Source organism: Panthera leo, chromosome E1, assembly GCF_018350215.1.
Source record: "Panthera leo isolate Ple1 chromosome E1, P.leo_Ple1_pat1.1, whole genome shotgun sequence".
In the NCBI taxonomy this organism is placed as follows: Eukaryota; Metazoa; Chordata; class Mammalia; order Carnivora; family Felidae; genus Panthera; species Panthera leo.
The window spans coordinates 46,993,569-47,281,926 of NC_056692.1; the positions used below are offsets into that span (position 1 = coordinate 46,993,569).

The window sequence follows — 288,358 nt, forward strand, 5'->3', positions numbered from 1 at the left end:
TAAACGTTTAAAAAAAATTTTTTTTTAAATAAAAAAAGTGCAAAAACAAAGAGTCAACCATTGTATTTTGGTATGTGGTAGAAATGATTTATGCATATTTTGTCACACAAAATATTAAAAAGGTGTGCACTCAAGTGTGGGGATTTAATACCATTGACAATTCTTACAATCATCAAGGATATTCTTAAGTGAAGCTGGCTACCTCCACCCCCACCTTTGCCAGGGCACAAACATGAAGGATGACTATTACTACTCTGGTTCCACTGCCGCGGTTCACGGAGATGTGAGTTTTACCCACTATCATTTCTGCACCACCAGTGCTAAATGATGAGTGAATTGTTATTTACTAAATAGCGTCCTAGTTTTCATTAAAAGCATTTCCTGAACGACTCAGGGTCCACGGGCAATAGAAGTGACATACTGACACACAGACACGTAAAATTTGAAAGATACATACCAATACGTTAACAGCGGTAAGCTCCAAATGATAGAATCATAGTCAATTTCAGTTTTCTTCATTTGGTTGACGCATACTTTGTACAAGTTTACAACTAACAGGCGTTAGGTGTCTAAGGAGAAAACGAAATTGTGTATTTTTAAAAACCACGAATGCAGCATCTTTTACATGCAACACGCATGGACATACCGGGCGTGGAAACAAAGTCTCTAAGTCTTTATCCAAGACCTGGGATGGGATAAAAACAAAATCCGTATTATTTTTGTATTGACGGACGTTGTTAAATCCATTTTCCCTTTAATCCGGAGGGAAAGAAGAGACAAGGGAGGAAAATGGATGTAAATAAGTAAGGGAGAAGGGCAGATTTGGGGGAGGAAAAAAAAAAACCTGTTCACCCTGGAATCCCCCAACAGTCCCCAGCACATAATAGTTTATCACAATGCTGTATGTAGAATAACTGCAGGAAAGAAAGGGGAGGAGGAGCTATAAGGGACGGGAAGGTGGCGGGTGTGTAGGTGAGGAAGGACCTCAGGCTCTGCGACAGGCGGCACTAGGCGGTCCCAGGGAACTTTGTAAAATGCAGACGCCCGGGCCCAGCCAGGGAATCAGAACGGAGGGAGGACAGGCATTGGAGTTTCGTTTAAAGTTCCCCAAGAGCGCGGAATGCGCAGCCAGGACAGACGACCTTCCGAGAAGAACCGTACAGGTAGGAGGCCGCCCGGAGCTGCCCGCGTGCCGGCCACGCAGCCCCGGGGGCTGTGGGGCAGGCAAGGCCACGCGCAGGCGCACGGGGCCGCGGGCGACGGGCCGGGCTCAGCGCAGGGGGGCGCAGGCGCGCGGGGCCGCCGCTGGGGGCGGCTCCCAAATCGTACGGCGCCCGTCTCGAGGCCGCGGAGCTCGGGGCGGGGCGCGATGATGGCATCGCGTAAGGAGACGGTGTGAGAACCCGGATCCTGTGGTGACCCAGTGGCCTAATGGATAAGGCATCAGCCTCCGGAGCTGGGGATTGTGGGTTCGAGTCCCATCTGGGTCGCACGGAGATTAGTTTTGGTGGAGAGAAAGGCGGTGATGGGCACTGACGGCAGTGAAGTAGATTTTGAATTGTGGTCACTTCACGTCTCTACAGCGATCTCCGAAACAACTGTATTTACAAGTTAGGAAATGTATGTCCGCGCCTTAAAAATACCGCAGTTGGGACCTTGCGAAAGAAGGGTGAGATGGGGGCCAAGAGAAGAGCGTTTAACTTCTGCTTAGATTATAATGGCTTCTTATTAAAAGAAAAAAATCATTAGAAAGCACGAAGTAGACACATGGCATTACCTCTTTTTGTCCACCGTTTCAAGCGTAGCATGGACAGCCACACATCCAAAACCTCCCCATCCTAATCCAAAAGGGTAGTGTGAGTAAATCCAACTGTGCTGGCTCCAAACGGATTTATTTTCAATACTAAGGAGAATTTATTGAGAAGCAACAGTGCTGCTGCAACGGACAAATATAATAAACATTTTACGGTTTCTATTCTGAAGCGTTATGAACAACAAATTGTAGTTAGGACCTATGTTTTTGGGGGTATGTGTAGGGGTGTGTGTGTGTGTGTGTGTGTGTGTGTTTGGTTTGCAAATTAATGTAGCAAAAGAAATACAGAGTTTAATCTTTTCAGACCGGTTCAGTTGACCAGCTTGAAAATTTTAAACTCTTCTTGCAAAAACGTGTACAAGAGGAATATCCCTGAGTTAATTCCTACTCTTTAAAAACAACTAAATACTAAATGCGATGTGCCATCCTGGATTTCAACCTGAAACAGGAAAAGGATGTTAGTGGGAAAAACAGTAATGCACCAATGTTGATTTCTTCATTATGTCAAATGTACATGGTCATATAAGACGTTAACATTAGAGGAAACTGGGTGAACGGTATACGCGAGCCCGCTGTTCTACCTTTGCAACTTCCGTGTAAATCTGACATTATTCCAAAGTTAAAATTTTATTAAGAGCTCAACAAACGATGGAGAAATGTAACTGATATCTTTACCCCCTTTTTAAGATTAGGAATGTAGTGGTGAATTTTTAAACCAGAACTCATTGATAAAGATCAGATAAATTTCAGCATCTGGGGACATTGGACAGTGACAATGCCTCCCGGGTTCCCAAAGGCAAGATGGCTCTCCTAACAGAATACCCATCCCCAAGGACTGGGCAGGACAAACTCCTCACTGGTTCTCTGCCCTTCTGACTTTTGACTGGCCTGCTTAGGCTTCCAGAATGCTCACCTAACTCTCCCACGCCATTCCTCTCCTTCAACCTCCTTCTCAGCCTAGCTCCTTCTCTAAGGTAAATGTTTTGTGGCTCACTCACCACGGTTCATTTAGCTAAAGTTAGCAAACATTGAGTGGCTACTGAAACCCCCAGACTCAGGTCACTTAATGCAGATTCCACACTTCCCTCTCCCCTCACTGCTGTCATCTCCTCCGTTTCTTCCCTTTCCCGTGTCAGATGCAGACTTGTCCTCCTCCAGTCACAGCCCAATCCCTTTCTGACCTTGCGCTGAACCCATCCGCTCCCTCCTTAGGAAACGTGTCTGGCACTCAGTGGACCCTCAAAAGGTAGTAGCCCATTAACATCCCTCTTGCTTATGCCTTTAGCTTGCCCCATTACTGGCTCTTTCCTCTGAGCCCAGAAACACTCTCCAGTTTCTCCATTCCTTAAAGGCTCACCCTTGGTCCTGGGTATCTTGCACGAGTCCTGGGGTGCTCCCTCTGTGCAGCCTGGGGGCTTCGTTGGCAGTCCCCACGTGTCCAGTGTCCCCTTTTACCCCACCTGCCATGCTCTCCTCACTCTCCTGCTGATGGGCAAACTCCTTGAAGGTGACCTCAATAATAAACATTTATTATTTTTTTTATTTTTAATGTTTATTTATTTTTGAGAGAGAGAGAGAGGCAAAGAGAGAGGGAGACACAATCTGAAGCAGGCTCTAGGTTCTGAGCTATCAGCACAGAGCCCAGTGTGGGGCTCAAACCCGCCAACCATGAGATCATGGCCTGAGCTGAAGTTGGATGCTTAACCAACTGAATCATCCAGGCACCTCTCGAAGGTGACCTTTTAATCGGCAAATTTAAGAAACACCTTTCCTGGGGTGCCCGGGTGGCCCAGTCGGTTACACGTCCAACTCTAGATTTCAGCTTAAATCCTGATCTCGTGGTTCCTGAGATCAAGCCCCTCCTAGGGCTCTGCACTGACCACACGGAGCCTGCATGGGAGTCTCTCTCTGCCTCTCCCCCACCTACCCTCTCTCTCAATAAATAAACTTAAAATTAAAAAAAAAAAAACAACACCTTTCCAATTCTTATCTTCCTTAACTTTACCCCCAAGTTTGAAGTTCTTGACCAATCCTTCCTTTTTTTTTTAAATATGATTCTTTTTTTCTTTATAAGTAAGCTATGTGCCCAACGTGGGGCTTGAATTCACGACCTTGGCATGTTCTACCAACTGAGCCAACCAGGAGCCCTGACCAGTCCTTCCTTCTGGAAACACATTCTTTCCCCAGACTTCCAGGAAATCCCATTTCCTCAGTTTTCCAAACAACTTCTCAGACTCCTTTGCCAGTTCCCTCTAGGTGCCAACAATGGAAACCAACCAGCTCAACCCAAGCCAAGCAAATGATAATTCTTGGGAAAGACATGGGGGAAGAGAGGTGCTCGCTAAATAGCGGGGCAAAGCTGGACCACCCCGCTTGGGGACCGGCAAGAATCAAAGACACACGAACGGCCCCCCAAAAAAGTAAGAAGCTGAAAGCACAGCGACTCTCAGAGCCAGAAACACCGGGTCAGGAGGCCGCCACTGCTGTCATCATTGGCACTTGTCACTTGGCTAGAGCTGTAATAAGTCTCATCCTACGGCCACCTGCTCCAGAATCCAGGTTCCGGCCAAGTGCTTGGGGCCCAGCTCGGGGCATGGATCTTCCTCCTGTCGGAGGAATTACCACAGGGGAATTACCCTCCCACCAAGTCATCCGTTAAGGCAAAGAGGTAACTCCTTACAAGGAAAAAGAGGCATGGGTGTTGGCTAGCCATTGAAGCACCTCTACCTTTCCTCAGCATGAAATTTGTACATTTCGATTTTAGTAATCCATATTAATTGGTCTATCACTACTGTTGATGTTAGGTGACATAGACCAGGATTTTTTTTTTTTTTTCTTTTCTCATTGAACTTTGTCTTAATGGGTTTCAAAATTCTGAGACAGATTTTTGGGCAAGTCCTTTCCATTAAAAATTGCTGATTTTAGGGGCACCTGGGTGGCGCAGTCGGTTAAGCGTCCGACTTCAGCCAGGTCACGATCTCGCGGTCCGTGAGTTCGAGCCCTGCGTCAGGCTCTGGGCTGATGGCTCGGAGCCTGGAGCCTGTTTCTGATTCTGTGTCTCCCTCTCTCTCTGCCCCTCCCCCATTCATGCTCTGTCTCTCTCTGTCCCAAAAATAAAATAAAAAAAAAAAAAAAACGTTGAAAAAAAAAAAAAGAAAAAAAAATTGCTGATTTTAAAAACTAGTAACTTGGGGCATCTGGGTGGCTCAGTTCGTTAAGTACCCAACCCTTGATTTCGGCTCAGGTCATGATCTCACGGTTCGTGAGTTTGAGCCCTGAGTCAGACTCTGCGCTGACAGTGTGGAACCTGCACAGGGTTCTCTCTCCCCATCTCTGCCTGTCTGATTCTCTCTCTCTCTCTCTCTCTCTCTCTCTCTCTCTGTCTCTCTCTCTCAAAAATAAATAGGGACACCTGAGTGGCTCAGTCGGTTGAATGTCTGACTTCAGCTCAGGTCATGATCTGCAGTTTGTGAGTTCAAGCCCCATGTGGGGCTCTGTGCTGACAGTCCAGGGCTTGGAGCCTGCTTCGGATTCTATGGCTCCCTCTCTCTCTCTGCCCCTCCCCTGCTCGAGCTCTGTCTCTTTCTGTCTCTCAAAAGTAAATGAACATTTAAAAAAAGAAAAAAATTGCCACTTGTTGAGTTAAAAATCATAAATAAATAAATAAATAAATAAACACTAAAAAAAATCCCTAGTAACTTAAAACTGCCACACACACACACACACACACACATGGTCCACACCTTTCCTTCTGAAGGTTTTCTGATGCATCATTATCTGCAACTAGTCTTTTGCTATGACACGGAAATGGACAATTGAGACAAAGAGTTCTGAGACCACCCTTCCACTGCTGATTAAGATTGGGGTGGCAGGTATTGGGGATAATATCTACTTAGCCTTCTGAGCCCTCTGGGCAGACTTGAGACCTTGCCAGCTGCCTTCCTGTCCGCTGCTTTGATGACACTCACAGCAACCGTTTGTCTCCCGTCACGGACAGCAAAACGACCTGGACAGGGATAGTCACAGAAGCTCTCAACACACACGGGCTTGCCAGGAACCGTATCAGTGACGGCAGCATCCCCAGATTTCCAGAATTTGCGGCCACCTTCCAGTTTTTTCCAAGAAAGACAATCCACCTTCTCCTTCAGCTGGGCAAAGGTACAAGCAACGTGCACCGGGTGCCTATGCACACAGGCGAACCCGGATGGTTCCGGATAATCACCTGAGCCATGAAGCCACGCTGCTTCCACTGGTGGATCATTTTTGCTGTTGCCAGCCACTTTGCCGTGATGGACATCTTTGGCAGACACATTTTTGAGAGAGACAGAGCACGAGCAGGGGACGGGCAGAGAGAGAGGGAGACACAGAATCGGAAGCAGGCTCCAGGCTCTGAGCTGTCAGCACAGACCCCGACGCGGGACTCGAACTCACTAACCGCGAGATCATGACCCGAGCCCAAAGTCAGACGCTTAACCGACTGAGCCACCCAGGCGCCCCTGGCAGACACGTTCTTGACATTGAAGCCTACGTTGTCCCCAGGAAGAGCTTCACTCAAAGCTTCATGGTACATTTCAACAGTTTACTCTTTTCCCAGAGGTTCAGGCGATGAGGTTCCCCTGCACTGCCCTGTTATGGGGGACTTTCTACCCCCCGAACCAAGCCATGTTAGCACCTGGCTCCACCGTGCTGTCACCATTCCAACCAGAAATTGGCACAAATGCCACTGTCAGGCTTGGAGCCAATTTTCTTAATGTAGGTGTAGATTTCCTTAATGTTCTCATATCTCTTCTGGCTGTAGGGAGGGTCCTGTAGGCCCACTCTGCTAACACCACAATTAGTTGTTTTGCACCCCGTGTGTAATCCAGACGAGCATGCTCACCGGTCTGCCCATTCTTGGAGGCACCTGCTTCAAATTCACCAGCACTGGCAGCAACAATCAGGGCAGCACAGTCAGCCTGCGATAGGCCTGTGATCATGTTTTTGATAAAGTCTCTGTGCCCTGGGGCATTAGTGATGGTAACCTAATACTTGCTGTTTTCTGGTTGTTGGGTTTTTTTTTTTTAATTTTTTACAATCTATTTATTTATTTTGAGAGAGACAGAGACAGCATGAGCAGGAGCCAGGGAGAACGAGAGGGAGAGAAAGAGGGAATCCCAAGCAGGCTTCTCACTGTCAGCACAGACCCCGACGCGGGGCTCGAACTCACGGACCATGAGATCATGACCTGAGCCGAAGGTCAGACACTTAACTGACTGAGCCCCCCATATTAGAGCACCCCTAATACTTGCTGCTTTCAATGGCGATACTACATTCAGCTTGCAGTTTATCCAAGAACCTGGCATAGTTGAAGGAGTCCTTCCCCGTCTCAGCAGACTCCCTCTCAAATTTTTCAATGGTCCAGGAGTGATACACCTGCCCAAATCTACACGTCCGATAATGGTGATATCGATGGAAGTCTTTTCCTTTCCCGTTTTGGCTTAGATTTAGTGGTGGATTTCAGGACACCTGTTTCCTGGCAGTAAACTTATGCCCCCCCCCCAAAAAAAAACCCCACTAGATTGTGAATTTTTAAAGATCACAGACTCTCATTACATTTCAGAATATAAGGTGTGTGTCCTTGACATTATACAAAGAATAATCTGGCCCCTAATATTGCCCAAATCTAAGAACTCTCCTAGAGGCTTGACAAACAGGGATGGTCTGAATGTTACTGGTGTTACTTACGAAAAAACACTTCAGGGCTTCACCAATTGTCCCATTTCCTATCATTTTTCCTTTGTCCCCAAACAGTCTCAGGGGCAAACTGAGGAGTTGGTCAAAGGTGTTTCCAAATAGGCATCTGGGGGTGCTCAGAGTAAGCTTGGTAGGAAGCTGCCCTTGCTGAGGCCCTTGTTGAGTCTAGTGCCTGGTTGTGCAGCCCCAGCATCACCATGGGAGGCAGGCTGGCATGCGAGGCAACAATGGCAGAACCCAAAAAAGCTGGAATTTGTTGTGTAGTATATAAGCGGGGATGTTTGTACCCACTGGCATTATATTACTGTGGGCCCGGTTATTTAGAGAAATCCATGTTCCCCATGGAAAAGATATATTATACCTAGAATCTACAATAGCATCCTTAATAAATGGAAGAATATGGCAAAATTCAGATATTTGAACTTTTTGCATAAAATTCTCCCTTTCCTTTTAATTGAGTTAGACAAATACCAGCCTTTTGCCAGGATCATGACTTTTTTTTTTTTTAACATTTATTTATTATTTTTGAGACAGAGAGAGAGCATGAATGGGGGAGGGTCAGAGAGAGAGGGAGACACAGAATCTGAAACAGGCTCCAGGCTCTGAGCTGGCAGCACAGAGCCCAACGCGGGGCTCGAACTCACGGACCGTGAGATCGTGACCTGAGCCGAAGTCGGACGCTTAACCGACTGAGCCACCCAGGCGCCCCTGGATCATGACTTTTTGATCTCTACCCCCAATGTGGGACTCAAACTCATGACCCTGAGATCAAGAGTCGCATGCTCCACCAACTGAGCCAGCCAGGCGTCCTGATTTATTTTAAATTATAGGCTGTTCTATTTGGGGGTTAAAAACATAATTGCTACCAACATATAACATACAAAGAGAAAAGTCATGTATCGTAAGCATGCAGTTCAACCATGTTCACAAACTGAGCACACTTGTATAACCAGCACCCAGATCAAGAAAGGGGATATTACTGCAGAGGCCCCCCCTTGACCTCTTCCAATCACTACCTCCTCCAGGGTGACCAGTAGCCTTATTTCTAACAGCCTTGGTTAGTTGTGCCTCTTTTTGTACTGGATCACTTTGGAATTTAAAATTTTTTAAGATTTTATTAAGCACAGCTGTTTGTTAGTATTGTACCAGTCTGAATTTTCAAAATTCACTTAGGAATGTCAGAACAAGGGCCAGAGTTCATATTAAAATGCAATCCAGTAATATAAATATTCAGAATTATCATACTTTGAAATTTACCAGATTCCCGTATTAAAACTACAGTAAAGTTAACATTTTTCGCTACTCTTCTCAGAAGCCCCACATAAGCACCAAGAGGAAGGAGAAGAACCACATGCAACATCATCGGTGAAACTAGGAGGAGACATCTGAAACCCCTCAAGTAAAAGGAGAAAGGGCTACCAAAAGCAGGGAGGAACTAACAGATTACAGGATGCTCATGGCCGCAGATGTTAGGAAAGGCCAGCAGAGGGCGCTTCTCCGAAGGGAGGGTCACAACCCGAGAAGCAAAACAATAATCCCTTGTTTGCAATGACAAGACTGGGGTGTGTGGACAGCGACTCGTCCTCACGGGGACAGATCCATGTTCTGGGTATGGGTTTGCCTTCCCTGCCTGCCGCGTGTCCGCTCGCACCACCATTCCTGGACTTACACATTGCCAGGACCCACTAGTCCAGGAACCAAGGAGAGATGGGAGTGGTCCCTCCTATTATGACCCCTAAATACTGGCTGAAGAACTGTTTGCTTTCCTGGCCAGTAATCTGGGACTCAGTGGGTCTAGGGGTCCTAGTGCCCAAGGGGGAAATGTTCAGACCAAGAAACACCGTCACTGGTCCGTTCATTTGGAAGCTGAGACTGCCCCTTGGCCATTAAGGATTCCTCACGCTGCTGAATCATACACAGACAAAGGGGTCACTGTTACGGACTGAATGTTTATGTTACCCCAAAATCTATATGTTGAAGCTCTAACCCACAATGTTATGGTATTAGGAGGAGGGCCTTTGGGAAGTAATTTGATTTAGATGAGGTCATAAGGATGGAGACTCTTTCTCTCTCTCCTCAAAAAATAAACATTAAAAAAATTTTTTAATTAAAAATAATCATCATTATTAACAATAGATGTTCTTTTTTATTTCATTGTAACATTAGACAAGGAAGTCCTCAAATTAAGAAAGGACACTTTTCTCAATTTTATTATCATTAATTTAAAGGGTTATTTATTGGGGCACTTGGGCGGCTTAGTCGGTTAGGTATCAGACTTCGGCTCAGGTCATGATCTCACAGTTTGTGAGTTCGAGCCCTGGGTTGGGCTCTGTGCTGACAGCTCAGAGCCTGGAGCCTACTTTGGATTCTGTGTCTCCCTCTCTCTCTGCCCCTCCCCTGCTCACACACTGTCTCCCTCTGTCTCTCAAAAATAAATAAACATTTAAAAGAATTTAAAAAAATAAAATAAAAGATTATTTCTTGAGGGGAACCTGGGTGGCTCAGTCAGTTAAACAATTGATTCTTGATCTCAGTCAGTTCAGGTCTTGATCTCAGGGTCATGAGTTCAAGGCCTGCATTGGGCTCCATGCTGGGCATGGGGCCTACTTTTTAAAAAGATTATTTATTGAACTACAAGTATATGTTTATATTGGGAGTTCCAAAAATTTGGAATCAGAATTTTTTTAAACCTTCAAAATTATTTTTTTATTTATTTTTACAATAGTAGTTGGTAGAGTCATGATAGGAGAAAGCATCCAAGAGAATGGTAGAAACCCCAAGTTGAGCATAATGATTACGTCTAGGAAGGAAAGGAAATTGGATTAGGAAGGATATAAGGGGCTTCAATTGTGTATTAGTTACCTACTGCTGCAAAAATAAATTCTTACCCCCAAACTTAGCAGCTTAAAATAATAAACACTATTAATCACACTTTCTGTGGCCCTGGAATCTGGAAGTGGTTTTGCTGGGTGATTCTGCTCAGGTCTCTCAAAGACTTCAGTCAAGTTGTAGGTTGTGGCTGCAGTCTCATCTGAAGACTCAACTGGGACAGGATCTGCTTTCAAGCTCCCTTACTGGCTGTTAGCAGGCCTCAGTTTCTAACTGGCTATTGGCCAAAGCTGTCAGTTCCTTATCCCATGAGCCTGTCAAAGACTGCCTGAGTGCCCTCCCAACGTAGCAGTGGCTTTCCCCAGAGTAAATGATCTAAAAGAAGGAGAGAATGCACACCCAAGATAAGCGTTCAGACTTTTCGTAACTTAATCTTGGTGGTGTATATTATCACTTCTTCCAAATGCTGTTGGTGGCTCGGGCCAGTCCTGCTACAATGTGAGAGGGACTGCTCGGGGTGTGAATACCAGGAGGTGGGTATCACTGGGGGCCAGCTATCTTGGAGACGGACTACCACCAACTATATTTATAATTTTTTAGTGTTTATTTATTTTTGATAGAGGGAGAGAGAGACAGTGTGACTGGGCGAGGGGCAGAGAGAGAGAGGGAGACAGAGGATCCAAAGTGGGCTCTGTGCTGACAGGAGAGAGCCCGATGCAGGTCTTGAACCCATGAACTCTGAGATCATGACCTCGGTTGAAGTCGGACGCTGAACTGACTGAGCCACCCAGGCGCCCCTATTTATAATTTTTAAAAATCAAATGTTTACTCTGAAATTATGATACCTAAATTGTATTAACTAACCAGTAGTTTCTTTTTTACTTAGATCTCGCTTTGGACATTAAAATTCTTGGAATAACGGAAGAGGAGAGTAATTTTTTAATGCTAAGAAAATATGAAGCCAGTATGGAAAAAATTGTTATGATTTGACAACATTGGGTCATGTATATGCGAATATTCACTGTATTATTCTCAATAACTTTCTAAATGCTTGTAATATTTCAATATCAATATTTCAATAACAATAAAAAATATCTTCCCTAGGGGCACCTGGGTGGCTCAGTCAGTTGAGCTTCCGATTTCTGCTCAGGTCACGATCTTGCAGTTTGTGGGTTCGAGCCCTGTGTCAGGCTCTGTGCTGACCGCTCCGAGCCTGGAGCCTGCTTTGGATTCTGGGTCTCCCTCTCTCCCTGACCCCAAACCCCTGCTCATGCTCTGTCTGTCTCTGTCTCAAAAGCAAATAAACATTAAAATATATATAGATCTTCCCTTAAAAACGTGTAGGGGAAGAGCATACCTCAAATAATGATGACAGAACTCTGAAGACAATTTTAAGAAACAGTTACGCATTCTCAGAAAAGTATGACAAGACATGCATGATCCTTGTAATCAGGAAATTACAAGAAGGCAGTAGACTGAGATGAAAGAACAATAGGATGGACCAAAAAAGAAGCCAACTGAGAATTCTCTGGCCTTAAAATCCATATTGGAAGGAGCCAAAGGCAGAGTAGATACTACTGAACATGAAATCGGTGACATGACGTGCAGATTCAAGCAAGTCTCCTAGAACAGAAAGGAAAAAGATAAAGAGATAAAAATGATGATAGAGAAGACAAAATTAATTAATCAATCAATTTATTTATTTATTTTTAAGTAATCTCTACACCCACGGTGGGGCTTGAACTTACAACCCTGAAATTAAGAGTCACAGGTGCTATCAACTGACTCAGCCAGGTGCCCCGAGAGGATAAAATATGCAGAAGACATAATCAGAAGATCACTAGTAAGGGGCGCCTGGCTGTCAGCGGAAGAGCATGTGCGCTCTGTTGTGGGGTTGTGCCCAAGTTGGGCACAGAGCTTACAAAGAAGATCAATATTAAAATACTAACAAGAGAGTAGGAATATTTGACAGATTCTTAAGGTGAAAATGGTGTAGGTGTACAGATAAAAACAGCTCAATGCACCTGAAGCAAAATCAAGTTTTTAGCCGCTTGAAAGAGAAACATTTGAAGTGTTCTTCAGAAATGGTGAATATCTTTAAAAAAAAAATTTTTTTACTTTTTTAAAATTTTTCAGAGAGAGAGAGAGAGGCAGAGCGCGAGCAGGGGAGGGGTACAGAGAGAGGGAGACGAATCTGAAACAGGCTCCAGGCTCTGAGCTGTCAGCACAGAGCTGGACACGGGGCTCAAACTCATGAGCTGTGAGATCATGACCTGAACCGGAGCCGGATGCTTAACCGACTGAGCCACCCAGGTGCCCCTGGACATGGTGAATATCAGTAGAACAAAAAGGAGGACTATGATCAATGGTATTCAACAAGGTTTTGAAAGTTCTCATTAATGCAATAAAAAAGTTACATAAAATTTGAGAAGAGGAGGCGAAATATTTTTTATAGATTACATGGTTTCTTTGGGAAAACCCAAGGGAATCAGTTGAGACTAGTTTGGAATATTTTTGGCTATACACAAATTGGGATATACAAAATATAGGGGTATACAAATTGTAGCTTTTCTATACATCTACCAAAACTAGTTAGAAAATACAAAAGACAGGGGTGCCTGGGTGGCTCAGTCAGTTAAGCGTCTGACTTTGGCTCAGGTCATGATCTCACAGTTCATGGGCTCGAGCCCTGAGTTGGGCTCTGTGCCGACAGCTCAGAGCCTGGAGCCTGCTCTGGATTCTGTCTCCCTTTCTCCCTGCCCCTCCCCCACTCACACTCTTTCTGTCTCTCAAAAATAAATAAACATTAAAAAAATATATAGAAGACAAAAAGATCTTTTCCGTATTACATCAAAAATACAAAATATCCAGGAAATAAATTTAACAAGGTATGTTTAGAGCTCAGAAGAAGAAAAGGATAATGTTCTAACAGAGGGAAAAAAGGCTCAAATATAGAGATATGCCATTTTCATGGACAAAAGACAATATAGGACAGTTGTCCTATACTTCCTTTACAAATGAATCTATCCATTTAAAGCAAATTCAGAAAAAATCCAACAAAATTTTAAAAATTTAGCAGAGTACAATTTGGAAAACAAAACACAGTGATAGACAATTTTTGAAAAGAAAACCATGTTATAATATCACAATATCATAATATTGTAACAATGTCCTGATGTGGGCATATAGGCATGAGAGTAGATAGAGGGAGTAACAGAACAGAGTAGAAAATCTAGAAGTAGACTCAAATTTATTAGATGTTAATACTCTCTATGTTAAAGGTGACATCTCAGATTTAGGAAAGGATGGATTTATTTGCCAATTGAGTGAGACAACTTTCTAGTTATTTTAGAAAAAAATAAATTAGATTCTTACCTCATACTACATATCCAAATAAATTCCAGATGGAATCAAGATTTAACTATAAGCACTAGAAAAAAACATACATATATATATATATATATATATATATTTTTTTTTTTTTTTTCCTAAGTCTAAGTATGATACAAAAGACACTAGGGACATCGTTAAACAAAAGACCGATGTATTTTACCGTACAAAATTTAAAAGTTTGATGGCAAAAAAATTGCTAACAGGTTAGAAATCACGAAAATTCTGTGAAGAAATATTTGCAATATATATATAATGGACAAAGGGTTAAAATTCTTGGGCTAGAAATAGCTCTTAAAAATCATAAAAGAAATCCTAATAAATAGGCAAATAATAAGAACAGGCACTTAATCAAAGAAGAAATCCAAATGGCCCATAAATCCATGAAAAGATATACAATATCACCAGCACTCAAAGGAATACAAATTAAAACAAAAAGAAACCTTTTTATTTGTTTTTTTATTTTTAAAGGTGTTACTTTTAAGTAATCTCTATACCCAACACGGGGTCAAAGTCACAACCCCGAGATCAAGAGTCACATGCCATACCAACCGAGCCAGCCAGGGGCCCCAGAAAGAAGCCCTTTAAAAAACAACTCTTTAAAACAGCAAGGAGGGGCGCCTGGGTGGCTCAGTCGGTTGAGCGTCTGACTTTGACTCAGGTCATGATCTCATGGTCTGTGGGTTCGTGCCCCATATCAGGCTCTGTGCTGACAGCCCAGAGCTTGGAGCCTGCTTCTGATCCTGTGTCTCCCTCTCTCTCTGCCTCTCCCCCATTCTCACTTTGTCTCACTCTGTCTCTCAAAAATAAATAAATGTAAAAAAAATTTAAAAAAAATAAAAATAAAAATAAAACAGCAAGGATATCAAATAATGGTGATTTGATGTCCCAATGAGGAGAAATAGGCATTATTACCTACCTACCCTGATTGTCGGTCAGCGTAAAGTGGTGCAACATTTTTGGGGAACATTTCAGCAATATGTGGCAAAAATATTGAAATCATCGTATCTTTCGACTCAACAATACAATGCCTAGGAATTCAGTCATTAAAAATGACCATGGGGGCACCTGGCTGGCTCAGTTGGAAGAACATGTAACTTTTGATCCTGGAGTTGTGAGTTTGAGCCCCACGTTGGGTGTAGACATTCTTTAAAAATCTTTAGTGGTGCCTGGCTGGCTCAATGGGCGGAGCATGTGACTCTTGATCTCAGGGTCATGAGTTCGACCCCCCATTGGGCATGGAGCCTTCTCAAAACAAAATAAAATTGAAAATAAAAACATATTTTTTTTTTTTAGTTTATTTATTTATTTTGAGGGGAGGAGGGACAGAGAGAGGGAAAGAGAGTCCCAAGCAGGCTCCAGGCTCAGCTCAGAGCCTGATGCAGGGCTTGATCTTATGACCATGAGGTCATGACCTGACCCAGTTATCAAGAGTCGAACACTTAACCAACTGAGTCACTCAGGTGCCCTGAAAATAAAAAAATCTTTTTTTTTTTCATGTTTGTTTATTTTTGAGAGAGAGAGAGAGACAGAAAGACAGAGAGACAGAGCCCAAGCAGGGAAAGGGCAGAGAGAGAGGGAGACACAGAATCCGAAACAGGTTCCAGGCTCCGAGCTGTCAGCACAGAGCCCGACACGGGGCTCAAACTCACGAACCGCAAGATCATGACCTGAGCCGAAATCGGGAGTCAGACACTTAACGGGCTGAGCCACCCAGGCGCCCCACCCCCAACCAGTCATTCTTCAAACCAGAGTTTATGTGGTGTCCCCAGCCACCCTAACTTGCCCTCCACATTGTCAACCACTCCTTTCTCTCTAACGGGTACAGCTTTTTAATATTGCATTTAACACTATAATTGAATGTTATTTTTCCACAAGCGCCTGTTTGCCATGTGAAGGGAGGATTTATGCCCTAATATCCCAGGACCTAGCCTAATCCCCGGGGGGAGTAAACCTATGAGTTGTCTTTGAAAATCTGACGAATCTGGGGAGACCCCGGTCTCCAACAAGATGGTCCTGAAATCAAAGAACTAGAACATGACCGTAATTTACCTAATGGAAACTAAAGCAAATATTGTATGTACTCTTTTTGAAGAATGATTATGACTGGTATTTCTGGCTTCTAAAACAGTGCCTGGAACAAAGTATTTTGATAACAACCAGTGGTCTGTAATTCGATTCCGGCACTGACCACCCAGAGTTAGTGCAGACCCCACTATTTAAAGGGCACGGTCCACAGCAAGACGGCTCCTAATTCAGACCAACTGGCTACAGATCTAGGGGCGCTCATGCTCTCCCTCAGGTGCGATCGTTTTCTACAACTCGCAGAACTCAGGAAAGCACTGTACTTATGACTGCAATTTTATTATACAGGGTACAAATCAGGACCAGCTAAATGACGAGACACAGAGGGTGAGACCTGGAAGGGTCCCACATGCATAGCTTCAGTGTTCTCTTTCCACGGATTAGGGAGTGTCACCCTCCCGGCACATGGGTGTGGTCACCAACCAGGAAGCTCCAATGGATTTTCTTTGGGGTCTCATTAAACAGGCTGGGTGGAATAAATCATTGGTCATCGAACTGAACCCAATCTGTAGCCTCTCTTCCCTCCCTTGGAGGTCAGGCTGGCTCAAAATCCTGACCCTCTAATGGCAGGATTGGCCTTTCTGGTGAAAGCTGGTGACAGCTCCCATCCTGGAGCTCTCAAGGGGCCCTCCAAGAGTCACCTCATTAGGATAAACTTAGGTGTGCTCCAGGAAGCTTATGAATAACTAAGACACTTCTATCGCTTGGGAAATTCCAAGGGGTTTAGAAGATCCACGCCAGGAACCTGGCATGAATTCTTTATTATACAACACACAGTAGACGCTCAATAAATATTTGCTAAGCGGAAAGATACACTAAACATACCTGAAATTGGCAGGGGAGAGAAAGGCAGTTAGGCTCTTAGACTCTGCCACCTGACAAGTGTACGCACCTATTACGAAGACGGACACATTAGGCTACAAAAAAACCCAATACCGTTAAACATTCCAATCTTATGACAAACTCCCCCTGTTCTGGTTTCTATTACCAAGCGCCCTGATGATAATTTGACTTCTCATGTGACTTGTTTATAGAAAGACAATGCTAGCCAGGCTGACATGAGAGTGCGTGTCTGCCCGAGTTGATTTGTCCTTGGAAATTAATAAAGTGGCATCCTGGCTTACACGGATCAGTCTCTTTGAGTTCTGTGTGCCCTGCACCATTCGTGTGGTTTCTGAGTCAGATGCCGCCCCAGACCCAACCCTGGACTCTGGCAAGTTCTTCCAGGCTGGTGCCACCCCAGCAGCCTCTAGGAGCCCGTGGGAGCCAGCCAGCCAGGTCTCTCTGCCTCTACATTTCAGGGTGTGGGGCTTCAGGGCATTCACAACATTCCTGCAACAGAAGAGTTTCGGGAACACCCCAAATTGGATCTGGGAGACTTGAATATAATCTCACGCAAGCAGGTATGTCTGAGATGTGGTTGTAACTGAGAAAGCTTAAGCCTAATTAATTTTATTCCACTTGACTTAAAGAAAGAACACGTGAAAGAAGGGGGATCTGAGGACACCTGTAAACTGGACCTCGAGAACACAAATTTCACGGTGTTTATCCGGTCCTGGCCAGAGGCTGGAGACTTTGACGCTGGTATACACAGGCCTTGCAGTAACTGGAGAGAGTTGCTCTTTTGGAGGAAATAGAGAACTCACCCCTCTAAAACCCGAATGAGGAAGATTAGCCCACCATGAGCTGCATTTCAGTGTTGTGCTCAACAAGAAAACTTGTGGTTAATAATTAGATCTCTGAATCCTCTTTACTGTATCCTCTCCATTGCAAATTAGTAAATGACATTCTGGTTTATACATCTTCTTTTTATGAGTTTGGTTAATAGGAGTCAGTCCTACACATCTGATGCATTGACATAAGTGAGTTTCAAGCTGAGGAAAGTTGAGGATCGGACGGCAGAAGATAGTGATCCCCTCCAACATATTGTCAGCCTGTGACTGGCCGGCCAGCTCCTCTCTAGATGAACGTATTTACCTCACTGTCTCCCTCAAACCACAATACGCGGAATTCAGGAAACTGTTCCACAGTATCCCTTTAAAAAAAAAAAAAGTTTATTTTTGGTGATCTCTACACCCAACATGGGGCTCAAACTCACACCTGGAAATCAAGATTTGCGTGCTCTGCTGACTGAGCCAGCCAGGTGTCCCTGCTCTACGGTATCCTTGAATCACATTCTCTTTGGACGCCTCCCGTGGCTCCGTGGTCCCACAACCCTTCAAAGCAGTCTGCTTTCTAGGAGATCTTGGTTGGGATCCTGAGGATCTTTTGATCCTCAAGGATCTTGAGGGTATCTTTTCTTAAATTAGAATGAAGCCTGTCACCTTACAACTTTTACCTACTGGTCCTTTCACAAAAAAAATCACAGATGTTTTTGTGCCCCTCGGCTGCTCAGCCTCAGTTCCTGTGAAGGCACTTGGTGGTGGAATCAAGCCTTCTCACTCCCCTGTTGTTCTCCCAGCCTCCCAGGGTCTTTCTGGAAAACGTGATCCCCCCCTGAATCTGGTCAGCCCGCGAGCACTATTATTTTTGAGACATGAGATACGGGTGCAGCAAAAGTTTGTTATTTCTTTTAGCGGCTACATCTCACTGCTGGCTCGTACGCTCCAGTTGAAATGCATTCATCTCCGTGCATTTCCCCTTCCTTTTGGATTTGAAGCCGTTGGAATGAGATACACAGTGGCAAGGTTGTAGGCTTCCCTTTGGGGAAGGTCCCCCTTTGGGGAGCGCCCCCTTTGGTGAATGCTATTTCTGTTCAGTCTGAGGAAGAGGGTCCTTAGCTCAGGACTGATATGTGGAGCTGTTCTGAGAATTCAGACCTAAGCTGTGAATGAGTATATTTTTCTTAGAGAGAGAAAGAGAGAGAGAGACCGACCTACCTTTCTCGGGGAGAGGAGCCATCGTTAGAGACCTGGGAAGGTGTTTTCCTCATTTTTATCTCCTAGCACCTGGTTGGGTAAAAGGCACTCAGCATGGGCTTGATGAATCTAGCCAAGGAGATACCAATGTCAATTGAGAGAGAAGGAAAAAAAAAAAAAAAGAGAGAGAGAGAGAGAGAGAGAGAGAGAGAAAGAAAAAAAGAAAGGAAGGAAGGAAGCAAAGGAAAGGAGAAGAAAAGCTATTTTGCTTAAGGCTGTTTTTCCTTCTGGTTCTAGAATATAAAAATGGCATATATAGTAAAATAGTTTAAGCAAACCTAGGTTTGGTTCCTCTTAGAATCCCTGACACATTCCCGGATGAATTCTTCCCTGTCATCTTGAATCCCTTCCACAAGCCCAAGTTGTCTTCAGCACTAATTTGCCTATTTGTTGACTTAATCTGGCAAAAACTTCCTATCACTCATTCTCCCCCCACCCTGTCCCTTAGCCCCTCAACACCCTTATTCCCTCCACTTGCCACCCCACCCTCTCCCCACCCCCCACCCCAGTCCGCAAACCCACACGGGTTTCAGGTTTAGGATTTGATGTTGTCACTGCCCACGGACATTCGCAGGGACAACTTTGAGAGGCCATGTGCTCGTCCCCCGTTAGGAAGTGGGAGAAATCCCTGCAGCTCGGTTTTGTTCCAATGGTCTGTTCAGTGAGTGATTCCCGTTTCCCCAAAGGCTGCCCCTCATTAGCATGAACGGGGGTGGGGGTGTGGAGAAGGGGTGGGGGGAGAGAAAGAGCAAAAGCCCAGGCTCAGTTTTAGAGCCTGGGAACCGTGTCTACGAAAATGACAGCTAGAGCTTTCTGGCTCCTCTGTTTGATCGTTGGATCATCTCCCGAAGCCCCAGTGGCGGAGAGAAAAGGTAAGATCGGTGAAATGCTGAGTCCTGGGAGAGGAGCAGGGGTGGGGTGGGGGGTGGGGGGGACTGGGGAGAGGGCGCGCTGAAGGGCGGGACGAGAAAGGGGTCAGAGTTTGCAGGAGAGGGGACTCCCGGTCCGCGTTCGTGTTCGAAAGGAGCAAAATGTGTCCCCAGGATTTTGTGTGTCCTGGCAGCCTTTTCGGAAAGAAGCCAGTTCAGCTACTGAAATGATCTCGAGCGAGCCGGGCAGGCTGGAGAAAACTTTGCATGTTAAGTAGTTGCTCCATCGCAGAGGAGGGAAAGTGTCAAAAGGGGTCGCGGCGTGCCTTTCGGGCGCCGTGCGGGCCGGGCTCGCAGGACGCGGCGGGCGGCGGGCGCCCCGAGGAGCGCGGGGTCCGCCCTGCGCCCGGGCCCGGGTCCAGCGGGCGATCCGAGACGCTGGGTGCGCCCGCCGGGGCTGAGGGCGACGGGGAGCCCAAATCGGGCATATCTCCCCTCTCACTGCAGCCCCAACGAATGGCCCAGGGATACCTGAGTCTTTAAAACACACACACACACACACACACACACACACACACACACACACACACACACAAGTTCATGCATGAGATGAAAAATAAGTTACTGAGGGTATGAAACAGGGGTTCTCTGCAGGGAGAGGTTTTTGTTTTGCTCTTATTTGGATGTTCTCTTCGATTCACTATCTCTGGGAAAAATAGCTTCCGCACCTCACGGGGGCAATTTACTTTGGGTTATTTTTCCACATGGAAATTGAATGACTTCAGTGGCATTTAACCCAAATATCAGACAATCTTTCCCATGACAACAGATGGTGATATCAATGGGGAAGCAGTTGAGAGGTCAACAGTTGACAGTCAGGAATTGGATATCTACCAGAACTTTATTCAGCTGTGTATGGCACAGCGTTGACCATAATGAGTCAGAATCAACCTCTCTGCAAAACATGAACTGTAACCAGCTATTACTGCTGGGTGAAAGCTGATTTTAAAGGAGATTGTCAATTGGGCAAGATAAATCACTTTAAATGAGGTGTTGCGAGAGCTGCGAACCGGCAGACCAAGCTCTTCAATGCAAGAGGAGAGAAATGCCAAAAAACAGCCGTTGAAACAACTGAAAAAGAAAAATAAAGACCGGTTCCTGTGCCTCCTTTGGAGGGGCACTGGGACCCAGGCAAACGGGGAGGTGATATTGTGTAACTGGGCATGGAAGGTTGCCCAGCTCCCAGGCTGGCTGAAGTTTGCTCACTAACCTGTCTGCAGAGCTGGGGGAAATCATTAATAATTCTAAAAATTTGTTCTCATGCCATAATCATTTAAGATATTTTTTTGTTTGTTGGTTTTCCTCCACCAAGGGCAGGGCGGGGAGGTGGGGGGGGGGGAATGTAAGTGATGTGTGTGTGCTTTTATACTTAACCAGGGACCTCTGCCTCCCAGCCATGCTTTAAAAATCTTTCGTAGCTGTGGTTTACTAGTATGTGGTGTCCAAGAAGCCAGATAAAAATCCACTCACAGAGACCAAGATGACAGTGTAAACACGGATGGGAAAACCAAATAGTTCTGTTGTCAGGGGCGCTCAATTAGGAGAACCTGTAATATGAGACCTTTCCCCCTGGGGTTTGCTCTTGGTACTTTCTCAACAAACTGTACATAGCAAAAAGGCGGATGTTTACATATATATATATATATATATATATATATATATATATATATATATATATATATATATATGAAACGGCAAAAAGAGTTTGTTAACCACAGCCGTCAGTTGTGTTTAGTCCTTAGAACAGATAGGTTGGTGCAATTTTGAAAGCTATAGATTTGAAAAGGTTCCCTAACAAAATGCAATGTTCCCATGTGGTGAGAACTTCTTCCTTGGTTGGCCTCGGTCTCAGAGGGCAAGACCCTCACCTCGGTCTTCCTGCGGGGCCTAGGAAACCCGTGCTCCGCTCGGACCTGAAGCTGGGGAGGCTTCCCTCCCCTCATCACAGGGGCGCCTTCGTCTCCCCCTCGCGTTCCCTGTCCTTCACTTCCAGGGCTCCCGGCCTCCCCATCGCTCCTCTCGCAGGTGCCTGCTAAGTTTCTACGATCCCCCATCTCCCCCCCCCCCCCCAGGGCCCTTTCTCCCCCACCCCCGCCCCCGCCATCGGCCTCGCCTCCCCTCCGCAGCCTCGTCGGCTCAGCCCGCCTTCCCACCTCCCTCAACCTCCCCGGCCTCCCCACTCGGCCTCCCCAACCCTTCCCGCTGGGTCTCCCTCCCCTCTCGGCCCCTCCTCCCCTCCCGTCCCCACTCGGCCTCTCCTCCCCTTCCCACAGAGTCTCCTCTCCCCTTCCGGCCTCTCCTCCCCTGACGGCCTCCCCGGCCTCTCCTCTTTTTCCCCTACAGCCTCGCCGCCCCACAACAGGAAGCCCGACCCCGGCGGCGGCCCGAGCGCGGAGGAGACGCCGGGGCCCCGGGCGCAGCCGGTTCCCGAGGCCCCGCGGCGGCCGCGCGCAGCCGAGGCCGCTCCCCGCGCTTGGTCCGACCCGCGACGCCGGAAGCCCCCGCCGCCCGCCGAGAACCGGGCCGGCTTCCGGGAGGCCGCGCGCGCGCCCGCCGGCCCGCCGAGCCCGCGCCTCGCGCAGGCCGAGAACCGCGCCTCGCCGCGCCGCGTGCCCGCGCTGGAAGACTCCCCGCGGCGCGCGCGCTCCCGGGCCCTGCGCTTCCCGGCCGCGCGGCCGCCCGCGCGCGCCGCCGAGGATCCCGCCGGCCCCGCCCACCCCAACCGGCCGCGCGCCGCCGCGCCGCCCCCGGGGCCGGGGCCCGCGCCCGCGCCCGCGCCGCCGCCGCCGCCGCGCCTCAGCCTGCCGCGGAGGGACGCGGGACCCGGCACCGAGCCCTGCGAGCGCGCTTGCAGGACGGACCTGGACGAGCGCGAGTCCTACTGCGCGAGCGAATTCGGTGAGCCCCGCCCCGCAGCTCCTCCCGGGTCCGGGCTGCAGAGCCCTGGCCGCGAGGCGAGCCTCTCCGAACCCAGAGTGCCGGGCTGTGCTCGCGGACTCCCCTAAGGGCAGACCCTGGAGAAACCCACCCACTCGATCCTGCAGTCCTCAGACCCGTGTGGACTATTTCGTGGTGTGTGCAAAACTCACTGGGGAAAGAGAGGAAATGCGTTTCTCCAAACTCTTTGTTTTTTGAAAGCAGCAGTGAACGGAATCGTGCATGACGTGGACGTGCTCGGCACAGGGATCCGGCTGGTGACTCTTCTGGTGGACCGGGACGGGCTGTACAAGATGAACCGCCTGTACATCACTCCGGACGGGTTTTTCTTCCGAGTCCACATTTTAGCCCTAGACTCCTCCAACTGCAATAAGCCATGTCCAGAATTTAAACCTGGTATTGAAACTGATCTGACCACTTTCTATACGGACTTTGTCACCATTGTAGCTTGGGTGCCACAGCCTCGTCTGTCGGTCACCCCAGTACCGGTGGGTGGGGGAGAGTACTCGAAAATGAATAGTTTGCAGACGACAGGTATATATTTCGGTCACTCCGATTTCAGCTCCACCAGCCTCCCCCGTGCTTCAGGTTTAAAGGTGGGAACGGCGTGTTTTGGCACAAAGCGGGCACTCAGATTTTTTTGTTGACAAATGGAGTGATGAAACAGCGTTGCCAGAGGGATGCCTAAGAGGCTTTTCGGAAAAGTTTAGAAAAGTCTTTTTTTGGAGGATGGGGGGTAGGAAATACCCACTCTCACATCTTCCTAGAGGTGTGCTCTGGAAAATCCTCCTGATTGTGATTAAGACCTTTGTTTTGTCGTGTTGGCAGGTTACAGGCTGATTATCTGGTTATCTTCTAAAAGGTCACCAGACTGTTTCCACCTGTTGTTTGAGGGTGAAATGTCTGAGAATCAACATATGCAGCAAGATAATAGATTCAAGCTTAGGCTTTTTTTTTTTTTTTTTTTTAAAGGATTTTATTTTGGGGGCCCCCCGGGTGGCTCAGTCCCTTGAGTGTCTGATTTGATTTTGGTTTAGGTCCTGATCCCAGGGTCCTGGGATTGAGCCCTGCTTCCAGCTCTGCGCTGAGCATGCAGCCTGCTTGAGATATCCCCCCCCGCCCCCCCCGGCTCACGGGTGCTCTTCTCTCACTAAAATAAAAATAATCATGAAAAAAGATTTTAGAGTAATGTCTATGCCCAACATGGGGTTTGAACCCACAACCCCAAAGATCAGGAGTTGCACGCTCCACCGAATGAGCCAGCCAGGTGCCCCAAGCTTAGGCATTTCTTGACAGTCTCAACATTTTCTGTTCCTTGGCTTTTAAAAGACACTGTGAATTTACATTTTGGTTACTTTTTTTTTTAGGCAGCAGGTATATTGTGATGGGTCACATCTACCATAAGAGACGGCAGCTCCCTACAGCTCTCCTTCAGGTCCTGAGAGGACGGCTCAGGCCAGGAGATGGCCTGCTCAGGAGCAGCAGCAGCTATGTGAAGAGATTTAACCGAAAAAGGGATGGGCAAGTTCAAGGTGCAATTCACACCCAGTGTGTTTGAAATGTACTACTGTCCTTGCACTTCTGGATCATAAGAGACTTGGCTGTCAGCAACGAGACAGGCAAGGTCTGTCTTCGTGTAATGGGGTCTTCCTGTGGAGTGGGGCACACAGCTCCTTCGGGAAGTGATCGCGTAGTTCCAGCTCGAATCCTGAAATTGCCACTTTCTTATTTACAAAATGCTTCTTCCGTGGTATGCTTCTGAGCTGCCTGGCAAAGTTATTCAACTCTAGGGGCACTTACTCACACGGCTCAGATAACTGACCTGTCCAGTTAACAGATCACTGCTTCATGGTGTTTATTTTTAATTATTTTAATTTAAATACATTCTTCAGTAGAAATAGTTCACAAAAAAACATTTCCTTGATTTTAAATATACAACTTTGAATAGGTTATATCGCGTATCAAACCAAATTTCATACTAAAACCATCACATTTTAAATTCTGTACATAACAGTAAGTGCACTAGTCAGAAGACATATATGAAATGTCATTTAGATCAAACACTAGGGTCAGAGCTCAAGACAAGTATTAAAGTTTTACACTTAAAAAGTACTAACGGGCTTAATTCAAGCAGAATATTATTCAAACAAGTGTTCCTGATGTACCAAAATGTAAGAAATAGTTTGTTTTCATGCCTCCCTGCTCCTAAAACATATGTTGTGTGCCAAACTGGCAACACAATGTCTATCCCAATGCTAGACATGTTCTGGGCGTATCTGATGTCATTTTTCTGTTAAGACCAAGTATCATGTTTGTGTTTGTCAAGTAGTAAATCTTGCCTTGAAATCAGATCTTGGATGCACCTGTTTTGTTTGTTTGGTTTTTTTTTTTTTTTTTTAGCCTCACTGAGCTCTAAAGTTTTAGGAAAAAGCCCTTCTCGAACTTACTCCAAAAACCCTGGAACCAATAGTCAATGACAGCTTGCAAATAAGTGAATTTTAAACACTTGCCGGTTGGTTTGCAAAAGGTCGAATCACTAGCTGTATTTAATATCGATTTTATACTGGAGTCCACAAAGACATTAACAAGTTTTTTTCAGAAGACCAAGCTGCACATCAGTTAATTTGAAACCTGTGGATAGAGACACGGATAATCCATGGTTGAAGCCATGGTTGCATGAGGGAAGAGAAACAGGAACTGAGCTGAAGGGAAAAAAAACCAGCCTATGTGGTCCTAAAGGAGATGCGCTCCGGGAGCTCAAGATGTGTCTTTAGACAGTCTTGATGGCACATGGAAGCACTGTATACATGAAGGATGTTGAGGCCAGGACGATAGAGCATCCACAAGGAAGTTAGCAGCAGTAGCGTTAAGATGTAACATCTGATTGTGTGGGAGATACTATTACCTGGTGTGTCCCAAACGGGGGGGGGGGGGGGGGGGGGGGGGTGCTGAGGGATAAAATAACATTGGAGAGGTTCTGACTATTCTGTGGTAAAGCGTTATTCAGGGATTTTTTAGAGAATTTTCCAAAAGTGAGTCTTGCTAAAACTTACTAAAAATCATGGTAGAATTGCTTCTTGGGAACGGATCAATTGCATTGTAACACCGGCTATCAGCCAGTAGAGTAAGCAGCAATTGAAGAGCTTCTGGCTGTTTTTTTTGTTTTTGTTTTGTTTTTTTTTAAGAATAAAGATTAACAGACATAAGTTGCGCCAGTCACAAAAACCAAAGCTGAATTTTTCAGCGTGAAAAAGCTAACTGGTAATCTCGACCAACGCGGTGGGGAAAATTGCAAAACGGCCAAACGGATAAATTATCGGCTGGATGGTTGGAAGTTAGAGTAGTTACAAGGGTTCTTCTATAAATAGCTTTGGCCTAAAAGGGAGGGGAACACATCACTTTGACAGAAGCCTGAGGGTTAGGGTTAGGGTTTGACTAGACTGATAGTTTCTGAGGAGTTTTGGAAACACACAAAACGGCAGAACTGTGTGATCTCTGTGACGCGTGGTCATACGGTTAGTGCGTACGTCCCGGCAAACACAAGCAGGCCAGCTTTTTAGGAGCTGCCCAGGGTTATGGCCGTCGTTCAAGACCAGGTTGCAACGAGAGAGACAAGTGAGGCTCCAGTGAGAGCAGTGGTGGGCGGGTGGGGGGGGGGTGCGCACAGGAGGTGGTAAGACGGAGAATCCCAAGTTGGGCAAAAAAGGTTAAGAAGAATTTCATTGGCCACAATCTGTAATTTTATGGAAAAATTTAAGTAGCAAATTCATTGTAGTTCCTAATCCTTTTGTCCTGATAGATTTTCCTTAGCACGTGTGTTTGTGCGCCAAAGACTAAAAGGCTATGTGCGCTGGCAGTAGTCTCTCAATAGAACACTCCATCGCCTTCGAGAGGAACTCGGTACCATCCCTCCTTTGAATTAAGCTGTTAGAACTCAAGAAAAAAAAAAAAGTACTTGTCTTGCTTTCAGGTCTATAAAAAAATATATGCTTTTGGGTACTGACTTTTAAGTTTTTAAAAGACATCATTTGGCACTGTTTGTTTAAATTCCTTCAATCGTTCTTAAGGTGGATCAAACAGCATATATGCAGACACCTAAAAACTGGCCCACCAATTGCAATTACAATCCCCGTTTCAAGTCTGGGACTTTATTATTCAAAAAAATAGAGCTTTTCTTTAGTTGAATTTGGTCCAAATTGGATCAAATGGGGTGTGATCTTCTAAGAAACGTCTTTCTCAGTAGTTTATCCAGAAGTATCGCTCAGAATACTTCGTATTATTAAAAATACTTCTCAGCTGGCTCTTCCCCTCCAAACACTTAATAAGACACTGCTTTGCCCATGAGGTGGCGCCATTCTCACATTCAGGACTAAACTGGACGCCTCCCGGGAACGCCCTCAATCACGGAAAGAGCAGGGGCCGCCACTACCGCGCGCAGCTGTGTCTAGCTCAGCCCGTCCACGCACACTTAAAAGGTCACCACGAGGCTGGCTCCTTTAATATCAGAAACACACAAAGATGAATACAAAGAGGGAAAGAACATCGATTTACAGATTCTGGGAAGGTAGATTATAAACAACAGCAAAATCTCAGGGTCTCTAACACTCCAGGCCATTCAAAATATAAAAAGGCATTGTTTTACTTTAGAAAATAGCTCTGAAAGTTCACAAAAAATTTTTCTTAACCTATTGCAGGGCATTAGCTAAAATACAAATCCTGCAGAATCTGGATGGGAGAAAAAAGCTTTACCGATATTATGAAAATACTATTATGAAATGTTTTCAAGGACTGTGAACTTGGCAGATGAGACCCCCAAGCACCAATACTTTTGGCCAAGGACACCTACTAGATGCAAATTCGATATATCTACAAGACGAAGTAGAAAAACCCTAACCACGTATCACAAATGTGCATTCTACTACTCGGACTATTGAAAGGAAAACAGCTATAATACGTGTATCTTATGGAATAGGAGGAGCCTGTCAGAGAATACTCGTAGAAAAGCAGCTTGTGAAATCCATTATATAAGAATGTATGTTTTTCAAAAATGCCTTTTGAAAGACTGAAGCTCTGTTAAGTTGATAAAACTATAAAATGCCTATTTATATGGTGGCAGAAATTGCCAAAGGCTTTGTTATTAAATGCACACACGAAACTAACAACTTCCTGGTCTGAGGATCCCCATAAAATTTACCTTTTTTTGGTACAATTTGGCAATGCCAATGGCTACAGAAAATATACCAACCAACCAACCAACCAACCAACCACTGTTTCATTAGAAACTGCACCAAATCCAATGTCAAAAACATTACTTTATTTTTCTAGGATGAAACGTCCTATTACGTACAAAAAGAATTGCTGTTTAGAATTTGCCACAATCTGTTAAAAACATAGCAATCTATTGCCTACAGGTAGGAAAGTTCTTGCCGCAACAAGTTTTAAATGATTAAGCCCATATATATCTATATCTATCTATATATATATATATGAATAAATAGTACAGAAATACTGTGACGTGATGAGATGCAGAATAATTTTATAATTCATTAAACTGTAGGACTCTTGCATCAGCACAGTGCATACAACAGGTAACATTTTCTTGAAAAGTAAAAGGACAAAATAACCTGTATTTGACTACTTCCGTGTTAGTATTTTAAGCAAAAACTGTTTCCACGTTTTCATATTGAGCAGTTAGTCTCCTTAAGTTTGTAAGCAGAGCTTTAAGTGACGTCCGTATGTACAAAAAGGAATGGGCTTCTTGGGATAAAATGAACCCAGAACACCTGCACACCTGAGTCTGTAATAAGGAAGAACTGGGAACTGGAGCCACCTCTTTCTTTTAAGAAACTAAGGTCTGGGAAAGGCTTTGCATAGCAGGGTGATATTAAACAGAAGGAAACTTTAAAAACATGATTAGACAAATTCCAGAAACTGGTAGGACAAAGCTAATGCGCATTAGTGCAAAGTCTAGTAAAATTTTTGCAAAGCTCCACAAACCACCTACGGCAGATGTTACAGAAGCGATTATTACAACACAGTAACACAACGTGGAAGGGTAGAACCCCGAAAGGAAAAATCTGCAAAGTCTACCTTCCTCTGTTGTTTCCATCTTTTCCCATACTTGCTCACACTACTTTTTGTGAGGAAAAAAACAAACGAAAAACCCCCCAAACCCAGACAACTCAACCGATAAACAACAAATACAAAATGGATCATGTCCTCTAAAAAACGCCCTTCATAAAACAGAAGTAGCTGTCCGTAACTGCTGATTCGCCTGGTATGATATAACGTACACATGAGGGCAATGTGTATTCTGCCACATCACCTCTTTCATTAGTATGATCAATTGATACAACAGGATCAGCACCCCTGAAGATTTTTCTTGGATGTAGTGACAGTGGGCTGGGAATTCTAAAACGAAGGGCCACTATCACCCTGGAGAAACTCAGGTACAATGAAGTTCGTCGGCCTTTTGTTTACCTTGCGGCCCTCCCTTTCCCCTCAAAGGCTTACAGAGAATCATTAGCGCACATTCAAAGACACCATCTGTGGGAGAAAAATGATCTCCATTTATTTTGTTTCATATACATCCATAGTTGAATTTTAATACAAAAAGAAAAAAAATTAGAATCTGACAAATGTTTACAAACAAGATACCTTCAAATAGATTTTACTCAGTTTAGCCTGGTGCAGAGTAAATGACAAATTGTACTGTTATATTCAAGGCAACAGAGTCTGTAGTCCAGGACCACTTAGCCCAACCTTTATGCAAGCTTAATTTTTATCTACCATGAACAATAAACTCATTGTTGATTCCCAGTTGTGTGTGTGTGTGTGTGTGTGTGTGTGTGTCTGTGTCTGTGTGCACATGTGTACATAGCAGCTCCTTTCATAGAAAGAAAAGACATCTAGAGGTCGTCTTGTACTTTTACCTACAGGAATCATGATAAGATACAGAATGGATTACATGTAACCGGGGCTGGATTTTATAAGAAAAAATAATTAGCTGACAAATGAGGGCAGCAATAAAAAAGCGTCTTTTTTGCAACAATAAATAAATACAGTCAAAAGTTTTCTGTGAGACTAAACCAGCTTCTTCACTGAAGAGCAGACGTGGCATTTCCATGGAGTTACACTTGACCCCATATTATCTTTTTTTCTTGCTTTCTTTTTTCTTTTTTTTTTCTCAATAAACAAAGTTTTCCCGCTTCTGCCACAATAGTAAAACCATTTGATCTTGACAAGATAATGGTGTCGTTGACTTTGCTTTTCCCTTGTCCGTTGGACAAAATTGGCCAAGAATATAATTGGACTGTTATGACCAATAAAAACGAAGTTTAGGTCAAGTCTTGTCAGGATAACCTGACTAAAAACATCTGGCTCCTTAATTTAAAATAGTTCAGACAACCAGATTCTTGCTGTGTTTTATGTTAGGTTAACACGCTGAACTTTAAGAAGCTGTAGACTGCAGTTTGTTGTTATGAGACCTACAGAATACAGAAAAAAGGGAACAATTAAGCACCCTTCATTTTTGAAAACAATGATGCTTTATGTGGATGCCAAGGTCAGTCTGTCTGGGGGAAGAAGCAGCCATGTTCTTTCATTTACCCTTGGCAAGCAAATATATGAGAACAAGTAAGAAACTGTTAACCTACAATAGAAATTTTCACTGTACACTGAAACATGATAGTTCACTGGAAAAAGCCATTATTAAAATATATATATATATATATTCATCTAATAAAGATTATACATTTTTAGCCAATGGGACAGATAGAAACATTTACAGAGGCATTACCATTGTGGTAAAGGTGTGCGTGTGCGCGTGTGTGTGTGTCTGTGTGTGTGTGTGTGTGTGTGTGTGTGTGTGTGTGTGTGTGTACGTACATGCTTATTTACATTGATTCGGGGAATATGAAGAAAAAATTATATTAAAAAAAAAAAAGAAATAGCAGTATTAAAATCACATTTTTCTATTGAAGTCCAGAAAGTCTCCTCTCTAGTTTCACAGTTTTATTCACAACTTTCGTTAGTAAAAACCACACTCCTGCACAGCCGCCAGGACTAAGTCAGAGTGCAGTCTACTGCAGCAGTGTGGATAAATACAGCATTCCAGGAGTTTACAATTCTTAAGTACATTGTTCAACATGGCCGCTAGAATAAACCATTTACTACTGTACATATATTTTTAACATTAAAACATTAAATTAACTAGTATGAACTTTGTGGGGGGGCAATTTTGAATTAGGTAATCACGTGGAACAATAAAAGAAAGAGTGACCCCAACATCCAGTTCTGATTCCAGTTAAAAATTCAGACTAAAGATATCAGAATCTGTAAGAAAAGAAAGAACATGGATGGTATAAATGATGAATTGTAACAAAGCACAGTAATGAAAATAATGTGCGAACAATGCTAGAGATCATAAATTAAAAATGGGGAAAATATGGCAATGGAAATACTGGAAACCCATAAATCAATCCCATTTCAATGAATGGCTACATGTAGGTTTCATTCTTAAATGCCTTAAATCTGGAAAGCAACAAAAAAATTCCTTAAAATCTCCTCCCATTTCATCTTATAGAATTGAGCAAACTTGTCGATTTGCTCCCACGTTCCTTAATGAAGATTATGTGAACTCAAATAAAATAAAAAGCTGCAAAAAATAAACGGGTGACAAGCTCTCGTAAGTGGCCCCTGTACTGTGCGGACCCAGCCCCTGGACCCCCTCCTTTCCCCAATTTCTTTGTTTCGCCACAAGCCCGCAGATGCTTTCTCCTCCTTCATCGGCAGCTGCTACCATTCCCCCTCTGGGTTCTGCCTGCAAGCCTGGCATGGCAGCAGGGTGGGATTCAAATCCCCCAGTTTCCACCTCACAGTTACTAGCAAAGGCTAAAGCCTTTCCAATTAAAAAAGGGCAACTATAGAAATTTAACTGGAGGGATAACTGCAAGAGGTGCAAATAAAAAAGCAGGGAGAGACTGAAACTAAGTTGTGGTCCTCTTATCCCAATATTTACTCAACCTGAAGCCAAGCCTCCCTAGGATCAATTACTTTGAACTGCAGTTCGTCGGCAGGTAGATTTCTCATGCTGCTATTTCTCGTTTAAGCAACTTCATATTGCTTAAATCCTGCTACGGCAAATGATAACTAAGCTCACATAACCATTTTCCCACCTCTCTTCTTGAATCCAACTTTTACTTCCAATTTTAAATTAAATCTAAATGTGCTTTGTCTACAGGTTGATTCTAAAAGCTGAACATCAACGCACTGTTTACATTATTGTAACTATGTAAATATTTTTCTCCTTGTGCCACCTACTCCTTTGCTAAGAGGGCATTCTTAGCATTCCTACACGACTTTATGGTTTTCATGGGATCTTGAATTGCCTTCCATTTTTTCCCTCTTGCATTCTTAAACTAGTAATTATCTAATGTATGAACCATTTCTCCCGCCAGACACCTTCCTCTTGAGAATGCTCCATTCTCCTGCTCCAGTTTGGACTCCCTGCTGCATTAGCCTGCTGTACCAACGTCGTCATGAGTTAGAGTGATTCATATTATTTTCCTGAACCGCTTGTTTCTTGGATCCAAGATCTTTTGTTTTCTTGAGTTATTTTGCTAGTGCACGTCGTAAAATAACTTGCAAAGAAAGGATTCACGGGAAGGAGTCCCTTTATGAGTCCTTCCGTGACTGAAAGTGGATTTGTTCTGCCCCTGCACTTGATTGTTTGGCTGGACACAGAATCGTAGGTTGAAAATCATTTTTCCTCAAACTTTTAGACGTATTCCTCCAAAGTCTTCCGGCGTTCCATGTTGTCAGAGAAAAGTCTGATACCCGTCTAATTCTTGTTGCTTTATAGGTTGTCTGTTTTATCTTCTTTAGAAACGCTGAGAAAAACTTCTTTTATCCTTGGCATCTGGAAATTTTACAATGATGGATATGTGGGATGGGCTTTTTCCCATTTGTCCAGCTGGCTTATATGTTTACCAACTGTCCTTATCATTCCATACCCCTCCCACCCCACAAGAATGAAGCCCCAGAGGGATTCAATATCTGACGCACAGCAGGGTCTCAATAACCATTTGATGAATGAATGAATCTGTTCTGCTTGAACTTGAAGTCTCGTGCCTCTCATCAGCTCAGGGAATTTTTCTTGTATTAGTCTTTTGATAATTTATTTTCCTCAGTCTTCTCTCTTCTTCTTTTCTGGAATTTCCATTAAGTGAGTACTGGAAATGCTACAATGCATTTTCTTCCTTTCACATTTTTCATCGACTTGTCTTTTTGTGCTTTACATTGAAAAAGTCCTTGATTTTAACTTTCACTGTTTACAGTAAGTTTAGTTTCTTTTCCAGCCACTCCTTCTAACTGTTCTTTATTCCTAATATCCTTTTCGCCATTTTGTAGATTCAAGATCCTTTTTTTTTTTTTTTTTTAAAGTAAACTCTACTTGCAACGTGGGGCTGGAACTCATGACTCCAAGATCATGATCTACCAACTGAGCCAGCCAGGTGTCCCTAGATTCACTATCTCATAAAATTTCTCTTGGGACATGATTAGAGGCTTGGTTTTTTGTTTGTTTTTTTTAAGTTCTCTTTTATCTGTTCTGCTACACCCTGACCTTTCTCTTTTACGCTGCAAGCTTTCCTTACATATCTGGTCATCCCTGGCTATCTGTTCACACTGAAAGAGAGGAAGTTGAAGGACCAGAAAGGTGCCTGCGGAGCCCTATGTACCTGTGTAAGGCTGACTGGCAAGTGTTGCCTTCGATCAGGGTTTCTTAATTCCAACACTGCTGACATTTGGGGGCTGGATAATTCTTTGTTGGGGGCGGGGGCGGTCTGGTGCACGAGGACGTTTAGTCGCATCTCGTCAGCATTACTTCCCACCTCCGAGAGACCGACAAAAATGCCCCCAGGCATCGCTGAACATCCCGTGGGAAGTGTGGGGGTGGGCAAATTATCCCAGTCGAGGGCCACAGCTCCAGAGCGACGGGGCCGTGGACCCGACCAAACCTCAGGTCGGGGGACTTTACTCCGAGTCCAATTCTCTTCTGCCTCGTCCAGTTCTCTGCAGAAAGCTCACTCCATTTCTCCAGGGAAGAAACTCGTGTTCTTCCAGTGCTTCGGGCTGCCCGCACAGGGCTGTCTGGACACAGGTTACAAAGGGTGACTGGCCCGTATACAGATCTTTAACTCCTCTCTTGCCTTTTATTGTATTTTGGAGTCTTCGTGTTGGAGGCTTGCGGCAGGTGTACTGGGCAGCAAGCGGTCACCTCTGCTGAAGAGCCGGCTAACGGGCTGTGGCACCCCTGGCTTTGTCAGACGATCCTTTCATCTGCTTTCTGTCTTCTAGAATCTGTGGAGACCTCATCAGTAACATCTAGCATATTCTTCTCATATTCTGAGTTTACCCCTTTTTATTCCTTCATTATTATTTTACGAGGGACTTTACCATATTGAGTAAGTCGTCCTCTCCCACTTTAGGTTCTACGGCTAATGGGCTAACAGATAGGAGAGGATATAAATGGGAGTTTCAGACATTCGGTAAACTCTCTTCGTTCTTGGTCTAGAGCCTGCCTACCTACCTGGTTTCCTTCCTTCCTCGCCTATACTTTTGATTCCCTGGGACACCTTGGCTAGGCTTGTCCTTCACTTTTAGTTTATGTAAACGGATTTTAAAATGCAGTTCTTGATCTACCTTGCTGCAGGACAAGGAGAGAGACAACACCCTGTGGATTTTCCTCAGAAGAAAATAACTAAGCTCAGCACTGATTCTTACACCTTGATATGCAGAGTTCACTAGATAACAGAGATGCCCAGGCCCCAGACCAGCCAAGATCTACCCAGTCCCAGTACCGAGGGAGGATCAAGCATGCAAGCTGGTGGATGGGGGATGATGGTGAGTAGTGAATATCAGGGCTACAAAGTGGTGGAAGTTATCACAGGAAAAGAGAACAGGGCCCTGTTGGAAAGAAGAAAGTCATGGGCTTGAGAAGGGGAGACTGAGGTTCAGAAACAAAAGGCACAAAGATGCTGTATCTGAACACCATGCAAAGTTGCTCACTGCTTCTGTGTTACCGGAGGTTCAAAGTAAAGGCCGGTGGACTTAAAGTCTAGTTTTGCTCACAGGAAAGATACCCAGAGAAATAAAACATTTTATGATTTCAAAGATATAGCAAGCATAAATTAAGGAGAAAGTGCTTAAATCCCCTTTCCTAGTCTTCTCCTTACTCTACCCTACAGAACAGTAATTTTTATGCTTTGGTAAACTCAGTAAGGGCAAGAGCTCTGTCTTGCTACTAAATTTTTATGTGCCCCATGGCATGTTTCTTTTTTAAATATAAATACATATTTATTTAAATATAAATATATATTTATTTATCAAGTAAACTCTACACCCAACATGGGGCTTGAACTCACTGCCCCGAGATCAAGAGTCGCACGCTCTTTCGACTGAGCCAGCCAGGTGCCCCTGCTCCGTGTGGCATTTGAGAGAGCATCTTGCATTCTATAAGCATCTGATAAGTGCTTTTTTATTAAAAAAAAAACAAAACAAAAAAACCAAAAACTTTACTTTTCAGCAGATCACAAACTCAGCAACTTCTCGTTACTGAGTCTGTCCTCTTGTCCTTGGCAGTGTATTGTAATGCTAGAGTCTTGATTTTTTTTCTTTTTTAACGATTCTTGATTTCAAGGTTCAAATTTATATCACAGACTGCACTCACTGGCTGATCTAGACAAAAACAGTAGGAAGAACTGGAGGAACTGGGTTAATTCAGAACACGGAACGCATCTGCTCACCTGCTAGCCTTGAATCCTTTCAATTTCTGTACAAAGAATGATTCAAGAACTTCTGCACATTGGTAAAAAGGCGAGTCGCTAGGATTGTAGTAACGACAGTTATCAAAAATTTTGGTCATGTCTGCCACAAATTCCGTCAGCTTTTCATAATACCGTCTTTGTACTCTTTCTTCCATGGTGGCGAGGTCTTGAAAACACAAAACAGAACATTTTTAAAGCTTTAAGGCAGTTCTAATGTGAATACTGCCCACAGCTCTAATAAGAATATAGGTTTCCTGCCCCAGCAGCCCCTGAAACCAAGCTGATTCGCCACTGGGGACTGTTCAGCAATTCATGAAGAAAAAAGGAGCACTTCTCCAATTTTGGTTTTGATTGGGGGAGTCTAAAATATAAACCTTGGCTACTATTAAGAAGGTTCTTTTGATTTCAGTTAACGAGAGAACAGCTCTTCATTCAGTTGGGTTGAAATAAAGGAAACTACACCCACACGATCAATACACATCTAAGCACAATACATTTTTACATGCAAACAATTATGTGTATTACATGTACAAAGAGGAGGCAATCCAAAATTAAGACCGAAATATCTTTGGGGCTTTGTGATACCTGTATTAGATTTTAATACCATCATTTTGCTTTCTTTATTAATTTTTATTGTTACCTTATATTGGTGGCAAGTGACACTTTAACAATTTTTGTAATAGTTTCCTTTATTTTTGAGGGAGAGAGAGACAAGAGTGCAAGCTGGGGAGGGGCAGAGAGAGAGGGAGACACAGAATCCGAAGCAGGCTCCAGGCTCTGAACTGTCAGCACAGAGCCCGATGTGGGGCTCGAACTCATGCACGAGATCTTGACCTGAGCCGAAGTCGGACGATCAACCAACTGAGCCACTCAGGCACCCCAAGTGACACTAATGTAACACTTAAGGTGGCAAGGATATAAAGTGTCCACTTAAAGGGAAAAATCTTAGCTGATATGAATAAAAATATTAGTATCTAACACTACAGGTAGTATGCAGAGAGGACTAAAATCATTCAACTGGGACAAAGGTAACTGTTTGGAATATACTGAGCTTAATCTTTTGAAATAACATTAGGTCCTGGGAGAAAGTTGTGTTTGAAGGAAAATTCCACATATGATCTCACATAAAAACCTGGGAGAATATGGGGCGTCTGGGTGGCTCAGTCAGCTAAGTGTCTGACTTTAGCTCAGGTCACGATCTCGTGGTTTGTGGGTTTGAGCCCCGCATTGGGCTCTGTGCTGACAGCTATGAGCCTGGAGTCTGCTTCAGATTCTGTGTTTCCCTCTCTCTCTCTATGCCCCTCCCCTGCTTGTGCTCTCTCTCTCTCAAAAATAAATAAACATTACAAAAATAAAAAAGAAAAAGGAAAAAAAAAACCTGGGAGAATAAAAAGCTGGTGATCTCATATCAATCTAGGTTTGACAGATTGAGAGATAATACAATTTCAAACTAAATTTCAGTGATTATTTTAGAATTTGAGAAAATGATTTTAAAGCCCAAGAATATCTAAGAAACATTTGAAAAATAAAAGTAAAAGGAGAGATTTTAATCTATCAGACATTAAACAAATATTATAAAGCTGTGGCAATGGAAAGTGTGGCATTATGTAGGGTGACACAAACGTTAACAAAACTATTCAAAACAGGAATAGACCTAATCATTTTCAGCAGAAGAATTTTATGTATGTCGAAGATGTCATGTCAAATAAGCCGAGGAAGGAAAATTCATTAAGAAACTGGGTTGAGGTGATAAATGATTAGCTGAACTATAGGTGCCATTGACCAATCTGGACAAAATACCTGCTACGTGACTAGACTATACTTTAGCTAAACTTCTCTCTTTCCTCCAGAAGCCTTAGCTTTGACCTACTCTCATTGTAACAGACTCAGCCCTTCCTCCATAATCTCTCCTAGAAATAGGCTAATGCAGGGGGCCTGCCCCCAACCACACCACTATTATTCATGCTACTTGCCACATCCCATTCTTCCTAGCCTTGTTTACTCTTCCTTATAAAAGAAAAGCCCTTTTCTGCCTAGCCTTTGAGATGCCTACAGATCTTTGGTTGGCAGATTCTCCCTATTACAATTTCCCCACCTCCATTTATTGTAGTCATCTTCCAAACAAGGTCTGGGGTGCCTGGGTGGCTCAGTCTGTTGAGCATCTGACTTTGGTTCATGTCATGATCTCCCAGTTCCTGGGTCTGGGCCCTGTATCAGGCTCTGTGCTGACAGCTCAGGAGTCTGGAGCCTGCTTTGGATTCTGTGTTTCCCTCTCTGTGGCTTCCCCCATTCGTGCTCTCTCTCAAAAATAAATAAACCAAAAAAAAAAAAAAAAAAAAAGAAAAAGAAAAAGAAAAGTAAAGAAAAAAGAAAGAAACTGGGTTGAGGCAATTGCCTCTACAGCTGAAGAAAAAATTCTTCACACTAATGCCAAAGTAATTCCAGCTGGATTAAAATTTAAGGACAACGATGAAAACCATAAGGAGGGCTAAAAGGACTACATCATAAATGTAATTAATCACTGAATTGTGCATACTAGGTAGTTATGTTATGTATATTTTGCCACATATGTGCACGCACGCATCTGTCTCTGGCAGTGTCTGTAGGGAGCAGAAAAATACAACCGCAAACATGCTTCCGGCCTCATGAAATCCCAAGCAAGACTTGGGCACGTCTATTGTGTGCAGGGTATGGAGGCTGTACAGAAGAGGGTAAACATCTGACACAACACATCATTCTTGCGCTTAAATTCTGTGTGCTTACCGTCTGGCTAACTTTAATAATGTATGTGAATAGTGCTTGGATGTTTTGTGATTCCAACTTAATTAGATATCCTTTAAAAAGAAAGTACCAGGAGAACATATATGTGAGTATTTATATACCTGGGGAAGCGCAAAAGACCAAAGGCATGACTCCAGAGGCAAAATTCGTAATGATTAATAGATTTAAATCCCAAAACATTAAAAATGATCATATGCCAAAAAAATCAATAAGAAGCTTTTAAAAAACTATTTTTGGGAGAGGCAGAGTGAGTGCGAGTGGGGAGGGGCAGACAGAGAGGAAGAGAGAGAATCCCAAGAAGGCCCTGCACTGTCAGCATGGAGGCTGACACAGGGCCCGATCCCATGAACCGTGAGGATCACGACCTAAGCCGAAATCAAGAGTTGGACGCTCAACCGACTGAGCCACCCATGTGCATCAGTATGAAACATGACCCTGGTATATAAAGAGCCCTTAAGGAACACTGACAACAATATGAACATCCCAGAAACATTCTGTATGGGCAAAATACATAAATAGGAAACTCACATCAAGTTCAAACGGTAAGTACACAACACTAATTACTGAAGTCATGCAAAGCCAAAGAACCACATTCTTTGTCCAAATTGGCAGATATTTAAAATTAATACATCAGCCTATTTTCAACAATGACTCCAAGACAGAGAACGAGAGTGGTAGTACACTTCAAATTTTACTCTCTGCACCTCTGTAACATCTATACACCTAACATATTATTTTGAAATAATTATTTTCCAGAAAATATTTCCTATCAAAAGCATGATAATACTTAGTGTTTTCAAGAGTGGAGAGAGAAGGATACAGTCATACATTATTATTAGAAACGGGTTCAATGTGCTGAAGTGCAATTCAAAAATACCTATCAAAAACGTACGGAGTATAAATACCATTTGACCCAGAAATGCTAATTCTAGGAATTTCTCCTCAGAAAACAAACAAGTGCAGGCAAATGCATGAAAGAAGATATTCACAGAAGTGTTGTTTATAACAGCAAAAACTGCACACAACTGAAAACCCCATTAATAGAGAGGTGATTAAATACAGTATCTTAATTGCATACAATGAAAAACGATGTAGGTCTATACTATAGCTCATGTGAAAAAGGTACTGATAAATTTATAAAGTATGTTATAAAACAGGATTCATTCATATAACCCTATTTCTGTTTAAAAAAATTTATTAGAGCTGCTGATCTTATTGGTTCCCTCCTTCTCTGAAAATAAACTATTTTTAATTAATTTATTTAAAAAAAATTTTTTAATGTTTATTTATTTTTGACAGGGACAGAGAGAGACTGAGTATGAGTGGGGGAGGGGCAGAGAGAGGGAGAGGGAGACACAGAATCTGAATCAGGCTCCAGGCTCCGAGCTGTCAGCACAGAGCCCGATGCAGGGCTTGAACTCATGAACCACGAGATCATGACCTGAGCTGAAGTCGGACGCTTAACCGACTAAGCCACCCAGGCGCCCCAAGCTATTTTCAATTTAGCCTGTATCTTCGCAGACATGTTTATGCATTTCTAAACACACTTATGTGCCCTTACAAAGTATATAATTGTTTGCTGCTTAAAACCTAGGTATTTTTCTGTAACTTTTATTTTTCTTTCAAGAGTATATGTCTTGGAGATCTATATTATCTCCATGTATATACCAAATCACAAGAGAATGTTTATCTTGATGGTTAATAAAGATGAAGGGGGGAAAAAAAAACCCAGAAAACAATCCAGCTCTTTAAGAAAAGAATTTTGGTTAAATAAGTTAAAGTATATTCAATTCACAGACTACAGAAAGTCCTCGAAATCATGTTATTGAAGATTAACGGCACAGTGACGTGTTTGTCAAACAGAGGACAATATTTATTTATTTACTTATTTTTAAGTTTTAATTTTTTTTAGTAATCTCTGCACCCAACGTGGGGCTTAAACTCATGACCCTGAGATCAAAGGCGCATGCTTCCCCTACCGGGCCAGCCAGGCGCCCCTCAAACAAGATGATATGATCTCAATTTTCACACATACACACACATGCACATGCATGCACTCCAAAATGGGATTCAGTGAGGAAAAGATCCAGGTGCGTTCTATCTTTTCCTACTTTGTTTATTTCCTAGTTTTCTTATAATTGTGTTATGTTAAGAAGGAGAATTATCAGAGCGCCTGGGTGGCTCAGTCGGTGAAGCGTCCGACTCTTGATTTCAGCTCAGGTCATGATTTCACAGTTTGTGGGTTTGAGCCCCATGTCAGGCTCTGTGCTGACAGTGCGGGAGCCTGCTTGGGATTCTCTCTCTGTCTCTCTCTCTCCACCTCTCTCTCTCTGCCCCTCCCCTGCTCCTGCATGTGTGTGCTCTGTCGCTCTCTCTCAAAAATATAACTTTAAAAAAAGCAGAGTTATCTATCATCTAAATAAATATCCCTAGATATTTCTCAAAAGAGATTACAGAGATGTAAAATATGTACAGGGAGTAGCGTCTTCTACCTTCAACACCAGACCGTTTAGCTGCCTTTTCAGACCGTTTTAGCTAAGCCCTCACGCCTACCTCCCCTTCAGGGTTTCCCCTCTTTGAACTAGTCATCAAACACAAACCCTTCCCGTTTCTTGAAACTGAAATACAACTGACATATGACGCTGTATCAGTTTTCGGTGTACAACATAATTATCTGATTATACGTAGGTACTGCAAAGTGATTGCCCAGTAAGTTTAATTAACATCTATCACCAACCGCATATAGTAAAAAAGTTTTTTTTTTTTCCCCTCGTGATGAGAACTGCTCAGATAATTCTCTTAGCAACTTGAAAATATACAATAAAATCCTTCTCATTTAGAAGATGGTCAGCTGGAGCTGCTTTTCTCTCTGGCAATTTTGGAAGCTTTGACGTACATTTTAATTTTTATAATTTCATCTGCAGATAAACTACTTTGAATGTAACCACCTGAGGCTGTTCGTCTCAATACAATCACTTGTGACTGTTACTTGTTACCATTTATTTTCCTGGGAAATGAGGATGTATGCTCTTGGATCTCTACCGCAGGCCCATCAAATTTGCTTTCCTTCAGGAAAAGATGAGGAAGAGGTAACAGGGAGCGATAAGAGACTCAGACCCTGACTCGCTCACTGATTTCACTCATCTTTTATATGGCTGTAGGATGCTCTGCTTCCATATCACTGATTCAGCTTTTCCTCTATGACGGCCACTGATGTCATTTCTGGTATTTCTGGGATTGACAACGGTACTGTGGTGAACAACATACTTGTGCCCACGTAAATCCTAATAAATGAAATTGCTGGGTCCAAGGGAATGCAGATTTAAACTTAATACACACTCCTAGTACATCCCACAAGTTACCACACCAATTTATTCTTCCACCAGCCTTGCTCAACGTATCGTCACGACGTATCACGCGTGACAGATATCTGCGGAGACTTCTGAAAAAACTCCATATTCAACTCAAGTACCTACCCATAGGTTCCTTAATCACACCGTAATAATCTGGTGCATCATTAGGATCCACTGGCTCAAGGAAAGGCCAGGCCATCTTATGGGCCTGTGATGGGAGGAGAGAACATCATTATTGTCAGGTCATTGAAGTTTCCCATTTGAATTGCTTTATCAATCAACCCTTAAGCCCCAAAAGTCAGTTTTCAACCTGATAGATGAGATTATTTATAATGTAAACGTGAGTAGAGTTTTGCCCTACTTACAAATCATCTCGGGTGAGCATACTCTGTATTAACGGTTCTCAAAGGGTTGGTCTGAGGACCTCAACTGTGGGGCTGGGGCACTAGCTTAGAAGACAAGAAGTCTGTCCTCTCATTCCTACATGACAACCTGCTACCTGTAAAACTGGGGTGGAACAGTCACCATTGCGGACGAATGAGGTGTCAGACACGCTAATAAATAACTTCACCCCCATACTGAGACCACTGTCCTCTTTTTAGTTCTTTTTTTCTTAAGATTTTATTTTTAAGTAATCTCTACACCTAATGCAGGGCTCGAACGCACAACCCCAAGGTCAAGAGTCGTACGCTCTTTCAACTGAGCCAGCCAGGTGCCCCCTCGCTAGAATCGAATCGAACTGTTTTTCAATCTATGGTAGTGAGGAAAACTTTTCTTTAAAAATTACATTCAGGTTAAAAAAGTGAGTCGTTTTAAATACGAGTGTCAGGTAGACACCATTCGAGCTAATGTGTGGATACGGTTAACCTGCTCGTGATATCGGCATGTGAAGGACTGAAGTCTGGAGTACCTCACTAGACTGGCTGGAGGTCAGTAAACGATCACAGATTCTGAGACTGGAAGGTTCAAACCCCAGAAATGGCTCCAGAGTCAACGCTGGCTGATTTCAGCGGCAGACAACGCACACACGGCGTCTTCTTACCTGTAAAGAACGCAGCACCCTTTTCAAGCCCTCGTAATCTTTCTCCGTTAGCGGCGTGAGCACTGTCATGGCATCCTCGGTGGACTGGCACTGTGGACAGACATACTCGTCAATGAGCTCTGCCTCACTCTGCAAGATGCCCACGCAGCGCCCATGGTACCAGTTCTGACACCGATCACAGCCAATATAAAATCTGCAAGATCCGAAATGGAAATGTGAGTTCAAAACAGATGGGATCACATTACTTACATCTACCTTAAAAAGTAAAACATGCACCTGAAAAGACTCTAACTCTGGGTATAAAATAGTTTTAGTATCACAATTGTTTTAATACTTCTGAAGATTGACATTCAAATGTGTTAATTTAGTACTTCTGATGTTAACAAAGCACTAAAAGCTTATTAAGAACGCTGTGTAATATTGGAGAATATGAAGAAAAACGTAAAGCATTTGATTGACTTTAAAGCTCAAAACAAAATAAAGCCGAAAATCTTTCAACTAGTACCATATCAAATGGGAAGCTGATACTGGCCACCCAACTGGGAGCTCAAAATCCTGTAAGCTAATAACAGAGTCTCAGAGCTTTTACCCAAATTAGTGTTTTTTTCTAACCTACAATAATGCACCATTTCAAACACTGATAAAATCCAAACAAGGCAGGCTGTTTTCATCTCATTCATTTCTGTTACATATTGAAGAATCAAGTCTACCATTAAACCGTATTTTTTCCCAATGCATCTCAAACATTCGCTATGAAGCAACACAAATTTTGAAGGGGAGGTAAAGAGAGAAAAAGAGAAAAAAAACCGGAAAGGAATTTGTAATGTAAGTGTATAATATATGCAGAAAAATACCTTGCTTTTTATTAAAATAAATAAGTAACCAGTCAGAGCAATTTGGCTTCCTAAATTATTAAATATGATGCTCTTATCAGAACTCACTGTGACTCATCATAAGGTGTTCTGCAGATACAGTACAATTCCTCACTGCTGCCCTCTTGTGCCCGTTTACAATCATTACAGATGTACACATCCATTTTCTTAGCCTCCTTTTCTGTGATGCCAACACATTCTCCATGATACCAGTTAGTACAAAGATCACAGCCAATATAGAACCTAAAAGTATTCACAATGAAAATGACAATGTAATTGTCATTTTGAGCTGCATGATACTTAAACCTGTCTTCCCTGTCCTGATTCACTTTCTTACAGGATAACTTTCTGCAATGAGTCAGCTAAACATCCTGAATCCAACCATTCTACCCCTGGCAAACTACAGCATCTGACACTGTATCAAGTGTGGAAACATAAAATCACTCACATCAATTTCAACAAATACACTGTTTGGTGAAATATGGGTCTTTAAAAACATACTGGAATTGGAAAAAATAAACAACACACTGATGGTAATGTCTCCCTCTTAATGAATGTGTGTAAAACTGTAACAGGCACAAAAACCAAAGCCGAAGAATCAAAGACTTACATCTGTCAAACCTATGCCACAGAAGCCATTTCAAATTCAGGGCTATTTCTTAGATAGGTTTGAAAATGTATCTCACGATTTAAATTTGAAAACGAAGCAAAGCGCAAACACCAAGTAGAAGTTACACTACGAGGAACATGCAGGTCAGCCAGGTGCAAAAGATACATGGTCAAAATATGGCATGAAGAAGACAACTAAGAAAGGTACATGTAGTGACTCACTTTCTACTAAGTTTTCTCAAGAAACACTGGAATTTTACCCAATGGTAACAGATTATGACGTGGGCCAGTTTTTCAGTTAATGTAACGTATGTGACAGTGTGGAGAGTGACCAGGTTAACTAACTGGTAAGGAACTGCTTCGATTCAAAACAGGGGGTACCCGGCGTGGACAGTGATACAGGATAGGTATCCAAAAAGCAAGAGGTTCCACAGTACTTGGCACGGTGGGGGTGTCGGAGTGTGTGACTGAGGGGAATGGCATTCAGTCAGGCCTCCGGGCTTGTGTAACAGAAGGCCCCAAAGGATGGAACGAATGAAAAGCATCTCTATGGTAAACACAGAGTGCATTTAAAAGCGTTGACAGGAGCTGTGTAGGAACGCCATGTAAAAATCATAGCAGGAATTCGCGTGAATCATAAGGACCCGGACCGGCCTTGCTGACACGGTTCCGCCAAAGTATTTCTTGGCGGATTCCCCGGGAGCAACGAAGCAGTCCTCAAACTTCAAACTAACCTTCCAAACGAACGTAAAGGAGTAGCGTATGGTTGTGTAGTTCATCCTACTCCCATTAATTTTTTTCTTTTGAATTAAGACTCCTCCAGGATTTTTGCTGCCACAGGTGGGGGTTGGGCCTTCCAGGTGTTTTGTATGTTGCCTTCAGGAGATGGTGGGCTATGTGTTCTGGAAGTAAGCTCAGGACTTGAATTTCAAGTTTTAGGCATTCTCACTGGCTCCCCAAACCAACCTAGTTTGCTACAAGAGATTATAAAATACTCCTAAAACACAGCAACTCATCCCAACTAGAACAGGGAGTGAATGAACCCGGTATACTGATATTTTAATAACACCCAACTAAAAATATGAACTATCCACAAAATAACGAGGCAATCTCAGTAGAAGGAGCACATACTTCATGCAACTGAAGTATGACAAAAATGATGGTGTGCGAAATGAATTTCTGTGATGTGAATATTTTAAATAAGCCACGTTTGTCTAATTACTTAAGTAAGTTCCATACACAGATCTTTGTGTAAAGAAAGTAAATCATGTTCTGCTTTATTCTGTAAATCATTATTATTTTGCTTAAAGGGAGGCAACTTATATTAGAACTAAGGGGGAAAAATCAGTTAATAGGGCTCCACCTTTCACATTATATATAATTTCCAAGAGAGACAATGAAAAGGGAAGATGCCTAAGCTGACGTGTCTAATTCACCACATAGCTAAATCTACCAACAAAACGGTGTGACCTAGAACTTGCACGTTATAATTTTAAATAGCAAGCACTAAGGCAGCTCCAATGTTGTAACTTAAAACCTCACTGAAGAGATCACAATTTTATTCTGTAAATTGGTTAGGCATCCACTTAAGGTAGATATTCAGCATTGCTACTTCTAAAGAATCGTATATTTTTAGCATGATCAAACATTTTGGTCCTGCAAAAAATATCGTAGTTAATCTTGGCTTTAAAAAGCTGGCCTACGTTTAAATGCTCAAAAGGAAAGCTGGACAATGGGTTGAATGATAAGGATAACAAATGAAACTGCATTAATGGATTAGTGTTTCTAAAATCTTGTATCTATATCATCAAATACAAGTCACAACAGTCAAAAAAAGCTTCCAGCTGCCATGCTTATTGTCACATTTTTGAGGGTCATTATTAAGGACTGAGTGAAAACACTCCTAGTATTTTTCTGGCTTTTGTCCCCAGGAAGAAAGTGGGAACTTTGACAAAAATAATATTAAGTTTCAGTATCCCAATACAAAAACCACAGAATTGCTTAAAATTAAACAATAAAAAACCAAAACTACTCGAACTTGAAACCTTGTACACCGTTCATATTCAGATAGTCTCTAAGATGTGATGTTATCATAAGGTTGTGAACAGATTCCAGAAAGGATGCTCTCAACTTTGGGCAGCGATAATAACACACCTCCTTCTCCCGACAGCATTACTGATCGGTTTGGAGTTAATCCAGAGAGAAGAGGAGAAAGCAAAAGAGCAACAGAAAGCTTGTTTTTGACAGAAAAGAATATGATGAAGAACAAACATGGATCATGAACACGTAAAATACAGAAGTTTTACTTTTCCAGTGTCATGTTTAAGAACATCAGATGCAAGACCACAGAGAAAACATTATTGTCCCTACTTCCAGCTACTTTCATTGACATGGCTACCAATACACTCCTTTTCTTCACAACTTTAACACAACTTCACTTTAACAGCTAAGCTTTTAAGAAAATAAACGAAAGCTCAAAAAAGAGGTACTCACTTCGATTCATCGTAAGGCGTTTTACAGATACAGTAAAGCTTTGTGTCCTTCTTAGTTTCCTTTGAGGTAGTAGAGATCATTTTCTTCTTCTTGGACTTGGAGCTCGAGTCTCTTTCCTCTTCTCGCTTCCTCTTCTGGGAAGCGGCAGGCAGCATGGCCGTGGCCGTGGCCGTGGCCAGGGGGCCCGTGTGCTGTGGGGGAGGCGGAGGCGGGGGTGACGGCGGAGGGGCCGGAGGCGCAGGCGGCGCTGCGGGGGAGGGAGCCGCTACCGCTGTGGCCTGCACCATGTCTTTTTCTTTCTTAATCCTCAGGTCTCTCTTGAGCTCTTCCTGTTGTCAATTAAAGACAATACAAAGCTGTCATCGAACGCACGTTCATGTCGGACTCGGCCAGAGGACTCTGCGTTACCTCTCTTCTCACCTCCCCTCCCCTTGTTGGAGTGGCTCCGAGGTCAGCCTCGTGTGAGGGGGTCTGTAATTTGAGTGTCATCCTCACTATACCCTGAACCCAGTCAAAACAACGAGAAGTATAAAGCGAAGATTACGGAACGACTCGAGATCTGCCAGTATCTTCAAAGGACACCTGCAGCAAGATGATCCAGTGCTGAAAACAACGTGCCCCGGGCTTGCTCTTTTTGTGCCCTGGTTATTTCTGTTGTTGCTCAGAATGGGGTTACAAGTGTCTTCACCCACTAGCTAGCTGCTTTCTTCTGGCGGTTCACCGTCTGTGTCCTTATAAAAATTTCTTTTCAACGTTTATTTATTTTTTTGAGACAGGGAGAGACAGGGCGTGAACGGGGGAGGGTCAGAGAGGGAGACACAGAATTCAAAACAGGCTCCGGGCTCCGAGCTGTCGGCACAGAGCCCGACGCGGGGTTCGAACTCACAGACCGTGAGATCGTGACCTGAGCCGAAGTCGGACGCTCAACTGAGCCACCCAGGCGCCCCCGTCTGTGTCCTTATAAACTGAACACGATTCTTAAAATTTGGCCTGACCAGCCACAAGTTGAATGAGAGACAGATTTGTCTAATTTATTAGGCTCCTAGGTCTAGAATTTAAAAACGCAGGAAGAGCTATCTTATCAACACACACTCTGATATAAAGTAAAACCCTTACTTCTCTTCACGTGAAATACTTTACAGATACACGTGTTACCTAGTGCTACAACTTATTCTTAGAAATGATGATTATTTCTCTAGAAAAGGCCATTGGCATTGGCATCCATGAACAAACCTGGTGTAAATCAATCACTGCTATGACCAAGCTTTTATTTTTTTAAATTTGTTTATTATTTATTTTGAGATAGAGAGCACGAGCAGGGGAAGGGCAGAGAGACAGGGAGAGAGAGAATCCGAAGCAGGCTCCATGCTGTCAGCACAGAGCCTGATGTGCAGCTCGAACTCATCAACTATGAGATCATGACCTGAGCTGAAATCGAGAGTCAGATGCTTAACCGACTGTTAAGCATGGTAAGATCTTTTGAATATCACAATAAAAAATTTTTTTACAGTAATTTCTACACCCAACATGCGGCTCGAACTTATGACCCTGGGATCAAAAGTCGCATGTTCCAATGACTGAGCCAGCCAGGCGCCCTGCAAACATCACAAAAATTCTAACAAATAAACCTGAACGGTCCTGGTTTAATGAATCTTATTTTCTCTATTTAGCATCTAGATGGTCCGGTAAGTGAGAAGGTAAGCTGAGTGACTATTCAGCAGCCCTTCTCAATGTAAAAGGTCTAAACCTTGAGTGTCATTTTCCTAATTAATATGATGCGTTTATAACGTAGCGAAATGGATTTTAGTAAAATCAAGATGATCAAGGTGGTTTGATGGGGTGGGGTGCCTGGCTGGCTCATTTGGTAGAGCATGAGACTCTTGATCTCAGGGTCATGAGTTCAAACCTCACATTAGGCAGAGATCACTTAAAAAACCCACAGATGGTACGTTGGGTATACGCTCGACCCCCCTTCAAGAACACACCAATGACAGTAAACTATAAGACAGAGAAAAATCGAAAAGACAGAGCCATGTTCGAGTAAAATAAATGTCTCTATGAAATGGAAACACAATACTGAATGGGGCTAAACCTGCAGGCCCGGTGGACTCCAGGTTCAGAGGTAGGAGGAGGTGGCCCAACAACAACCGGTCTCTGCAGGGAGAAAGGGACTCAACATGCTGCATGGGGGGGTGGGGGTGGGGTCACGAGAACAGGCTCCCTGCTTGATGTGGGTCTGGCTGCTCTTACACTGGGCTTCCAGGGAGGAAACAGAACTCCTCTCACTTAAATGCCAAATGCAAATCAAATGAAAACATGTGATGTGAAAAAAGGCAAAGTCAATAACTGAATCTGAATTGATTCCAAATGAAATCAATTTTATAGAACAATTTGACCAAAAACTTCATAATATGTAGGTTTGAGATGTTCAAAGAGCTAAATGAAGGTTTAATTTCTATTAAGAAATGGTAAGAAATTACTTTATCAATAAGAGAAGCAGAGAGGGTTGGAGGAAAGATAAAAAGGTGGAACACAGGACATTTTTAGGGCAGTGGAACTATTCTGTCTGTAACTTGGGTTTGACATTACACATTTGTCAAACTCCCAGGACTGTGTAACACAAAGAGTGAAACAATGTAAACCGTGGACTTTAGTTAATAGCAACCTGGCTCATCAACTGTAACAAATGGCCACACTGATACAAGATGTTAATAATGAACGTGTGTGTGTGTGTGTGTGTGTGTGTGTGTGTGTGTGTGTGTGTGTGTTTTGAAGGGGGGTGAGTACACAAGAACTTTCCTGCATAATTTTTCTGTAAATTTCAAACTCTAAAAAACAGCCTATTTAACAAAAAAGACAGACAAGCAGAAATCATACAAGAATAAAGATATAAACAGGGCGCCTGGGTGGCTCAGTTGGTTAAGCATCTGACTTCAGCTCAGGTCACGACCCCATGATTCATGGGTTTGAGCCCCGCATTGAGCTCTGTGCTGGCAGCTCAGAGCCTGGAGCCTGCTTCGGATTCTGCGTCTCCTTCTCTCTCTCTGCCCCACCTCCACTTGCGCTCTGTCTCTTTGTGTCTCTCAAAAATGAATAAACATTAACAAAAATTTTTTTAAGTATAATAAAGATTATGTAATATACGGTTAAGAACACCATCCTGTATAATAGGATATTTACAGAAGCGCTGTTTTTTAAATGGCTGCACACTGTAATGAGTAGAGACATATTCCGTATGTGTTGTCTCTAGTGTGATTCTGTTTTGGTATAAACTGAGTTTACATATGGATACATACATTAAAAATAATGTAAGTTATATTCTGAAATTATTTAACAACAGCCATCTCTGGGGGGTGCAATGACTTTAAATTTTTTTAATGTTTGTTTATTTTTGAGAGAGAAAAAGAGTGCAAGTGGGGGAGGAACAGAGAGAGAGAGAGAGAGAGAGAGAGAGACACAGAATCCAAAGGAGGCTCCAGGCTCTGAGCTGTCAGCACAGAGCGTGACGCAGGGCTCGAACTCATGGATCATGAGATCATGACCAGAGCCAAAGTCGGATGCTTAACTGACTGAGCCACCCAGGTGCCCCAACTTACAGAATTTTTTAATGTTTACTTATTTTTGAGAGAGAGAGAGAGAGAGAGAGAGAGAACACGAATGGGGGAGGGGCACAGAGAGAGGGATAGAGAGTGGAGCCTGAGACAGGGTGAAACTCACGAACTGTGAGATCATAACCTGAGCCAAAATCAAGAGTTGGACGCCCAACTGACTGAGCCACCCAGAATCCCTGACTTAGATTATTTTCATTTGTTGGCCAAGCTAATTGTTTTCAAAGACATCTGACTGTACACGTCCAATTTATTTATTTATATGTAAAGAATACAGATGATAAATAAATCCCCATTCTGTGCAGAAGATGGAGTAGGAATAGCATATGACACACATTAGATGTTAAATACCAGCTGCATGAATTGAATGGATAAGTCACATTTATATCCTATTCCACAAGCTGAATTTTTCACTCAAACTTTTCTCATGGAGAATTTTCCCCAAGGAATTAAAGACAAAAAGTACCAATTCTGCAGTCACCATTTTGTTAAAATGGCAGCCCATTGTGTGGACACCCAAATGCATTGAATCCAGTGGTTCCCAACTGAGGTACCTCTAGAGAGTATTTGAGAATGTAGGTGGAGGGGCAAGGTCATTTTTTGGGTTGAAGGTGATCCTATCATTTAGTAAATGCTTGGGTTCTTACAGTGTGTAAAAAAAACTGACCTATGGAAAGGGCCTAAAGTCCTTCTGTTGAGAAATCCGATTACTATGTGGATTTCAGGATGATTCCAAACTTTTATTATTATTATTATTATTATTATTATTATTATTATTATTATCATCATCATTCATTATGTCCTTGCTTACAGATCTTGCCTAATTGTTTCTTAGAAGAATTTCTAGAAGTGAAATAATGGATCAGAATATCCACATTTTAAAGAATTTTCATACACTGATGCAATGTTCTCTAGAAATACATATTTTCTCTAAAACGACAGTCTTTTCATTTCATTCCTTGGTATTTAGGTTGACTATCTTTTTGTATATTTATTGGTGTTTGGCATTTTTTAATTTGAAAATTGTGTGTCTCACACATTATTAGAGTGTTTCTTTGTTTTAATTTCTGCTTTATTGAGGTATCCCTGATAAAACTATAAGATATATTTACAGTATACATTGCAGTGACAGGATTTCCCCTCATCTAGTTAACTAATGTTCATCTTTTTCTGTTTTTATGTTCTCCTTTTTCTTACTGACTTAAAGAGCTCTTTAAATTTTAGAAATACTAATTCTGTCATAAATATCATAAAATGTTTTTTTCGTTTGCTATCTGTTTTTCAATATTGTTCATTGTATTTTCTTTATTCCAACAAAAAATTTTTTTTCTGTCTTCAAATCTGTCTTTTTCCTTTAAAGCATTTGAGATCTGTAATGCGTGAGAGTGGTTTTCCCCACTCCAAGATTACAAAGATGACAGGCCTGTTTTCTTCTATTATTTTTGTGGTTTCCTTTTTTACATTAAAATTTTTGATCTGAAACGTATCTTTAAAAAAAAAACCCTCCCTACTTAAAACTTAAAATTTACTCATTTATTTTGAGAGAGAGAGCACGCACAAGTGAGAGAGAATCAGAGAGAAAGAGAGAGACAGAATCCCAAGCAGGCTCCACACTGACAGAATGGAGCCCAATGCAGCTCGAACTCACAAACCGTGAGATCATGATCTGAGCTGAAACCAAGAGTCGGATGCTTAACCAACTGAGTCACCCAGGGGCCCTGAAATGCATCTCACACACAAAAAAATTTTTTTAAATGTTTATTTATTTTTGAGAGAGAGAGAGAGAGAGAGAGAGAGTGAGAAGGGGAGGGGCAGAGAGGAAGGGAGACACAGAATCTGAAGCAGGCTCCAGGCTCTGAGCTGTTGGCACAGAGCCCGATGTAGGGCTCAAACCTATGAACTGCAAGATCATGACCTGAGCCGAAGTTGGACGCTTAACCGACTGAGCCACCCAGGTGCCCCTGCTATGAGATGTGCCTTAATTTAAGGTGAGAGGGAATATTTGCTACTAAGAATTGGCTTTTGTTTATTGCCCTTTGACAACGGTTGTAGTCTCGACATTTATCTAGTGAGTGAGTGACTACCTCACTGAATCCTCTCATAAAATTTAGGGTGGGGCTGTTGATATAATATTATACATTATGATATTATATACACAATATAATATAATATAATATAATATTGTATCATATACAATAAACATTTTACCTTCTTTTTTTTCTTGACTTAATACACTATCTAGAAATTTCCGGAGGTAATAAATAATAATGGTGGTTTTCGGCACTGTCACCTGGTTTTTGACTTTAGTGGGAAGGTCTCTTAATGTCTCAGAGTTGTGGAACCATTGGTTGCTGGGCTGATCAATTTAAAAAAAAAAGTACTTCTCATCTTTTTAAAATATACAAGGCACATTTAGGTATGCTTTAGATAGCCTACTTCTAAGAAGCTGTTCAAATATGCATGAATAGATGTCTTCTTTCATTTTTAAATAACCCCCCCAAGCAAGCAGAGGGTTACCAATGCCTACAGGATCAGTTACAAGACAAGAAAATATGGGGTCTTATTTAACGGGTGCTCTTCTTCTTCTCCTTTTTTTTTTTTTAAGTTTGTTTGTTTGTTTGTTTGTTTGTTTATTTATTTATTTTGAGAGAGAGAGAGAGAGAGAGAGAGAGAGAATCCCAAACAGGTTCCACACTATCAGCGCAGAGCCCAATGTGGGGCTTGAACCCATGAACCATGGGATCACGACCCGAGCCAAAACCCATTGTTGGATGCTTAACTGACTAAGCCACCCAGATGCCGCTTATTTAATGGGCACTCTTTATTTTTCATTCTTCCGACATTGTTTTGTAGTTCTTGGTCTACCTTTCTCATGAAACTTGGCTTCTGATAACTTTTGGCGAGACTATGTCATAGAGAATAAACGCTATCCCCAAGGAGGTGCTCACAATGTTTTTCTTTAAATCAATAGACTGACCTCTCTTAGAGTGGTTACTTGAGAGATTCCTAGATGCCTTCAGATATAAAAGCTCTGTCGTGTTTGAAAAGACATGTGTCCCACTGCTTTTAGTTTATGCACAAAAATGTTAAGTTCTAGAAACTAGCTGAAATGTAAAGCGTAACCAAAGAGGCAAGGGAAAAAAAAAAAAAGAATATAATGACATGCTCAACACTGGCCATGGAAGGAAAGGAAATCCCTTCTTACCTGCACTTGAATTTGTAGGTCTTTGTCCAGGAGCGCTCTCTTTTTTAGTATTTCCGCTTTGAGTTGTTCTTTGTGTTTGAAGAGCAGCGCGGAGAGCTTGGTGGCATTCTGCTTGCTACGTTTCTGTTCCACACTCTCTTCGCGCTTCCGTTTTTTTGCTGCCTGTTTTTCTTCTTTATCTATCTTATCCAAAATATACTTCATCACCTGGTTACAGACAATCATTCTGGAGAGAAATACACAATCCATGTAATGCTGGGCATGTCATTCTGAAAAGCTCAAGACATCATTTTTCTATGTCTCTACGGTTGATACACAAACTTTCTGTGACCGGAAAGCTTCAAAGAGTGATTCAGACCAGTTTCGAGCACCCAGTATTGCCAAGTATCCACCTTTAATGAACTTCAGGCAAGATAAAAAACCAAAACAAACCAACAAAAAAACTTAAACTCAGACGTCCTGTCCGTGTACATGCTAAAGAGGAAAGGCCGACGTACAATGAGACCCTGTGTTGCTGGGTTATAAACATGTCTTCCTACCTTTGATTCTCTTCTCTTTCAGCTGGAGTCATGGTCTTTTTCTGCTTTAAATGTTCTATTACAGCATTATGCTTCATCACCACCTTCAGGACAGAACAAAATCCCAAAGTGCATATTTTATAATGACTACATGTTGGTATACAGATTAACAGCAGAAATCTGAGCACATGTATGTTTTCCAAAGAAAACCGTAAGAGTTTTATGTCAGAACATAAACAGAATTAGAGCTGCAATATGGCCTGAGTGCTTACCGTGTACTGGGCACTGTGCTACGTAAGCACCTGACGTTACCTCAATTATTCCTCGTAACAACACCGAAAGGGATAATCTTATAAATGAGATTCTGAGGCATGAAAAAATTAACTCACTTGTTTGACACGAAAAAAGGAATAGAAGCTGTAATTTTAACCCAGCTATCACTCTGCAACAGCCATTTTTGTTACCATTATGCTCTCTTCCTAGGTATTAATTTCTCCTCCCCGTCCCACTTTGCACAGAGATTAGGATAAAGACAGATATCGTAGTAATTCTAAGTTTACAGACTACACGGTACTAAACGCTGGGTAATAATGCATTTGAACATACATAGGACATCGATTTATAAGACTACTACCACACGCCTTTAAAATCCCTTTGTTGTTTAAAAAGTACTTCTAACGACGTTGCATTAGAATCATCAAACGTGCTAGGAGACAAGATCTCAATTAATCCAACCACTGCAAAGGAACGTCGCTCATACGGCGTGACAGAGGTGCTGACTGCCGCTACAATGGCACTCATGGTCCAAATATCCGCGTACCAAATCAACGTGTTGTACACCTTAAATGTATACACTGCTGTATGTCAAACATATCCCAATAAAAAATAAAATGCGAAGTGTTTCTATACACATGACCTCATTTAATCGTTACAATAATCTCACGTGGCTGTCAAGAGAGGGAGTATTAAGGAGGATACGGAGCTCAGGGCAGAGAGGACAGTGTCGTGGACTGTGAATGGGAGACCCAGGAACTGAACGCAGGTCTCATGACTTGGGAACACTGGAAAGCCACACTCAACCTCCTGACTAATGCCGAGTGGTGCACGCTGTTGACGCAAAGAAAGTTTCCCTCAGCAATGCTTCAGGATCTTGTACACGTGACTTCATTTTAAGTAGAGCAATGCCAACTCCTCTAAATTGCCTTACTTCACTAAGACGCTATTGTAGGATGCCACTTTTTATTTGAGCTATGGAACAGAAGAATCTCCACCTCTAACAAAGGTGTGGTTAGAAACGCAAATGAGTTTCAATGGTCTGTAATGTGTCCCTCACGCAAACTAAGGAGTGACGACTGCAAGTAACTTCAGAGCGCTCCTGATGCCTGAGCGGCTGTAAGCTTAGTTGACCTTCAAGTCCTAGATCAATGGTGCGGAAACTCCTAACTCCATCCTTCCCATCTTAGTTCTCCCCCAGCACAGGCAGTTTTTCTAATAAGCACTGATTGTCACATCCAAGAAGAGTTCCAAGCCATGGCAGTCATTCAGTATTTTTTCGTCAATCCAGTGCTGCTTTCTAAATAGAACCGTCAATGACTTTTGCCTCCTGTAGGAAACCTGACACAACCAACGCTAGGTCTACTGCACAGCACAATCATTCAAGCTACTGAACATGCTGCTTTTACTTAATAACTTTACCTGTTTCTGAATGATTTCACTTTGATTAGAAGCTTGGAGAGTGTGTTCCCGCTTAATTTCTATCTGCTGCTGCTTCTTCTTTTGCTGCTGATCCCTGAGTTGCTGAACCCTTTGCAACTGCTCTTGCACACTGGCTGCCTGCACTGTAACCACATTCTGAATGTGGTGAGTCTGCACAGGACTGCTTTGCTGAATTTGAACAGGTAACTGGAGTTTGATTTGCTGGGGCACACCACCTTGCTGAGCCTGAATCTGAGCCACAACCTGCGACTGGATCTGAGAGAGAACCTGGACTTGTTGTTGCAGCTGGGGCACAGCAATGACTTGGGGCTGCGGCTGCTGTATCTGTAGCTGAGGACGGGATGGGGATGAAACAGTAACTTGGTTTAACGTCTGTCCTGATGAAAGAGTTTGAGTTGGAGACTGTACCTGGGGTTGTGATTGTGGCTGGCCCTGGGAAGGTGTCTGAAGAGATGTATGTGGTTGAATTGGAATCGGTTGTGAGGTTGTAGTCTGAACCTGGGATTGCTGTCCGGGAGACACTTGGGATGGAGTCGATGGACGTATTCGAGTCTGTGGTGGACTTTGGACGCGAGCAGGAGACTGTCCTTGGACATTACTTTGAGGCTGACACTGTACTGCGGCTTGGGGTTTGGATGACTGTGCTTGGGCGGGTTGTGCTTCAGGAGGGACATGGGATGCAACAGTTGTTGGGGTCTGAGCTTCAGGCTGAGTCTGCACTTCAGGCTGAGCTGGGGACGGGGGCTGGGTTTGGGGCTGGGGCTGAGCTGAAGGCTGAGCAGTCTGTGGCTGGGCTTCTGGAGGACTCACACTTGATGACTGAGCTGGTGGCAAGGTTTTGGCTTGTGGCACCTGTGTCGGGGGTGATAATTTACTCTGTCTTTGTTCACCTGTACCTGTGAAAAAGAAAGACCAAATGTTTCTATGACTCTACGACACAGAACCTTGGTTAAAGAAGAATCTGCAGGGGATTGCCTAAAGGTGCGAATTCTGAATTTCAGTATAGAAGACTGACACCTTAGACATTCCAGAGACACTCCAGAGACACATCTGAGTTAGGACTCTCCTAACCGGGGAGCCAGGCCCTGTCTCTAGAAATCAGCCAGGACTTCTGGGACAGGCTGACGTTAAACCCTCATTGTTTTCCTGGGGCGTGGTGAGGGCAGCCGGCAGTGGGAGGCTAACACAGTGGTTCTGGACCTGCAGCCAAGCGCGGGCCATGAGCTGGATACATCAACCTTCCCCGACATTACCTGCGTAATCCATTGGTGCCCCCGAGGCACCGTGACTCCAGTGGTGCCCACAAGGCTGGCCAAGAAGCAAGTGTGGGCACAGTTACCATGATACCCACTGTTTTTGACCCCCCGCCCCAATTTTCTGTATTTTTTACGGGGTGACGGAGGTGACAGGGAACCTGTAGGAACAAGAGATGTTGTGAGGTGGACCGGACGGCTCTTAAGCTCACTGGCTTCAGGCATGATCTTCCCAAAGATAAACACCGGGCCTCCTTTCCCTCTACTAGCCCAGCAACTTGTGCAGCGACAAGCGGCACTTCTGATACCCCCAAGTTCTACCTGCTGCCGTAGTGGAAACGGTGGTGGTGGTGCTGCTGACCGCTGTGGCTGTTGTGGCCAAAGGTGTGAAGAGGAACCGCTGGACAGTACCGTTTGGCATGGCAGCTTGCATCAGCTGCTGTCCTGGGCCCGGAAGTATAGTCACCCCTTGAGGTATCAGCTGCAGCTGTCCAGTCGTTTGACCTTGTCCTTGAATCACTACCGTCAAACCTTGATTGCCGCCCTGTGGAGAACAAAGGGCAACAGGTAAACAGTGTTCAAAGCGTCAGCCTTTAAGTATACCACTTTTACGTTGGAAAGAGCCTTTTAACGTAATGAAACTACGTATCTGAAGCTCTAGAGAACGGCATCGAAAGGAATTCAGATAAGCTGAAGTAAGAATGTTTATTTGGAAAGACTGATGTTGTTCAATGGAGAAAATATGAACTAACGACCCAGAGTTCCAGTCCAAGCTGTCCAAATGGACAGCCAGGTATCTGTCTACAAGTAACACTACTCCTCCAGATCCAAATTTCCCTACTATCTACAAAATCAGGGCACTGAAGTGAATGACGAATGTCTCCACAAAATTCTGATTTTAAACCTTCTTATATTCGTATTCTTTTGTAATTTTCAAAGCATCTTTGTATATACTGTCTCGCTGGATCCTCACAATGGACTTGTGACTTCGTGGAGTAGGGAGAGAAAATATTACTACAATCTTATCACCAATTAAGAAACTCAAGGTTAGAAAGTTCAAGTCACTTGCCCAAAGCTAGAGATGAACTTAAAGGTGAGAAAAAAATGAGGAACCCAGGTCTCCTGGTTTCACTTTTTCAGTATGTACCAGATTACCCATGGTGTGTGTCTGTGTGCACTGAAGGAGAAAAAGCTTAGGGTTTCGACAAGTCGTGAGGGTCGCTAATGCCCAGGTAGTTACCAAAATGGGGACCAGGAACTAAGAACTCTGTATGTACTGCCACTTCTGTCCAGGACTTGTTAATCCAGGAAAATTAACTACTAGGGACACGGCGGAGAGTTAGAAATCAAAGTAAAACAACCCACCCCAAATTCTCAACAGCCCAGGCTGACGCCACCAAGTTCATATACTAATGCACATATACTTTACTCATGAGTCCCCTGTTTACTCTTGCACGTTCAAAAATGCATGAAACACCAAGTATAGTTTAAAAAATAATTATAAAGTAAACATCTATAAAATCAGCACTCAGGTCATCGTCGCCAGTATCCAAGAAGTCCCTGCTGAGATCTGCTCTGATCTGCGTTCCCTTCCTTTCCTCTGGAGGTAACCACTGTTCTCACTGCTACGGTAACATCACACTTCTTCATAGTGCGACTGCTTACATATAGACCTTTCTGGGGTTACAGGTTCACAACTTCACGAATGCCATCCGTGAAAAACATGACGGGAATGAAGCTTCTCTCGACGGACAATGCAGCAGCCCTGTATCCCTATACAGCACAGCTGGTTTTGCCCGTTTCTGAATTTTGTGCAAATGGAATCATAATGTAAGTTTCATACTTGCTCCCTCAGCTCAACAATGTGGTTCTGTGTGGCCACGGTTTTTCATTTTCATTACTGTAGGACTACAACACAATTTATTGAACTGACAGTAGACAGACTTTTGGGCTGTTCTTACTTTTCTACTCTGGTGAACCATGTGCTGCTATGAAGACTCATGTTCATTATCCTGGTGCTCACGTGAACAAGAACTTCGTTAGGGAATACAGGAGAACTCCCAGACCAGAGGTATGCATATCCTCAACTTTGCCAGGTCACGCCTGGAGTCGTCCAAACGGCTAAACCAATTTATACTACCGCGGTTGCACATGGAAGTGTATTTTGTTTCACGTCTTTGCCAGCTCTTCATCTTGACCAACATTTTAATTTATACCAACCTCTTATGTACACGGTTCTCATATCCATTTCCCTCATTACCAATAGAGTTCAGTAGTTTTTTTGACTTTGGACATTTCGATTTCTTCTCTCCTCATCAAGTTTGTATGCCCCCAACTTTTTTTTTTTTTTTACTGAGCTTTTGCTCTTTTGCCTTATTTTTAGTAATTCTTCATGTGTTTTGGATAACAGTCTGTGTTTGTGTTACTTTTTATAATGTCTGATGAACTGAAGTTCTTATTTTTAGTGGAGTTGAATTTATAAATCTTTTCCTTTATGGTTAGTGCTTTTTGTGTGTAAGTAAGAAAGCCTTTCTTTCCTATCCCAAGGTTATGAAGGTGTTCTTCTCTCTAATCTTCTGAAAGTATTATACTCTTACCTTTCACAGGTAGGACTTTTATCCTCCTGGAAAGGAGTTTGGAAGTGAGGTAGTGGCCCAGTTTCACAGTTTTCCATATAAACTCAATTGTCCCAGCACCATTTACTGGAAAGTCTGTTCCTTTCTCAATGGTTTGTAATGACATCTCTATCATGGAACAAGTGTTCACATAGGCATGGGTCACTTTTTGCATTCTCTGCTGCGCTATTCATCTATCTGTCCTAGTTGTCTGCACCTTTCTGTACTAATGTGTGAGGCATTATCATAAATATTTTGATATCAGGTCATCATACAGGGCAAAGCCTCCTGTTCGTCAACAGTATTATAACTATTCCTTCTCCTTTGCACTTCCATTTTAAATTTTTAAAAAATCAGCCTGTCAGTTTCCATAAGAAAATCTCCTTGATTTTTAAAGGAACTGCATTCAACCTACTGATTAGTACTAGAAGAACTGAGAACAGTTGAATCTTGCAAGGAAGCAGCTGATGTACTCAAGTCTTATTTTTCCAATGGAAATTGGTCAACTAATAACGTTTTGGTACTTAAGAGGATTATCCATCTGGCTGTTTCAGCTCACAGTCTAAGGGCTCTAGATGACTGAAACTGATTATATCTCGCCTTTAAGAAGTATTTTTGACTCTACAAAGCAGCCATTTCTTTAAAAAGTACATTTTAATTTTTTGAGAATAAGTACCTGTTTTTAAACTTACTGCAAGAATAAAACGGATCACCTCTAGAGTTAACTAAGTGGAATTACAAATGAAAACTGGAAAAAGAGAGTTACCATGAAATGCCATTACTTACGTGGCCCTGTGTTAACTGAGTGAGTTGAGCCATGGTGAGCTTCACCTGTCCCTGTTGGGGACGAGGGGCCGGGGAGGGTGAAGGCTGCAGATTTGCACTGGATGTTCCCGAAGTTAATCCTTTCTGTCCCGGTGCTGAGGAAACTGCATTAGGGGTAGAGATCGCGGTGGAAACGGGTTGCCCTCTAATGATCTGGGTCACCACTTGCTGAGGGGCACCTACACAAACAGCAAAACGTTATGAATGCTTATATGCCCCCAGGCAGTCAACGCGTCAGGTGAAGGCACTCTTCTCAGTTTTCGAAAAGACTTAATGTGATGCCGTCAGCCCAAGGATGTGCTCAGACATATATCCATGCCCACAGTCCCACCTGGTTGCCAGTGAAGCTACTCTCGCTCAGCTCACACAGCCCTTCCCCAGTTCCTGCTATCTGCAGGAGACTGAAAAAACAATATTCTTCCTGGGAGGCCAAAGCTAAAATGACAAGAGGGAAGACTGAAGGAAGAAATATGTATCTAATAAGCCATTTTATAAGGCTGCCTTTCCTGAGGAATATTTAAAATAAGATGACAATCTAATATATGGTGACTTCATATGACTTTTCAACATAACAGGACTATTCTGAACCAACCACTCGTTTATGAACGAGCTCTTCCTACAGCGTTTCACCAGTTTGGGAGAACCACGGGGTCAAGATCACTATATCCTTAATATTAGGGCAAAACATTCAAAGAATGGATCCATAGTTCATTGCTTAATAAACATCTACTGGATGAATGAATTTTAATTAGGATGGCTCAACAGTCTTCTAAAAACTTTAATTCTCATTTAACTTGCTGAAACTGGAGGAAAAGACAGGTGGAATCTGCTGCCCCCTGCCGTGGAACAGTTGCTAAGAGTAATGATCTGGCAGCTAATTTTACATTTATAATGTCCTAATTCATTATTAATTAGTGAATCACATCACACTTATGATGTTTTACATTCACTTTCTGTCTTTTGTTCCATAGGTGAATACATAGGTATTTCTGTATGTATTTCTTTTAACGAATGGTGTTTAAGATTCTTGCCTATGTATAACATTGAATGTCTTCTGTTACTCAAAATACCTTCCCCTTTATCTTTTAATAAATAATGCTACGGTAAAATCCCTGTTCATAAATTTTTATGCACTTCTAGTTCTTTCCTTAAAATAAACTCCTCTCAGTATTACTGCGTTTCTAGTAGGAACACAGTCACAGTACCAAACTGAATTTTAGATAGGTTATCCCAACTCACACTCTCACCATTACTGAGATTCTATTTCACTGGACGCCTGGCAACCCTATGTACTATCGGTAAAGTACAATATTCCAGCAACCAGAAACGGTCTGACAGTATCATGGTATCTGAATTTCTTCAATTACCATAGAGGGTCAGCATTTAAATCCCTGTCAAGTCATGATGCTTCATTTGTGAGCTCTATCTCCACACTCCTTCTCATTTCTCTACGGTTCCTACTTATTTATAGTCGATTTTTAGAGATTAAAGATATAAATTATAACTATATTTTTCCTACTTTTTAAAAAAATTTTTTAATGTTTATTTATTTTGAGAGAGTGAGAGTGGGCAAGCAGGGGAGGGGCAGAGAGAGAGAGGGAGACACAGAATCCGAAGCTGGCTCCAGGCTCTGAGCCAACAGCACAGAGCCCGACGCAGGGCTCGAACCCATGAACCGTGAGATCATGACCTGAGCCGAAGTTGGACGCTTAACCAACTGAGCCACTCCAGTACCCCTATTTTTCCTACTTTGCATTCTGCCTTTTGTTTCTTTTTAACAAAGTTGTGTGTGTCTGTTTTCTTTATTGTAGCTTTAATTATTGCTTTTAAAATTTTCCTGCATTCTCTAATCAGATCTATCCTCCCAAGTAAGTGCTTAGTTACGATATATGTTGGCAGACCTCTAGCCAGCCCCCTCCCCCACAAAAATATAAACTGATTATTCTAGGAACATTTACTATAAGTACTGTCTTTCTTTCTTGATTCAAAATGACAATTTTATCACACTGCAAATTCTCACATATAATGCCTCTTTAAGTGATTCTATTGGTTTAGTTTCCTTTGGTGACCAGTGCTGATCCTGGTCATGTATCATATGTTCTAACAACCAGCACCGTATGTTTTCCATCATTACGCTTTCTTCTAAAACTTTTCTCCATTATTCTCTCCCATTTATTAACATGAACCAAAAAACAAAGTACATCATGTGAAGTCAAGTGCTTTAATTTGAGTTCTGGACCCCACATTATGTCCCTGTACTGCAGTCTGAGGAACAATGCATGAAAAATTACTTTACTTGATTCCCCTGGTACTGATATGATGTTATCATAAACACAAATGGATTAAAGGGTTGGTAACGATCATACGATGGTCATTCAGATGATCCCTAACACGTACATGGTTGGTTTGTTTTTAATATGAAATTTATTGTCAAATTGGTTTCCCATAAAACACCCAGTGCTCATCCCAACAGGTGCCCTCCTCAATGCCCATCACCCACTTTCCCCTCCCTCCCACCCCTCATCAACCCAACAACATGTACATGTTAATTTGTTTTGAGATAATCACCAAAATGCAAATTCAAATATTAAAAAATTGTTATGGGGCGCCTGGGTGGCTCAGTCGGTTAAGCATCCGACTTCAGCCCAGGTCATGATCCCACGCTTCGGGAGTTTGAGGCCTATGTCGGGCTCTGTGCTGACAACTCTGAGCCTGGAGCCTGTTTCGGATTCTGTGTCTCTCTCTCTCTCTCTGCCCCTCCCCTGCTGGTACTCTGTCTCTCTGTCTCCCAAAAATAAACATTTTTTTTTTTTTTTTAATTTTAAAAATTGTATTACATCCAGGGAGTCTGTGGATTCCATTTTGGGAAAGGCTAGCGTGGTGGGAGGAACAGGATAAGCCGATCGATCGGATCGGACCACAATCAGAGGTACGCTACACACATTCACCCCTCCTCCACCTCTCTGGCCACGACTCCTAGAATTCCTCCTCGTCTCCACTGGGCCTCACCAGACCCACTGGCCATCTGGCTTTTCCTCGACACACAAGACACACTCATGTGCAATTATGGGTTTACGGACTCACATATGCAAGTCAAACACGTAACTGAAGCTACAGAAGGCAAAAGGGAACAAAAGGCAAAAGGGAACAAAAGGCTCTGTACATCTTGCGATCACTCAATTTTTTGTTTTGTAAGTTTCTTATCATTTGTCATCTATAATTCTTTTTCTCCTTTACATTAGTTTTACTGTTCCCTTTAGTTACCTGACAGCTAGTTTTGAACAATAACAGATACTGAATTTTACCAATTGTTGCTGCAGCATTAAGTGAAATAATGAATCATACTTTCTGGGGTAAGTCCTGTTTAGGCTTTAGAAAATTGACTTCAAAAAAAACAAAACAAGGGCACGTGGGTGGCTCAGTTGGTTACGCATCTCTCGATTTCAGCTCAGGTCATGACCTCCCAGTTTGTGAGTTCAAGCCCCACATCGGGCTCTACACTGGCAATGCGGGGCATGCTTGGGACTCTCTCTCTCCCTCCATCTCCCCCCCACCCAAATAAATAAATAAAATTTAAAAACAAAAACAAAACAATACTTTTTATTTCATTTTAGAACTGTGCTAAAATTGCAAACTGAACGGAAAAGATTTAATCTTTTCTGCCCCCTATTCCCTGTAACTACTTCTTATAAGAAAGAAATTGCTTCCTAATCACTTCAAAGAATTTTACCATAAAACCAGGGTCTAGAATTCTTTTTTGTAGGAAATCCTCTAGCAACTTTGCAGATTTCTTTCCTTGAGATGAGTCATCGAGACTTGAAATTTATAAGCCTAGTATACACTTCTGCTTCATTATTCAAACATATTTAGTTCCTGAATATGGATAGTGAAAATTCTCCAAGGTCTTTGTTGTTTTTTTTTTTTAAGTTTATTTAGTGTGAGAGAGAAAGAGACAGCACGAGTAGGGGAGGAGCACAGAGAGAGGGAGAGAATTTCAAGCAGGCTTTGTGCTGTCAGCACAGAGCCCAATATGTGGGCTTAAACCCACGGACCAGGAGATCATGACCTGAGCTGAAATCAAGAGTCAGATGCTTAACCGACTGAGCCACCCAGGTACCCCTCTCCAAAGTCTTATTAGAAGGATAATTCTACTTGATTAAAAAAAATTCATTCTATTTTTATAGCACTTTTTCTCATTCCTAATTCTGTAAACCAGCATTTTGTTCCCCTTTCTTAAGATTAGACTTGCAAAAGAATGGTTTATTTTAATAACATGTGCCCTTTTCCATTTTCTTTTCTTCTTCTTCTTTCTTTAAAGATTTTATTAATCTCTACACCCAAAGTGGGACTTGAACTCACAAACCCAAGGTCAAGAGTCGCATGCTCTACCAAATGAGCCAGCCAGGCACCTTGCCCTTTTCTGTTTCCTAATTATTACTTGTATTTTATTTTACTTCCTCCTGTTTTCTTTCAAGACTTGTTTTATATATTTTTCTAAATGCTGATTAAGACTTAAGAATATACTGGGGTGGCTCAGTCGGTTAAGTGTCCAACTTCAACTCAGGTCACGATCTTGCAGTTCGTGAGTTCGAGCCCCGCGTCGGGCTCTGTGCTAACAGCTCAGAGCCTGGAGCTTGCTTTTGGATTTGGATTCTGTGTCTTCCTCTCTCTGCCCCCTCCCCTGCTCACACATGCGCTCTCTCTCTCTCTCAAAAATGAATAAACGTTAAAAAAAATTTTTTTTTAAAGACTTAAGAATATGGGTTTTGGTCTGTTTTGTCCTCCAATGTATTTTAATTGCCTAGGGTAGGTGCTCAAGTATTTACTGAATAAATTTGCCTCTGAGTTTAGCTTTGGCAGCATGACTTAGGGGCTACTTAATGTGCTTGAAACTATACATTTGATGTTTCCTTCACCTAAAAGTTACTTATAAAAACACCCGTTTTTAAATTTCCAAGCAAGTAAAAATTAGTAGAATAAGTTATTAACTTCTTGCTTTACTTTGAAGAATGTGGCCTATACACTTTCTACTGTTTGGAAAGAATTCATCAGGTTTTACTATGACTCATTATGTGACCATTTTGGTACAAACAGCCCATAAATATTTAAAACCAATGTGCATTCCCGAAGGTTGAACAGTTGACATGCAGCCTGTTTCTCGTCTACAACGCTCCTGCTAATCCCTCCTTCATATCAAATAGTTTTTGCTTTATACACTCCAGTGAGATCTTATTTGGTTCTTAAAGTTCCCAAATTACACCTTCGTTGCAAGTTTTTATCTTTAAGACAACATGAAAATCACAGACCTCTACTCTGCTCAATATTAGTAGGGTAATCCTTATCTTCCGCCCCCAAACCTCATCCCCCTTTCTTTCTTTCTTTTTTTGGTCTTTGCCCATCTTATTATTGTGTACCTTTTGTAGTAATTCAACTTTAGGTATGTTTCTCATAAATGTACAGTTGGGATTTTCCGTTCAATCTTTTAGCGTTCAGCTTTCAATATGGCAGTTTTAACTTATTCACATTAACGAAAGGCTGACACTGTCTCTGTAATCTTTTTTTTATGCTTTCCATGTAAATGCTTCTTAGCTGTTTCCTTGATTTTATCTCTGTCTTTTGCCACACAGACTGTTGTCTTTCCTCATTTTCTTTATTCCAATGATTTGAATTAGTATATATTCCATCTACTAGAGGCTTTTAAAACATTTTTATTAAGCAAACTTGGATCTATTTTCTCTCATCGGCACAGCCAGAGATGAAATAACATCTATGAATGTACTCCACAATGGATTAGAAATTTAGTATGCTTTGAATACTCATTCACAATGCAGAGTAGTAACCACTATATGATCACAGCCTGAAGTATTCATCCAAATTAGTATTTTCTAGTATGCAAAGTAGCCAATACAGAGTATTATAGATTTCCCAGACTGGATGTTTAGATGTAAAATGAAAATGCTGGAGGGACGAATACCTGGCTGTACCATCACGGGTGTTCGAATAATTGCCTTTCCTAGTGTTGACTGTTGGAGTGGTGTTCTAATCACCGTCATACCAGGGCGGATCTGAGGCCCTGTGATTACCTATAAATGACACAAAGGAGAATGAATTAAAATGCTTTTAAAAGACCAAAAAAGCACGATGGACTTAGAACACAGTCTTTGAACATCCTATGTTGATAATTACATCTACGGAAATGACAAAGGCTCTTGGGCATTACATTTTAAATTATATTAAGCATCAGAATAACGATGGAATTCTGAGGGAAGAAAATTTAATCCAAATGAGATCATACAAAATTCTTTGTCACTGATATCAAGTACAGCCTACAGACCAGAAGGAAGGCACAAGGCTCAGTGAAGCTCTGTCCTATGATCACCGTAGTTGTTCAGAGAAAAATGTTGGGTCGTGTTCTGGACCTGAGGTCCAACACATATCTGTCACCCACAGCATACAAGATCGGAAACCAAATGTCCTTTCACAGTTTTAGAGGAAAGACTACAGAGCATATTGTTTTCAGTTTTACAGTTACGTCCAGAACATTTTCAAGTCTGCAAAACTTGAAACCTCTTCCATGATCCCAGAGCCAAGGAAATGATGTATCTAATACGTGTGCATGTCGGCTGATAACCAACGAGCTCTAATGCCACGGATTCTATTTTTCATTCCACTTCTCAGTTGCATACCAAGTTTCCCTCGGGGCTCCAATGCTGTCTGCTGTTTCATATGAAGGAATTTTCTCTACAGAATCCTAGAAAGCATTTCTTCTGATTCATAAACTAATATGCTATTATGTTGAAAATTAGCATTTCATATGTCATTTATGCTTAGATATATAACAGATTTTTTAGAAAGTCAGTACCTTGGCATAGATGAGTAAAAGGTAAAGGAAGATGAGGAGCTACGTTAATCCTGGAAGAGGCCATTCTAAAAACTTCAACTTGATGCGGTTGACGCTTTAAAACAAAAGGAGTCTGTAAAGAATTCTTACTTGTGAAGTGCTTGAGGTTGCTCCAGAGCCTGAGGCATTGGGCCTAATTGTGACTGTTGCTGTCCTGGGCTGGAATGAAGTAAAGGTCTGCTGACTTGTACCTGTACTTGATGGAATGATACCCAGGACTTTCTGCTGTACTTGAACAACGCCTTAAAAGAAGATGAAGAAGTCATTAGCAACTGCCCCTTTCATAACAAGCATCAGGTGTCACTGGGTTTCTGAGGAGAAACTACGTGTGGCAGGGTTTTATAGTGGGCTACATAGAATGTGAGGTCCAAGGACTGAAATCAGTGAAAAGGAAATGAAAAATAATGGCAACAGTATGATCTGGCAAATGTGAATTAAAACTCTTCACATTTCCCTTACCTCCTTGTGTTGCTGGCACATTTACAGCGACAATCTTGCTGTTTGCAGGAAGTGGCAGTTTGGTAATTACTTTTCCTGCCATAGTGACTGGATTGCCTGTAATTTGGAACGTCTGACCTGTGCTGGCAATGGTTGTAGCAGATGTGGCAGCTGTGCTGGTGGCTAATGGGGTATAAGACATTTAATAAGCTTTAGATTTAAAATAACCAGCAACGTAGTGACTTCTAGGAAGGGCACCAAGGCATGAAATGTGGCTCATTCTTGTCTTTTTAAGAAAAACATTCCTCTCCACTCAAAGTAAGTGAACTATGTAAATGTTGAGAGGGAAATAATGGAAGAGAGGAGTTTCACTCATGTCATATCATGAATATTATCTGTAACAAACCAACTGTGGCAGCTTGATTGCTCAATCAGCTGCAGGAAGAAAACAATTCTCTAAAGAAATGTTTCATCTCAGTCGGTAAACGATCGAAATTTCTTTTTCCTGAATGAAAGCAATCTTTTCTTTAAGAACAGTCGTGTACCTGAGTTTGACTGGCCTTGCTTAACCCACGTAGCGAAGGTCTGATGGAAGTTCTTGTTTTGCTGGAATGTCACTGTCGCTGGAGATCCAACTTTGGTAGTTAGTACCATTTTAGTTCCGGTCGTAACTGAGCCACTTATGGGGGCCACCATCACTTTCGGCGCTGGGGAGATGGTACTAGTCGTACTGTTCGTTGGGGAAGTGGTGGAAGCTGCAATTGCCGTAGGCTTCTGCTGTTCCAATCGTTTCTAGAAAAGTCAGGGAGAGAAAACATGAACCGAAACAGTTCCAAATAAAAACGATACCATTCTGCAAGAAGTCCACCCACTATTTCTCCAAATCTAAGAAACTGCACCAAATTTCTAAAATATTTTATTTCTGAACCTACGTATTTAAATTTGCCCTTCAATTTAATTTCTTGATGCAGGCCAATATTTTTATGACTCTAAACCACACCTATTTTATTGAAAGTAGTAAGTCTTTCATTCAAAAATGAAGCACAATCAAATTTTTCCAGCCTATACAAACGTCCAACCTTTCAGATGGCAAATAAAAGAGACACAGGTCATCTTATTGAAGACAGGAACACCTTGCGGCTCAGCGGTGGGATTTAGAGCACACGGCAAATGATGGGAACTGTACAACGTTTCTGGTTTACTGTAGTGTTAATTTATCCGATTATAAAACACAGGTCAGTATTTAAATAATCACTATCCAAGCTGACATACAGGCAAGCAAGTTGAAAATTATAAGAAAACATCTTTTCTAAACTTCTTATATTACTCAGTTTAAACATTTTTTTACAGAAAAAATATTTTAGACTATTTTACGCAGGGAAGTACAGCCTGATTACAATAGAGGGTTATTAAAGCCAATTTGTACACCTTCCATCATAGATTGCTAACATTTCCTGACCTTACCAACATGACAATGTAAGCTTCCACATGTAAAAAAAAAAACATAGGTGCCAATGATTTCAAACCTGATGGCAAACGCTTTGTCATAATTATCTTCTTTAATGCTCAGACTGACCCAATAGAGTTGCTGGTATTGTAACTTAAAGATGAGGAAACGGAGACTCAGAAAGACTCTGGCCTGGGCAGAGCTAGCTACTGCTGGAGGTGAGAGGTGTACTAAGATAATATTGCAATGCTGAACTATCTCCTGCCACTGCAAACTGCTCACCGGCGACATCACAGCCAGTCTCAACAGGAGTGCTTTTGTGAACATCCTATGCGCGTGAACAGAACGTGAGGTATTTCACACAGTTTCTCATTCCTCAGAAGAAAAGTTTAGTTTTGTATATTTAGAAATGTCACCTGATTCAATCAGTTTAAAAAAAAAAAAAAAAAGAGAGACAAGGAAACTGAACACATATTAGGTAGTTATTTCCTGAGGGTGCTGAGGATATGCCTTCAAAATTGGAAATGTTGACTGCATTTGTAAATAAGTATTTTAAATACATTTTTAAAAATCACACCAAACTCTTACAGAGTTTTAGTAGAATGTGCTTTCTCATAGACTACAGAGATTTTACAGATTGGAACTTTGCAGGAAAACGTACTTCAAAATTCCCCTCAAACTAATGTAACACTGTGTGTCAACTATACTTTAGTAACGACAAAAAATTATGCGTCGAATTTTAGATAATAAGTCAAACCACACGAATATATCAACACTGTGCTTTTGGTGTGCATGGATTTGGCTAAAAATGTCAACTCGCTGCCAGGTGGGACTAGTACCAACTCCCCCACCTGCCGGGCAGCCAAGCGCTGCTGTTTGAGGTGAGCCTCCATTTGGGCCTTGAAGTCCTCTGCCTTCTTCTGTTCACTAACCTTAGCCTGTTGCTCAACTGCTTGTGCCTTCTCTTTCTCCACTCTGCAGGAAACAAAGGAGAAATTTTGTCAGAAACTACACTGTGAGGCATTCGGCATCAAATATTAAGTGACATCTGGTTGACTCTCATGTTCTAAAAAGATGTGAAATTATTTCGATTTCAAAAATGAACATTAGAAGGTAATTAGAAACTGACAAGTGGATACAACACATTAAAATTAGAAATAGGACTTTAATAGATGATATATAGCTAGCACTTAAAATCCAAAGGCGAAGTAAAATTAACTAGGACATACTGAATAAACTTTTGAGGTGGCAATTCTTCAATTCTGAAGTGATAAAAGCTTCGAGTATCTGAGCACATGTTAACCATTTCCTTACCTTTCAGCAAATGCCCTGATCTCCCATAATTCCAACTCTTCCTCTGCTACCCAAGTTTCGATAATAACAGGGCCAGTTTGCTTGGGTGTTTCTGGTCTCTTTGGCCGCAATGCACTCGATCGAAGGCCTTTTCTCTGAGGTGTAGGTGTTTCTTTGGAAAAGAAATCAGAGTATTTTAAGCAATATAGCTTCTAAAATTGCAGTACTTCTGACATCTCCTCTTAGATCATGAAAAACAAGAGTTGGCCAACTTTTTCTTAAAGAGCCAGATGGTAAATACTTTATATTGTGTGGGCCAGATGGTGTCTGTAACAACTATTCAACTGTGCCTTTGTTTTCAAGAAACGAGCCAGAGACCATACATAAGTGAGTACATATGGCTGTGGTCCAATCAAACTTTATTAACAAAAGCAGGTGACGGGTCAAGGCTCATGGGCCAGGTCTGCTCGCTCCTGATATAAAAGGCCTAAGAGCCTGTTACATCTGCCCGTAACATTCCTCCTGGCTTCGCTCCCCCTCACATGACTAATGCCTGTTCATCCTGCAGACCCCACCGTGGATACAACATTCTTCAAGAAGCCTACCGTGTTCCTCGCACCTAGTTGGGCTGAGTGTCCTTGCCATGTACATACAGCTCTGGCAATGTGTATCTCCCCATCACAGCACTGAGAAGGGGAATTTGAAAGTTGCCCGTGTAAAGAAGGGATCAGAAACTACTAACTAGAGGTAAAATCTCCTAATGTAAGATTTTAAAAAGAAAAAGCAGGGAGAGGCGAGCATTGCACCTTCCCATTTGTTCAGGGAGCAGGGAAGCAGCTGAAATAGCAGAAGGACCTAGGTTATCCAAAGTGGTAAGAGGAAAGAAAAGTGACTCAAGGAGACTGCAGTGGTTTGAATTGAAGGCTCTGGGGTCAAGACTAAAGACTGGTCAGAAACTTGCCTCTTCCATCTGTTTCTCTGCCTATCGACTGAGCTACTTCTGTTCCAGGACAGCACTGTTTTAATTACATTACTATTTATTTCATCATTCTACTAGGACAGGTACCCCTTATTGAAGTTCTTTTCAAAAAATCTACTCTCATTTATTCTCCAGGATAAACCTTTGAATTAATTCAATCAAATTTCAAAATTTAAATTTATACATTTTGGGACAGTTAACTTCTATTAAATAGTATGTTTATATCTAAGGACAGCATTCTCTTTTTGCCCATTTTGTAACAGATTTTTTTCCTGAATGGTTTTACTGGACTTATAAAATAACACTGATTTTCATCTATTTATAGCTCTTGAATCTGGTCACCTGACTGAACTCTTTCTAGCGTAACAGTTTTGTTGCTCGTGTGGTAGCATTATAACAACACTATAACGTTTTCTCTGCTTCTTTGAGAATAGGGGCCACATCCAGTTCTTCCATGTCTTCGCTGTCTAATGCCCCCACGTAGGTGCTCCATAAATGTTTCCTGAATCACTCTTTGTGCCTCTTAGATCATTTCTTCCCCCTGACGTTATTTCAAAACAGCTTTAACTCTTGAGCCAACAAATGTTCAGTGACCACTCCTGCGTCTGATTCTGCAGCAGGTGTCAGGACTACAACAAACCAGATGGACTCGGTGGCCGCCCTCTTGGAGCCGATGGTCTGGTGTCAATCATTGTTCCACAGCTTGATTATAAGAAGTTATCATTACAGCTCTCGGTACCCCTCCCTGCGTTCGGCGCAATGCCTATAGGTATCACTGTGTGTCTAGTGGAATCTTGTTAATTTTATTGAGTATCAAAAGATATCTTCTTCAGAAGTTGAATGAAGAGATAAGGAAACAATTTTAATCCAATTTTAATTCATAAAAGATGTGGCCAACAGGTCAGTAACAAAGAACAGAGTTCTTTCTATTCCTTACCTTTTGGTGCTTCTGGAACTCCAATGGGGCAAATGATTTTCCGGATACAATATTCAGATCGAATGCCATAAGGACCAACATCTCGCCTCTTAATTATCTCTGTCGTTGTGATTTCAGTTTCAGAGGTTTCTATGGTGATTTAATTCACATAGTATTAATAACCACCTAAAATAGTCAGAGACTAGAAAAGTACAACATCTGGTGCTTTAAGAAGGAGACACACATGGAATAAACTTTTGAAAACATTTGATTCATCAATGACTTCAGGATCATTGCTGGACTGCAACAATACTGAGTTTCTTCCTCACTGAAAATTTCTAAACTGAGCTGTTTGGGGGCAGCTTGGTTTCTGGTGGCAAACAGTCAAAATAAATAAGAGAAGAGAGAAGCAGCAAGCATAGGGTTCCGGATGTCCCAGTTTAACTGATTTGTTCTCTGTAATAAGATCTTTTAAAAATTCAGACTGATTCACATGTAAGTGCCTCACCTTATAATTTAACCCCCTTTCCTAGCCCCCAGTATCTCACAGCATGTGCTACCAAACTTTAGCGAAGCTGTATTTTAAAAACACAAGCCATATATATATATATATTGGACGTTTTTTTTTTTTATTTTTTTAACGTATATTTATTTTTGAGACAGAGAGAGACAGAGCATGAACGGGGGAGGGTCAGAGAGACAGGGAGACACAGAATCCGAAACAGGCTCCAGGCTCTGAGCAGTCAGCACAGAGCACGACGCGGGGCTTAAACTCACAAACCGCGAGATCATGACCTGAGCCGAAGTCGGATGCTTAACCGACTGAGCCACCCAGGCGCCCTGTGTGGGTTTTTTTTGATGGCGGTGAAACACACATGGGCGCGAGCTCGGGAGGGGCAGAGAGAGACAGAGAGAGAGAGAGACAGAGAGAGAGAGAGAGACAGAGAGAGAGAGAGAGAGAGAGAGAGAGAGAGAGAATCCCAAGCAGGCTCCACAGTGTCAGCTCAGCCAGACGCAGGGCTCGAACTCATGAACTGTGAGATCATGACCTGAGCCGAAATCAAGAGTCGGACGCTTAACTGACTGAACTACCCAGGTGCCTCCCAAGCATTATATTTTAATGAATAACAAAAATGCTTAAAATTAAGTGAACTGTCAAGTGATTTTCTCTTTTCAACTTAGACTAGGAAAGGAAAAGCCCTTACCTGTCCGTGTGGTCCCTCCTCCTGGAGGAGCCTTGGCTGCCATGTCATCCCATCTGAGACTTGCCCACAGTAACCGTAACATAAGGCTCACTCCAGCCAAGGACTTTACAGTCTGAAGTCTATACCTGAAAGAAAAACCCAAGAAAAACTACATATGGATTGTGCACGCACGCGTGCGCGCACACACACACGCTCTATTATTAAACTGAAGGACTATTTCTAGTTCTCATTATCAATCGTTACAATACAATTTTGTAAGCACTTTGGCTATTACGTGTCCCTTAATAAAATAACTTTTTTATTCCTAGGCATACCATGCATCTAACAACTTAAAAGGGGTCTGTATGTCACTTCAAACGCCATATAAATTTGTAAAATGAGCACGTTTCATTGTAAGACTGATATGGCAAGAATTTATGAAGATTTTATAACGTTTACCCTAATTCCAAAATATGTGCTAGAGAAATTACAAAGGAGAACAAAATACGGAGACGTGTTACTAAATGCGGTAAGAGTTTTGAAGGATAAAATCTTAACTAACTGATTTGTGCTGAAACAAACTGAAACTGTTTAAATTTTCTCAAAACCCAAAACAAAAAGACCCCCCACAAACCCAGTAAGACCTTTCCACATGAACAGAAATTCTGTATCCAAATGGTGGTTCTGGAAAACACGAACTACTGGATGATGAATGCCTGTCAATACTAGTAACACTTGAACCACATTAGTAGCTTTAGAGTTCTACAACACAACGAATAATAAAAAAGGGTAATGCTATATTAGTTATTGATCAGGAGACAAAGGAATCTGTGTGCAGGTTTTTACTAAGCACTGTGTGCAAAGTTATTGAACATTTTAGATATTCCTTTGAAAATAATATTAAAGATACATTTCAAAACGAATTTATAACGGCAATGAATATTTTGTCCCAAAATGGAACTGACCGTAAAATATTTTTAAAAAGCCCTTGGGTCTCAATTCTCTATTAGTGGTCTTTGAGTAATTAAACACTCTGTTGACATATCCACATACGTAAATAAATAAACTGGTTGTGGTGTACAGAAAACCTATAAAACTAAAATAATTCCCTCCTCTAAGAGAGGTAGAATGAGGTAGACCTTAGACAATTTGTATAATAAGAGGCAATGCTTTCTATGCTAAACATGAAGCTGGGGAAATGAACAGTGTGAGAAGGGGACCGCTCTAGCCAAAAACTTGCTGCAGCTTCTTACATTCCCATCTCCACCTGGGACACCAGTACCTCCTTTGCTGTGCTGCCGCGCTGTGAATCCTGTGACCTGGACAGAACAATGCTCGAATGGGAGGGCGAACGCTAACCGTTGCAGGGGTATCCTGGGAGGGGGGGAAGTACGTGTCACTTTCAGACCACACCCTACAGAAATGCCTAGGGAACTCTGGACACCAAATGGGGCTGTACTTGGAAAGAGAAATGTTTCTCATTCTCTCTTCTTCCCCAGATCACTCTCTACAGTCAAACAGCAACTTCAGTGCGTCTCTATTTCACAAGGGAAACACCGCCAGGTGAGGAACACACCTGAAGCCTGTTCATTCGTGCATTCCTTGGAAGAATACTTGCGTGCCTTCCATGTGCTTTAGACTAACTGAAAGGAGCTGGAGACAGGGATGTGAATTATGATCTGCTCCTGTATCCTCAGGAGCTGTGACAGAGGAAAGCACGAGGGGCACCTGACTCGGCTCAGGGATGGGGATCAGAGCTTTGCTGGAGTCTCAAAGGACAAAGATGTGGGGGTGGCTGCACAAGGGCAAGGGACACACGTATGTATGCTCAGGAGGAAAGTGTGCAACAGCACACGCTTCCTCCGGGAACCACATCTGGCGTGCTACGACCGGAGGGCAGGGGGGTGGCGGTGCGGCGAGAGATGAAGCTGGCATGAGAGAGGAAGGCAGAGCCAGACGTGCCGCACCAAGTGGAAGGGTAAGAGAAGAGCATTAAAGGCGATCCGTAGTAAGGCCTCGGAAGCGTCTGCAGCGTAGGATGGGTCCTGAAGGGAAGTGCTTCTCACAGATGGGGGTGTACAGGCGAAGGCTGTCCCCTACCTGCCCCACAGCTGAAGGCTTGCTCAGCTCAGTCAGAACATTCACAGGGTAGATCTGCCTTTTAGGAGGGTCACTGGGGCAGAGCTGGGGAGACAACTACTGGTTCAAAGTGATAATGAAACACAGAATCAGGGCCCAGGAGAAAGGAAGTAAGGAATGGACAGCGTGGAAGAAAAAAGAGGCCTAATGAGTTGACAAGACAAGTTTCACTTTTCACTACTGCTCAGCCTTACCATTAAATTAATAAAGATCAAACATGCACCTCTGACATTCTTAGCTTCTACGCTAAGCATCAGACATAATTGATTCAAGTGTGAGTATAAAAATGCATTTCACATGCATGATTTTTCCAGCAATACACTTTTTAAAAATGCATTCTAAAGTCAAGAATATTTTACATATTTACCCATGCCTCTGTTAGATAAAAGGGATTATGTTTCTCTCTCAACTTCAGCAAATTCAGACGTTAGCATATATCTGATGGCAATATCTGTTTAAAATGTACAGGAAGGTATTTCCTTCCATTAAAAAATGAGAAATTAACTAAACAGATACCAGTGGTGCCCACAGTGCATATTAAAACATAACAATACAAGGCTCCTGAAACCCAGCCGTGCAGAAAAGGGCCCTGGGCAACACGTGACCAGAACTGGTTCAGAGAAAAGTACTTCCCAGTTGAGCCTACCTTCCACTTGAGAAAAGAAAAGAGCAGAAAGGTCGGCCTCCACAACTGCCAGGTCATTGTAATTAAAGTATTTGTACATAGTAACTTTTCCAGTGGGAAAGAAGTTACCTGCAGGACAGTCAAGGATACACTTTGGGACCGCTCTCAATGAAGAAAGCAGAAAAGTGCAGAGTAATCCTATAAATCCATGAACTGTAATGAAGAGTTCCTTGATTCCCTGCAGGATTCTGCAAATCCTTCATTGCAGGCCCTGCAGAGAAATTGTACTTTTCAGCTGTCTCTATTGAATGTGTAATGGAGTGATATTTTAATTCAAATCAAAAGATGAGTTATAAAAACCTTGGTCAAACCAAATATGACTGGTCATATTAATAAGTTAATTTCTTTATCGAGAGTACTCATTTACACTTCGTTTTGGTTTTGGTTTTCTTTGATCATACTAGCCAGCTGTAATATAAAAGAAACACACACACACACACATACACACACACACACACACACACACACACACACACACACACAGGTATGATCTTAACTTAAAGAAAGTGGGATCACAGATACACAGAAATGAAGCCTAACGTGAAATGGAGTCTGCTCAGTCACTTGCTGGAATAATTTTAGGTTCCTATCAAAATCTAGCAGACATCAAGACTGTTCCTGACTCCTGAGCATGCCCCACACAACTCTTACGTCTTCGGTGTTTATGTTTCATCCTTTCCAGTGGTGAGGGTGAAAAGATAAAAAGACAAGGACATGAAAAAGGACAAAGCAAGGACAGATATGTGAAAATGTGATATAGCAGATAAAGTACTGGACTGGGGGTTTAGGAAAACCGGGCACTATTCCTAACTCTGTCCCTCTGTGGCCAGAGGCAAATTATTCCACATCTATAAAAGATAAGAATTTCTAAGATCCTTTCCAATATAAAACTACACGATCTTACAACTGACAGTACTACGTACTTATGACTCATCCCCAAAGCTTAATGCCCAGAAAACCTTAATTTAAGACTATTTCTGGGTTTTAAAAAATCGTTCCTCAGGACCCTCTTGGGACCACCTCTTCGCACATAAATAACAGAGAACTCCAAAAACACATGTTTATCATGCAAATAAATTACATTAGGAAGATTTCCACATCATGATGGACCTTGTGTGATTCACAGGCATGTCTCCTGTATCTTATGTTTTTATGAATTACCTAATAGAAATAAAATACCAAACTCCAGAAAGTTGATTATCCAATTCTGTAACTCTCTCATTCCCCAGGAAAACACATGGCAGTAACTTGGAAAGTCAGACCACAAAAACAACTACGTTTTCCCTGTTTCTTCCGTCTTGTGAAAAGTAAAACTGAATTTCATTTTAAAGAATTCCCACTTATTTTTTTCAGTCTTTTAACATTTTTCCCTAAGTAAACTTTGGTACCTCCCAGCTGGCCAAATTCAAGATTCCCAGCTGGCCAAATTCAAGATTCTCTGTATCTTATTTCCATTACTAACTTGGCCCATTAAATTTCCGCTTCCCTGTCTTATCTCAATTATATCTCATTTTTTACCAAAAAAAAAAAAAAAAAAAAAAGAGAGAGAGAGATATGCTTACTAGATACTGCTTTTAAGACTTTCTCCCTTCCCCAAATACATTTTAAAGTACATACCTCCAAGTGATACCAAAGGTTGGTCTAGGAGAAGGATACGGCCATATATCCAAGGCAGGTTTTGCATTGTAATTAAAATAAGGGACTTCTCGGATTCCTCCTTTTCTGGCCAACTTTTTTAAGTCATCATTAGGCAACACAAATATGCTCTTCTTGCTGCTCTTGGTGATAAATTTTCTATAGGATGGCAGAGCAGTACCTGAACGAGTCTTCTTGGGTCTTGAAAACTTCATGAGTTTCACTTTGTCCCTCGTGGAATATTCTTTGCTCACGGTCATAGATGTTACCAGCGTGCCTCCTGCAGTGGTCAGTGAGTCTGTCACTGTTGTGGTGACCACAGTTTTGCTTTGCTCCTTCACAGAGATGATGTCCACGCTGCTGCCCGTGGAGGGCGTGGAAAGCTTTGTTACCGTTGTAGTGGTGGTCGTGACAGTGGATTTGGCACAGTTTTCTGTGGAAGAGACCACAGTCTGCTTATCACCTTTTGCTACTTTGATTACGGTTTTTGATTCCGTGGCCACCGTGGATGTCATAGTGGTGACTTCTGTGATGACTGTTTTCCTCTTAGACTCTCCGTTGACATTTTCATCTTTGCTGGTAGGCAGCCCGTTTTCATCAACAAAATCATTACTGAGGTTAGATTCCTCTCCAGAAGTAACAGGTGAGGGAGTAACTTTCTTAACTTCTGAGGTTTCAATTTCCATATCTTCTACCTGATTTGTTGAACTGCTTTCTGGACAAGACAGTGGAGGTGTGGTAGTATGTATACTCTCAGACTCTTTGGTTGAAGGCAGGGTCTCTAGGCCATCCTGGTAGTCACCTCCAGCATCAGAAGATCTCAGTAAACATGATTTTGTTTCCATGTTGTTTTTTTCATTAAAATCTTCCATGATGACATCACCATTCATGAATGGCTTTACAGCAGATTCTTTAATGGTCAAAGACTTAATATCATTTTCAGGAATTATTTTACTTATATTATTAAGCTTTGGTTCAACATCGCCACTTACTACTTTACTCTCAGAGATTTCTTTCAAGCATTCCCCTTTCAAATATACTTTAGATTTATTATCTTTTCCATTTATTTGAAAGGTACTCGCTTTCTGTCCTTTCTTTTCAGACTCTCGATTTTCATTATTCTTTTTGTCAGTGCTACTTTTTAGATTGACTTGATCAATACATTTAACTGATCTCTCCTCTAATTTCTGTTCTTGACTTGTTTTTTTACCATTTGCTTCAGTTACCTTACTCTGTGGTCTCTTGTCACAGTTTCCAGTGGACTGATCTGAAACAAACTCACGTTTCAATGGTTCCAAGCCTTCAATACCTTGTTCTTGAGTTATGAACTGTTCAGAAATACTTTCACTGCTATTCTGAACAATCATATCTTCTTCACTGCTGTCTTGAATAGACATAGTATCAGAACTATTTTCCAAAGTGCTATTATACTCAGAGTCACATCCCAGTTTTCCTTCAAAGTCCATTGCTTTTGACAGAGATGGGATATCTCTATCATCGATACTTTTAGGTACTGATGGAAGTGAAGGGCTCTGGGAAGGAGAAACAATGGTGTCATTATCCTCCTGTATGAGTGGTTTTTTGTTCTTATAGATCAAAGTACCAATTTCATCTGTACTGGCTAGTTTGGAGTCATCAACGAGAAAATCACTTCCTTTGGTGTTAATCTTACTAGGTTCCTGGCCTTTACCGGTAGGTTCAGAGAGACTCTCATCTATGTCATTTCCAACGGAATTTTGTTTCTGACAGTTTGTCTCTGGACTCTGAATGGAGACGTCATCTAACGTTTGATCTTTTGGATAAAGTTTGTTTGTTGTATGATCAGGATCACTGATTCCAAGAATTGAGGGATCGCTCTGTGAACATCCCCGAATCGAATCTTCAGATTTATCATTACTTGCATTAGGGCTTTGTTCTTGTTTAATAAGCAAGTCACTCTGACACCCTTCTTTTGCTTTAGTTAGTACTGGAGACTCAGAAAGACTTTTCAGAGAACTTGTAGAGGTCTTTCCGATACCCTTAATTCCACCTTCCAACTTCATCTTTTCAAGGCGCTGTTTTTCTTCCAGTGTAAACTGTTTAATTCTCCTTTCAAGAAGTCCATCTAGTTTGGATGATTTAATTTTCTTTTTATAACTAGTCCTTAGATGAAAACCCTCACTGACATTGACCACATCTACTTGAGAACTTTCCTGACAATTGATATGTGGCTCTGTTTTCACATCATCATCTATTTCCATTGGTTCTTCCTTAAAGGATTTATCATTCTCAGAATCTAAAACTTCTTTTACATCTGTGAAATAAAGACATTTATGTAAGTGAAATTTTTTACTCTCAAATGTGGAACTCATAGTATTTTTATTTTAAAAACTACCAATGGTTCTTATTTTCACTCAAGGGCTTAAATATAAATATATATTTGAAAGCTCCTGACATAGGATTAAGATAGGTCAATGGACAGGGCTAAACTTTATAAAATGTTAAAAAACACACACATATTGTAAATATTTAAATATTCTTAGCATCTGAAAATAGAATGTTACAATGAGAAACTACTTAGCCTGTGACAGCTACTCCATACACCAGTACCTTCATGTAAGATTCTGTATAAAATATTTTGTAGTCATAAAATATCTTAAGGCTAGTATCTTACCTAGTTTTTAAAATACAGCTTTTCACAAAAGACAATGTAAGTTCCTCAGAAGGTTGGACACAGAGTTAGCTTAATGACCCAGTAATTCCACTACTGGGTATTTACCCAACATGAATGTTCATATCGATATTCATAACAGCCAGGAAGTAGAAACAACCCAAATGGCCATCAACCGATGAGTGGATAAGCAAGATGTGGCACCATCCACAAAATGGAATACTACGCAGAAATAAAAAGGAATGGCAAAATCCTGACACCTGCTACAACATGGATGACCCTTGAAAACATGACGCCAGGTCAAAGAAGCCAATCACAATGGACCACATATTACATGATTCCATTTATACGTCATGTCCAAAACAGGCAAATCCGGAGACAGAAAGTACATTAAGGCTGGTGAGGGGAGTTAGGGAGGACTGGAGACCGACTGCTAAGGAGTATGAGGTTTCTTTTTGGGGTGATGAAAATGCTCTAAAATTCACTGTGATGATGGTTGAACAACTCAGTGAAATACTAAAAACCACTAAATTGTACCCTTTAAATGGGTAGATTATCTAGAATATGAATTATGTTTCAATAAAGCTGTGATCATCAGAGAAAGACAAGGCAGTACCTCTCCTGCTGTGCGAACTAGATCCCGTGCAACCTTAGCATCCCCAGGCTGCCCTCCACCCCGGACTCTCCTTACCTTGGTCCTTCTTCTCAGCAATCCTGGAAACATCCATTTCACTTTGGTCTGCTCCTTTTGTAGCATCTGAATCTTTTACCTCATCTTTCTCAGAATCAGGCTCTGTTTTTATTTTTTTTGGACTTCGTGGACTTTTTCTTCTATCTGATTCATCCATATTTTCATCCACATTATTTTTGGCTGAAAAAGAATGAAGTATATAATAATGACAGGTATTCTGAATATTAGCAATTTACTGTAATAAATCTAGTTTAGTGGAAATTATCAAGTATTTTCAGCAATTTATACTGCTTTTTTAAATTAAACACACACACACACACACACACACACACACACACACACACACACACACAGAAGACAGTATATACTTCCCTAATATGCTTAGCTGACCTAAACCATTAAAAGAAGACTGCATTTTAGATGTGCTTCAGAAAGAAGCTTTCACACAGAACGACTATTTCAACCTGTTCGATGACTTTACAGATTCTATATCAGTGTTTCTAACATATTTTGTGTTAAAGAATCATATTAGAAGGATAAATACTTAAGTATTTTTCACCCAGACTCCATGGACAAACTTCAAAGATATCCAAGATCCAATGAAATTAATTACAAAAGTTTGTTTACATACTTCCCCTGGCCCCCACCTCCCCCAGGTAAGGAATCATAGCATTTATCACAGAATAAAAGAGACTTAAGGGAAATGACTAAATGCAATGTTTGGCCTTGTTTGGACCTGGTTTACTGCCAAGAGTAAAACAGCCTCTCTGACACAACTGGGGTACCTGGGGTAGGAACTGAGAATCTCAAGATGAATATGTTAAATAGTGTCAGTTTGCTGACTGGATAATAGCATGATGGTTATGAACGTCCACTCTAACTAGAGAGATATATTGTACTGGAAAATAACATGATTTCTGGAATTTGCTTTAAGTACAAGGGAAACAACTCTAGGAAAAAAGTAGGGAGTGACAAGTGAAAGAAGAGTGACAGAACTTGATAACTGTTAAAGTTGAATGATGATTACATGGGAGTTTATTATTCTCTTTTACTTTTGTGTAGCTTCAACTTTCCAGAAGGGAAAAAAAAAAAAAAAAAAATCAAGCCTACGATATAGAACTATTGTCTAGATGAATTTTCTTAGGCCTTAGAGGCATTTCTGCCTTTTCTTTTCACTTGAACCCGAATATCCCAAGGACTTAGCAAGGTGAACCTATTTTTTATTTAAATAAAAACGACTCCTTCCAAAAAGATCTGCCTGAAAGGGGAAAGAGTGCAAAAAACAAAGCCAGTATCTGTCAAGACAGCAGGATATTGGTGAGAGAAGAAAAGAATCATAGAAAACGGTGACAGGACGTGTCTAGACCCCACAGGTAACGAAAGGACAAAAAACTAAACTGATACTCTCTTTCTTCAATGCTTCTGTAGTTATTTCAGAATAACTGGGCAATATTTTTTCAATGATTTCAAGTTGCTCACAAAGAGCTTTATATGTCAGTATACCCCATTTATAAGCTTTAAGATCCTGGACACTTAAATGGACGATTTATAAAACGTTCGGGATTTCCTCTCCATGAAAGGTCTCCTTGACAGACTATTAACAAAGGGAGCCCAGGTGGCTCAGTCGGTTAAGTGTCTGACTCTTGGTATCGACTCAGGTCGTGATCTCCCGGTTGTGGGATGGAGCCCCATGCTGACAGCGTGGAGCCTGCCTGGGAGTCTCTCTCTGCCCCTCCCCCACTTGCACACACGTGCTCTCTCAAAAATAAATAAATATAAAAATATAAAAATAAATTAAAAAAAAAAACGATTAATTCATATCCGTCATTAACCCTTGCACATTAATACCTGTATTGACACTTATAAATTAATGTGCAAATCAAAGGTATACAGTCTGAGTTAGAATGGAGGTTAGAGATAAGGGACACAGCAGTCAAGCAAGTCAAACACTCTATAGTCTTCTGATGCTGTCAAGTGTTCCCTGAACTGTGTTTCTCTCTGTTCTTTCTAACACATCTGTGCCTCTATCATATGATCAGACTAGATTAGCCATTATGATAGGGACTAACAGTTCTGAGATTATAAATTGGTGGTTACTAATGCCTTCACCGTAATTCCTATTCTGTAGTTAAGCTAAACCAACAATGTGCTACCACCTGAGAGGAAAGGCTCTGAAGATGCTAGAAGACCAACCTGGTACCTGAATGGATAAAGGCCCGCCATTTGTACAATAGAAACCATATGCTAAGGAAAGTGGATTCAAGATAAATCTGCAAAAGCCTAAATATTTTGCTTATTGATAATCTGGATTTTACTACACAGACAAAGCAGGTCAGACATAAGTAAACACAGAGCTCTCTATAATTCTAAGTGCTACGTGGACGGCTGGAGCAACAAAATGGCAATAAAAAAATTGTGACCGTCTTTCAGAATTTATCAGAATGTACATTTTGCGTGGATATGATCAGATCATAATAGAATTTAATATTTGCCAAGTACCTACTATCACCCAGGCTTTTTAGGAAAGAACACATTGCACCAAAGACTAGCAAATTACACTGCATAGCACGCACAACTATTTTTGAAAATTGCTCAGATTACAAAGGAGATCTTGCAACGTAGTGTGCAGAAAGGACAACGGAAGCCAGGAGACATGGATTCCAGTCAGGATTCTATCCCTGTGTGAACTGTACGTCACTTAGTATCTCCGTGAAATAATCTGCTCGTGTGCTGTGAGTTTCAAAACGCATGGTCTCTTGGGGCGCCTGGGTGGCTCCTTCGGTTCAGCGTCTGACTTCAGGTCATGATCTCATGGTTTATGAGTTTGAGCCCTGCATTGGGCTCTCTGCTGTCAGTGCGGAGCCTGCTTTGGATCCTCTGTCCCCCCGTCTCTCTCTGCCCTTCCTCCGCTCGTGATCTCTCTCTCAAAAATACATAAAACATTAAAAAAATTATATATCTATATATATCTATAGACATAGATGTATATAGTCTATAGATATAGATATATATGGTCTCTTAGTAGGGTAGTTCCCCTCTAGAGTTCTGTGATTCTAAATACTAATAAAATTGTTAGCGAGTAGCACAAATTGAGTTAATACCTCGTTTATGTGGAAGTGTTACTGAATTCTCCACTACTTGCTATTTGGTTTTGTTATGTGCCACAATGCTGAGGTTACCAGATATGTAGCTCCTTAGGAAGTCAAGTAATACTGAATTTAAGATTTCAGAAAAACAACTAGGTGGCTGAGACCTGTTTTCTTTTTTTAACAAGTCCTATTCTAGCCTCTTTCTTTAACTGAAACCCTAAGTATCACAATCCTGAGAATAAAGGCTTAAATATTTTATAAAGGTTTAAAATATTTTAGAATTTATACCAACTACATTGGTAGTTTTGCCATGTTCTGTTAAAAATTTCAGAGAAAACTTTCATCTAAAATACGGTCAGTAAACCTCATTTTGTAAGAAACAGTACAAATCAGAAACATGAATACAGGAAAAATAACTTCAATTACTTACTTCCTTCTAATGACTTTCTGTAATTCACATTAGTATTGCCTGGCAATTTAGGAACAAACCTATAAACATGAGTTTTACTAATCCAGCTCCAACCACCATATCCCGTAACTCTGTATTCCTCTCCTTTTTGTTTCCAAACCTGGTGTGAATGAAAACACTCTGATTAAACAAGAATGAGGATGCTTATAAAACATATGTGGTTTTATACATTTTTACCAAACAAGATCCACAGTCAGGCAAATAAGTTTACCAATCAATTTTATTTTCAACAGGAATCACACATTCATGAAAAAACTGAAGACAGCTGAACCCTGAACAACATGGGGGTTTGCTGACCCCCCACGCAGTCAAAAATCCACGTATAACTTGCAACTCCCTCAAAACTAACTACCAATAACCTACCGTTGACCTAAGCCTTACCAATAACACAGTCAGTTAACACATATTTTGTAAGTTACGTGTACTATATACTACATTCTTTACAACAGAGTAAGCTAGAGAGAAGAAAATGTTATTAAGAAAATCACAAGGAACAAAAAATGAACTTACAGGTACTATACTGTATTTATCGAGACAACCTGCTTGTAAGTGAACCCATGCAATTCAAACCTGCGTTGTGCCAGGGCTGACGAGACCCCTTTCTAATATGAAAAATGTAACGCAATTTTTACAGTGTTAGAACAATTTCAACCAATGAGTCTAATAGCCCACCTACATTCTACCGAGACAAACCTCTGCTTATAGAAATCGCCAGAAAGACTTACTTCATTCCAACTATATTAAATAAAAGGCTGTGCCAAAAGCAAAACAAAATTTAAGTACCTAAAGTTGCAGAATACAAGCCTCAGAAATGGCTAACACTATTTTAAAAGACTATAATAAAAATTACCTGATGTTTAACTGGAAATGTATATTTTACCCACGTGGCTTGTTGCATCGTTTCTTCTTCTTCTTGTTTTTTCTCTTTTTTCTTGACTTTCTCCTTCTCTTCTCTTTCAATTGATGTCATTCTGTGTAACCTAAGAATATATGAATAGAAAGAACTGCACTTAACTTTGAAAAATACATTAAAAAGATAAAAATACAGTACTGCAAGTCAGGAAGTTAGAATCAAAGAATGGTTAGCTATAATCCCACAACCCAGATAACCCCAGTTCACAAAAATCAGTAACAATTCCGTAACAGGAAAAATGAAACAGCAGAAAAAGGCAAAAGCATGCCATCCTTCCCATACGCCCTCCGATAAGAAATACACTCCCTTACGGCTTATTCCTGAAACTATTAATACACATATATACCAATATATTTACACAAAAGGGATATATTACAATCACAACTACACAGTTTTTAATCAATGAATAATTGCATTAGAAGATCTTTCCATATACCAGAAGATATGGATATTCTTAAAGAATTACATAATCTACACCACTGCATGGACATACTATAATTAAACCAGTTCCCTATTAAAGAATACATTATTTCCTTCCCTCAAAAAAGACCAAAAAATCCAAAAACCTACCAACTAGTATTTCTAATTCTATCTAGCACTGGGGGGTTGAAAGCCTTTACACTAATGTGGAATTCAGGCTTTCTACATCCACAGAGAAAAGGGCTGACAACGTTCCTGCTTTTGGGTAAGAGGAAGGAAGGACCACATTGATGAGGCCACCAGTCACTGAATAGGGCATAGGCCACACTCTTTTCCCGGGGTGGGAAACGGATATCACTGCACCCAGTAATAGGGAGACAGGCAGGCCTGTGGTGAGGCTCTACATTAAGATGATTAGACTGGAGGGATGGATGCCTGGGTGGCTCAGTCGGTTGAACGTCTGACTCATAGTTTTGGCTCAGGTCATGATCTTGTGGTTTCGTGGGTTCGAGCCCTGCACTGGGGGTCTGTGCTCGTAGCATGGAGCCTGCTTGGGGATGCTCTACCTGCCCCTCCCCCACTCACGTGGTGTCTCTCTCTCTCTCTCTCTCTCTCTCTCCCCCTCAAAATAAATAAAACTAGACTGCATTTTTGTGAATGGGAATATTCCCCATAAACAAGGACACTGACCAAAACCTATGAAGAGAGGACCCTGTCTCTGAGACCTCTAGTGGTAGAAAACCTGCTTTATTACACCCTACCCAGAGGCAGCCAATCTTGCATGCATAACTTTGTGGAAACAAATAGAGATCTTTTGTCAACCCTGGGGGACAAGCTGCTAATAAGATATGAGAGGGGAATTTAATCCTTTGGATCTCCATCCCCCCACCAAAACTCCCTACTGAACTCCACTTTCAAGAAAGCTGTGTGCCCCTGTGAATATAGGACCCTAGAATCTAGGCGGCTGCATACCGCGAGCTCATGCCTATCAGCCGCACAACCCTAGAACAGCATGCTTCATTCTCTCCCAGTTGACGGAAGGAGAGGAGAGGGAGGAGATTCTCCCCGGAGACTCACTTACTCAAATACCACCCATCTGCCACTACTCGTGGAACCAGGGAGTGGGGCGAGCTCTGTAGGCGCAGCAGGGTGGATAACCTGGCAGCCTCAGCCTGCCAGAGGAAGAGTGACTGACCCAGGCTCAGGTAGCATTGCTCAACAGAGTTTTTGTGGGCTAGGCTTTCAAGCTCTCTGCAAGTTGAGGTCTGACGTGGCAACTGAACTATCTTCGCTGACAGTGGCCAGGAACAGAGTACTGTGCGGGGAGGATACGGGAGCAGTGACACTCTGAGAGCTCACGGCTGGGCTGGGCGCTCGGCCTGTGCTTTTGTGTTCACATGGGAAATAGGTCCATTTTCATCACCAGATATAAAGGCTCCATTTTGCTGAGGACGCCAGGCCACTGAGGTAGTATTATAGCTAATCTGTGATGTTAGCTACTCTTGAGTAAATTCTATTGCTCTCACTGCCACCGAGCCAATCTTCAGGTTTCGGCAGCAAAAATGGCGAGCTCTGAAGGAATTCAAGTCCATTTGGTCGGGCAGAAACCTGGGCTACCGCTGGCAGCCCGGAGGCCCCAGAAAGGAAGAAGCCCCATCGGGCTGGCAGCGCGTAGCCTCTAGCTGCCAGTCCATTCGGGGAGGCACACGGGGTGGCAGGTGTCTCTTCTGTACCTCCATGGTTCAACTGAGAGCCTGACCGAGAGTACGGACCAAGCTTTAATCCCACTCCTAATCTCCATGGGTGCCCAGGGTCGTGTCCTGCCTGCTTTGCTACTACAAACAAAGCCATAATAAACAATGTTTTATGTCTTCCCTGGTAAACTTGGGAGAGTGCTCACAGTGTTCCCCAGCGGTGGGGTAGCTAACTCCAAAGGTCCTTGAACTTAAAATGCTGACAAGTAAAGCTACATTGTTCTTCAGAACTGCACATTTCACGCTGCCCTCAATGACAAAGCCACCGTGTTTTCCCATACCTTCACTCAAGTTAGTAACAAACTTCTAGATGATCAGCCCAAGTGAGAGATGAGAAATGATATCCCACTGTTTTGATTTACATTGCTTTAATTGCAAGAGAGTAAACATTTTGTTAATGTCTACTGGCCTTTCGTATTTATTTTTCTGCAAAATGCCTGCTCAAATCCTTTGTCTTGTCTGTACTGGACTATTAGTCCTTCTCACTTATAAAAGATCTTTGTCACTTAAGGTAACTTTCCATTTGTGGTGCAAAGATTTTTCCTCAGTTTGTCATCTTTTGAGTTTGATTATAATATTATTTTTCCACTCAGAATTTTAAATACATATATCCACTTTTTTTCCTCTATGGCATCTGGGTTTTATATCTGTTTAAAAAGAAAGTATCACAACAAAAACATAAATTAATCCACGGTTTCTTATTGAAGCTTTTTGGTTAGTGTTTTTAAAAAAAATCTCTGTTTATCTGAATGTTTTTGCCAAGGCAGGGAGCTAGGCTGAAATTTTCTAGGTCCTGCTTCCTTCTCTGACATGCAGTGCTATCATTGCTAGATGCTCACATGTGTTTTTAGGTCTATTTCTAGATTCTTTGTTCTACTCTACTACCCTAAAATCTTATTTTTATTGTAGCTTCGAAAATGTTCGAATATTGAGGCACCTGAGTGGCTCAATCGGTTAAGCGTCCGACTCTTGATTTTGGCTCAGGTCCTGAGATCAAGCTCTGAGTTGAGCTTCACACAGCGCATGGAGCCTGCTTGGAATTCTTTCTCTCTCCCTCCCCCCCGCCTCTCTGCCCCTCCCCAACATGTGCTCCCCTTCTCTCTCTCAAAATAATGAACATTGAAAAAAAGTGTTCCAATATCTATTCCTTTCTTCCTCATACCTACTTCCCTTTTCTTGCAATTAATTTTCCTAGATGATATATCAGTATCATTTTGATCAAGCCTGTGTGCCCCTCAAGGAGGGAAAATCTTATTCAAAATGCAAATGAATATTAATTTTAGAAGATTAATATAATTAACATAATGCATGGTTTCAGAAAATGTAATATACACATCTAAACATAGGATATATCTTTATCTTTCATTTACTGCGTATCCTTTCTATCTTTTTTTTTTTTTAATGTTTTTAATTTATTTTTGAGACAGAGAGAGACAGAGCATGAGCAGGGGAGGGGAAGAGAGAGAGGGAGACACAGAATCCGAAGCAGGCTCCAGGCTCCGAGCGGTCAGCACAGAGCCCGATGCGGGGCTCGAACTCACGGACTGTGAGATCATGACCTGAGCTGAAGTCAGACGCTTAACCGACTGAGCCACCCAGACGCCCCTCCTTCCTATCTTTAATAAAGTTTTAATGATTCCTTTACATGATCCTAAATATTTCTTGTTAAATTCATTCCAGTTGTTTGAGTTTGTTTTTTTTTAAATTTTCTTTTATGTTTATTTATTTTTTTGAGACAGAGGGAGACACAAGCATGAGCAGGGGAGGGGCAGGAAGAGAGGGAGACACAGAATCCAAAGCACGCTCCAGGCTCTGGGCTGTCAGCGCAGAGCCCGACACGGGGCTTGAACCCACAAGCCGCGAGATCATGACCTGAGCCGAAGTCAGATGCTTAACTGCCTGAGCCACCCAGGCACCCTGAGAGTTTTGTTGTTATGGGGATCTTTTCATTACAATTAAAAAATATATATAAAATGTAACCAGATTAAGAAAGAGAACTTTATCAATAAAGCAAATACATCTGAAGCTAGTGTGTCCCACTCCCAGGCAGTCATTATCTTGACTTTAGGGTTATCATCCCCTTTTCTTTATAGTTTTACCACCCATGTGTATACCCCAAACAGTAACAAGTTTGGCTTTTGAAAACTCAGTAGCAAGAATAAAACTAGCTGCATGAGCATAAGAGCAATGCTGTTACTATTAAAAGAAGGTTCCCAGGAAAAAATAAACCTGTCTCTGTGTCACAGCTTCCAAGAGCCTCTTCTGGTGAAATCCAAGGGTGAGGGCATGAGCAAGGTCTGGAAGACACTGGGCTCACCACACTCTGGGTCATCTGGTAGGGCTGTGAGCAGGTACGGATCCAAAGTGGACTGCTATGGACTTCCTGCTTCTGTGCCATTTGATTATTCTGTGGTATAACTTGGGAAAATTCTCAGCTCTCCCCACTGACTTAGGATATGGTCCTCTTTGGTAGGTTATCATTTGTCTACCTGGATTACTGCTTCCATGGCTTTATTGGTGCTTTATTCTCTATTGTTCCTCTTTTCTCCATGGGTTTATGCTTTAAAAAAAAAAAAACCCTTTGCCATAGTTTTCATGGAGGTAAGCAAGGAACAAAATTTAATGTGTTCATACAATGTTATTTTCACTCAGAACTCCTGCAGTATTTTCTACATAGTTACTGTCACATAAAATGTATTGTTCAATATGGCAGCCATCTTATTTAGTTTTCAGATTGTTTCTGATAGTTTTTCAATTTTCTTGGGGTTTCTAAGTGTCTACTTAGGTCAATTGCATATAATTATGCCTTCATCTGCCAACATGTACATACATACACGTATACACACACATGTATATGCATATGTATGTTTTATTTCTCTTGACAAACTCCCATCAGTTAATACTTTAAGAAAACTTGGGAATTCAAGCTGGTGCAGCCACTCTGGAAAACAGTATGGAGGTTCCTCAAAAAACTAAAAAGAGAACTACCCTACGACCCAGCAATAGCACTACTAGGCATTGATCCACAGGATATAGGTGTGCTGTTTCGAAGGGGCACAGGCACCCCCATGTTTATAGCAGCACTATCAACAACAGCCAAAGTATGGAAAGAACCCAAATGTCCATCGATGGATGAATGGATAAAGAAGATGTGGTATATATATATACAACGGAGTATTACTCAGCAGTCAAAAAGAATGGAATATTGCCATTTGCAACTACGTGGATGGAACTGGAGGGTATTATGCTAAGTGAAATTAGTCAGTCAAAGACAAAAATCATACGACTTCACTCATATGAGGACTTTAAGAGACAAAACAGATGAACATAAGGGAAGGGAAACAAAAATAATATAAAAACAGGGAAGGGGACAAAACAGAAGAGACTCATAAATATGGAGAACAAACTGAGGGTTGCTGGAGGGGTAGTGGGGGGGGTTGTGGGAGGGGGGATGGGCTAAATGAGCAATGGACACTAAGGAATCTACTCCTGAAATCATTGTTACACTGTCTGCTAATTTGGATATAAATTTTTAAAAATAATAAACAAAATTTAGAAAAATACTTTAAGAAAAGTTAAAAAGAGGGGCACCTGGGTGCTCAGTCTGTTAAGCATCTGACTCTTGATTTTGGCTCAGGTCATGATCTCACAGCTCGTGGGATTGAGCCCCACATAGAGCTCCACATCAATAGCACCAAGCCTGCTTGGGATTCTCTCTCTCCCTCTTTCTCCGGACCCTCCTCTCCAATCCTTCTACCCAAAACTAGAAGCCCAGTGAGCCCTTCTTCTATGGATGTAGGAGGTCTGAATACTATGTTAGTGGACCCTCTGAGGGTTTAAAAGCCCTAGTGCCGGTGAGACAGAATCAGAAATATTGACTGGCATATCCTCTCTTCTATTCTAGATGTTGGTTACTTGTGTTTTCCCCTTTGTTTTTTTCTTTCCCGATAATCTCATCAGATGGGCTCTAAGGTATGTTTATTTTCTATTTCATCAAATATTTAATAGTAGTTCTTAAAATTCGCTTTCTTTGAGGTGACTTCTTGAGATGTATGCCTAGCTAACTAATTTGGAGTTTTTCCTTTCTAACGTACACATTGAAGGCTATCGATTTCCCCTAGGTACTCTTTGGTTGCAGCCTACAAATTTCAATGTATGTAGTATTCTCATAAACTCTCAATTCAAAATGTTTACTAGTTTCCATTACGATTCTTCTTTGACCATTTGTTATTTATTTAAAAGTGTATTTCTTTAAAAAAAAAAAAAAAAGAGGTTAGAGTGGGAGAGAGCCAAAGCATAAGAGACTCTTAAAAACTGAGAACAAACTGAGGGTTGACGGGGGGTAGGAGGGAGAGGAGGGTGGGTGATGGGTATTGAGGAGGGCACCTTTTGGGATGAGCACTGGGTGTTGCACGGAAACCAATCTGACAATAAACTTCATATATTGGAAAAAAATAAAAATAAAAAAATAAAAGTGTATTTCTTAAGTTTCAAGCATATAGCTCTTGCATTTCTCTAAAGTTTTACTATAAATCTCTGTATCCCCAAATAACATTTTAACATGATATCAGCATATACGCTTTGAAACTTTACATAAATTGAATCCTATTCCAAGTATTTTTTAAGAAAAGAAGTGTTGGGGCGCCTGGGTGGCTCAGTCGGTTAAGCGGCCAACTTCGGCTCAGGTCACGATCTCACGGTCTGTGAGTTCGAGCCCCGCGTCGGGCTCTGTGCTGACAGCTCAGAGCCTGGAGCCTGTTGCAGATTCTGTGTCTCCCTCTCTCTGACCCTCCCCCGTTCATGCTCTGTCTCTCTCTGTCTCAAAAATAAATAAAAACGTTAAAAAAATTTAAAAAAAAAAAAAGAAAAGAAGTGTTTCCACTCTCTTGTACATGTATGAGAGCCAATCTCGTTGACACTTACTCTGGCCTCACTGCTGTATACAATAGCCCATCAGAGAACCACATCGTAACTTGAAGGTGCCTCATTATGGGCATGTAGGGACTGTGCCCAAATTTCACCATTACCAAATATTATAAGAAACATCTTCCTACAGGTCTTCTCATACACACATGTAAGGTCTCTCTGACATACTTAATTAGGAGTAGGATTGCATTTTCAACCTTGTTTTTGCCAAATTTGTCTCTAAAATGGTTGCAGTAACCAGTATACTATTTGCTCTTTTATCAACAGTGTATCAATTCTCTTCCTCTTTATGTCACATATTTACCAATACTCTTTAAATTTTTAACAATCTGATGGGTGTGAAAGAACAGACCATAGTTTTCTTTTCTTTTTTTTTTTTTAATTTTTTCTTAATGTTTATTTATTTTTGAGAGAGACAGAGACAGAATGTGAGTGGGTTAGGAGCAGAGAGAGAGGGAGACACAGAAGCAGAAGCAGGCTCCAGGCTCTTGAGCTGTCAGCGCAGAGCTCGACGCGGGGCTCGAACTCACGAACCGCGACATCATGAACTGAGCCAAAGTCGGACGCCCAACCGACTGAGCCACCCAGGCGCCCCAGACCCTAGTTTTCATGTGCATTTATCTCATCTTACCAGGAAGGTAAAATATGTTTTCATATTTTTTACTATTTGTGTCTCCTCTTCTGTGAATTATGTTTGTATCTGTAGCCTTTTTTCCTACTAAGTAGTTTGGTTTTTTTCTTTTTGAATTGTAGAAGTTCTTGAATATACTGTGAACACTAACCCTCTTTTGATTATAGTACAAAAAAATGAATGTACCTTTAACCTTTCTACGGCTTAGTTTTTTTAGAATGATTTATTATTACAAAACTCAACAACAGACAACAATCCACCATTCACTGATCTATACATATGTGATAAAACTACATAATAAAAGGGAATAACAAACACTTATAAATTATGGTTATCTCTAGGGGTGCCTGGGTGTCTCAGTCGGTTAAGCATCTGACTCTCGGTTTTGGCTCAGGTCATGACCTCGTTGTTTCCAGAGTTCAAGCCCCGTGTTGGGCTCTGCACTGGTAGCATGGAGCCTGCTGGGATGCTCTCTCCCTCTCTCTGCTCCTTCCCTACTTGCACTGTCTCTCTTTGTCTCTCTCTCAGAATACATAAATAAAAAACTTAAAAAAAAAAAAATGACAGTTATTTCTAGAAGGAGGCAGGGTAATGTGAACAGAAAGTAGATGTAATAATGATAATGTTCTTATTTGTAAATTGGTTGATGAATTCACAGGTGTTCCTTTAATTATGACCCACTATTGCTTATATATTACAATCTTACGTATGTATCAAAATATTAAACGTGAAAAAAGAAAGTCATTTGTAACTGCAGATACACAGACACATAAAGGTACACTTCTTCTTACCTGATAGATAACAGCTTATAAATGGAAGAAATAATCCCACACTTAGGTACATTTTGGGACATAGTGAATGAATCAGGAAGGAAAGAAAGCAATGGAGAGTAAGAGAAAAGGATGAAGTGTGGAAGGGAGGATGGAAGAAAGGGAGAAGGAAAGAACATAGGAAAGAGGCAAAGGAAAAAGGGGTGGAAGGAAGAAGAGAGGGAAGTAGAGGAGCCAGAAAGGAGAGAAGGAGGAACTGTCTTCATTCCAAAATCATAAAGAGAATCTTTTATATTTTCTTCGTGCAGCTTTGCTTTTCACCATTTAGGATTTACTCTGCCTGGAGGGGCCTATAAAGATATGGGATGTGTAGGATACAAAAAATGAAATCCAATTTTCCTCTATGTAGATAACTCAAATTGCCTCATCACCCTTGTTACTGAAGAATTCATCCTTTTTAATGCTACTTTCTATCTATTATATTTCCATATATGGTCTGGTCTCTTTTTGGATTGTTTACTCTGTATCACGAGTCTATTTCTTTGTATCTACACCACAGCATTACTACCAAGTAAGTTTTGTTACCTGGTAGGACGAGTCTTTCTACCCTGTCCTTCAAATTTACCCTTTCTATTACTGCCCTCGTCCATATAAATTTCTTTCTTTAAAAAAAAAAAATAAATAAGTTTATTTATTTTGAAAGAGACAGTGCATGAGTGGGGAGGGGAAGACAGAGACAGGGAGACAGAGAATCCCAAGCAGGCTCTACAGCTGTCAGCGCAGAGCCTGATGCAGGGCTCAAACTCATGAACTCTGAGATCATGACCTGAGCCGAAATCAAGAGTTGGACGCTTAACTGAATGAGCCACTCAGGCGCCCCTCAATATAAATTTCTTAATCACCTTCTCAAATTCAGCAGAAAGCCCAATGATAATTATCAATGCTATCGAAATTAATTTATGTAGTAACATGAGGAAAATTAACATTATTAAGACACTGAGTATTTCTATACATGAACCTGAGATATATTTCCATTTATCTAGGTATACTTTCATCTCTAGTATTGTTTTTCAACAAAAACTTTATAGTTTTCTCAAAAAAATCATAACTTATCATTTTTTAAATGCTTTGCAACTGTTAGATATATAGAAGGCTCTCAAAGCTTTATTATTGACTATCACAATAAGCAACCATTTTAAGAATAAAATATCTGGTTGACTTTCTAGACTGTTCTTTAGGGCCAAATCTTAGAGGTCTGTCACCTGGAAGTTTTTGAGGAGAGCACTGAGGAAAGTGAAAGTCCTATTACTAATTTCTATTTTTCTGAATCTCGGTGTCTAATTTTTTTAAAATTCAGAGTATTCTAAGGGCACCTGGATGGCTCAGTCGGTTAAGTGTCCGACTTCAGCTCAGGTCATGATCTCGCAGTTTGTGAGTTCGAGTTCTGCATGGGGTTCTGTGCTAACAGCTCAGATTCTGAGCCTGACTCTGATTCTGTGTCTCCCTCTCTCTCTGTCCCTCCCCAACTTGCACTCTGTCTCTCTCTGTCTCAAAAAAAAAATAAACATTGAAAAAAAAATTTTTTTTTAATTCAAAGCATTCTATTTTATCTCACTTCATCATATTAAAAAAGAGTTCTTTTGGGGCGCCTGGGTGGCTCAATCGGTTAAGCGTCCGACTTCAGTTCAGGTCATGATCTCACAGCTCATGAGTTTGAGCCTCGCGTTGGGCTCTGTGCTGACAGCTCAGAACCTGGAACCTGCTTCAGGTCCTGTGTCTCCCTCTCTCTCTGCCCCTCCCCCACTCACACTCTCTGTCAAAAATAAACATTAAAAAAAAAAAAAAGAGTTCCTTCATATATATGACCAGGTGTGTCATACCGATACAAATATAATTCATGATATAATTTTATAACTTTAAGTAACTTGTTTAGAAGACTAGTCCTAATGACAAACCAGGAAGAAAAAAAAAAAAACCTTGATTTTTAAAAAAAAGTCAAATTCCATCTTCCATTAGAATGTTTAAAATTGAGAAATGAATTTATAAAAGGTAGGATTTAGTCACTTTAAGTTACGTTTGAGTACTGGAGTTTATTTAGCAACATTTAGCTAAGCTCTAGTTCGCCAAGCACTGATCTCTGTCACCAGAGACATGGCTGCTTAGTCCACCACCATTAGCTTCCGGATGATCGCTGAACAGAAGAAAGTTGGGGCAGAACTGTTTTGGTCATGTCTTGAGGTAAATGGACGAAGGAGCAACAGAGACTCAAGAGCATTACTGCACACTTGCGTTGGACTCTCCTTGTTCTATCGTGATAAAAGAGATCAGTAAGAAGTAGAATAAAGGTATTAACTAAGCAGAATTTCAATAAAAATGTGAAAAAAATAAATAAAATCTTAAAAAGAAGTAAAATAAAGGTATGCCACCCATTCAGCTCTCCTCTCCCAGTGAGCACCTCTGTAGCACCTGAACTCAACCCTCTTTTTTTTAATCCTAGGAAGAATTAAATCCATCCCATTTGTGAAAGCCTCTATGAGTAGCAGCAGTTACATTCAAAATAAGAGGGAGAAAAGAAAGAAAATAAGTATCCATAAGATTTATGTGAGGAAAACACACACACACACAAACACACACACACACACACACACACACACACACACACACACACACACACCTTAGAGCAATCCTTAGCAGATGAAAATTTAGCAGGTGTAAACGACTTTTCTTAAAATACTTTTCATTGAAAAACAATAAAACTTTGTAACATAAAATAAAACACAGATGTGGAAAGCAACACAAAATCTGTGTATATTAACAAAATAACAGTGTTATATCTTCGGAATGGGATCTGTAGAGGGGCATAAAATGATTCTTACTTTTCACTTTGAATAGTAATTGACATTTTTTTACCATAAACTCATAGTAGTTCTGTAATAATAACTTTTTAAAGACTAATTAAAGTTAAATCCATTAGAGCTAAAAAGTAGAATCAAGTCACAAAATTTATCTGTTTTTTTTTAAGTATCTGCTGAAGTCACACAGCTCTGGGTCTACTTAGGAGATGAATGATCTTTGGACATTCAACTCTAAATCACATGCCTAGCACAGTACCTGAAACATTCTAGAATATTGAATGTGAATACTCTATTCAATAAAAATGCTTCTTACTTTAAAAAGTATTTTAATCTCTTTCCATCTTCATCCAGTCCTTTATCACAAAAAATACATATTTACTCATGTTACTTATCTCATGGAGGGGAAAACGAGGCCAAGAAGAGTTAAACGTAACATGTAAATGGCCTTTTCAATACATGAACTTCCATTATTAAGAGACTCATATTCCAAAAGGGAGCGCGGCCCACCACGTACAAGGCTCAGAACTCACTTACCTGGTGTGTCCTAAAGATTCTCGCCATATTGGCAGCATCACAACAGGCTTAACCGCACACTCCAAAATAGCTAAAGCCAATGCAAATTCTCTGGGTTTGCTACACATCTGAACTGCCTTGATCCAATTCGCCCTGTATGTCAGAAGAAGAAAAAAAATTCTTTCACTTGTTGGTCTTCAATTAAAAGCACAAGAGTTGTGATTCATGACTCCACCTCATAGGGCAGATGTTTCTAGGCCAAGCAAGTATCAATACACTGCTACTGGAAGTTCCTAACTCACCGAGTCACGGATTTTGAACACTACAAGGAATCCCAGAGGTCAGTTAGTCTTTCAGCTCCTTAAATGTTCTACAGTGTTCTGGAACTTTGTCTTGCCTTCGCGTGACTCCAGGGATAAAGACTTTGCTTTCCAGAAATCTTCCAAATGCTAACGCTGGTTCACTAACTTGGAAGGACACTCACATCCCTCATGTCCTCAGTGTTTTGCTGCCTAAACTGACTGCATTCAATTTATTGGTAACAAGTTTAAAGCGAGCACCTGCAATAAGCATTCCGCAAATATTTAGTATATTCACAGCCATAAATGAACCTTAGTGTCCTTTACCTGTGTGAAGCCCAATTTGGATGAAGAAAGGATGAAGGGATATTGTTTTCCAGTTGGGTGATAGTCAGCCTCAGTGTAGATATGGTAAGAACTTTGGACCCATGGACAGAACCATTCCACTTGAACTCTCCTGCTGGAGTCAGACAGAATTTATGTGCAAGATGCCTTCTCTTATCATGATCTTCTCTGTGCTGGTGCTTATTCAAAGCAAATGAATTGGTGGAGTACTGATTGTGGTAGACTCGATACTTCCCTTCTTGACCCAACTTAAAATAATTGTTGATATTTCCTTTCATGACCACTTCCTTTTTGGTGCTCAACCGTGAAATTTCTCCTTGAGAGTTAACTACCAGTACCTGACCAAGAAGATAAAGAGACTCATTATTCATATCAAATATGTAAACTTGATCAACTGTCTTTTAATAATTTGTAATTTATCATTCCAGATAAGGTATACCTTATGACAACTTTTGAAATGTTACGTTTATTTATTTTGAGACAGACACAGAGTCTACAAACAGGGGAGGGGCAGAGAGAGAGAGAGAGAGAGAGAGAGAGAGAGAGAGGAAGAGACAGAGAATCCCAAGCAGGCTCCACACTGTCAGCACACAGCCCAACCTGGGGCTTGAACTCACGAACTGTGAGATCATGACCTGAGCCCAAATCAAGAGTCAGACGCTTAACCGACTAAGCCACCCAGATGCCCCGTGAACTTCTGAAATTTATAAGCGAAATTAAAAGCTAAAGCTGTTTACAATTAAACAACCAAGATCTTCCCACAAAGAGAATCTCTATTATACGTCAGACATTATTATTTTCATGCATCTCAAATACACACACAAAACTACGTGTGTACATCATTCACCAATCGTTAGTTCCAGACTAAAAAACACAGGTTAGGGAAGAAGGAAACCATGGCATGTACTATTCCCCAAAAGATATATTCCTAAAAATATCTTTTCTTCTGCTCCTTTTATCATTCCAGCTTTAGCATAAGAGCCCACAGATACTTTAAAATCATGTTTTCAAACAGTTGATCCCAATCCTTTAGTGAACCATGAAATCGACAGTGGATCACATTCAACTTTATAAAAAACAAAGTATAATATACTCGAGTAGACTAGAAGAGAAAACACCAGAGTGCATCACACACAGTAAGGTAAAATCCTTTTTCAGGAAACTACTGAATAGGAGTCCTGGGTTGCTGCTTTAAAGCAACTCCTATAGGGGCGCCTGGATGGCTCAGTTGTGTAAGCATCCAACTTCAGCTCAGGTCAAGCCATGATCTCATGGCTCATGAGTTCGAACCCCGTGTGTCGGGCTCTGTGCTGACAGCTTGGAGTCTGGAGCCTCTTTGGATTCTGTGTCTTCCCCTCTCTCTGCCCCTCCCCCACTTGTGCCCTGACTGACTCTCTCTTTCTCTCTCTCAAAAATGACCATTAAAGAAAAAAAAAATAAAGCAACTCCTACAATGTTTATAAAAGAATATTGTATATTCTTGCCTATCTACCTTGTAAATAATTCTTAAATGTAGGAGACACATTGTGGCATTATTCTGCCACCCTGGCTAGCTGGGGGGCAAATACAAGTCCTAGCTGGGGTGCCTGGCGGGCTCAGTTGAGGTTTTGAGTTCGAGCCCCACACTGAGTATGGAGATTACATAAAAAAATTTTTTTTTTAATTACTAAATCCTAGCTTCGGCCTTTTTGTTCATAATCAGAGCTAGGATGCTGTGCTGTTCTAGCCACTGCACTCTGCTACCATGGGGCAAGCAGAGATCCATCCACTAGCTGCAGGTTCAGCTAAATTTATTATAACCAGAACTGAGCATTAGGTCATCTATAACTCTTTACTAAAGCCCACAAACAGGGTACTCATTACCATATGTGTGAAAGAAGGCTCTATCTCTTTAGAATTATATACAATAAAAGTAGCCATGCAGAAAGAAAGTATACCACCCATTTATAGCATTTCCCTGCATGGACTGAAATTTGGGTACACAACTATACTTACTGTAATACAGGATGAAACTAACCACTTTCAATCTGGTTACCCACTACACTCTTGGAAAGAGAGCAAACAGAATTCAAAAGGTCTACAAACTTCCCATCCCTATTTTTAAGGCATGATAAATAAAATTATTTCACACTCCAGAGATTTTTGTGTTAAGCAGAAAAAACATACCTCTTTGCCCTCCTTAAATAATTTATTTGCTTCATGGGCTGCAGCAGCCACCTGTTGGCTCTTCAGCTGACTCAGCTTGCTGTCTGGATTCCGTAATCTGGTGATAATTCGAGTTGACCCAGATGTCCCTCTTCCAGCTCCAGGGGACTCACTTATTTCTCCATTAGACTTCTCTGATTTGAAATCACCTGTTAGCAAACGAAAAGCCAAAAGTAAATGCTAAGAGTAAGTAAGTTATAACAATTTCTGATTTATCCAAAACTCATACCTGATGCACATCTAAGATCCAGAAAGTAAACAAAAAGTCCTTGAATAGCCAAAGCAAATGTATTCATTCTTAAGGGTTTTGCTTAGAAGAAAGTATGTCAGAACTTTACTGTCATTTATTATTTTACAGAAAATTCAAACATGCCAGGTTATCTGTATCAAAGCACATCTACTAGAAAACATGAAGGGCTGCTACAAATTTATAAACATCATAACTCAAAATGCACACTAATAAAATGTTGCCTCATATATTCAATGTGGATTTTGTATAAAAAGTAAATGGTATAATTAATTTTAGAAAGATGTCCACTGAAATTGTTTAAATACATAATACTTTAAAGCTTATAAACATAAATGCCAAGTGAATTTTCACCTAAGAAATCTAGATAGTTATCTGTGTATACAAGTAATTATACATGTGAAATCAACTAAATCAGGTTTTTTTAATGTTATAAAGACCTCTCACATTTTCATAACAACTTAATTTTTTTTTTTTAAGTGACAGATTGTTATGCCAAGGGACATTTTCTGCTTTTCCATGAATCTCACTTTGGCTGAGAATTTCTCTACATTCTTAAAACTTTTGCATCACTATCCAATTTCCACTGGCCAGATAGCTGAACAAGATTTCTCTTTTCAATTTAAAACTTTTTAAAATTTGGGTCGCCTGGGTGGCTCTGTTGGTTAAGCATCCGACTTCGGCTCAGGTCATGATCTCATGGTCCATGAGTTCGAGCCCCGCATCGGGCTCTGTGCTGACAGGCTCAGAGCCTGGAGCCCGCTTCCAATTCTGTGTCTCCCTCTCCCCTTGCCCGTCCCCTGCTCACTCCCTGGCTCTCTCCTTCTCAAAAACAAATAAGCATTAAAAAAAAAAAAATTATAAAGTTTTTTAAATTAAGAATTGTGTGGCAGTGGAAAATGAAAGATTAAACAGAAAACTTACTATATTTTATAAAAATTGCATTTTGAGTAGAAAAAAAATTAGAATGGGAAAACTATTTTAGAAAATATAAAATTCAGGAAAGCATTTCTTAATTTTATCTGACCAACACCCTTCTTTCCTTTGGAGATATGCTTTTCCCCTACTTCAGTCATATTATTCAGCCAGGGCTACAAAATAATTATCCTGCTATATTGGGTAAACAATGTCACCCAGGTTGGCCAGAGAGAGCATATCACTGCCTGGCCACAGTGACTGTCCAGATCTGGCTATGTGGCCCCAGCCATTCAGCCCACTACTCTAATTTTTTCAAAATCTGGTGACAGATAAAGCCTCTTGCTTTTTTAAAATTCTGTTTTATTTTATGTACGTATGTATGTAATCTCTACACCCAACGTGTATATATGTATGTATGTAATCTCTACACCCAACATGTATGTATGTATGTATGTATGTATGTATGTATGTATATAAACAATCTCTACACCCAATGTGGGGCTCAAACTCTCGACCCCAAGACCAAAAGTTGTATGCCCTTCTGACTAAGCCAGCCAGGCACGCTGGTCTTGTTTTTTGTGTTAGTGAGCAGAAAGAGTATAAATTAGGGGTTGTCTACTTTTACCTCACAACATGGAAAAAAGTTTCAACAATAAGAGACAATAAGTTATTGGGGAGGGAGGGTGGATAAGAGGAAGAGGAAGACCCATGGTAACCTCGTTTGGCTCCCACGGTTCAATAATGCACCTGAGGCTGTCTGTCACTCCCTCTAGACTTCCCAGAAGCATGAGCCAATTAAATTCTCTTTTTATTTTAAGCAAGTCTGGTGGATTTCTGTCACTTACAACCAATAAATTCTAAACAATCCAGTAGAATATTTTAAAATGTTTGAGCCCAAAATATGGCACTAACTAAATCAAGGTAGGGTAGAGGTACTATCAGGTGTTTTTCTGGCCCAGGTTGAAAAGCCAGAAACCTTCGATGTGTGACATCAAAGCAGTTGGTCAGACTATCAACAATTTTCTCTTGGGTCTCAGACCATGAGCCTGGCAATGCTGAAGTTCATACCAAGATGTTGAACTACAGTAGCTACTTCCTGGGACCATTAATACGGCCCTACAATAAACACTTTATAGAAAGCATCTGATCTAGGCTAAATTTCCTAAAAGCAGCAAGGGCAAGCACGGTGCTTTTGAAGAGAAGCCCTTCAACTAAGAACCTGAGAGTCCATCCTTTGACACTTTGCTAAGGTGCCTTTTTTTTTTTTAAAAGCTTATTTATTTATTGAAGTAATCTCTACTCCCCATGTGGAGCTAAACTCAAGGAACCGAAGATCAAGGGTCGACCCGAGGGGCACCTGGGTGGCTCAGTCGGCTGAGCGTCCGACTTTCGACTTTGTCCGACTATGACTTCGGCTCAGGTCCCGTCATGATCTCGTGGTTCGTGAGGGGAGTCCGAGCCCCACACTGGGCTGCCTGCTGTCAGCCTGCTTCCGCACAGAGCCCGCTTCGTTTCCCCAGCTTGAGCTCTCTCAAAAATAAATTAATATTAAAAAAAAGAGCTGACCCCCAAGATCAAGAGTCATAAGCTCTTGCAACTAAGCCAGCCAGGCACCCCTGACACTTGCTAAATTGCATGCAAATAAGAGAAAGGAGGTATAAAATTCATCCTTAGGGGTAAGACTTCAAGTGGCAGAGAAAGGGAACAAGGCCTGTCTAACACCCCCTACCCAGAGGCCACATTCCTCCTATTATAAAGGAGTGAATCACTTCCATGCAGCCTGGAGGCAGAGTACAGAGCGGCTTTAAGCCAGCCTCTGGAGCTCGTTGTTTAAGGATGGCAGGAGGCAGAAGCCTAGGCAGACTTTATTTACCTGCAGGCTAGGGAATCTGGTCTGAAAAGCAGACCCACAGAGCAAGTACGGTGGCTACACCTTGAGAGACCCTGAGCAGAGTTTCTGGGTATTAGGTGCTAGGCTGGGAACCCAGGCAATCTACCAGGGAGTGCTACTGCCAGAAAAAACTCCCAATCTGCCATGCTGAGAGAGATGATTATTTAAACCTACAGCAATCCCCAGCAACCCATTCTGGAAAACAGCCAGCAAGAACCAGGCTGCTAAAGCAGATTGGCCTCTGGAAGGGGGATCTTCCCAGGTACTTCTCACATTTCATCCACAGCCACCCTCCAAAACACCAAGGGCAGCCAGATTCACCAGAGAATACCTTCCACTATCAGGATAGCAAGTGTTATAGAAAGATTAAATTCATAATCTGGCTCACAGATTGTGAGATTGAGAGAAGCTACATCCAGACCAAATCAAAAACAATACACAATACCCAGAAGTTCTAGATAAAGTTACAACTACCAGATGTACTTTTGGGAAGTTTTTGAAAACCTCTTCAGTTGTGGTGAGATCTTCACATTGTGTTCAGCAGAAACCGTTTTAAATTTGAGTAAATATGTTTGTGTCGAGCTACCAAAGGGTAGAGCTGTGGGTACTTGTTTCCTATCTTTGCAGCATCCCTCTTTCTTTGGAAAACCACTCCTACCCCGCTCCAGTCATACACTTTTGCTGGAGCCATCAAGTAGAATACCTTGCCTGCCCTGGCCACAGGAGTGGGAACAATATGTCCAAGATAGGCCACTCAAATTTCTTCCTCAAGGACTTTTGATTTGGAGCAGGAGTAGGGGCCTTGCCTTTGGGTCACAGACCTTGGAAAGATAGGAATACAAACCGCTGGTGCCATCTTCCCTGCCACTTGGAAAAGGCCTGTCTGCATCAGGAGAGAATGAAGTTAACACACAAACACATGCCGATCAAAAGGTGGGAGAGAAAGAGAGGAAGACAGAAAAGCTTTGATACCTGGGGGTCCAGGTATCTGAATTTCCCCATTACACGAGCTAATTACATTCCCTTTTCACTGAAGCTACTTTGAGCTGGTTTGGCAGCTTGCAACTGAAAAGAAGTTCTAATTAAAACAGATCTCTATCTCACACCATACACAAAATTATACAGGATTAAAAACCAAGTTACAGAAGTACTATGTGAAATTACTGTAAAACATGTACATGCTTGGGGTAGGGTTTTCCTGAGTAAAACACAAAATCCAGAGAAACCTTAAAGAAAGGAATTTAACTATATAAAAATATCTGTATAACAAGATAACAGGAAGAGTTAAAAGCAAGCAGTGACTATGTAAGTATATACATAAAATCAAAGATAATAGCCATAATACATAAAGCATTCCTAAAACTCATTAAGAAAAACTGTCAAGACTCAACAGGAAAAAACGAACAAAAGATATGAATCAGCAATTCACTGAAAGTCCAACAAACACATAAAAAGAAACTCAACCATATTAGTAAGCAACGATATGCAAATTTTTAAATGAAATATTTTTCACCATTAGCAAAAATGTAAAAGGTGGATGATGTTGAATTCTTCTTCGTATGTATGAAGAAATAACCTATTATGTAAATTATTGGTATAAATCCCTTTTAATGTACAATTAAGCAGCAGTCATCACTATTTTTAAAATGTACCTACCATTTGGCCCAGCAATTTCACTTACTGTTCCTATACTGCCAGAAATATTTACATAAATACACAAAGATATATGCTAACGATGTTTAAAAAAGCACCACTATTTGTAATAAGAAAAAAACTGTTAACAGACTCAATGTCCACTAATAGAGAAATAGTAAATAAATTACTGTTCATCCATACCGTGGAGTACCATGCAGCAGTTAAAAAAAAAAAAATGAACGAATTCAATTTATATCATGAAAAGGTCCCCTACATGAAAAGGTCCCCTACATGGAAAAAAAAAAAAGCAAGGTGCAGAACCATACATGCAAAATGATTCCATTTTTGCGAAAAAATAAAATAAAATAAAAATAAACCTTCTTGTAAGCGCACATACATTATGTAACCACGTGGAAAAAAATAGAAAATGTTACACACCAAACTGTTGACAGTGGTTACCTGTGGGGAGGGGGTAGTAAAAAGATTTTTTCCTGTGTGCTTTCGCATTTTTTTAAATAAAGACAATGAATGCAAGTGCTATTCGTGCTTAAAAAAAAAAAAACAAAAAAAACAAGAAGCAAAAAAGGCAAAGAAAATCTAGGTCTTCCCACCCCATCAAACTTTTATTCGAAAAATTAAAAATTAAAAAAATTAAAAAGCTCGCTTGAATGGATGAAGTGTATTCTTACCTATCTCTTCTTGAATAGAGACAGGTGTATGAGACTCTCTTTCTCCATTTTCAGGCTCATCAGCTGCCTTAGCAGATTCGCTCTGGGAAGAATTTAGTTCACTGCTGCTGTTACTGTTTTCCAGATTAGGCTGGATGGAGGTAGTGGTAGCACTAGTGTTACTGCTGTCACAGGTCTTGTTAGGGTCTTCTAGAAAAATAGAATATCTGATTTTTAGATTAGAAATCACATGAAAAGCCACTGCTTTGCCAGAAAAGACATTTCACTGTTTCAGGTTTGCATTACAAAGCTAGATTTCAAAAAGAAAAGCTGCTCATGTAGGAAGGATGTAACGTCTGAGATTTACAAGCAACACCCTAGGAGTTGTTTTTTAAGCCTTTCAGTCTATTAGCTCAGACTCTTACCATCTTAGTCTCTAGCACAAGGCAGACAGCCTTTCAGTTACCCCAGAGCTGAAGAAGAAGAATAAAGTGATAGAATTATCCCACAAAATGTAGAAATGGGTTTGAGATAATCCCTCAAAATCTGAAATTTATATTCTTTCCAAAAAGGTGTCAAACAGTATTAGGAACAGTATTAAACAGGATTATTTATCTCTAAGATTTTCTGCTTGAATTCTGTGCTCCCAAATTAACTAGAAGGTAATGCTTAAGTCATTGTAAATTTTAAGAGCAATTTAATAGTTAGCAGTAAGAGTACTGCTCCTAAAGAATCATCAAAATGAACACTACCATGAACGGAGAGCCTAGGTCTTTCCATGGTAGTTCAGAAATTAAGAGCCTCCCTCCCTCTGTATTTCATTTTGCCACTAAGATACTTTTAAAATCAATCCCCTAAATTAAAAAGTGGTTGGCCGTATATCACAAAGGCTATCTCTAATGAATAATGAGTTCCTAGTTTTTTTTGAGAGAAGAATCCTAACAACCTGATAGGAAAACGAGAAAATCTATAAGCAGTCACAAAAGAAGTAAAAATGGCCTTGAAACATATGGAAAAACGCTCACTTAATTCAAACTAACAGAAATGCAAAGGAAAACTATACGGAGCTTCCCAGCTATCAGACTGGCAAAATTCCAAGTCTCATAATACATTCAGGTGAAGAGGCAGTTTGCTAACAGGTACTCCCACACACAACACTGTGAGAGTGAAAAATGGGGCAAAGCGCATAAAAAGGAACTGACAATATCTACATGTGCACTCGCTCGTAACCTACCAATCCCATGTCTAGAAATCCATCCCAAAATACGCTGGCAAAAAAATACTAAATTACTTATTTACAGAGCTACTCATTCCAGCATTATTTATAATGGCGAAAGACCAGAGACACAATGTCCATCAATGGGGCACTGGTCGAAAAAAAGGTGACACACACATGAAATATCATGCACCATAACAGGACAAGGAAAATCACTATATCCACATATGAATGATTAAATATAAAAAAGCAAAGTGTGAAATAGTACTTATAGTATGCCAACTTCTGTGTAAGAAGGGGAGAAAAATACAAGTTTAAGGACAGATTTTTGCCTTTACTTATAAAAATTTTTAAAATACTGGAAAAATAACCAAAAATTAATACAAATGACTACCTAAGAGGGAAGGAAAGGAAATGATTACCTAGAGAGGGAATATACACAGTTACACAGTTTGATTTTGGAATCATGTAACTGTTTTACATTTTTTTAAAATTAAAGTTAGAAATGCAATCCCTAAAAATTGAAAACTGAAATGAACCTAATTGTATATCAAGTTGTTGACATAACCATAAAATAAAAATTATTTTAAGTGACTTTGAAACACAGTACTTTGACTATACATCCTTAATGGAAATACAGCATAAGGATGAATAGAGAGCTACAAAAAAACTCTGAAATGCTATTCAGTGGTCTTACTGTCAACAGTAATATTGTTATTACAAAATTGCTATGATATTCAAAATAATTTCCTTTTTTTTTTTAATTTATTTGAGAGTGCACACATGTGCATAAGCTGGGGAGGGGCAGAGAGAGAGGGAAAGAGAATCCCTCTGTCAGCACAGAGCCCAACATGGGGCTCGAACCCATGAACCATGAGATCATGACCTGAGCCAAAACCAAGAGTCAAACACTTAAACCGACTGAGCCACCCAGGTGCCCACAAAATCATTTCTTATTAATGTATACCACGGTATTAATATTAATAACATTATTATTAATGGATATCTGTATGAGAATAAAGCAAAAATGTAAGTTACTACTCTGTTAAGAGCTAATAAGGCTTTCAGTGTAAGGGAAGTGATGCAAGTTTAAAAACAAAAACAAAAAAAAGAAAAAAAACACCAAAACTAGGTATGAAATCCTCAATCTGAATTGAAATGTCAATATGAATTGATGGTCTTTGTCTTTGTCTTTTCAAAAATACTTATTTGCTAACACCACCCACCAAAAAGGCCTAGAGGCAGCGACAGCCCAAAGCAGTAATACTCTGGGTCCAGATTGTGGTCTCTAAATATCATTCCCCACTAAAAGGAACCACCAGGGCTTCTTGGAGGAATGACTAATTCCAGGTCTGGAGAAAGAAATACATAAGGGAAGCCCCACACGTCTTATTCTGCCAAAAAGTGGAAACGCTATCTAAGGTTACCAGGGTTATGGAAAAAGGACTCAAAAGCCAACACGAAGGGGACTGTGGTCAATTTAAGCAAAATAAATAACTACAACTGAATGAAAGAAACTGACTATATGAAGGTCCAGGATCTCAAACAGATTCTTAAAATGAGAAAGCCATGCCCTTGTGTAAAAGTCCATAACTCATGACTCACCACCGAAGGTAACTGTTATACCAACTCCTGACTCTGAAAATTAAAATTAAAGAGAAATAACTTAAGCATTTATTCCTGCTCTGACTACAGTTCAAGGTATTCACACAGCCTTGGTTAATGAGGGAAAATTCTCCACAGAATTTCAGTTAAAAAAAAAAAAAGGAAAAGAAAAAAAAAATCAATGTATTATAATCTCCAAATAGATAACTATTTCTGAAATGACCATGAATGAATGAGAGGTTAACAGGAAATTTTATAATGTCACTACCTGAACTCACTGATCAATTTCACCATTTATAAAGGCAAAACAAACAGACATCATATCATGAGCCTTTTGATGCTATATGATTTGAAGTACCCAGAGCACATAGCTTATGGAATATTCTTGCCAAAAACAGTTAATGTTTGTAATATATGTAATCAAGCTTTTAGAATAAATTAAAGAACACTAAGAAGAAGGAAACAGACAAGTTCCAAATGCACGATACCCATAGCAGGATTACACTAGTATTCTTCAACAAGTCAACGGCGTACAGAAAGAATTGGGGGAAACAGAGTCCTCTAGACTAAGAGACTCAAGAGATGTAAAACCATATGTAATGGGGCACCTGGGAGGCTCAGTCAGTTGAGCATCTGACTCTTAATTTTGGGTCAGGTCATGATCTCACGGTTGTGAAACCAAGTCCTGTGTCCGACTCTGTATTCAGCGTGGAGCCTGCTTAGGATTCTCTCTCCCACTCTGCCCTTCCCCCGCTTGTGCACAGTCTCTCTCTCTCTCTTTCTCTCTCTCTCTCTCTTTCCCTCCATCCCTCCCTCCTCCCCTGCCTCAAAATAAATAAATATTTTTTTTTGAAAAGGTTCTAGGGATGCCTGGGTGGCTCAGTCATTTAAGTATTTGACTCTTGATTTCGGCTCAGGTCATAATCTCACAGTTTGCGGGTTTGAGCCCCACGTCAGGCTCTGCGCTGATAGCGTGGAGCCTGCTTGGGATTCTCTACCTCTCTCTCTGCCCCTTCCTCCCTCTCTCCCTCAAAAATAAATAAATAAACATTTTGAAAAAAGGATATATTTTTAAAAGGGTTTTAAATAATATGTAACACAATACACCTGCTATCAAGATTAAAACAACTAAAAGAGAAATATACAGTTTTTTAGCAAATCATGTAAATCAATTCAACGAAGCAAAAGCATGTGAATTATACATCGCTTTGAGCTCCAGTATCAATAGTCTTGATTCTACCGTGTATCCCTTATAAAAACAAAACATGTTAGTGAACACAGGTTTCAGAGTGACAATTTACTTCAGGCAGGGGAGAGGGAGGCAGGGGATATGACTGGGGAGATGATTATAGATGCAGGTTAGTTTCAAAGCAGGACTTAGCTCTTTGTTTTAAGTGACAGGTTCCTAAGTATTTATTTTCATTACCATTAAGCAATTTAAAACCTTAATGAATAAATTAAGGGGGACTATACAATGGTCAATGATGAGTACAATTAACTAAGGATTATGATTTATCTAACAGTGTACACCTAGGGTCAAAAAAGAAAACAATTTTGGGGCACCTGGGTGGCTCGGTCGGTTAAGCATCCGACTTCGGCTCAGGTCATGATCTCACGGTCCGTGAGTTCGAGCCCCGCGTCGGGCTCTGTGCTGACCGCTCAGGGCCTGGAGCCTGTTTCGGATTCTGTGTCTCCCTCTCTCTCTGCCCCTCCCCTGTTCATGCTCTGTCTCTCTCTGTCTCAAAAATAAATAAACGTTAAAAAAATAAAAAAAAAAAAAAAAGAAAACAATTTTTTATTTCAGCAAAAAAAGGGCGGAGTAAAAAAAATCATGGGTAAAGCAAATATGACAAAATCTTGACAATTTTCTATCTAAGTGTTAGATATATGGTAGTGGGGATGCAGCCATTATGCTCTTCTCTTAACTTCTGTGTATGGTTGAAAATTTTTATAGTAAACAAATTTTATGTGAAGGATGGAAATAATTTAATATCTGACAGCTGCAAGCCACTAACACAATCAACTAACTCTTGTTGGGAAAATGCATATATCTGAAACAAAAGAAGTCTCACATGAATAATATCAAATTCTTCACTAACCATTCTTTTCACAGCTGTAAAGTCTAGATTTGTAAAGCGCAGCAGTCCTAATTTATAAAGGTCTAATTAACATCTTCTCAAATAATGAAACAATATATAAAGATAATCATCCCAAGAAAGAAAAAAATAAAGAAAGAAGGAAAGAAATCCCCTCATTTATGAGCTCAGAGTTCAGAGTGTACTTTCTCACAGAAAAATAAAAAGTGATTAGATTCTACACCAGCCCACAAAAACTTTTTTAACATAATATACTCCAAGTATGGTTTTAACTAAGAAAATACTTCTGGGGGGCACCTGGGTGACTCGGTTGAGCACCCGACTTTTGATTTTGGCTCAAGACATAATCTCACAGTTGTGGGATCGAGCCCCACATCAGGCTCAGGCAACCCTGCTTGGGATATCCCCACCCCTCCGCCCTCCCCTGTTTGCGTGCACGCTTATGCTCAAGCACTCTCTCTCAAAATAAGTAGGTAAACATTAAAAAGAAAAGAAAAGAATTCTGGAATAGGAACTTAAGAGATTCTGACTATACACATCTTAAAATTCTTTAGAGAAAGTGTTTTCTGCTAGTAGAGAGATAATGGTACTTCATAAAGAACAGGGAATCAATCCCTTGCCAGGTATTCTGATATTTAAAAAAAGCCAATAACCCACTGAAAGCAAATGGGAGTTCAGATTCTATCCATTTAAACTTTCGAGGTGACAATAAGCTGAGGACTACCACAAACTCATAAAACATATAGCTTTTTTGTTAGTTTGTCCCCAGTTAATTTGTCTTGAGTGGAAAACAGTGTTTTCCTCCATTTCAGTGTAGAATACTGACTTTGGGTTTTGTTTTGTTTTTTTTAAATAATTGTTCTAGGGGCGCTTGGGTGGCTCAGTCAGAAGCGGGTACAACTCTTGATCTTGGGGTCATGAGTTCAAGCCCCACACTGGGTGTAGAGATTACTAAAAAAATTAATAAATAAACCTTAATTGTTCTAGAACTCTTCACTTCTTTATTTCATTTGGCTACAGAATTAAAGGAAATATGAACCGTTTGCTTCAAAACACCACCAAGAAGGTACTGTCTACCAACATACATTTTTTAATATTTATTTATTTTTGAGAGAGAGAGAGAGAAAGAGAGAATGCGCACACAAGCAAGGAGGGGAAAAGAGAGGGGGAGACAAGAGGATCCGAAGCAGGCAGAGCCTAACGTGGGGCTTGAACTCACAAACCATGAAATCATGACCTGAGCCAAAGTCAGACGCTTAAGCTACTGAACTACCGAGGCACCCCCACCCCCGCAACATATACATTTCCAAATGTTCCAAAGGCCAAATGTTCTAGCCCTATGGCAAATATTGTAAGTTTTGGTACTTACGATACCATTTTCATTAGACATGAGGTAAATGAGTAAAAATAAGGTAATTTTGTAGTCATCCCTCAAACCAAAAATACCCCTTGATCTTCAACGTCTGAACATTAACACCAAAGCCTAAAAAATTTCTAAGCAAAGTACTACAAAGAGAAAAAAAGTAAATTTTCCTTCTGAAGGTACTAAAGGAATTTTTTTAAGAAAGAAAATGAGGTAAAATAACCAGAATGTGTATGACTAGAAACTAAAACCAAACATATTAAAAAGAATAAGAAACAAAAGAGTATTTAGCTGCAGAGGTTCCCAAAGCCTTTACCGATCAACTCAGTGAGCTAAAATGTGGCTACTACATGAGATCAACGTCTAGTACCAATAGCTTCTTACCCACTGAATTTCCCTGGTAATAAAATGCAAAACTAAAACAAAGTGCCTATCTTTTAAAATGTCATTATCTCAGAAAGTTAAGAAATAGATTAAATCAATGTTCTTTTAGTTGAACTTTATAGATGTTAGAGTTTCAATATGTCCATGGAAACGTTTTCAAACAATTATAGTTATGGAAATAAAACCAGTTTTATCTACTACTCATATGTTCCTAATCCCAGTGATTAAATCTAGAGGCATGAACTTGAGACAGATACTGTGTGCATCATGTCTGAATACAAACACTCACAGTGGATTTGAGTTTAAAATGTTAGAAAGTTATGTGTCCTTCTCTCTCCACTTATGAATTTAAAACTCAACATTCTGGTACAAAAAGTTTCTCATCTAAAATCCAGGAAAAAAAGTGTAATTCCTAAATTGAGCCTTTGTTAACTATAACGAAGTTATACTAAATAACATACTTGCTACATGGGGTTGTTTTTGGCTACGTAAGTATTTTCATGGACTAAAGTGAAACGTCTGGAACACAGATGCAAGAAAAAAATCTAAGGAATAGGCATATTAAGAGATTAATTTCTTTAAGTGATGGCTACCAACCTTGCCCAAAATATGGCTGCCAACTTTTCAGCTTAATCTTCAATCTTAGCCACATAAAATCTTTCTGATCACTGATCGTACCCAATATGACATCATGAAACCTGCCTACTTTTCTCATGTTCCCACTCCCACAGATTTTTAGACCATAAATTTGTAATGTTTCCTTTGCGTAAATTCATTAATCATATTACATAAAAATGACAGTACTCTCTGACAAGACTTTATGTCAAAATACAGCTTGAAATACTATACATTTACTCTTTTCTTTTTTTTAAGGCTTTAAAAAAATTTTTAAGCTATATCCAACGCAGGGCTCAAACCCATAATCCCAAGAGTCAGATGCTCTACCAGCTGAGCCAGCCAGGCGCTCCAATACACATTTACTTCTAAAGAAATTCTAAAGTACATGTCTTTCTCAAGAGATTCTGGATATATTTCTAAGGAAATTTAAATTCTCACATTATTTAAAAAACGCCTTTCTGTTCCAGAAAAGACATACAATATAAACACTAACCAAAAGCAGGCTATGGTAGCTTAGAAATGTTATTAAAGATAAAGGATTATTTTACAATGAGAAAGTTAACTGAACAAGAACTATAAAGATTATGTGCACCTAATTACACAGCCTCAAACTATGTAATGCAAAAACTGACAAAAAGAAACTCCACAGTAAACTGTTAGAAGTAATTTTAAAATATCTCACAGAGAAGGAAAACAAATACTAGGAAGGATATAGATTTGAACGACACAATTAAAAACCTTGACCCAGGGGCACCTGGATAGCTCAGTCGGTTGAGCGTCTGATTCTTGATTTTGGCTTGGCTCATGATCCCAGAGCGGTGGGATATAACCCAGCATTGGGCTCTAGGCTGGGCGTGGAGCCTGCTTAAGATATATTCTCTCTCTCTCTCTCTCTCTCTCTCTCTCTCTCTCTCTCTCTCTCTCCCTCCCTCCCTCCCTCCCTCTCTCCCTCCCTCCCTCTCTCCTTCTCTCCCTCCCTCCCTCTCTCCCTCCCTCCCTCTCTCTTTCCCTCTCTCCTTCTCTCCCTCCCTCCCTCTCTCCCTCCCTCCCTCTCTCTTTCCCTCTCTCCTTCTCTCCCTCCCTCCCTCCCTCCTTCTCTCTCCCTCCCTCCCTCTCTCTCTCCCTCTCTCCTTCTCTCTCTCTCCCTCCCTCTCTCTCTCCCTCTCTCTCTCTCCCTCTCTCTCTCTCCCTCCCTGTCTCCCTCTCCCTCTCTCCCTCTGCCCCCCCACCCCTCCGCCCCTCTCCCCCCTCCCCTCTCTCCCTCCCTCTCTCTTTCCCTCTCTCCCTCCCTCCCTCTCTCTCTCCCTCTCTCTGTCTCCCTCTCTCTCTCTCCCTCCCTGTCTCCCTCTCCCTCTCTCCCTCTGCCCCCCCACCCCTCCGCCCCTCTCCCCCCTCCCCCACTCATGCTCTCTTTCTCTAAAAAATAAAAAAAATAAAACAATAAACTTTGACCTGATTGTCCAATACTGCACCCAACTGAAACACATATATTCTCTTCAAGCGTGCGTGAGACACTTGTCAACATTAACCAAATACTGAACCATTAAAAAAAGCCTCAACAATTTCTCTGATTACAGTGGGTAAGCTAAAAATCAGTAACAAAACGATAACCAGAAGGGGCGGGGGGGAGAAAACTATATCATAATGGAAATTAGAAAATAGTTTAAACTCAATGACAAAGACAATATGATATTTGTGGGATGCAGCTACAACAGCACAAAAAGGAAACTTACAGCCTTGACAGCGGAATAGAAAAACATAATAAAAATAGAAATAGAAAAAATAAATAAAAACTAAAAATCATAAAGCACCCATCTTGAAGAGCCAAGAGAGAAATAATATTTTCATCTAAATGCAGAAGGATGGGGGGCGCCTGGGTGGTTCAGTTGGTTAAGCATCCAACTCTTGATTCTGGCTCAGGACATGATCTCAGAGTTTGTAAGTTCAAGCCCCACGTTGGGCTATACACTGCTTGGGATTCTTGCTCTCTTTGCCCCTCCCCTGCTCCCTCTCTCTCTCTCTCTCTCTCAAAATAAATTAATATAGATAGATAGATAGATAAATAAATTTTTTTTGAATGTAGAAGGATAATTAGTATCAACTAGGATACTCTTTTGAGGAGGTTTTGTTTTGTTTTGTTTTGTTTTAATGCAACCAACAAAGGGCACCTGGGTGGCTCAGGTCATGATCTCAAGGTTTGTGAGTTTGAGTCCTGCATCAGGCTCCATGCTGCCAGTGCAGAGCCTGCCTGGGATCCTCTCTCTCCCTCTCTTTCTGCCCCTCTCTCACTTTTGTGTGTGCGCTCTCTCTCTCTCAAAATAATAAATAAACTTAAAAAAAATAAGTGCAACCCACAAAAATGATAAAAATTTAAAAATTTTAAAAGCAGGGGAAAAAAGCCAGGTGATGAATATGTTTGTCACAGATCGTGGTGATGGTTTCCTGAGTGTATATTTATCTCCAAACTCATCGAGTATACATTAAATATGTACAACTTTTTGTATGCCAATTATAGTTCAATAAAGTTTTTTTAAAAAACAGGAGCAGTTAAAAAAAAAAACACACCACAAAGATGCAAAGGAAATAATAAAGACAGGATCAGAAATAAACTGGAATAAACACAGAATCAGAAAAGGATCAACAAAGCCAAAAGTTATTTTTCTTAAAGACTAATAAAAGGTGTTAACAGTTTTGTGAGATTTAACAAAGTTTTGTGAGATGATTAAAAAGAAAACAAATAACCAATTTCTGGACTGAAAAAAAAAGAGAACATCACTATAGATCCCTGCAGACACCAAAGAAACAGGATGTTATTATGCCAATAAAATTTAAAATTTAAGCAAAATAGGTAGATTCCTAGAAAAATGCAACTTACTAAACCTGACATAAAACAACAGAAAATATGAATAGCCCACTATCCATCAAAGAAATCAAATCTAAAATTAATCTTTCCCACAATAAAAACCCCAGGGCCCGGGTGCCTGGGTGCCTCAGTTGATTAAGCGTCTGACTTCAGCTCAGGTCATGATGTCACAGTTGGTGGGTTCGAGCTCCGTAGCAGGCTCTGTACTGACAGCTCAGAGCCTGGAGCATGTTTCAGATTCTGTGTCTCCCTCTGTCTCCCCTCCCCTGCTCACGCTCTCTCTCTCTCTCAAAAATAAACATTAAAAATAATAATAATTTAAAAAAAGCTCCAGGACCAAGTGGCTTCATGAAAAAAATAAAAAGCCCTTCATTTAACTAATAAATAATACCAACTCACAGAAACTCCTGCAGACAACAGAAAGAGTGGGAACTAGCCCCAACTCATTTTGTGAGGCCAGCATCATCTGGACACCAAAGCCGGATATGGACATTAACAGAAAAGGAAAATTACAAGTCAATCTCACGTATCAGTGCCAACTCCTAAATAAAATATTAACGAACTGGATGCAACAATATATAAGAATGAAAATACACCACAACCAAATGGTATTTATTCCAGGAATATGAGACTGGGTTAACACTTACAGAATCAACGTAGGAATTTCTGCTTCCAGATGGAGCAGAGGGACTGGATTTAACCCTCTGCCATGAAACAACCACAAACGAAAAAGAGACCACATAATAGAAAACAAAGGAACTAACAGGTCCTTTACAAAAGAGGGTAACCAAATGACCTATATATACACATATATTTCGTATACATGAAAAGGTGCTCAACATCTGTAGTCCCCAGGGAACTGCAAGTCCAAACCACCAAAAGATATCCCTACACTGCCATCAGAACGGATAAAATAAAGGGGAAAAGAAAGAAGAATGATACTGATGATACCAAGTGTTAGCAAGGATGCAGAGGAGCTAGAACTCTTGTAGACTCTACTGATAGAAGTATAAACTTGTACAACCACTTTGGAAAACCAGCGGCACCTATTACAGATGAGCATACATAAAATGAACGGCCCAGGAAATCCACAACTAGATTCGTATCTCTAGAAAGGTACATACATGAGCATAAAAAACATGCAAAAAAATATTCATAGTAGCATTATTCACAATGGTCCCAAACTGGAAACCATTCAAATGCCCATCAACTCAGAAAATGAATAATAAATTCATAATTAATCGTCATCTATCTATATAATAGAATATTATACTACAATAAAAAGGAATGTACTACTATTACAAGCAACATTTGGATGGCTCACACATATTGTGGAGGCAAAAAAAACTGGACATCAAAAAGTATATACTGTATGATACTATTTTTTTAAAGGTAATCCTAACTGGTGTTTATAGAAGTCAAGATGGTAAATGCTTTTGTGGGAGTGAGGGCAGTGGCGGCTAAGAGGGGAAATGATGTGGTTACACAGGTGTGTTCCACCTGTGTAGATATTTGTAAATATCTATCAAGCTATTTACTGAATATTACTTAACCAAGTGCTATACTTTAATGAAAAAGTTTATCATAATATATCTTTCCATACCGAACACTTGCCAATCTGACAGTCTTCTACTGATAAACTTTAGTCGTTAAATTAGGTGTCTAAACACATTCTGAAGATTTAGAAAAGAAAACCCTGTGAGATGCCTTCTATCAGTTGTTATTTTTCATCCACCTAGAATAACCCCCCTCTCTAGTTCTTGTGATACCACATCTCATCTACCGACCACAGAGTGGTCAAGAATGGTAACAGAAATTGGTCCGGGGACACCACAAGGTACCTAGCACACTGCCAGGCACCATTACGCTCAATAAATATTTGTTGAATAAATGAGCTCATAGAGAAAGAGAAACAGAAGGAAGCAGAGAGACACGTTATAGTCTTCTCTGAGGGTCAGAACTCTACTATTAGGCCTGTCTACTGCCCATTAGAAAGTAAAGTCCTCAAGGACCTTGACTTTGTCCATTTCGGTCACTAGTGTCATTAAGTTTTACAGTCAGGGACCTACCAAAATGTTTTTACCTACTTTAAATGTATCAAATTCCTCTTTAAAGACTGGTGTGGTATGTTTAATTAGTATCTTTAAAAATGCTTCATATTGTTTTGGAAGCAAGTATAAGACTATCAGGTTTCTAGGTTTGGTTTCATTTATTAGTCTAGTCAAGAAAAGAACTATGATTTACTAAATGGTCAGGTTTCGAATCTACAGCATCTTCAGCTATCTAGCACTCTGATCCTGCTAATGGCCCCAATCCACTCTGATCACAACTACTGACAATTGCTATTTGCTCCCATTCTAGCTTTCTTAACACTTCTTATTCGGGTTCTCATCTAAATCAATTTTTCATGACTACGCATGAAGAAAACCACCTGAATACAAAGTTTAAATACAAAGGATCTCATTTAGAAGAATTATGTTAACTACTAGTGAGTGAATCAGTAAATGTATATAATTCAACTCACCCACTTTATTATTTTTTTACTTGCTGGGCTTTCTCACTCTTTCAAAGAGTTGACTATACAGCAATAAGGACAGTATCCAACATTTATTAAGCAGTTAACATGCGTCAGATACTATGCTAAGTCTTTTATATATATTATTTCACTTGGTCCCCTTTAAAAGTGTTAAGTCACATACTAAGATAAGAGTTTCTCCCCTTAAACCATTCTAATAACAAAAATAACAGGGGCGCCTTGGTGGCTCAGTCGGTTAAGCGTCTGACTTCGGCTCAGGTCATGATCTCACGAGCCCTGCATCAGGCTCTGTGCTGACAGCTCAGAGCCTGGAGCCCGCTTTGGATTCTGTGTCTCCCTCTCTCTCTGCCTCTCCCCTGCTCATGCTCGCGCTCTCTCTCTCTCTCTCTCTCTGTCAAAAATAAATAAACATTAAAAAAAAAAGTTTTTTCATTAAATTTGTTTCTGTATTCATTTCACCAGATAGCAGTTTCCAGACTTTTCTTCATCTTAGTGACCAGTCTCTCATTAGCATAAAACATGGTGAGCTTATTATTGTGATTCTTCGGGACCCTCCACACACATCACTGCATGTAACCTAATGTTACACTGGTGTTTTCAGCAACAGTTTACTGTTTATAAACACTCAGTTGAGAACAGTCACACAAGCACTGTTGATCATCAAAATCCTTCAAGTTAACAGAAAAGGAACACTGAGGCCTTGCAAGATTAAATAACATTGACTTAATGACAGAAGCAGATCTAGAATCAAATCTTCCTACTGCTAATGCTATCTTCCTCCCAACACATCAGAATCACATCCCCAGTATGAAATGTAGCAACGAAAGTACCTTAAGTTGGAAAATATGTGATATTCTTACAATATACGGAAAAAAATCATTAAGGATTTCCATCAAGGTATTAGCTACAATTCTTCCTTTCTGGTAGGATTACCAGTGTTTATTTTGTTTTACTCATCTGAATTTTTTAGTTTGCTTTTTAAAAAAATATACAGTTCCTATAATAAAAATTCTTTCTCATTTAAAAACAAGGCAAAATGAAAGGTATAATGACATCCTTCGTGTGTGATAAAACTTACTTCAAGCACAATTTTAATTTTAGAAAAGCTTAAAATATGGATTATTGGTTAACTCACATTTCAAAATATATCTTGCACAAAATGTTTTGTGACAATGGTTTTCTATCATAACATCATGGTTTGAAATGTTTTAAAAAAACCACACAAGCACATGCAAACATAAAATTAATTTGTTAGTACGTACAGAATTGGAATGGTCAAATCATTCAACACTGAGCCATTAGTATGTAAGTACTTAAAACCAAAATGTCTGCCACTATGATCTGGTGATAAAATATACAAATAAGTCTATTAGTCAAAACCAGCTAAATGAACTTAAAAAAGCATGAAGATTATGATGAGTTTCAAGCACTAACTGCAAGAATGTGTCAAACTCCGAATGTTAGGTGACAATTTAGCAATCAGGGATGGCACTTATGTAAGCAAGCAGCATGAATGAACACATACTTTAAAATTCCAGGTGACATTCAGCTCTTACTACCAAAGGGAAGGATTCCCCCCATTACAGAGGCATTGATACACTGCCCTCTGTACCTGGCACGTCCTGGGGGAGCTCAGATGCCACCTTCTTCTCTGCCATGTTGCTGCTATCATGGGTTTCTGAGAGACACCCCACAGGACTCCTCCCTTCAGAGGGACTAGTCTCTTCTGGAGAAGCATTTGCTGTGTTGTCGCCAAGATTTGCTGACACAGAGTTACCTTTATCCCCAACTTCTGTTGGCTCTACAGTAAAATGCACAACAAAACTTTAAAGATATCCTTTAAATTGCTCTAGGACAAATGGCCACATTCAATCAACTACTAGAAATGAATGATCACCAAGAAAACCTGCTTTTATTTGATGGCCATTTTGAAGCAATTAGATTTTGGGATATTTTTGCAGTAGGCAATCCAAAGAGTATTTAAGAATATTTAAAATATTAAGAACGTTTAAGTAATTAATATAAAAATGAACGTAACACATACAAAAGTGTATATTCTGGTATAAAAATAGTGATTTTTTTTCACCAACAAATCTTACAGGGAAAGAGTATCTTATTAGGAAGTATAAATAGAGATATGGGTATATTATAGCAAATCTACCAATACATAAAACTCATTACAATGATTATACATGTTACAAGAGGAAAGGATATCCTAATTTCTTTAGAAATATAAAATTATAGAGGTATTAGTAATAAAAAAAAGGATTCATTTTCATTTTGAAAGCAAAACTGGAGGTTTCATAAATAACACTGATGAAATACTATTTTCTAGCCAAGTAATTTTTTTACCCTCGGATTTTCCTTGCTCAGGATCATCATCTGGTGCTTTGTCATCACCATCTTTTTCAAGGGACTGGTCTTCAAACTCCTCTCTGCTTTTCTCAGCATCTTTGGAGTTATTATTCTCAGTCTCATTCTTGTCCTTTTCTATTTCTTCTGGGCTTTTAACAATATCAATGTCTCCTTTTTTGGCTCTTATGGATTCCAAAATTTCTTCTACAACAAAAACAAAAAATTTTGTTTCCAGGTATACCAAATATAGAAAAAGTACCACAAATGTCACTCAAGAGTTTCAATACAAGTTATTAAAGTTACATATGTCAAAACAGCGGAACTAAGAAATAAGGATCAAGATTACCGATACGATATTGATGCCCATAGAACACAACCAATGGGGTAATCTTCACTTCTAGAAAATATATGGTAGGGGCACCTGGATGGCTCAGTCGGTTAAGCATCTGACTCTTGGGGCACCTGGGAAGCTGAGTCGGATAAACTCAGGTCATGATCTAGAGGTTTATGAGTTCGAGCCCCGCGTCAGGCTCTGTGCTGACAGCTCGAGCCGGGAGCTTGCTTCGGATTCTGTGTCTCCCTCTCTCTCAGCTCCTCCCCCACTAGTGTTTGCACGCTCTTTCTCTCTCTCTCTCAAAAATAAAGAAACATTAAAAAAAAATTTTTTAATAACAAAAAGTACACTACATGCTGAATTACACTGAAATATAACATGCTCATTGTAGGAAATTTGAAAAATATAAATAGAATACCAACTATAATCATTCTATGCTAGTTGGTTATTTTTTGATAAAAGCTGGTCTATTACCTAGTTAGAGAAAAAGAATTTTTTTAGAGAAGAAGAATTTAAGTACCTCAATGACCCAGGCACTGTTTTTGCATGGTATCTTACATAATTCTCCAATTCTCTAGTGTTCTACCACATGATAATCCATAATGGAATTAACTAATTCCTCTATATTGGACACTTTTAGTTTTTCACATTCCCCTAAGTCAGACCACTAAACATTTTAATTATACATCTTATTTTGGCTTTGTTCATTAGTTAAGATGATATTATGTACATAATTTTGTGAATAGGCAAGCTCACTCTAGAAAATATTTCTAATTTAACATATTTGATAAAAACACACTTAACATTGCTTTTTAAGGGACTGGACAGTTCTTTATTATCGTACCAAAAGCTGAGAATGCAAGAATAAAAAGGGATTTTCGATTTTTTTAATGTTTTTTTTTACTTACTTTTGAGAGGGAGAGAGCACGCGCGCGAGTAGGGGGTGGGGGCAGAGAGCAAGGAAGACACAGAATCTGAAGCGGGCTCCAGGCTCTGAGCTGTCAGCACAGAGCCCGACGTGGGGCTCGAACCCATGAACCAACCACGAGATCACGACCTGAGCCAAAGTCGGACACTCAACCAACTGAGCCACCCGGGCGCCCTGAGATTTGCCGATTTTAATGCCATGATTCATGAAAGAAAACTAAGAGGGATATAGCCTGACTGAAAGTAATAAAATTTCTTATTATTTGATCTACTGTATGGAGAGAAAATAGTAAGAAGGGGATACAACCTCCCCAAAGAATTCTGACAACTAAAGCTTATCTGATGAAAATGTTACATATTTTTCTAAACAGATGTAACAGAAAAATACTTCCTACCACCAGATATGAATAAACACAATCCTTGGTAATCAGTCTGCTAGTTTCTGAAGATGAAGTATATTTGTATGCAACAGTATTTATATATAACAGTATGACTATAGCATTCTCAAAAAATACACATGAATTAAAGGCACTACAGACGCAGAGCATGTAGGAACAGGCTCCGATATAGCTTAAGTAGATATATTTATTAAATATAAACATTCTACTTTAAGCAAATAGAAAATGGGGAAATTTTTCAGTAAATGGAGAATGGGAAAATTAATAGGATTATATGTATAGCAGATAACACATATAGAAGAACAGAGCCAGGCAGTTCAAGTGTACTTTCAAAGTCTTAATCATTTTATCTAAGATTAAAATGCACTATTAGAAAACACAGGTGATACTTATTAAACATGCAGAATATATCTGGCAGGATTTTAAAAATGGCAATAATAGCACGTCTGGAAAAAAAGTAAGGTGAAACGGGATTATGAAGGAGATTCACTTTTCACTGTATACCCTTTTATACTATTTGAACTTTTAAAAAAATCGTAAGTATTTATTATCTTTTACAAAGCAAGAAGTTGAGCAAGAAAGTAAATTAGGTATTGAAATATAACCCAAACTATAAAGTAAATATCCATAATCCAAGGTAACCCAAGGTAAATTAGGTATTGAAATATAACCCGAGCGATAAGGTAAATAGCCATGAGTCCACACCGATATAAATAAATGACTGAATAATAAACTAGAAGAACAGACAAATCTCCTGTGCAGAAAAATCCCAAATAATTTATGTAGATAGCCACTACCTCCAGGAGGGAGACCCTAACTCTCCCCTCCCTGAGTGTGGGCTATGTATAGTGACTTTCTTCCCCAAAGCACAGCATGGGTAGAAGGAGTAATTTTATAGTGGAGAAACTTGACAAACGCCACCTGAGCCAGGTTAACATGATCAGTGATAAGTCACGTTGATGGCACATAATCTTGGTATGATGATAAGAATGGCACTTTTCACCTCTGTAGTCTTCCTCCCCAAATCCATAATCTCAGTTGGGAGAAGAACATCAGACAAATCCAGACAGAGGGCATTCTACTAAATACCTGACCAGTACCCATCAAAACTGTCAAGGTCATCAAAAATAAGAAGTCTGAGATGGGGCGCCTGGGTGGCTCAGTCGGTTAAGCGTCCGACTTGGGCTCAGGTCGTGATCTCGCAGTCTGTGAGTTCAAGCCCCGCGTCAGGCTCTGTGCTGACAGCTCAAAGCCTGGAGCCTGTTTCAGATTCTGTGTCTCCCTCTCTCTCTGACCCTCCCCCGTTCATGCTCTGTCTCTCTCTGTCTCAAAAATAAATAAAGGTTAAAAAAAATTTTTTTTAATAAATAAAAAAAAAAAAATAAATAAATAAATAAATAAATAAATAAATAAATAAGAAGTCTGAGAAACTGTGACAGTCTACAGGAGCCTTAAGAGACATGATAAGTAAATGCAATGTGGTGTTCTGGATGCGACCATGAGACAGAAAAAGGATGTCAGTAAAAATAAGGAAATATGAATAAAGTATAGAGTTCAGGCATTATAATGTATTAATATTGGTTCACTACTTATGACAAATGTGTCACACTAACTACATTACTAATGGGGAAACCTGGTGCAGGCTATATGGAACACTGTTCTACCTTAGCAACTTTTCCGTAACTATAAAACTATTCTAAGATTAAGTTTTACTTAAAATAAAAAAGAAAGCAAAGACTAAATTTTAAAAGAATACTATTTCTCATAATTAAAAATAGGGTTCCTAATAATAAGGTAACTTGAATTAAAGAAAACAGTTGGGGAAATATTAGTAATGACCGAGGCAATATACAAAATGCTAAAATGCATAGCATCCCTAATTTATGCTGGGATGAACAAGGTTCTCTTGGGAAAATGAAAGTATCGGGAATTAAAATATACATATTTGAAATGTTAATATCTTCAAATTTTGTAGTGACTTAACACCAAGAATTTATCTCAAATTTAGTAACAAGTAAAATGAGAAGATTTCCCTCTTACCATTAGCTGCCGCCAGAAAGGATTTGTTACTGCCCCGAGCCTTATTGGTCAAGTCTTCAGTTATGTCCATGTGTCGGTGGATTTCTTCACGCATTTCTTCCAGAATTTTGCAGAGTTCTGCTTCCCAGTAATCTTTATCTAGACAGTCAATTAATTCTGCAAGTTGGACCTTTGTGCTGTAGTACCAAATTTTCTTCTCATTTTCATTTTCTGTATCTTCTTCTCTGTTTAAAAGAACAAAAACACTTTCTATGTTAGCTATAATGGCACTGATCTGACAGCTGCCATCTACGCAATGAAAAGTTAAAATATGTAACACAAACTGTACGTTTTAAGGTGTTCAGTATATCTGCTCATAAAAACTCCCCTCCGGTCTCATTCAAACTCGGGTTACTTTTGTTCTAGTTGAGCAATCTCGAAGTATTTGGATTTCCTAGCCCATAGCAGCTTATGATAGAATAATCTGTGGGGCCTCTGGGTGGCTCAGTTGTCGGTTAAGTATCCGACTCTTGATTTCAGCTCAGGTCATTATCTCACAGTTATGAGATTGAGCCCTGCATTAGGCTCCACACTGGGCATGGAGCCTGCTTGGGATTCTCTCTCCCTCCTCCCCCCTCCCCTGCCCGCCCTCTCTCTCTCTCTCTCTCTCAAAAAAAAAAAAAAAAAAAAAAAAGGAAAAAAAATAATCTGTAATAGTGGGGAGAGAGGAATTAGTATAGCAGCAGAGAAAGGTATCTAAAAATATGACACACAGAAACAGAATCTCAAGGGGCACCTGGTTGGCTCAGTGGAAGGAGCATGCAACTCTTCATCTTGGGGTCATGAGTTCGAGCCCCACAGAGCATGTAAAAATTACTTACATAAATAAAACTTGAAAAGGGAGAAAAAAGAAACAGGACCTCAAAATTCAAAGTGTGGGAGTGCTCGGTGGAGGAGTCTTGGTTCTACTTCAGTCGACTCTGATATCACTCTAACCACACGAATGAAATTTTAACCAGAAATATTTAAACTATACTCAGAGCAGGTTGACACTACAATCCAGTTTAGAACATTTCCATCAACATGGTATAAATGCTCTGCCAAATTCTGGTCCTTGAAGAGTGATCTCAATGAGCAATAATGTCTCGTGTCTCTTCCCTTCTTATGGCCCAAGTTCAAAATGGGGAGAAGAGGAGCAGCCCCCAGCCCTGCCTACATCTCTCCAAAGGTCCCACCCACTTGTAACGGAGGTGTAGACTCCAGCAGGGATGGCCACTAACTACAAACCCAAGGCAAATTCAGGCCTACGACGGGACTATGAGAAATACATGCGATGATATTCTCTCGTTCGAAAGGAGTCCAGGAGCATGTGTGAGGTACCTGCCGAGAGTTTAACTTTCCTGTCTACTCAACAGCAAACTCACAAAGCTGAAAGAACTAGGCTTCAAGAAAGACTTGGCTTTAGGGGCGCCTGGGTGGCTCAGATGGTTGAGCATCTGACTTCGGCTCAGTTCGTGATTTCACGATCTGTGTGTTCGAGCCCCACGTGGGGCTCTGTGCTGACAGCTCAGAGCCTGGAGCCTGCTTCGGGTTCTGTGTCTTCCTCTTCTCTGCCCCTCCCTCCCTCTCAAAAATAAACATTAAAAAAAAAATTTTTTTTTAAAGAAAGATCTGGCTTTAAAATGGGTTCAGGCATTTATGAGATATGCAACCATGAAAAAGACACCACCTCTCTGAGCCTCATCTAGCTGCTAAAATGGGAATGACAGTATCTATTTTCAGGGTCAGCAATAAGAATTAGAGGTGTTATAATAAGGCACAGATTGTAGTACCCAGGCACATTGTTAGTAATCAATAAATATAAAATATGATTACTACTATTAAGGTAGCAAATAAATAAAAATTGAGCAGGATTCCAGGAATGAATCCTCCAGTATTTCTAAAGAAAGAAGGGACATATCAAGTCATGGATAAATAAATGGATATCGAAATTATCAAAACTTTTCAAACATGAACAGAAAAAAAAAGAAAGAGCAAAGCGAGATAGCATTTAAGTTTTATTTAAGGAATCTCTACCCCCAACCTGGGGCTCGAACTCATAGCCCTGAGATGGAGTCACATGCTCTTCCAACGGAACCAGCCAAGCACCCCCTGCTTTGCTCTTTAAAATCAGCATCTGCTGGGGCGCCTGGGTGGCGCAGTCGGTTAAGCGTCCGACTTCAGCCAGGTCACGATCTCGCGGTCCGTGAGTTCGAGCCCCGCGTCAGGCTCTGGGCTGATGGCTCGGAGCCTGGAGCCTGTTTCCGATTCTGTGTCTCCCTCTCTCTCTGCCCCTCCCCCGTTCATGCTCTGTCTCTCTCTGTCCCAAAAATAAATAAAAAATGTTGGAAAAAAAAAAAAAAAATTAAAATCAGCATCTGCTAACATATGAAATTAGTATATTGCTCTGTTAGAAGCTTTCTAAAAAATTGCTGAAAATCATTTTTTTTTAATCTGCTCTATAAGGGTATTTTTACTGACTTCTTATGACTGAGTGATGACAACAATCTTATCCCAATTTACAATGTTAAAGATGTCAGAGTCCTCTAATCAAAAAGACTAATAAAATGCTTTCAAAAGGCAATACTGTATCAAAATTCTAATTAAGTGACAATATCAAATCAGAAAGTACTTAGCTTTGACTGAGCGTAAGAGTTATAGGACAGCCTGATTATTATCTAAAATATCAATCTTAAGGATTTCACTGTTATAAAGATGTTAAATTCTTTCTTTTACAATGTGCTTTATCCTCTTTATTCAGAAATATCTACCAATCTCAATGAAACAAGAGAAACATTCTGTATAAAAACATTTTGGAGTTAGAAAACATAATTTACAAGCATAAGATTTCAACATGAAAACGGGGTTCTATGGGAACCAATTTAATTAAACGGACATTCTATTTTTTCAAGTAACTCACATACTACTGAAAAGGTTCCTAATAGCTGACTTAATCCATATAGACACCTGCATAATTTCCATTTAAACAAAGAATAATTTCAATTTTTATCTTAAGTTTCATCTTAAAGGAGAACTCACTACTTCATATATAGCAGTCCGTTCTGGATTGGAATTGCCCTTTTAGAAAGTTCTTCCTTTTAATGACATGACACAAATCTAGTATTTCTGCCAATTAGGCCTGGTTCTGCCTGCTGGAGTTATGTGAAATAAAACTAACATATCCTCCACACACAGTCCTTCAAATCTTTTACTTCAAATCTTTCACATCTGTAATTTTGCTGTTTTTTCTCTTCAGGCCAAACATGCTCAAATACTTTAATCATTCTTTTTTTTTTTTTTTTTTTTAAGTTTATTTTGAGAGACAGCACGCGTGGGGGAGGGGCAGAAAGAGAGGAAGAGACAGAGAATCTCAAGCACTGTCAGCATGGTGTCCAATGTGGGGCTCGAACTCATGAACCATGAGATACTGACCTGAGCCAAGACCAAGAGTCAGACGCTTAACTGAGCCACCCAGGTGCCCTTAGTCATTCTTTACAGCACATTTTCCAGTCTTCACTCCCCTGATTTTCTTCCCTTAAATGTCCCTCTACAAATGTGGTGCCCAGTAACTTTTTTATTCTGCTCATCAAAGGTAATACACAACACTGACAACTTTTTTCTTCTTGAAGCTGTAGAAGGATAAATTTGTTAAAAGCATAAAGTAACAAAACAGAGTGAACAATAACTGCTAATGTTTTCAAAGAAAAGCTGTTCTGCTTTTGTTTTTTTTTTAAAGCAATGTCTGTGCCCAAGGAGGGTCTCAAACTCAACCCTGAGATCAAGAGTCACATGTTCTACTGACTGAGCCAGCCAGGCACCTTGTGAAAAGTTGTCCCAATGCTTTTTTTATTGTTTTATTTTCATTTTTTTATTTTATTTTATTTTATTTTTTATTTTATTATTTTTTTCGTTTCCACACCCAACATAGGGCTTGAACTCACAACCCTGAGATCACAAGTCACATGCTCTACTGACTGAGCCAGCCAGATGCCCCGCCAAGTTGTCCCAATACTTGCGGACTTGGGCACACATTGTCAGAGTTTATATCATCAAAATTATTTGTTTTAATTATAAAAGTGACAAAAGCTTTCCTATATAAATATACACTGATGTGTATGTATATTTAGTTTGGGGGTCAGAATGTGGTTTCTATTGACGCTCTGTCCCTACAGTGCCTACAATGTTCCTTCTGCACACCCAAACTGGCCTGGCTTTCCTAAAGACACTAATCAGCTCAAAGGAGCTCACAGGGTGGCAGGGAAGACAGGTTGGAATGAAACCGTCTGCCAAAAGCATAATTAAGAGCAAACATAAATATTACAGGTCTCCATGTTAAAGTCTGTTTGGCTTTCACTCAGGCAAGACAAGGAGGAGGTTAAGACTAACAATAAGTCTCAAGTTTCATTTTTAAACAAACCCACAGAAACTAAGAGTAAGGAACAGTAGTAGTGGGTTGAATAGCATCCTTCCAAAATTTATGTCCATCCGAAACCTTAGAAGGTGACCTTATTTGGAAACAGGGTCTTTGCAGATACAATGTGATTAAATCTGGTATCCTTGTAAGTGGAAGAGAAGACACAGGGACACACAGGAAAGGTGATGTGAAGGTGCGGGCAGAGATTCGCATGATCCATCTGCCTATAGGCCGAGAAATGTCAAGGACAGCCAGGGACCACTAGAGCTTGGAACAGTCTCCCTCAGAGTCTCCAGAAAGAACCAGTCCTGCTGACACTGAGGTTTCAGACTTGTGGCTTCACAACTGTGAGAGACCCAAATTCCTGTTGTGTGAAGCAACTCCGTGTATGGTGATTTGTTACGGCAACCCTAGGAAACTCAACTTTCGGTACAGGGGAAATGGAGCCCTCTGACAAACACCTAAGAATGGGAACATGGCTTTGGAACTGGGTGATGGGGAAAGGCTGGAGGAATTTGGAGATACTGGATGGAAAAGGCTTCGGCTTCCTTGAAGAGACAGAGGTAAGCAGAGATTGGAATTATGTTGCTCACGAGCCAAGGAACACTTGAGCCACTAGAAGCTGGAAAAGGCAAGAATGGATTCTTTCCTAGGGCCTCCAAAGGGAACACGGCCCCACTGCCACCCTGAGTTTAAACTTCCAGCTGGCACAACTGCCAGAGAATAAACTTCTGCCACCCAGTTTGTGGTACTTGGTTATAGCAGCCGCAGGAAACCAACCCAGCTAGGGATTTAGCAGTTAAAGCACCAGCGAGGTCAGGCAGTCCGAGCAGATCAGGAGCACACATTCTGGAGCCAGAATACCTGGGACTGAATCCTGATTCTGCTACTTACGACTAGTTGTGCGACACTGAATACATTATTTAACCTCTCTGTGCCTCAACTTCTGTCTGAAAAATGGGGTGGCAATACTTCTATCAAAATGTTGTCGTGAAGACTGAGTTCAAACACATAAAACACTTAGAACGCTGCCAGTGTCGACTGGGTATAATAATGCAGAGTTGCTACTATTTTCTTCATCTTATGAAGTATGTGATACCTACCTTAAAACGAAAATTACAAGTGGGATGGGTGTTTAAAAAAATAAATAAAGGAGGGGCGCCTGGGTGACTCAGTCAGTTGAGCATCTGACTTGCTTTTGACTCAAGTCATGATCTCGCAGTTCGCGGGTTCAAGCCCCAAGTCGGGCTCTGCACTGACAGTGCAGAGCCTGCTTGGGATTCTCACTCCCTCCCTCTCTCTCTCTCTCTGCCCTTCTCCCACTCATGCTCTCTCTCTCAAAAATAAAAAACTTAAACTTTAAAAAAAAAAATCTTTCAAGGTGCAAGAGGGAAAGAGGTTCAGGGAAAGAAAGCCCTAGGAAAGGGCATATATAGGCCAAGACTTGAGAATAGGCCAAAAGATTTCTGGATGTTTTAGTTTGATATTTATTTATTTATTTATTGGGGGGGGGGGGCAGGTAATGGGAAGCAAGAGAATTAAATGTCCGAAATTAGGGAACTGTGAACTTTCTGTTAAGAGCAAATGGAGGAATCTGAACTTTCTGTTAAGAGCAAATGGAAGTAACTGAAAGGTTTTTTCAACCTGAGGGAGAAAGAGACCTGATCCAAATTGCTGAAATCATCCAGCTGTGGAACAGAGACTAGCACTGGGTAGTGGGGAGTTACACACAGGGGTAACTACTAAAGGAGTCCAATCCAGATGATGTTGGCTTATGTTATGATAAGGGCAGCAAGAACGGAGAAAATCAGATTTAGAATTTAAGGAGTAATTAAAAGGTATAATAAACAATACAAGACAAAAGCCTATTCCTGAGTTTCTTGCTTGAGCAGCTGGTGCAATGGTGATCCCATTTACTACAGATAGGATCAATGGGTGAAGGGTAGGTAATGCGGGGGAAGTGACGAGTTCAGTTTTGGACATGTTGTGTTTGAGGTGCCTGCTGTGTGAACGTGTCCAGGAGACTGCGGGATATACAGAACTGGACACGGCCAGAAGGCTTACCGATGCAGGTTTGATGGCATTAAGCTAGCAAGGAAATAGGCGGCTTACAAGCTAGAACGGGGAGGTATGGGTGCAAAGCAATATAGGTTTAAAATTATAATTTAGTACATTTGAAAGTGAAAAAAAGTTGTTAAGTATATTTATTTATTTAAGTAATCTCCACCCCCAACGTGGGGCTCTAACTCACAACCCCGAGATCAAGAGTTGCATGTTCCTCCGACTAAGCAGGGCCAGGTGCCCCCAAAAAACAGTTTTACTTTTTTTAAAGTTTACTTATTTATTTTTGAAAGACAGAGAGAAAGAACATGTGCACAAGCAGGGGAGGGGCAGAGAGAGAGAATCCCAAGCAGGCTCTGGGCCTATAGGAAAGATAGCACTGCAATTAAAAATTGGTTCACTTCCCCAGACTTTGCTTTAGGTATGCCCCCCTTGGGCAATAAGTCCACTGATTTATCATTTTAACCGTCCAGGGAGAGTATATACCAAATCTCCACATACTGTCAACTGAATAATTCACATGGTTTCAAGTTTCACCAGGCGTCCACATATAATCTACCACAAGAGGGCATCACACTGAAATTGTCTTATTTTAATCTAACTTTTAAAGAGATGTAAAATTTACTCAAATTATTGACAAGGAACACTTAAATTATCACTAACAATAATATTTAAAGTTTTGTATTTGACTTGGGGCACCTGGGGGCCCGAAAGCGGGCTCGAACTCGCAAACTGTGAGATCATGACCAGAGCTGAAACAAAAGTTGGGTGCTTAACCAACTGAGCCACCCAGGTGTCCAGGATTTTATTACTTTTTTTTTTTTTCATAATTACTCCTATCTTAGAGGTTTTTTTAATGTTTATTTCTGAGAGAGAGAGAGAGAGGGCATGTGCGAGTGCACGTGAGCAGGCGCAGGCATGAGCAGGGGAGGGGCAAAGAGGGGAGACGGACAGAGGATCTGAGGTGGGCTCTGGGCTGACAGCAGCAAGCCGGATGCAGGGGCTCAAACTCAGGAACTGTGAGATCATGACCCGAGCTCAAGTGAGACGCTCAACTGAGTGAACCACCCAGGTGCGTGCCCCTTATTACTTTTTTAAAGGAGGAAGATTCTAAGAACAAAAGAGCTCTTAGAAAATAAAAATATGATAGTAAGAAAAAATCTAAATAGTAGGGCTGAAAGACTAAGATAGGGAAATCTTCCAGAAAAACTGAACAACACACATATATACTCACTCCCTCCCTCCCTCCCTCCCTCCCACCCCAAAGAAGAAAAAAGACAAAGAGGAAAACTGGAGGAAAAAGGTAAGAAAATCAGAAGACCAAAACAGGAAGACCAGTGTTCAACAAAATAATAGCACAAGATAAATACAACAGGGAAAAGGAGAGGAGGAAGTTCTCAAGACAAGTTCTCAACTGAAGGACTCAACTGCCAGATTTGAAAGTGCCCACCAAACACCCGGCGGATAAAAAAAGGACTCATACGAGGCCATATCACTCTAAAACCGCAAAACGCTACAAGCAAAGAGAAGATTCTAAGCTTCCAGGTAAGTCCCGACAGGTCACATACAAAGAATCAACGAACAGATTCAGATTTCTCAACAGCAACACTGCAAGACGACGACTGCCCAGAACTGAGGACCTGTTTACTCTGTACCATCTTCGTAAGTGAAGGGGGGGCCTGGCCGGGACGCTTCCCTCTACCTGGCGAGGCCTGCCCAGGCGCTGAGGAAGTTCCTGCTTATCTTCTCCAAGCCCTGCTCGATGTTCCTTTCAGCCCACCACTGGTTTTATAAGATCTGACCTAATTCTGAGAGCTGCAAGAAGGCTGTGAAGACTTCAGAAGCTGAAAATACAAAGCAGCCCACTCCCTCCGATCGTATTTCTACAAGACGTCAAAACCAAGTCCATACTCCGACCCTGCCCGACACGTGACCGAGGTAAATGCTCTGCTTTCCCAGACGGTCTCCTGTGCTTCCCCCTGACCTGCCTGGAAGAGCCTCTTGAAAACCCTCAGAAAAACAGAAGTCAGGCTGCGACCATGAGTCTGGAGAGCTTCTCTCCTCCTCCTGGGAGACAATGATGACAAAACCGATCTTTCCTCAGACGGCTGGTTTGTTCTTGCCGGTCCATTTTACGTACGGATGCAGCGAAACCGAAACGAGAGGAAAATCCTAACACCAAAATAAGGGTGGAGATCGCCTCACGATAGGCTGCAGGGATGCAGGGAATAAAGTCAGGGAAGGGCCCCCCGTGGCATCTGCCTTGTAACAGTCTATCTCCCATCCCAGGCAATTAATACCCTGGGTGTGTAATTTGCACGTTTTCGTACACTCTTCTTTCCCTACAACTTAAAAAGCTGTTTTAAGGTACGTATTCCTTCAAGTCAGAAACTACTTAACTACGTAACTCGTTATTCGATCACAAAGGTTTATATTCCATCAGCGGCCGAGCTCGGTTTTCTCAGTCAGGAAGGAAACTGGCTCGATTTTAAACACACACAAAAATTAAGACCGTCACACTTACATTATGAGTCTCCGGTTTAGGAACCAGTATTTCCTTCGACTTCGGTCATATCCAATAGGTTCGTGTCGAATGTACGGTTTGTTTTTTTGGATTTCGGCGACACAGTCGGTCACACCAGGCACCTTATGCGCTACGCAGACTTCACACTGCCACTCGTCCTCCGGCACCTCCTCGAGAGGCGGCTTCACACATTCCAAATGGTACACAGCCGAACACGTCTCGCAGCAAAGCAAATCCCCAAGTTTGTGGCAAACCCGACAGTGATCGTCATACTGGATCACCCCTTCAGACATCAACTCCTCCCGCGCGATATTCGTGGTAAGAAACTGATCGACTAAGAACTGCAGAACCTTGATCTTGTTCTCTACTGGTCCATAGGGATAGTCCTCTGCTTCTTGGTAAGGAAGAACGTGATGGTACTCCTTATCGCTCTCACAGTACACCCGCAGCACCTCCGGCCACGTCATCCCGTCGATGAAATAGAGCGTGGAGTTAACGCTGTCTTTCAGATCAGCAGGCCCAAAGGTAGTATTGGAAGTGTCCTCTTCGCGCAAAACCGCTTTCAAGAGCACGACGTGCATTTCCGCCATAAGCGTGCACTGCTCCTGACTCACCAGAGCCGCGCAGAAGTCCTCAAAGCGAAAAGGAGACAACCTTAGAACGGTGCCAAAGTTCCGCAGTACCTCATAAATGGCAATGACATTCATTATATGCTCATTAGGCACCATTAAATCCTCAGAGGACTTGGGAAATTCAAGGGGCGGGATGTCTTTTTCTTCCAATATCGGAGAACGAGGCCGATGTACTCTCGGTTTTCGCCTACCTGCAAATAAAGAAATGGCATCATTACAAATCAATCCGTCATTTCTGCAAACTACGGTTCTCTAGCTTTTCCCTGTCTGGACATACACCTCAAAAAACAGATAAGCACACTCCGATTTTTCTAATAACTGTCAAGTTAAAACAGGATCAAGAAGCAATGATTCAACTCTAGTTTTTAAGTCAAAAAACATCCGAACTTAAAGTTTTCCCATTATATCAAAAACTAGAAGTAAAAAAAAAAACAAAAAACACAAATTTAATCGTAATCACCTCTCAATTATCTAGAGGGGGTAGGTGGTTTCCAGGTAACTATGGTCAAAAGTAACAGTGCACTCGTGAAAGATCTGTAAAGAACATAAATGAGAAAAAAACATCCCCATGTGAGGTAACAGGCACAAGAGAGCTCACACTGTGTCAGCTGTGATACAGAAACGGCTCTCGACAAACAGGAAGTTCTCTGGTATAGCACCCCTTCTCCTCTGCCAGAAATGCTTCCTGAGAGCCACGTATCGGAGAGTTCCACAGTGCAACACAAAGTTAGGGCCGAGACAGAAAGGCAGAAGAAAGGAAGAAGTAAAAAGAGAAGAAAAAAGGGAGGCTCACCTAGCAAACAGACACAGATTGTATGCATTTTTTAGCAGTGGGTTAAGCAACTGTAGGTACCTGTTATGAGATGTGATGTCCAGGAATATATATGTATATATATAAATGTATCAATATACAGCGCATTTGAGAGCTTAGTTTGTACCAAGCATATAGGAGCTCATCTAATTTTCTGAATGAATCTGTGAGGGATTTTAATAAGCCCTACTGTATAATAAGAAAACTTGTTGAGGGGCACCTGGGAGGCTCTGTCGGTTGAGGGTCCGACTCTTCATCGAGGCTCAGGTCATGATCCCAGGGTCGTGGGATCGAGCCCCACACTGGGCTCCAAGCTGAGCATGAAGCCTACTTAAAATATTCTCTCTCTCTCTCTCTCTCTCTCTGTCCCTCCCTCCCTTCACCCCTCCCCCTGCTTGCACTTGTTCTAAAAATAAATTTTAAAAAGAAAACTTGTTGAAACAAGTGTCTCCTAAACAGCTGTGCCTATATTATTTTTTTATTATTACTTCCAATGATGTTTACAGAATAGGAAAAGTATTTTTAAATATCAGAAACAATTTTAACAAGATAAGTTAACCTTAATTCACTGCTGTACAATTAGCTTCTATCAACCATGATTTAGGGCTACTGGTAACCTCTGAACTGCCTGCCCCCTCCCCCATTCCAGAGACCTCCTCACTTTGAGCTTAGTCTCATAACTAAAAGGGTATAGGGTGTCAGGAGAAAAAAGCATGCTAAAGAATATAAAAGGTGAAGATATTTTAATTTATCCAATGCACACCCAATATTCATTCATTGAAAAGATTTTCCAAATAAAAATGTATCCATTACTTTCTGCAGAAAAAAAGTCCAAAGGATCACCCTGGGCCAGACACTGTTGGTGAGCCTACATCTCGGCAAACTTCACGAAAGGGGTACCATCTACACAGATGCACTTTTCACAGATTCGATTAAATCCCAGAATCACCGTGATAATAAGCACCATGATGGGTAACCCAGCCCATTTTAGTGCCTCCTGGAAATTATCTGGGCTTCGTCTGTATAAATATAAATGAGAGAGAGGAGTAAAAGGGAAGGCTGAACCTAGAGGGATTCCCTCAAATGAGAGAAGAAACAACAAGTCCGCAAGCGAGACAAAACTGCTTACAGACCCGGTCTCTGCATTCCCTCAGCTGTTTATGCAAGACACTGTCAAAGAGCATCCAAGTAAAGAATTCCAGAAGGAAGGCTGGAAAGCAGTTCTGGGACCAGAATGTAGAGTCTTTAGGAGTCTGTAGAGTACTTTATTCCGGCAGTGATGAGGGTTACCAGGTTTTTTAAGCAGGGCAGGGACAAGGGTACACTGTTCCAGAAAGACTTCTCTGGCTTCACTGAACAGAAGGAACAGGACAAGGAGGAAGAGACCAGAGACAGGGCATGTTCTGCAATGAAGCAGAAGATAAAGACCTGGATTCAGAGTCTGGCTGTGAGAATAACAACAAAAAGATGGATCCAAGTGACTTATGGAGAAAGAAACCAACTGGTGTGGAATATACCACCACCTTGAGATTTAACTCTGTATTTACCATTACGTTCAAAAGCTTATTCTAATCTCCCCAGGCTCTTCTGAATTCATGTAGCCTTCTGTGAACCATGTTACCTCATATTATATTACCTTTTCATGGTATCTACTCCATCTCCCCAGCTGAACACCCAACTCTTTTTTTTTTCCTTTAAGTTTATTTATTTTTGAGAGAGGGAGAGTAAGAGTGCACAGGCCGGGGAGGGGCAGAGAGAGAAAGGAAGACAACAATCCGAAACAGGCTCTTGGCTCGGAGCCGTCAGCACAGAGTCCGACGTGGGGCTCAAACCCACCAACCGTGAGATGACCTAAATCGATGTTGGGCGCTTAACCTACCGAGCCGCCCAGAATTTGGCATATTTCTTTCATTAGCAGTATTTTCCCAGCATCATTCGCTTTTGAGAATTTCCCTTCCCCACGCCGTGATTGTGATGGGGCCCCAGTCACAGTATGGCATGGAGATATGACCCAGGGCAGGCCAGCAAGACTCTCCTTGGGATTTTATATTCAGATGAGAAGTGCTCTGAAGCCCCTTCTCTCCATGAATGAGGCCAGAGCTGTCCATGGCTAAGTCATCTCTACTTCCCTCATGGAAGAAGGGAGTAAAGATGATGGACAAAAGCAGAAGCGACATGTAAGTACTAACAATTCTTGAGTCCTTGGTGGAACCTATCCTTCGGATTTCCCAGTTACGGAAACCAAAACCATTTCCCTCGTGCGTAAGTGAACATGTTTGTCTTCGGTCACTTGCAAACGAGAATACTTAAAGTATCTGACACTGTATATACAGCAGGCTTTTTATAATGAGAAACACAATAAATTACTGAAGACTATCAATGAAAGCAGTTAATGTTAAAAAAAAAAACAAACTGCTGATAAGAATCTATTTTAAAGCAGTAACAGAAGTATTATCTAAATTAATTTAATGTCTAATTTTAAAGCATCAGCTTTCATACATTCTGAAAGACTTTGGATAACCATTGCATAGATCTGAATTTTAACGGATTATATAACTTCATATTATTAATCAGCTAAAGTTGGGGCACCTGGGTGGCTCCGTCTGTTAATGTCCAACCCTTGATTTCGGCTCAGGTCATGATACCAGGGTTGTGGGATGAAGCCCCACATCGGGTTCCCGGCTGAGTGTGGAGGCTGAGTGTGGAGGCTGCTCGAGGTTCTCTCTCCCTCTGCCCCTCCCCCAGGCTTGCCTTCCCTCTCTCCCTCCCTCCCCACTCCTTCCTTTCTCTCTCAAACTTAAAAAGATTCTCTGCCCCTCCCCCACTCTCTCTCTCTAAAAAAAAAAAAAAAAAGCTAAAGTCTGTTCATTTTCTGTTGGTTTTAGAAATAAAAGGAAAAAAGGCAAAAAAAAAAAAAAGGCCCATAAGTTCTATATTCTATACATCTAGCTGGAAACCACAAAAGAGCTTCTATTCAAATCATGACTATAGTCATGTACATAGTAAACAGGGTGAGCACTTTTGAAAGTTAACATTAAATATAGGTCAGTTTCCTCTGAAGCATTATTGGGAAAGTATAAATTATTTCAAATTTTAAAAGGCAATTTGGCAAAATCTATCTGAATGCATAACCCTTTGACCCAGCAATTCAACCTCCCAGAATCTATCCTACAGATATACACATATGCATTTAAGTAAGTACAAAAAAATCGAACGCAAGGGTTTATGAAAGTTCAAGTTTTGGGGGCGCCTGGGTGGCTCAGTAAGTTAAGCGACTGACTCTTGATTTTGGCTCCGGTTGTGACCACTGGGTCGTGGGATCTAAACCTGTACTGGGCTCTGCCCTGACAGTGTGGAGTTTGCTTGGGATTCTCTCCCTCTCTCTCTCTTTCTGCTCCTCTGCCATTCACATTCTTTCTCTCTCAAAATAAATAAACTTAAAAAAAAATTTTTTTAAGTTGAAGTTTTGTGGGTTTTGTTTTAGCCTGAATATACATCAATACCTAAATGAATTATGAATTATGATACACTTACACAATGGCAGTTGGAAAGAATAAAGTAAAATTCATATATGCTGAAATGAAAAAGACTTTTTTTTTTAATTTATTTTGAGACAGAGAGAGAATGAGTGGGGGAGGGACAGAGAGAGACAACGAGAAAGAGAGAATCCCAAGCAGGCTCCACACCATCAACACAGAGCCCGACACAGGGCTCAATCCTACAAACTGAGATCACAATCTGAGCCAAAATCAAATTGGACACTTAACCGACTGAGCCACCCAGGCGCCCCAAGAATCCTTAATATTTTTTAAGTTAATTAATTAATTTATTTATTTGAGAGAAAGAGAGAGCTCACACATGGGGGAGAGGGGGAGGGAGGGAAGGGGGAGAGAGAGAGAGAGAGAGAGAGAGAGAGAGAGAGAGAAGAGAATCTTAAGCAGACTCCACACCCAGTGCAGAGCCCAATGTGGAGCTTGATCCCAAGACGCTGGGATTGTGACCTGAGCTGAAATCAAGAGTCAGATACTCAACCAACTAAGCTACCCAGGTGCCCCAAGAATCTTTTTAAAGTACTTGTTTCTAGGATTTCAAGCTGTACTACAAAGCTGTAATCATCAAGACAGTATGGTACTGGCACAAAAACAGACACTCAGATCAATGGAACAGAACAGAGAACCCAGAAATGGACCCACAAATGTATGGCCAACTGATCTCTGACAAAGCAGGAAAGAAGGTCCAATGGAATAAAGACAGTCTCTTCAGGAAGTGGTGCTGGGAAAACTGGCCAACAACATGCAGAAGAATGAACCTGAACCACTTTCTTACACCATACACAAAAATAAACTCAAAACGGATGAAAGACCTAAATGTAAGACGGGAAGCCATCAGAATCCTCAAGGAGAAAGCAGGCAAAAACCTCTTTGATCTTGGCCACAGCAACTTCTTACTCAACATGTCTCCGGAGGCAAGGGAAACAAAGCAAAAATGAACTATTGGGACCTCATCAAAATAAAAAGCTTCTGCACAGCGATGGAAACACTCTGTAAAACTAAAAGGCAACCGACAGAATGGGAGAAGATATTTGCACACAATGTATCAGATAAAGGGTTAGTATCCAAAATCTATAAAGAATTTATCAAACTCAACACCCGAAAAACAAATAATCCAGTGAAGAAATGGGCAAAAGACATGAATAGACACTCCTCCAAAGAAGACATCCAGATGGCCAACTGACACATGAAAAAATGCTCAACATCACTCATCATCAGGGAGATATAAATCAAAGCCACACTGAGATACCACCTCACACCTGTCAGAATGGCTAACATTAACATGTCAGGCAACAACATGTTGGCGAGGATGCAGAGAAAGAGGATCTCTTTCACACTGTTGGTGGGAATGCAAGCTGGTGCAGCCACTCTGGAAAACAGCATGGAGGTTCCTCAAAAAACTAAAAACAGAACTACCCTACGACCCAGCAATTGCACTACTAGGCATTTATCCACGGGATACAGGTGTGCTGTTTCAAAGGGACACATGCACCCCAATGTTCATAGCAGCACTATCAAAATAGCCAAAGTATGGAAAGAGCCCAAATGTCCATCGATGGATGAATGGATAAAGAAGGTGTGGTATATATATACAATGGAGTATTACTCGGCAATCAAAAAGAATGAAATCTTGCCATTTGCACTATGTGGATGGAACTGGAGGGTATTATGCTAAGTGAAATTAGTCAGAGAAAGACAAATATCGCATGACTTCACTCATATGAGGATTTTAAAAGACAAAACAGATGAACATAAGGGAAGGGAAACAAAACTAATATAAAACAGAGAGGGGAACAAAACATAAGAGATGCATAAATATGGAGAACAAACAGAGGGTTACTGGGGGGAGGGTGGGATGGGCTAAATGGGTAAGGGGCATTAAGAAATCTACTCCTGAAATCACTGTTGCATTATATGCTAACTAATTTGGATGTAAATTTTAAAAAAATTAAAAAAAAAATTAAAAATAGAACTACTCTACGACCCAGCAATCACACTACTAGGTATTTATCCAAGGGATACAGGTATGCTATTTTGAAGGGGCACATGCACCCCAATGTTTACAGCAGCACTATCAACAATAGCCAAAGTATGGGAAGAACCCAAATGTCCATTGATGGATGAATGGGCAAAGAAGATGTGGTATATATATACAATGGAGTATTACTCAGCAATCAAAAAGAATGAAATCTTGCCATTTGCAACTACAAATGGACAGAACTAGAGGGTATTATGCTAAGTGAAATTAGTCAGAGAAAGACAAATATCATATGACTTCACTCATACGAGGATTTTTAGAAACAGAGCAGATGAAGGGAAGCAAAAAGAATATAAAAACAGGGAGGGGGATGAAACATAAGAGACTCTTGGGGCACCTGGGTGGCTCAGTCGGTTAAGCATCCGACTTCGGCTCAGGTCACGATCTCATGGTTTGTGGTTCGAGCCCCACATCAGGCTCTGTGCTGAGAGCTCGGAGCCTGGAGCCTGCTTCGGATTCTGTGTCTCCTCTCTCTGCCCCTCCCCTGCTCATGCTCTGTCTCTGTCTCTCAATAGTAAATAAACGTTAAAAAAAAATAAAAAAATTAAAAAAGGAAACATAAGAGACTCTTAAATATGGAGAACAAACAGAGGATTACTGGAGGGGTTGTGGGAGGGGGATGGGCTAAATGGGCAAGGGCCATTAAGGAATGTACCCCTGAAATCACTGTTGTACTGTATGCTAACTAACTTGGATGTAAATTAAAAACATAAAATTAAATAAATAAATAAAGTTCTTGTTTCTGAGAGGGAGAACTGGGGGGGCAGGGGGGAAAAACTAATTTTTTTTTACTTTTTTATATTTTTTAATATCACATGTGTATATTTTTATTATGGTAATTTAAAAGAAAAATGTTAAACAGGTATCTGTGCACACATATGAAACATTAATATTCAAATCAGCAAAATGACACTGGTACTAATGGCTTACTGATGGTACTGTAGGAACACAAGTATAAGATCACTCTGCCAAATTCAAAGATTCAGGTTTATAGAACTGAGCGCAGATTAGAATGCACAAAGAGAAAGCTCAAAATTAAGCCACATAAGCCCCTCGACTGTCAATCATTAGTATTAGCAAATCATTTCAATGCTTCATTAAAATGTATCTATCATATGCCACCAAGGATTACACTCATTACCATTTTCAACGCTATTCTAATATCTAGCAGATATATTAAATTTTCCTGTATTAAAAAAGACGGGGGGCGGGATTGACATCTGCCTCACTAGTTATCAGGACAAAGCAAACAAGACCACAGTGAAATACTGTGTCATACCCATCAATGGACACAGACTTAAAAATCCAACTAAGTAAAATCTGGGGGAGAAGGCCGTACGATGGAAACAGCAATCCACCATCAGTAAGCACCACACACGGGCACCCCCAGTTCTGAGAGTAGCTCGGTGCCGGTTAAGGTGGTGCACACAACCCTCAGAGAACAGTCTGCAAACTCTACGTTCGCGGCCCAAAGTAAAAAATAACATTTTACATCTCAATCCAGCACACAACACCAAAACAAAAGTCCTACGAAACGCTACTCTTAACCGTATGTCTTATAACCTCTTCTCTTCTGTCCTAACTCGGTCTATTCTGTCAACTTTCAAAACATGCTGGTTGCAGCCCACAGTTTGAAAATCACTTCTCTAGGGAAACCTTCCTTGTGCATATGCAGAGTATTCAATTTGTTTAAAAGAGCAAATAAGTAGCGAATCAAACTAGAAACGACCAAAATGTTCACCAATAAGGGAAAGATTAAATTGTGGAACATACACTTGATAGGATTCCAGAGAGCAGTCTTGAGTAATTTAGGGCTACATATGTCAGCAGGTATCAATCTTAAAAACAAAACACCATGGGACAAAAATGCTACAAAAGGATAAACAATTTGAAACCATGCAGAACTGTTTTATCTGTTGCTTATGGGAAAATACACACGTACATACATAAACGTACATAAAGTAGTAAATAACCATAATAATGTAATCTTCTTGGGCCGCCTAGGAGGCTCAGTTGGTTAAGCATCAGACTTCGGCTCAGGTCATGATCTCACGGTTCATGGCTTTGAGCCCCTGTCAGGCTCTGTGCTGACAGCTCAGAGCCTGGAGCCTGCTTCAGATTCTGTGTCTCCCCCTCTCTCTTCCCCTTCCCCGCTCACACTCTGTATCTCTCAAGAATAAATAATAAAACATTTAGGGGCGCCTGGGTGGCTCAGTCGGTTAGGCGTCCGACTTCGGCTCAGGTCACGATCTCACAGCTCGTAAGTTCGAGCCCCTTGTAGGGCTCTGTGCTGACAGCTGGGAGCCTGGAGCCTGCTTTGGATTCTGTGTCTCCCTCTCTCTCTGCCCCTCCCCCACTTGTGCTCAGGCTCTGTCTCTCAAAAATGAATAAATGTAAAACAAAAAATTTTTTTAAACATTTTTAAAAAAAGAATGCCTTCTTAAAGGCAGGGAGTTTTGTCTGTTGTTGCCATGAATAGTGGCTAGCACATAGTAAGGTACATAATAAATATTTATTGAAACACTGTGTAGTTTTTAAGTGCTAGCCCACACAATTGCACAAATGTCAGAAATGTGCTTTTACTCCTCACCATGTAAGTAAACAGAGGACTACAACTGGAAACCCTGGAACAGTGGTCTGCAAACTTTGTACAACAGAATCACCTGGAGAGCTGACTCTGGTTAAAAGAGTTGGATTTAATGGTTCTAGAATAGAGTCTCAGAATGTGCATTTCTAGTAATTCCCAGGTGCCGCTAACTGTGCTGGTCTGAGGCCCACAAGTTAAGAACCACTGCCCTACAACTCAGAAAGGCTATCCCTCTGAGATCAGACAATCAACAATACACATCAGATTAAATGCACTAATTTCAAAGAGTACCTTCAAACCATGCTACTCAAAATGCGACTGGCATCATCGAAGATGCCTGCAAGAAATTCAGCAGCTCAGGTCCCGCTCCAGAAGGGTCTCCTACAGAAGGATTTGCAGTTTCTCTAAATCTTCAGGCGATTCACATGCTCATTAAAGTTTGAGAAGCTGCCATGAAGCAGCCGTCGTAAAACTGGAGATGCAGCAAAGTCACATAGTAAGCTGTTAGAAGTCGAGTGTCAACATGCATCCCAAATTTACTGAACCCCAGGTTAGGCTCAGTAATCTGTATTTTTATCTTTCTCCCCAGATAACTCCATTGTGCAGCGAAGTTTGAAAACTACTGCTTTCCAGAAACCGGATATCTCCCCTCTCAAACAGAACGTAAGGCTTTTGTGGAAACTCAGGCAAGAAAACTAAGGGGTCGTCTCAGGAGGCAAGACTGGAAGAGGACTGATTTACAAGACAGCTGAAGCCTAATCAAAGACTACAAAGCCTACAAAAAAGAAAATGCCAAGGATGGAAAGTGGTCTGCATGAATTCTGGGGGGAAAAAGAGAACCAAAGAGGAAGAATTTGTCAATGAATTTCCAGCATAGTCTAGGTTAAGGGAGAGAATTTCGTGCCTGAAAAACAAAGATTCTGGCCCATCTGAAATGTTACTACTTTAACAGAAGAAATGTGTTACTATGTATAGATACTTAAAAAAAAAAAAAAATGACCAGACTTGCAAAACTTTCCACTCTTTTATATTTCACAATAAAAGTCTAACTGAACCTGATAGGGTGTTGTAGGGATGCTCTTTTTTTGAACGCTTTGGAAGAACTGGTCAACAGTTCTCACCAAGTGTTAACTTTTGGTCGGGGGCCCTTTTCTACATATCTGGGTTTTTAAAATATGCACTGTGGGCACAATCTGCACTTGTTTGGTTAATTTCTTGCTCTTTTTTTTAAAGATGTTATTTTTTTAATGTTTATTTATTTGAGAGAGAGAGAATGAGAGAGAGAGAGAATGTGTGCGTAAGTGGGAAAGTCAGAGAGAGCGAGACAGAATCCCAACCAGGCTGAGCACAGAGCCCGACGCGGGGCCCGAACCCACGAACCGTGAGATCATGACCTGAGCCAAAACCAAGAGTCTGATGCTAACCAACTGAGACACCCAGGAGCCCCCAAGATTTTATTTTTAAGCAATCGTTACACTCAACATGGGGCTTGAACTTACAACCCTGAGATCACGAGACACACACACACACTCCAACTAAGCCAGAGAGGCACCCCTAATTTTTTAATTAAAGGGGGGAAAAAAAACCCTTCTCTTTACACTTTAAACAGAAAATGCCTTAATTTGCTAAAGTTGTGAGAAATCCCAGACCTTTTTCAAGGCCCTGATCAAATGTCACCTCTTCTGTTCTCTCCTGTGCCTCTGAGAACAGTGCTTCCCTGGCACTTTGTACAGCTCGCCATTACAGTTTTGAGTACATTTATACTACAGGCAATCACTCATGTGCCCCCAGCTCATTTGTTGACTTTTTTAGAGCACAAATCATGTCTTGCTTACTGCAGTAACTAAGAAGTGGTTGTTCAGTGACACCCAGAAGCAACACTACTTACACAAGGTGGAGGTCCAGTGGCGAAGTCATGCCAGGATTAAAACCCTGATGCCACTATAGATTTTTCAAAATTTGGCTTATAAGTTTTTACTGAATTAATTCTATCTAGAAAATTGTCTGGAAGTGTTCAGACTTCTAGACCCCGTAACTCTCTATATAATTTGTGTTTCTAGAGGGAAAAAATGTAATATTGTCTCCCTATTTCTCATCAGTATCTGAGAGAAAAATAGTATTGGTATAGGGGGTGAAGAAAGATCATTTTCATCAGAATACTCTAGATCTAATAAAATTTAATTACTTAATCTACTGTTACACAAACTATGGATGGCATAACAAAATATCACCTATGATACCTTTACTAGTCATTTTTTAAAAATTATGAAAATGATTTGTCATAAGTAAAAAGTATTCCTCCTTTCATCTTTCCCATTCTGGCTCAGTCCATAGAGCATGCAACTCTCCATCTCGAGGTCATCAGTTCAAACAAGCCCCACGCTGGGCATAGAGCATACTTTAAAAAGGGTGTTGGGGGGCGCCTGGGTGGCTCAGTCGGTTGAGCGCCGACTTCGGCTCAGGTCATGATCTCGCGGTCCGTGGGTTCGAGCCCCGCGTCGGGCCCCTGTGCTGACAGCTCAGAGCCCGGAGCCTGTTTCAGATTCTGTGTCTCCCTCTCTCTGACCCTCCCCCATTCATGCTCTGTCTCTCTGTCTCAAAAATAAATAAACGTTAAAAAAAAAAAAAATTAAAAAAATTAAATAAAATAAAAAGCGTGTTGGGGGGGATGCTGGGGGGCACCTGGGTGGCTCTGTAAGTTAAGCATCAGACTTCTGCTCAGGTCACGATCTCACAGTTCGTGAGTTCGAGCCCTACGTGGGGCTCTCTGCTGTTAACACGGAGCCTGCTTCGGATCCTCTGTCCACCCCCCTCTCTCTGCCCCTCCTCCGCTTATTCTTGCACTCTCTCTCTCAAAAAATAAATTTAAAAACTTAAAAAAAAAAAAAGTGTGGTGGGGAGAAGGGAGGCACCTGAATGGTTGAGTGGGTGGAGCATGTGACTCTTGATCTCAGGGCTGTAAGTTCAAGCCCCACATTGGGCACAGAGATTACTTAATAATAATAATAATAATAAAATATTAAAGAAAACGGTACAGAAAATTTGTTCTAAAGTTCCTTACTTTTAATTATTTCAATCACTTGTTTTAATTTTTTCAATATATATAGCTAACAGGAAGTATGTTACAGCCTGAATACAGAATAAGATTAAATAAAAAATATCAACTGTAAAAACTGACAAAACTTGTAGTTTTGAAAACATCAACTGAAACAAAACCATCAACTGAAAAAAATGAAAAAACGTCAACTGAAAGAAAACATCAACGGAAAAAAAAAAAAAAAACTAGAAAACATCAACTGATACCTGGGATACAAATTACTATAACAATTCACCTATTTTTACCTCGCCTTTCTGAAAACATCTAACACCTCTGGGCACATCATTCTTCAACTTCCTGCTGCCACATACAATTCAGTTTCCTTGACCAATTGTTCTTCTGTCATACATTGCTTTTCCATGTGGGCTGTCCCCAAAACGTAGTCCTCACCACATTCTCTGGCTTTCCCTCAATTATCAGTGGACTCGATTATCACCAAAATACCAATGACTTCTAAATGGATTTCTCTACCCAGACCTCTCTTCTAAACCCCAGATACATTATTTCTAACTGCCTATTCGCTATTTTCAACAGGATGTCCCAGGTAAACTTCTGTGGTAGGAAATGAAAACGAAATGAAGTTATAAAAGTTTAATTCAAAACAAAACTTTAAAACCCCTAAATGGAACAGATATTTTATAATGATAAAGGATGCAGTCCACAATGAAGATATAAAAATCATAAACCTCCATAAAACATAAATGTGGGGCACCTGGTTGGCTCAGTCAGTTAACCGTCCAACTCTTGCTTTCAGCTCAGGTCATGATCTCACAGTTTATGAGTTCGAGTCCTGTGTCAGGCTCAGCGTGGAGCCTGCTTGGGATTCTCTCTCTCTCTCTCTCTCTCTCACTCTCACTCTCACTCTGTCCCTACCCCGTCGGCATGTGCATTCACATGCATGATCTCTCTGTCTCAAAATAAATAAATAAACTTTAAAATAATAAAATTAAAAATCTGAAAAAAAGTTGCTGCATGAATAAACCAAATAAATTGGCATCAAACTGTACAAAGCAAAAATGTAAGAAATCTAAGAAGAAATGGACAGAAACAGAATTACAGCAGACTTAAGACACTTCTTTCTGTCCTTAACATATCTAGTAGACTGAATCAATAGTTCCATGGAATGCTGGTTACAAATTCAAATGTGTACAAAGAGGAAGTACAAGGAAAGTAAGAGGACAGAGGTATCTACAGGGTCCATTTAAACTGGAATTAACTTGGATGCCTGGGTGGCTCTGTCGGTTAAGCATCCAACTCATTTGACTCTTGATTTCGGCTCAGGTCGTGATCTCAGTTTGTGGGACAGAGCCCCAAACTGGGCTCCGTGCTGACAGTGGAGAGAGCCTGCTTGGGATTCTCTGTCTCCCTCTCTCTCTGCCCCTCATGCTCACTCTCTCTTTCTCTTGCTCTCAAAAATAAATAAATAAAAATTAAAAATTAAAAGAATGCTAATAAAGTATAAAACCTGGGTGAAGGAATGTTTGTTAGAAAATTAGTTACTAATCACCAAAACTAAATCAAAACTAAGAAAACAAACCAGTAATGATGAGAAATTATATGATCGTCTCAAAAGAAGCTAGGAAAATATTTCGGAAAATACAATAGCTACATCTGATTTAACAAAAAAAAAAAAAAATAATAATAAAGCAAACAAAAATAGGTGAATATACTCACCACAATTAAAGATCTCAAACCACCAGCCAGCATAGCAATTAACAGTAATATATTGGCATCAGTCCATTAAATATGAAAAGCACAAAGATGCCCAGCATGACAACGCTGTTTTGGAAGTAGTAGGCAATACAATTTGAAAAAGAAGAAAAGGAGACATAAACATAAGAAAAGATTGGGGGTTTTAGGATTTTTTTTTTTTTTAATATTTTTCACTTCATGAGTCCACAGCGGAAAATTCAAAAGTGGGAAATTCATTTAAATATATCACAACTCATTAGCTAATCCTCAGTTTCTTGTACAGCAATCATCCACCATTTCTTGTATAGATTTAAATTGCATTTAAGCTAATAACTGCAACACTAACAAAAGCCTTGTAGGGGCGCCTGGGTGGCTCAGTCGGTTAGGCGCCTGACTTCAGCTCAGGTCATGATCTCGCAGCTTGTGAGTTCGAGCCCCGCATCAGGCTCTGGGCTGACGGCTCAGAGCCTGGAACCTGCTTCAGATTCTGTGTCTCCCCCTCTATCTGCCCCGTCCCTGCTCATGCTCTGTGTCTCTCTGTCTCTCGATAGTAAATAAATGTTAAAAAAAAAATTTTTTTTAAGCCTTGTAATGTACAGTATAGATAAAATAACATGAGTTTACAGTATTAGAATGTTCACTTACCAATATTATCATCATTTCTTTTTGTCAGTCTTGTAAATTTCTACTTAATGTTTGTATACCTTGCATTTTCCATATTTCATTTCAAAATTATCACTAAGAAACTAATAATTCAGGGGCACCTGGGTGGCTCAGTCGGTTGAGCGACCGACTTCAGCTCAGGTCATGATCTCACGGTTCATGGGTTCAAGCCCCACATCGGGCTCTGTGCTGACAGCTCAGAGCCTGGAGCCTGCTTCTGGTTCTGTGTCTCCCTCTCTCACTGCCTCTCCCCCACTCATGCTCTGTCTGTCTCTGTCTCAGAAATAAATAAACATTAAAAAAAATTTTTAAAAAAAGAAACTAATAATTCATATGGATGTGTGTGTGTGTGTGTGTGTGCGTGTAACTAATTACTATGTAAATGTACTAGAATTTGAAACGCATTGATTGATGTAATTTGATCTGTGTCAAAGATGCTGTAAAAAATAGGATCATTCCTCATTTCTCCCTCTCAATATTTTTATTTTATTTATTTTTTTCTAAATTTATATCCAAGGTAGTTAGCATATAGTGCAACAATGATTTCAGGGGTAGATTCCTTAATGCCCCTTACCCATTTAGCCCTTCCCCCCTCCCACAACCCTTCCAGTAACCCTCTGTTTGTTCTCCATATTTGAGAGTCTCCTATATTTCATCCCCCTCCCTGTTTTTACATTCTTTTTGCTTCCCTTCCCTTGTATTCATCTGTTCTGTCTTAAAGTCCTCATATGAGGAAGTCATTTGATATCTGTCTTTCTCTGATTAATTTCGCTTAGCATAATACCCTCTAGTTCCATCCACGTAGTTGCAAATGACAAGATTTCATTCTCTTTGATTGCCGAGTAATACTCCATTGTATATATACACCACATCTTCTTTACCCATTCATCCATCGATGGACATTTGGGCTCTTTCCATACTTTGGCTATTTTAATAGTGCTGCTACAAACACTGGGGTGCGTGTGTCCCTTCAAAACAGCATACCTGTATCCCTTGGATAACAGATGCTTAACCCAGTAGTGCAATTGCTGGGTCATAGGGTAGTTCTATTTTTAATCTTTTGAGGAACCTCCATACTGTTTTCCAGAGTGGCTGCACCAGTCTGCATTCCCACCAGCAGTGCTAAAGAGATCCTCTTTCTCTGCATTCTCGCCAACATCTTTTGTTGCCTGAGCTGTTAATGTTAGCCATCTGACAGGTGTGAGGTGGTTATCTCGTTATGGTTTTGATTATTTCTCTGATGATGAGTGGTGTTGAGCATTTTTTTGGATTACTTGTGTTTTGGGTGTTGAGTTTGATACGTTCTTTATAGATTTTGGCTATTATGTTGTTTGCAAATATCTTCCCCCATTCCGTCGGTTGCCTTTTAGTTTTGCTGATTGTTCCTTCGCTGTGCAGAAGCTTATTTTGATGAGGTCCCAATAGTTCATTTTTGCTTTGTTTCCCTTGCCTCCGGAGACATGTTGAGTAAGAAGTTGCTGTGGCCAAGATCAAAGAGGTTTTTGCCTGCTTTCTCCTCAAGGATTCTGATGGCTTCCTGTCTTACATTTAGGTCTTTCATCCATTTTGAGTTTATTTTTGTATATGGTGTAAGAAAGTGGTCCAGGTTCATTTTTCTGCCTGTTGCTGGCCAGTTTTCCCAGCACCACTTCCTGAAGAGACTGTCTTTATTCCATTGGACATTCTTTCCTGCTTTGTCAAAGATTAGTTGGCCATATGTCTGTGGGTCCATTTCTAGATTCTCTATTATGTTCCACTGATCTGAGGGTCTGTTTTTGTGCCATTTAAGATTTTTTAAAGCTTATTTACTATGTGAGAGAGAGTGAATAGGGGAGGGGCAGAGAGAAAGGGGGGGGGGGGGAGAGAGAGAGAGAGAGAGAGAGAGAGAGAGAGAGAGAGAATATCCCAAGCAGCCTCCTCGCTGCCAGCACAGAGCCCAACACAGGGCTAAAACTCACAAGATCATGACCTGGACCAAAACCAAGAGTCAGCTACTTAACTGAATGAGCCACCCAGGTGTCCCCATAAGAAAATATTTGTGCATATGATTCATATTTGCAGATGATACAATTTCATTTCTAGAAAATCCACCTCAATCAACAAATAAGCTACTAGATACAAAAAAGAACAGGTGAGTAAATACAAAGTTTACTTCTAAAATACATGGGCTCTCCACTAGATGCTCCATGAGAGCAGAATATTTTTTTTAAGTTAATTAATTTTGAGAGAAGAGCATATGCGCATTCATCAGAGGCTTAACCTACTGAGCCACTCAGGTGCCCTGAGAGCAGATATTTTTGTAGACAATTTTATTTAGATATAGTAAGATCCTATTGTATAAGTAAAAAGAACTACAAAGCCAATTATAGATATAACGATACGTATGTTTCTACACATGTGACTATTCATCATATACATACAAAGACGGTTACCAAAGGAGAGCAACCAAAATATTAATGTAATCTTCTGACTTTTAAATTTTTTTGTTTCTTTCCTGATAAATGGGAAAAACAAAAGTAAAATTCTTACTAGACTTTCAGAAGTGTTATTTTAAAAATTCAAAACTTTCTTCCAATTTTAATGATCCAAATCACAGATTAATGAACATCAAGAGCTCAAAAGAGGGTTGGCTAACCATGACCGGCCACAGCCTTATTTTTTTTTAAATAAAGTTTTATGCGAACACAGCCATGCTTACTTGTTTACTTACTGTCTATGGCTGCTTTTGTGCTACCATAGCAGAGTTAACTAGTCGCAAGAGGGTCTGGCTCACAAAACATAAATATTTACTATCTGACAATTTATTTATTTATTTATTTTTAACGTTTATTTATTTTTGAGACAGAGAGAGACAGAGCATGAACGGGGGAGGGTCAGCGAGACAGGGAGACACAGGATCTGAAGCAGGCTCCAGGCTCTGAGCTGTCAGCACAGAGCCCGACGCAGGGCTCGAACCCACGGACCGTGAGATCATGACCTGAGCCAAAGTCGGACACTTAACCGACCAAGCCACCCAGGCGCCCCCTATCTGACAATTTAAAAGACAAAGTTTGACAATCCCCTGCCAATTAGATCATGTAGTCCAGCCAATAGTTTACAGATGAGTAAACTGAGGCCCACAGAGGAATGACTTTTCTAAGGTCAAACTCAAGCTAAGAAGCAATAAAGAACTCCATTCCAGCCTAGCCAGAAACTTCTCAAAACAAACATCTGCCCCCTCCCCCAGTCTGGAAGCTAAACCTCAGGCTCTCAAACCACACATATATTTACCAGCAAATGATGAGGCCTAATCCATATCCAAGACCACCTACTAAAGGTGTCAGTATAGTTGGCTAGATTCTAGAAAGAAGTTAATTTAAAAACCACATTGGGGGGGGGGGGGCTCATTCAGTTGAGCATCTGACTCCTGATTTCAGCTCAGGTCATGATCTCACGGTTCGTGAGTTTGAACCCCAACAAGGGCTCTGTGCTGACAGCACGGAGCCTGCTTGGGATTCTCTCTCTTCCCTCTTTCTCTACCCCTCTCCTGCTTGCATGCGTATGTATGTGTGCTCGTGCTCTCTCTCTCTCAAAAATAAATAAACTTTAAAAATATATAAACAAGGGGCGCCTGGGTGGCTCAGTCGGTTAAGCAGCTGACTTCGGCTCAGGTCATGATCTCGTGGTCCGTGAGTTCGAGCCCCGCGACGGGCTCTGTGCTGACAGCTCAGAGCCTGGAGCCTGTTTCGGATTCTGTGTCTCCCCCTCTCTCTGACCCTCCCCCGTTCATGCTCTGTCTCTCTCTGTCCCCAAAATAAATAAACATTAAAAAAAAAAATTTTTTTTTTAAAAATATATAAACAAAATAAATAAAATAAAAACCACATAAGCCTAGGGATGTGTACTGTATAGCATGACTACAGTTTTAACAATATTGTATCATATACTTGAAAGTTGCTAACAGAATAGAGCATAAAAGTTCTCATCACAAGAAAAAAAAAGTATAACCATGTAGTGATAGATGTTAGCTAAACTTACTAAGGTAATCATTTTGCATAACGTGTATGTATTAAATCATTATGTTGTATACCTAAAACTAATACAATATATGTCAATTGTATCTCAAGTAAAAATAATTAATTTAAAACCGTAAGTATACATTAGGGAAGGTTTAAAAACAACCAGGTGATGGGAGCATAACCTAGTTCAGCCTATTAAATATCACCCAATAATCCCACTCTTAGGAATCTACTCTATAAGGGCGGCTGGGTAGCTCAGTCAGTTAAGCATCCGACTTCGGCTCAGGTCATGATATCACGGTTCGTAAGTTTGAGCCCCGCATCGGGCTCTGTGCTGACAGCTCAGAGCCTCGAGCCTGCTTTGGATTCTGTGTCTCCCTTTCTCTCTGCCCCTCCCCCGCTCGTGCTGTCTCTCTCTCAAAAACAAATGTTAAAAAAATTTTTTTTAATAAATAAATATCACTCAACAATCCCACTCTCAGGAATCTACCCTATAGAAACACTCAGTATCTAAGTAACTACAGATACATCTCTAGCACATTTAGGACAGCACATTTCAATAGGGCTAAATGTTTTTTTCTTTTTTTTCTTCTTTTCTTTTCTTTTCTTCCTAAGTAAGCTCTACACCCAACGTGGGCTTGAACTCACCACCCCAAGATCAAGAGTCACATGCTCTACCAACTCAGCTAGCCAGGCATCCCTCAATATGGCTAGTTTTTTAAGGCAAATAAATATTAACAGCAAATGTAGTTACGTACTAACAAATTTTAAAAAGGCCATTTCAAGTCTTTAACTTACATACTTGAACCCTGTAGGCATTTGAGGTTGTAACCTCTGCCATAAACAATCTCCACTGTTAGGTTTTTCCTGAGACTCGGGGAAGATTCACAACTTAAACTACTTAGGCAATTAAGGACAATACATCTGTAAGGAGATAATCTTCTAAGTTTACAGCAGAAATCAAAGGCATTTCACCTGGATCATTTTGGACCAAAAAGTTCAAATATGTATCTGAAATTACAGTAAAACTGCTTTCTAAATTTTTTATTATTTGCATAGCACTTTGTTTAAAATTTTTTTTAATGTTTATTCATTTTTTTGAGGGGGTGAGGGGCATAGACCAAGAGAGACACAGAATCTGAAACAGACTCTAGGGTCTGAGTTGTCAGCACAGAGCCTGACGCAGGGCTTGAACCCACGAACTGTGAGAGTATGACCTGAGCCAAAGTCGGACTCTTACCCACCTGAGCCACCCAGGTGCCCACATAGCACTTTAAAAGCAGAAGAATATGGTCATGAGTCGGAGAATAATATGGTCATGAGTCGGGATAATTTACTGAATAAGGCTTCAAGGAGTATGTGAAAATTATTTCAATGTCTAGAAGAACAGGGGAAAATGCTTTGATAGGAGATGCTAAAATTTTACTACCTATTTTAAATGTCGGGTCTATTTCCTCAGACAAGTCTTAATATCGCTGTGCGAGCATTAGAAGGAAAAAGGACCAGAAGAGAAATTCCACACAGATTAATATGTGCATTTCTGAAATACTTTTTAAGTTCCATAAATAGAATATACTATAAACAGACAGATCTCAAAAGGAGGCAATGTTAAGATACTGAACTCTAGCAGGAAGCCATGACAGGAAAATATAGAAATTGAACCTAATGAACACTGCCATTTGGTATGAATTTCTCTTGGCCAAGCAGTCTCCCAAGTATGTGAATTCTAGAAAACATCGGTGAGTAGAAGGGTCTAATAAGCATTCAGTTTCTTAGCAAACCTCAGGAGGTTTCACAGTTGCAATTTAACATCAATTAAGTAACAAAAGAATCCTACTCAAAAAAAAAAAAAAAAAAGTGATGTGTTTTCCTTGAAAACTATTAAATAATTTGGCCAGAGTTTCCGGAGATGTTTTATACAGCAGAATGAACACCCTGGAACACACCAGTATCTCACAAGTCAGTTCATACACCAACTGTTAAACTTTTACAACACTGCAACACTCTAAATTATCAAATTAAATTTCCCAACCCAAACCTCTAAATTGTAATCCTTCTTTCCCTTCCGTCCCACATCTATGACTCTTAGCTTAATTTTATCAGGATTGTGGCAGATTTTCGAAAACTAAGTATTAACTGATTGCCTCTTCCCCCTACCACCAAGAACAACAAATGCAGTCATTTCAAAGATGATCCCAAGTCTGACTGCAGAAATACCAATTACATATACAAATAGTGCTGGGCTGACGGTCTCAATAAAGGAGGACCAGAGCCAAACTATTGGAGCTACCCAGGCCATGCAGGATTCAGAGCAAATAACAGGCTAGAGGAAAAAATATGTTAGGTAAATGAGCAGAGTCTAGCAGAAGCTAACTACAACAGTGTAGTCAGTCAAAGAGAACTTTCTGCAATAGTATTAAAAGATCCAAATGTTTTATATCTCTGTGCAATATGGGAACCACTAGCCACATATGGCTACTGGGTACTTGAAATGTAGCTAATGCCACTGAAGAACTGAAGTTTGAATTTTATTTAATTTAAATTTAAATAGGCACACGTGGGGGCACCTGGCTGGCTCGGTTGTAGAGCATGAGACCCTTGATCTCGTGATTGTAAATTTGAGCCCCCCCCATGTTGAGTATAGAGATTACTAAAAAAAAAAAAAAAAAAAATCTTAAAAATAAATTTTTGGGGGATGCCTGGGTGGCTCAGCTGGTTGATCAACGGACTTTGGCTCAGGTCATGATCTCACGGTTTGTGAGTTTCGAGCCCCACGTCGGGCGCTGTGCTGACAGCTCAGAGTCTGGAGCCTGCTCTGAGTCTCCCTCTCTCTTCTGTGTCTCCTTCTCTCTCTGCCCCTCCCCCACTCATGCTCTGTCTCTGGCTCAAAAATAAATAAACATTAAAAAAACATTTTAAATAAATAAATAAAAATAATTTTTTCAATAAAGAAATAAATAAATAGCCACATGTGGCTAGTGGTTGCCATAATGGACAACACAGAACTAAGAGTGAAAAGAATCCAGAGACTTTCTTGAACTCACACACTCAGCTGAACAATTACCTCTGCTGCCCATTCATACTGGAGACTGAACCAGGCACTAAGGGGAGGGAGATGAATGAGACCCCGCCCTAACGTAGGTTCTCGTGAAGGAGACAACCATAACTGACAGTCCATTTCAGTAAAATATCTTAAGAAATAAAGATACAATGATAAAGGGGTCAAGTAATCTAGAGGATAAAATAATCTCTCCTAAAAGTGTACTTAATAACAGAGCCTAAAAATACTGAGACTAATAGAACTCCAAGGAGAAACAGGCAAATCCTAACAACAGTTGGGGATTTCAACACCCCTCTCTTAGTAATCCGTAAAACAAGTAGATGAAAACCTAGCAAGGATACAGACCTTAATAGCACTGCAACCAACTTGGCCTAACATTTATGGACCACTCCACCCAAGAGCAGAACACACCTTCTTTCCAAGTACACTTGGAACATTCACCTAGAGAGACAGTATTTGGGGGCACAAAATAAGCCTCTAAAAATGTTTTGCAAAATTAAAGGCATACAAAGTATATTCTCTGAACATAACAGAATTAAAAATCAGTAACAAAAAGACACCTAGAAAATCCCCAAACGTTTGGAAACTAAACAACATGTAAGTGTACAAGGTTCTACAGGGTAGAGGAAAGGTAAAAGAACTTAGCCCTACCTGGGGAAAAGAGAATAGTGACCAGAGAAGGCACGCTGGACAAGGTGATGGCTGGGTGGCTAGGAGTTAATCATCACAGCACTATAAAACGAGAAGGTGTGTGAGAAGAACGACAAAGAATTCCGTATTACCTGATGATCAAATTCAAGGTGAAGAGAAAGGAGTTGTGAATCAAGAGAAGTAAGGTTTAGAAGTCAATTCATCCTTGACCCCTTTCCTTCTTTCGCCACACCCCACCTAGCCAATTCATCACTAAAATGAGTCATTCTAAACCTTAGAATATTTTTTTGGCTTATTTTTCTTCACTCCTACTGATACCAACCTAGTACACGATGTGTCAAGTGGTTTACTTCAACAGCCGAATTGCCTTCATCCATTCATATCCCACTCCAATTCATTCTCCATTCTACAGCCAGAGAGACTTCTTTAAAAGCACAGATCTGGGGGCGCATGGCTGGCTGCGTCGGTGGAACAGGCAACTTTTGATCTTGGAGTTGTGAGCTCGGGCCCCAGGTGAGTGTAGAGATTATTTTTTAAAAATAAATCAATAAGGGGCGCCTGGGTGGCGCAGTCGGTTAAGCGTCCGACTTCAGCCAGGTCACGATCTCACGGTCCGTGAGTTCGAGCCCCGCGTCGGGCTCTGGGCTGATGGCTCGGAGCCTGGAGCCTGTTTCCGATTCTGTGTCTCCCTCTCTCTCTGCTCCTCCCCCGTTCATGCTCTGTCTCTCTCTGTCCCAAAAATAAATAAAAAACGTTGAAAAAAAAAAATTAAAAAAAAAAATAAATCAATAAAACCTGGGTGTCTGGGTGGCTCAGTCAGTTAAGCATCCAACTTCTGCTCAGGTCATGATCTCACGGTTCTTGAGTTCGAGCCCCACGTTGGGTTCTGCACTGACAGTGAGGAGCCTCCTTGGGATTCTGTCTCCCTCTTTCTCCCTCTGCCCCTCCCCTGCTTGCTCTCCATCTCTCTTTCTCAAAAATAAATAAACATTAAAAAATAATAAAAATAAATAAAACCTTAAAAAATAAATTAAAACACAAATCTAATCACATTACTTCTGGAACACAGCAGGCACTTAATAGTTTGTTTTTTTTAATTGAACAAATCAATGAAGCAACAGAAGATGAAGTTGGGACATAAATGAAATGAAAGCAGGTCAGGCAGGCAAGCTGGTTCCTTCAAGAAGCCAAGTGATGGATGAAGAGGGCCTGATTTAGGGAACCATTAGCATGAATGGACAGAAGAGTTAAAAGATATGTGAACTGAATAGGACCTGATGACAATCCTGCACAATGAGGGTGAGGCGTAGGGAGGAGTTTTAGTTACTTCCTCACTTCTGACTTGGGCAATTCAGTGGGCAGTGCCGTTATTTGCCGAACAAGGAAATGGGACGTTGGGAGTGGTCACTAAAGAATGAATTCTATTTGGAACACATCCAATGTGATGTGTCTATAGAAGATCTAAGTGGAGGGGTGCAAGAAGTATTCACCCATTAATGAGTTAAAACACAGGAAAGAAATCATGACTACAAATAGATTTTGACATCAGAGGCCACGAAAGTATTAAATTTTATTAGCAAAGAAATGCAAATTCAAACAAGAGAGCTTTTAACCCACAGAATGCAAAGATGCTTTATAAATAACCAGTGCTGGCAAAATGACAGCTGGTGAAATATATATTTGTATACGGCCGATGAAAATATATTTACTGTATTTATAATATAATGGTATATCATGTTACATACAGATTATAACATGCATAGTATATATTACATATATGTATTTTACATACTATTTATAATATATTAATAATACATAGTGAAGCCTTAAAAAAAATCAGGGATGTGAACCAAGATCTATCTAAAAGAATAGCCACTAAAGGCAACCATAGCCAGGAACCAGAGTACAGCTTAACTATTTTGACAAAGCCTTAGGATGGAATCTTATGTAGTTATTAAAAGTCATATTCTATCAGTCTTCTCCTATTACAAACATCCTATATGGGGCACTTCAGTGGCTCGGTTGTTAAAGCGTCCAACTCTTTTTTTTTTTTTTTTTTTTTTTTAACGCTTATTTATTTTTGAGACAGAGAGAGACAGAGCATGAATGGGGGAGGGGCAGAGAGAGAGGGAGACACAGGATCGGAAGCAGGCTCCAGGCTCTGAGCCATCAGCCCAGAGCCCGACGCAGGGCTCGAACTCACGGACCGCGAGATCGTGACCTGAGCTGAAGTCGGACGCTTAACCGACTGAGCCACCCAGGCGCCCCTAAAGCGTCCAACTCTTGATTTCAGGTCATGATCTCACGGGGTTCATGAGTTCAAGCCTCGAGTCAGGCTCTGTGCTGACGACACAGAGCCAGCTTGGGATCTTCTCTCTCCCCCTCTCTCTGCTCTTTCCCTGTTGGTGCACATGTGTTCTTTCTCAAAATAAATAAACTTTAAAAAAATGCTATACATAATTACATAAATCCTATAAACCAAAGCCAGACTTTTTTTTTCTTAAATCAGCTTTATCGTGACATGTTCCACTTTTAAAACACTCAATGACTGTCAACTAAGTACAAATTTCTCAGACTGGCATTCATTCAAATTGGACCCAAATACAATCTCCCTTTCTCTATAGTCTTAGCTGAACACTCAAACCACAAGCATGTACACCCTAAACAGGCATCTTTCTGTTCATCTGTTATAATTCATATCGTCCTTTCTCTTATTCAACCTCTACTTGGAGAAATCTTACTCAACTTACAAAGCATATCTAAAGTTCAACCTTATTCCTGACACTGGTTCTGATCTCCCAAAAGAACGTGACTTCTCTCCCTAATTTCTTTTTCTTACAACACTTACCATGGTCTACCCTACATTATAGTTATTTTTTTTCTTCTTTATTTATTTGTGAGAAAGAGAGAGACAGAGAGAGACAGAGCATGAGTAGGGGAGGAGCAGAGAGAGAGAGAGGGAGACACAGAATCTGAAGCAGGCTCCAGGCTCTGAGCTGTCAGCACAGAGCCCGACACGGGGCTCGAACTCGGGACTGTGAAATCATGACCTGAGCTGAACTCAGACACTTAACCAACCGACTGAGCCACCCAGACACCCCTACGTTTAGTTTTGAGAGACAGAGTATGAGTAGGGGAGGGGAAGAGAGAAAGGGAGACACAGAATCTAAAATGGGCTCCAGGTTCCAAGCCCGACGCGAGGCTTGAACTCACGAGCTGTGAGATCATGACCTGAGCCGAAGTCAGACACTTAACCAACTGAGCTACCCAGGTGTCCCAAGAAAAAAAATTTTTAACTACATTAAGTGATAGATGTTAACTTATTGCAGTAATCGTTTTGCAATATATATCAAATCATTATGTTGTACACAACTACTTTAATGTTATATGTCAATTGTATCTCAAGACAAGTGGAGAAGGGAGAAAGTAACAAAAAAAAAAAAAAAAACAGAGGAGAGAGGACATAAGCAGTAAAGCAATTTTTGAGAATTTGTGGAATGTGGAACTGGGAGAAGAGGAATCTGACTTCGCAGGGAGGAAGAACTTTCAGAAGTGGAGGGGAGGAATGAGACAGCTAACTCAGGGTTCCTAATGGGAAATTTAGTGACACGTGCATACACGTGAGAGCCCTAGCCACCTTCCGTCATCTAATTTCCCAGGATGCTGGGCATACACACTCTCTCAGACCCCTAAGTTCCAGCCACAGGCAAGAAATTTAAGAAATCTTCCCTTAAGAAAGCAAACAGACTCACAGGAGAAAAATTAAAAAGAGAAAAATGAAAATACACAAAAATAACAAATACTGGTATCTGGGGTTCCACCAAAGAAAAGGAAGTCTCACTCCCCAATCACCTTACAGTGAAACTTACCAGTTGAGAAACCATGGCCACCCATTACCCAGAGTGGGTGCTATTCAGTGTCTCACTCCATGAACAGCTAAGGTTCATGGTATCCAAAAAAAAGCCTCCACTATTAAGGAGAGAAAACTGAAAGAGAAGAATGGAATCTGGGGCACCTGGCTGGTTCAGTCAGTAAAGCATGTGACTCGATCTCAGGGTTGTGAGTTCAAACCCCACATTGGATATGGAGCCTACTAAAACAAAACAACAACAACAACAACAAATTGGACACCTGGGTGGCTCAACTGGTTAAGCATCTGACTTTAGCTCAGGTCATGATCTCGCTGTTCATGGGTTCAAGCCCCACATCGGGCTCTCTGTCAGTCAGTACAGAACCTGCTTCAGATCCTCTATCTCCCTCTCTCTCTGCCCCTCCCCACTCATCGCACACACCCTCTCGCTCTCTCTCTCTCTCTCTCTCTCTCAAAAATAAACATTTAAAACAAACAACAAGCAAAACAAAAAGAATGGAATCTGAGGTAACAAAAAAAAAAAAGCTCAAGAAAACTATAATAAATGTCATCAGAGAGATAAGAAGTTAAGAAAGGGCATTACTTCCAAGAAGAGGATGATCTAACATAGGAACAGAGGAAAAAGCTTTGGGAAGTTATGTAACATAAATAATTATTGTTAGCTAAACTTTCCAAATTCAATAATAAAAATTAAATATTTCAGTAATTCAATAATTAAAAATTGGGCAGAATATTTCAACAGACACTTCACCAAAGATTTGCTTCACAGACAAGCAAATAAGTATATGAAAAGATATTAAGCATCATTAATCACTAGGTAAATGCAAATTAACATGGAATTAACATGGCGGTGCACAGCCTTGGTATGTGTTTGCCGAAACTTAGAGTCAAAATTATATACTAAAAAGGGTGAATTTTATTATATATGAAAGGTGTACTTCAAGAATTTTTTAATTACCATTAATAAGAAACATAAGAAAATATATCGTTAAACAGGATGCTTCTATGAAAAGGCAACAAAAAAAAGCAACTTTTAGAAATTAAATAACTGGGGTGCCTGGCTGGTTCAGTAGGTAGAAGTGTACAACTCTTGGTTTCAGGGTCGTGAATTCAAGCCCCATGTTGGTCATGGAGCCTAGTTACAATAAAAATTTTTTTTAAATTTTTTAACGTTTATTTATTTATTTATTTATTTATTTATTTATTTATTTTATTTTTTTTTTTATTTTTTGAGACAGAGAGAGACAGAGCATGAACGGGGGAGGGTCAGAGAGAGGGAGACACAGAATCTGAAACAGGCTCCAGGCTCCGAGCTGTCAGCACAGAGCCCGATGCGGGGCTCGAACTCACAGACTGAGAGATCATGACCTGAGCCGAAGTCGGCCGCTTAACCGACTGAGCCACCCAGGCGCCCCTTAACGTTTATTTTTGAGAGACAGAGAGACAGAGCACAAGCGGGGGAGGGGCAGAGAAAGAGGAAGACGCAGAGTCCGAAGCAGGCTCCAGGCTCTGAGCTGTCAGCCCAGAGCCCGATATTGGGCTCAAACCCACGAACCGTGAGCGTTGGTGGTACAGTGGTGAGCATAGCTGCCTTCCACGAACCATGAGATCATGACGTAAGCCGAAGTAGGACACTTAACCAACTGAGCCACCCAGGCACTCCATAAAAAAATTTTTTTTAAAGACTAGAAATTAAATATCTGATAGCTGAAATAAAAACTTAACAGAAAGTCTGGAAAAGAAAAAGAAAGAAATCTCCCCGAAAGCAGTCCAAAAGGACAAAAAGACAAAAAAAAAATTTAAAAAGACAAGAAACTTAGTAAGATCAGTCTAACAGATCCAACATCTAACTAGGAGTCCAAGAAGAAAACAAAGCAAATTTGGGGGAAAATGAGCAAATAACAGAAAAAACTTCCCCAAAATTAAAGAACACAAATAAATCTCCATTTTAAAAGGGCCCACCAAAAGTGCCAAATGGCTCAGTGGGTGGAGGGTGTAGAGTACAGGACTCTTGATCTCAGGGTCCTGAGTCTGAGCCCCACACGTGGTGTCCAGTTTACTTAAAATAAAATAAAAAAATTTTTAATTAAAAAGAAGGGAGAGAGGGGCGCCTGGGTGGCTCAGTCGGTTGGGTGGCCGACTTCGGCTCAGGTCATGATCTCACGGTCTGTGAGTTCAAGCCCCGCGTCGGGCTCTGGGCTGACGGCTCAGAGCCTGGAGCCTGCTTCGGATTCTGTGTCTCCCTCTCTCTCTGACCCTCCCCCCGTTCATGCTCTGTCTCTCTCTGTCTCAAAAATAAATAAACGTTAAAAAAAATACTTAAAAAAAAAAAAAAAAAAAAAAAGAAGGGAGAGGGACCACCAAGCACCCAGCGCAATTAATGAAACAAAAACCTACATCAAGGGATATGGTATTACTGAAAAACCTCATGAAAGTAGAGACCATAAAAAGGGCCTAAAAACTTTACAAAGGAAAAAAACAAGTCACACGTGAAGAAAGTCATCAGAATGGCCCTAGACTTCTCAGCAGCAACACTAGATTCTGGAATACAATCAAGCAAATCTTTCAAGTGAAACTGATTTTTAAATTTAGGATCCTATATACCCAGCCAATCTATCAAGTATTAGAGTTGCAAAGGGCATTTTAAACATCAATGATTTTTTTTTTAAGTTTATTTCTCATGCACATCCATTCTTAGGAAGCAACTAGAGGTTGTGCTGAAAAAGAGAAGTGGATCAGGAAAAATGTAAGACTCAAAAAACAGAATCTACATGGGGAAGCAGCAAAAAAGAAGTTCCAATGTGATGTTCAAAAAATCTACAAGAGCAATCAGTTCAGGTGAAAGCATAAATGGAGAGGGGTGCAGAAGGGAGAGCAACAAGCAAAAAACATGGAACTGTTATTTTTTTTTAAACATTTTATTTTTAAGTAATCTCTAAACCCAATGTGGGACTCAAACTCACAACCCCAAGATCAAGAGTCGCATGCTCTACCAACTGAGCCAGCCAGGCACCCATGCAACTGTTACATTTGACAGTTTAGAAAATAGCAGGAGATATTTTACAGACTTGACAGTGCACTGGGCTAGATACACAGAACATTAACCAAGTAAAAAAATAAGGCAATGAACGCCAGGAAAATAGTTAGTAATAATAATTATAATTATAGCACGGTATTTGGTTCAACTGTCAATATTTACATACTTATGATAATGTAATATATTCCTCAACATTTATCCAAAAATCATGCTATAATGAGAAGATATGGAAAAGGGTAATTATAATAAGGCTAAATCTTCATCTATCATTAACAAAGTCAAAAGAGAAATGTCAGAAACTGATAAACCAAATATAAGCATATTATTTTAAAATACTGTGGTAAATCCCGGGGGGGGGGGGGGGGGGGTTACAGCTACAAGAATTGAAAGTCACCTTTGGAGGGGTCTTGGGTGGAAAGAGGTATAGGCAGGGAGCTGCTTTTGTTCACTATTAGCCTTTAATACAATTTTAATTTATGTTACCTATGTTCATACACTACCTTGATAAAGACCGTGACAGGGGAAAATCTTGCTATATATCAATTAAAAACAGTTTGTTTGATATAATCTTGGTTGTACCTTTTTAAAAATATGTAGGTAAAAACATGTTATAGGAAATGGTATAAAAACATTCCTGGTAGTTACCTCTGGTTGGTGAGATTATAGATTTTCACTTTCATCTTTGTATTATGTGTATTTTCCCAAAAGAGTAAATCTGCACTATTTTTATAATTTTTCACCACAATTCTTAAAAACAACTTGAAAACAGATGAGCTCCCCGGGGAAGAAGGGAGATAGTGAGAGGGCCATGCATGGGCTGGTTTGAAAACCTGGAAAACTGGTGTTGAAGGAACAGGCAGAGAAAGGCAGCACGAACTACCAAAGAGTTAGAGTAGCAAGAGTGCTTTCTATTACTTTAATGACCATTGCAAATAACTGAAGGAAATATACTATTCATAATAGTTCTGGAATAAATCAGATGTGAGGTAAACGAAATTTTTTTAATGGGTAAGTTAAACATTCAATATTTCTTTTTTGGGGGGTATTAAAGCTCTGTTTTAATGCATATTTTTACTTAAATGGGGTCCTCAAAATATTTTTAGACCTGGCGAATCAGATGACATCTTCTGACAGAATAAAATACTACTTCACTAGACTGGAATTAAGGCCCTGATATCTGCACAGAATCTCCATCTTCAGTTCAGGAACGTACCAACAGATGATAATAGCTACTATCTGTTGAATCTTTATACCATGTGCCACTGTCCGAGGCGTTTCACATGTATTAGCCATTTAATCCTCACAACACCCTGAATCAAATGCTATGATATCTCCATTTTACAAATGAGCAAAGTGAGACACTGTTAAGCAAATGGCCCCTTCACCACAGAGCCCAGATTCAAATTCATGAAGTCTGGTCCAGATTCTCCACTTTAAATCTCTGTGCTCCATGCCACCTCTTTAGATCCTTGACACACACGACAAAATGTATCTATACTCCTCAGATTCTCGTACATCTTAACAGCCTAAAATCTTGTGGTGGGTTCACACACGCAGGTGCCTGCCACAAGTCCCCACACTCACAGTGTGGAAATCAATGGTATGACTCCACTCACAGTAGTCTTCCGACAAATCCTTCCGGAATAAATTATCCAAAATGACCTAAGGCAGTCCAAAAATCCCAGATAATATGAAAGACTTACAACCCAGCTCTCATTCATCGTAAGAGAACGGTTTTAAAACTATCGGAACAAAATGTCCGATCAAAATGATTTTATCAAGACTGTATTTATAATGATCAGCCAATTCCACTCCCAGGTTACACCCTTAAGAAACGAAAACACTGTGGAGACAAAAACCTACACACAGAATGTTGATGTCAGCATTATTCGCAACAGGCAAAAAGTGGAAACAGTTCAAATTTCCATCACTGGACGAACAGATAAACAAAATGTGGTATGTCCATACAATGGACTATTCTTCAAATACAGTACTGCTACATGCTACAACATGCATGAGCCTTGAAAACATTATGCTAAGTGAAAGAAGCTACATGTTGTATGATTCCATGTATATGAGATTTCATCCAAAAAAGACAAATCAACACAGAATGAAAATAGTTATTGTCAGGGGATGGCAATGGAGGAAAGAGAGAACCGGGAGTGACTGCTATGGGTACGGGTTTCTTTTGGGGGAAGATATGAAAAACTGGTATGAAATTAGGGAATGCCGATGGCTGCACAACTCTGTGAATATATTAAAAAACACTCGATTAGACGCTTTAAAGAAGGGTGAATTTTATGGAATATATATATTTATATCAATAAAGCTGTTGTTTCAAAAAATGAATTATTGGGGGATGCCTGGGTGGCTCAGTTGGTTAAGCGTCCGACTCTTGATTTCAGCTTAGATCATGACCTCACGGGTTTGTGAGTTCAAGCCCCACAGTGGACTCTTTGCTGACAGCATGGTCCCTGTTTGGGATTCTCTCTCTCTCTCCCTCTCTCTGCCCCTCCCCCATTCTCTCTCTCTCTCTGTCTCTCAAAAATGAATAAACTTAAAAAAAAAAAAAAGACTTAAAAAAATTGAATTACTGGGGTTCCTGGGTGGTTCGGTTGGCTAAACCTCTGACTCTTGATTTTGCCTCAGGTCAAGATTTCATGGTTAGTGAGATCCAGCCCCAAGTGGGACTCTAAACTTATAGCATGGAGACTGCTTGGGATTCTCTCTCTGCCCCCCTCCCACTCATGCATGCTTGTGTGCAGACATGCGCATGCTCTCTCTAAAAATAAATAAATAAAACATTTAAAAAATTAAAAAATAATAAATACTGTTTGAGAGTTATTCAGTAATTTAGGTGTCCAATCAATGTTAGCTATTACTGTTACTATTTTAAAAAATCATTCAGTAGTCAAAACGTAGTATTTGAGTAACAGAACTTAATAGCTAGAAAAATATAAAATAATTTTACATATACCAATAAACAAAACAATTAAAACATAATTACATTGAGTTATAGGCACTTTCATTCTTTCTATATGATTTTACATATACGCACTTTTAAAGTGAATTTTGCCGGGATGCCTGGCTGGCTCAGTTACCTTGGGATCATGAGTTCAAGTCCCACATTGGGTGTAGAGATTACTTAAAAAGATAAACTCTTAAAGTGCATTTTGCAAGTGTAAGTTTTGTGTTTTTTTAAAGAAATGTTCTGCCTCCTGAGGCTTAACCATTTTAAAGAACTGAAAGCATGAAAAAATTAGAATGAGGGTCAATGCTAAACTAGTGCTCAACTATAAAGTTGAGCCTATGATATAGGCTATAAGCAGGCATTCAAAGAGAAAAAAAAAGACCAAGGTGAGCAACAGTACTCTGGGAAGACTTCTGGGAGATGCCTCCTGGAAAGCAGGAAGCGGGATTCGGGATTCGGGCTTGGCTAAGGGGCAAGAAGGGAGGAATCAATTCAATGCAAAGAGGGTATCTGCTAGGATCTGCTCCGGTCTGAGTCCCCCACCACAATCACCACCTTACAGCCCCTGTATGCCCCCTCCAGGGATCTGCAGGCACAGGGAGCACACCCCCCCACCACAATCACCACCTTACAGCCCCTGTATACCCCCTCCAGGGATCTGCAGGCACAGGGAGCACACCAGGTACTGAAGACGAAGAGAGAGTCTACTGGACTAGATCAGAGCTCCCGGCCTCAACAACCCCAGTCCTGCCGTCCATACACGTTTCAGTACATAGCTCCGCTTCCAAGTACTCGCCGGGAAAGACGATGGACGCGAACTGTACACAAGACAGCGTACTACTGCACACCTCAGATGTCCCTGCTCGCCACTCACAGATCAGGCTGCCCAACTTTTTAATAACTCGTTGAGGCCCTCATTTTCTTTCTTTCGCTTCTCATGTTTAACCTCTTCAGATACAGATACCTGAAAACAGATCCCGCTCATTTCCCTTATAATCCTGAATTCCTCTTGCCACTCAAAACACGACCGTTCCTCCAGAAGCCTATGTGATGCATTCCTCTGTCTACACTTCTGATGTTGTCGAGGCCTGGAGAACTCTGAGGAACCTCCTGAACTGATCTTCCATTCAGTGCTTCCAAACCTCTCCAGATCCCCACTAGCTACCTCACCCTCCAATCCATCCTACAGAACAGAAGCCATGCTAAACTTGCTAACATCCCACTAAAATCATATTCCACTTGTTTCCAGATCTTCTGATCGATCACCAATACCCGCAAATGAAACAGAATTGAAACAGATGGGGTAGGGGGCAGCTTCAGAAACTACCTCCTCCAGTAATACTCTCAATTTGGGGGGAATGAGCTGGCTGCAATGGTGACTTAAGAGTCTCCATGATTTGATTTGGTTTTGTTTCATTCTCCTGCGTGCTGCTGATGGGAATACAGCACATCCCCCGGGTGTTCCAGGAATGAAAAATGACAGAGGATCACTGATCCAGCCTGAAATTTACCCTACAGATGAGAGCCGGAAAGTACAAACACTATAGCCTGGTTCTCTAGATACTGCCCAACGACAGACCTTTACGGTTTTTTTTTTTTTTTAATTTTCTCTTAATGCATATTTATTTTGAGAGAGCAAGAGCAGGGGAGGAGCGGGGGGGGGGGGGGGGGGGGGGGGGGAGGGAGGGAGAAAGGGAGAAAGAGAGAGAGAGAGAGAGAGAGAGAGAATCCCAAGCAAGCTCTGAGCTGTTAGCACAGAGCCCGACGTGGGTCTCAAACCCACGAAGTGTGAGATCATGACCTGAGCTGAAATCAAGAGCCAGATACTTAACCAACTGAGCCATGCAAGCACTCCTACAGTTTCTTATTTACATGCTCATGCTCTTGCTAAACCAGGTTACTTAAGACTGCCCACACTTTAAAATCAGTGCCTAGCTGGCTCGGTCTGTGGAGCATGTGACTCTTAATCTCAGGGTTGTGGGTTCAAGCCCCACGATGGGTGTGGAGGTTACTTAAATAGAAAATCTTTTTGGGGCGCCTGGGTGGCGCAGTCGGTTAAGCGTCCGACTTCAGCCAGGTCACGATCTCGCGGTCCGTGAGTTCGAGCCCCGCGTCAGGCTCTGGGCTGATGGCTCGGAGCCTGGAGCCTGTTTCCGATTCTGTATCTCCCTCTCTCTCTGCCCCTCCCCCGTTCATGCTCTGTCTCTCTCTGTCCCAAAAATAAATAAAAAACGTTGAAAAAAAAATTAAAAAAAAAAAAAAATCTTTAAAAAAAAAAAAAAAATCAGTGCCTTAGTTCATGTTCCTCCCTCCCTTGGTCTATCCATCATCACCTTGCACATGCCCATCCAGAAAGCATATACCCACACCAACTCCCCCAAAGAGGGTATGATCTCATCCTCCTCTAAATCTCTACTGCATTTTGTAGTTGACTTGTAGCAATCAGGAATTACACAAACACTGAAAAGATACTTGGTTGACACTGGTTGGAATAAATAATGCCAAACCAGTAACAAATTCTGCTTCAGATAAATCTACAGTTCATTCATGGCATAGAGGCCACTGTTCTCTGTCATAATCCTTAGAGGATATAAATCACCTACTCTCCCAGGGTACCACCAGGTCTTTGGCTTTCTGAAGTCATCAGAGGTTCCAAATTTCATAATTCCAACTAAGTATAATACCTCAGAAGTCCCACACAGGTTACATGAAAAAAAAAAAAAAATTCCGTTTCAAGTATGATTTAATTTTTTTAATTTAGCAAATGCTTGATTTTAAGGTGCTGCCAGAATTCCACCAAATGCCTATTAAAACACATTTTTGGGGTGCCTGGATGGCTCAGTCGATTAAGTGTCTGACTTCAGCTCCGGTCATGATCTCATGGTTCATGAGTTCCAGCCCCGCATCCGGCTCTCTGCTGTCAGCACAGAGCCTGCTTCAGATGCTCTGTCCACCTGCTTCCCTCCCCTGCTCATGCTTTCTCTCTCTCTCAAAAAGAACCATTTTTAGTTTTTTTAATTTTTTTTTAAACATTTATTTATTTTTGAGAAACAGAGACAGAGCGTGAGCAGGGAAGGAGCAGAGAAAGAGAGGAAGACACAGATCTGAAGCAGGCTCCAGGTTCTGGGCTGTCAGCACAGAGCCCGACGTGGGGCTCGAACTCACAGACCGTGAGATCACAGCCTGAGCCAAAGTCGGACACTTAATCGACTGAGCCACCCAGGCACCCCACTCAAAAATAAACATTTAAAAAATAAATAAAAATAAAAAAATAAAACACATTTTCTATATAGTCTTTCTCAGTGTGTTGACAAAATATATCATACAACCTACAGGCTAAAATATTCTAAATTAAACAATAAAAATAAATAAAAGACTTTTTAGCCAAATGCCTCTAGCTGAAAAAACTAGATGATTTCAATTTTATATTAACAAACTGTCATCTCTATCATACTGTCATGTGAATACCTTATGTACCCATTTAAAATTTTTCTCCATAAAAGGTAAACATTTAACTCTCCAATGAAAAAAACTTGTTAATCTATGATTTTAGGGGTACCTAGCTGGCTCAGTTGGTGGAGCATGCCATTCTTGATCTCTACCCATTGGGAATAGAGATTACCAAAAAAAAAAAAAAAAAAAAAAACTTAAAAAAAAAATCGATGGTGGGGGGCACCTGGGTGACTCAGTCCGTTGAGCCAGTCTTGATTTCGGCTCAGGTCACGATCTCACGGTTCAGGAGTCTGAGCCCTTTGTGGACCCAAATACAGAGCCTGCTCGGGATGCTCTCGCTCTCGCTCTCTGCCCCTCCCCTGCTCATATGCGCTCTCTCTCTCAAAATAAATAAACTTTAAAAAAAATTGATGGTTTTAGAAAAGTAAGCTTGTAGTACCAACCAACGTCTTTGCATCATGAATAGTCATATTACCTACATAGTAGTCGACAGACGAATAAACTAGTGAATAATTTCTTTTGCTGGGAATTTAACATGTTAGTACTTAAGCCAAAGTTCTAGTCCACGAAAATCAATCAAGTTGTTCTAAATTACCAATAAAGAGTAATCCTTTGACAGTACAGGATTCAAAGCCACCAATCCTATTTCTTTATGTGCTCTTGGGATATCAAGTCCCACAATGTTTTTTTCTTCCCAAGCATACACATATACACACACATTTACCTGACAGCCTCCTTCCCAGCCTTTATTGTCTGGAAGTACAGACAATAAAACCAAAGAAACTGGTGCTCAGCCTCAACAACTCACTGTCATGCACTGTTACTCATTCCGGCCAAGTGGACATATTCTCAAAGTTTAGAACACAAAATGCATGATCCCTTTTACCCTGATCTTGAGAAATAATGTGCTTTAAAAAGTAAATCGTCCAACAAGTTAACACCACATCCAATAAAGAGAGGCAAATGCCTGGCAAGTAATATGAAATAGCCGTACGAAATATGAAATAGCGTAAACGAAACACGCTAACTCTGCGACTAAAAACACTCACTGGGTCAAACTATCAAAATTTACTTAGACTAATTTTTAGTTTCCCAAATCCCAAATATTTAGGAGCTATGGCACCCATTGTAGAATTATCAAAACTTCCATCTATTACAGCTCTTACCTAACCATCATTTATCTAACCAATCTTTGATGAGTGGCTGCTATGTGCAAGATACTGTACTGGGAACTGCAAGGGATAGAAGATTAATACAAAAAATATAAGCCTTAACTTCATGTAAACATAGGACAAGAATCCTACCAGGTAGGATACAAATATCATTAATAAAAACAAAATGTCACGGAAGTACACAAATATACAAATTTGCTTTTTGTTGTTTTTTTTTTTTAAAGGACACCTAAACACAAATTGTAATTTAAGTCGGCATACACACAAGCTCTCAACCCTAAGTATTGCCTGCTGGTCCCTCAAAGAGAGGTCAAAGTTAGCTGAACGACCCTGCCAAAATGCCTCGGCTCTGTCTAGCCCCAAATAACTTGCTCAGATAGTGTAATTCAGTCTCTCTGGGTCTTTCAATTCTGGGCAGAAAGAACCACATGCGATTTCGTAAGGTAAAAACTATTACTATAAAAGATACGAACTTGGCGAGAAATGAAAAGTGGCATGCAGTTCCTTCTACGTGCAAGACATAAATACTTGAACTTGATTCATTCCCTTCAATCTCCTCCCAGCCTCCCTTCCTTCTCCCCACCCCCTCCCCCCCCCAACCGGGCAAAGGCAGGCAACTAACTATTCTGTCAGGCAAAAAAATTACCTTCTGCCCTTGCTGTTAAGACAACCCATATGAGTCTAGTCTGGCTTAACACACTCCTCCATAAGTAGTTAAGCATTTATAAAAAAAAAAATGGAAATATTTTAATTTAACCTCTTCTGCTACCCTAGTCTCTTTTTAAAACCAGTGACACACCTTAATTACTTTGTTAACATCCTATTTCTTCATAAACTTAACTCTGTAAATGCTCGTAAAACTGGAATCTAATTTAGTTACTCCAGACTGATGAAAATGTAAAGGAAGAATCTCGTAGGCTCTTGTTACAAATTACTTTTTTTTTTTTTTCACAATTTAGTAACCCGCAACTGCGTATTTAATACAAAGCAGCAATTGTGTGTCTGAAATCAAAACAAAAACGAAAACAAAACAAATGCATCTCGGCACCAGCCCAGAGAAACTTTCTGTGAGAAAAAAGGAGAGAAGTCACCCTGGAGAAATTCATTACACATCCAAGGAAGACTTATCCTTAGAAACAGAATGGGGGGGGGGGGGGGGAGTCATTTTGGAATAAATCCCCACGCACTTCTGCTGTGTAACTTAGAAGTTAGTCCAAAAGTTCACCTTCAGCAATTATGTCTGCATATGATCAACTATACATCTTCTGCAACAGGTGATTCGAAACTGCATTTCTCAGGCGAAGCAAAGGGATCGAATTAGCTAAGCCGCGTGTTGCCAACGCTTTTTCCTAGTTTTATTTTGGATTTTACCAAAATGACCTGGAATCGAATGTACTGCCAAATTCGTTTGGGTTTCGTCCGGTTTTCTACGTTGCTTTTTAATCAGCCATTTACTAGCAACTGTTGCACGAGCCCATTAGCACCCGAGAATAAAAACAAACACACAGGACCAGATAAGGCTCCCCTACTAACCCCACTGATCCATTTCCTTAACACAATGTTAAAACCACACTGCTAGGAGTGTGAAGAGAAGCATGTTTTTGTGTATCTGTGTGCCACAGTCTGTCTAAATCCTCAATTCCCTTTTAAGGAACAGATATATAATAAAAATCTAAAAGAAACCACATTAGAAATGCAAAGAGGTTTGCAAAACAAGAGGCTTCTTTCATTCCAAAAACCAAACCAAAACAAGGGGAGAAAAATGAATGCAATGGAAATGTGTGTGCCAAAGTTTCAATCCTGCCCGGTGGAGACACTGCACTGGCACAAATTTTGAAGAGGAAAAAGAGGGGGGTGGGGGGAGAGAAAGAGAGAGCGAGTGTGTGGCCTGCAAACTGCAACAATGCAATCTCCATTTTGAACAATGCGCCTCTTTCCTCTTGTAAATCTAGTTTTTTGCCACTTGATGTGCCGTCGCATTTCCCCTCCGTTTGGGGGGCGAGGTGGGGGTGGGGGGAGACCAGAGAGGGAGCGAGCAAGGGGGGAGGGTAGAGGAGGTGGGGAAGGAGTCTGCAGCAACTGGGCTGGGTGGGTACCTGGAGTGCTGCTATAGGTGCTATGGCTCCTGAAGCTGCTTTCCGTGCAGTAACTGGCGTCGTCGTCGTCGTCTTCCATCTCCTCCGGATAATCGGAATCATCGTCGTCCTCCTCCATCTCATCCTCCTCGTCGTCCTCGGAATCTTGGGTCTCCTCGGCGTCGCCGTCCTCCTCCTCCTCCTCCTCCTCCTCGGAGACCATGTCCTCCTCCTCCTCCTCCTCCTCTTCGCTCTCGTGGTCATCGTACACCACTTTGTTGACGGCCCTCCGGGCCGGGGTGGTCCGGGCCAGGTGGCCGCCGCCGCCCCCGCCCCCCGTCCTGCCGCCCCCGCCTCCTCGCCCCCCCCGGCCCGGGGCGCTGGTGCTGGGGGGGGCCGGCGGCGGCGGCGGCGGCGGCGGCGGCTTCCTCCGGCTACTGCTGCCCCCCCTGGGCGAGCTCAGCCGCGTCTTGGGCGCCACCTCAGCCTGGGCGGCGGCCCACCTGCCCCGGCTGCTGCCGCGGTGCCGCGAGCGGAGCCCCCCGATGGGTCCGGACGTGGGCGGAGGCGGCGGCGGCGGCGGCGGGGCCGGGGTGCAGCGCTCCGCAGCGGGAGCCGCGGGCTGCTTGGGCGGCCTGCCCCGCCGGCCCCTCATGTCGGAGCCGAGGCGGGGGGAGAAGGGAAAGCGGAGGGGGGAGGGGCGGGCGGAGGGGTGGCGGTGGGGGGCGCCGGGGCCGGGTGGGGAGGCCCGCGGGGCCGGGCGGGAGGGGCCCGGCCGGCGGAAGCGGGTGGAGGGAGAAGGCTCAATCCGAATTGCTGGGGCCCCACTCCGGATCGCCTTCAGCCGCCATCTTGTTTCTTCCCTCTCGCTCGGTGACTGGGGGAACCGACAGCGGCCGCAGGCCCGGAGCGCGGTCACGTGAGCTGCGCCGCCGACGAGCCTGGGACGGAGCGAGGCCGCGCGGCGGCCGCTAGGGGGAGCGCGGGAGCGCCGGGTCGGGGGCGGGGAAGCAGGGGCGCCTCCGCGCGGCGCGGCCGGACCGCGGACTCGGGCGGCGCGGCGGAGAGGGGCGCAGTGCTCGCGAAGTGCCCCGGGGCACTGGCCAGGGGAGACTACTGCTTCGGCGGAGTCCCCGCCGGCGCCTGGACTCAGCAGATCCTCCCTCTCACGTCTCCTCTTCCCCGGCTCGGAGAGGAGGGCAGGAGCGGCTCCATACTCGTCCCCCTCCCGCCCCCTTGGGGGAAACTGATGCTGAAAAGAGCCAAAAAGATGTCCGGAGGGGGCCGCCTGCACCAGCGCGAGAGGGAAATTAACCGGGGCCCGGGGAGACGAGCCCGCAGAAATGTGAAACTCCTAAGACCTGGTTCTAGACAATCCTAAAATTGATCCCAATGACAACTACCCAGGGGCTGTGCCAGGAACCACGCCCTGGGCTGCCAGACCCTGAGGGAAAGTCGCTCTGAGATTCAGTGGATAAAATCCCCACCCGAAGAGCCTCAGCCGGAACGCAGCTACATTCCAGTCTCCTTCCACCTTTCCCAGTGTCCCAGCTAGAAACTCGACCACCTCGGCAAGAACTTTCCAATTTCTTATTAGCAGTAGAAAGGATGACTTCCCGCCTAAAACCTAGTTCGAAATGTTGTGTGTTTGTGTTATCTTTTCTGGAAATAATTTTAATTTCTTAAAGTCACTAGATCTCAGCTTAGCCCAGGGAATGAATCATGATGATGAAGTGTCAGGCACCGCCAGACCAAGTCAGGTGTTCAACTCACAGGAATCAAGGTCAGCTCGGGATTAGAGAAAAGTTTTATACATGTATTAATATCTATCAAGGGGCGTATGGGTGGCTCAGTCGGTTAAGGATGGGACGCTTGATCTCAGCAGAGGTCTTGATCTCAGGATCCTGAGTTGAAGCACTAAGTTGGGATCTGCGCTGTTCCTGAAGCCTACTTAAAAAAAAAAAAAAAAAAAAAAAAAAAAAAAAAGAATATGTGACAACCAAAAAGTGATATTTTTTTAATGTTTTTATTTATTTTTGAGGGAGAGAGAGAGACAGAGCACGAGCTGGGGAGGGGCAGAGAGAGGGAGAGAGATACAGAATCTGAAGCAGGTTCCAGGCTCTGAGCTGTCAGCACAGACCCAAGGCGGGGCTGGAACTCAAACACGAACTCATGAACCTCGAGATCGTGACCTGAGCCAAAGTCAGGTGGTTAACCGACTGAGCCACACAGGCGCCCCCAAAAAGTGATTTAAAAATAGTTAGGAGGATTCTGTCCACCAAGTGGCTTAGTACAACCTAATTAGAAGAATAGAACACAAGTGAAATGAAAATGAAAATACAAGCGTTAATTGCCAAGTAAACTCAGTATAATTCTATTTCATCAAGGGTGGCGAATTTATAGGCCTTCAAGGACCACGTAAGCAAAGAAAACAAAGTGGGCAAAGTGAAGACTGGCAAATGGAAGAGCCTGTGCTTTGTTTACAGAGGGCAGCTATAGAAATATGGGTGTAAAATAGCCAGATCTTCAAATTCTTCGAGGGAAGGTGGAAGTGTGCATTTCATAGGAAATCTCTTTGTTTATATAGGGCCACCAAGTCGATTAAAAAAACAAAAACACGGGGTGCCTGAGTGGCTCAGTTGGTTGAGCATCCGACTTCAGCTCAGGTCATGATCTCATGGTTCGTGAGTTTGAACCCCGCGTCCGGCTCTGTGCTGACAGCTCAGAGCCTCGAGCCTCTTTGGATTCTGCGTCTCCCTCTCTCTCTCTCTGTCCCTACCCCGTTTGCACTCTGTCTCTCTGTCTTCTCTCTCAAAAATAAACATTTTAAAAAATTAAAAAACAAAAAACAAAACACTTCAGACTGGTCAAAATAAATGCAGTTCAGATATAGTCCAGAGTCTACAAGTTTGCAACCTGTATCCTTCCCTATGTAAAGCACAGCATTCTGGGACATCTGGCTGGCTCAGTTGGTAGAACCAGCAAAGTGCCAAAAGTTGGTAGACTTCTAATCTCGGGGTGTAGGTTTAAGTCCCACATTGGGTGTAGAGATTTCTTAGAAACAGTCTTTAAAAAATAAAATCTTTAAAAAAAAGTTTAGGGGGCGTGGGTGGCTCAGTTAAGCATCCGACTTTGGCTCAGATCATGATCTCACAGTTCGTGAGTTCGAGCCCTACCTTGGGCTCTTTCCTGTCAGCGATGAGCCCATTTGGCATCCTCTGTCTCCCTCTCTCTTTGCCCCTCCCACCTCACCCCCCTCTCAAAATGAAATAAACATTTAAAAGAATCTTTTTTTTTTTTAACGTTTATTTATTTTTGAGACAGAGACAGAGCACGAACAGGGGAGGGGCAGAGAGAGAGGGAGACACAGAATCGGAAGCAGGCTCCAGGCTCTGAGCCATCAGCCCAGAGCCCGACGCGGGGCTCGAACCCACGGGCTGCGAGATCGTGACCTGAGCTGAAGTCGGACACTCAACCAACTGAGCCACCCAGGCGCCCCTAAAAAAATCTTTTTAAACACAGTGTTTTATATACTATAGGGAATACAAAGATAGTAAAACTGCGGACAGCCTTTAGGGTTTGCAAGCTAGTAGTGGAGGAAGACCTTTACAAAAAAAAAAAAAAAATTAGATGCCATAAACCGAGGTCGGTTGGTTGTTTTTACGTAAGCTCTATGCCCAGTGTGGGGCTTGAATTCACAAGCTTGAGATCAAGAGTGCCATGCTCTACCAACTACACCAGCCAGATACCCGAGAGGTATTTTTGTTGCAAGCAATGGAAACTGACTGTAGCTCATTTAAACAGAAAAGGAACTCCTGAGAAAGACACGAACACCTCCAGAAGTGCTGGGTCCAAGTATAAATGGAATCCACGCTCTCGAGCTTTTGTCTTCCACCTGGCTGGGTAGCTGTATTCCATGGACCATTGACTACAAAGCCAGTTGTTGGGGTCCACAACAGGGCTAGGAGTCCAATAGGACAGCCAGTTTCTTTCCTCCTTTCACTGTTTAGTTCCTCGGTCAGATGCTGTTTTGGACCCAATGTTTGCATACCCAAAAATTCATATGTTGAAACTGTACCTCCCAATGTGATGGTATTAGGAGATGGGGCTGGGGCGCCTGGGTGGCTCAGTTGGTTGAGCATCCAACTTCAGCTCAGGTCACGATCCCACAGTGAGTTTGAGCCCTGCATTGGGTATTGGGCTGACAGCTCAGAGCCTGGAGCCTGCCTCAGATTCTCTCTCTCTCTCTTTCTCTCTCTCTCTGCCGCTCCCCTACTTGCACTCTGTCTCTCCCTCTCTCTCAAAAATAAGTAAACATTAAAAAGAAAAAGATTCCCCAGACTATGGTAATTTGTCATAACTGCCCAAAGTGACTAAGACAGGTGCCATGATGTATATATAAGACACCGTGATGGCGAATAAGGTCTGTAGTAAACCCATCTAGGAGAGCGATGGTGAAAGCATTGCTGGTGGGAAAAGCAAATCCAAATTCAGTGTAAGCCTCTTCCCAAAGAGGCTTGACTCACTGTACCCACCGTGAGAGAAAGAATCCATTCTAATGATTCCTGCAAACATGGGCACTCAGCAGTAGCCACAGCCAGGTCAGCCTCACCGAGGAGAAGCCCATGTTTGTGTGACCCCAACCAACAGGCATTAGCTTGACTAGAAAAGGAGCTTGATCTACAACCACAAGGCGGGTCTTCTTGTCCACCAGCTTTAACCTTCTTTAGCCGTAGGAGCATTCTGGTAAGTGTTCATGCAGGACACAAACGCTCTTACTTTCTCGGTCTACTCTGAGAGGTTCGTCTATGTTCTCTCACTCAGACCTTGTCACCAATCAAAGTCCCTGACCACCTGCCCATGAATTGGTATAGAGTCTTTCTCCAGGCAAAGAGGACCACGAGAATACCCCTCAAAGCTCTACCCACTGGGCGATTCCCTTGCGCCATTGTCCTTCCAAGACCATTTGCAAGCGCAACTATAACCCCTTAGCAATCCACTCCCGGCTGACACCATCTGTAAAACGAGCTCAAGTGACCTCCTTCGTCACACGGTCATAGGAGTTTCCCAGGAGGCCGCAGTTGTGAATTGAGGGAGGATGATAGTAAAATGTGAGTAAACATATCGGGAGTTGCACGATTGTGTCTTCTCCAAAAAAATGCTCAGGCCTGCTCTTATATATTCCACGTCCTCTTGAGGAAGGGAGGACTCCTGGGCACTTGATGGCCAATGGGGACAGATAACTCGGCTCATGATAAGCCATGTAGGTTACATGGTCACCTGGTACTCCAGGGCCAGACTGTCAGTCTTGCCAGGGCCCAGCAGCAACTTAAGAACAGTTTCCAGAGGGGCACCCGGGTGGCTCAGTGGGTCACACATCTGACTCTTCGTTGCGGCTCAGGTCACGATCTCACAGCTCGTGAGTTTGAGTCCCACATCCGGCTCTGTGCCGACAGCTCAGAGACAGGAGCCTGCTTCAGATTCTGTGTCTCCCTCTCTGCCCCTCCCCAACTTGTGCTCGCTCTCTCTCTCTCTCAAAAATAAACATTAAAAAAAAATTAAAAAACAAAACAGTTTCGAAAAAGGAGAATGGTTGTTAGCCAAAGAGAGCAAGCTTTGCTCCAAAAACCCTAAGCGCATCATAGTGATGCTCTTTTGGGGGCTTGCCACAAGTTCTATACAGCATCCCAGCATGTGGTTGTTCACGGAGCACCAGTGGACCCACCGGGTCATGAGGAACCACTTAGCACAGTTCCTTGCGCTGCAGCCTAGATCTGCTGAAGAACCTTTTGCTTCGTGCCGTTGCTCAACGTTAGCGAGCTTTCGGGTCATTTAGAAAACGTGTTAGGGGCGCCTGGGTGGCTCAGTCGGTTAAGTGTCCAACTGCGGCTGAGGTCGTGATCTCATGGTTGGTGAGTTTGAGCCCCTCGTTGGGCTCCCCGCTTCGGATCCTCTGTCTCCCTCTCTCTCGGCCCCTCCTCTGCTCAAGTTCTCTCTCTCTCTCAGAAACAAATAAATAAATAGAAAATGTGTTAAGCAGCATATATCTAAATGTGGTATATATTTGTCTTGTGAATCTAAGAGAGTCACCAAATATTCAGCACTGTCGGAAGAAAGCTCCACACCCCACAGTCAAAATTTTCACATCCATTGTATGTTCTATGGTTACAGCCATTCAGTCTTCTAAAGACTTGCCTTTAATTCCAGGTGACGCATATTCTGTTGAATCATTTTGCCGTGGGGTGTTTAAATCTCAAATCTCGGGGCGCCTGGGTGGCTCAGTCCATTAAGCGTCTGACTTCGGCTCAGGGCATGATCTTGTGCTTCGTGAGTTCGAGGCCCGCGTCGGGCTCTGTGCTGACAGCTCACAGCCTGGAGCCTGCGTCCGAGTCTGTGTCTCCCTCCCACTCTGCCCCTCCCCTGCTCATGCTCTGTCTCTCAAAAGATAAATAAATGTTAAAAAATAAAATAAAATAGAAAATAAATCCCAAATATTAGAAGAAGCATTTTCTCTCTCATCCAGCTCAAAAGACTCTCTAGACAGTCACAGACCATCCCCACCCCATTTCCCTGAGAGTCTATAGACTTCATCCAGTCTGGTTCCAATTTCTTTATCCAGTTGGGTTCTTGGTTGTAAGCAACAGAAACCAACACTGCCTGATTGCAGCTCACAGGATCTCTGGGAGGGCCCAAGAACCAGACTTTGAGTATGCAACCAGGAAGTGCTACAAAATCAGGCTGGCGATAGCCTGGTTGTTGCCTCCTGGCACAGGTCCCAGCTTGTCCTGGTAACACACTGACACTAGGCCCCGGGCACTGCCCCACAGCGCTGCCAGCTTCCAGTTCCGAAGCTGGGATGCGTGTGTGCGTGAGTACAGAGTCTGGCTGCGGGGAAGGCCGGGAGGGGAGGACCTGGGTTTCAGCTCCCATAATGTGAAGGGTTCCTTCCCCCCGGGGAGGGGATAGAGACCGAGGGAGATCTGACACACAGAGAAAGAAGTCAACACGAGTTGACTTGGACTTGAGTGACTCAGACAGTGATGGATCACAGACCTGCTGTTAAGACTCAGAAAGTCAGCACAGGCGCTGCTTTAGGAAGGAAGTGATTAGCTCTGTGACCTTAGCTCACTCAACCCTGGTGGAGCCCGGGTTTCCTCATGAATAAGTGAGGGGGACTAGGTCAGACCTGTGCGTTCCAATCCTTTCACATGACAGCATCCAATGGAACTAGAGGGTCATTTCAGGGGCACACTGCATTTGTAAAAATAAAGTGTTCTCTTCCTAAGTACAATGGCACTAAAAATTAAACTTAAACATATAGCGGTAGATAGAAGATATCAAACAGTGAATTTGTAACGCTTCCCCCAAAGCCCTTTTTTTTTTGTATTAAATGACAAACTTGAATTTGAATCCCGGGACCTAACTTTATATTCTCAGCTTTGTGTTTTAAATAGCTCTTGCAATTCCTGATCCAGACGCTTTAACAGTGATCTCTTTAAATGACAAGAAACTGTTTGCAGCAGTAGGTGATAAAAAAATCGAAGCGTCTTTTATAACCGTTGCAACACTTACCACGGTAGAAATTATACTTGAGTTATATTTAAAGCTCTTCCTTTTCTTTCATTGACAAACGCGCCCATGAAATTTCTTGTGGATGTTAGAGCCAATCAAACTTTTTCGTGGCTAGTATTTCCAGATAACAACGAGACACAGGCATCATTAGAATGGCTTGTACATCGTTTGCGGCACATCAGCCACAGGCAAAATTGTCCAACATAAAAGAGTGCGAGGGGGCGCCCGGGTGGCTCAGTCGGTTAGGTGTCCAACTTCGGCTCGGGTCACGATCTCGAGGGGTGTCAGCCCTGTGCTGGCAGTGGGGAGCCTGCTTGGGATTCTCTCCCCCCACCCTCTCTTCCCCTCGCTCTCTGCCCCTCCCCTACTTGGCCATCAGAGAACGAGGCCATAGTGGACAGAGAAGTCAAATGTCCAGGGAGGATGATGAACTCTGAGGGCAGGGAGGATGAACATCTCCACCTGCCCAGATCTCATTCACCGTGCTCTAGTGTGTGCCATAGCTCCCTGGTGTGGCAGGTCTGGATTAGGTCATCTCTACGGTTCCTTCCCATGCTAACGTCTATGATTATGATCCTGCCACGGTTCATACTAAGTAGGCTGGATTTGGCTTGTTGGTGGGGAAATGAAGTGGAAATGTCCAGGAGATTGTTTGAAATGCGGACGGAAGCTCTGAAGAGATTGACACTGGAGGTAGAATTTGAGAACCGGCCTCGTTGAGATGTAAACGGCGGCCATGTGGGTAAATTAAGCCATCGTGGAAGAGAGTGCAGAGAAAAGAGTATCTCATACAGACTTTGGGGAATCACTTACATTCCAGGAACTAGAAGAAAAGGAAGAGAAGTCTAGAGACAGATCAGTCAGTATTAAGAATGGCTCTGGGGTAAGGCGTGGCCAAACGGAAACCAAGAACTGACTGGGGAGACTGGGCCCCAAAACTGCAAACCTCAAATTCGACTTTTCCTCCTGTCTCTTTAGCCACTCCCCTCATTTCTTTTGTGGATTTCTTTCCCTACACCTGTTGGCTCACATGTCATTATTTTCAAGCTGCTGTCCTAATTACAAATTTCCCAGATCCGCTAGTCCGCTTCCTTGACTTCATGAGCCACCATAAGTTCACGCCCCCCAGACCAGCACCTGTTGTCCAGACCTATGCTCCGATCGCTTGTTTCTCAAGCAACCTTTTGATTGGTTGTCTCACTTCCCTGGGAGCAGGGAAAAGTCCCCCGAATCCAAGCCTAAATCTTCTACTCACCTAGTCCTCTGTGTGATCCATCAGGCCTTACTCTGGGAGGAACACAGCCTGGTTCCTGCCGAGAAGACAAACCTCACCTAAGAACTTTGTGGCCTTGGAAGTTCCCTGTGCAGTGAGATAGGAGGGCCAACGTATCCCAGTTTGCTAAGGACTCTCCCAGTTTGGGTACCAAATGGCTGGCATCCCAAGAAGGGCCTCAGGCCCTGGCAAACCAGATGGTTGGTCACCCTACAGGGGGGCGTCCTTTGTGAGGTTGGCAAGGGCAAAGTCCTGGAAAAAGAGTAGCCGTGTCTATCAAGTACCTACATTTTGAATACTGGGGACATGGGACGGAGGGGCAAGTAGGTTCTAGCTACGCCCTAGGTCCCTTAGGGGCTTTGCAGAGGTCTGCAGGAGCAGGTGGGGGCAATGAGGCAGAGAAATTTGGGTAAAAGGTGAATGTAGCTTCATTAAACCCACAGGCTGGAAAGGCCCAGGGACGTTGGGGATGTATTTACATAGCCAAGATGAGGCCACATACACCCATTTTGTCCAGTGCCTTTGTATCTATGACTCTACAATACGTTCTCACAATTTAATGGCTGCAGAATGCTCCGACAAGAGGATTTTGCTGGCTTCAAATTTTTGCCGGCACTTCACAAACATCTTTGTGCCGACAGCTTCTTTTGCTGTGTGTAAAATTTGTGTTGATTCGGCTCAGGTCATGATCTCACGGTTCATGAGTTCGAGCCCCACATCAGGCTCGGCGCTGAACGCTCCCTCTTTCTCTGCCCCTCCCCGGCTTGCTCTCTCTCTTTCTGTCTCTCTCTCAAAAAATAATTAATTAATTAATTAATTTTTTAAAAACATGAAAAACTTTTTAAAAAAAGTTTTTTGTCAGGGCAGCTGCCTGGCTCATTCAGGAGAACATGCAACTCTTGATCTTGGGGTTGTGAGTTTGAGCCCCACGTTGGGGGTAGAGTTTACTTAAAAACCAAATTAAAATTGGGGCGCCTGGGTGGCTCAGTCGGTTAAGCGTCCGACTTCGGCTCAGGTCACGATCTCGTGGTCCGTGAGCTCGAGCCCCGCGTCAGGCCCTGTGCTGACTCCTCAGAGTCTGGAGCCTGTTTCAGATTCTGTGTCTCCCTCTCTCTCTGACCCTCCCCCTTTCATGCTCTGTCTCTCTTTGTCTCAAAAATAAATAAACGTTAAAAAAAAAAAACAAATTAAAATTTTTGTCAGCAGTAATTCAAACATATCATTGATTAAGTGTATATATTATGAAATGTTATCTCATTTAACCCTCTCAGCGCTGCTCTGGATTAAGTATTATTTCCCCTAGGTAGAAACGAGAGCCCAGGGATTACATAATTTGTGTAGGTCACATAGCTGGTGCACGGAGCCAGGATGTGAAACCCGAGGCACCATACGTGTTTTAAAATATGTTGATGGCGAATTCTGATTCATTCAGGGCCGCATCGACTCTTGCCTGGGTTTGCTATACTGAGCCTTACAGATGCATCTCTTTATTTGTGGTCATATGTTGAGCAAGTGATCACCTGTGTCTCTCTTTTGCACTTTTCTCGCCATGTTGTATTTGCTTGTTCACACATCTGTTCCACCTGCAAGTGGAGAGAGCCCCTTAGGGTAGAACTGCCTCTTGTTCATCTCCTTCCAGCGTATCTAGCATGATGGAGGAGAAACTGAAGAGAGACTCGTGGTTGAAGGCACAAAAAAAGACATCGACTGGTAGCTTGAGACTGAAGGGAAGGACCACTTCAGGGTTGAAGGGACTGGAACAGCTTGATGGGTGAAAGCTGATCATTTGGTAGGTGCTCAGAGGAGGTGGTATCCTTGGGGGGGAAAGGACTTGAGCCAGGCAGACAAACCATCCTGGCCTGTGGGAATGGGGGAAGCAAATTTAGGGGGTTGGGAATGTCCATGGGGCACCTTCCCTTACTCAATAAAGATTTACTTTTATTATTTATTTACTTATTTTTAAATAGGCTCCATGTGCAACGTGGGGCTTGAACTCACGACCCGAGATCAAGAGTTGGATGCTCCACCAACTGAGCCAGCCAGGCGCCCCACTCAATATTTATTTTTATTTATTTTTTAATGTTTATTCTTATTTTTGGGAGAGAGGGAGACAGAGTGCGAGTTGGGGAGGGGCAAAGAGAGAGGGAGACACAGAATCCGAAGCAGGCTCCAGGCTCTGAGCTGTCAGCACAGAGTCCGACGCGGGGCTCGAACTCACAAACCGGGAGATCATGACCTGAGCCGAAGTCACAAACCACGACATCGTGACCTGAGCCAAAGTCGGCTGCTTAACCAACTGAGCCACCCAGGCGCCCCTGAACTGTACACTTTAAAATGCCTAAAATGGAGGCAGATGGGTGGCTCAGTCGGTTGAGCGTCCGACTCTTGATGTCAGCTCAGGTCATGATTCCAGGGTCAAGGGATGAAGCCTGGAGTTGGGCTCTGTGCTGAGCGCAGAGCCTGCTTAAGGTTCTCTCTCTCACCCTCTGCCCATCCCCCGTTTGCTCACTCTCTAAAATAAAAACAATTAAAAACTTAAATGCTTAAAAATAACTAAGTACATAAATAAAATGTTTAAAATGGTAAATGGATTTTAAGTTAAGTGTATTTTTCCACGATTAGAAAACTTATGCTTAGTGAAAGAAGCCAATCACAAAAGGCCACATATTATATGATTCATTCACACGAAATGTCCAGAATAGGCAAATTCATAGAAACAGAAAGTAGCTTAGTGGTTGCTGGGAAATGGAAGAGGGGAGAATGGGGAGTGACTGCCAATGGTCATCAGGCTTCTTTCTGAGGTGATGAGAATGTTCTGGAACCAGATAGTGGTGATGGTTACACAACGTTGTGAATACACGAAAATCTACTGAATTGTACCTTTATTTAAAAGGGTGAATTTTACGGTATGTGAATTATATCTTGATAAAAATTAGTAAGAAATACGTAAGTGCTTTAAGGAATGGGGGAAAGTTATAGGTATGCTTCAAGTCTTCTTTTTTTTAAATTTTATTAAGTTATCTCTACACCCAATGTGGGGCTCGAACTCACAACCCGAGATCAAGGGTCACATGCTCTACTGACTGAGCCAGCCAGGTGCCCCTCTTTAGGCTTCCTGTAATCAGTTCTCTTCACCCTTTCAGCAAAAAATTTATTTTCAGATGACAGTGTGTTGTTTTGTTTTAAGTAAACTGTACCCCCAACGTGGGGCTCGAACTCACCACCCAAGATCAAGAGTCACATGTTGCATGGACTAAGCCAGCCAGTCTTATATTATTAACTATTATTACCTCTGATAATTCTGATAACTGTTATTGCCCATTAGTAAACTTTCTAGTCCCTTTTCTAAGATTTAGAGAAACACACACACACGCAGAGACGGACACAGAGAAACAGAGAAAATATGCAAGGTGATTTGTGGACCTGTTTTTCTTTGTGATTTTTACACTCTTCAAAATTAAAAAAGTATTTTTAATGCTTATTAATTTTTGAGAGAGAGAGAGAGAGACAGAGTGCAAGCGGGAGAGGGGCAGAGAGAGAATCCGAAGCAGGCTCCAGGCTCTGAGCTGTCAGCGCTGAGCCCAATGCAGGGCTTGAACTCATGAACTGCAAGATCATGACCTGAGCCAAAGTCAGACGCTTAATGGACTGAGCTGCTCAGGCGCCCTGATACTTTTCAATTTTTTTCTTTTACTGTGTCTCTGCTTCTACACCTTCCTTTTTTTTTTTTTTTTCCTTCCCCTCCATGGACCTTCTTTCTGTCTCATTTGGACTCTGCTTAAACTGACCTAGTTTTGTCTTTAATCAAATCTTCAGGAACCAATTCATTACCATTAGAAATGATCTAACAAGCTTCATTTTGATCATTGTTAAAAACCCTTTTTTATTTTTGGATAACGCAATCACAAAGTAAAGAACGTTATCATTTATTTGACCGGTAAAAGACAACACTTATGAATAAAATTTGAAAAAAAACATATGCCAGCAGGTTTACCTTGATGATAAAAATGATTGCAGCTGAAACCTGCATCAGCCAGACAATGGTTTTAGATCTGCCGTGTGCCCTGAAAGCCGTGAAAAATGTTATCGCCCGGCATCTTGATAAGGAAATCAATTACCTCCCTCATTCTGAGCGAAGGGAATGAAGAGATTAAAATAATAATAATAACAACCCAAAGGGCAAGGATAAAACAAACTGGCAAGAGACGCACATTTCCAGCTAGTGTTGCTTTGCCTGAAAATAGGCTTTATGCTTTCAAATATTCACAGTGATTTTTAGTCCTTCATTCCCGAGTCTCAGAAGCCACTGGGAACACCCATCCTAGAAGCAGCCAGCTGCCAGCCTTCAGCCACACCCGGTGCCATTCTTCTGAGATTGTCAGGACAGTGACAGGGTCGCCTCTGATCCTCCCTACCACAGGCGCACCATTCAAGAATCCGGACCCCCCCCACCCCGCCCCCGTGGGCCTGGCAGTACAAAACAAATTTAGTTTCCAGGGGGGGCAGTGACACACAAGCTTTTTTTCTAACCGGGGACTCCATCATACTCTTTGGGACCTCGCTGCTCCCTGAACAGCCCTGGCAAATAGGCAGTGAAGCAAGTGCAAGTATATCCAAGCCCCATTTGGTCTTCCTAACAGGTCATTTTCCCTGAGCGATACGGAGACGGAATATTTTTATTTCCTGACCGTGGAAAGCTACCCCGAGTAACATCGGCCCCTTCGTTATCTCCTCACCCTCACGAATGCCGCTTTCTCAGCCAGGCAGCTAGAAAGCCAACGTCTTAGGAGAGTCCAGCTTTTATTAAACATTTATTTGCTTTACTCCAAAGTGAATGCATGTGAGCTTGGTCATAAAACGAATGACCTTTTTTTAGGGGAAGGGAAGGTGGTGAATGAAACATGGGACTCATTTGCCAGCTGATGCTGGAGGCATAGAGTAAATAAGAGGCTATGGGGAGAGCTTCCCACGCCTCAGCTGGGATGGTGTACCTGGGGACTGAGACTAGAAGGAAAGGGTCCGCTTTGCCCTGCCGTGGGAACGCCGGCACACACACAGGCACACACAGTGGATCACGCTTGAGGGCAGTCATGGCCAGGCTGGACCTAATTTCACAGGCTCTGCTGTTTGCAAAACTAGAAGCAGATCACAGAGGCAGGGAATGGAAGGCAGTCTTGCAGACATGCCTCAACCTGTTTGCAGAGAGGGGGTCCCCTGGCCAGAGCAGTGGCCCAGAGATGGAAGAAACAGAAGTGCATCTAGCAAGGGGCCTCAGATTGCCTGTAGCTCTGCCTCCTTCCTGACCCCTCCACTAGGGGACCCTGGGCTCAACATAACTGAGGAGGTGGCTGGCCAGGCTGCAGGACTCAGGGGGGGGGAAAGTATAGTAGATCCTCAATCTAGCCCTACTTGCAATCCTTTCCCTAAGGATGTCAGCTGTATCTTTGGCCTTTGAACACTCAGAGTACATTTTGATCAAGAAGAATTTTTTCTTTAAGTTTGACTTATTTAACCTATCTCTACACCCGATGCGGGGCTCGAGCTCACAACCCTGCAATTAAGAGTTGCGTGCTTTTCCGACTAAGCTGGCCAGGCGCCCCTTAATCAAAAGAGTTTTTAAGCTGTGTCATGGAAGGATTCGTGGTAAGGCCAGATTCGAAATGTTTTACGATGGGGCGCCTGGGTGGCTCAGTCGGTTGAGCGTCCAACTTCGACTCAGGTCACCATCTCGCGGTCCGTGAGTTCGAGCCCCGCGTCGGGCTCTGGGCTGATGGCTCAGAGCCTGGAGCCTGCTTCCGATTCTGTGTCTCCCTCTCTCTCTGCCCCTCCCCCGTTCATGCTGTGTCTCTGTCTCAAAAATAAATAAACATTAAAAAAAAAAAATGTTTTACGAAGAAATCGGGGTGTCGTATTTAGAACCCAGATCACTCTGGATCTAAGGGGATGGGATTTAAACACAGATTTCAAGATAGACCTGGAGCAATTCAAAGACGTGGCAGTGCTCTTAGGCTTGGGCGATGCCCCTGTTCTCTTCCAGGAGATGAAAGGGACCAGGCTAGCCCTCAGGACATCTTCCACCGGGTAACATCCTCCTCCAGACCCGCCCGAGCCTCCGTCCAGTGGTTCCAGACCAACAGCAAGGGCGCCACCTCCAGGCCAATCCCAAGAAGTGTAGTTTGGTGATCCAGACTGATGTTCCTGGACACATCTGTGTATCCTCAAGACGAAAGGTAAAAAGGTCTGGCCTCGTGGGTTAGGAGCACCTTCCCCCGGGGAATTCTAGAATCTAGGGTTTCTCTGGGGATCAAGAATCTGAACAGCCCATGCCCTATTTTCCCACCCTGATTGCCTCAAGGGACTTCAGAAAAGAGTTGGGATTCCTCCCATACCAGCCTCGCTGTGTGTTTTATTTCAGGGATTGTTCTTTATTTCTAACTTGTCCTTGACCTCCATCTAAACCATTCTAACTTTATATCCTCAAAGCCAACTCTTCCAGCCTGTCTCAAGAAGTCCCCAGCCTAAGCGACTTCTGTTGTGACATCATGGGAGGAAACACATAATGGCTAACGTATATGACTCTGTCAGGGAGACATTGCTACTGAGCCAGTGGTTGTCTGGGAGGGTAGTTCCCATCAGCTGACAGCCAGCTCCTGTGCCTGGAGCTCTCTTGGTTCAGCGCCTACCTCATCGCAGTCTTCAAAGAGTTGTATATTCACATTTGCCAGCTGAGCAGCCCAAACTGTCCGGTAGGTATCCTGTCGCATTAGCTGAGGGTGGCAGGAAAGCCCCACCTCCAAAGCCCCATGGCCTGAGACCTTTGCATCATGCCAGTTTGGTTGCTGCTGGTCTAAGCAATTCTGCAAGACTATCACCGAGTTGGCTGAAATTCAAGTCCACCCAAAGGTAAGGAATGCATGGATCCTCTACCTCCTGAACAGCCACCCGTACCCCGGCAGCATATACTGCACATCAGGGTTGAGATCAGACGAGGCATCACTCAGCGTGTCGTTGAGGATCATTCAAAATCCTGAACGTGATCGTTCAAGGGGACTTTTGGTGGCCCTGTGGTCTGGAAACTGCCCCTGAGGTCTATCAGCTCTTGAGTCACAGAGCTGAGGCTGTGACAGACCACAGAGCTCTGGCTGAGGACAGACAGTAATGGTTCTAAGGATCAATGGCCGCCTGCCTTGATGCCCATGGCCATCACGTCATCACGGTGGGAAGCAGGTAGCCTAGCTAAGGTGGCACAGTTCACCCTCACCACTGAACCTTACCACTAGATTCCTGATGGAATACATCAGTCAAGCTCTAGAGAACTCTCTCTGCTGCTCCCTGACCACCAGGTAACACAGCTGCACCGCCCACCTTAACTCTGCAAAATCTGCATACAGTTCACTACATTGCCATGTCTACAATACGCTGACACGCATCTCCCCTTCAACCTTCTAAATCATGAACCACCTTACCAGCAAATGGTCAGGACCCCAAGGGTGTACATTAGAATCACCTGAGGGGCTTTAAAAACCCAGAGGTCCTACCAGAAGTAGACACGTATACGGCCACCTGGTTTTCAACAATGGCATAAAAGCAATCCAGGGGCACCGAGGTGGCTCAGTCAGTTAAGCATCTGACATTGGCTCGGGTCATGATCTCGTGATTTGTGAGTTCGAGCCCCGTGTCAGGCTGTCTGCTATCAGCACGGAGCCTGCTTCAGATCCTCTGTCCCCCTCTGTCTCTGACCCTCCCCTGCTCACGCATTCTCTCTCTTAGAAATAAATAAACATTAAAAAAAAAAAAAAGGAATCCAGTGGGGAAGGGAATGTGCTTTCACAAATATTTCCAGGAAACTGTATATCCATATGGAGGTAAAGAAACAAACAAACCCCAACCTCTTGCCTCACATCATATACAAACATCGATCCATGATGGATCCTAGACCTAAATATAAAAGCTAAAACTTTAAAGCTTTTAGAAGAAAACATAGAATATCTTCATCACTCAAATATAGGCAAAGGTTTCTTAGGATACAGAAAGCAACAACCATAAAAGAAAAAAAGCCAATAAAATAGACTTATCAAAATTTATAACTTTTGCTTATCAAAAGACATCATTAAGAAAATGAATAGATGAGCCACGGACTGAGTAGAAGTATTCTCAAAATATATATCTGACAAAGGAAAGGTATCCAGGATTCAAAAAGCATTCTTAAAACCCAGTAATGAAAACAATCCAATTTTAAAAATAGGCAAGGGATTTGAAAAGACACTTCACAAAGACAGATGGATAGCCAATATGCACATGAAAAAGTGCACTCCATCATTTGATCAGCAGGGAAACTAAAATCACAATGAGATACGTCTACACTGCCACCAAAATGGCTAAAATTCAAGACTGAACACACCAAATGTTGAAGAGAACATAGAGTAACCAAAGTTCTTTTTGGGTAGAAGCTTAAAAATGGCACAACACGCCTGGCTGGCTCTGTTGGTGGAGCATGCAACTCTTGATCTCAGGGTCATGAGTTCGATCCCCACGCTGGGTGTAGAGATTATTTAAAGTGAATAATAAAACTTTTTTAAAAAATGGCACAACTTTGGGAAAATGTATGACGGTTCCTCATAAAATTGAACATGCACCTTACCTATGACCCAGCACATCTGTTCCCCTGTATTTACCCAAGAGAAATGAAAACAGGTGACCACACACAGACTCAAAGTTGTACAGAAATGTTTATGGAACTTTTGTTTGTTTGTTTGTTTTCCTTTAAGTGGGCTCCATGCCCAACGTGGGGCCTGAACTCACAACCCCAAGATCAAGAGTTGCATGTTCTATTGACTGAGCCAGCCAGGCACCAATGTAATTTACTTTGAAATGCATGAAAAATGAGACGGTTTGATGGATGGATAGATGGGTGGAGAGATGAATAATTGTGTAATAAGACAAATAGTAAAAGGTGAATTATAGAATCTTATGGTGAGGAGATCTACAATCACTACACAGGTTTTTCAATTTTTTTGAAGTCACAGGATCACTAAATTCTTATTTCTCCAGTGGTAAACACACGTGGATGTTTGTTACACATCTATCATATTTTTGCTATTGAAATATTCCATAATAAACACATGAATTACCAGATAAATAAGTAAATGTCACCTGGTGATTCTGACACCCACCACATTGGGCCCTGACGGCTCAGAAGTCTCTGTGTATAGCATGATGAGGAGCTATACGGCACTTATCCTGAAGGCTGGAGAAGAGTTTCCTGTGTCTGTTGGAACAAAACATCACAAACACAAAGGTTTACAATCACACACATTTACTATCTCACAGTTCTGGAGGTCCGAAGTCAGAAATGGGTCTCGCTGAGCGAAACTCAAGGTGCTGTCAGGGCTGTCTTCCTTCTGGAGACTCTAGAGAATCAATTTCCTTACTCTTTCCATCTTCTAGAGGTCATTTTCTGGACGCCTGGCCACTTCCTTCACCTGTGAGATAATGACCTAAGCCAAAATCAAGAGTCAGACATTTAACCAACTGAGCCACCCAGGTGCCCCCCAAATTTCTTTTTTAAGTAGGCTGTATGCCCAACATGGGGCTCAAACTCATGACCCAGAGATCAAGAGCCCTGTGCTCTTCTGACTGAGCCAGCAATTAATGTTATTTCCCATATAGAGTTCTATGTGTCAATGGGTCCATTATACTGATAGACTTTGCTTTGTCAAAGTCTATGTCACGTCTATGTTTTTAGCTTTAGGGACACTGCCAATCTGTGGTTATTATAAATATCTCTGGGGGTGCCTGGGTGGCTCAGTTGGTTAAGCATCTGACTTGAGCTCAGGTCACAGTCTCATGGTTCATGGGTTGGAGCCCTGCATTGGGCTCCAAGCTAACAGCACAGAGCCGACTTTGAATCCTCTTTCTCCTTCTCTCTCTGCCCTTTCCTCCCTCCCTCTCTCTCTCTCTCTCTCTCTCAAAAATAATTAAATAAACATTAAATAAATAAACAAATATCTCTGCAATGAACATCTTTATTCAAATTACTTCAGTTTCCTTTTGGGTTATTTACTTGGGACTAATCACAAACACAAGATAATTGGGTTGAGGTATTCATCTGTTCCTTCTCTGTCTGATGCACATCCCTTTCCACTGGGAACAGCCTCTCTCCACTTTATGGTTCTGATGTGCTTTCAAGCAAAAGTCCCCACCCGTCCTATCCCTGGGGTGGGCATTTGAGCCAATTTGCTCATGGTAGAGTGATAACAACAAACCACAAATCTCGGTGGTTTATTTCTTGGTCATATCATTGCTTGATAAGAGTTTTTGGGAGATAGAGGGGGTGGGACATGGGAAGGCCCTTTTATAAGCAGAAGTTCATATATAAGTTCCTTCCTTTTAGTGTCTTCAGGGTTCGCTAGGGCTTCTTTGGGGCCCTTCATTAGACCTGTCCACCATTAATGAGCAGAGAGTAGGGAAGATTGCGGGAGGGGGTACATTTTAGGAGCCAGCTCAGAAGTTGTATACTTTACTTCTGCCATATTTCATTGGCCAGAATTAGTCACATGCTTTCACTAGACATGAGGGCCCCTGGGAACTGTAGTCTTCTATGCTGCCCAGGAAGAAATGAAACCGTCTAGTCAACACACAGCATTGTCTTTGCCAATTCGCGTACCCCATACTTGAACATGAGGTTGCTCAGTAATGGGCATATGACCTAAGTAGATTTCTCAGAGTTATTCTGTCGGATTGCTATGGATTCTGGGAATCTTTCTAAGGATGGTTAGCTGTGTAGCTCTTTGCCAACATGGAGGAGGCAGGGCTTCTTCCCCAGCAAAGAAAGAGAGGAAGGCTGCTAGAAAACAAAGCCAGAGGGGGAGAGCCCAGAAGCTCAGACCCCCAGGTATGTGCTTTGAACTCTTGGATCCAGGATCAACTCTCTTGGATAGATTCCCTTCGCTTGAGCCAGTCTATGTTGGATTTCTGTCACCTTCAAACCAAGGGAGTCCTGACAAATGATACATAGGTCAAGACACAAAAAGATTTAATAATATTTGAAATCTACTTCTAGATTGCTCTCTAAAGCAACCTAGTAAGTCAGCTTGTTCCCCAACTTTTGTTTTCATCACTTACATTTTTAAGCATGATACCTTAATATTGTCATACTCAAATGTTTTATTGCTGGGAGAGCTGAATCTTTTTCATGGTTTACATGCTGTGTTTTCTCAGGTTTATCTCTTCTAACCACATGTTAAAGATATTGACTATATAAGTCTGGATAAAGATATTGACTATATAAGTCTGGATAAGACTGGACTAAAGCAGTCTATGAGTCTTACTTTCCTTATATATTTTGAAGGGTAACCTGTTATTGGTTACATCCATCATGTAGAAACGTGCACAGAGGAATGTCTTCCATTCTCTCAGCAGAAATTTACTTATTATGAGAGCTAGTATAGCACAAGGGTTGAGCGTAGAGGCCTTGAAGCAGACTTCCTGGGTCCAAAATCTGGTCTATATACTTACTAGCTGTGTAATCTTGAGCAATACCATTAACCTCCTCCTTGTCTTGGAAATGCAGATAACATCTACACTGCAGATTTTTTTTTTTTTCCTACAAGGTTTTTTATAAGGATTGGATGAGGTAATGTATATAGAATGATCAGAACAGTAACTGGCTTCAGGAAACACTCATTAGGACGCTGGCTTTGTTATTATTATTACCAAGCACCTACAGCTGGCCAGACACTGGCCTAGCCACTTGGGATACAGCAGCAAAGAAACCAGATAAAACTCCTGATTACCCATATGGAGCTTATGTTCTAAAACAGACTGATTAAATAAGGGAAGTATAGAGCATGCCAGATGGTGATGAATGCAGCGGAGGGAAATAAAGCAAGGAAAGGAGATACAGAGTAGTGGGGAGGGTGTTCTGATAAAGGCATCACTGAGACACTGATGTTCAAGTTCAGACCTGAAGCTGGGGAAGAAATGAACCACATGGCTATCTGGGAGAAAGGTGCTCCAGATAGAGGGAGAGGCAAAAGCAGGGGTGCGAAGGTAGGAACAGACTTAGCCACGCTGACCTCCGTATTGGTTAGAGTTGAGTGGAGTGGAGAAGTCAAGGCAAGGGAGGGGGATGGGACCTGATCATGTGGGGCCTTGACGGCCTTCTTTGTAACATATTTGGATTTAACTGAGAATAAAGTAGGAGCCATTGGAGGGTATTGAGCAAGGGAGTGGCATGTGATGACATGTTTTAAGGGCACTGCTCTGAAAAAGCAGAGAGACTAGCTAGGGGGCTACTCAATAATCCCCGTGGAAAATAATGCCGACAGCTCAGAGCAGGCAGCCAGCAGTGAAATGAGCAGAGTGGAGTCAGAGTCCGTATGTATACTGCAGACAGAGATGACAGGATTTGCAGGTGGATATGACACAGGGAGAAAGGTCCTTCAAGAATGACTCCAAAGTTTTGGCCTGAACAACTAGAAGGAATGCCTAGCAGATGTGGGGAAGACTAGGCAAGGAACAGGTTAGATCAGAGTCCAATTTCACACTTGTTCACTGTGAGAAACCTACTAGTTCTGCGTTTATTCCTCGTTACATTTGTGCAAACTTTCGCATAGCACGAGTGGTAACTACTTATGATTGGTCATATTTGTTGTAAATAAAACCTTTATCTCAATATTTTTCCTATTCCACTGGTTCTGTTGGTTTTTCAGTAGACAGAAGATGAAAAACCTCACAACACTGTGCTAAGGTCTCCGTGATTTCTCAGAGGGCTTCAGAGTTCTTTCATTCTGGGTTCTTTCCTGTTGCCCACGGAGAGAATATTTTTTTAAGTAACCTCTACCCCCAGCGTGGGGCTCAAACTCACAACCCCAAGATCAAGTGTCGTCACTTGCTCTACCAACTAAGCCAACCAGGTGCCACGCCAGGGCACCAGGGCACCTGGGTTGGCTCAGTCAGTTGAGCATTGGGTTCTTGATTTTGGCTCAGGTCATGATCTCACAGTTTGTGAGATGGAGCCCCCCGCCTTGGGCTCTGTGCTGACAGTGTGCAGCCTGCTTGAGATTCTCTCTCTCCCTTTCACTCTGCCCCTTCCCTGCTCCCACACACTCTCTCTCTCTCTCAAAATAAATAAACATTAAAAAGAAGAAGAAGAAAAAGAACATGCACCAGAGGGGATGCCTGGCTGATTCGCTGGGTAGAGCGTGTGACTCTTGATCTTGGGGTCGTGAGTTCGAGCCCCATGTTGGCCGTAGAAATTACAAGAAAGAAAGGAAGAAAGAAAGATGCGCCAGAGGATGATGGAAAAGACCACTTTGTTACAGTTAGAAATAACCCTTTGGAAACTATTAGTTTTCATTTTACTCTAAAACTGCAAAGGTAAATGGGATTGATGGTAGATCTGACCTTTTCAGTTTAATCTCATCTAGTTTTAAAATTCCATGAATAGGAGGTCAAATATGTCAAATGACATTTATCACTGGCTTTTAACCAGTGTTTCGTGGAGATGTTTGGGGGAGGGGAAGCACTGAAAGGATGGGACTCCAGGGTCACTCTCTGTGTCCGCAGGGAGCTCGCTCTTACATATTACATAGACCCTGTCCTATATATAAAGCTTCTGAGCAGGAAGGACTTCCTATGAGACAAGTTTCTGCCATTTAAAAAAAAAAAAAAAGCTGTGAAAATAATGTGGCACCATGTGATTTCAAGAATTAGGGTCACAGTCACATGTCCTATTTTCCCAACCAGTATTGTTTTATAATGGCTAAATTTGAGAAATGTGCACTTTCTTTTTCTTTCCTTTTTGTTTTTAAGTAGGTTTCACGACCGGTGCAGAGCCCAATGGGGGCTTGCACTCACAACCCTGAGATCGAGACCTGAGCTGAGATCAAGTGTTGGACACTTCACTGAGTGGCCCCCCGCAGGCCCCCCAGAAATATGCATTCTCTTTGAGTGGCTCTTATATGTCCAAAGTGAAGTTAATTCCTAAATATTTACTGGTTGATTTGCATTTACCATCGTCTGTGGGACCTTTCCCTTCCCGCTGAATTTTCCACCTGTTTTTCCAGCAATGGACTCTTTATAACCTAAACTCTTTTTTTTTAATAATTTTTTTAATGTTTATTTATTTTTGGGAGTTAGAGAGACAGAGTGGGGGACGGGCAGAGAGCGTGGGAGACACAGAATCTGAAGCAGGCTCCAGGCTCGGAGCCTGTCAGTGCAGAGCCCGACATGGGACTTGAACCCACAAAGCAGGGGATCATGACCTGGGCTGAAGTCAGACACTCAACTGACTGAGCTACCCAGGCGCCCCTCTTATAACTTAAAATCTTGCTGAACCCATTGCTGAACTCCAGTAGGTTTTTTTTGTTTTTTTGTTTTTTTTTTTAATTTTAAGAGGGCTCCACATCCAATGTGGGGCTTGAACTCATGACCCTGAGATCAAGAGTTGCTCGCTCTACCAAGTGAACCAGCCAGGTGCCTCTGAACTCCAGTAGTATTTGGGAAGATTTTCCTAAATATAAATATCTTGACTTCCAAAAATGATACATGCACTTCTTTCTTCTCAATTCTTTTGTATCTTACTTTTCTTTCTTAGAGAATTATGACAAACATGTCTAATATAGCATCTACTAAACTAAATTGTATCAGTTAAACTAATCAAACTAGGGGCACCTGGGTGGCTCAGTCGGTTAAGCGGCCGACTTCGGCTCAGGTCATGATCTCGTGGTCCGTGAGTTCAAGCCCTGTGTCGGGCTCTGTGCTGACAGCTCAGAGCCTGGAGCCTGTTTCAGGTTCTGTGTCTCCCTCTCTCTGACCCTCCCCTGTTCATGCTCTGTCTCTCCCTGTCTCAAAAATAAATAAAAAAAGTTACAAAAATTAAAAAATAATAATAAACTAATCAAATTACATTAAGTTAGGTCATCTTGGTTTCGCGCTTTGAAAAATTCATCATATATATATATATATATATATATATATATACAGGTTTGAAAATTCAAAGGTTACAGATAAAAGCTAAGTGAAAAGCAGTCTTTCTTCCTTACCACTTATCCTACTCCCTATAAGGCAAATTGTTTCTTGAGCTTTGAAAACAAATAACTTATATGTGAAAATGTGATGTGTGTGTGTGTATGCACGAGTTCTTTTTTTTTTTTCAAAAGTTCTTAATTATACAATTACACTTGTCTTTAATGATTCTACTGCTTGTCAATTAAGTGAGGATTCTGGGTAGGAGCAGCACTCCTTAGCCTCTTAAACCAGGAAGGACGAGAAAGAATGCATTCACCTGGTCCTCTTCAGCATTTGCCATTTTGGGATGAAATTCTTTCTGGACTGTTGCATAGCCTCTCTTGTCATCATTATTATTTCTTTTCTGATTAAAAATACTCTGGTTAATGCTTTTTTGCAAGTCTTTCCTTTCTTGAGATATGTTCATTGGGAGTTCCTTTTCGGCTCCCCTTCCCCTTTGTGGTGGACTTACTGAGGCTCCGAGGGGTGCCTGTGAGGGGTGCCTGTGCTCCTTTGGGTCTTGGAATGTGAGCATGCACCCGGGCGGGGGCAAGCCCTGCCAGGAGCCTGGCTGCCTGTAAGCGAGTTATCTCCTGGGGAAGAATGAATCCTAAGAGAAAGCAGCAGCATCCAGGCAGACAGACCTGGCCTCAAGAATAAACCTCAGGTGACAATGTAGAGGGGGTGTTTGTTGCTCATGCTTGTCTAGTCTCCAACCTACCCAACTGGACTGAGCTGTCTCAGTCCCTAGGCAATATATATAAACTAAATCTGGAAGAGCTGTTTCCAGTACAAAGTCTATACAGGACTGGAAGGAATGACGGCCCCTTTTACTTTGTCCATGTGACACAGTATGTTGGTAAAGTAGGGAGAGTGGCCTTGCTCTCCACTTCTACGTGGACATGTATGGAAGACAGAGCCCTGAGTCTGCCAGAAAATACAACACAGCTTTGGCCTCCTGCTCATCAATATGGTTGGCACTCATGCATGATGATCTGTTCAATGGGTCAACATGGCTGTTAAAATATCTGGTTATTCAATCAAATAGTAATCGAAGTGTTGCTGTGAAGCCATCTTGTAGATGTGATTAATATCTACAGTCAATTGGTTTAAGTAAAGGAGATTATCCTTGATAATCTGGGTGGGTGTTATTCAATCTATTGAAAGGCCTTAAGAACAGAACCGAGATTTCTCTCAGGAAGAAATTTGTAGATTGTAACATCAGCCCAAGAATTTCTTGCTCAAGAGTTTCCCCGCCTGCCCTGCCCTACAAATTTCAGACTTGCCAGTCCCCACAATCACAATTCCTTACAATACATCTTTTTTTTTTTTTTTTTTTTTTTAAGTAATCTCCACACTCAACTTGGGACTTGAACCCACAACCCTGAGATCAAGAGTCACATGCTCTTTCAACTGAGCCAGTCAGGGGCCCTTAGAATAAATCTTTTTAAATCTGGGGCTGCCCGGGTGGCTCAGTCGGTTGAGCATCTGACTTCGGCCCAGGTCATGATCTCACGGTTCGTGAGTTCAAGACCCACATCAGGATCTATGCTGACAGCTCAGAGCCTGGAGCCTGTTTTGGATCCTGTGGCTCCCTCTCTCTCTGCCCCTCCCCAGCTCTCACTCTGTCTTTCTCTCTCAAAAATAAACTAAAAACATTAAACAAACTAAAAAAAAAAATCTGTCTATCCATCCATCCATCCATCTATCCATCCACGTTGGTTCTATTTCTCTGGTAGAATCCTGACCGATATACCATGAAAGTGGCTGTGCTCAAGAAAGGCAGTGGTGAAACCTTTGGTAAAAATGGCAGTGCCTATGTGACGTTGGCCTGATTGTGGGTATCAGAAAAATGCCAAGATGCGACCCTGTACCTTCTTCACTGGACGTGTCGCTGAAAGAAGCCAGGGTGGAAGAAAGAGCTGGTTGGTGAACACGTGTGCACACCCTCTGGGGATGTTCAGACCTATCTAGGTGAGACTTGAAGGTTGGTCGGGCATCCTTCCTCATCAGCAGGTGTCAGTGGGAACCCAAATAATACAGTTAAGCCTCATGTGACCCCATTCATAGTTCCAGAACAGTGTGGTGCAGAAAAACACAGGGCTCGGGTTCCAGCAGGAAAAGGACGGCACACCCAAATTATGATCACGCAAGGCGGGTCTGACAAACGGACTCTTGGACACCGCAAGGGACAGTCCAGTGCTCCGGGGGCTGGTAACGGCCTGTTACTTCTCCTGGGCTGAAGGGACCAGAGGAGAGAAAGATTCCCAAAACTGGAAAGGGAGTTGTGTACGGAAGTTTGCCTTGCAAGGACCAGGAAGCGGAGGGACAGTCAGAGCAGGGTGACCCCTTAGGAAGGGAGCTGATCTTCCTTTTTTTCTTTCTCTGATGTCTTGATGGGCTCTTCCCATCTAGGAGCCAGGGACACAAGAGGCCCTTTATGAGATCCATACAGGTCAGCCTCTAGCTAGAAAGCCAGATAGAGAATGATGGAGAATCATCTGGAAGGGTAGAGAAATGCTGTCTGGCCTATACAGATTGCACTGAAATACTGAACTTAGGTAGATCTTTCCTCTCCCCAGAAGACATTTTTTAGTGTTATGTTATATTTATAGTTTCTCTTTCTTCTGGAGATTTTTTTTTTGAGTTTATTTATTTGTTTTGAGAGAGAGTGACCAAGTGAGTTGGTTTTATTTACATATGTGTTGCATATAAGATGTCATCAATCGTAAAACACATCCCGATTTCAGACGTAATATATGAAAAAAAAAATCAAGAATCTTAGACTTGATGAAATACAGTTCTTTAACTCGGTTCTCTCAGCAACCCTAAAAAATGTAGGTGATGTTATTTCTATGTACCAATGAGAAATTTGAGGCTCAGAGAGAGTAGGTAACTTCCCAAACGGGAGGTTTTAATCCAACAGGGAACTTATTTCTTCCAGAGCTTTCTCTGGAGCCAGAGATGCTCTGACATGTCCGTTTAGCAGGAATTGGGGAACAGCAAGTGGCTTGGAAGGAACTGGAAGCTAGCTTGTCTTGAAACCTATCTGGGAAAAGTCATAGGCTTACTTGGGGTGTGTTGGGGGACTCACAGAGATACCGGTGGGGATTCAAATGTCCCCAAGCCACCCCCTTGGGGCTGCCACTGCTTGGAGATGTGAACCGTGAGCCCCGACTTATCTGTCAGACACCAGCAGTCCGGGCTGGGGACTCCACCCTTGCCAGACCCTCTCAGGACACTGACTGACTCCGCCCACCCCGCCCTTTGACCCCAGCTTGCCTGAAGCCACGGTGAGTATCAGGTTTCCTGGAACCAAGTTCCTGATACCTCAGGGATGACTCTGGAATGCTGAGGGATCGTGGGGACTCCACACAGGCCACAAGCCCAGCCAGTGCTTACTCTCTGCCTGGGGCCCCACCGATTCCGGGCAGGCCCCGCTCTCCCTTGAGATCTTCTGTCTCTTCCAGAATCAAGTCTGAAGTGTCTAAGAAACAAGTCCAGAACCCTGGGCTCCATCCCCAGAGGCCCCATCAGCTCTATGTAGAAGAAAGACTGTGGCTTCAGGCTCTCGTCTGACCCTGCGTGTTACGGAAACTTCTGCTTGGATATTGGGCATATCTGAGAGAAACCGGAGGCCCAGGCGTGCCTCTCAACATGGATGCCCTTGCTTCTAGAAAGGTGTGCTGGAGCATCTTTGCGAATAAAGAAAGCACGTTTGGCCTACGTTGGCTTGTATGTTCAGCTAAGAATCTTGGTTTAAGACTCTAATGTATTAAGAATCCTAGCGAATTGGCCCTTAGTAGGGCCTTGTGGTTTCTCCAGGGCTTTGGAAGCCAATGTAACATTAAAGCAAATTTCAGACAAAGAAAAAAACCTCAAACCAGAAGAGAGTCTTAAATACAGAGAACAAACTGAGGATTGCTGGAGGGATATTGGGTGGGGGGATGGGCTAAATGAGTGATGGGCATTCAGGCGGGCACTTGTTGGGATGAGCACTGGGTGTTATATGTAAGTGATGAATCACTAAATTCTGCTCCCGAAATCCTTATTACACTCTATGTTAAGTAACTTGGATTTAAATGTTTAAAAATACTGAAACGTTAAAAAAGGAAAAAGAGACAACCTTATCCCCAACCCCGGCACCTTAGCACTGTTTCCATAGCTACACATCATTCCTGCTACTTATTTATTGAGCATGTACTACGTGCCAAGCACTGCACATACATCACTATGTGCAGTGCTCTTAATTACATCCATCCTGGTTCCATCATACATTCTGCTTAAAAGAGCAGGCTCGTAACTGATTCGTAAACATTATCCACATTTTCACATAAGCCTCATGATTATTTTTTCATGATGACTATCAAAATGTAATACATTATACAAATTTCGCCAACTAAGCAGGAAAATATCCTATCTCAGCACCTAACAACCCATTACCTTCCCTGTGTATTTCTCTACGCCCTTCTATATAAAACAGTAATCCCGCACACTGCTTTTCCTAACATTCGTGTCCACAGTGTTTCCCCATCTCGTTACCCAGCCCTCTTTCAAAATAGCCTTTGCTTCTAGAAATTTCCAGCTTACTGGCATCTTCCTGCCCCTCACTTCCGAAGCATTGCTGGAAAGGTGCCAAGATGATTGTCTGAGTTGGGATTTGTTCTAGGTGGTTTCTTGTGTTCTTGCGGGAGTCCGTCCTGTCCCTGTGTGAGCAAGGGCTCTCCTCCATGAGCCCCCCTCAGAAAAAGGGATGAGATCGACAGAGTTTTGCAGCTTCTTCCTTTGCCCCCCTCGCTCGCCCTCTCCCCCCATCTCTGATGCCCATTTCTTCCGGTCGTGGAGTCAGATGGTCCCGGGCTCGGCCATTCGGCAGAGTGACCGCATCTCTGAACCTCTGCGTTTCCTCAGCTGTGGGACGCAGCCCCTGTCTTCACGGGGACGTCCCTACACCCGAGGGACGGTGCAGGTAAAATACAAGCAGAAGACTTGCTACAATTGATGCTCTGAAGTCGTTCTGTGCCTGGAGTTTGATCTCCACCACTGAGTCTCTCTGTCTGGACCTGACCCGTGGACTCCCAACCCTGGGATCCAGCTACGAGCGAGTTTGGCAGATGAACCGAGTTCTCTGGGCCCGAGATTCTATAACCCTGTTACCCAGAGCCTCCACATCCTGACCTCTGCCACGCCTCGGTTTGACCTCCTCACCAGAACAGTAATCCTCTTACTGACCGGTGGCAACGTCCCCAGGCCCCAGACTTCAACAGCCCCGTTCCGTCTTTGCTGCCTAACTCCTTCCCCTCTTTGCTTTGGGTCTCCTGACGCAAGCACCCATCCAGACACCAAAGCACTGAGACCAGCCGATGCCTTCTACTCAGGGCCTGGCTCCTGACGTGCCTTGCGCATCTGCCACGTGGCTGCCTACAGCGAAGTGTCTTGCACACACGTCCTTGGCCGTGTTAAGAAAGCAGTGTGATTCGACGAGTCACTAAGATAAATAAAAACAAAACCTTGCATGTGTAATGGCAACTGACACTATGTATAAGGCACCTGCTGGCAAGTTATCACCTTGGATTATCACAGCAGTTTCATGCGCGAAATGAGAATAATTGCACTTACTTTGAAGATGAAAGATGAAGGCACAAAGGAGTGAAGTGCCCAAGGTTGGTGACTTCGTGGTGGCGCCAGAATGAGTATCCCAGGGGCGCCTGGGTGGCTCAGTCAGTGGAGCGTCTGACTCTCGATTTTGGCTCAGGTCTTGATCCCATGGGTTCGTGGGTTCGAGCCCCGCATCGGGCTCCACGCTGACCGTGCAGAGCCTGCTTGAGATTTTCTCTCTCTCCTTCTCTCTCTGCCCCTCCTCCCACTCTCCCTCAATAAATAAACTTTTAAAAAATTAAAAAAAAAAATAAAATGAGGGGCACCTGGGTGGCTCAGTCGGTTAAGTGTCAGACTTCGGCTCAGGTCAAGATCTCCTGGCTTGTGATTTTGAGCCCCGCGTCGGGCTCTGTGCTGACCGCTCAGACCTTGGAGCCCGCTTCGGATTCTGGGTCTCCCTCTCTCTCCGCCCCTCCCCCGTGGCTGCGTTGAAGGCTACAAAAGCTACAGAAGCGAGCTGCCATGCCAATTTAAAAAGGAGGAGGAGGGGCACCTGGGTGGCTTAGCCAGTGTAGGCCTCGGACTCTTGATTTCGGCTCAGGTCATGATCTCACACTTCAGGAGTTTGAGCCCTGCGTCAGGCTCTGCACTGACAGTACAGAGCCTGATTGGAATTCTCTCTCTCTGCCCCTCTCCCTCTCACGCTCTCCCAGCAAATAAATAAGTAAACATTAAATAAAAATTAAAAAATAAAAAGGAGGAGGACTGAGAGAGGAGCGACTCCGAGGGCAGCAAGGGGAGACAGAGGGAAGGAGAGAGGACTTTTAGTCCCAAGGGTAGGGGCCCCCAAGCTTACACTTTGGCATGCTTCACAGAAATGGCAAGAGCTCAGAGGAGATGGCCCACTGACGTCCCCAAGAGTCTAGAGCCTTGGCTCTGGGGCGCCCACTCCGGCCACAGTGAGAATTCCTGGATGTCAGACATGGCACAGAAACAGAGATCTGCAAGACTTCAAGGGACTTCAGGGGTTTGGACAAAAACCATGGTGGACTGACCATCCCCCATATCTCTGGCATCATCAAAACCTCCTGGTAGCTATGGAAGGGGAGGGAAACCCGATCGTGACTGAGATGGAATTGCCTAGAAGTCTGCTGAAACAAACGCTTGAAGTAGGATTTAAGTTGATTTGATTTAAAGAAGATAATTAGAATGGTTCTTGAACCCCTGGGGCTGTGGATGCAACAGCTACCATTCCTCCTTCATTCGTTCATTAAGAATTTAGCTAATATGGGGAGCCTGGGTGGCTCGGTCGGTTAAGCACCTGACTCTGAATTTCGGCTTAGGTTGGGACGTCACCGTCGTGTGATGGAGGCTCAAGTCGGGCTCCGGGCTGGGTGTGGAGCCTGCTTGGGATTTTCTCTCTCCCTCTTTCTCTGCCCCTCCCCCACTGGCATGCTCACACGTGCACTCTGTCTCTCCGAAAAGAAACAAATAAATACAAAGGGGCACCTAGGCGGCACAGTCAGTTAAGCGTCCAACTCGCTCTTGGCTCAGGTCATGATCTCATGGTTGAGGAGTTCGAGCCCCCATCTGGGCTGTGCGCCGATGGTGCGGAGCCTGCTTGGGATTCTCTTTCCTTCTCTCTGCCCCTCCCTTGCTTGTTCTCTCTCTCTCTCTCTCTCTCTCTCTCACAAAATAAATACATCTTTAATACATTTTTAATGTTTATTTATTTATTTTTTTTGAGACAGAGAGAGAGAGCAAGCCGGGCCAGGGCAGAGAGAGAGGGCAAGAGAGAGAATCTCAAGCAGGCTCCACAATCGCTACACAGAGCCCCACACGGGGCTCAAACCCACGAACTGGGAGATCATGACCTGAGCTGAAATCAAGAGTCGGTCGTTGAACCGACTGAGCCACCCAGGCACCCCCAAATAAACTTTAAAAGAAATAAAAAAGAGTTTAGCTCATTTGATTGAGCTCTTAGGAGGTACCAGGCATTGGAATACCTTTTGTATTGATATTACCCTTACCTGATAAAGCAAATAAATAATGGTAAATAGTTGAGGCACCTGGCTGGCTCAGCCAGTAGAGCACGAGGCTCTTGATCTTGGGGTCATGAATGCAAGCCCCATGTTGGGTGTAGAGATTGCTTAAATAAGCTTAAAAAACAAAGGGTAAAAAGCCATACATAGCGAAAAAAGGAATTGAAGAAGTTGAAATGATAGAACATAAGGTAAGAAAAAGGCAAATGAACCCTACTAAGATAAGGTAGTCGGGGAGTCTGGCTGGCTCAGTCAGTGGTGCATGCAACATGCAACTCTCGATCTTGGGCTTGTGAGTTCAGGCCCCACGTGGGGTGTAGAGCCTACCTAAGGGGTACCTGGGTAGCTCAGTTGGCTGAGTGTCCGACTCTTGATTTTGGCTCTGGTCATGATCGCGAGGTTTGTGAGTTCGAGTCCCACGTCAGGCTGTGTGCTGGTGGTGTGGAGCCTGCTTGGGATGCTTTCTCTCTCTCTCTCTCTCTCTCTCTCTCATAAATGAATGAATGAATGAATAAATAAACTAACATTAAATCACATAGGCCTCCCTGAAGAATGCTGTCCATTATCTTCTGAGAGTCCTGTTAAAAATGCAGATTCTGGGGGCACCTGGGTGGCTCAGTCAGTTTAAGCGTCCGACTTCGGCTCAGGTCATGATCTCACAGTTCATGAGTTCGAGCCCTGCATCGGGCTCTGTGCTGACAGCTTAGAGCCTGGAGCCTGCTTCAGATTCTGTGACTCCCTCTCTCTCTGCTCTTCCCCTGCTCATGCTCTGTCTCTCTCTCCTTCAAAAAGAAAGAAAAACATTAAAAAAAAAAAAAAAAGAAAGAAAGAAAAAGGGGCATCTGGGTGCTCGGTCTGTTGGGCATCTGACTCTTGGGTTCAGCTCAGGTCATGATCTCACAGTTTCATGAGTTCAAGCCTCACATTGGGCTCTGTGCTGCCAGGGAGGAGCCTGCTTGGAATTCTCTCTTTACCTCGCTCTCTGCCCCTCCCCCCATTCATGCTGTCTGTCTCTCTTAAAATAAATAAACCTTAAAAAAATTTTTTTAAAAAGAAAGAAAAAAAATTGTTTTAACTTAAAAAAAAAATTGTGTCTTCAAAAAAAAGTTGTCTTCTTTTGGGGTGCCTGGGTGGCTCAGTTGGTTAAGCATCCAACTTTGGCTCAGGTCATGATCTCATGGTCTGTGAGTTCGAGCCCCGCGTCGGGATCTGTGCTGACAGCTCAGAGCCTGGAGCCCGCTTTGGATTCTGTGTCTCCCTCTCTCTCTACCCCTCCCCCGTTCATGCTCTCTGTCTCAAAAATAAATAAACATTAAAAAAAAAAGTTAAAAAACAAATAATCATTCCTTTCAGAGACTCCTTATCATGAGTTCTGGGATTCCTTCCAGCCTACGGGTCTGGGGGTGAACGCCCACTGGGGGCGTCCTCCACGCAGAACACTTTGGGACCATTTGATCCTCTCCCACCAGCAGCTCAGTAAGGTTGTCCTGTGTGGCCATGAAAGAAAACCCTATGTGGAATATCCCTGGGAGCTCCAGGACCACCTGGGAGGACCTGGGGAGAAGCAGAATTCAGAGAGAGCTGTGGCATTGGGTTGGGCACCCCAGCACCTAGGACACCTCTGTGACAGAGCTGATACCCATTGATGATGCCGCCAATCACACTTTGCGTCTCCCCGATGACGAGAATGAGAACCAGAATAACTCCAAGGACGTTCCAAGGACAATGGTTCAAGGGACCGCTGCTCTCTCTAATCCCTTGAAAACTGACTATCTTGGATTTTACCTCTGAACCCGCCCACTAGCCACATGGGAATGAGCCCGTTTTCAAGGTGGAGGATTCTTCCCCAGACCCCGTCCCTTCCAAATATCCGACCCAGGGGCCTCCATCAACCTGCCTAATGTGGTCCTACTCTCATCCAACTTCTTTTGCCCGGATCCTGACACCCTCTACTTGTCCTAGGTCCTCCATGGAGCAACCGGCCATCTCACCATCCCAGGAGCCAAGAGGCAGCCCCAGCTGTGCGGGGTGAGGTAGGAGATGCTCACTGAAGTAGGAATGGGGCCTGCGTTCTCTCAGACGACTATGAAGACAAGGGAGAACTGAGGTAACAGTTCTAGACACTGTCAATACTCTATTTCAGGTGTTCTTGTGTCATGCAAGCTTCTGTGGGCTGACCTGTGGTCTGTAAGCTCTGCGTGAGCCAGGATCCACATCTTTCTTCTTGTCTTTTCTTTTTTAAAGTTTATTCATTTAGGGGCACCTGGGTGGCTCAGTCGGTTAAACGTCCAACTTTGGCTCAGGTCACGATCTCACAGTTTCTACGTTTGAGCCCCGCAAACTGTTAGCTGTGCTGACAGCTCAGAGCCTGGACCTGCTTCAGATTCTGTGTCTCCTTCTCTCTCTGCCCCTCCCCAGCTCACACTCTGTCTCTCTCTCTCTCTTTCTCTCAAAAATAAATAAATATTAAAAACTAAAGAAAAAATGTTTAAGTTTATTTATTTAGAGACAGAGAGAGAGAGGAGAGGGGCAGAGAGAGAGAATCCCAAGCAGGCCCTGCACCGTCACCACGGAGTCCGATGGCAGGGTTCGAACTCACAAACCATGAGATCGCGACTTGAGCTGAAACCAAGAGCCGGACGCTTAACCAACTGAGACACCCAGGCGTCCCACTGGGAGCCACATCTATCTTGTTCAGTGCTGTATCCTCTGACCCCAGAACTATGCCTGGCACAAGCAGGCACTCATTTAATATGTGCTGCATGAGAAACAGCCTGGGATCAAAACTATTGTTTAAAACATTGGCTCTGGGGGCGTCTGGGCGGCTCAGTCAGTTGAGCGTCTGACTTCAGCTCAGGTCACGATCTCACGGTCTGTGGGTCTGTGAGTTCGAGCCCCACGTCAGGCTCTGTGCTGACAGCTCAGAGCCTGGAGCCTGCTTCGGATTCTGTGTCTCCCCCTTTCTCTGCTCCTCCCCGTTGCGCCCTCTCTCTCTCTCTCTCAAAAATAAATAAACATTAAAGAATGTTTTAATAAAAATAAACAAATAAAACATTGGCTGTGGTCTACATTCCAAATACCTAATTACCTTCATGGTGACAGCTGGCACTCACATAGAGCCGACAGTGCCCCGGGCACTCATTCACTAGATGGCTTCAAAGCAACCTGTAAAGCAAGTCTTGTTATCCCACTTGCTGGATGTGGAAACTGGGTCTCAGGGTGTGACTTGCCTAAAGTTTCATGGAGATTAAGAACTGGGGTTTGCAAAGAAAGGCTAGGGGATCCCATTGTGTCTTTCTGTTAACACATGTTCGCTGGGATACGACCCGGGTCCAGTTCCTACAGATACATTCTTCTACGAATTTATTTTGTATTTATTCTGTTCTGAGTCCCCTCTCACCGGGTGGACCCCCATGGAAGCAGCCAGGCTCAGTGCTCCCCCGGAGTTGGGTTACTGTGGACAAGTCATTTGACTCATCCTATTAGCTTCTTCAGAGAATTTTTAGAGTCCCCATTCCCCAAAGAGATACTGTGAATGTAAGGGGGAGAGAGAGATGAAATTGAATATTATTCATAGTGAAGTTTTATACGCTCATAAAAATGAGGTCTTCAGATGTGACCGAGTAGTGAACTTAAGAATACAAGTTAAGTAGTTTTTAAGACTTGCCTTCGAACCAAGATTTGACCATAGCTCCAATCCTCTCCTATGGACAGGGCCAACTGGCCATTTCAACACACTTTCCAAGTAGACTAGAATGAGCTAGAAACACCCTATATTTAGAAAGTATTTTGGGGCACCGGCTGGCTCGATTGGTAGGGCATGCAACTCTTTTTTTTTTTTTTTTTTTAATTTTTTTTTTAACGTTTATTTCTTTTTGGGACAGAGAGAGACAGAGCATGAACGGGGGAGGGGCAAAGAGAGAGGGAGACACAGAATCGGAAGCAGGCTCCAGGCTCCGAGCCATCAGCCCAGAGCCTGACGCGGGGCTCGAACTCACGAACGGCGAGATCGTGACCTGAGCCGAAGTCAGACGCTCAACCGACTGAGCCACCCAGGCGCCCCAATAGGGCATGCAACTCTTGATCTCCAGGTCATGAGTTCACACCCTACGTTGGGCAAAGGGTCTACTTAAAAAAACAAATGCAAGTAGGAAGTATGTTCATATTGATGGAATATGTGCGTGTATGAGTGTATTCAATTTCTTTAAATCATTATGAAAATTAATTTCGGATGTATACAAATGTAGAGAGACTAGTATAATGAATCCCATGAACTCATATGAGATTCAACAATCATCAAATTCATGGCTAAGCACCTTTCATCTAACCCCCTCCTTTTCTCCCTCCCCATATTATTTTGAAGCAAATATTAGAAAGCATATTTCTTACATAAATATTGTAGTCTATATCTCTGAAAGAGAGGGGCTTCCTTTCGAAAAATATAAAACAGCTAAAACAAAATAAAAATAATTCCTCTTATCGTCAAATATCTAATCAGAAATCCACCTTCTCTTTGTATTTATCATACGTTTTTTTAGGTTTGTTTAAACTGGGATCCAAATAAAGTTCCCGTATTGCAACTAACTGATGTCTTTTAAGTCTCTTTAGATGAGACTTTCCCGCTCTTTATTACACTCTTGCAATTTATCTTGTAGCCGAAAACCTAAATGATCTTTTAAAAGCCTCTAAATAATTAGTATTATCCTGAGATCACATGTTGGTCTTAAAGAAAAACTGTATCAATTAAGAGAAGACAATCATCCATGCTTTCTACCTCCCTTTTGTAGTCAAACATGGATTCATTCACAAGGTGGTCATCAACAAAAAGATACATTACCTTGTAGTACACAGGCGTCCCTGCTTAAGATAATTTTTAAATTGTATAAACCAGTTTTTAAGCCATGGAAATCCTATAGAGCTACTCCTTTCATTCGCGGTTTCTAAAAGGAAAAATAAAGTCCCCGAGCACATTGTATATGAAAGAACAGCATACAGAGCTATGGCAAGGGCGAATACCCAGGGCACAGGGCAGAGAGTGTTCTGCGTGGATAAGAGCATGAAAGTGCATAGAGATTAGCTGCTCTTTATTACGGGGCTCAAGGCTTCCAGAAACATGAAAGTTTAAAGATACCTGGTTGCTATGGCTGCACAAACTAAAGAGAGACAATCCTCCTTTACCTACAATGTAAGGAAGAGTTTAAGGGGCTGCTTTTATCTCCATAATTGCTTTAATTTCCCATTACCCACTGCGGGAGGAGAACGAGCGGAGCTCCTGCCGCTAACGGGCCTTGGCTGAAGCCCTGGGGTCCCAGGGATGAGCCTGGGTGGGGAGGGGAGGGAGAGAGGACCTTCTCTCCCTCCTGTCTTCTCTGGGCCCTTTCACCCCTTGCCCTTTGAGTCTTCCCAGGGTACACCCTGCCCCGAGAGGGTGTTTCCGGGCCGAGAGCAGAGCAGCTGGGCCTGGCGTTTGGTCAGAAGGGACTGGGTGTGGACTGTGGTCTGGATGACGCGAGGGGCGCCTGCCCTGGGCACGGAGCCAGGCTGAATTATTTTTCTGGCTATTGTGGGTCTCAATATACATTCCTGCCTCCCTGTCCGGGTTGGAAATTCCATTGCGCTGAGCATGGTGTGTGTGAGCACGTGTGTGGTATGAAGAGCATGTAGGGAGAGGCTGGAAGGACCCGGGCTGGTGGCTTTCCCAGCCCTCAGCTCCCAGCCAGGGTGTCGCCCCTTTCAGGTAGAGCAAAGAGGCCCTCAGTTCCCTCCAGGCCACCTTGGCGGGGCGGGGGGTGTGTGTGGGGGGGCAGCGTCAGCTTGACATTGAGTGGAAAAATTACAACACTAACAGGCCTTGATGGAAGGCTCCCGACCACAGCCTGGCATTTGCTATGCATTGTTTATCCTCCTTGCAACTCCCCCCCTGGACGGGAAAGGCCTGGAGGGGACGCAAGGAACGGGAGCGGGAGCTGGGTGAGGCCAAGCAACGCGCTCGAAGTGAAGCCGATGAGCGCATTTGGCTCCGGCGCTGCGATTCTAGGCAAGTCATTTGGCCCCTCGGAGCCTCGGTTTCCATAGTTGCAAAGCGGAAATAATAGAAATACCCACCTGGAGAAGTTAATTCAAAGAAAAGATGAGCTAATGCGTGGAAGGTCGCGTGATGAACTAAAGCACTATCCAAAAATAAGGTCAGGAGGTCGGAAAGGAGCTTGCTCGGCCCAGACCCAGGTGCTCTCCTAGTAACAAGGCACAGCTTCTTGGATGAAATACTTCCGGTCGGTCAATTAGGTTATCTCTGTAAGAATATCTTGTGTCTTTGCATAACATTCAAGATTTTCATATTATGTTTTATTTACTTATTTTTCTTTTATTGGGGGAGGGGCAGAGAGAGAAGGGAGAGCGAGAAGCCCAAGAATCTCCCTCCCAAGGGGGAGAGAGAGAGAGAACCCCGACTCGCGGCTCACTCTCATGCACTGTGAGATCAGGACCTGAGCCAAAATCAAGAGTCAGATGCTTAACCGACTGAGCCACCCGGTAAATTTGGGGGCAGAGGGAACAGCCTGAACAAGGACTGGAGGTGGGCTGGCCCCAGGTGAGGCTCAGAGTACGGGACAGGTAGCCAGGGGCCAGATCACGCAAGGCTTGGTGGACTATAATAAGCAATTTTTTTAATGTTTATTTATTTTTGAGAGACAGAGGGAGGGGCAGAGAGAGAGGGAGACAGAGGATCTGTAGCGGGCTCTGTGCTGACAGCAGAAAGCCCGACACCGGGCTTGAACTCATGAACCATGAGATCGTGACCTAGGCCGGAGTCGGACGCTTAACCGACTGAGCCACCCGGACGCCCCTTACTTTTGTTTTAAGCAATCTCTGTACCCAACATGGGGCTCGAACTCAGTACCAAGGGGTGCATGCTCTACTGACTGAGCCAGCCCAGTACAGGCTTCTTAGAGGGCGTGTGTGGACCAGTCTGATTTACGTTTCAGGGTCCCATTTACTGCTATGGAGAGGAAGGACAGGAGAGAAGCCGGGGGGAAAGTAGGCAGGTGAGAGAGGACGGAGGCGTGGGAGGGTGGCTGCAGTAGAAATGCCGAGGAGGCGCTTTTGAAATATTTTCTGGGTAAGGTCGACAGGACTTGGTGACGGATGGGGGGGCAAGGGACGTGTGGCATCAAGTCCCCATGAAGTCCAGGGCAGGGTTATTTCCCCGATAAATACAGTGTGGTGCTGTAAGTGTATTTCCCTCATGATTTTTTTAAACATTTTATTTTTAACAGAATTTATTTATTTGTATTTATTTATTTATTTATTTTAAAATTTTATTTATTTTTTTATTTAAAAAAAAAGTTTTTTTGGTATTTATTTATTTATTTCTGAGACAGAGACAGAGCATGAGCAGGGGAGGGACAGAGACAGAGGGAGACACAGAATCAGAAGCAGGCTCCAGGCTCTGTCAGCACAGAGCCCCACGCGGGGCTCGAACTCACAAACCGTGAGATCATGCCCTGAGCCGAAGTCGGTCGCTCAACCGACTGAGCCACCCAGGCGCCCCAAATTTTATTTATTTTGAGAGAGAGAGAGAGCACACGAACGGTGGAGGGGCAGAGAGAGAGGGAGAGAGAAAGAATCCCACGCAGGCTCCGTGCTGGTTTGACGTGGGGCTCGAACCCATGAACCACAAGACCATGACCTGAGTCAAAACCAAGAGTTGGGACGCTCAGTCGACTGAGCCGCCCAGGTGCCCCATAGTTACATTTTTTTCTCTAGCTCACCTATTGTAAGAATACAGTGTATAATACATATACAACACACAAAAGATGTTAACTGACTATTTATGTTACCAGTAAGCCTTCTGGTCAAGAGCGGGCTATTACTGGAGTTTTGGGGGAGTCAAAAGCTATACATGGATTTTCAACTGCAAGGTGGTCGGCATCCCAACCCCTGTGTTGTTCAAGGGTCGGTCAACTGTATTCATAAAGTGCTTCTACGCCGTCATGTTTTCGAGGGATTTGACTCTTCCTGGACAATCCAGGCTCCTGTATGAGCGGCCATCCTAATTGTGGACACAAAGTCTCTGGGAGAAGTCCTGTAACCAAACGCCTCACAGGGGAGTCCACTTTCGCTCAAACAGCAGTGACAGGGCCCCACCCCAGCCTCTGGGTGGGCGGCACTGGGAAGGAAGGGAAGATGTAGATAGACTTCCAACAATTGTCTTCCTGGTCTTGCCCAAATCTGTTTACTTCAATCACTATAAAACCCAGGTGCAGGAACTCAGGCAAATAAGGGGAGAGAGCGGCGCAGGAGGAAGCGCCCTTGACCTCTCCAATCAAAAAGAACGCTTCTCCCTTTGCTGAAATGATCCTTTCGCGAGCAAGGGGCACGCGCTGGCGAGGATGCTTACCAATCAGATCCCTGGCTCTAGAGCTGCCTGGTGGTTCACGGTCAGCAACGTCAGGGCAGAGGGCTTCGTTTCTTTATCTCGAGGCCCTGGCTGCTCTCCTCACTCGCTCGGCAAAGAAAATGCCTCCGTGCACTAGGCGCTGACCTAATGCTTGCAGTTAAAGCAGAGAACAAGACAGGGATTCTGGCCCCATGAAGCCCAAACGGATGAAAAAAACTCCCAACAGATTAAGAAGTAAAATATAAGGGGGGGGCGGGGAACCGGGTGGCTCAGTCGGTTAAGCTGCCGACTTTGGCTCAGGTCATGATCTCACAGTTTGTGAGCTCAAGCCCCGCGTCAGCTCAGAGTCCGAAGCCTGCTTCAGATTCTGTGTCTCCTTCTCTCTCTGCCCCTCTCCTCCCCTCCACGCTCTCTCTCTCAAAAATAAACATAAAAAAAACTTTTAATAGGGAAGTAAAATATAGGGGATGTTGGATAGTTAACAGTTTTCTGGGTGGAAATGAATGAGGGAAAAGACATTGAGAGCGGCATTGTGGGCACAGAACGGGAGGCTTCACTGAGGTCCCATTTGAGGACAAACCCCAAGGGGGCGGGGGAAGAAAAAGATTCAGGAAGAAAGAATAAGGTACAGAATTGCAGGAGCAAGACAGAACGGGAGAGCCGCAGCTGAGGTCGGGAGGACTACAGTGAGGAGAGACACAGGGACGCAGGTTTGAAAGACACTCACGTGATTTGTCTTCCTCTTCTGATTTTTTTTTCAACTTTTTTTTTTATTTATTTATTTATTTTTGGGACAGAGAGAGACAGAGCATGAACGGGGGAGGGGCAGAGAGAGAGGGAGACACAGAATCAGAAACAGGCTCCAGGCTCCGAGCCATCAGCCCAGAGCCTGACGCGGGGCTCGAACTCACGGACCGAGAGATCGTGACCTGGCTGAAGTCGGACGCTCAACCGACTGCGCCACCCAGGTGCCCCCCTCTTCTGATTTTTTAACAGGATCGCTCCATCTGTTACACTGAGAACGGACTGCAGGGAGCCAGGGTGGAAGCAGGAGGCCGTCTGGAGGCTTCTGTAGTAACCCGGTGGAGAGAGCATGCGACCGGGAGTCGGAACTAAAAAAGCAGTGCCTTTCAAATCAAAACCACGATGAGTTACTGCCTCATACCTGTTAGAACGGCGACTGTTAACAACCAAAACCACACCCAGAAAACACCAAGTGTTGGCAAGGACGCAGAGAAATTGGCGCCCCGGTGTCCCGCTGGTAGGAATGCGACAGCGTGGCAGTTTCTCAAAATATTAAAAATAGAATTATCGGATGATCTAGTAATTCCACTTCGGGGCATACATCGGAAGAGTTGAAAGCAGGGTCTTGGAGAAATATTTGTACATCCGTGTCCATAGCGAAGGGGTTCAGAACACGCACCATGAAATACACATTAAGAATTATTTGTTGTTGTTGATTTGAGTAAGCTCTACACCCACCGTGGGGCTTGAACTCACAACCCCAAGTTCACACGCTTGAGAGTCATACGCTCCATCGACTGAGGCAGCCAGGCGCCCCTGATAGAAGATTTATTTTGAGGGGTGCCTGGGTGGCTCAGTTGGTGAAGCGTTTGACTCTTGACTTCAGCTCAGGGCATGATCTCATGGTCCGTGGGATCAAGTGTGGGGCCTGCTTGGGATTCTCTCTCTCTCAAAATAAATAAATAAAACTTAAAAAAAAATTATTTTGAGCTGAAAGGAATTGGAAAAAAAAAAAGGGGACACAGGAAAAACTGCCCCCCACCCCCCTTACAGGACAGGAGGGCAGGACAATGCTTGATCATCAGAGACACCTCTAGACTCTAGCTCAGAAATAGCACCAGAGGACTCCACATAACAAACCCTATTAGGTAACCTTTATCCTCACTCTCTCCAAATATTTACCTTCCCACAGTTTGCTGCCCGTAGAAGCACATAGTCCTGGTGCTTTGTCTTGTCACTTCTCTATCAGATTCATTGTTCTTTTGTTCGATGCACTACAAGCCCAAGTCCTAATCGCCCCTTTGAGTTCTCTGGTGCACATACACTCATGAAGAAACCATTCTCCTCCTATTAATCTGTTTTGTGTCAGTCCACTGTGCAGGGCGCCAGCCAGAGAACCTCAGAGGGTAGAGGGAAAAGTTCATTTGCTCCTCCCCTACAACGGCAGCATTACTCGCAACAGCCAAACATGGAAACACAAGTGCGACACCAACAGAATGGATAAACAAAAAATGTATGTACGTGCGACGGAATATTATTTGACCTTCAGAAAGGGCATTCTGACACAGGCTACGACGTGGATGAACCTTAAAGATATTATGCTAAGGGAAGTAAACCAGTCACAAAAAGCCAAAGATCCTATTTCACTGATGCGAGGCATCTAGAACAGTCAGACTCAAGGACAGAAAGTAGAACGGTGGTTTCCAGGCACTGGGGAAGTGGGGAAAGGGGAGTTGTTTAATGGGCACAGAGTTTCAGTTTTGCAAGATGAAAAAGTTCAGGAGATTGGTTGCACCACGGTGTGAACGTACTTAACAACACTGAACTGCACACTTAAAAATGGTTAAGATGGTAAGTTTTATGGTATGTGTATTTTGCCACAATTTTTTTTTAAAAAAAAAGCCATGCTTTTATCTATTACAAGATAAAGTGGTTCAGGAACCACTGACTTAAAACCAAGAGTTGAACACAACTGACGGGAGTCACCCAGGCACCCCCACTGTTCCTAACTTCTTTTGCGTCCTCCTATAAATATTCTAAATGTAAACATATCCCATTATTTATACTAACCATAGCACTGCACCTTGCTTTCTGTTTTCACCTATTATATTCTGGAGACTGGTCCACATCAATACATGCTGACCTGTGCCCCTTTTTAACGCCACTCGCTGTGTCAAACCATTGCACAGATGTACCGTATTTATTTATTTAGCTAGTATTCTCTTGGACATGTAAGTTATTTCCAAATGTTTCCTATTGCAAAAAGGGCGGGAATGAATATCCTTCTACATGCTTCTGTGGGCGCAGGTGCCCTACATCTGTAGAATAAATTCCGGTGAGAGAGGAGTCAAAAAGATACCCGATTTTCACTTTCAGGAGATACTGTCAACATTTTCTTCTGATGAGGCTATACCAAATTTACATTTACACCTAAACTGTAATGCATGCTTGATTGCCCACCTTGTCACATCTGTTCATAAAAAGCCCAAACGTTTCATCAGCCAACTTAATCTGGTCTACATCCCTCTTCCCTACACTCTGACTGCAGGTGGCTCTGGATTTACTTTCCTTGTTTTATATCCAAAACACAATTTCTGATTCTTATCCTTTAACCTCAGGACTCATGAGCAGCATTCCATCCCAGAAGGCTAGTAAATAGCCCTCAGTACCATCCCCTTTCCACCCCCTTGCCATAGGGGGGCAGCGGTCTGATGATTGAGACTTCTCCATGGAGATTCTCCCTTTACAACCAATAGTTCTGCAACATGAACCGGATTATGCTTGCGATAATCCAGATTACTCACTGTGCAATTCAAACTCCCCCATCACAACCCTCATGGCACTTAGTCACTTGGGAGCCTTGCCACACGCTGCAGATCCCCTCAACTGGAAGTAAATAAGGCCCCCCGAACAGTAGGTTGATAAAGAAATATTCTCAAATGCCATTTTATCCCAACGATCTGAGGGGCAGTGCCTCAAAGTGCCCTTCTTTGGTACAATCTGCCCTTCATGACCCCAAGCCTGTAGGTAGGAACTTATCCATAGTCTGAGCTGATCTTCAGGTCCTGCCATACTCGCTGCCCTGGGACACATCATGATCTCGCGTTTTTGTTGTTTGTTTGTTAAAGGCTATATCTTTAAGTAATGTCTATACATACCTAAGATGGGTCTCGCACTCAGGACCCCTACATTAAGAGTCCCACGCTCCGCTGACTGAGCCAGCCAGGCACCCTGGGATCTCGGTTTTGACGTCGTTTATGCTGTTCCCTTCCTTTGGAAGTATCCTTCCCTTTCACTGCTGTATTTCCAGTCTTTACCATTTTATAAGACAAACTTCAAATGCCACCTCCTCCACAAAGCCTTCCATGATTCCCTAACTGGGAGCAACCTTCACCCTCCTCAAAACTCCCCCAGCGTTTAGGACACTTGACATTTTCTAACCTTTTTGCTGACAATACATCTGGGCTTCCCTGTAGGCCTGGGAGATACTTGGAGGTGGGGACGGGACAGCGCTTTACTCACCTACATACTCTGTGCCACCACAAGCAGGTTACTTAAGTCATAGGCTCCTGGATATCCTGGCAGAAGTTCCTAGGCATGGCCTGTTTCACGCTGACCCCATAGAAAACTACCTGTACCAGATGTCACAATGCCCTCATCTAGCTGCTGATTCTGCTGGTCAAATTTATTTATTTATAATGTTTATTTATTTTTGAGAGAGAGACAGAGTGTGAGCAGGGGAGGGGAGAGAGAGGGAGACACAGAATCCGAAGCAGGCTCCAGGCTCTGAGCTGTCAGCACAGAGCCCGAGGCGGGGCTCGAACCCACGGACTGCGAGATCATGACCTGAGCCGAAGTCGGACGCTTAACCGGCTGAGTCATCCAGGCGCCTCTCTTGGTCAAACTGAAACCTCTGAACAGAATCCTGGCACTACCCGTACTGCCCGCATCTGGGCGTGAGCCTCTGTAACCTTCCTGGGCCTTGCTCTTCTGGCCATACTTACCCAACCCATCCCACCGTTTCACGCACGGCAACGCAGCCACTAAGCTTAAAATTACACGTGGACTCGGAGCGCTGTCCAAATCCCAGGCTAGGCATGGTATGCTTCTTTCAGGCTGGGTTGTTTCATTTCATTTCTGCAACGATCTCGGAAGGCAGAGGTTATTGTCCTCACTTTGAATAAGGAAAATTTTTTTTCCTTTTTTTCTAATTTTTTCTAATTCATTTTTTCTAACTCAAATCACTCTTTCATCCTTAGACAAGTATACTTTTATCTATTCCGGACATAAACTATCTCCATTTTGATTCCGCGTCTTTCTTGATGGTAACCGCCCAAGGTATTCAGTGTTTGATGAGAAAATTTACTAGGTCTTGGGAGTCATAATGCTTTCTGCTAATGTGTGCATGCATGCTATAGATATTTAGAATCTATCAGATAATCTTTTGAGCACTATATAGATGGCACCCGTTTCTTGTCACAAGGTGTTCCTGTAAACTACATCCCAAGAAACACTACCGTGAAGCAGGTCTTAACGTATAATTTTTCCTACATAAAATTAAATGGTAATTCAGTTATATTCCTCAGATCAAACACCAAGTTATAGATATAAGCAGCCAGGTAGCCTAAGTATAGCAGTGGTGAAGAGGCAGCACAGCGTAGGGGGTTAGGAGCAAAAACCGATAGCTAAAGCAACCTGGATTCAAATCCCGATTGTTACTTGCTACATATACTTGGAAGGGTCTCTTACTGGTGTGTGCCTCAATTTCATCAACAGTAAATCCTACTTCATGGGACTGTTAAGCAGAGTATTAAATTAATTAATTTGGGGGATGCATTTAGGACAATGGCTGGCACACACTAAGTATTACATAATCTAATATATACTAATTTATACATTATAAGCTTCAGGGGCAAATACACACCTGTACATTTGTCTTACCAGTTAAAATACAATTAAAACAATAAAACTCTTCTACTCTAAGTCTGAAAATAAGCGTAGAATAGCATAGCACCTGGGATCTGAAATGTATTAAAAGCTCAATCCTATGAACCAGGAGATCATGCCCCGAGCTGAAATCAAGAGGTGGACGCCTAACTGACTGAGCCACCGAGGCCCCCGACAGACATTTGTTTAAAACCACTTCAGGGGTGTCTGGCTGGCTCAGTTAGTAGAGCACGTGACCCTTGACTTTGGGGTTATGAGTTCAAGCCTTACTCTGGGTGTGGAGCCTACTTAAACAAAATTATATACGCACACATATAACTTATTATATATTATATACATATTATTTATATATAAAATACATATATATTATTACATATATACGTATATATAAAATCACTTTAATAGTAGTACACTGCTCTCTTAAGAGAGAAAAAGTCCTGAGGAGGTAATTTAAAATGATGACTTTTTGGGGTACCTAAGTGGCTCAGTCAGTTGAGCATCTGACTTGACCAGCTGAGGTCATTATCTTGTGGTTCGTGAGTTTGAGCCCCACACGGGGCTTGCTGCTGTCACTGCAGAGCTCGCTTTGGATACTCTGTTCCTCTCCCTCGGCCCCTCCCCAACTTGCATGAGGGCCCTCTCTCTCTCAAAAATAAATAAATATTTAAAAAAATGATTACTCTTCAAAAAAGTTATCCAGAATTTAATCTTGTTTCCTTAAGAAACTTGTAGCAAACAGAAGCATTCCAAATATTCCACTGATTTGGGTATTCTCTTAAGTATCCCGTAAGTATAATGGAAGTGGGATGGTATAATCCAAAGTTACACTTTAGTTATGCAAAGTACAAAGCTGTGGGAACTGCGTGAGACACTTAACATTTAGGAATAAATCACTGGTAAGCCTTTTCAGTTGTACAGTTTTCTGAGTCTGAAACTTTTAAGAATCAAAACATAGTAACTAGGTAAAAATAGCTTTTGATGAAGATATTAAGTGAAGGAAAACAGACCACACATGGTACACTCAATGTGATAATAACTATTCAAATCTGTGAAACAGCTCCATCCATCTACAGATTAGAAAGCAGACCGCAGAGAGGATAATGGTGGCTACTGGCACAGCATTCGGTTTAAAGTGAAATTTATGCCAAAACAATTTTCCGCTTTGCAATCACAACCACCAAAGTAACAACTGATTCAGGCAAAAATCACCAATAGATCCAAAAAACCATTGTTGGGCAGAATATTCCAGAATAAGATATTCACAGTCTCAAAGATACACACAGGTTACTAATGGGGTTACAAAGGAAAAAGACAGGGGCACCTGGGTGGCTCGGTTAAGCGTGTGACACTTGGTTTGAGCTCAGGTTATGATCTCATGGTTTGTGAGATCGAGTCCCATGTCAGGCTCTGCGCCGACAGTCAGGAAAACTGCTTGGGATTCTCTCTTTGGCCCTCCTTTGCTCCCTCACTCAAAAAAGAAGAAATAAAAGAGGGAAAGGGAAAAGATAGAGGCAGTCTGGTACAGCGAGGCAATCTGGTAAACTCTACCAAAGTGATCCAATTTAACATCACCAACGATGGGACGAGTCCCATCAATGCCTCCTGATGCTGTGCCGTCTCTGTAGCTTTCCTGTCAAAAATGTTTACTCTGAATCTAATCATGTGAAACAAGATAAATCCAAACCGAGGGACGTTGTGCAAAATAACTGGCCTAGATTCGTCAAAATTGCACTGTCTAAGGAAATTAAGGAAACATGAAAACTAAATGCAGTGCAAGATCCTTGGAAGGATTTTATAAGGAAAAAGTCCAGCTATAGGAGACATTACTGAGACAACTGTGGAAATCTGAATAAGGACTGTAATCATTCCAAATAGTACTGTATTTAATATGAATTTCTTGAACTTGATCATTTAATTATGGTCATGTAAAATAATGCTCCTGTTTTAGAGGACTAAACTAATGTACTTATGAGATTAAACTGAATTATTGTATTAATCTGGATGTTTGCAAATCTCTCAAATGATTCATTAAAGAAAGAAAACAAACAGGGGCTCCTGGTGGCTCAGCTGGTTAAGCACCCAGCTCTCCGTTTCAGCTCAGGTCGTGATCTCATGGTTTGTGAGTTTGAACCCTGGGTCAGGCTTTGGGCTGACAGTGTGGAGCCTGCTTGGAAATCTCTCTCTGCCCCTCCCCACTCTCTCTCTAGAAATAAATAAATAAACTTAAAAAAAAAGAAAAAATATATGCAGAGTGGTGAAACAAACATGGCAAAATGTTATCAGGTAAACTGAGGTCAAGAATAAATGGGTATTCGTGGTTTTTTCTTATAACTGTTTTGGGATTAAAAATTTTTTTAAAGAGTTGGGGCAAAAAGTCCATCTTTTTTTTTTTAAGATTTATTTTTGAGAGAGACAGCGCAAAGAGGGAAGGAGCAGGGAGAGAGAGAGACAGAAGATCTGAACAGGCTCTGCATTGACAGCAGTGAGCCTGATGTGGGGCTTGAACTCACGAACCACAAGATCATGACCTGAGCTGAAGTTGGACACCCAACCGACTGAGCCACCCAGGCACCCCTAAAGTTCGTTCTTTCTTTTTTCTTTTCTTTCTCTTTCTTTCTTTCCTTCCTTTTTTTTCTTTCTTTCTTTCTTTCTTTCTTTCTTTCTTTCTTTCTTCTTTCCTTCCTTCCTTTCTTTTTTTAAAGTTTATTTTGAGAGAAAGAGAGAGACAGGAAGGGGTGTTGGGGGGGGGGGGGGGGGGGGGGAGACAGACAGACAGGCAAAGAATCCCAAGCAAGCTCAGCCCTGTCAGTGCAGAGCCCAACATGGGGCCCAATCTTATGAACCACGAGATCATGACCTGAACTGAAATCAAGAGTTGGATGCCTAACCAACTGAGCCACCCAAGCGCCCTGCTTTAAAGTTCTATACATGGAAAAAATAAAATAAACATAAAATACTAAAGTTCTAACATGATGCAGAGGTGCCTGGCTGGCTTAGTCGGAAGAGCATGTGACTCTTGACCTCAGGGTCGTGAGTTCCAAAAAGTTCTATACATGATCCAGAATGGATTCCGCTATAGTTACAGTCACCAAATATTCACAAGAAACCTAAAGAGACAAAAGGCAAACAGATGTCTAATTTCAAGTATTAAAGATAATTTGTTAGTCCACATTATCCTGGTAAAACATTAAGTTCACAGCAGGAAATCGCTTCCTAAATGGAGAATTTAAGTTTAAAAAACAATTATTTTTCTTTTTATAGATGTAGTATGTAACCAGAAACAAATCTGAGATATAATTTAGGGTTATGAAAAGTAAGTATAAAGGCAAAAGGTACGCTGACTATACGTAAACACAGAGGATTTAGTTTCCAGAAAAATTAACTGCTGCAAACCTCAGAATTTACTCAATAGCTGGACAGATAAGTTCCATTATTCAGTAACTTTATTCAGCAACCATCTACTGAACGCTAATTATGTGCCCGTGGTCCCGTGTTTAGTGTGCAGAAAGGATAAGACGTAACCCTTGCCTTGAAGGACTCGGCCTACAAGAGTCTACTGTCAATTATACTTCGATAGAAAAAAAGTCTCTACATATCCTTATAAAATCCTTATTTTTAAATTTAGTGACTTAGGCTGTGGGCAACCTAATTTTATAGCATGTAGCATCAGCAAAGTTTCCCTAATATTAAATCCACACTATTAAACTTTACAATAAAGACTTTATAAGGACCATATACAGAAACTCTACTATTATGAAAACCTGGATTTTCTATTTCTGCTGAGAAGTACCCTATGACTTTAAGAGCAAAAATTCCTGTTATGTAAAGTGAGCGTGACAATTAACATACGCTGTTACCTTTGTAAGTCTTTTCTCTCTGGATTAAAGAGAGATTAAGAACAACTGAGGGGTGGCTGTTTGTTAAACGTCACAGTTGTAACTAAAGTTTACATGGAGTGCCTGACATAAAACGAAGCCTCTCTCTGATGCAAATTAAGTTAAGCAATCCGAATTCTGTAACTCTGGGCTCTACAATCACATTTGAACTTATATTTATGCACTAGAATTTACAGGAATTGTTTTTCACATATTGTAACTCTTCAAGTTAAAACAGGTTTCAATATGATTTACTCAACAGAGATTTCATTGCTCAGAAATGTTTCAAGTTATTTACAGGGATCTTAATTCATCACCTGAAAGAATGATTTCATTTTTAACAAAGATAAATCCTGAGTTTATCTCCAAGAAACAAAAGCATTCATTTCATCTACATAAAACCCCTCATCTGTCTTAAATCCAAAGAGTTAAAATGGGAAATTCTATGGTCAACTAACCTACAAAGCTATTTTCAGAACAGACTTTTTTACTATTTAGTAATATAAAAACCTAAATTACCTACTCATCATGAAGATGATCTGAGGGACAACAAATAGAGGGAGGTACTGTTCAACCCCTGGGCATATAAAGCAGGTAAGCAGAAGTCGATAAAGGACAGGAGAAAATGGCAGAAGACAGGCACGTGCCTGTACAGACCTTTCTGCTGAGGGTCCTGCTTATGGGACTGACTTCTTCGGTCCCCCACAAGCACGGGTGAGCTAGGACACCTTCGGACTCTGATAAAACTACATTCTTCTTAGAATCACTGTTTCAGTGGTGATTTTTCCTATTATTATTATTTATTTATTACTTATTTTTTTTACTAAAAGAAGAACTAACCAAAACACATGGTAAGAAATTAGATTTTTATCAATACACAAATAAGTTTACTTAAAATCAGCTCAGTTACATATTTAAAAAAAGTTTCAGAACCTCTCCCCACCAACGTCCATAAACTAAAATAGGTTCACATGAAACCTACGTTCCAACCCAGAAGAATGCAACAGTGATGGTCCAGGTACTAGAGGACTCATTTCTCTGGTCACGGAGACAGTTACAAACAAAACACATCTCTTGCCTGGAAGAGCAGGAAGAATTCACATAAAAGAGCTTCATAAAACATCTATGAAGGAGAATCGGTAGCATCAGAAGAGTTCCAGTACTTCGATTGAATATAATTCCCTATTATTCTTTTCTTGATTTAGTTTCTGCAGCTCACGAAAACTTACTTCAATCTTGTTGAGCTCGGAACAAATGCATATCTAAAGAAAAAAGTTTCAGAGTAACTTGTACCGTAACTTCCACACACAAACAAATCCTCCACGATTACTTATAACTATGCCAAGACAAAAATGTTAAGAATAAATTATAATGTAAGTGATACTCGGGTACAAAAGGAATTCAGCATATATCAAATAATCACACACCTGGGATTTCACAAACTTATAAAGACTTAACAGTAGTCTTTTTGCTTCTGGTATCATTACCACGACGGTAAAGTTAGCATCCAGAAGGAGGCATATCCAATCCATAATCTGAGGATAAACAGGAAAAGGAAAGTTAAGATTTTAAATTTAATTTTAGGTTAATTCATTTTAGAAAGTCCAGAATTATATCAAATAGTTATAAGAAAAGTTAGTCTTGTTTACAAAAATCTAAGCATTTAAGTTTAGAAATGGAAGAATTTCTAAACAATATAAAAATGGTCTTCCTTGCTTTACACTTGTTATTTTACAAGCATAACTCAATCTTTTTCACAGCATTAATCTGTAAAAAGAAAGCCAGAGTGACATTTAATCCAAGGGAGAGTTAGTACATGGTTTTTATTAAAAATTTTTTTTGTAATCAGGGCCCCTGGCTGGCCTGGTCTGGTCTGTGGAGCATGGGGACTCGACCTCAGGGTTGTGGGTTCGAGCCCCACGTTGGGTATAGAGATTACTTAAAAATACAATCTTAAAAAAAACTACTGACAGTTACAAAAAACAACCCACTCATCTCCTACTCTGAAATATACACTATGCCCCAAGAATAGGGTGTGGTGTATCAAAGATGAACTACCATGAACTAAAATACAATCACTATACATTTATTAAAGTATTCTACATAGTTTGACACCTTCAGATGGGCTGTAGTTAACATGCAATATCACTTGTCATGAAAAAGCATTAAGGAAACTCATCCACCATTTGGGTGGAGAAGGGAAGGTTCATCCCTATGAAACTCCTTACACCAAAATAAATTTTTTTATGTGAATCAAGGAATTAAACACAGAAAAGGAAACCATGAATGTACTAAGAAAGGGTGGCTATTTTTATATTCTCTGAGTTGAAAGGGCCTCAAGCATGACCTAGCCATAACGAAGCCAAAAAGGAAAAGCTTAATAATTTTAAAAATTAAAACTTTAAAATAAAATCAGAAACTTATCTATCGCAAAAATTACACTGAAATAAGTAAAAAGACAAGTGATAGGAAGAAAGTACTTATAATACACTCCATAGAAAAAGACAATTTTCTAATACACAAAGAATTCTTTATAAGCCAAAACGAAAAAGACAGAAAATGCAATTGAAAACTGGACATTGGGGCGCCTGGGTGGCTCAGTCAGTTAAGCGTCTGACTTCAGCTCAGGTCACGATCTCACGGTCCGTGAGTTTGAGCCCCGAGTCGGGCTCTGGGCTGATGGCTCAGAGCCTGGAGCCTGCTTCCGATTCTGTGTCTCCCTCTCTCTCTGACCCTCCCCCGTTCATGCTCTGTCTCTCTCTGTCTCAAAAATAAATAAACGTTAAAAAAAAAAAAATTAAAAAAAAAAAAAAACTGGACAGAGAACCCAACCTGGCAGTTCACGAAAGGAAATGTAAATAGACAAGAAAAGATGGTCACAACCCTTCAGAAAGGTACTGGCATTTTGAAAACTAAAAATGCAGGGCATCTGGGTGGCTCAGTCATTAGAGCATAGGACTCTTGATCTCCGAGTTGTGAGTTCAATGCCAGGTGTAGAGATTACTTAATACGGAAAAAAAAGGGGAGGGGGAGAAATTATTTAAAACAAACACCTAAAAAAAAATGCATGTACCCTTTATCCAGTAATTTCAACTCCTGGGAATTTACTCCACAGGTGTTCCCTTATAATCATACTAGAACATCTGTGTAGGGGCACCTGGCTGGCTCAGCCAGTAGGGCATGTGACTCTTGATCTTAGGGTTTTGAGTTTGAGCCCCAGATTGGATACAGAAATTACTTAAGAAAAAGAAAGTGTGTGTGGGGGGGGGGGGGAGTGCCTGGGTGGGTCAACCAGTTAAGCAGCCGACTCTTGATTTTGGCTCAGGTCATGATCTTATGGTTTGTGAGTTTCAGCGTCACAGTGGAGCCTGTTTGGGACTCAATCTCTCTGTCTCTCCTATGCTTGCTCACAATCTCTCTCTCTCTCAAAATAAATAAATAAACATTTAAAAAAATTAAAAAAAAAAGAGTGTGTAAAGATGTTCGCTGAAGGTTCGCTGAAGTTTTTTAATAATAAAAAAACTGTAAACAACTTAAGGCAAATCAACAGGGGACTGACATAAATTAAGATTCTCCATAAAATGAAATAGTACGCAGCGATTAAAAAGAATGAGGCAGGGAGCGCCTGGCTGGCTCAGTCAGCACAGTATGTAATTCTTGATATCGGAGTCTGAGTTTGAGTCTCATGCTGGGTGTAGAGATTACTTAAGAAAATTTTTAATTAAATTAAAAGAAAAAAAAAAAAAAAAAAGAAGAGAAATGAGGCAGATGTTTGGTCCAGAAAATGTCTAAAACTCAGGGCTGAATAAAAAAGCAAATTGCAAATAGCATGCATACTATGACCTAATTTCTGTTAGAAAAACAAGAGGAAGATTAAGTTAGGGTATAGAAAGAAAATTCCCAGACATAAAAGAGACTTTTTTAAGTTAACTTAATCTCTTCACCCAACACGGAGCTCGAACTCACAACCCTGAGAATGAGGAATGCACGCTCCACCACCTGAGCCATACAGGTGCCCCAAAAGAAACTCTTAATATTGGTTATCCCTAAGACGGACAAGGGGAGTGGAGAAGCAACCTCTGATAATGTTGGAATTTTTGACTCCAAAAATTAACTTCCTAGGGGCACCTAGGAGGCTCAGGTGGTTAAACATCCCACTTTGGCTCAGGTCATGATCTCACGGTTCATGGGTTTGAGTCCTATGTGGGGCTCTGTGCTGACAGCTCGGAGCCTGGAGGCTGTTTCGGATTCTGGGTCTCCCTCTCTCTCTGCCCCTTCCCCACTTGCGTTCAGTTTTTCTCTCTCTCAAAGATAAATAAAAACATTTTAAAAAATTAAAAGAAAATAAAAATTACTTAACAAAATTTTACTAAAAAAAAAAAACGAAAGCAGGGGTGCCTGGGTGGCTCAGTCGGTTGAGCGACCGACTTCGGCTCAGGTCATGATCTCATGGTTTGTGAGTTCAAGTCCCGAGTCGGGCTCTATGCTGACAGCTTGGAGCCTGGAGCCTGCTTCAGATTCTGTGTCTCCCTCTCTCTCTGCCCCTCTGCCACTCATGCTCTGTCTCAGACATAAATAAACATTAAAAACAAATTTTTTTTAAATGAAAGTAGTCAAATTAAGTGTTTAAACTGCTTAATTAGGATAACATATTCTTAAACCACAATACTTTTTTTTTTTTTTTTTTTAAGGAATTTCTATACCCAACATGGGGCTCAAACTCACAACCCTAAGATTGAGAGTTGAATACTCTACGGACTGAGCCAGCCATGCGTTACTGGCAACAATAAACTTTTTAATGTTTTAAACTGCTTCTCAAATAAATACTGTATTTAAAGAGATTCTCTGAAAACATTTTTTTCCATTAACCTTAATTCTCTTATTCGTAAAGAGATTTGCACACTTACACCATCTCCCAGAGAGATAAGGAAATTCTTGAAAAGGGTCACAATAGCAAGAATTTAAGATGTATTTAAGTTCTTTAGCACAGAATTTTGACCCCAAATTGAGAGATCCTCCCCACCTCTCACTCCAGTGGTTTGTATACAGGGTGAGAGAGGAAATTCATATGGACCAGGAGACAAAGAGAAATCAGTTACTGAATTCCAAGTTCTGACACTATTATATATAACATTATTTTGTTCTTACAGACTTTTCCTAGCACCAGATCAAGTTAACAAGTTAAAAAGATGATCTCACCCCTATGTTTACTGTGGCATTATTTACAATAGCCAAATTATAAAAGCAGTACAAGTGTCCATCGATATATAAACGGATAAAGAAGATGTGGGGAAGGTGTGTGTGTGTGTGTGTGTGTGTGTGTGTGTGTGTATAATGGAATATCACTCAGCATTAAAAACGAATGAAATCAAGGGGCACCTGGGTGGCTCAGTCGGTTGACTATGTGACTCTTGATCTCAGCTCAGGTCATGACGTCACGGCTTGTGAGATCAAGCCCTGCATCCGGCTCTGTGCTGACAGTGTGGAGCCAGCTTGGGATTCTCTCTCTCTCTCTCTCTCTCTCTCTCTCTCTCTCTCTCTCTCTCTCTCTCTCCCCACCTCTACGCCACTTGCTGCTGCTGCCCCATTCATAAATAAATACACATTAAAAAAAAAATACCCGGAAAGTTGCTATTTGCAATAACATGGATGGAGCTGGAGTGTATTCTGCCAAGTGCAATCAGTCAGAGAAAGACAAATACCACATGATTTCACTCATATATGGAATTTACAAAACAAGTGAACAAAGAAAAAAAGAGACAAACCAAAAAAACAGACTCTTCCTGTAGAGTACAGACTGCTGGTTACTAGAGTGGAGGTGGGTGGGGAGAATGGGGGAAATAGGTGAAGGGGAAATAATGAGAGTTCACTAATTACAATGAGCACTCAGTAATGCCTAGAACTGTTCAATCGCTATACTGTGCACGTGCAATTGATATAATACTGTACGTTAGCTCTACTGGAATTAAAACTAAAAAGTTAAAAAAAACTTTTAAAAAAGATGATCTTACTTGGTTCAAGGTTGGAGGGTGCAATCCAGGAAGAGTCATAGTAGCATTTTCACTACACTTCAGATAAAGGAAATACAAATACTGGAGAAATAGCTGCGTAGGAAGAAAAAGGACAATTTATCACTTCGAAAGAAAAATTTTCTCTCTATAAAGCTAACAAAGAGACTGAAGAATTTTAAGAAGCTACTGAATTTAATTATACAGCAGACAAATATGCTAGACATCTGGGGATATAAAAAAGAATAAAACACAGTCTTTGCTATCAATGGGGAGTTCATCTAGTTGGGGAGGGGTAGCTGGGAAGCTTATCCTGTTTGTAAACAATAAGCAGAAAAGAGAGAATCCATCTCTGGGCAATTCTTTTTAGTTTCTACTTTTTTTTTTTTTTTTAAATATTTGTTTCTTTAAAAGTAAGCTCTACGCCCAACATGGGGCTCAAACTCACAACCCCAAGATCAAGTGTCATATGCTCCACTGAGAGCGAGCCGGCCAGGCACCTGTTTTTAATGCAGATGGATCAACTTGGCCTTCAGGCTTGGCACCAAGCATGCCAAGATCTGCCCACCAAAAATCACTCGTCTCCTGGGCACAGTTTTTTATCGTGGGGGCTGGGAAACCTCTTATTCACATGAAGGAACCTTCACTGATCACCTTTCAAATGCCCTGAAGTCGGTCAGTTGAGCAGTGAAACGTATAGAATATAAAATTCCATAGGATGTCCACAAACACTTACAGTGACATGCTGTGCTGGGATGTCTTTCAAGTGCGGCAGAAGAAACATTTCGCTATAAGCTGAATGAAGAATTGCATTTCTACTCAGGACTAAAGGAAAACCTTGTTTCAACAAATGAAGGCTTTTCTACCGGAATTATGAGTAACTCCCTGCCTCAGTGAGATCTTTTCTAAATTTATATGAAAGTTTCACTTTTCTGAAAGAGCTCGATCACTGAACTTTCTCCTCATCACGACAGGTCACCTCGAATACTTCACTCGTCTAACTGGTATTTATTCAGAAGACTAGTTTTTAGAATTGATAGAGCTTCTGCTTTCATACGCCTTCTTAAAACAGGTTTAAGTAAGTTATTTGAATCTAGCACTGAATGTATTCCACATTCAGGCAGAAACTGAAAAAAACTGAAGAAAACAAAAAGCACCTGAAATGATCTACTTATTCCCGGGTTACTGCCTGGCACTCGCCTGTATCTGCGGAAAGAGACAATACGGGGGAGAGGGTTTCAAAGGATACAGCAGTGCCGCTCTCTTCGGTACCACAGGGCACGAGGTGGTCTCCTCGGCTGCGTCCTGAGGCTTTTGGTTTAACTTCCGATCACAGCTGTCACAGTTTTGTTCGTCAGCATTGAAACCGTTTTGAAGAATTTCCGTTTGCTCGTCCATTTTCTCTTGCACAGGATCACTACAGTCAGAAACTGATTCCATATTGATTTCTGTTTCTTGAAGACTGTCATCACTAATGCTATCATGTTAATTGAAAGTGAGAAATTAATTCTTATCGCTGCATGAACTTACTAGAAAAATGTTCGTTCTGTAAGCATCAGACGTTTTAGAAATCAAGGACTGTAAGAGAGTAAAGATGCAGTGGAGCAAAAGGACCATCAGCTTCTAACTTACCTCAAGAAAATTTTTAAGCAAGCGCAGGTGATCGATTCAGGAATGTCGGGGAACTGCTGTAGACACAGCTGTAACATCTGCACATCTGTCTTTTCCAAGGCCGCCTCCATCAGGCCGGGGCACAAGCTGAGACAAAACACCATGAACCACTTTTGTATAGCAAGAAAGATCTCAACTGCAAATAACGTATAAGCTTTTTCAGAGTATGAATACTAGAACTGTAAAAAACAAGGTCAGAAGAGTTACAGACACAAAGCGTGGTACACAGAAACACTTACCTGTAAGAAAGCACGTGTGTCTGGATAAGTTGCATCAGAGAGTTCCGGGGGTAAAATGATGGCTCTGTTGTATGTCGTCCCAGAAGTTCTAATACTATGTCCCCAACAATAGTATGAAAGTCAGGTGTCCGCTTCACAGCCAAAAATTTACATAGTTCTACTTCAATGTCTTTTTCTGAATCTTTCTGAAAGGGTGGAAGTAACAGACTTCAGTCTAGTACAGGAAACAAACGTCACTCTGAACTCAAAAGTTCCTAGCTCAACATTTTCTCAAATCACTTAACAACATTCATGCATTCCTGTGAAACTGGGAGTTGATACGATATGCTACACAAAGACCAAACCAAACCAGAAATTAATTCCAGGGTTTAGAGATCAAATTCTTTAAGAGGCAAAGTGACAAGTATATTCAACGCAAAGGTGAAAGAGATCCTGATTTCGAAAAATGCCTCGATTTTTCATATTTCTAATATTTTATTTACCTTTATTGTTGATAAAAGTTGTTCGAATGCTGGAGGCGGTACATTCACTTCAATTTTCCTTCTCCTTAACTGGAATTAAGTAAATTGATTAGGATCTCAAAACATGCAAAAGATCCAACATATATTTAGAAGAATATAAAATGTCCTAAAGACACTAGAATTGCACCCTTAATGCTCTCATCACAAGCTTTTCAAAATATTATAGCTTCGTTATAGTGAAGAGTGGGTTTATTTAGAGTAATTTAAATACCTTTAAGGTTTTTGTAACACACACACAAAACTCGCTATACTCAACAAGGTATTATTGCTAATTGCAAACTGTCCATTTTCACACCTGTGTCTTAGACACACACACATGCCCATAAAAATTACTAAACTACACCTGACATTTTGGATAAAGGCTGTCAGGTCACTGGGTTCACGATTCAAATTGCCGTCATGAAGATCAAAGCCATAAGAGTTGTACAGATGTGAATTATTAAAATAATCCCACCTTTTTTTTTTCCTCTCTTTAAAATATTTGCACTAACATTTTTGGAGAACTTTTTTTTTCTTTTTTTAAGATCTTATTTTTAAGTAATCTCTACCCACCCTGCACTAACATTTCTATTTCAACTACCAAACTTACAATTCTCTTCGACTGCTCTGAGTTCTGGGATCCAAATCCATATCCTCGAGATGTTTCCCAGTTTACAAAATGAGGCACAGTGTGAGTGCCTAAGAAAACACAAAGCATACAATTTCTGAAAATTTTTGACCTACTGGTGTTTAGCCAAACGACAACCATTCATGCACAATTCAAGAGATGCTTTAAAGACCATTGAATTCTACTGATAACCCCACATCAGTAAGTCACAATACAGTAAAAGGGTATGTGCCCAGCAACATTAAGCCAACAGATGAGATCACTGGGAAACACGAGAGGATAAAGCAATTAGTGATTTTGCCTGGGGGACTCTTCCAATGCCCTAAAGTCAGAACACTGGTGTTCAAAACAGTGTAGCTCTTCAGCCTACACCAGTACCTGCAGTATAGACTGTTCCCAAGGTAGATACCTGAGTCAAGGAAATTTCAATGAACAGTGGCAAATTTCAACATCAAAAACAGGCTCTGTAAACTGATGGCTGTAGAAATATACATCACACTGGAAGTTAATAAAATGGTTTACATTAATAAGAAAAAAACAGAAGTTCCTGGGGTGCCTGGCTAGCTCAGTTGGTACAGCACGCGACTCTTGATCTTGGGGTCATGAGTTCGAGCCCCACATTAGGCACAGAGGTTACTTTAAAAAAAGGGGTGGCCTCCTACCTGGATCTTGACTATGCTTGAGTTTTCCAAGAGCACCTGCTAATGAAGATACTTCACACTTGTATGGAATCACAGTAAGAAATTTTCCATGTAGCATAAATAAATTTTCCCCAAAATACCAGAGCTACAAAAAATGTTACAGAAAATGTAAGCAATTTTTTTCTAAGATCTGAATCACATTTATAACAATAACTTAGTGTTAAGTAATCTTAACATAACAAAAAACAACAGGATAAAGTTAAACAACTTTCCAGAATAACCTCACATGTACAACTTATTAACTGGGTAGGCTTACACAGCTCTTATTTCTACCCACGTCTGAATGAACCACAATTTAATGTTTATTTATTTTTGAGAGAGAAAGAGAGAGACAAGCACAAACAGGGAAGGGGCAGAGAGAGAGGGAGACACGGGATCTGAAGCAGACACCAGGCTCTGAACTGTCAGCGCAGAGCCTGATGTGGGGCTTGAACTCATGAACCATGAGATCATGACCTGAGCCAAAGTTGGGCACTTAACCGACTGAGCCACCCAGGCGCCCCTGAATGAAGCATAATTTAAAGGATACTCTCAACTCTTAAAAATCTGATCACTGTATGCATTTAAAATAATTATTTAAAAATAGTATTGCCACTATTCTAAAGCTATTAATGTGATGATTACAAAGGCTACTAAACAGGGCACTCAGTTAATGATGTGTTAGATGAAAAAAGCAGACGGGAATGCAAGCTGGTGCAGCCACTCTGGAAAACAGTATGGAGGTTCCTCAAAAAACTAAAAATAGAACTACCCTACGACCCAGCAATTGCGCTACTAGGTATTTATCCAAGGGATACAGGTGTGCTATTTTGAAGGGACACATGCACCCCAATGTTTATAGCAGCGCTATTGACAACAGCCAAAGTATGGAAAGAGCCCAAATGTCCATCGATGGATGAATGGGCAAAGAAGATGTGGTGTATATATACAATGGGAGTATTACTCAGCAATCACAAAGAATGAAATCTTGCCATTTGCAACTATGTGGACAGAACTAGAGGGTATTATGCTAAGCAAAATTAGAGAAAGAAATCTCCTATGACTTCACTCATATGAGGACTTTAAGAGACAAAACAGATGAACATAGGGGAAGGGAAACAAAAATAATATAAAAACAGGGAGGGAGACAAAACAGAAAAGACTTATAAATATGGAGAACAAACTGAGGGTTAATGGAGGGGTTCTGGGAAGGAGGATGGGCTAAATGGGTAAGGGGCACTAAGGAATCTACTCCTGAAATCATTGTTGCACTATACGCAAATTTGCATGTAAATTGTAAAATAAAATTAAAATTAAAAAAAAAAAAGAAAAAAGCAGAATTTAACATTGTTTCTATCTTAGGATTCCAATTATTAAAATAGTATAAATAAGATATATGAACAAAAAGCTTAAAGAAACATGGAAATCATATGTTAGAGCAGAATTGTGAATGGTTAATTCTGTTGTAAGTATAAATTACAATTTTTTTAAATGTTCATTCATTTTTGTGAGAGAGAGAGAGGGGGTATGAAAAGGGGAGGAGCAAAGAGAGGGGAACAGAAGATGTGAAACAGGCTCCACGCTGAGAGCAGCAAGCCTGATGAATTCATGAACCGTGAGATCATGACCTGGGCCAAAGTCAGATGCCCAACTAAACCACCCAGGCACCCCTATAAATTAGAATTATATTGTGTACTGAGAAATTTAGTCTCTTTATCCTCTAATTACAATTATCAGTAAAGCTGTATTACCTTTATTTGCATTTTATTCGCATTCACTGAACCACCAGTATTTACTGAGCACCTCTCCTAGACACTGAAGATAAAACGGGTAACAAAATAGACAAGGACCCCGGCCTCAGTTTACAGTTTGGTTGGTCTAAAATTTTAATTCTTTAATAATTCTTGTGTAACTCCACGAGAATGTTTAACATATATCTAAAAGACTAATTTGTTAGAAAAGTAACAGCCCTGGCACATGGTTCAAAATACAAAGGCAGGGGTGCCTGGTTGGCTGAGTCGGTAGAGCATGTGACTCCTGCTTGGTCTCAAAGCCGTGAGTTCAAGCCCCACACCGGATACAGAAAATACTTAAAAAATAAAAACAAAATACAAAAAACAATACAGAAGTAAAAAGGTCAAACCAAAGAGCAGCTAAAAACAAAAGTTGTTTTATTTACTAATTATTCTCCCTTGGTCTAAAATTACCCCAAATTTAGTGTTTTGAAAGTAACAAACATAAAAGAAAATTCAAATAACCAAACAAGTATACTCTTGCAGATAAAAAAAACATTTCTCATTTTAATCGAAAATTGCCAAATAGGGACGCCTGGGTGGTTCAGTCAGTTGAACCATGAATCAGCTCGAGTCATGAATCCAGGGTCTTGGGACTGATCTCCACGCTCAACATGGAGCCTGCTTAAGATTCTCTCTCTCACTCTCCCTCTGCCCCCGGCTCACGTGGGCTCACACGCACTTTCTCTCAAAACAAAAACTGCCAAATTATTTAGATCGGGAGTCTCTTCCTTTACAGTGTATTTATCATGCACAAAAGTACTAAATTTGAAAAAAGAGTCAAGGACAAAAACTTACTTGACCGCTGGTCCCCTGTGGTAACTCTCTGGAAGTCTGTAGTGTTTGAAATTTTGTGTTCCATATGGAAAGGCATTCTGTAAAATAAGACATACAAATTCAGACGTCGTGCCACATGTAAATATGTGATGCTGAGGGCAGGGGGAAGTGGGGAGACTGGGGAGAGTCACAGTTAAACACACAAGTCTTGCCTCATGCAGTATAAAAATGAGTCACAAAGACAGTGAGTACCACAGAAATTCAAGGAAATGAGGTCTCATGACAAGTGGACATGTGCGAGGGCAGGGGGCATATGGGAGATCTATGTATCTTTCCCTCAATTTTGCTGTGAACCTTAAACTGTTCTAATAAAAGAAAGCTAACAATACTAACAGTAATAATAATGACAAATGTCAATATGGAAAGGGCTCTTTGATCTCTCAGGTAAGTGAGTAAATAAGGTACACAACAGCGTGTATGGTATGCTACCATTCATGGGAAAAGAAGAGGAAAAAAAATAAGCAGTAGTATTTGCCTGCATACGTATAAAAACCCTCTGGAAAGAGACGATGGAAGCTCCAACGGTGGTTACCAGGTTTCGGGGGGTAGAGCAGAACCAGAAAGAGGGAGGACGGTGGGGGAGGGAACAGCACAGGGCGGTAAAGTGGCGGGGCACCAGGACTTGAGAAAAGTAAGGTCCGTGACCGAAGAGGCAATCTGCTTGGGCCGAACCCCCGCTCTACTGAATCCTCTAACACTTGTCTCCTGGTCTGTAAAACAGGAGTGCTATTAGTAACTACCTTCTCTCCTGGCCTTGTTGGAAGATTAAATAGCGCAAAGGGATAACACAAGTCAAATGCCTGGCCCAGGACAGCTACGCTGTGTCTAGTAGCTCCTATCTCAATAAGCAGGAGAAACAAAGAATCACAGACGAGCACAGGCAGATGAGAGCGCAGGCAGATGACGCGTACAGTCAATAAGAAGCCTGGACTGAATAAATCAAAGGGTTTTTGCTCTGCAACTGGGAAAAGAGACCGGAAAAGATGGGTGGGGTCTAGACTGTAAGACACCTGAACACCGAACAAAAGACTCTTGAGTTTTATAGCGTTGCCTAAGAGATCCCAATCTGGCACTGGTCAGGAACAAGTATGTTCTTCGTGATAGACTACAAGTCTGTGTTGTGTGGAGGGATGTTTGGGGGCTAGGGGAGGTGCAAATGAGAATCATGCTCTGAAGTCACAGATGGAAAACCATTCTAGTAGACCCTGAATTTCAAGACATCCACGTCGTGTGGACTTCCATTCTGCTGAAATGCCACCAGGCTATGAATTCAATTCTCTACTGTAAGGCTTACCAATGATCAAACGCCCACGGGCTGGTACAGATATTTGCAGTTTTTATTTCTTTAAGACATTAGTCACGAGCAAGGTCATGATATAAGGAAATGTTTTTTAAAAAGATGGGGCATCTGGCTGTCTCAGGAAAGTATGTGACCCTTAATCTCGGGGTCGCTGAGTTTCAGCCCCACGTGGGGCATAGAGATGACCAAAAAAATAAATAAATAAATAACCTGGGGGGGGGAAAAAAAGATTAACTAATGTTAAGATAAAATCAAAGACCTATTCAAGAAGAGTTAGGAAGCTACAAAAATAATTTGAGTACGATGATAAAGAAAACGAATGGGTGGTAATAAATACAAAAGAAAAAGAAGAAAAAGAGGCACACGTTGAAGGAAAAACCCAAAGGACTTCTTAATTGATCACATCCAGTCACCCTTGGAAGCTGGCAGCGGGGGTCCTAGGACTGCTACGTGATCCTGATCCAGGACGGTGAGTGCAACACCACTTCGGGCATTACCGGCCACCACAGTTTTGAGCAACAGCGATCTGACTACCCTCTGATTTTCGTCTGGGTCCCTCGGATGTATTGGTATCAAGGTTTCATATACACACCCATCAGAGCCTGTTGGGAACAAGCATTTGTTGCTCATTATCAGTTAAAGGACAGTTCTAGATCTTTTAGAGCTAAAGGTACCAGGTTATTTGTAAGTTGGACCAATTTGATAGAAGATATAATCAGAAAAATAAAGTTAACAATCACATTGCTCTTTGCTTTCCCTTAAAGAACGCACTGCACTACAAACCTAAAATTGAGCTGGGTGTGGAGCCTGCTTACGATTCTTTCTCTCTCCCCCCTGCCCTTCCCCGGCTCACTTGCTCTCAAAAAAAAAAAAAAAAAAAAACATCGTCACAACAGGTAAGAATTACAAACTGTAGATACTAGTACGAACTTAAAATATGAGAAGGAACTGTCAGGAATACAGACAATCTAGTCACCAAAAGGATGTATCTCACATTCAAGATTAATTAGCATTCGGGTCTGCACATGACATTTTTTTGTTACTCCATCACCCTGAAAACTGTATGAAGTTGCCGTTTTTGGTATGTCAATTGAAGTTGGGCAATTTCACGTGGTTCTAGCTGAATAACACAAAGGTTTTAGGGCTCTTTGGTTCAGATTCCCTTATTTCTATGTTCATTCATTAACCCACAAGCTTTCATTTAATCGTAAGTATATCTGGGGTGCCTAGCTGGCTCAGTCAGTAGAGCATGCAACTTTTTCTTTTTTTTTTAAATGTTTGAGAGAGAGAGAAAGAGAGCACATGCAGGGAGGGGCAGAGAGAGGGGGACAAAGGATCCAAAGGGGGCTCTGCGCTGACAGCAGAAAACCCAAAGTGAGACTCAAAGTCACAAACTAGGAGATCATGACCCGAGCTAGCATCAGACACTTAACCGATTGAGCCACCCAGGTGCCCAAGCATGCAACTCCTAGTCTCAGGGTTGTGAGTTCAAGCCTCATGTTGGGCATGGAGCCTACTTAAAAAAACAAAACAGAACAAAACCAGTAAGTATATAAGTGAAACCATAAGAAAACCAGTCCTTCTTGAGCAAAGGCATTAAGTGCATTCCAAAGATCTTCTAGATAGGAATCTTTTTCTTAATAGCCGTTGCAAACATTTGCACATTAAAAAACTTCACAGGTTTTTAATTGTGATAATATGAAAATGCTGCTTTTGTTTCTTTCTCCCTTTTCTCAAAACAACTTCAAGAGGAGCCATAAAGAGCAGGAGGATGAGAATCCCACACAGGCACTCTTCTTCCTCCTAGTCACATGAAATTGGATTATACTTTAGACCATTACATACAGCTAAACTCCAAGGCATTAACAAATCTATAAAATGCTGGCTGGCAGAGGCCACGAATGCTTTGTTAGTCTCCTTTAACCCATCTGCCTCCACCACTGTTCAAAGAAGGGCAAACTATACCTTAAGGCTAAAAAAGAGGACTACCGGAGCCACTCAGTACCAACCTTAGGGGCGCCTGAGTGTCTCAGTCTGCTGAGCGTCTGGCTTCAGCTCAGGTCATGATCTCGCGGTTCGTGGGTTGGAGCCCCGCATCAGGCTCGCTGCGGTCAGTCTGTCGGTGCAGAGCCTGCTTTGGATCCTGTCCCCCTCTCTCTGCCCCTCCCCTGCCTGCACTCTCCCAAAAATAAATATTAAAAAAACAAAACAAAAAAACCCCTCTTAATTTATGGGTCACTATTTACAATATCAAACAACCTGACCTTATCACGATAGTGATTTTTCCTTCTTTATTGATATTACATTATTTATTGCTTATGATAAATTTTAAGATATAAAAGGTACCTGCCGATGGGGCGCCTGGGTGGCTCGGTCGGTTAAGCTTCCGACTTCGGCTCGGGTCATGATCTTACAGATCATGGGTTTGAGCCCCACATTGGGCTCTGAGCTGTCAGCTCAGAGCCTGGAGCCTGCTTCAGATTCTGTGTCTCCCTCTCTCTCTGCCCCTCCCCTGCTCATGCTCTGTCTCTCTCTCAGAAATGAATAAACATTAAAAAAATTAAAATAATAAATAAAAAATAAAAGGTACCTGCCGAGAAATACTGACTTAATGCGTGACCAGACACGACAAAGTGCAAAAAGTGAGGGCATAAATGCTTGTAAGGAAGCACGTGAAGGGAAGTGTTACAATAGACAACTGCAAAAACCTAAGACTCAAACTCCAAAAAACCATCATCCTGTGATATCCCTTTATTTACTATCTCTGAAAGTTCAAAGAAAAATACTTACTTAATGACATCAGAGAGATGAATTTCCGATCCACAGATGCAGTAAAATTCTGTATGACGGATTTTTCTTCTTGTCCATGGAAGAGTGTGTATTTGCTTAAGGTGCGAGAGCTAAATGTTTGTATGTAAGCAAAGTGATTTCCATGCTGCACGCAAAAAAAGGGTTTATTTAAAAATATTTCTATTTCAACCAACTGTACCTAAATGTTAAAGCCAACTGTCACTCCAATTACTTCAACGAGTGCTTAAAAACCTCTCATCCATTTAAACGTATTCTAAAATGTATTTCCTTGTAACTAATAGGTTTTTTAGCATTTAAAAATACACACACACACATCTGAAAGAAATACTAATGCCCGATTTTAGTTTTAAAAATAATACAGGTGAATTTGAAATGTCACAAAACAGGCCAGGAATCAGAGTGATCACTTACTTTTTCAGTAATAAAGATTAAGACAGGATGCCTAAATACCATGAAAACCTTTGTCCACCTAAAAAACAGAACAATTATAAAACATCAAATCACCAGCTGAGAGAAACCGATCAAACTAAATTTAAGAGGATACCTTATCTTCAATATTTTTTAGAGCCAGAGAGACATCAGAGAACATTTGATTCGGTGTTTCAGGATACATATACGACAGGGAATCAGTAGGCATTTCTCTGTCAAATGCATCTCTGGATTAAATGCAAGTTCCTGAACTTCCCGGAGCTTTGAAAGACAATGTGAGGGGCGCCTGGGTGGCTCAGTCGGTTAAGCGTCCTACGTCAGTTCAGGTCACGATCTCGCGGTCCGTGAGTCCGAGCCCCGCATCGGGCTCTGGGCTGATGGCTCAGAGCCTGGAGCCTGCTTCTGATTCTGTGTCTCCCTCTCTCTCTGCCCCTCCCCCGTTCATGCTCTGTCTCTCTCTGTCTCAAAAATAAATAAACGTTAAAAAAAAATTTAACAAAAAAAAAAGAAAGACAATGTGAATTGTAAAGCTCCAAAGGGGTGGCTGTGGGACATTGTGCAGTGTTATTAACCTTATCTGACTCACCTCCTCTCCCTTTCCAGTCACTTTTGGGACCCGTGCTCTGAGGAAAACATGAGGCGCTCATGTGCCTTCCTCGAGCCGCAGGACAGTGGGCCGGGGGTTGGGGGGGGTGGTGACGGGCTTCTAGGCAAGGCCACACACAGCCAGACTCTGGCAAAGTGGCCATTAGAACCCAGGTCCTCCACCTACATCCCTTTTCCGAGGGATTTCCTCCACTTTCCTCCACACATTAGGAGCATTCAACAGGGCGGTCCAAGATACACATGGTCACTGTCCACACTGTTCACTCAGTACAAGCCTGCACCTTGACTTTCAGGAACTTAGCTTGCATCAAGTAGACCTGGACAGGGAGCAAGTTCACTAAACAGGAAATGTGATAAAATAATGGGGACTGGAGGGGATTTCCTTCTATCATTTGAGTGAGTCATTTTTCCAGTTTTATTCCAGAATGTGGGACAGCAGAGGGCTCAAAGCACTATCATGATTTTACTAATAACAAACTACTTTTGCTCAGGGGTAAGGGTTCCAATCTTGGCAGTCAGGGCAATAGGACAGAAAACAGAGATTTTGGTCTCCTGGAGTTACCCACTTCATCTTCAAATAACTGACTATCCAGTTCTCTGTCATTAGAACAGGATTCGTATGTCCCTGCAGTTTCCTCAATCGCCTAACACTCTCAAGGCTTCTGGAGGATGCTAATTTGGCCAACGGCACATACATGGTTTTTAATTAAGGTTTGTTATGTTTATAACCAAGGCAAAGAATGTTAAAAAACATGCAGAGTCTATTATTTTGGTAAAAATTCACTTACAAGTATTGGAACTTACTTAATCACTTCATCATCAGAGAGAACAGTTTCAATTTTCTGCTGGGGCTCTGCAAGCAAGGCCTCTAAACCACGAACAGCACCTTCCTTGAATAGCACTAAGGGTTCTGTCCCTTGTATTGAATGTATCCTATAGATCTCAGCTGACAACTTGAAAAACATAAGAATGCATTAATTTTTATTCTAAAACAATTGCCACCTAATAAAATAAGGACGTTTATAGAAAGCTTATTTTTAAGAACGGATTTGTTTTCATTTTGATTCAGCTTTGTATGGTTCCAAAGTCAAATGTACAACATAAATATACATAGAAGCCTTTTCTTTATAAAGTTTATTTATTTACTTATTTATTTAGAGTGCAAGCAAGAGGTTTAAGGGCAGAGAGGGAGGGAGAGAGAGCATCCCAAGCAGGCTCCACACTGTCAGCATAGAGCCTGACTCGGGGCGCGATCTCACGAACTGCAAAATCATGACCTGCGTGGAAATCAAGAGTAGGATGCTCAACCGACTGAACCACCCGGGCACCCCCACACAGAAGCCTTTTACTCCTATTCTGTGTACTCGGTCCCCTGCTCTCCCCCTTAAGTATTTTTTTGCATTTCTACGCATTTTTGGTTTATCCTTTCATTGTGAGTACTGGAGGTTAGGTACAACCTAGCTTTCCAAAAACTGAAGGTGGAAGAGGTATAAATAAAGCCACTAATTAGATTTAAGCAGTTGTGGTGCAAGACAAAGACTGATGCCATAATTACAACTACAGCCTGTAAACCCAAGAAAATAAGTTAACCCCACTGTAAAAATCAAGATCATGTTACCGCAGGGTAAATGAAAAGACGGGGGCCGAGAGACAACATAGTTAGCTAGCCAGAAGTTTCAAGGTTCCAGGTGATAAATGCGATTATATCTGAACCAGCTCCATTATAAGCCACGTCTACAATTTGCCAATTAGGGGCTCCTAAGTGGCTCAGTTGGTTACTCCTCCAACTTTGGCCCAGGTCCTGATCTCACAGTTCCGTGAGTTCAAGCCCCTCGTCGGGCTCTGTGCTGACAGCTCAGAGCCTGGAGCCTGCTTCAGATTCTGTGTCTCCCTCTCTCTGCACCTCCTCCACTCAGTCTCTCTCTCAAAAATAATAAATTTTAAAAATGTTTAGGGGCGCCTGGGTGGCTCAGTTGGTTAAGCGGCCGACTTTGGCTCAGGTCATGATCTCGCGGTCCGTGAGTTCGAGCCCCGCGTCGGGCTCTGTGCTGACCGCTCAGAGCCTGGAGCCTGTTTCAGATTCTGTGTCTCCCTCTCTCTGACCCTCCCCTGTTCATGCTCTGTCTCTCCCTGTCTCAAAAATAAATAAAACGTTAAAAAAAAAAAATTTTTTTTTAAATGTTTAAAATTTGCCAATTATACTTAGAATTAGACATCTTTGTTTATTTATTCATAGCACATGCAGAGTGGGGGGAGGGAGGCAGAGAAAGGGGGAGAGGGACTGAGAGAATCTTAAGCAGGCTCCACACGCAGCACGGAGCACGATGCTGGACTGGATCCCATGACCGTGAGATCATGGGAAGCTCAGTCGATTGAGCCACCCAGGCACCCTTAGAGTTAAGACATCTAGAACCAGAAGGAACTTCGGGGGCGCCTGGGTTGGCTCAGTCAGTTAAGTGTCCAACTCTTGATTTCGGCTCAGGTCATGATCTCATGGTTCATGAGACTGAGCCCTGTGTTGGGCTCTGCAACGGTGTGAAGCCTGCTTGGGACTCTCTCTCTGCCCTGTCCCCACTAGCGCTCTCCACTAACATAAATAAAAAGTAAAAAGTAAAAATAAATAAATAAATAGATAGATAGATAGATAGATAGATAGAAAGAACTGGAAGGAACTTTCAAGGTTACCCTAATTTGAGACTCTCAATTTGTAAGAAAAAGTTAATTAACATACTTTAGGTCGTCACTAGAAAATGCACAGTTCCTCATGGTTGTTTTTACTGCACTCTGAGCCACTCTTAAAAATACATAATGCAGGGACGCCTGGGTGGCTCAGTCAGTTAAGCGCCCAGCTCTTGATTTCAGCTCAGGTCATGATCTCACAGTTCGTGAGTTCAAGCCCTGCATCGGGCTCTGCGCTGATAGTGGAGCCTGCTTGGGATTCTCTCTCTGTATGTATGTAAATATATATGTGTATATATACACACATATATATATGCGTGTGTGTGTGTGTGTGTGTGTGTGTGTATATATATATATATATATGTATATATATGTATAGACGCGTGGGTGGCTCGGTCAGTTGAGTGTCCAACTTCAGCTCAGGTCATGGTCTCACAGTTCGTGGGTTCAAGCCCCGTGTGGGGCTCTGTGCTGACAGCTCAGAGCCTGGTGTCTGCTTTGGATTCTGTGTCTCCCTCTCTCTCTGTCCCTTCCCCACTCTCTCTCTCTCTCTCTCTCTCAAAAATAAACATTGAAAAAACAATACATGTGTGTATACACACACACACACACACACACACACACACACACACACACACACACATATTGAATCAAAGTAGCAGGACATGTTCTACTTATTTTAAGAAAGGGCATGGTAAGTTCTCACAAGAGACATACCATAAACACCTGAACTCGTGGAAATTAACTGTAAACTTATTCAAGAATTTAAAAAAAAATTTTTTAATTATTTATTCTTGAGAGAGAGAGAAAGAGAGCAAGCGAGCAGTGGAGAGGCAGAGAGAGAGGGAGACACAGAATCAATCCGAAGCAGGCTCCAGGCTCTGAGCTGGACAGCACAGAGCCCGACACGGGGCTTGAACTCATGAATCATGAGATCATGACCTGAGCCGAAGTTGGGACACTTAACCGGCTGAGCCACCCAGGTGCCCCAGGAATTATTTAAATTCTTAATCTCATGGAATAAAAAAGTTTATATTTTCTAACATTAACTCATGAACTAAGACGTGTTACCAAGATACACTATAAGATAACTAGAACGAAAGCTAATGTAACCTTTATGCTCACTTTCACAGATGCATGAAGAGACATGATCTACTACATTAAAAACGTTAGAAAATTCCGGGACACCTGGGTGGCTCAGCGGGTTGAGTGTCTGACTTCAGCTCAGATCTGATCTGGCGGCTTGAGTTCAAGCCCCACATCGGGCTTGCTGCTGTCAGCGCAGAGCCCACTTCCTATCCTCTGTCCTCCTCTCTCTGCCCCTCCCTCCCTCTCAAAAGTAAATGAACATTTGGGGCATCTAGGTGGCCCAGTCAGTTGGGTGTCCAACTGTTGATCTCTGCTCCCGTCACGATCTCACAGGGAGTTCGAGACTCACATCGGGCTCTGCACTGATGGTGTGCAGCCTGCTTGGGATCCTCTCTTTCCTTCTCTCTCCCCCTCATCTGCTTGTGCTCTCTCTCTTTCTCTCTCAAAATAAATACATAAACCTTAAAAACAAACAAACATTTTTTTTAAAAAGTCAGAAAATTCAGACTTACTGTAGCTTTAAATACTTTATCCAGGTTTACATCTTCAGTATTCCATATTCTCAAAACCTTAAATCAAAACATACAAGTTAAGAAAGCATTCCAGTTTTCATTTACACATAACAGTTTTCATGTACACAGTTAATAAATCAACACTTGTGCTGTATATATTATTATATAAATAGTTTTAAAACTCACCTTATTGTCATGTACAACAATAAACTCTCCAGTTTGAAAGTTGCACACAGCTGGACACGTTATAATTTGGCCTTGTTTCACTGACCAGCTCCCCAAGGGTTTCTGATCAGAAACCTAGTAAAATTAACATACAATATTCAAAAGGTCAATTTCAGATATTATAAGCAATTAAAGTTACAATCAAGACAAAGGAAGAAATCATTAACATAATAGCATTTGACAAACTTCCTAAATTAAAAAAGTAAGTAGTCACAAAAGACAGTGTATGATTCCACTTAAGACAGAAAGTAGAAAGGTGGTTTTCAGGGGCTGGGAGAATAGAGATTTATTGTTTAATGGTGGAGTTTCAGTTTTGTAAGATGAAAAGAGTTTGGGAGGTGGAGGGGGGTGATGACTGCACAACAACGTAATGTACTAAATACCCTAAGCTGTATGATCAAAAAATGGTTAAGATCTAAGTTTTTTTTTTTTAAGTAGGCTCCATGCCCAGCATGGAGCCCAACGTGGGGTATGAACTCACAACCCAGAGATCAAGACCTGAGCTGAGTGAGATCAAGAGTCAGACGCTTAACCAACTGAGCCACCCAGGCACCCTGAGATAAATTTTATGTGTATTTTACTACAATTAAAAAACATAAAAATTTTTCAAAAAGTAATTTAAATGAAAATATGACTAAGTTCCTAAAATGAAAATGTAAATAAACAACACTATTTAGTGAACAGTACATTTAAAAAATGGATTCCACTGTGCCTTTGAACAGAGGCATGGGAAACTGAGTAGGGACAGTCCCGATCATGTCAGTTCCAATCAGCCACTGTATTCCTATGCAGGAACTACAAAATTTTAAGTCCACTAGACAGCCAAGGTAAAAACCAACAGTGTCATCAGAGGAGTCAGGGTGAACCTGGGTGGCTCAGTCAGTTAAGCTTCTGACTCTTCATTTTGGGTCAGGTTGTGATGTCATGGTTCGTGAGTTCGAACCCAATATTCAGCTCTGTGCTGGACAGCAGGCAGCCTCCTTGGGATTCTGTCTCCCTCTCTCTCTGCCCCTCACCCGCTTGTTCTCTCTCTCTCTCTCTTAAAATAAATAAAAATAAACTTAAAAAAAAAAAAAAAGGAATGTTGGGAACCTGTTCCCCAAACTTCCAAGCAGACAGCTAGCTTCTTAAAGACACGTGAAACTATGTTCAGCAGCCCAAATAAAACAGTTACTTTCTATGAGACCACTAAAAGCACAACGTAGAACGTGTGGTGAGCCAAGAGCGAGGATGAAAAGGGGGTGGGACGTATAGAGCCTGTCCAGGACTCAACTCCAGGATTTACAACATGGGAGTTGGCAAGAGACAGCTCACTCGAAATCAAAATTCCATCAAGCTACCAAGGACACAAACAACCAAACAAACAATAAAACAATCCACACATCTCTTTTCCCCAAAGAGAGGAAAGAAGGGTAGGGATACAAACACTGTTCCCATGCTGCCAATCATGCTCTCCCGCCCAATCTCTGTTCAACCTTCTGCGGGCAGCTGGGGTGACAAGAAATCCCAGGAGGGGATGTTAAGGCCCTGTCGGACAGATGCGAAGCGAAAGCACAGGTTTTCTTTTCGTTTCTGAGTCTAGCCCACGTGCACTTAGACGCTCCGCCACTTGCGACTCCGAAATATGCCTCTCTCTCCAGGAAAACAGCCGAATCCTATTCTAGACCTCACTCAGCGTCCCGGAGGGGCCAAGCCAGCTCTCCAACAAGCTGCTCGGCGATCTCTTTCTGAAGCCGTGAGAAACCTGCGGCTCTAGCTCAGTGAACAGAAAGGGGCAAGACCTCAGCGGGGGCTCTCCGATCACATCGCCCTCACCTTATAGAGGATGACGGTCCTGCCGCCGTGCGTCACTAGAAACTGGTCTGTTTTGTCGCTCTGCTCCACACCTAGGAGTCCGTTAGGCCCGGCACCCAAGGGTACCGTAGACAACGTGAATTCCTCCTCCAGGGCTGCCATTTTGGGCAAACCTACCGACGGCCGCGCATCCCTCCCGGCAGGCTTTGCGCTTTCTATCGCGAGAACTAGGATCGCAACTGGACAGGCGCTCGCCAAATAACAAACCTGTTTGCTGAGCCTGCGACCTCTGCCGGGCGTGGCGGGCATGCAGGGCTGTGGGCGCCGCCGGGTGGGCGGAGCCTGGACTTTCCTTCTAGACTCCGCCTCCCAGCCCCGCCCCGTCAGCGTCCCGGATGTACTCTGCGTGACGGGGATGGGCAGGCTGGGGAAAGCTTACGTTGCGTACAGCTGCCCAAAGTGCAGCGCCTTCTGCTAAGGATTTGAGAGTCTGAAGGGTGGGCGTGGCAGGTGACCAAACAGAAATAAGCTCATTCTTGTTTTGGTTGTGGGTTTGTTTTTGTTTTGTTTTGTTTTGTTTTGTTTTTACTTTACGTGAACTCTGGGAATTCTTTTTTTTTTTATTTTTTTTTATTTATTTTTTTTTTTTAAATTTTTTTTTTTCAACGTTTTTTATTTATTTTTGGGACAGAGAGAGACAGAGCATGAACGGGGGAGGGGCAGAGAGAGAGGGAGACACAGAATCGGAAACAGGCTCCAGGCTCCGAGCCATCGGCCCAGAGCCTGACGCGGGGCTCGAACTCACGGACCGCGAGATCGTGACCTGGCTGAAGTCGGATGCTTAACCGACTGCGCCACCCAGGCACCCCTGGGAATTCTTTACCAAGGCCTCAAGGAACAGTGCGCTAGAGAAATTTACCTCTTTAAATAAACTCTTGATAAACTGCTGTCCCTAAGTGAGATGCCTAACCCACCTGCCTCTGTCTCAGTCGCCTTCTGTTTTCTGAGCCCTGTCTAGCTAATAAGAACTTGTCTGATAGAAGGTGAAGGCCAAGGTCCTCTTGGGCAATTTTTATTTACATCATTTCTGGGAGAGATTTCTAATGTCAACATGATTGATTTAACTAGTAATGTAAAAAAAAAAATAGTAGCGATAAATAGTTCATGTTCTTAGGGAGAAACCATCTAAATGGGCAATTACTAAAAAACCTATATCAGGTGTTACATCAGGGCAACATTTAAATCAAGCATCCACATGGATCGCCTTATGTGTGGAGATACTTCATGGCTACAACATTACAACACTGGAGACAAGAGGATATTTAACTACTGTAAAGGAATCAAATACTGTAAACTCTTAATAAGGCTAACAGGCCTTTAATTTTTCAAAGTTGCCAAGGAATTTGACTATGAATTTGTGGACCCTTTGTTAGTTGGAAAAGAAGTACTATGAGATTCGACCCATCTTGGCCTCTGTGAAACCTTCCTTTCCCTCCCAGGACAGTTAATCGGCCTCTCCACTGAACGTTGTCTGGTGCATACTGCCCATGGTTTGGTTCCAGCCTAGACGTTTCCTCCTCCTCCAGGAAGCCTACCCTGATTCTCTGGGACTGGATTAAATGATTCAATGCACCGATGTTATTGTAACATGTGCCATCCAGTACTGGGAAAGCCTACTCAGATATCTGACCCATTATGTTTTATTTCTTTGAAGGAACTCTGGATTTTTCACTAGTATCTGGCATAATGCCTGTCCCATAAATATTTGTGCGACTAATGAATAAATAGTGAAAGCTTACTCATAATTTTGAATTTGTGCTTTCCCTTTTCCTTCAGCTTGAAGACTTAAAACAGGGGTTCTTGGGATACCTGGCTCACTCAGTTGGAAGAGGGATAGCTGGATAGCTCAGTGAGAGGCACATGCAGCTCTGGATCTCAGGGTTGTGAGTTTGAGCCCCACATTGGGGGTAGAGATTACTTTAAAAAATTAGATAAATACAGGGTTTCTCAAACTTTGTGATTTCAAGATTCCTTTACATTCTTTATTTTTTTTTATTTTTTTTTATTTTAGGTAATCTCTATACTCACCATGGGGCTCAAACTCACAACCCCAAGATCAAGAGTCACATGTTGCATGGACTGAGCCATCCAGGTGCCCCAGGATTCCTTCAAATTCTTAAAAATTATTGAGGATCACAAATAGCTTTTGTTTCTACGGGTTATATTTATTGATATTTACTGTATTGGAAATTAAAACAGGAATCAGGAAAAAAGTTACTCATTTTAAAATAGTAATAAACTCATTACATATTAACACAAATAGTATGTTTTATGAAAAATAATTTGAAAGACAATTTTTTTAAGTTTATTCATTTTGAGAGAGAGAGAGAGTGAGTGAGGGAGGGGCAGAGAAAGAGAGAGGGAGAGAGAGAATCCCAAGCAGGCACTGCGCTGTCAGCACAGAGCCTGACACAGGGCTTGAACCCACAAACGGAGAGATCATGACCTGAGCTGAAGTGGGACACTTAACCGACTGAGCCACCCAGGTGCCCCTACATTTTCTTTCCATTCTTTCTTGTGATAGAGGTTATGGGCTGAATCATCCCCTCCCCTAACCAAGTTAATATGTTGAAGATTTAGCCTCCAGTACCTTAGAATGGGACTGTATCTGGAGACAGAGCTTCAGAGAGATCATTAAGGTAAAACGTGGTCATTTGGGTAGGCCCTAATCCAGTATGACTGGTTTTATTATAAGAAGAGGAAATTTAAAAAGGAGAAGGAGAAGAGAATAGGACACAGACCCACACAGAGGAGGTCTTGTGAAGACATGAGGAGATAGCCATGGACAAGCCAAGGAGAGAGGTCTCAGAAGAAGTCACCCTGAAGACACCTTGCTCTCAGACTTCTAGGATCCAATTATGGCAGCACCAGGAAACGAATACGATAGGTTACGCAGAATTCCAAACATACAAAGGCTATGTGGAGTAAAAACTCTCCCATCCCTGTCTCCAGCTACCCTATCCTCCTCTAAGAGATGATCAGTGTTAACAATTTTTATGTAACATTTCAGATAGATTTTCTACCCATATAAGTCTTGTGTAGGTACACCTTTTTCCATCTCGCTTTTACGAAAAGGATGGCATAGTGTATCCAGTGCTCTGCCCTTTGCTTTTTTCACCTAAATAATATGTCTTGTAGCTCACTCCCTATCAATACATAAAGAACTTTCGTCTTCTTCTTGATTCTTGCATAATCGGTAATAGATTTTTGATGGTTTGGGGATTTCATGAAATATGCAGCCGTATATGGAGTAGCTATTGATATCGTTCTATTTTTTAGGTTGGGCGGTGGGTTCAGGAATATGTGTTTTATTACGCACGTATTATGCTTTGTAACTTACATTATTATAAGTGGCAAGGAGGAAAAAAAAAAAAAGCTCAGAAGGGGGAAATGAAAAGGGGAGGGGGGAATTGGATGATAGGTGTGTATGTGAAATTTTAGTAAGGATGGGACCATAGAAGGTGTTCTTGAGAAGATGTCTTTTGAGTAAATGACATGAAAGAGGAGAGGGAGCTAATTATGGAGTTAGCCGAGACAAGAGCATTGTCGGCAGAAAGTGCAAATGTCCTGTGGCACAAGCAGGGGACTTTATTGGAAGGCTATTGCAGTTACTGTAGTTATCCAGGTGATAGATGATGAGGATACCATCATCAGACAGGCCTTCCTGTCTACCTTGTCTAAAACAAGTCTTGCCCATCATTCTGTTAACAATTTGTTTCCTTTTTATCATAGTTTGTAAATTTTTAAAAATTAGTTTTCTCACTCACCTAGGCTCCCCAACTATATCATAAACTTTTTTTTTTAGTTTATTTATTTATTTTGAGAGAGAGATTGAGAGTGCACACACAAGCGAGCAGCAGAGGGGCAGAGAGAGGAGAGAGAGAATCCCAAGCAGGCTCCATGATGTGGAGCCCAATACAGGGCTTGATTTCCCCAACGTGAGATCATGACCTGAGCCCAAATCAAGCAGCGGATGCTTAACTGACTGAGCCACCCAGGCGCCCCTATATCATAAACTTCTTGGGCCTAGGGAGTCCCTGTCTCTCCTATTAACCTACACATCCTCATTTCCTGGCACTTAGTAGGTACTCATTAAAAATATGCTATTTCAATGAATGAATCAATCGGTCACTTTACATCTTTGCATTCCTAGCAACAGCAATTGTGTCTGATCTATATAAAGGGTTCAATACAGGGGTGCCTGACTGGCTCAGTCAGTAGAGCATGTGACTCTGGATCTCGGGGTCATGAGTTTGAGTCCCATGTAGGGCATAGGGTTTACTTTAAAAGAAGAAAGAGTTTAATATACGTTTGTTAAATAGAAGAACACTCAACTGGCAAGCCATTGTAATAAATGGGCTGTGGGCTTGATCCATTAGGATAAAGTAAGACTTGGTGGTTGAGAAAGCTGAAGCTGCATTTGCGTGTTCATCTGTCAATTCAAGTCTAAGTTTGGTAAACTATTAAAGGAGATTGCAATCCTTTCTGGAAGGACACCAGCCGTAACAAGGGAACTAGGAGGCTTCAGTAACCTAGTCTCAGATAAGAACGGGTCAAAATGTTCCACTTCCAAGATGCATCCGTCAAGGTCAATGAGCAAGAACATAGCCTGGGTATCCATCGCCAGTGAGAGACACAGAAGAGCCAGGCTTCACAGGCAGCTGTGACCCTGTACATTCTACTGTGAGCTGTGGCTGTTCCATCTGAATTGTTTGTCATGTTTATGCTGCTTGGCTGCCTAGCCGTGAAGACTGGGGGAAGCTATCGCCTCTCACATTCAATTCCTAGAATAGAATTAGGTGATAAATATACAATGAACAAGTCTAATTATGTAACGGGTAGGAAGGGATGCCTGCCCATATTCAAAAGGGAGAATGTTGCCCATTATGGATTTTTCATGGAAGGTTGACAGTTGGTGGTGTGCACATTGCATGAGTGGGTTATAGTAAGAGCTTTGCCAAAGGAACATTTCTAGAAGCACCATTCTGAAAAGAAGATACATGGCAGATATATATATTCTACCAGATCTCCATATCATATGGAAGTTATGGTGGTTCTTAAATATGGTCTAAGACGCTCCAAGATATATTTTCCGGTGTTAGAATCTCAAAGTACCTTTGAGGCAAATGTTGAGACCGCCATGATGAATTGAACAATATCACTGAAACTCAGGCAGGCACCTCTGTACTTCCCACGGTAAATTTCAGAGATAAAGGAAGAATCTAAGCTTTTTTTTTTTAATTTTTATTTTTTGGTAATTTAGGGCACACATTTCAGTCTAACGCTAATGCCCTTCCGTTGTGCCCAAACGCAACAGGTGTGTTTGGAATTTGAGGTCAAGCAAACACTTGTAATTTAATTTCACAGGACAGGGAAGGAGGAGGAAAAAACTTGAGCTGAGGAGCAGAAGAGGTTTTTGTTTTTGTTTTTGTTTTTTAAGATTTTATTTTTAAGTAATGTCTACACCCAACATGGGGCTTGAACTCCCAACCCCGAGATCAGATTAAGAGTCGCATGCTCCCCTGACTGAGCCAGCCAGACACCCCTTAAGCTGAGGACTTTTAGACAGGTGGGCGGGGTACAGTGTCCACAGAAGCCAACAATCTTCAGGAAGAATTTGGACAACTTGTCACTAAGGGTCCAAGTTGAGGTCAGAGCAGTAACCAGGGCTCTGCAAAAGTGATTGCTGGCAGGTGAACAAATAAACAATCTGGGAGGGGTCCGGCCTCTGGAAGTGGTTTCTAGTCACTGGACTGAGGATTGGATCTGGCCAGAAATCACTGATACTTCCTCTCCCTTGTCTCCCAGATCCAAACTGTTCCTATGTATTCATTCACTTCACAAATATTGATGAGGGCCTAGGAGTTGTGAATTTGGCAGTGAATGAGACAGATGAGGCTCCTACTCCCAAGGAGCTCTCAACCCCATGGGAAGTGGGGGAGACAGTCTGCTCAAGAAAAGTCTCCCTGAAGGTGGGACTTTCCCACTGAGATTTGCAGGACAAGAAGGGGTCAGGTGATGGGGGACAACCGATGGTGATGAGGCAGAGAAAGGCAGGAGCCTTGATCTTCTAGGACTCTCTGTAAGCCAGGGTGAGGAGCTGGCACGTTCTAAATGCCATTAGGAGTGCTGGAAGGGTTTTAAGTTAAGATCTGATTTCTATTTTGAAAGGATTACCCTTGCTCCCGAGGGGAGAATGGTGAAGAAAAGTGGAAACGGAAGGACCAATTTTGAGACTCTTCCATTCATCTGGGTGCGACAGATGGTGGTGACTTGTGGTTGGTAGTAATAATGGAAATAGAAGAAAGTGGACTGATTCAGGATGGGATTTGGGGTGAAGTCAACAGGATTGTAGATGGATGGAGTGTGATAGTGAGAGAGGGAGAGGAATCGAGAGCAAGCCCTGTGCTTTTGGCTTGAGTGACCAGGTGGATTGGGGTGTCCTTTACTGACATAGGAGGTCGGGGCAGGGGAGGGGAGATTTGGAGGGAGTGGTTTGGAGAGGCCAGACCTAGAGTTCTAGTCTGGCTGTGTTGAGCCTGAGGTGCCACGTAAGCAGTAGCTCTCATGGGCCCGGAGTTCCTGGCAGAGGTTCGGGTCAGAGACACGGATTTGGGCATTTCAGCGCCATCGGCATGTGGAAGGTGGGACCAGAGTAGGTAGGTGTCCAACGCTGTTGATTTGATCTTCTCAACCTAGCTCAACGTGTCCACCTCGCCCCTTCTCCCCTACCATCCCTCAGGGCCAGCCCCCTGCTCTTCCTTGGGCCACTGTAATTGTTCCTTGTCCCCGTGCTTCTCTGCTTGTTCCTGTTTAATCTGTAGCCAGTGTGATCTGTTCAAAATGTAATCAGATTATGCTGCTCCCCAGCTTCAAACCCTCGAATGCCTTGGTCTCAGGAAGAACAAAATCAAATCCTTACCTGACCCACAAGTAGGGTTGCCAAAGAAAACACAGGATGCCCAGTAAAGTTTGAATTTCAGATGAAGAATCACTTTTAGTATAAATATCATCACTCGCCTTAAATTAAACTCAACCTGGCATCTTGTACTTTTTTTAAGTTTATCCGTTCATGTTGAGAGAAAGAGAGAGAAAGAGAGGGCACGTGCACACGAGTGGAAGAGGGGCAGAGAGAGAATCCCAAGCAGGCTCCACACTGTCAGGCTGAAAGCCCCATTTGGTCCTCGAACTCATGACCCATGTGCCTGTGAGATCATGACCTGAGCCCGACCGAGAGCCAGATGCTCAGCCGAATGAGCCACCCACCCTTGGCATCTTGTATTTTTATTTGCTAAGTCTGGCAACCCTACCTACCCACCAGGGCTTTGCAAGATTCGACCCCTGCCATTCTTCCCTGGTTCATCTCTCATCAGATATCCCTTGTTCTCTGACTCAAGTCATATTAGTTTTCTTCAGAACCTGAAATACACTCTGCCCTCTCCACCTCAAGGCCTTGAGGAATGCTTTGAGTATTTATTTATTATTAAAAACAATTTTTTTTAACTTTTTAATGTTTATTTACATTTTAGAGAGAGAGAGACAGACAGACAGACAGTGTGTGTGAGCGGCGGAGTGGGAGAGAGGGAGACACAGAATCCAAAGCAGGTTCCAGGCTCCGAGCTGTCAGCACAGAGCCCGACGTGGGGCTCGAACCCACAAACTGTGAGATCATGACCTGAGCTAAAGTCGGATGCTTAACCGACTGAGCCACCCAGGTGCCCCATTAAAAAATTTTTTTTGAGGGACGCCTGGGTGGCTCAGTCGGTTAAGCATCCGACTTTGGCTCAGGTCATGATCTCACGGTCTGTGAGTTCGAGCCCCACGTCGAGCTCTGTGCTGACAGCTCGGAGCCTGGAGCCTGCTTCCGATTCTGTGTCTCCCTCTCTCTCTGACCCTCCGCTGTTCATGCTCTGTCTCTCTCTGTCTCAAAAATAAATAAACATTAAAAAAAATTAAAAAAAAATTTTTTTTGAATGTTTTATTTATTTTTCAGAGAGACAGAGACAGAATGCAAGCGGGGGAGGGGCAGAGAGAGAATCCAAAGCAGGCTCCAGGCTCTGAGCTGTCAGCACAGAGCCCGAGTGGGGCTTGAACCCATGATCCATGAGATCATAACCTGAGCTGACGTTGGACACTTAACCCACCAAGCCAGCCAGGCAGCCCTGCTAGGAATGCTTTAAGCTCCTCCTGGATTAGCTATGACTCACCTTTCAGATTTCACAGCCTTCTCCTTGTGTTGTGTACTCTCCTAGAGTGGTGTAACTTTCCTTCACTGACCCTGTGTCAGACCGCAATTACACATTTGTGTGACTATGTTAAGTATTATATCTTTTTCGCTAAACTGTAAGGTGAGAAACCAGATTTATTTTTGCTCACTCTGTGTCCCCTGTGCCTCTCCTCGTGTCTGATACATGATAGGCACTGTGAAGGGAGAGAAGAAAGGAGTTAAAGGAAAAAGGAGGGAAGGAAAGAGGGAAGGAAGGAAGGAAGGAAGGAAGGAAGGAAGGAAGGAAAGAAGGAAGGAAAGACGGAAGGAAAGAAGGAAGGAAGGAAAGAAGGGAGGAAGGAAAGAAGGAAGGAAGGAAAGACGGAAGGAAGGAAAGATGGAAGGAAAGAAGGGAGGAAGGAAAGGAAGGAAGGAAAGAAGGAAGGAAGGGAGGAAGGAAAGAAGGAAGGAAAGGAAGGAAGGAAAGAAAGAAGGAAGGAAGGAAAGAAGGAAGGAAGGAAGGGAAAAAGATGAAGGATAGTACTAGATTACTGAATAAGTTTTATCAGGACCAGGGTGAGGAATGAAGTCTCCAGCAGAGATTGGCCCTAGGAACCAGTTTCACCGGGAAGGCAGGAAGAGAATGCAGGGTAACGACAAAATACCCAAGTCAGCTTGGGAATAGTTTTCCCAATATGTGGGGGATGGGGCCGAGGATGAGGTTTGAGGCTGCTTAAACATATTCTACCTCTAAACTCTATTAGGTCCAGCATATGGGGCAGCACGGGGGTGGGCACGAGTGAATTTCTTTGTGCAGTTGTTGCCTCAGGGAAAGGTCAAGTGGGTCTGGGCTAGGACGCTGCTCAACTATGTGGGGATTGTTCCCCTCCACCCCTGTGGCCCCAACATCTTCCTTTGTCAGCTTAGCGTGAGCAAGGGTTAAAGACAATCCGTTCACCAAGCTCTTCTTCCTCAGTCAGCTCTACAAATAAATTGGTTTTATTCCTTTTTTTTTTTTTTTTTTAAGTAGGCTCTACACCTAACATGGGGCTTGAACTCATGACCTTGAGATCGAGAGTTGGGGATTCCACCAGCTGACCCAGCCAGGCACCCCTAAATTGGTTCTATTCTTTTCTTTCTTTTTAAAAAAATTTTTTTAAGTGTTTATTTATTTTTTGAGAGACAGAGCAGTGGGGGAGGGGCAGAGAGAGAGGGAGACACAGAATCTGAAGCAGGCTCCAGGCTCCGAGCTTAGCACAGAGCCCGACATGAGGCTTGAACCCACGAACCGTGGGTGGCTCAGTTGGTTAAGCCACTGATTTCGCTCAGGTCATGGTCTCAGGTTCATGAGATCGAGCCCCGCATCAGGGTCTCTGCTGTCAGCGCAGAGCCGTTTCTGATCCTGTGTCTCCCTCTCTCTGTCCCTCCCCTCTCTGTGCTCCCCTCCTTCTCTCTGAAAAATAAACAAACATTTAAAAAGTATCTATCTATCTCTATACATATGGCGCCAGGGTGGCTCAGTGGGTTAAGTGCCTGACTCTTGATTTTGGCTCAGGTCATGATCTCATGTTTGTGGGTTCGGGTTTGAGCCCTGTGTAGGGTTCTGCAGTGACAGTGCGGAGCCTGCTTGGGATTCTCTCTCTCCCGCTCTCTCTACCCCGTCTCTCAAAAATAAATAAATAAACATTAAAAAAAAAAAAAGATTCCGGAGGGAGAGGAAGAGAGGAACTCACCAAAAACACTTAAAATAATTGATTCATATTTGGATCCAGATCTGAAGAGGCTCTTGTTAAAGATATGTATGCTTCTTTGAGTACATTTGGTTTAATTTTACTTAAAAGGATTCACTGAAGAGTTTCAGCTGAGGCCGTGTTATTGCTTAGCAAATCCAAATAACAAAATGTTGGTTTTTCTAGTTAAACTTCTGTGTATTAATTAGATCTGTCTCAAAAGCCATTCATCAGGTTGGGGAGGGTGTCTTATGTGAAAAAGCTTTTTCATTTAGATGTAAATTAGACCTAGCCTATCAGGAAAAAAGGAAAGTTCTTGACATTTTTATATTCTGAAAATACAAGGTCATGTTGCTCAAAAGAATCTGAGTATACATACTATTGACCCACCAGATAATATGAATTAGCCAGTTTTTTAAAAATGACCCAAGCACCCTCATTTAATTATCTTTATAGAAGTAAAATGTAGGGGCGCCCGAGTGGGTCAGTCGGTTAAGTGACTGACCCTTGGTTTCGGTTCAGGTCATGATCTCACGGTTTCATGAGTTCGAGTCCTGCATCAGACTCCGTGCTGACAGCGCAGAGCCTGCTTGGGATTCTCTCTTTCTCTGCCCCTCCCCCTCTGGCACACGCTCTCTCTCTCATTAAAAAAAATAAAAGAAATACATATAAATCCAAATGCTTAGCCTTTAAAGGTTTTAAACAAGATTGCCTGCCCCTAAACTCAAAGATTAGCCTTCCTCCCACATCCCCCAAAGCAGCCCCTCAGCTGTAGCTAACCCAACTGTGCACGCACTCTCTCTAAATTAATAAACATTTAAAAAATAGCCAAAAAGGGGCGCCTGGGTGGCTCAGTCGGTTGAGCGTCCAACTTCAGCTCAGGTCATGATCTCACGGTCCGTGAGTTCGAGCCCCGCGTTGGGCTCTGTGCTGACCGCTCAGAGCCTGGAGCCTGCTTCAGATTCTGCGTCTCCCTCTCTCTGCCCCTCCCCTGCTCATGCTCTGTCTCTCTCCGTCTCAAAAATAAATAAAAACATTTAAAAAATCTTTTAAAAATACCCCCAAAACGTTTGAGAGCTGTGATGAGTATGTTATGGTGAAAAAAAGATATGGCTGCGAAATATGTCACTAACAAAATATTTCACAAAGGTTTGGGAGGCGGAACCAGTGGCCGCATGTATGAGAGGGTCCTGTGGGGATCAAACAGTTCTGTAGCTTGAATATGATGATTACATGAAGCTCCACAGGTGGTGAAATTGCACAGATCCACACACACACACAATGTGGTGCACGTAGAACCGGTGAAATCTGAATGAGCTTTATGGATTGCATCAATTTTGTGGTTATCGTATTTATTGGGGGAGGCCGGGGTAAGGATGTACGGGACATCCCTACCCATTTCTTTGTAACTCCCTGCGAATCCATAGTTCTTTCAAAATAAAAAGTTAACCCAAACGCACGACACGGACAACAAAAAAGTAAAGACAGCAGTCAGATGGCGAACGAATTTGACGGTAGATTTTATTCCTTGTCCTTGTGATATGTGAGGAATGACCATTCTCCTTGAGGAGAATTCTCTCTTCTCCAGGAGTGGCTCTCACCTGGCGTCAGTGAGAGAGGATGATGCACAGTCTGTTGATGTCCTTTTTTTCTGGGGACACACATGCAATCTATCATCATTTTCTTTCCAAGAAGTTAAAGGAAAGACTTAAGCTTCTGCTGTCCTTACCAAGGTCCTGTTAGAATCAGGAAAGCATGGATTCTAAAATAACAGTGAGCTTGAGTTCTTACTTTCATTCTCTCCTGGTTAAAAACAAAACAAAACAGGGGCGCCTGGGTGGCTCAGTCGGTTAAGCAGCCGACTTCGGCTCAGGTCATGATCTCGCGGTCCACGAGTTCAAGCCCCGCGTCGGGCTCTGTGCTGACTGCTCGGAGCCTGGAGCCTGTTTCAGATTCTGTGTTTCCCTCTCTCTGACCCTCCCCCGTTCATGCTCTGTCTCTCTCTGTCTCAAAAATAAATAAATGTTAAAAAAAAAAATAAAACAAAACAAAACAACCCCAAAAAATTCTGTTGGCATTTACATGGTGGTTTTCAGGAAATCCTCAAGTAAAGATGCATTCAATGTTATCACTGAAACTGCGAACGCAAATGAGAATTGATGTTTGTTTATTCAATTAAATGGAGTTCCTTATGTTTTTGTCTCTTTCGTAGCACATGTTTCTGCAGTGTAGTAAGCCAGCGAAGACACCGAACCTCTAAATAAATCAGAGAACTTCTTTGTCTACGTTTGCCCTTCATCACATGAACACCCAAAAAGAGAGTATTAATACGTTAAACCAACAAAGGACTTCAATGGGAATTGGATGCTAGCAATTGCTTAACAAGTGGAGAGTAGTAAACTTTTAAAACTGTAAATACTTGTTTAAAAAGACAAATGTTCTCACTCATATATTGTCAGCAGAACTGTAAATTGTTACAATTTTCTTTGGAAGAGATGTTGGCAGTAAATACTCAGTCATAAAAACATTCATATCCTTTGGCCCAGTAATTCAATTTCTGGGAATTTACCCAAAACAAATCATTAGAAAGAAGACATAAACTATGTTATAAAGATGCTCCTAACAACACTCTATATAATAACAAAATCCAGAAAATAACCTAAATGCCAAATAATAAAGGAATGTTTAAGTAAATTATGGATTTCCAACCTGGGGGACTATTATATAGCTATGAAAAATGGTAAACAGGCTATGTACCAAATGGAAAGGTGCTTATAAAACAATTAGTAATCGTCAAAGCATTTTATAGAAAGGTATGCACTTATGAGTTACCTTCCATAGAAGAAAGAGCAAACTCTACAGTGCTTAATTAAGGTACTCTACAGTGCTTAATTAAGGTGGGAAGTGAAATTCATGTCCTTGGGTCTATAGAATAGATTTTAGCAAAATGCAAATACATAGAATAAGTCTAAGATGGGTGTGAGGAAATTCAAACTTGTAGAAACATTTATCAATTTTCAAGTTACGTTCTGAGAAGAGGCATAACACACATTAGAACTGATGGCTGGTCTTGGGGCGCCTGGGTGGCTCAGTCCGTTAAGCGGCCAACTTCGGCTCAGGTCACGATCTCACGGTCCGTGAGTTCGAGCCTCGCGTCGGGCTCTGTGCTGACTGCTCAGAGCCTGGAGCCTGTTTCAGATTCTGTGTCTCCCTCTCTCTGACCCTCCCCCGTTCATGCTCTGTCTCTCTCTGTCTCAAAAATAAATAAACATTTAAAAAAATTAAAAAAAAAAAAAAAAAAAGAACTGATGGCTGGTCTTTAACCAGTGCATACAGAGGGGAGCAAAGCTATCTTTGGAATGCTCTGGATGTGATCACTAGTGTGCTTAAGATGACACAATGATTCTCAAGCGTTTCTCAGGAGCAGCGAACTGCCAGCATCTTGCATGTGGAATCGCTTAGAAGCAGGAAAGTTATTTTGAAAGATAAAGGTTTAAAAAAAAAAAAAATCACAAAGGTCCAGATGTGGCTGTCCTTAAATATGCTCGAGAGACAGAGTGGGCAGTCTCCCTTCTATAAATTGGAGGGGAAATGATGATCTCCAGGCTTTTGTGTCTGCCTTCTAAATTCCAGGTGTTTAATTCATTTTGTAAGGTTGGTAACGTTGCTCTGTAATGTTGCTGTACCGAACAGCCACGTTCAGTAGGATTTGAAGCCATGTCGAGTTTCCTGGGCTACATCTTGAGTCCTCACTGCTGGGACCAGAGCCAGAGCATTAAGGCAGAGTACGAGACTGTTTCCAATCTTCCCAGTTAAATGTTTGGACTTGAATGGCATATCCCACTAGGTTGCATGTTATAGAAAAGGAATTTTTGAGAGCACGGAATATTAGAGGGCTGATAATTCAATGGAGAAAGTCAACATAACAAACTTGAAAACAGGGCTTTGCTTGGATCAACCACGTGGAGTTAAACACACACACACACACACACACACACACACACACACACACGTATGTACATGTACACACAGGTTGATTGCTGTTCCAAGGCCATCAAAGCTTCAGGTTTGAGAGGAACATTTTCATAGAGGGATAGTTCAGAACAGGGCTTGGAGGAAGCATACATGATTTATCCTGAACTTGACAGGCCAATGTACAATCGGAGGTTGGAGGCAAAAACTCCCAAAGGGAAACAGGGAATTTTAGAGAACAGTGTGGTCATTTGGACGTCTAAGAGTAATACTCAAGCAGGAAACACTGATTAAAAGCAGTACTGGTAAGCTGGTAAACTACAAACTATTTATTCACCAGTAAGTGTCCAAATACTTAGCAACCAGGAAGAAACAGCCAGGCTGGCTGTACCTGAGTTTGCTGGCACAAAGTGAAGTCTGCGTGTGTGGAAAAGAGAATTTAAAGGCGGGGTGGGAGTGGCAACGGCGAAATGAGAGCTATAAAAGCAAGCATGTTTTAGTTCATCGGCTCAGTGTGACATGATTACGTGAAAGTTTTCGGTGTAGAAAGCCTAGTTATGGTGCAGTTATATGAAGCCTGTGGCCTGATGCAATCGGGACACGGACGTTGACATCAGCTTCAGGTTTGAAGAGAGCATAGGCTGGGAGGTAGGTAGCAAACGACTGCTGACAAAGGGCAGTAAAGCATTTCTGTCTTCACTCTACCCACTCCCACTCCTACCTAGACCTAGGTCTCAGTGCCGACCATTGGCTCATTCCTTCTTCCTTGAAGCTTCTTTTCCGGCAACCCGCAAGTTCACAATTGCTAACATTCCCTTGAGAGTGGCTGAGAAAGGGAAAGAAGGAAGCTACACTTGGAAAGAAGATTGCTTTGTAGTTTATTTACAATAGAATGTAAGAAAAAGGAAGTTATTAACAATAATAAATAACTGGGGGAAAAAAACCAACAACACTAAACAGCCATGAAATGACACAGAAGGATGGCACGTATGATGATCAAACCGTGCTTGCTCTGCTCGTAGTCTGTAACACTGTGCATTCCAAAACTTGGTCCTTCGGCAGTGGCAGTGGTATTTTGACTCCATATACGTAACTAATCCAGATCCCGGCTTGAAATGTAAACACTAAAAAATTACACTCGAAACCACATGTAAGGGGCATAGAGATAACAACAACTCAAAGAACCTCTTCTTGGTGATGACACAGAAACTGAAGGGAAACTTGCAATTCGACAGACGTTTTCCATTTTAAGCAAAAACATCCAGAGGCTTATCCTAATGCACTTGTGAACAATGAAATTGTAATAACGGCATCTGAAAAATTCTTAACATATTCACATTCTCTTATTGCACTAACTCCTAAAAAGCTTACACACTTCTATTTCAAATGCAAACAGATTGTTTTGAAGGTAGAACACAGAAGAACCCAGTAGGTGTTGTCTCTGCATGCCAACGCTGTGCTCTCGAGTAACACTTCAGTTTCAGCAAGAATGGAGAGTTTAAATGGTCTATTTATGATCAATTGCGGTTATTAAACAGACCTTTTTTTTTTTCTTTTTAATTTCAAGAATTATGGCTCAGATGGCAGGTTGTCACCTAGCCTACTGAGTCAGATGATCAGAAAGGGACTAAAGCTATTTAGACAATTCTTCTCTATTGGATTATCTGAATACACATTCTATGTGACTAAATTATACTCTGGCCCTTGTAACAAGTAAAATTCCTATTGACGTAAGCCAGCCAGTGACCTTGTTTCTGAGGCCACGCAGAGATGCTAAGGTAAGTAAAATTGGAAAACACACATAAAGACAGTAGTCTTGAAATTTCCATGGAAAAAATGACTTCCTGAGAAGTGTCAGAATCTTTTCTCTTAGGTCACTGTTGATGACAGTGTCATTTGCTTTTGGAGGTCTCGTGTTTTTTTAAGTGTCTGCGTTCATTCGACACCCACAACTGCACCCCTTAGAGATTTATTTTCACAATCCAAAACATGGGTATTAAATCCTCCCAAATTAAAACCATTTCCCCACACACACAGATGCAAACCCAAAGCAGAAGGTTTATAACTTAGTTCACCAGCAAACTCTTTGTTTCTGTTATTACGTTGGTAACTGAAAGACGTCACAGACTCCTTTGTTATGCTTTTCCTTTGCTTTGCTTTATTTCAGCCCAACTGTAGGAAAATGCGATGATCTTCAGAGCTCATCTTGGAGAAAGTCTGTGCAGTAAAAACACGGAGACCTTCTTATCCTGGGACAGCACAGCCAAAGCCACAATGCTGTATTATAGCCAATGAGCAGCACAGGGGTATTTCACCATTTGAAATCCATCCAAAGCAATGATATTTATGGCCATTTTGATGGTCTCCACTAACGACAGAGATAAAGATGGGGTGAACATATGTGTTCTTCTATGGATTATTTATTTTAATTTGGCTACCAGAGACTTAAAACTGGTGGTGTCTGATTCACTATACTATATTTATATATATACAGGTATAATACAATTTCGGTGAACAAAGTTGAAGGTTTCCACACTGCAGACAGAGGCACTGAGTTAAGATTCTATGTTTCCCCAAACATGCTTAATAAATTCAAGTTTCGGCTTTGTTTTCTTCTAAGTTTCCATCATGCAAGCATTTAATTTCCATCCTTATAGGAATTATTAATGGTCTATATACACATTCATCGCAGGCTTGTATCACACAAGAAACAGACTCATGTATGGAGAATATGAAAGGACAGGTGAAAAATCAAGATAGACAAAATATTGAAGTCATTTATGCCTTGTGATGACCGGATTAAATATTCAAAGCAGCTAAGGGAATATTTGCACCCCCCCACCCCCTTGTTTAAATGCACACACACCACATGTAGACAGGAAAAACTGAACATACTTGGAGTGCACACACATTTGTTGGCTAAAAACCACACGATCATTGGCAGCTTTGAAACTGATGTCTGTGTTACTGAACTGGCTACAGGAGAAAGAAAACTCACAGAAAGAAATCAGAAATCAGCTTTCTAAAGCATATAGCATTGTTGACCTTGATAGCAGAAGCTGCTTTACAAAAAAAGAAAAATGGCAACGGTATTAATGGAAAAACTGGGTGCCAGATGTGTTAACAACCTGCACAAGATAAATCTGTTCTGTGCAAAAATAACGATCCCGCCCCATCCTGGCAAATTTCAGCTGGCAAATGGTAAGCAAATACGTGTACTATGTCAGTGTCTTCTGAGCGTAGAAGCTTGCACTCGAAAGCCACACATTCTCATTAAGTACTACTGTGTGGAGAGGGGACCACTGAGCAAGTCCAAGAGGTTTGAGAAGATTAAGTTTTCCCACAGGCAAAAATCATGCTACTATACCATGCAGAGAGGTCTTACTACAGCGCCGTCATTCTCAGGGAAGAGACGCACTGTGGATCTAAGCTATTTGCAACTGGTTTCCTTTGAGTTCTGGGTTTATTTATTTATTAAGCTCAATGTCAACCTGTAGATAAAGAAATGATCTTGACAGTCTGACGTAGGACTTAGAATACTCGGTGCTGGGTTCGTGGGGCCAGCGCCTGCACCTTGGGAGAGTTGATCAATTGGAAAGACACTATGCAGCGTGCTGAGCGCTGAGACAGAGAAGCAGGCAGGGTCCACTGGCTGAGAGGCTGTTTGGGAAGGAGAACACGCTCCTTGGTTTCTGTTGTTTCCTTTGGAATCTGTGTTTTGGGAAGGTCCCTTTCCTGAGGTTGGAGGTTATGGTCAGGAAGGCTAGCTGGGGCCTCGGAGTTGCCCAACTACCTTGTCGTCTTCCTCTCTTGGAGGACAAAAATAAATGCTAGGTTCTGCTTGCCCTTCCTTCTGCGTTTAAAGGCAGTGAGGCGCGATGATGGCAGATTTTTCTCTTTAGAGGAAAGGAGAGTTCGCTTTCTGCCACTTGGGTTGAATGGTCTTGCTTCCTGTCAGCCTGGGTTCTGATCCTGCATTACGGCTACTTGCAGAAAAGAAAGCTAGCCAGGGGGGCACCTTTTCTCATGCTTCCTGTATACTCTACAAACAGGAGTCATCAATTCTGCTCATTCTCTCCACCCCCCCCCCCCCCCCCCGGACAGCATTTACTCCACTTCTGCAGCATTCCCAATTATTTGGATTTCAAGTAAGAGCAAGAGAAGGACAGTCTTTTTTAAGGTCCGGTGATGGGCAATCTGTTCCAGGGAAATCTGGATGCTATGAAAAGTAAAACCTGGAGAGGGATGGGAGACAGTTCTCTTTTTCAGGGTTCCCAAACCAGACATCCTGACAGTGCTTAAGTCCAGTTAGCTTAGGCCACCCCTGCGCTTTTTAGAATGGACAAAGAGTCAACGAATTCTACTCAATTAATTGCAAATACTGTGAATCTTAATGGATGACGGAAGGTGGACAATTCAGGGTTTGTTTGTACCTGTGGAGACAAAGGACGTTTGCCTCACCTGGGCCTCTTGGTTCCTAAACCAAGCCATCCCCAAATCAGTCAGTTACGGCCACACTCATCCATGCAATTCTGAAAGGTTTCTGAGGCCACAAGGGCACAAAGGGGGAAGTTATTAAAAGACAGAAACAAGTGGAATCTTTATTAAATTCTGCGAAAGTATAAATAAGTTCTCACTAATTGCACTTGGAGCCTCTATAGGTTGATAATTAAAATTTTCAAAAAATTTAAAGAGTTAATTAGGCCCCAAATCCTGAGTCAGATTAATCAAAATAGGAATCTCAGTTAAGTACTAGTATTCAAGTCTTGGTGATAAACAGTTTGAAACCGAACAGTTAGGTATGTTATGCCTGAGAGTATTTTTGAGAATTCAGGTTTGATGAGAGGAGACTGACTTCACTATTTTACCACCCCTGTAACAGTGGCATAAGGTTTTCATTTATTTACTCTTTACGTCCACACCTACCTCATCAAATGCTCAATAACAAGGCTTCCTGCCTTCCTCCCGGCTTCCAGCTGTGGTTACAGAAGATTCCTTCTGTCCTTTGCAAGCCTTACATTTTACATCTAGTATGATGCTGTGTGGCATACTTAGGGAATCGTATTATATGGGAAATTACTTAACCACATGCATACTCAGAGATCGAAAGAACATGGTTGAGTGACAAAGCAGTCTTTTTCTCTATCAGAAGATTCTTAAAAACAAACAAACAAACAAACAAACAACCCAAATGAAAATATAAAAACCCCATGAAAGATTCATAGGAAGTTACTCTAATTTGGGCCGACATGGCTTATCTGAAAAGTGTATGCCAGGTAAATTCAGGGTGGCTTTTTTCTCAGGGTCTGGAAGCGTGAGAGTTTCTGGGGCTGACTTTTTCCGGGGTCGATCTTTGGGAACGGACAGAAATTCTGGTGCGTCTGTGGAGAGAGGTGTGGACGGAGCACTGGAAGGGGCACTGCGGACTGAGGAAGGCAGCAGGGGGATGCTCGAGATAGAAATCGCAGGAGGGAAAACGCCAATTTTCCTGTTGGTGGCTTCCTGAGTGGCTCGTTCAAATTCTCGGACTTCATCCATTGTCATGTCTTCAAAGAAAAAAAAAAAAAAAATAGAAAAATTACCAGTCATTTAGAAGAGATGCAAATGGCTTTATCTCTACACCTGATTTTAAGGGAATTACGGGAACTGTACCATAAAGAGGTCTGTCCAGATTATAAACCAAAAGTAACACTGAAATGCTAAACCCTAAAAAAAATTTTTTTTTTTTTTTACTAAGGCAAACCTCTGGGGAAAAAAAAAAATTCCTTTATGAATATCCATCCAAGATTTTCCAAAGCATTCTTCAGTGAGTAGTTTAAATATTCTGAATTAGAACTGATCAGCAGAGTACAGAACCAGACTGTGTGTGTGTGTGTGTGTGTGTGTGTGTGTGTGTGTGTGCGCGCGTGGTGGGTATATGGTATGATATATGGAGCTATTATTAGACCTAGTCATCTTTTCTATAAAGGGAAGGCAGTTAAAGCCATCAATGGCCCAGGAATGACACATATTACTACCTACTTTAGGTCATGCAAGTATACCTTTATAGGGTAAAACAGGCAAATCATCAGATTTTCTTATTCAATAAATATATTTTTTTGTATTCTGGGGGTTACTGGTTTCCTGACTGTGAACCCATCCTGACTATCCATCCTGTATTTTAATTAATTCAGCTTAAAAAAACAGGTAAGATAATGACAACAACAAACCCTGCTAATTATCCCAAAGCCAAGAAAAATAAAGCCATTTTTCAAGGAAACATAAAAGAAAAAAAGCATTCAAGAAATTAACTCAGTGATGCCCCGTGTAAGAGGAATTGCCAGATGATGGAGATTTTCTAAACACCTGAGATGTTTTTATTTAAGTGAGAAAGTAAAAAAATATATCTATTTTAAATGTAAATCTTTCCCTAATCTATTTATTTCTTAAACAGATTTTATTTTTAAGTAATGTCTATGCCCAGCATGGGGCTTGAACTCACAACCCTGAGATCAAGACTTGCTCGCTCTACCAGCTGAGCCAGCCAGGACCCCACCCCGCCCTGCCGCTCCGGCCATATATTTAATGTATTATATACACTTGCTACCATTTAGACCTAATACATTGAATATATCATTGTGCTACAACACAGTGATGACTCCTCTATCACGGCCTATTTTTTTTTTTAATAGTTTGAGATCTCTAGTTTTCAAAACTCTACGACTATTACCATCATCACTATTGTTACGGTTCTTATTAATTACTCTCTGGCTATCCCTGGTCCCCTTTGCCATTTTTCCTTACTGGGAACAGAGAAAATAGGTAACTGGGCTTATTAGAAAAAGCACTGAGTGAAAGTCTAAGGGCTTGTCCTTGAATAAAAGGTGAAAGCTATTGCCCATGGATTTTCTACATGTGTTTTAACTTCCCACAGACCCATTTTTCATTCTTGTCCTCTCCCATGCACTGAGTGGTAGAACCATGAGATGACAGTGCATCAGCTAGCAAGGCGCAATACATCCACTTTGGAAATATTAATTATGGGATGAATATTCATAACATGGTATTAATCATTAGGAGATATAGATGCATATATTAGGTCATATCGTAACATGAGCAGACCAGAAATGTTTCTTTGGGTGTTGAGTTTGATAAGTTCCTTATAGATTTTGGATACTAACCCTTTATCTGATATGTCATTTGCAAATATGTTCTCCCATTCTGTCGGTTGCCTTTTAGTTTTGCTGACTGTTTCCTTCGCTGTGCAGAAGCTTTTTATTTTGAAACCAGAAATATTTCTTAAAAAACTAAACCCTTAAGAGGATTTCTTGGGAGCAATTGTTAAAAGATTCTGAAAGGGGAAATTTATAAAGTAAATAAAAAATTACGATCGTATCGATATCGTAGAAAATTTAGACTATAACAAGAAAAATTGTACCTATAAATTTACCACTTAAAAAAATACTAAGACTATTAAACAAGCTAAGAAATGAGACTAAGTTTTTAAAAAAGAAGGATTTACTCCAAAATATAATTGAGACTCCCAGAAAAATTTTAGTGAATGGAGTATGTTTCTGCTATAATAAATAAATGTCATCTTGGAAAATTAGACTTCCTAGTGGCTAGTATAATGCTCTACTCCACACATCCAGCAGGGGGCAGAGAGCATCCAAAATACAGAATTTGGTTTTTACATTCCCAGAGTGTCTTAGAAGTTCCCTTCCTTGAAGGCACTGAAACTGCTCAATGGAAAAGAAGCCTGTGATTTTCTTATTGCCATGTTCATGGATGCTAATTTTGCATAATTTCAACCTACCACGTCCTGTCTTAGGTTGAGGATTTAAATTTTACTGAGCACGCCTGCAGTTTTTACTTGTGATGGACAGCAGCCTCTTGATGTCAACTGTTTTTCATTATGATAGAGAAGAAAGACAATGGAAAAATAAATGGTCCCCAATTTGATGGAATTCCAAAGCATAAGGGAAATGTCGTCAGCACTCAAAATAACTGCTCTGTATAACTTCTGAGGAGATAGGCATCTCTTATGCTGAAGTCATGGGAACCACAGTGAATCTCAGCCAGAGAACTCATGGGGCTTCCCCATGGGAGAATCATTCTAGGTACCACTGTCTACATACATAGTAAACGGACTTTCTAATGGTAATAATCACAGCCAAACAGAAAGGAAACCAAACAAACAGCCGTAAGCCATAAACCATAAGAGCCTGGAATGAGAAAAGCACTTCGCTTAGTATCCCTGGGAATGTGGCATTTCTCCCCCTTTCCCCTGGCTTCCTTTGTCTGGTCACACTTCCAGCAAAGCAGCTTTCAGAGCGCGGCTGAGCGAGCGCTAGCATCTAAGATTCCAAAAGGAAAGGGAATAGAAAATGATGCATATTCAAGGACAGTGTCTTCAATGAGCATTTCCAACGTGAGCACAGGGACAGAGGAAAGGGGGAGGTCCCGCTGGGACTGGCCTGTGCATAGAGAGGAACACCCCAGTTAAGTCTACCCAACAGCTTTCCGCAAATCCAATCACTGCGCGCAACCTGGGGAGGAAAGGTCAGGGCCATTTCGGCCTCAAGGACAGCCACACACACCCGGCAGGAACAAACGAGCCTTGCGGGGCACACACCAAACACGTGCTCTAAAAACTGAACCAAGAATTTCCAAAGTGCAACCAAAAGATCTTCACAATTCCGAAGCGCCCATTTACAACAATGGCCGTTGCTCAACTTTCCACAACTAGGTTACCCGTTTCTTAACAATCTAGTACGTTCTGTCCTGCGGCATGGGCCAGCTGACAGGCAGGCTCAAGCCGATACCCAGAGAGATCACGGCTCTGGCCAAAAACACATACAAACAACTTGATGATTACATTTTCTTCGTTATCTGTATCTCCCCTTCATTAGCACCAAATGATTGGGAGGGAACAATATTCAAAACGCTGACATACACCATGCAGTCAGCTCTCCATGTCCAATGTGCCACTAAATAACCTGTGGCTCTCTGAGTCTCATTTTAAGTCCCAGGCCGGACGTGCTACATGGCCCAGCACACTCCCAGCTCACCACACCTTCACCGCTCAGCCAGTGTGTGCACAGATTGCACCCCATCTTGAGATGAACCCAAGTAAAAAGGAACTGATTGGCTAGAATAGAACAGCTATAAAGAGCCATAGAAAGCATTTCAAAGGAAATGTAAAGAAATCTCAAATACCAGATGAGTCACAAGCTGTCCCTTGAATGAATAACTTGAATGCTAACTACGTTCTTAAAAGTTACGGTCACGACGTTCTAGTTTTCCTAGGACTTCTGTTTTCACCCCTGTCTTCCTCCATGGTGCAGGCCATTCACCAGCCACAAGTTTCCCCTCTCCACGTTCTTGGGTTGTAGGAGTGTAACAACCCCCAAATCAAGCGGCTTTTTGAAGGAGCGAAAAGTCGAGAGGGGGGTGACACTGTCCAGTTTAGACCCAGCTCAGGTTCCTCACCAACAGCCTCTGGGCGACGATGACATGTTTTTGTGGCAGGTCGAGAACTGAACGTTTGCAGTATTTCATATATCAGTTTATGTGTACGTTTGGTAAAGGGTGGGCAACATGTTTTAAAAATTCTACATACACTTGTTTGGGCATGGCTCTCTATGTCATCCACAGTGGAGGAATGCTGATTGCAAACTTTTATGTTGGTTTGTTCATGCATGTTTTTCTCGTATTCCCGAACATCATCCATTGTCATATCTGAAAAAAGGTCAAGACGTTGGCAACTACTGTTATTAAACGCAGACTTTCAAGGGGGAGACTTTAGGGAAAGATGACAGCGGAAGCCAAAGAGAGGTTTAAAAAGCAGGGAATTCACTAACTTTATGAAGAGGATGTCATAAAGTTAGCTACACCAGCCAAACGGGGAGTGAGTGCAAGGAAGTTAAGTTGAAATAGTCTTAGAACAGAGAAGAGTGGAAATTATTTAGGGGTGAATCTTGTAACGTGAGCTAGATGGGTAGGAAGTATTAGCACGTGGGCAGAGCCATAGCCTGAGATCTCCTAAAGCGATCGTTAGAAGATCCCTTCGGGAACGGGGTCAGGTTTGTTTGGTTTAATACTTACCTTTCATACACCCTTCAAAACAGATTTGGAGATTTTTTTTTAAGTCAACGCATTCGACCATAGAAAGGACACTTTCATTGCTAGTGCAGGAGACACGACATGGAAGGCAGACAAACGATGTTTACCGGTACAAGGGATATTGGGCGCAGTGCTCACACATGGATGTATTTCTGCACAGAATTCATAGTGTTGGAGAGTGCGGGTCTACATCGAACTTCAAGTCTAGTCTAACAGCTTGGAGATGGCTGGCATTACTTCCACCTACACTGATCTATAAATAAAATGGCACATGACATTATGCTTTTGGGTCTGAGTCTGTAGTTTTTCAGCATTTCAGGATAACGATCTCCTAATCTAGTGGTTCCCAGCAGGGGACAACTTTGTGACAGTTTCGGTTGTCACACCTGGGGTGGTGGTGCCACTGGCATCTAGGGGGTGGAGGCCAGTGATGCCACCGAATATCCTACCAATGCACAGCACTCTCCCCTTCTCAACGGGGAAGTGTCTGGGCCAAAATGTCAACCGTGGTAAAGGCTGAGGAACCCCCGTCTAAATCCAACTGACAAAAAGCTGAAACAAAGAACCCATTCATCTTCAGTATGTGAAATGCGTAAAAATAACACTTATTCTCACTTTCAAGATGGCTGCTGTTTTACCCTCAACTCCCCACCCCGCTCTTTGGTTATTTTACACCACGCTACCAGCAATCTTCCCAGACAGGCATTCCTCTGTTGCTCTCATGGCAGAATTTAACTTCATGCCCCTCTACAATGAAGGTATGCTGAATTGGTTATGCGACCACCCCGATCACGAATTAGCTTGGTGGGGATTCAGAGAGGGTATTCACAGCTGGAATTTTTCCCTAAGTATTTGCTGCATCATGTGGTTTGCTGTCTTTTTATATCAACCCATGTATGTCATGTGAGCTTCTCTTCATCTCCACAGGGTACACTTGCCAGAACCCTGTGATTCAATTCAGTGTGGTCTGGGGCCAAGATGGAGGGCGGCTCTAAATCCGAACCTGGGCTATTTTATTTAGCCGATGACCCCCCTCCCGCCCACCCCAAAACCATCAATCAAAAATACTGTCCATAAAGCAATGTAAGTATCGAGGATGCTAAGCAGCAGTCTGGCCAGGCAAAGAGCATGCTTTTCTTTTAGAAAATCGAGGTAACTGGAAAGCAATAAAGAGACGCTGCTTTGTAATTAGAACAAACGTTATCTTAATTAACAATATTCTTTCAATACAATCAACTTTAACCTCAAAGGCTAGTTATCAACATTTCTTAAACACAAATGCACCTGGAACAAATACTGAGGTCATTTTTAAGCTAAGACTTTGGGGACGTTTCTCTATATATGTGTTCATTAGACATTTCCCTCCCTCCCCTCCCTTCCCAGCCACTGGCATGACAGTATTTTGGCAAACAAAAACAAAGGCATTGTAGTTTTTTTGTCCTAGTGAATCCCAACAGAAATCGTTCTTTATCTTTAATTAGCTCAACGTGAGGAGAAGGGTTTAACTGTGTAACCGTGTGCTTTCAGAGATATTTCAATTTTGTAGATGTGAAGAAGGATTTAACAACAAAGGTATTCATTACTGCCTTGTTCGTAATAGTGAGAAATGGAAAACAACCCAGGGGACTGATAGTAATATACAACCATTCAAAAGTGATGTAGAAGAAAATTAACACTATAGAGAAATGTTCTTGGTATATTGTCAAAAATTGGAGGTGAAAACACTGTATGTATTATATGAAATCATTTTTGTCAGAAAAGCATTACATACATTTTAAAAAGACTAAAAGAATACATTTCAAAATATTAACGGTGATTGTTTTGAGGAGTTGGAATTATAGGTAATTTTCATTTTCTTCCTTTTGTTTATTATTTCCTACATCAAATCTGCTGTACTTGTGTAAGAACAAAAACGAAGAACATTATTTAAAATCTATTGTTTGGGGTCAAATACCATCAGTTTAGGATTGGTAAGGAGAAAATACAGTTTTCTAGGGGCACCTGGGTAGCTCAGTAGCTTGAGTCTGACTTTGGCTCAGGTCATGACGTCGGGGTTCGTGGGTTCAAGCCCCACTTCGGGCTCTGTGCTGACAGCTCAGAGCCTGGAGCCTGCTTCAGATTCTGTGTCTCCCTCTCTCCCTGCCTCTCCTTTGCTCATGCTCTGTCTCTCTCTCTCTCTCCCAAAAATAAATAATAAATATTTAAAAAGAAAAAAGAAAATATAGTTTTCTAGAATTTCTGCTCCTTCTAGAAACATGGTGCCTTTTAAACAAATTTTTTTTTTTAAGTTTACCTATTTATTTATTTTGAGAGACAGCACAAGCAGGGTAGGGCAGAGAGATGGGGAACAGAAAGAATCCCAAGGAGGCTCCACGCTGTCAGCACAGAGCCCGATGTGGGCCTCGAACTCAACAACCGTGAGATTGTGACCTGAGCCGAAATCAAGAGTCAGATGCTCAACCGCTGAACCGACTGAGCCATCCACGCCACGTGCCCCACCTTTTTTGTTTTGTTTTGTTTTGTTTTAAACGAAGAGTTACAAAACAAAGTTCCAGGAAATTTCACCTAGAAGAAGAAAATCTCCCAATTAGACCACATAAGACTCCTGAGTTCTCCCCATGTACCATACATACATGCTTATGGATATGATGTAAATATTTTCAATATTCCTTAGTAATTTATGGAGAGCCTAATCAGTGAAAATATTCCTGTTTAGTTTATGTGGTGAAATGCATTAGGTCTTGCTTCTGCAAAGTATATTACCTCAAAATCTATATATGAATCAATTTTTTAGTGAATTCGATTGCACTGCCCAACGACAGATTATACTTTCAGAGATGATTCATCTTCATTATGGATTGATTTTCAATGATCAGAGAATGACTTCTAACAGTTTAGGTTCAAACCTTTTTATTTCTAGTTCATGTGTACTAAGACACTCTAAAAGGAAACTTATGTTAATTGTTTTGTAAATAGACCGATAAGTAATCACCCCTCAATATACAGATTTGGAAGGTCATAATTTACTTTTCATAAATAACGTTTCTTAGATAAAAGGTTTTTAAATAAGTAACACTGGGCTAGTTCCTTGATTTAAGAGTATGTTGTAACTAGTATGATGTTTCTGTTGGTAAGAAAGGTACATCATAGTATCTCTGACATTAGGCTATCGGAAGTTTTATGTGTGTGTGTGTGTGTATATATATATAACACTGATATGATCTGCTCTGGGAAGTATGCTGGGGGTATAAATGCCCTCATTACACTTCAGTGGCACAAGATTTCCTCTCTTTGCCCTCTTGCGAGGCCGTTTCTTTCCTTCTCTTTCTTACCCTCCTTCGGATGAGGGGAGAGCTGATCCTGTCTCCTACTCCAGCCACGTGGAGGTCACACTGAATGTGGTCCAGATAGAACCTTCCCCCCTGCCAGATGACTGGGCTGAGATGGGAACCTTCTGCTTTTATTACCAGTCCGCTTTGTCAAAGCAGCTCTGGATCCAGGGAATTTGTTAATTGAGGAATCTGCTTTGATTTCTTCAGCTGTGAACTAAAGGCTTTCATTTAAAAACAAAATATAGGGGGTGTCTGGGTGGCTCAGTTGGTTGAGTGTCCAACTTTTGGCTCAGGTCATCATCTCATGGTTTGTGGGTTCGAGACCCTCTTTGGGCTCTCTGTTGCCCGCACAGAGAGCCTGCTTTGGATCCCGTGTTCCCCTCTTTCACCCCTCCCCTGCAGCATGCACATGTGCTCTCTCTCTCAAAAAAAAAAAAAAAAAAATATATATATATATATACATATATATATATATATTATATGGGGGTGCCTGGATGGCTCAGTCAGTTAAGTGTCAGATTCTTGACTTCGGCTCAGGTCATGATCTCATAGTTTGGGAGACTGAGTCCCGCTTTGGGCTCCTTGCTGACCTCAAGGAGCCTGCTTGGGATTCCGCACCCCCCCCCCCCCCGCCCCTCCCTCACTCGCATATGCACTCTCCCTCTCAAAATAAACATTAAAAAAAAAATACGAAGAAGTGACATTAAAAAAATATATAATATATATACACCTTCACTCTATGAATGTTGGTCTGCTTCAACCATTTTCTGCTTTTTAATAAAATATGGATTTCAGTGACTGTTTATGAAATCACTCAAGTAATACATGAATTGCGTTCCATAGAAATAATTCAAATAGTACTGATTTATATTGAGAAAAGAATTTAATTCCTTGTAACCTCTCCCACTAATCCTATTTTTTCTGAATATCACTACTGTTAAGAGTTTGAGGTACAGGCTTTTCTTTTCTATGAATTCTTTCTATGAATTCACATGTATACTACTACACATACATATAGTCTCACTTATTTCTACATTTATGGAATCATACTATATAGTACCCTATGCCATACATCCTACAAATACTGTTCTTTTTCTTTTTAAATTTTTATTTTATTTATTTATTTATTTATTTATTTAGAGGGAGAGGGTACAAATGAGCGAGGGGCAGAGGGGGGGGGGGAGAGAGAGAGAGAGAGAGAGAGAGAGAGAGAGAGAGAAAGCTCACCCAAAGTGGGGCTCAAGCTCATGAACCTGGAGATCATGACCTGAGTGGAAATCAAGAGCCGGATGCTTAACCAACTAAGCCAACCCGGGCACCCCATTTTTATTTTTTTTAATACACTTTTTAAAAGTTTTAAAGGCGCCTGGGTGGCTCAGTTGGTTAAGGGTCTGACTTTAGCTCAAGTCATGATCTCACAGTTTGTGAGTTCCAGCTGCAAGTTGGGCTCTGTGCTGACAGCTCAGAGCCTGGAGCCTGCTTCGGATTCTGTGTCTCCCTTGCTCTCTGCCCCTCCCCTGCTCACGCTCTAGGTCTCAAAAATGAATAAATGTAAAAAAAAATTAAACAAAATAAAGTTTTATTTATTTAAGTAATCTCTGCATTCAACATGGGGCTTGAACTCATGACCCTGAGATCGAGAGTCACATACTTTACCGATGGAGCCAGCCAGGCACCCCTATACATATTGATCTGATTTGCTTTTTCCACTAATGGAAAATATACATATTTCCATACTGGTATATATAGAACTAGCTTATTCTTTTTAACTGTCACAAACAATATTCACAGTATGGGTACATCGTAATTTATTTGCTCATATTCCTATTAATAAAATAAACACTTAAACTGAGACTAATTTCTAGCTTTTATAAACAACACTATATTGAATAGCTTCTTTGTACCTATATTCAAGGGCACATGTATAAATATACAAATTTCTATAATAAATTTCTAAAAGTGGAATTGCTGGGTCATAGGTTTTCGTACTTAATCATTTTTATAGAAACTGTTTATTTGTTCTCCCACTTTATCCAAAACGGAATATTTTCAAGATCTTAAATTTTTTGCTATCAGATGAACAAATGTCATATTTTGTTTTCATTGTATTTCTTGTGATTAGTATCAAAGTTATTGGTCATTTGTGCTTTTTTCTATGGCGTACCTATTAGTGTTCTTTACCTTTTTTTTCTACTGAGTTGCTGGATTCTTTATTTACAGGACCTCTTTATACATTATAGATATTCTCTGTTGGCTACCCTATACTACAAATATCTTCTCCTCGTCTTTCGACTTTGTTTATGGTGGCAATTTTTTTTCAATCGCTTTATTTTTTAAAGGAGGCAGGCTGACTTCACCGTTTGTGGAGGTAAGATCATATATTTGAAAGGACAGAAGTCAGTTGAACATACAGAGAAGTTACAAATGCCATGGGACAAAACGTCTGCAATCAAAAATTTTCCTTCATTGTATTGCATAGCTACAGCAGCTAAAATTTTAATGGAGTTATATACTTTAATTCAATGACCTGTCTAGTAGTACATGTTTTATTTCCTTCTACAAACATTTTCTCTCTACTTCTAAGATCTTCAGCCTAAACAGAAGCAATTTTTTCTTAATGCTAGGTCAAAATGGAAGTGTTAAACAAGTGGTTGGGTTAGGGGTGGAGGGAGGCTCCAGCAACCATGAATGAAATTTGATACTCCTCGGCTCTAGCAAAATGGCAATTATCCTTTGGCATGGAGGGGGGGGTGGGGCGGAAGGGAAAGAGAGAATGAGGTAGGGGCAGAGAAAGAAGAAGAGAGAGAATCCCAAAGCAGACTCCGCACTGTCAGCACAGAGCCTGATGCGGGGCTTGAACTCACGAACCATGAGATCATGACCTGAGCTGAAATCAAGAGTAGGACGCTCAACCAACCGAGCCATCCAGGTGCCTCCTGCCTTTAAAACTCTTTACAATGAGGGGCGCCTGGGTGGCTCAGTTGGTTGAATGTCCAACTTTGGCTTAGATCACGATCTTGTGGTCTGTGAGTTCAAGCCCTGTGTCGGGCTCTGTGCTGACAGCTCAGAACCTGGATCTTGCTTCAGATTCTGTGTCTCCCTCTCTTTCTGCCCCTCCCCCACTCACACTTTGTCTCTGAAAAATGAATAAACCTCAAAAAAAATTAAAAGAAAAATAAAGCTCTTTACAGTGATTATAAATTCAATACAAGCTTGTTATAAATAGCTTAGGGGTGGGCTCCACTTTTTTTGTAGTGAAAGTAGCCAATCCTCAAGTCTTGGTCAATTACCCTTTCCATGTAATTCAGACCCCTAAGATCTAGAATTGTAATACACGGTTATGATTTTTTTTTATAGTTCTTAATTTGGGGAGGTAGAAGAGAGTCACAGATCCCTTTGAAAATCTGATGAGAAACTAGGAGTTCTCTCCCCAGAAAAATGAACACAGGCACACACACATAAAACGTTGTGTCATAGCCACGGCACTGAAATTCATACTTCAGGAAACTGGAGGCCATGGGAAAATACCGGCTTGGTGAGTTCAACCAGCTAATGCTAGTCTAGTCTCTCAGTAGGCTTCCTTCTCCACCTTGGGCTAGCTCCATTCATTTTTAGGCCTGCTCTAGGGACTGGAGAATAATTTCTAAGTCACTTTCATGAGGGACTTTCATCTATACTAGCAAGACTATGCCACCCTCCCCACCCCACCCCCCACCCAGTCTCATAATTTTTTTGGAAGGGTGACTATTTCAAAGACGTTCATGAAGTTCCATTCAATCATAGCCTCTCTTTGGCAATCCTCTTTGTGCCTCTCTCAAAATACCTCCAGATTTGTGAACCTTTTGTGGACATGGTTACACTTCACAATGAACATGAGCAGAATAAAATTTGTTTAGGGAAATAGTTATGCGATAGCCACGTGCTCAGACTCAGAAAATATACAAAATTAATCCTTGGGTAAGAGAAGAACAACCACCATGGACAATGTCCTTCCCACCGACCCCCCTCCCCCCTTCTTTCTTCTTAATTAAGCACTGGAGGTGGTTAGCTTAATTAGAGAGAAAGATATTCAGGGGTGCCACTGCCTATGGTGTAGAGTTTGTGTCCGGTACAAACACATCGCCAGGGAGGCCAATGGGACTAAAATTCAGCCCTAAGCTGAGATCACCTGCTGAACCGGCCCAGAAGGATGTTCTTTTTTCCAATTCTCACAAGGCACCGAAGCCTACCAGTTGGCCCGGAAGACATCCACCATTCTCTAATCTGTTTGGACTGAATTAATTAAGCTGTACTTGCAATCTAATCTGATTTAAAGTTGTTCTTAAACTTTAGCAAGTATCCGAATCATCTGGAGGGCTTGTTAAACCACGGATTGCTGGGCTATTCCCCCAGAGTATTTTATTCCGTAGGAGCCCAGAATTTGAATCTCTAACAAGTACCTGAGGTGGGGGCTGATGTGGGCCTGGGGACCTCACTTTGCACCAATGCTACAAACCATAGGCAAGGGTTTTTTAATTTTAACTTTATTATTATTTATTATTATTATTTTTTTTTTTTACTTTGGACCTTTTCTGTGTCTACTAATGAGAGCCTCACTGAGCCTACTGGGACCAAAGAAAAATAAGTAACTTCAGGTAGCCCAAACTGAAGGGCCATCCTCATGGACAGTGACACACCCATTTCCCCCGAAAGGCCCACCGTCCCTAGGATCACCTTGAATAAGGGACTGAGAAGGCACTCTGTGGGCAGGGCTATTATGACTGAGCCGTCTGTAGCTGTGTAAGGAAGGAGCCACAGTTTTCCTGGCAAGCAGTTGCGGGGGAAGGGGGCAAGAATGCCAGTAATTTACATGAAATTGATGGGGTGGTTCCTAGACCCCTTGCCTAGTGAAAAGGCTGCCTGTTTTGGTTGGAGCTAAGACTGTGTATACAGGGGGTGGAGACCTTCTCTGCAGAGTACATGGCTTCCCCATGATCTACATCCACTAAACCACACACTGCTTTTCTGCACTCAGATACAGAAAGGCTTTTTGTCAATAGACTCCTTGAGTTGTTAATAGGTCCACCTAACCCATCCTGAGTAAATAGGTAGGCATTCTCCCTCTGAAAGCTCTCCAGGACTGGAGGCCTCTATTTTCCTTTGATGCATTAGTCTAGCTTTGGGCCCCCTGGAATGGTCTGAGATTTTTTTTTTTTTTTTTTTTGGACTAAAAGACTTTAAGTCTCTTCCTTGCTCTGGCATGCCTGAGACGGAAAAGAATAAGCCCCCATTTTTTTGTACCCTAGCCGTTCCGCATTGGATGCCCACCCACATTTTTTTTTTCTATATCCTGCCTCTACTCAAACCCTCTTTTCTGATCAACAGGCTTGAAGTGTTTTGTCCTCTTAATCAGGAACCAGCTACCCTTTTTGATGTTGCCTTTTCTGAAAAGACCTCTATGGCATTCTGGTACTGGAAGGAAATCTATCAAAGTGCTCTCCCTGTCTCTTCGCCTTCAAAGTGTCAGATTCTTGGCCCTTCAGGTCCCCATTCACTTGCCAATTATTCTCTGAATATCCTTTTGATATTCTCTTAGTGTTGGTGGCAAGGACACCACGAGCTTAGAGAAGTCAAAGTTCAGAGAGAGCAGCAAGTCTTCAGGATTTTTTGCGTCTATGCGCCCTCTCTAAGAAGCTGAGAAAAGCTCCGGGTGTGTGTGTATGGGGCGGGGGGGGGGGGGGGGGGGGAAGCAGAAATATTTGTTTCATGATCAGGGTAAGTAATCACAGGAGGCTCTCCCTCTACCTGCCTTGGGGAGACATTATGAAAATCATGACAATGTGGCAAGCCAACATCTGCTACACGTAAACAGTGTCCTGGGGGTGTGCGGTAAGAACGAACAAATGATGATCTTTCAAAAGAATCTCTTCCAGAGGTCTGCCTTTGGACAAACCCAGGAAGATGCACTTGGCTCTCCAGAAGATGCAGATCTGGGAAAAATGCACACACACACGCACACATACACACACAGACCAAGCCCTCCAGAACAAGGTCTTTTGAAATGTGGCTCGAAGCAGCTAATGACATTAATGACAATCATTTTCTTTGCCTGTTTAGTCCAATGTATCTTTTCATTGTGGATTTGATATCTTCTGCTAAGAAGAGGGAGGGATTGGTGGAACAATGACAGACAAGCACCAAAATGCAATGTAGGTTACACTGAGGACAAATTCAATTGACTTAGGAAGAGGCCAAGGAGGACAGCATTTCATTGGCTAATCAGATCTAACCCAAGTCACCAATTGGGTGTGTTCATCTCTATTTATAGTCAAGGACAAGAGCCTCTGATGACTGATTCTGGGAATGTAGAAGATTCATGTGGATGAAATGATAGTGCTGCGAATCTGGAAAGGGTGGTCCATCCATCACAGGATGAAGCAAACCTTATTATCTGTTAGTGGAAATGTGCAGAACTTGTTTAACTCCTCCCAAATCATGAAAAAAAAATGAAAGAAAGAAAGAAAGAAAGAAAGAAAGAAAAGAAAGAAAGAAAAGAAAGAAAGAAAGAAAGAAAGAAAGAAAGAAAGAAAGAAAGAAAGAAAAAAAAGCCACAACAGTCTTAGTTAGGATGAAGGGGCACCTATGGATCCTTGCAGAATCCTTAGGTTTTTAGTGAAAGAGTATTGCAAAGTGTCCTGTGAATCCAAGGATTCACTTTCACTTGATATGATGCTTCAGACAGTTTTGATCTTGAATCGAAGTCTGGGATAAATCAGGATGGGTTTAAAACCCATCCAACAGAAGTACAGAGCCCTTGTGTTCTCAAGTATGCCAGCAGCAAAGGTACGGAGGTCCTACTTATTAGTCAATAACTAAGTACAGTTGACCCTTGAACAATTAGGGCGTTAGGGGCGCCAACACGCACATGCTCTCCTGCGGAATCGAAAATCCATGCGTAACTTTTGACTCCCTCCAATAGCCTACGACTGACTGGAAGCCTTACTGATAACATTAACAGCTGACGAACACATATTTGTATGTTCCATGTAATCAATTCTGTATTCTTACCATCAAGAAAGCTAGAGAAAAGAAGATGTTGTTAAGAAAATCATAAGGAAGAGAAAACACATTATAGCAGTGTACTGTGTTTAGTGAAAAAGAAAATCTGCCTAAGTGGATCCACACAGTTCAAACCCGTGTTGTTCAAGGGCCAGCTGTACCGTGGTTATTTGAGACAAAGCTTCGATCGTTATACTCTTCTTTGTTATGTTCCCACAGACAGCGCTGCTGGCAATTCAGGGCGGAATAGTCCTGCCTTTGCTGTGTCTTTCTAGGTAGCATCTGAAGCCAGGTGGGATGAAGGTGGGGAAGGTGACTTACCATACCACTCATCAACCCATGCAAAAGCCTGTCTATGTCCAATCAGCAGAATATCCCGGACCACCTAAAAAAGTAGAAGAAGGAAGGTGAAGTAATAACCACGTCTGACGAAAACGATCCAGAAAATAGGTTGTTCCCAATTCTAGGAATCCTGGCAATTACAAATTTCTCAATCACTCTGTCCATGGGACGGCAATTATAGTCTCATGGACACAGATACGGGCTCGTTCGTCCCGAGTCCTTCCATGGCGTGCTCTACTCGCTGTAAGTTAATCTCTTCATCTTGTTTGAAACTTGGACTGGGAGTGTATACATTGTGGACAACCTTACTTGGCAGTCGTACAGCAGGGGCTGGGATGGATCTCTAAGCTCATCACCCTGAGACTTTTCATTTATCTTTACCTAAAACAGGTTCAACTTTTCGCTTGTGGGACGGTGCGTGTCTCGCTGGTGCAAGGAGGTCCTAGGTGTTGGGAATCAAGAATGCTTTTCTGGATAGCAAGTGACTTCTAAGCAAAGAGCACTTAACTCTTCCCTGAGGAAATAACCTAAATATTGATAAAAAAATTTTTTTTTAAAAAATTTAATTGAAGGTGTGGGATACGAGATAAAGAAATATCATTTGGGGAGTGACTTTCACATAACAGAAGGGGAAAAAAGCAGTTTACACAAGTATTATTGAAAGAGACGAAATAGGGGCGCCTGGGTGGCTCAGTCGGTTAAGCGGCCGACTTCGGCTCAGGTCATGATCTCGCGGTCCGTGAGTTCGAGCCCCGCGTCGGGCTCTGTGCTGACAGCTCGGAGCCTGGAGCCTGTTTCGGATTCTGTGTCTCCCTCTCTCTCTGACCCTCCCCCGTTCATGCTCTGTCTCTCTCTGTCTCAAAAATAAACGTTAAAAAAAAAATTAAAAAAAAAAAAAAAAAAGAGACGAAATAAAGAGACCTCAGCAGGTATAGAACAGATGGGGATGGTAAGCTTGGCTAGGAGACAAAAGGAAGGAAATTGTTTCTTGTAGTGAGACGCAATGGCAACAGAAGACTAAGAAAGATAATATATATATAGCTTGTGTGTATATGTGTGCCTGTGTGTAACCCTGTTCATGAGTTTTAATTTTATTTATTTATTTATGAATCTTCTGGTGCTCTTTTTGTCCTCTATAAATATGCCGCTTTACGTTTCTTGGATACGCACACGCTCCCTTCAACATTCCTTTCTTCCTGCCAAACAAAATCCAGCAATTGTCAAAAACCTCTCACGAAAGGTTCAAGCACGTTTCAGTAAATGAAGGAGTTTAATCTGGCGAATTTGCAGAAACAAGGGAAGCGTTTATAATGAAGTGTTTATTTCTCCATGCCTCTGGATAGCTGGTGAGGCTTTTATGATTTGGAAGGAGGAAATATGTCACGAAAATAAGAAACAACATGAAACCATACACACTCAAGTGCTGACTGTCAAATTCATGGAAATGAAAAGAACGGCATCGAGCCATCAGTAAAATATACCCTATTACATTAAGCACAACACAGCTGTCTGCTGGAACCAAGAATTCAATAATGTGCTAATGGCTCGCTTTCGAACATTTTTTTCCCCCTTAACTGTGAATAGATTCTTAAAAAACAAAAGTATTCAGAGAAAGGCATCCCTGGTACTTTAAACGCATGCAAATACTAGCCTCCTATACTCATTAGCAGCTCATGGGCCACAGCAGGTGTGGTTAGGGGGTGTAGATAACACTTCCTTATATTTGGAAACGGGCATGCCTTTTACTAGAGCATAATTCCTACAGGTATTGTAAAGAAACAGAATCTCAAAACTAGCCAAAGTCATCGGATGAGAAAAGAAACACAATAAGCCCTACAGCAATCTAAATAGGCTTTGAGAAGAGAAAGGAGGATATGACAAGTGCTCTGTGTAGTGGCCCCGAGAAGAGGAGATCATTTTGGGCTAAAAAATAAGGGGGTAGAGATAGTGCAGGAAGTCAAAGAAGATACAGCCCAGGTTAGACACAGAGCCGGGAGCATCTTCCCGCTTAATCGCTTGGGACACGGCTGGGAAACAGGTGGTCCCCAAAACTTGATTTCTATGTGTCTCTCACGTGGCTCCCACCTCTGGCTGGGCCGACCGACAGGGCTCTAGAGCGCAGAAGAACGATACACCTCTCCGTTAAAAACACACCAAAGCTCTCAGATCTGTTCTAGAGTCTGCCATTCTCATGAGCCCAGGTTCAATCTATTCCTTTGTACTTAAATTCAAAATGTATACGTGTTATTGCCAATCGGCCTTCAATCTCAGTAGACCAATCCGTCTAAGTAAGTAACACAAAGCTCAGTGCATTAACGTTAAATTCCAGCGGCCCCAAAAGAATTTCAGAAAGCTATTCTTTATCAGTTTTTAAGTGGAAAAATAAACAGATATCCAGCCTATTTGGAATGTAGAGACAATGTGGGTAGTATTTATTTTTATGAAAATGGGAGGCACTACAAAGGGTAATGCAAAACACTACATTTTCCATTTGTTTCCATGAGGGTAACAGTCATACTAGAAGCCCCTAACAAACTTAAGTCATCACCAGGTGATGATTTCCTGCTACACAATTAACATGTTTAGCTAAAGTGGGTATACAGTTGAAATCTGTGTTTCGAGGCTATTAATAATTCTTTGGTAACAGAATTATTAAATGACCAGAAATACTGAGATGCACCATCTAGGGGACAATCGTGTTTTCTCTTGGGGCGTCTTCTACCTTAAGTGTCTATATTTGCAGGGTCTTTTGAGTGAGAATGATCTTGGGGGCTGCACACACAGACAAGCCCCGTGCCTCTGCCTGGAATCCAAGTACCCAAGTACCAAGTACAAGTACTTCTGCCTGCAACGAGGTTAGCCTGATGCCAGAGGGAGAAGTATGTTTTAAATTCAGTTAATTTCCTGAATATACTCATCCAACAGACACGGAGGTCACGGAATGAGAAATGAAGCGCAAAACATCAAATTAAGCCTGGATGTAAGAGGCATTTTCACGAAAACAGGGTTTTCTAGATGCAGTTGGCTCGTGTTGGCTCAGCACTGTACAGGTGTTGTGCGTTGTGCACTCCAGCTGACAATAAAGACAGTCACGGAGAGCCTGGGTGGCTCACTTGGTTAAGCATCCGACTTCGGCTCAGGTCACGATCTCACGGTTCGTGAGTTCAAGCCCCACATCAGGCTCTCTGCTGTCAGCCCAGAGCCTGCTTCGGATCCTCTGTCCCCCTCTCTTTCTGCCCTCCCCTCTCTCAAAAATAAATAAACATTAAAAAAACAAAAACAAAAACAAAAAAACAAGTCACTGTGTCCACAGTCCGGGAACTGCTGTTTATTCACCTACCTTGTGTACAAATTGTTCCACTCTGGTCTGAAGTCCCCAGACCTCAAACTTCACGGTCACCAGCTTGTAGGAACACATGATGGGTTGATGACTATCTCTCCAGCCTTCCCTTAATTGGCCGCGTCCTGTCTTCTCTGACTTGAAGTGTTTAGGATCCTGAAAAGGATACATCAAAGAAATGATAACTTTAAAGCTTAATTATCATTTATATAGGAAATTTCCAGAATAGGTAAGTCCATCGAGACCAGCAAGATGAGTGGTTGCCAGGTGTTGGAGTCACTACTAATGGATAAAACGGTTCCTGTTGGGGCGATGAAAATGTTCTGGAACCAGGTAATGGTGGGAGTTGCATAGCTTTTGTGAATACACTAAAACCCTCTGAATTGTACGCTTAATTAAAAGGGGGAATTATATACATCTCAATCAGAAGAGGGGCTTACGGTGTAAGTAAATAGCAAAATGATAGCTCACCTATTCACATGTCAAAAACGGGATTGATTTATTTATTCACATTTGAAAGATTTTATTTTTAAGTAATCTCTACGCTCAAATTCACAAACCTGAGATCAAGAGTTGCACATTCCACCAACTTAGGTAGCCAGGTACCCCTCAAAAACGTGATTTTAAGCCAGATTTGTGCTGGGACGCCTGGGTGGCCCAGTCAGTTAAGCAAAAGGCTTTGGCTCAGGTCGTGATCTCACGATTTGTGGGTTCGAGCCCTGCGTCGGGCTCTGTGTTGACAGCTCAGAGCCTGGAGCCTGCTTCAGATTCTGTGTTTCCCTCTCTGTCCCTCCCCTGCTTGTGCTCTGTCTCCCTCTCTCAGAAATAAATAAACATTAAAAAAAAAAAAGCCAGATTTGTGCCACTGCATTGTATTTTCTCTGACCTTAGGTTCGATAAACTTTACAAAAAAAAATTTTTTTAGGTCCAACCCATTACTGGGTGTGAAAATTTGGACAATTGCTCAACAATGTGTATAAATATCTAAGAGCTAAGCATATGCACCTACCTATGACCCGACAATTCAATTTCTAGGTGAAATGGGTGCATTTGTCCATCAAAAGACTGTACTTGAATATTCACAACAGCTTAAAAAAATTTTTTTTAATGTTTATTTATCTTTGAGAGAGAGAGAGAGAGAGACAGAGCACAAACAGGGAAAGGCAGAGAGAGAGGGAGACACAGAATCTGAAGCAGGCTCCAGGCTCCGAGCTGTCAGCACAGAGCCCAACGTGGGGCTTGAACTCACGGACCGTGAGATCGTGACACGAGCCAAAGTCGAACACTTAACCTAATGAGCCACCCAGGTGCCCCCAAAATATATAAAATATTTAAAAACAAAGAAACAAATAAATAAGAAAGATTAAAAAAACTGTTTTAATGTTTAACCATTTAATATTTCCTCAATGATTGCCATGTGGAAATCAGCTTCTGATTTTTAATTTTTTAATTTTTTATTTAAAAAGAAATTTTTTTTTAATGTTTTATTTATTTTTGAGACAGAGAGAGACAGAGTACGAGCAGGGGAGGGGCAGAGAGAGAGAGAGAGAGAGACAGAATCCGAAGCAGGCTCCAGGCTCCGAGCCAACAGCACAGAGCCCGACGAGGGGCTCGAACCCACAAACTGTGAGATCATGACCTGAGCCGAAGTTGGACGCTTAACCAACTGAGCTACCCAGGTGCCCCAGCTTCTGATTTATCTCATCAGAGGATTATTTTTCAGAGAGACCTCAGAAGAAATGTGTGAATTAATAAAGTAAGAGAAAATGCATATATACACCTAAAAATATTTTTATTTATTTTCCCAGCTTAGAGTTAGTAACAGATGTGTAGGCTTAAGGTGTACAACGTGTATGATTAAAAAAAATGTTTAAAAATTTATGTAGGAGAGAATTTTCGTTAACACACAGAAGACTTTGCTCTGGGGATTACTGTCTAGCTCTGTTTCGGGGCTCCCCTCTACCACAACCCTGCCCCCGCTCAGGGGGATGTAGGAATTTGGAGGAAATGAGCCCCCCAAACACAGCAGAGGCCACAAGATAAAGCAGAATGAGGCTCCCCCCACCGCCCCGTCCAAGAGAGACCTGGGGACCCTGTGCAGGAAGGGAGGTAGTCTGAGCCACGGAACTGGATTATCTCGGGCTGCCCAGCCCTTTTAACTCAGCCCGGACTGTGCCTCAGGGGTAGGTCCAGCAGGTGCAAGCAGGATCCTTACAACTAAAGAGAGTGTTATCACTGGGGTCTGGCTGAGGCTCTGGAAGGGACGTCTGGCTTGGCTCTGAGGGGCTGGCAGGCTGCCCCTGCCTTTCTTTACTGGCGTGCCTCCTGTGGACAAGACTTTGGCTGCGGTGGCCACTCCCAGAACTGTGGCTCCCCCAGAAAACACAGCACAACCCGAGACCAACTCCCACACGAGGCTGATGCCAGGCCCTCAGCGACGTCCAGGCAGAGCCCACAGCCTCCCTGCCCCTGTGGCCTCTGTCTCTCGCCGACATTCCCCATGCTGCTGCCAGAGTGACCTCCCAAATGAAGACTTAATCCCATTGCTGCCTTCCTCAAAATCCGTCTACAGCACCATGACTTCAGGATAACATTAAAATGCCTGGCATGAAATACAAGGCCCTTTATGATCTTGCCTACCTTTCTAGCAGCTCTTCTGGACCACTGTTCCAAAGCCACACCTTTCCCTTCAGCCTTATGAAGCTCCTGCATCCCCATGCTCCAGGGCTCCAGAACCTTCTAGGCAAGTGTCAGTTCTTCTTCCTGAAATTTTTCCTCCCCAGCCAACTCCTCCACTTTGCCTCACTCTTCTTTTCCTTCTGTAAGACTCAGCTTGAGGGTCCCCTCCTCCCAGAACACTGTCCTATGTGGTTCCGAATGAACACTCCTCCTTTATGCTTCCAAAGCCTCTTCTGCCATGAACCTGGCAGGTGGGAAGGACTCTCATCATTGGTGTGCTTGCCCATTTCCACAAGACCACAGTCATCTTGAGCCCAGTGGATGCTGAATGCCCATGATGCTGGTACACAACACATGCTGAATAAATGTTTGTTGAATGAATGCCTGAATTGTTTGGACACACCACACACACACATGGCTGGGCATCACCATCTCAGCTACATTTGGGTAAATCTTAAAGTGAAAGACAGGTGAAAAATGCTATGTGCATCATTACAACTGCCGGCAAGCATGTGAAAAAATTAGAACCCTCACACCTTGAGGATGGGAATATAAAATAGTGTGGCCACTTTGAAAAACGACTGGGTAGTCCCTCGAAAGGTTAATACGGAGTGAATTTGGCTCTGCCATTCCACTCCAAGATACCTCCCCAACAGAACTGAAACCTATGTCCATGCGAAACCTTGCACATGAATGTTCAAATTCCTAATAGGCAAAAAATAGAAACAACCCGAGTGTCCATCATCTGATGAATGGATACGCAAAATGTGGTCCATCCATACAATGGAAGATTATCCAGCCATTAGAAGGAATGAGGTACTGATCCATGCTCTAGCACGGATGAACTTCAAAACACATTACAATAAGCGGAAGAAGCCAGTCATCAAAGGCCACATCGCATAATTCCATTTATCTGAAATATCCAGAGTAGACAAATCTACAGAGAAAGAGAGCAGAGTAGTGGCCTGAGCTGGGGTGAGCTGCTATGGAAACAGAGTTTCTCTTGGGGCTGATGAAAATGCTCTAAAATCGGGTTTAAGGTGACGGCTGACAACTCTATAAATATGCTAAAAGCCATTTAACTGTACCCCTTAAATGGGTGAACGTTATGTAAATTATGTATCGACAAAGCTGTGAAAAACACACCAATGCAGTATAAAAATGCCACGTGCTACCTTAGTCGGATTTTTCAGGGTATGTACTAGTTCTGAGATTCCTGAAAGTCCTGCATAAAGTAATATTATAACAGTCATTATCCTAAGCATTTACTGAACGCACAATGTGGGCACAGTAGAGAACCAGATATTACATTATGCTCTCCCTT

At 42.0% G+C, this 288,358-nt stretch overlaps 4 protein-coding genes, 1 long non-coding RNA gene and 2 other non-coding genes across 31 annotated transcripts in view; 4 read left to right on the plus strand and 3 right to left on the minus strand.

The window, feature by feature from the left end:
* Positions 1-1,417: 1,417 nt before the first annotated feature.
* On the plus strand, positions 1,418-1,490 carry TRNAR-CCG. Its single transcript has one exon. It is a non-coding gene; the product is annotated as a tRNA-Arg (tRNA).
* Positions 1,491-19,354: 17,864 nt separating this feature from the next.
* Positions 19,355-24,985, plus strand: CE1H17orf58 (chromosome E1 C17orf58 homolog). Its single transcript, XM_042915777.1, has 4 exons — positions 19,355-19,640; positions 22,041-22,595; positions 22,839-23,030; positions 24,002-24,985. Exons 1-4 carry the CDS (start codon positions 19,565-19,567, stop codon positions 24,190-24,192), a joined length of 1,014 nt encoding a protein of 337 aa, XP_042771711.1. The 5' UTR covers positions 19,355-19,564; the 3' UTR covers positions 24,193-24,985.
* A 593-nt stretch (positions 24,986-25,578) lies between these two features.
* Positions 25,579-173,624, minus strand: BPTF (bromodomain PHD finger transcription factor). Of its 13 annotated transcripts, XM_042915790.1 has the most exons (33): positions 172,991-173,624; positions 133,610-134,432; positions 124,593-124,816; positions 120,891-121,097; positions 120,151-120,339; positions 105,879-106,067; positions 100,460-100,647; positions 98,276-98,631; positions 97,671-97,802; positions 85,718-85,847; positions 84,829-84,967; positions 81,310-81,489; positions 77,951-80,261; positions 73,531-73,655; positions 72,347-72,475; positions 70,452-70,602; positions 70,070-70,112; positions 68,236-68,482; positions 67,712-67,873; positions 67,343-67,494; positions 66,326-66,434; positions 60,313-60,530; positions 57,233-57,455; positions 56,469-56,554; positions 55,638-55,988; positions 53,964-54,046; positions 53,425-53,650; positions 46,612-46,940; positions 43,579-43,752; positions 42,638-42,830; positions 41,719-41,803; positions 35,441-35,627; positions 25,579-30,121 (listed from the first exon to the last, which is right to left on the minus strand). In XM_042915790.1, exons 1-33 carry the CDS (start codon positions 173,622-173,624, stop codon positions 30,085-30,087), a joined length of 9,012 nt encoding a protein of 3,003 aa, XP_042771724.1. In that variant the 3' UTR covers positions 25,579-30,084. The 13 variants fall into 13 exon arrangements, with proteins under 13 accessions (XP_042771724.1, XP_042771714.1, XP_042771723.1 ...); XM_042915780.1 differs by having other exon boundaries at positions 55,638-56,554; positions 105,879-106,064; XM_042915789.1 differs by lacking the exon at positions 55,638-55,988 and having other exon boundaries at positions 56,067-56,554.
* On the plus strand, positions 48,458-48,530 carry TRNAK-CUU. Its single transcript has one exon. It is a non-coding gene; the product is annotated as a tRNA-Lys (tRNA).
* A 32,409-nt stretch (positions 173,625-206,033) lies between the features above and the next one.
* Positions 206,034-214,420, plus strand: LOC122206837. The gene is made up of 3 exons (XR_006196587.1): positions 206,034-206,297; positions 206,429-206,573; positions 213,861-214,420. It is a non-coding gene; the product is annotated as an uncharacterized LOC122206837 (long non-coding RNA).
* Positions 214,421-223,277: 8,857 nt separating this feature from the next.
* On the minus strand, positions 223,278-246,577 carry NOL11 (nucleolar protein 11). Of its 3 annotated transcripts, none has more exons than XM_042916045.1 (18): positions 246,499-246,577; positions 244,399-244,512; positions 244,213-244,269; positions 240,737-240,885; positions 239,309-239,366; positions 238,877-239,021; positions 236,500-236,688; positions 234,748-234,824; positions 232,139-232,262; positions 231,459-231,547; positions 230,831-230,899; positions 230,349-230,533; positions 230,071-230,196; positions 229,688-229,915; positions 229,175-229,253; positions 228,442-228,534; positions 223,858-223,965; positions 223,278-223,692 (listed from the first exon to the last, which is right to left on the minus strand). In XM_042916045.1, the coding sequence occupies exons 1-18, from the start codon at positions 246,538-246,540 to the stop codon at positions 223,576-223,578; spliced, it is 2,049 nt and encodes a 682-aa protein (XP_042771979.1). In that variant the 5' UTR covers positions 246,541-246,577; the 3' UTR covers positions 223,278-223,575. The 3 variants fall into 3 exon arrangements, with proteins under 3 accessions (XP_042771979.1, XP_042771978.1, XP_042771977.1); XM_042916044.1 differs by lacking the exon at positions 246,499-246,577 and adding an exon at positions 246,253-246,455 and having other exon boundaries at positions 229,688-229,855; XM_042916043.1 differs by lacking the exon at positions 246,499-246,577 and adding an exon at positions 246,253-246,454.
* A 14,483-nt stretch (positions 246,578-261,060) lies between these two features.
* The window catches only part of PITPNC1 (phosphatidylinositol transfer protein cytoplasmic 1), a 268,172-nt gene continuing 240,874 nt past the window's right edge, over positions 261,061-288,358 (minus strand). For 10 of the 11 annotated variants that reach the window (XM_042917205.1, XM_042917203.1, XM_042917209.1 and 7 more), the window contains 3 exons: positions 284,356-284,511; positions 280,995-281,058; positions 261,061-265,745 (listed from right to left, as the gene is read on the minus strand). In XM_042917205.1, the coding sequence (XP_042773139.1) occupies positions 265,429-265,745; positions 280,995-281,058; positions 284,356-284,511 (537 nt within the window). In that variant the 3' untranslated portion in view covers positions 261,061-265,428. Of the gene's footprint in view, positions 265,746-269,800; positions 269,920-280,994; positions 281,059-284,355; positions 284,512-288,358 lie in introns of all 11 variants that reach the window. The other variant, XM_042917199.1, reaches the window with a different exon arrangement.

What these genes read in the sequence shown, in the direction of transcription:
- CE1H17orf58 (XM_042915777.1), top strand. Translation starts at nt 19,565, where the DNA reads ATGACAGCTAGAGCTTTCTGGCTCCTCTGTTTGATCGTTGGATCATCT. An exon ending in CCCAGTGGCGGAGAGAAAAG is followed by an intron (nt 19,641 to 22,040) that starts GTAAGATCGGTG and finishes TTTCCCCTACAG; the next exon opens with CCTCGCCGCCCCACAACAGG. An exon ending in CTACTGCGCGAGCGAATTCG is followed by an intron (nt 22,596 to 22,838) that starts GTGAGCCCCGCC and finishes TTTTGAAAGCAG; the next exon opens with CAGTGAACGGAATCGTGCAT.
- BPTF (XM_042915778.1), bottom strand. Translation starts at nt 173,624, where the DNA reads ATGAGGGGCCGGCGGGGCAGGCCGCCCAAGCAGCCCGCGGCTCCCGCT. An exon ending in CAACCTCAAGCACTTCACAA is followed by an intron (nt 66,435 to 67,342) that starts GTAAGAATTCTT and finishes TGTCATTTATAG; the next exon opens with GTAATCACAGGGCCTCAGAT. An exon ending in ACGCCTTACGATGAATCGAA is followed by an intron (nt 43,753 to 46,611) that starts GTGAGTACCTCT and finishes GAATACTTTTAG; the next exon opens with GTTCTATATTGGCTGTGATC.
- NOL11 (XM_042916043.1), bottom strand. Translation starts at nt 246,393, where the DNA reads ATGGCAGCCCTGGAGGAGGAATTCACGTTGTCTACGGTACCCTTGGGT. An exon ending in CACAGGGGACCAGCGGTCAA is followed by an intron (nt 232,263 to 234,747) that starts GTAAGTTTTTGT and finishes CATTTTTTGTAG; the next exon opens with CTCTGGTATTTTGGGGAAAA. An exon ending in TCCCAGCACAGCATGTCACT is followed by an intron (nt 228,535 to 229,174) that starts GTAAGTGTTTGT and finishes CTTCCTACGCAG; the next exon opens with CTATTTCTCCAGTATTTGTA.